Here is a 288,358-nt window from a genome sequence, read left to right on the forward strand (position 1 = left end):
TCTCATTGTCCTTGGAGGTTCGCAGCAGACCCAGCTGCCCAGGGCAAACAGGTTGGCCCGTCCCCAGCAGCTGTCCCTTACTGCACCGAACCGGTGGCAGGCAGATGTGCCGACAGTTTGTTTACATGCCCACACAGTGCCTTTGGCCAAGGAGGAAGGTGACTAGCGGACGCTTTCTCCCCACCCCCACGGGCTGTGGAAAATGATCTCACTTCTACGTGGTTAACCAACATGCTTTTTTTTTTTTTTTTCCACATCCCATGAGCAGCCACCAGGGTGGGGGGACAGCCTTTCACCCTTCCCCCACACCTTAGTGAAGTTTCTCAGCTGCCACAGAAAACCTACCAATGGTTTCACACAGTTTTTATGTTTCATTTGTTTTTTTTTTTGTTTGTTTTTTTAAATAAGAAGCAGCTCAGCACCATCCCGATGCGGTATCAGTAATTCTCCCACAGCGGAAAGATAGGGTCTTGGTTCCTCTGTGACTCTGAAGAAAGGATGAGCAGCAGATCTGGTGGTGGGAAGGAGCGGGCGGAAGAGCCACCTCTCTCACAAAGCCAAATATTAGTAGCGAGAATAAAATTTAAAAAAAAAAAAGGTCTAGAAGAGCCAGTGGCTGGAAAGTTTCTTCTTGGAAACAGTTCTCTAGGAGTGGAGGCCCCTTTCCTTACATGTGCTGAATTCTCCCTCCAATCCATCCCAGAACCACCAGCTGTAGAGGCCGAGACTGAGTAACTCCTGCTGCAATTCCTAGAAAGAGTGCTTGGTTTATTGAATTACGATGAATTAGAACTGGCAGTGCGAGACACACCCACTCTCCGAGAGAGAATCCTATTCTTCCTCCCCACCGCACCTACCGTTAACATTTCAAGTCCCTCCAGACTCGAACCTTCTGCTCCAAACGACATGCGTTATATGAAACTTTCATCCTGGTGTCATTCACCTTTCTCCTCAAAGTCAAAACGTAGCAACCCGATATCCCTGGGAGAGCCATGAAAAACAAAACAAAAAAAACAAAAACTGCAGAAGTCCACCCCTTACCATGCATACTCCTCCTCTTCCTGCCTTCAGAAAGGCTCTGAGGACAGATGTTCTAGATCTTAAGATCTGACCCGTCTTTTGTTATCTGCACACCCCAATATCATCCCACTCTTGAATCGCTTTAAACCTCCACCAAACAAAAACACGTGGGGGAAAGCATAGGGAAAGGCTGCGTGTGTGGAACTTCCAAGATGGCCGCCTTTTTTTTTTTTCTGTGCCTGCTGCTGTAATTTCATCAAGCAGGGCCCCACAACATGGCCACTCCGACTGGCAAAGTTCAAGTCTCTCCCTCCCAGGGTTTTATGTATATTACATATATTTATATATTTATATATTATAGTTATATATTAAAAAGAGAAAAAAGACCAGTTGTTTTGACTCTCCTGAAGAAACCGAGGCCCGATTGCTGCGTCCAATTTACAAAAACAAAAAAAAAAAAAATACAAAAATCTTCCAGTCCATATCGCACAGGGGGATGCCATGATCTCGAGCCTCACAGGTTCTTCCTGATCTCTCACCCCTCTTTTTCCTCAGCCAGGTACCAAGTCTTATCTCTGTCCTTCCATGGCAGTCATTGCCTTTTGCTGGGTACTCCCTTGCTGGGAGACAGGGGGCCACACGGGTTGCTGGTGGTGAAGGTGATGATGGAGGTTGTGTCCTGTTGGAGAGGAGGGTGGCATCCAACCTGGCTGGTGGTTGGGTGGGGAGGACGCCCAGAACGGGCTGAAATTACCCGGCGGGGAACACGCCATGGAGGTGATGGGGCTGTTGCTGCTCTGCAGGTTCTCTGAAGTCCGGAGCTTGGAAAACATGGCCAAGGCATCGGGGAAGTTGGGGGGTGTTGCCGGCGTGTTACTCGGTGTGCACATCTGCAGAGAGAAGAGGACAAAATTAAACAAATTGCAAACGAGTCCAGGGCAACCAATTATTAATAAATACATAAAGGAAATGTGATTGATTAAAAATGGTGGGTACAGTGAATTGTACAGTATCCTAGTGTTATGGCCTTTTAACTTATTTCTGGCAATGTTTGTGTCACGTTTTAATGAGCATTTTGCATTATTTTAAATTTGCTTTCTGCAGGTTTTCTAGTATTAGGCATTACAGAATAATTGTTTTTGGTAAGATGCATTGCATGTTGAAACTATGTCAAGTTCATTTTTTATATTATGTTATCGTTGTTTTATCTTATTAGTAAAACGGATGTTTTATTGTTTTACATTTAAATTTTGTTTCACATAATTTTATGAATGTCAAATCTGGAAACCACTTAGGAAGTGATTCGCAGTATATAATATTTAATAAAAACCTATCATCAAAGGTGTTCTGTACCTGGTAGCAACCCAAGCACACCAGTGTTTGCTTTACTTTCAGGACCTCAAAAAGAGCTCAGCTTTATAAGCTGTCAGTTTAGCTTAAACAGAAGCCTCAGGTGGCCCATTCCTGGGAACACAGAAAACCGATAAAGCACAAGAGGCCTTTGAAACACCTAATCAAATGGCAACTGAAACATTAAAAAGTGTTCCATGCAGGAAAATATACCAGAAGGAACTGGCCAAATAAGGGATAAGGTATTCTGAGCCTTCCTGGATTCTGTTACTCTGAGTACCTGAGCTATGAGAGTTGTGCAATTAGAGTGTCCGGAATTATTTGGGAATGGAATAGAGAACAAAACTGAAATCATCATAATACCTTTATATAAATCCCTGATGTGACCACACTGAGTATTGTGTGCAGTTCTGATCACCATATCTCAAAAAAAAAAAAAAAAGACAGTGGAGTGGGAATAGGTGCAGAGGAGGACAACAATAATAATAAAGGGGATGGAAAAGGTTAAACAGACTGGGCCTCTTTAGCTTGGAAAAGAGACGAGTGAGAAGGGATATGATTGGAATTTATAAAGTCATGAGTGAGGTGGAATGGTGAGATAGGGAATGGTTATTTATCCATTCAAACAACACTAGGACTAGGGGGACATTCCATTAAACTAGCAACCGGCAGATTTAAAACAGATAGGAGGTATTTTTCTTTCACTCAGGGCACAATCAAGCTATGGAATCTGTTGACGCAGGACGTGATCAAGGAAACTAACATAGTGGGGTTTAAAATAGGGTCGAACAAGTTCCTGAAGGAAAAGTCCATACACAGTTATTAGACAGAATGCTGGGCTCGATGGACCTTATTCTCCTCTCGTGTTTAAGTAGTGTACACACACACACACACACACCCCGGCTCTCTCACACCCACTCTATCTCTCTCTCTCACACACACCGGCTCTCACACACACACGAGACTGTTTCAGGTGCATCCTCTGTGGGTTTTCTTTTTGAAACAGCACCTGGAACATTCAAAGGAAAGTGTGCTGGAGGGCGAATGTCCTTTATTTTCATTGCACTGACTTTGGAAGAACCAGAACAAAGACAGCAAAGTAAACAAGGGCAGGAATGCAGCACGCTGGCAGGCGTCCAACTGTTCACCTGCAAGACCCTCTTGAGCACACCCTACCAAGGGAGGCTAAGGCCCAGGGTCATAATCACTGTAAGAGAATAATTGGCTGAAAAGAGAAGCAGCAGAACCAAAGAGCCAAAAATCGCCAACATCGCTTTTTGTCCCAGACAACTGCTCTCGGTTTCTGCAGCCAATTTACAAGGCACAATGCAGCGAGCATGAAACACCATTAGGCCAGATATCTGCTCTAGGCTACATGAAGGAGGTCATAGGGACGTTGATAAGTGGGGGGTTTGTTTTTTTTTTGCTGCCCTGAGTGAACAATTCCTGCGCTGCCCCCTCTATGTCAGTCTCACGCACTCTGTCTCCCTCACACAGACATAGTTTGGGGGGCAATGCCCACCTCCAAATGCTCTAAGCAAATGCACAGTTGGCCCCCTTCCCACCCACCAGTATGACTTCCCTAGCACTTGCTTACACCCTCCCCCCCAACTAAGCAGACAAACTTAAGTCTATGCTTTTTTTTCCTCACACAACCAGTCAGTCTCAGTCCCGGCACCCCTTCCCCTGCTGGGAACTTTTGATTTCAGTAGCCCCCTACGTGCGCTGCACCGTGTAACTGCATGGTTTACACACCCGGTAGCACCAGGCCTGGAAGATCGCTAGCTTTATCTAGCCATGACCCATGTGCCCCACCCCCACGTCCCAGAACCAGCCAGAATGTTCCATTCAGGAGGAGCCTCCACATTTCTAACCATGTGAATCTGGCCAGCTACAACATAACTGTACTGTAGCAAAAGAAGAAAAACATAGTCTTAGATCAGAATGCCATTCATCAATTATTTTGGCAAAAGCAGTTTCCCTCCTCTGCTTCCAAATCAATCAGAAACAGCCTCGACTCACAGCTACCCACAGGTTCCCCCCCCCCCCCCCCCCCCCCCCCCCCCCCCCCCCCCCCATTTTATAATTTCCCCTTTTAACTTAGCCCAGCCATTGCGATGGCAAAGAGATGTGGGAAGGAATATGTGCCAATGTCTCCATCCCAACCCCTGCAATTGTGGGCTTCCAATCCAGCCACCAGATGTCACCGTTGTGCGACGAGTGGGACTCACAGGGACCGAGGCTGATTCCTCATTAGCACAGCCAGCCACTGGCCAGACCAGGAAGCAGGCGCAGAAGCCAGACCTAGGGGTGAAACCTATGTCTTCCACAGTGGAGTGCTTAACCCCACACGACATCCTCAACGCCTTTAGGTCCCATTTTTCTCACAGGTTGGAAGTGACAACATAGTCTTCAATTGCATTCTTACTGTTGGTAATTAACCATGTATTGCTTTAATGCTCCGTTCAAGAGAAAAGGCTGAATAACCTTGCATCCTCTTTCCCCATCAGCACCCACTATCCTTGTCTGTTTGCACAAGGGCTTTCCCTGCTGCTTTTTAGTGAGTGCATTCCTCTTAGCCACATCCCCTAAGCTAAAGGGCTGCTCCTTCAACCAAACTTAACTCCTACACGTGGCGGAAGAAAAACAGACAAAAATTAGGCCAATCCAAAGCCTTATCCACTCCCAAAGTTTTACACTGCTGCTTGCCAGCTGAAGTGACTTAACAGAGGAACAACCATTTTGTTTTTTACTGAGGTCACAAAAGACATCACATCTCCCCCTTCAGTCTGTTGAACTAGCAGATCATGTTGCTTCATTTGTGCTTTAAGTATGTCGCAGATGTGTCCTACACTTAAATGTGAAAGTACTAATATTTCAGTGGTCCTCTAAAGAAGCACGGCGTTATGCAAACAAAATGGCTACCTCCACAATAGGTGGACTGAATACAGAGTACCACATAAAATCCTGAAAACAGAAAAATATTTCATCTTGCATGCACAGCCGCAATATTTTGCTCTCCTAATAAGCAGGGTTAGTTCAAAATTATCAAGGATAATTTGTTGGCTTTCTAGTTGCCTCTATTGGTCTTCTTCTTAGGTCCTTGTACAGGTTCTGTTTTTCTGCCGCGCCCCCCAATATTCTATTTCTGATATGTTTAAAACATCTTTGGAATGCAAAATGTATCTCACAACTATAACCATGTTAACCTTGGCTCTCCTGAAGTCCACATTTCAGTTGTTCACGCTGTGTTTACAATTTTACATGCCTCGGCATGAGGGCTGCATGGAGATCCGTTTGGGTGAGGATCACCACAGCAGCTCCGCGGCTTACATTCCACATAATGGCAGGAGGAAATTTTGAAAGCCTCAGCACCAAAAGAATACATTTTTAAAAAGTCAGAATTTACAATTAAAAAACAAACAAATAAATAAATAAATGGAAAGAGACATCTTTACTTGTCACAGCCACCTGAATTCTGTGAGTTTTTGTTTACCAGTACTGCTGCTTTAAGGTGACCAGGAATCCTGGCTGAGGCCCGTTCTTACAAGGGCCTGCAGTGCTACAGATGCAATAAAAAAAAGGGACAGCAGCAAAACCTTTCCCTAACAAATACGGTCTTTAAAAAAAAAAAAAACAAAAAAAAAAAACCCCAAAAAATAATAAAAACCCTCAAAACAGTTAAATGTTTTAGGTTCCATTTCTATCTCTCTCCCGCTGAGAGAATTGCTTGGGAGGATACTAAAACTCCCCTTCTCATTGTCCTTGCCATATCAAGTACTTGGATTACAACAGCTTCCTGCAGGGGTTACCAAAAGGTCCTTATGCAGCGGAAACTGAACCCCCGCTCCAAGGCTCGGTCTGGGCAGACTCTGTTCTATTCTCGTCACTGAAGGCAAATGAAGGAGACACTGGGACTGGGCCAAGAGCCAACCTAATCACAAAAACATTATATCACTAATAAAAATCACCAATACATGAAAAGGACACTTTGCTTGCAGCTGAATGTTAAGATGGATCCATTTCACCACAGATCCCCAAAAGCATGACATGAGGTGGCCTGCAATGTCGTGCGACCTTCAGGTAGCCTTATAAAGCTCTAAGATCTCTCCAATAATGCGAATCTGGTGGGATCTGCATGTCTGAAAAAATTCTTAATCCATTAAATTGTTAGCTTCTGGATGGGAGCCACTGGTCAAGGACACTGCTCCAAATTTCAAAAACCTTCAAATGGAAACCAATAAAGGTGGGAAGAGTGCAGGCAAAAGAACTGTCTTCCTCACTGCCCCTTCTCTTTTGATGATCGTGAGCTAAAACACAAAAGCCGCTCCCTTCATGCCTTACCTCCTATTCTGGCTCACTGGCAGTCAGGGAGTGGCGCAGGAGCGCTTGCTGTGTGGCCAAGTCATAGCTCCCACTGTGCCAATCTCTCCTACCAGGAAGTGCTGGCAGGTGTCTCGCAGGAGTTCCCACAGTGCCTGTTACTCCCAGCAGGAGGCACTGCAGGGATTTGGGTACTGGCTGTGAGACGGCTTACACAGTTCCAGATACTCTCTCTCCCTCCTCCCCCCCAGGATGCTCTGAAGAGATGGGTGCAGGAGTGCTGGCTGTGGGACAGCCCTCGCAATCGCAGTCTCTTCCAGTAGGAGGCACTGCAGTGCATGGCATAAGGGTGCAGACATATTTATCTGGACTAAAGTGACTATCTACTTCATTCAATGTGAATTCTTACAGAATTCTCTGTTTTTAAAAATGTTTATGGGGAACATAACTAAATGCTGTCTCCTTACATATTGCTCAGGACAGGGTACCATGCAACCTTGTTCTCTTGCCAAAATTCTCCACTATGTCTGCTCATTACCCCAGAAAACCATCGCTGCAACTTACAAACAATGAGACCCCCTTCCCTGAACTCTCCACTCCACACTGCCAGCTCAAACTCTGTAGAGCGAGGTCCTGTCCCCGTCCCCCCCCCCAAAAAAAATGATGTTTTAATGTGTTTTGTTACCTGCCTTTTCTGATGCTTTGGAAAGATGGGACACAATTTTTCTTTTTTCTTATTCAGTTAAACCCATCGCTGCACCAGCACCCCAAAGCCTGCAATGTAAGATCTGATGTACATCATAGGGACCATCCCAACATCCCTAATCCTTACCAGTGACAGCATCCAAAAAACAAAAACAAAAACAAAACAAAACAGGTAGCCACAACACAGCCACAACACAACACAGCCACAACAAAAACAAAAACAAAACAGGTAGCCACAACACAGTGAACATCGCCAAACACTCCCACTGCCAACATCAGCAAAGACTTTGCTGTCTCCGTTTTCCTTGCTCTCCCCAGCCACAGCAACAGAGGCAACCCCAGGATCTGGGACAAAAACTCTGAGAGTAGAGTGATGGGGGAATTAAAAAATCCAAGCTTTAAAAATATTCTGATCTCTATAGCCTAAATTATGATTCTTTGATCACTTGCGTACAGCTGGATCTGGACAGATGGGACAGGTCTGACCTCACGTGGTTTGGAAGGGTGGCGGCGGTCAAGATGAACATCCTACCCAGATTTTGCTATTTGTTCCAAACGCTACCCATAGCAATACCGTTGGGGGCCATGAGAGTGTGGCAAAGGAAGCTTTTCCGGTTTATTTGGAAAAGGAAGCCCCCGCGAGTATCGCGCCACATATTATATAAGGATAAGTCCAGTGGGGGGCTCAATATCCCTAATCTCTACTGTTACTACTCCGCCGTACTGCTGGGTGTGATCGTTAGCTGGCATCATACCAGTTGTCCCAAGCCGTGGGTGGCCATTGAGCAGGCGGGGTCGGACCCGGTTCCGTTGACTACTCGAGTGTGGTGCCGGGAGGCTGGTAGGAGCCATGATAGGAACCTTACGCCATACACCCAGGCGGTACTTCGGTACTGGAGGCGATGGAGGGGCCGGCTGGTGGGCGATAAGGGTATCTACCATCAGACGTCCTTTTTAATGCACCCTCGATTCCCTCCGGGACAGGAAGCCGTTTTTGTCAGGAGGTGGAGGCAGCTGGGCATTACCACTGTAGGCCAGATGTATTTGGGGACACAGTTAATCTCAGCTGATGACTTGCAAAAGTCATATGTGCTTTCTGCCATGGATAAGTTTGCCTACAGACAAATTGCTCACTTTCTATGTTCCGAGGGTGCACAGGGGGATCTACTTAAGGGCAAGTCTTTATTTGAATCGTTTTGTGGGCAGACTGGGCCTTTCACCAAGCCCATCTCGCGAATTTATATGCTCCTTAACAGTGGTCCCAAACATAAATTGAGCTATCAGACTTGGTGGGAAGCTGATCTTGAAGAGATCCTCACGGACTCAGACTGGGAGCAATGTCACATGACTGTAGGACGTGGATCGATCTCTGCTAGCATTAGAGAGAACGGTTATAAAATTCTATAACGGTGGTATATGGCACCGGAACGGTTACATCGTATACAACCCCAGCTGAGTGATAGATGCTGGCGTCAGTGTGGCGAGAAGGGAACGTTCTTTCATATGTGGTGGCAGTGTAACAGGGTCACAGGGTTGTGGACGGCAGTATCCCAGTTTGCTTCTAAGCTTGCGGGGGCAGAGGTGCCGTCCGATCCAAAGGGCTGTTTGCTGGGTTTGATAGGAGGGACGGGCACCGATAAACAAAAACGACTGTCCCTACACATATTTGTGGCCACGAGGTGTGAAATAGCATTTAGATGGAAGGCTGACAGGGCGCCCACACTTGCCCAGGTTCTCACCCGATTAGATAGAGTATGTCAGATGGAATATCTCACTGCTGTACAACATGATCGGATACAGAATTTCTACGCTATATGGAAACCTTACCATGACTGGAAAATTAGCCAGAACTAACATTCCTTGCACATAATCGGGATAGCGTATATGAGGGAGGGGGGAAGGGGGGAAACGGGGAGGGCGGGACTGAGAGGGGGGTATAAGGAGAGGGAGGATTATACATCACAAAATGTTTGAACACTTGTTGTTGATAACTGTTTTATTATCATGAGTACAAGTTGGTAATATACACCGAGCACTTTGGGGAATTCCCAAACTGCTATTGTACACGATGTGTTGTAATACATGTCAGGGTTGCTGACTGAATGTATCAGGGCTGACAGTTGTATAACTCTTGTTTTTGAAACGTATAAATAAAGAATTATAAAAAAAAAAAAAAAATATTCTGAAATCTACTAAATTAAATTCCTGCAGTTATGGATTCCTTAGGCTAATTACCTCTCCGGGAATCGCATGCACACATGACAATAACCTATCAAAACTGTGGGAACAATGCACATTAAAAATCAAAATATGCCTGGAGCAGGGTGGAAGAGTGAGGAGGGCTCTGATAAATCAAATGCCAGGATGACCGCCGATAAAGAGAGAGCGGGCACCCCATGGCATGCTGGCACACTCACAACTAACCACGCCCCTACTGGTCTGTCAGAGAGTACACTGGCCTGAGCACCTTTTCTCCTCTCTTTGGTGCACAAAAACTACCATAGGCAAAGTTTCCACTGACCCAATTCCTTTTTTGCTCCAACCACAGGATGGGGTGTCACCCTGCGTGTCATCTACTTTAAAAAAAAAAATTCCCTTCACCCTCTCCAACTCGTTCCAGAGTAGCTCCAATCTCCACCCTCCTCCCAGGGCTGCTGACCACTCCTGCCCTCTCTTAGCTGGTGAATGGATGCAAGCTCATTAGTAGAGACAACGAACGAATGAACTGGAGAAATCTAGAAGACTGACAGGCCATTTCAAGGTAAAAAAGTCCTACTTCCTTCAGTGTACTCAAGAGGTAGCTCGCCACCCCTGCAGAAGGAGTGTCATTACAGCACAAAGGGAGCAAGCACCTCAGAAGCAGCAGTGGTAGAGCGGCCAGCCCGAGGAAACCCAAACAAAGGCCTGTTTCTAACCAAGGGAAAACATCAAACATGCACACACACACACACACTATTCAAGGAAATGAAACCGCTCACTTCTCTATTTCCAGAAACCAGTTTCCATATATAGCTACAGATATATTTCTTTTATATTCATAATTTGTTTAGTAAATTTCTGAAGAAAACTTTGAAATAAAAAAAAAGACATCAGGAAAAAAAAAAACAAAAACCAAGGTCAACTTAAGTACAAAAAGAAACAAAAGATTACTTCACAGAATTAATCAACAAAAAGCTGATGAACTCTGAACGTACATATACTATTAACTGTATTCACCAGCATTTTTATCCCACCAGTCTGAAAAGGCTTGCTCCTGATAGGTTACCATAAAAAAAACAAAAAAACATCAATGAACAGACTATGGTCTGAATTCAAACTGTTCATCACAAGTGAACTCATCCATATCTCGCCATATACTGACAAAGAATCTTACTCTGTGTTATTTCAGCATCTGTTCATTAACATCATGACGAGTCTCACATGCACCCTAACGTACAGGCTTCACTATCAGCTGCCTGGATGGTGCTTCTTTTTCGCATGGCCACACTTTTTCTACTTTTATCATACACTTTCTAGTGAATTTAGTGCAGGTGAAAGCCGCTGAACTGGCAGGACTGTCCCGCCAGTGTGCGTTAAGCCCGCTCAGTAAGTGCTGCCTCCAGGAGGTTAGAGGATAGCCCACACCTGGGCCATTCTAGGCCTCTCTGGCTCACGATAGCCACAGAGCAATGGGGGATGCAGATTCGACACAGAGCACCAAACGGCTTTCAGAAGGTCAAGACCATCGATCACTACCGACCTAACCCATGGAGATAGGACCTCCAAACCTCAAACCCCCCTCACCCATGCAAGAGAGAGGAGCCAAACCACCTCCCCTAACACTCGTGCAAGAGAGAAAGCCTCCCAATCCCTAACCCCTCAACCCCCCCAAAGGCCTTTCAACTCCCCCTTCAACCCATGCAAGCAAAGAGGATCCGAATCCCCCTCCCGCACCCTTTCATTTGTGCTAGAAAGGGGCCCCTACCCACTCCTCCATCCCTTCATTTCCAGTTATCTGAAATCACATCAAAACTGCTCACAAACCAAAGCACGACAAGTCACACAAACGTCCTATTTAACTTTATTTATTTTTTTATTTTTTTTAGTTCAGAATGGTGCTTTCCAAACCAGCAGCATGTGTGTGCTCAGGATTTGTTTACTTTCGTACTTAGCCGTGCCTTTGGCTGAAGGACTATTACATCACAGCGTGTGGCGCTGCCCCAGGAAAATCAGACACACTGTCATGGAAGTTTAAGGAAGGGAGTGAGCCCATTGGCTAACCAGCGTCTGTTTACATTTTTTCTAGCAAACAAAACACACCACTGTTATTAACAGTAGCTATGCAAGGGGCATTTAGAAAGTCACATATAAAAGAAATAACACATGAGCATCAAAATACAAAGCACACGGTGATAGGCCACACTACCTCAGGTATGGTGCATTCAGAAAGTATTCACACCCCTTCCTCTTTTTCCACATTTTGTTACATTACAGCCTTATTCTAAAATTGATAATATGTTCTTTTATATCCCTTGTTAACAATCCCCATATTTAAATGTTTAATGTATTTGACAAAGGTAACGCATAAGTTCCTGCAAATTTTGTTTAAAAGTAAACCGATGTGATATGTAAAATCGAACACCGGTATATAAAAGTAAATAAATAAAATAAATAAATACACAATATCACATAATTACAAAGCAAAATCAGGTTTGTAGAAATTTGTGCAAATTAATTTAAAAAAAAACAACAAACCACAAAACCCTGAAATATCACATTTACATACGTATTCAGACCCTTTACTCAGTACTTTGTTGAGGCACCTTTTGCAGCGATTACAGCCTCAAGTCATCTTGGGCATGATGCTACAATCTTGTCACAACTGGATTTGAGGGTTTTCGCCCATTCTTCTCTGCAGATCCTCTCAAGCACTGTCAGGTTGGATGGGGTGCATAGATACACAGCTACTTTCAGGTCTCTCCAGAGAATGTTCAATTGGGTTCAAGTCTGGGTCACTCAAGGTCATTCACAGACTTGTGCCGAAGCCACTCCTGTGTTGTCTTGGTTGTGTGCTTAGGGTGGTTGTCCTCATGGAAGGTGAATCGTCGCCCCAGTCTGAAGCCCAGCGAACTCTAGAGTAGGTTTTCATCAAAATTCTCTCTACACTTTGCTCTATTCATCTTTCCCTCAGTCCCAACTAAGTCTCCCAGTTCCTGCAGCTGAAAACAGCCCCATGACATGATGCTACCACCACCACCATGCTTCACCGTAGGGATGGTATTTGCTAGGTGATGAGTAGTGCCTGGTTTCCTCCAGGCATTCAGGCCAAAGAGTTCAATCTTGGTTTCATCAGACCAAAGAATCTCATTTTTCATGCTCAGAGGGTCCTTTAAGTGCCTTTTGGCAAACTCCAAGTGGCTGTCATCTGGCCACTCTACCATAAACGCCTGATGCAGAGATGGTTGACCTTCTGGAAGGTTCTCCCATCTCTATGGAGAAACTGTAAGAAAGACCAAGGCCCTTCTCCCTGATTGCTCCGTTTGGGCAGGTGGCCAGCTCTAGGAAGAATCCTGGTGGTTCTGAACTTCTTCCATTTAAGAATGATGGAGGCTACTTCTTCGGGACCTTCAGTGCAACAGCAGTCTTTTTGTACCCTTCCCCAAATCTGTGCTTTGACATAATCCTGTCCTGGAGGTCTACAGACAATTCCTTTGACTTCATGGCTTTGATTTTGCTCTGACCTGCACTGTCAACTGTGGACAAGAATGTGCCTTTCTAAATCATGTCCAATCAATTGAATTTACCAAAGGTGGACTCCAATCAAGTTGAAGAAATATCTCAAGGATGATGGAATGGAAACATGGTGCCCCCCAGCTCAACTTTGACTCTCATAGCAAAGGGTCTAAATACTTCTGTAAACGTGTTTTTTTTTTTAATTTGCAGAAATGTGCTTTGTCATTATGGAGTATTGTGTATAAGGCTGAGAAGGGAAAAAATGCATATTATCCATTTTAGAATAAGGCTGTAACTAACAAAATGTGGAAAAATGAAGGGGTCTGAAAACTTTCAGAATGCGCACTGTACACCTCGTAATAGATAAGTGTATATCTCATGTTCTATATAAATATGCCCTAAATCTCCCCCAAGTATGTTCATAATTGTCCAACTTCTCATGCAATGAATATATTTTCAAGAATGAATAAATTTTAGTCTAATAAAAAAATACATAATCACTGACCTGATACATTAAAATGTAAATAGATCGCTCATTGTGTACAGGCGGCCAGTCACACCATGGCCTTGTTATGGAGCAGTGTCATCGTAAAGTTGTGAACTGCTGTTATTGTATTTGTACCAACTACGCCATCTGCAAATTTTTATAAATAAAGTGCTCCTAGCATTTCCCAATGGAAGACACAACTCATTGATATAGCGCTCATCGAGAAAATTATGTATTTCTCTCCTTACACTACTAAATATATTTTTGACTAGTTTTCAGGAGCTACAGCTCCCTTCATCCGATCAAGACAGAAGGATTTGATTGAAGTAAAAAGATGTCCTTGACTGGACACACAGAGGTGAATCATATAGTACATTACAATGGTGGTGGGAAGGAAGTGGGCATGGAATTGTCAGCAGGCACACTAGGCCTGTGCCTAAGGTGGCAAAAATCTGAGGGGTGGGCAACAGCAGCAGGCTGGCTGAAGAATTGCTGCCTTCCAGGTGTGCGGAATCTCACTCGGCAGAGAACAGGTTATGTACTCTAACCTGAGGATTGTGTATGCCTTTATTTTTATGTTTATTTAATGTGTTGTAAACCACCAAGACTGACCGTACAGCTTGACCGTATACAAATAAATAAATAAATAATAACCACCCTCTGGCTTCCTGATCCAGCCCCTCCCCTCCCAGGCAGCACACATGGAACAGGAGGGGAGGGGATGGGCGGTGCTGGGGCTGACAAAGTGGCCATGCCAGAGCTCAAAATGGGCTCAGGCTACGGCTACGCTGGTGGTGGTGGCAGCAGCAGCAGCACAGCGCACTGTCCCCTGCCCCCTCACAAGGCAAGCCGACACCAGCCCCATTCTTGCCTCCGGCCAGGCACCCTGGGCTGTCACCCATCTAGCCCCGACAGGCCATGCTTGAGGGGATGAGTGGAAGCTGCAACATCCTCGTAAGTGACTAATTCTAACAGCTGGAGTCATTCCACAGCTTAAAAAAAAAAAAAAAAAAAGGGCAGCAACAATAAAAGAAATAATTTAAAAAGCAGACAGTGAGAAAAACAGGACTGACAAGCAGCCCAAATATTGGGGTGACAAAAAATGTCAAAATGTCAGGCTGGGTGTAAGCATGCCAGAGACAGAATCACCGTATGTTCACTAAGGCACTAAAATCACATTCTAGCAATATAGCAGATGACAGGAGAAAAATACCATCCAGCCCATCCAGCTATTCTGACCACACTGCTATGGATACATCCCAGTTGCCCGCCACAGAGAGCAAGCACCTGCAAGATTTCTCCTTATCCAGGACAGCCTTTTCTCTTCCTCCTTGATATTCCACCCTCTAGGGCAAAAAAAAAAAAAAGAATACAGGATCCCAATTTGTTTCTCTTCTTCATCCACCTTTCCCATAGGTTTCTGTAATAACCTAAATCACCAGAGCATCCAGTTTCCTGTGCAGCCTGCCCTGGCTACATCAGTGCCTACCTTTCCGGTAGGACTTAGTAAGTTTTCAGAGAAGGATTTCGTCTCGTTTACATTTTATAATTAAGCAGAAGCAGCACATGGAAGGAGGGGATTACAACAGAGCGAGCCCTCCCCCCCCCCCCCAATTACTTAGTGTATGGCAGACACAGAAGCCATTTACAGGATCTTCCCCTCCCCCAAACGCTGGGAAAATTAAAAAACAGAAGGTCCAGTTAATCTATGAAAAGGAAACATTTCAGGTCTGTAAAATTATTCCACACGGCGAGCAATACGTGGCTTCTGAAAAGAGATCTAACAGCCGATGCCAGAATAAAATGCTAATTAGGTCCTGCCGGGGACACGGCTAGCCAAAAGGACACTTGTGTGCACCGCGGAAGCGAGTTCAAACCGACAAGCTGTGGACTCTGGATCCTCACAGGTTTACAAAAGCCTTTCAGGGGAGGAGGCATGGCATTATCAGACAGTCGTAGCTGGGTAGGCGGAGACACGCAGGGTGAAATGACTTACACAAGGTTACACACAGCAGCAGCGATGACAGGGATTTGAACTTGCATCCCAGGATTTCTTCCAATTCGTGGCTTTCACTTAAAATTAACCCCCTGCCTCAGCAGCAGCTGTATCATCTGCAGGTCTCAAGGGAAACTACCAGATGTACAGACTGGGAGGGGATCTTTCTACATTAATAATACATCAGGTGAGCTCTTTAACCCACCATGGCATTATGGTCGAGGATAACACTCACTCCAAAAGGGACCCTTACAAATCTATCATAAAGTTAGATTATGTATTTTGAATGTACTTTTTTTTTTAATAAAAATCAAGGAGGCAGAGGATGCCTCTGAGCCAGGTTACCATGGCAATACAATCTGTAGGCCCATAAGACAATACAGCAGCCTGGAATTGTGACCCGCAGGCCCCACGACCCCCAGGCCCTGTCTCAAGGTCCACACTGGCACAGTCCAAGGCGCAGGCGAACATGCTGAATACCTGCTAAGGCCCTCCTCCCCCCCCATTAATTCTAACCCTTCCAGACAGATTTTTTTTTTTTAATATTAAACAGGAGTTTTAGTAAATTTCCTGCTTCCGTCACAGTTGTAATGTAACTGTGTCCCCAATGGGGGTTAGGTGGCAAGGCATTAACGTCCTTCCCCTTCCCCCCATACTGTACAGGTTCTCATTCTCGGCCAAAAGGCCACAAAGGGACCAAGTGTCTCTGAACTTCCATCTGATCTCAGCCAAAGAGGGGCACTAAAGGGTTTTCCTCATTTTGTGGGATGGGAAAGGGTGGGGTGGTTCTTTGTGTATCTGTCCCTTTGTGCTCTATTTAGTGTCTACTAGTGCTTCATGATGTAATCTAACCCATAAGCAGCATGGCATTCTGGCTGAATATAATTCATATGCACACATTTTTAAATACCAGCAGCAGACTGTAGTAATACAAAAGGAGTGGTAACCACGAGCAGCATTGTGGCTATGGTGGATAATTACCCCGTCCCCCTCTACCCACATAAGTGTCATGACCACAAAAAGAAGTCTTAAATGAGGAGAAATCTAAAATCTTCGGCAGGTAAGCCACTGACAAGCCACCGACCATTCTGTGAATGATTTTCCCAGTTAATGTATAACAAAAACTATTCCAGGAATGAACACACCTCCCATGAGAGCTACCTCCAATCTGCTTCAAATGGATCCAAAACCTTTTTTTTTTTTTTTAAATTAAACCAGCTCACATAGTAAATGTATAATGAGAGGAGACAAATAATTAAGGGCAGAGAAAGGTCAGAGAACCCTTTGAAGGCCCTTGGTCAGCTGGAAAGATACACAGGCATGCATGGAAATCTACAAAATTGTATATTATATCTCCTACCGTATTAGGGATGGCTAACTCTGGTCCTTGAAGGCCACAAGCATTTTTGGGTTTCAGAATATCCTGAATGAATATTCATGACCTTATACTTGCATATTCTTGGTTATCATGAAAAGCCTACTGACAGCCTTTGATGATCAATGTTGGCCATCTTTGCCCTAAGGAATGTATATATATTTTCCTAAATTAAGCATCAAAGACAGTCAAGTGCAAAAACTGAAATGAGGGGAGAGGAGAAATGGCACAAGAGGAAGAGGAAAGGTAGCAGTGACTAAACACTACACACCAAAACAAGAAGAGTGAAGGCATGGCCTAGAAGCAACAGCAATGGGCTAGAAATCAGGGCTGAAATCCCACATCCTCCACCAACATTCCTTGTGATTCAGCAAGTCACTTTATCTACCACTGCTTCAGGTACTCACCTAGGTCGTAAGCTCTTTAGGGAAGAGCATGACCATACTTGAATACTTTTCACTGGGGAAACATCCAATAGGACTATAAAAATTATAAATATATTAAAGAAATAATTAAAACAAATCTGGATGTGGTGAAAAACTGTGACGTCTTAAAAATGCCACCAGAATTTCACAAGAACTGAAAAATGGAAAGAAATTAAGAACTGGTTTTACTGTTTAAGCAGAGCTGATAAATACTGGCTGAAAAAGCACGGCCACAGCAATCTTCCCATTGGCCAAATGCCGGTAATGCATATTGAGCCCAATTCACGAGGCCTCTGCTTAAATGAAGTGACGTCTGGTACAACCTGTACAGCCTATACTGTAGATATTAATGCAAGCTCACTTTATAGCATTCACAAGATTGTGATTTGTAATTACGTTTTGCCTGTCATACAGTGCTCAGTTATATCCAGTCTTATATATTGAGGCAGCATAGCTTGTGTTTTCGCAAGTTCACAATGACAAAAAAAAATTCTCTTAGCAGGACTTGGGGTCTGATCCACTTAGCTTTTGTCCTATAGACACTGAATAAGAGAAAAACAGTTAGCGAATCAGGTCCAGAACGTGATTTTCCCCATCTTCAGTTGTAGAAAAAGTTTTTAAGAGACACTAAATCACTGTTGCCCATTATAACTCTGTTCCACAAAGTGCCCCTTCCAATTCTGTCCCCCATCCCCCTGCAGTGCCTCAACCCCCCAAAAAGTTACAATTATTACACAACAGACGTCTGGCACACACTTACATTAAATAAGCCACATTTCTCTCAGGTTGCAAGTATCTTGTTAAAGAAATCTGGTTTGCTCTGGATTATGTACCTTGCAGGTCAGCCTCTTGCCTCTTACCATCCCATGAAGGTATCACCTGTGACACCACCTGTTATGGAAGTTGCCTTCGGCACGAGCAAAGGATTAAAGTGGACTGCCTCATGGGCAGCGGATACCCCACGAACTCAAAGTCAGAGCAGAACTAGAAAAGGAACTTTTACGCTAGGAGCACATAGCAGTGCCCAAGACGCAATGGATATCCCTGCAGCAAGCACCGTATGCTAAAGAGGAGGATCCACCGGGGATCCGCTGTATTTTAAAATGGAAAAGAACGCCACAGGTCTATTGTTATAACTTAACTTTAAATGTTTTTAAGCAAGAGGTTTAATACATCTGTCTTGGTAATGGGTCCTAATGTCACTGTGTTGCCAATGGGGCAGAGTGGCATGGCATTAACCCAAACCTTGTACAAGTTCTGCAGGGACCACCCTCAGCTCATAGCTTGACCTTACACCAGGACTTTAGTCAAAGGAATCAAATGAAATTCTAATCCAAAGCAGTGTCGTGACCTGATGAAACACATACCCCTTGCTCAAACTGCCTAACTGCACTATTCTATCCCATCTCCATTCTTTATATGTGGAGTGAGGGGGGGGGGGGGGAGGGAGGGAAGAGCAGGGACGAGCTTAAAACATTTTGAGCTCTCCCAGACAAGTGCATTAAAATATTTCTTCATCGGCACATTTACTTCCAGGTGAGTTCTACAGCTCCAGTGAGAGGGTGTGAAACCCTGAACTGTGTTAGTTATCTACAAACGCAGGCAAAGTAGTGCGGAGCCTCACCCTCTAGTGTTATCCTAATCCCGCTAGTTAACCCCAGAGCTCACAGGCGGAGCTCATTCGTGTCTCTTCTGGTTACAGAAGCCGTGTATGCATTCACTTTCTGTGGCTGGCCCTCCCGAATTCTGAGCCGAGCGAGCACACAGCCCTGCTTTCTCTTCCACAGAGAAGATTCGCTCAAAGTCACGCCTGATAAATAAGGAGAAAACATTTCCTTAAAGGGAACAGCAAAAACAAAAAAACAAAAATCCCATCTATGGTTTTCTGCACCGGCCTTAATATTGGTAAAGGGAAAAAGCATGTGAATTGAGTAAAATTCTGCCCCTTGACACTCCGGTGGTGCAGATTGACATCAGGTGAAAAATTAGATTGCCACATCCCAAGGGAATACAAGAGATCTGACAAAGCAGTGAGTGTCAACAAAAAAAAAATAGATTAAATTTAGTCTGCAGTTCAAAACGAAATCATCAAGATCATCCTTTTCTGTCCTGGTAAATTTTGCAAAGTTCCTCTCTCTAACTATTTGCACCACAATGGACAGGATTAAGGGTACCCCTGTGCCCATTCTTAACCTCTCCCCAGCACCTCCAAGCATAGCACTTGACACGTGAAAGGCAAGAGCACAGCCCAAACCATGAAGAACACAGCAGGTGACCATGACAAGAAGGCGCTTTTTGTTTACAAAATAAAATTGAAAATAAGGTATTAGAACAAAAGTGAAATTGGACATACAAACAATGCAATAGGTCTAGTGGCTATTTGGGATATCTGATCAGATTTCTGCTTCCAGTGGATCTTGGACCATGATCACGGAAAACAGATCTAAAGTTACTGTGGCAAGACCAGACAAAATTTGCTGAAACCCTTCTATTGGGTGTAGTCAGGCTCCAACAGGATATTAAATGAGAGCTTAAAAAAAAAAAAAAAACAACCATAAAAAAACCAACCCCCAACAACAAGCAAGATCCTGAAGTCTCTCAACACCTTATTACTGATTTAGATGGTCCTTATGCATGTGAACACAAAGATAAGTCATACAAATTGCACAGGCCCATTTACCCTCTATTCTGTATACCTGCATTGGAAAATAACTTTTGAACAACTCTCTCAGTGACTCTCACTCTTTACAAGCCATCTTTGGTCCAGCAGCTGCTTCGGTTCCACAGCAGATGGAAAGAATCTATTCCCCGTGCCAGCCAACTCTACTCTTCCCAGACTATAGCCCTGAAGCACACACACACACGCACCACAAGCCATGCAAACATGTCTGCATGCCTTGGGTGTGGCTTTCCACGGGCCTGAGACAGCAAAGTCGCCGCGCAAGCACCCAAAGAGACAAGTCACAGTCACTGTTCCCTCTGAGCTGTGCGATAGCGCCCAGGGGTCATGCACCCCGGGCACTGAGCACGCGTAAGAAATCCCACCTTTATTTGCATTATACCGGCTCGTAGCGCACAGATTTCAACTTGGCTTATAAAGATGCACAAAGATAAAGAAAATGTCTGCGCGCACAGTTTTTCCAAAAATTTGAGGGAACCATTGGTCACAGCACGCAAACCATGGCTTCTGGGTAAGTGTGAAGAGACCCCCACAAATCCTGATAATTCTAGGCATTTTTGGCACTTAAACTCAATACTAAGTAATGAGGTATTTCTACACTGCCTTTCCCATTTTAGCTCAAGATCGTTTACAGCATTTTTTTTTTCCAGGTATGGTAAGTCCTTACCCCAAATGCTTTCATGGATACCTAAGGCAAAGGAAGATAAAGTGACTGGCCCAAGGCCACAAGGAGTGTTGATGGGTGGGGTATGCCACTCCTTTCCCCATCCCTGGTCTTGGGAGAAACCTGCTCCATTGAGGAAGAGAGACCAAAGGACTGTTAAGGTCCAGAACATCACCTATTCAGCTACCTGACTGCACCAGCATTATAGCAGGGGATGGCGAATATTTCGAAGGTGGAAGGGCTGCAAACTCTGCAGAGACTTTCTGTGCAGTACGCCAATGTTACTCCTGCACGGTTAATGGGCTTATGACGAATCCAAGGTTAAACCTATTCAGAAGGCACTCGACAGGGCTGGAGGAAGACAGGGTCAGTCGTTCACACTGTCCTCATCATTGCAAAATAGGGTTTTACAGACATCTAGGGAGGAATCCAGCTAAGCCTGAACCAAAAGGAAGAAAACAAGCCAATGAGGGCCAATTTTACTCCCACCAGAAGAAAAAAAAAACCCAAAACAAAACTATGATTTAACTAAAAATCACAAAAATCAAATATTGTGCTAGATTTGATGGGACATTTTAATCAGTTGTGCAAGGGGGAGTAGTTTATCTGCTGGGAAAAATCACAGACTTATGTGACCTTCTTGGACTTTTAAACAAATTCAGTCCTGGCCTGGTGTATTTATTTTGACTTCCTTTATTCAACAGTGGAGCTTCCCTTTCAAATCAGGAAGCATCCAATTTGTGAAGGTGCTTGCTATAACATTGTCTGAAACGGAGACAGAAATATCTGGGTTGGCGGGGGGTGGGGGGGTGTTGTTGAAAAATGCATACTGATCCAAACAAAAAACGGCAAATCATATCCACATCTGCTCTCCGCAAGGAACAGCTCACAGACACCTTTCCCACCCAAACAGCTGAGCCCAGAGAAGCTGCAGAGATGCAGCATTGAGACTGAAGCAGTGATGGATGGGGCCAGCCCGGTGGCTGTGCTGCCAAGAGGAGGACTTGGGTGCAACTCCCAAGGTCAAGTCTTTCAACCCCATTCGAAGGCTGCGCTCCCAGCCACTGCCGCGGGAAGGGAGTCTCAGTCCAACACTCGACAACCAACGGGTCAGATCTAGAGCCCCTGACTGCAGCTTCCTGGAAAGTGACTCAATGCATGAGGCTGAGGACCGTTGCCGTGATGGCTGGATCAAGTCGGGAGGGGTTAGAAAATAAAGGAAAAAAAAAAAAAAGTCACAGGGCAGTTGTGAGTGGCGCCAGATCCCAGCCCCAGGTTCTGAATGAGCTGGAAGCCCCAAAGGAACAGGAGAAAACCGCAAAGTCAAAAAAAAAAAAATATATCAACCAACCAACCCAAAAGCAGTGAACTTCAACTGCATCTGTGGCAGCCACCCTCCTCCATTTTTGGATTCTACCCAGGACGGAAGTAGACTCCTCTCTGGTCTGGATATCTGGCACCCCAGGCCTAAATCCGGGCCTGCTTCTACTTTTTCCTTAAGGCCCTGCTCTGGTCCACTTTCTCTGCACAGTACATTTCTTCCTTGGCTTTAGGCCAACTGGTCCTCTTCTGTCCTAATTTCCAACCAAGGCTGGATTTAGGTACAGGCAACACAGACATATGCCTTGGGCACAAAATTCTGAAGGGACCTGAAAACTGGGATGCCCCTCCCCCATCCCACTGCTGATTTCCACGGGAAAATCCCCCCTAGCCCTTGTCCTCTAGCGATGGTTGCCATAAATTTAAAATCGGACCCACTCCCAGCTTCTTTCTGTGGACTATTTGTCTTCCCCAAACCTTCCCTGTCCCCTACAAATCTGTCCTCAACGTTTTCTTCTTTCCCTACGTTTGGTGTGTAAAATAATATGATACTTTGTAATCTGCCTCTCTCTGGGGGAGGGAGAGCGGGACATGCAGGGGCAAACGGTGAAACTGAGTGAGTGCAGAGCAATAGCAGTGAGCAATATGGGGGGGGGGGGGGGAGGGATGAAAATGACACCCAGCCCATGTGGGCTGGAAAGCAAAAAATATATAGGTCCCGGCTCACTTTCGGCATCTAAATGTGCCCCATACTCTAGGGATCACACAGGCGTTAGTAAGCGAAAACGCAGCATACAAGCACAATTCGCACTTATCTTGTCATGCACAGAAACTGATTACAACCAACATGATGCTTAACAGGAGAAAAAAGAAACACCAAACCAGATCTTCAAAAACACAGCAAAATGTTGCACACAGCAGCAAAGCCCTCTGCCACACAAAAAAAGCCCCATTTCTCTAAGCAGAGAAAGAAAGAAAATGACAGGCCACATGTGATTTACACCTCCTGTCACAATCTAAGCTTAAATTCTCTTACAGTCAAAACTCTGACTGAATGCGGGCCTAACCTCCCAGGCTGAAGCGATGGAAGGTCTGAGAGCCCCTCTTTGCTATGAAAACTACAGCACAAAAAATGATCAACTCACCCAGTTCCTGGAAGACATTTTGGGTCTTGTTTACATTTGAAGGGCCAGCTCTGTGTGTGTGTGTCTCTCTCTCCTTTAGCTGCTCGTACAATATGGCTGTCACAGAGGGTCTGACAGCACAGAAGGCAAAAGCTGCCATTCCTGCCAGACCAGCAGCTTCCCCTTCCCGCTGCAATGGGCGAGTCCAAAACACAAGCACTGCACAGCAAGCATGCGACCCTCAAACTCCCCCTCCCAGCAAGGGTTGGGCTCCTTTAAGATCCCCAGGGTTCAAATCCACAAGGAAACATCACTTTTCTGTTCAGCCTGAGCCTCAGTACCAAGCGCCTTCCAAGCTTCTAATTAGGACATACAAACCCAGGGGAGAGGGGTGTCTTTCATATACCTTGTGCCCAACAAGTTTACTTACCATCTGATGATGGTGGTGGCTGCTGGGAATGTTAGTTTCTTGAAAAAACGTGCTCAGCGCGGTCTGCATTAAAAAAAAAAAAATTAGTTACTTTCTCCGCATAAAATGAAAAGGGAGACAAATAGTAAGGCTGTCTGACCTGCGTCCGGGAAAACACAAAAATTAAAAACATGGGGAGCTGGTCTCAAGTTTGACATTTGTAAACAATCAACCGCCTCCCCCATAGCTCACGGCGCTTCTCGGCATCTCAGAGATGCCAAATTTCCTGTCTTGCTTTCAAACTGCGTAGAAATCGAAAAGAAAAAAAACAACAACAAAAAACGATGCAATTTATACTAGATCCTAACCGGGAAAGGGGGGGGGGGGGGGGGGAAGAGAAGCACGACAATAAAAACAAATTAACAACAGCAACAAAATGGAAGAAACTTGAAACACCACGAGGGGGCTTCTGTTCCAATTCCCCGAGAGAGCTGCGCTTCCGGAAAAAAAAATGATTGCGCTTTTAGCTTCATTATTAAATCTCCCAACACGTTGGTTAACACAGCGCAGACATCAATCCTGTTTGTAAATAAAGAGGTGGTGGGGGAGGGGAGAATCACCCTGATTACCTTCAATAATTAAAAACAACATAGACCAAATCAGCATTACAGAGCAAATAATAACATAAGATATTCTTCCAGTTATGTAACATTCCTTGCCGTAGCAGCACTATGAATTGAAAAAGTGGTAACAAAAAACGGGAGCACTGCACGTACTGTGATTGCAATCATCGGACAAGAGCTGTCAACATTTTCACGCACGCTGAACGCGTACGATAAACAAAAAAAACAACAAAATAAGGGGTCGTTTTTCCAAACCGGGCAGAACGCTTAGACTACACCCGCGATGTCAACATATATATATATAATTTATATTTTTTTTTTTACTAAAGACTTCAATATTTAAGAAACCTCGTTTTCTCTTTTTTTTTGTTTACCCGTTGCCCCCAGTGTAAATTGTTATTAACAGTAGTACACGCAAAATGGCCAAGGTGTAAGCCAGCCGCCTGGGCGTGCAAGACCTTTGAGCCCCGGGTGATAGCGCAGGCTCTCGCACTGTGTCGTGCGGCTCCCGGCCGCTTCTATTACACTGTGTCTTATAAATAGCAACGAGGGCATTTACGGGAGGGGGGGTCAGACCTCCCATCCCTTGGGGGAACCCGATCCGCCCAACCCTCCCCGTGACGCCAGAGCCCACTGCATTCCTGCTCCCGGAGGCGCAAAAATAGGAAAAATAATAATACAACCACCACAATCATAGTAATTACTGTTTATGTTCCCCATTCAGCAGCAGAGGCCGCCGGGCCACGCTCCTCTGTTTGTTGTTATTTAGGGCTTCAGATCCTGGACTGCTCGGTGGGGAGGGGTAACAGGCAAGGAGCGACGGACGGATCGCGTTCCCTCCCCCAATCGGAACCGGACTTCGGGACACCAACCTCGAACTGCCAGTGTGCCGCCTGCAGCAGCTGCTTTGCTTGATCCGCCGCGCACCCCGCCGCCAGCACGAACTGGTTGATCATGACTTGGTGCCGCAGCTCCTCCATATTCACCGACATGGCGAACGAAAAGCGGAGGAGGAGGAGGAGGAGGGGGGGGGCGGGGAAGAACCGAGCAGGAAGATAGCAAACAATAATCGAGCAGAGGCGAACGGCGGCCGCCACCACCGAGCCGACCAGGCAGCACCGGAGACAGAGTGGGAGAAGGGGAGAGGGGGGGTGGGGAGGGAGGGAAAGAGGAGGAGAGGGAATCCGAGACACCAGCGTGGGGGGAGGAGAGATCCCAGCGCACAGCTCTGCGGCTTCGTTCGTGCGGCGGGCCCTCGCTGTTGCTCTTCCTCGCTGCCTGGCTTCCTACTACAGTCCCGCAGGCAGCGCTTGTTGTGATCGCTCAGCCCCACTTCCTCCCTCCCTCCTGCTCTCCGGCACACACAGTCCACAACAGCAGCCGCTGCTGCACGTCAGCCACGTGGGGCGGAGCCCGGGAACTGTCTCACCACCTCATTTCACCCGTTCTCTCTCCGAACGTTCGCTGAGCGCTGATTGGCCGGCCGGACCCCTTCGAACGTCCCGGTGAATGCCCAAGCATTCCCCCCACCCTGATTGGCTCCCACCCGGATTGTTTCTTGTTTTGGACTCGCCGTTCATTGGGTCGCAAAGAGAATGACAGCTGCTTTTCCGCTTTCGCCCGTCCCCTTACGGTTTGTTTGTGTGAGTGTTTTGGAACACTCTTATTGGACCCCTGACTGATCAGGCTCTCCTGGTTGGCTGCGGGAATTGGGAGGCGGGCTTGGCAGTTGCTGATTGGTTCTCTACTCACAGTTTTGAAATAGCCCTGGAAGCTCTCTTTCGCTTACTGATTGGCTGAGATTTTCTGTTTCTTTTGTAACAAGAGTTTGTAGCGAGTTCATTGAAGACTTTATAGAAGGAACGTGTTTGAAGCCGGAAAAACAAGAAACGGCAAAACCTGAGTCATTTCCTGAAAACCTAGCAGCATTCTGAATATAAAACCGTCAGATAGGCTGCAGCCACTATCTCATTAGCATGCGCTGTGTGTACATTTAAGACTTGTTCTTTTTATTGTATTGTAATAGCTATTCTTATTTGGTAAAGACTATGTCATGCAAATTGAAATTCAGCTTTATCCTAGCCTTTCCTGTTTTTGCTGGAGAACTGCTGAATTTGTTGGAGACTTTGTTGCAGTTAATGAACTCCCCAGAAGGTGAAAGTGCTAAAATGCAAGATTTCAAGGAAAGACTTGGGCGGGGGGTGAATGCTGGGGCGTGGAGCGAAATGTTGATGACCAAGAAGGAAATGTACTGAAAATGTATCGGTATAAAAAGAAGGGCGAGTTGATCTTCCCGTGTGTATTGTCACTTGAAGAAATGTTAATGAGATTGTTAATAATAGCCGACGGAGAAACAAATCCCTGTAACAGAGCGATGGTAATAATTTTCTTGTATGTTTTCCATTCTAAACTTCACAAATCATTGTAGCAGAAGTAACGAGAGTGTTATCTTCTGCCCACGCAGCGGATGACTAATAGCTGTACTGTTTCTTCATTCTTTCAAACAACCTCTCTTCCTGAACATTGCAAAAATGAGGCTTTACTGCTTTATCAATAACTTTTTATGACTGCATCTTGGTTTCTTTTGTATATTTTAACCAAGGTTGATGCTTTGCCAATGATATTAAAGATTAATATGACTAAGTTAGAGTACACAGTCATATTAATCTTTTATAAGCCTGCCAAACAGTCTTGTTATATAGTTTGGTAGGTCATTATGAAAAATAAACCATGCTTTATAAATTGACTCATGGCTAATGAACATGTCACTTTCCTTGTTTCTTCGGGCATGGTTCTGGCTTTCAACGCCAGCAGTATTAAAACGGTGGCTATGTTGAAGTGTTTCTTCTTGATTATGTAACACTTTTATCATTATAATATATGCTTAGGAGATAAAAATGACTTCAAAAGATTTGTTAGATTTAATTACTCACCTTTTCATATCTATGCTCAAGATGAGTTATAATTCAGATACAATAGGTAGATCCCTGCCCCAAAACATTTACAATCTAGGTTGCTACCTGGTAATGGAGAATAAAGTGACTTATCCAAGGTCATAAGGAGAATAAGTGGGAGAAGTAGGATTTGAATTCTGGCTTCCCTTAGCCCACTGTTCTAACTGCTAGGATACTCCTTTACCTTTACCACTGTATTTAGGGAACAACATGCACCAGGAACTCAATAAGTATGTGTGTTCATTTTGAAGGAATGCAAAAAATGCAACAAATGAGGCTGTTTTCAGTTTGTTCCAAATGGAAGGAGCCTATGAAAATACCTGCAAGTTCTGGAGTATTTTCATATTTGTGGCATTGAAAAAGAAAACAAAAGTAGGCGTCTGGCATTGGATGCAGAGGCCTAGTCCCAGGCTGGGGCCTCCACTTGCTGGTCCTGGACCTAGCGCTTGGAAAATGATTCTGTCTTCTTGAAGAATAGCACTATTTTGATGTATGACCATATAAATATATAGCTGTACTTCAAAATGCCCTGGCTGGACTGTTGGAAGGCATTGAAGTGTTGTTACTTTGTTGCTATCCTCCAGGCATGCAGTGTCAGATTTTCAAGTGCTGGGACCCAGTGCAGCCACTGGAAGCCCTAGCACCAGACCTATCCTGGGGCTAGGTAACCGGATTAGGCCTCAGCACCAGGGCTAGGCCTTGGTGTCCGTGCCGAGGCTAGGTTTTAGCATTGGGCCCAGCCTCAGCCTAGGCGTTAGCACCAGGTCTAGGCCCTTGTGATGGGATTAGGCTTCAGTGCTGCAGCTGGGCCTTGGAACAGAGAAGGGCTACCAAAATGATAAGGGGAATGGAACAGCTCCCCTATGAGGAAAGACTAAAGAGGTTAGGACTTTTCAGCTTGGAGAAGAGACGACTGAGGGGGGATATGATAGAGGTGTTTAAAATCATGAGAGGTCTAGAACGGGTAAATGTGAATCGGTTATTTACTCTTTCGGATAGTAGAAAGACTAGGGGGCACTCCATGAAGTTAGCATGGGGCACATTTAAAACTAATCGGAGAAAGTTCTTTTTTACTCAACGCACAATTAAACTCTGGAATTTGTTGCCAGAGAATGTGGTTCGTGCAGTTAGTATAGCTGTGTTTAAAAAAGGATTGGATAAGTTCTTGGAGGAGAAGTCCATTACCTGCTATTAAGTTCACTTAGAGAATAGCCACTGCCATTAGCAATGGTTACATGGAATAGACTTAGTTTTTGGGTACTGGCCAGGTTCTTATGGCCTGGATTGGCCACTGTTGGAAACAGGATGCTGGGCTTGATGGACCCTTGGTCTGACTCAGTATGGCATTTTCTTATGTTCTTATGTTCTTAGCCTAGGCCTTGTGCTAGGCCTTAGCACCTGTAGTGGGGAGACTAATTGGTGGTTATTATGTCATAGAATACACAACACACTTATTTATAAGTAGAGAAGTTTTACTAATAATTCTGAGCAAAAGCAATGAAGATTAATTTTTGTATTAGGGGATGTATCTTTGAATATATTCCTAATAGTTTCCAGTGTGACTTATATATCTTGGAAGATCAGAAACATAGCACTTGGAAATCTGGAACAGTTCATCATTCACTTTACTATCCAACAAGCTTTTCTTCTGATTTGTCTTTTCTCTGCTTATAACCAGTCTGTCAGCAGCTGGTCACTTAATGTTAAGTCTTGACCTATGTCTCAGTTTCTTCTCTGGGCTACCCCCATTTGTTCTTGTCATTTGTGGAGGCCTCAACTGTCTGGTTAATCATATCAACAACAGTTAGGTGTGAATTAGGTTGCTGATGTTCTGTTTTTCCCTGATATCTGCACAGCTCATGAGTAATTGCTCGTGTTAATATATCTGATCTCATAACTTGTTTCTTGTTACAAGCAAGCTAAGAAAACTGTCATATTTATTCTCAGGACTTATAGGCCTTATATCAAGCAATTACATTAGCTATATAAGTGATTATCTTTTGTTCCACTAATTTCTATCGCGTTACAAAGTTCTTCACATTAACTAAATAATTCCTTAAATAATTTTTCCACATAGCTGGGCCTAGCTTTGGCTTGACCTTGACCTAAGTCTTGATGCCAGACCCAGGCTTTGCTGCTGGGCCAGGTCCATGCAATTTTTTAGCTCAGGAAGGCCCCCCTCTTTTTTTATTTTTTTATTTTTTTTTTATCAGTTTGGGATTTTTTTTGTTTTAGTGCTTTATTTCTTGTTTAATTTTTTTTTTTTTATCAGTTTGGGATTTTTTTTGTTTTAGTGCTTTATTTCTTGTTTAATTTTTTTTTTTTTTCAGTTTGGCAAATGAACCAAAAAATATTAAATGAGCCCAGTATAAACCAAGCCCCCCACCCCGAAACTATAAAACAAATTAAACCAAAAATTTTGGGACTGCACATCCCTAGAACTCGTGTTCTTTTGAGAGGTATGCAAAGCCTACTGCTGGACCTGTTCATGTAGTGTGCATTTTAAAAACATCCATCTACATTTAAAAAAGAAAAACAAATATTTTTAAACAATGGGTTAGCACTTTGAAACACTAGCAGTTTTCATACCAGAGACACATTTTGGCAGAAGAAAAAAAAATTACAGGTATGGAAAGCCCTCAACGGTTATGCAACTTTGTGGTATGACCTTTAATGATGTGATGAGGCTACTTATAGTAATACCTTCAGAAGCATTCAGAGCAATTTCACATAACATTTCAAGTAATCTATTACTTATTTTAAGACAGCAGTGACATCAGGGGCTTTTGCATGGCATTATATGTCATTTATTTATTTATTTATTTATTTAAAATTTTTATATACCGGCATTCATGATACAATCACATCATGCCGGTTTACATAGAACAGGGGTGTACAAAGAACAAATGAGTAACCTATTAGTGAGGAGGAAGCAGTTACAAATAACAAGGTACTAGAACTGGGAGTAGAGAAGAAAGGGAGAGGATAACATTAGATAGAGATATTTACATTAAATTAACATTTTTACAATGGGAGGTAGTTCAACAGGCTGCAGGGGTTAATCAGTGTCCGGGAATGCTTTTTTGAACAGCCAGGTCTTAAGTCTTTTCCTGAAGATTGGGAGGCTGGGTTCTTGTCTGAGGTCTGGTGGGATGGAGTTCCATAAAAGGGGGCCGGCTGTTGAGAAGGCCCGATCTCTTAGAGTGATGTGTTTAGTAGTTTTGGCTGGGGGTACTTGGAGGGATCCTCTGAGTGCGTCTCTGGTTGGTCTGGAGGAGTTATACTTTTGGAAAGGGACTTGTAAGTCGAGTGGGGAGTGTTGATGAATGGTTTTATGTATTATGGAAAGAGATTTGTAGAGGATTCTAAAATGAATCGGCAACCAATGGAGATCTTTTAGGATTGGAGTAATATGGTCCTTCCTCCTGGAATTTGTCAGTAATCTTGCCGTAGCGTTTTGTAACATCTGTAGGGGTTTAGTGTAGGAGGAGGGTAGGCCCAGAAGGATAGAGTTACAGTAGTCGATCTTAGTGAAAATGACAGCTTGAAGGATGGTTCTGAAATCTTGAGTGTGGAAGAGTGGTCTAATTCTTTTCAGAACTTGAAGTTTATAGAAACAATCTTTGGTGGTCATGAGATCAAAGGTTGAGTGGTTGGTCTACTGTATAGTTTCTTGTCCCCAAGATAAATATTATAACCTTGTTTACAGTTAACTTTTCTCATGCATTATGAATCTGATTGTATTTTGTAGTACAGAGTTCTAGTAACTTCTAGATCACAGAGAAACCTGGATTCTTTGTAGGTTATGATGCCTTTTATTGGACTAAGAAAAGAATGATCAAAAGCTGTTACATTAGCTTTTGAGAGTGTCTAGGACTCTTCAGATGACATCTGGAATCTTTCTAAAAGTGGGGGTCAAAACCTGAGAGTCCAGTGTCACTGTTTCCCTCTCATCAACTCACCCCCGATCTTATGCTTTGCCCCTAAGGACCGGACCTTATGTTTCTTGCTGTCATCTGATAGCTACCCAACCTCATGGCCCCCGCTGTCTCCCCTGACCACAATGCTCCCTGCCTCCCCTCACACCACACCCTGATATATGGCTCCTACTTTCTCCATATTATCCTCCCACCCCAGAGCTTCCATTTCCCCACGTACTGTCCCTAAATTGGTTTTCCTACTTTCTCCCCTTCTCTATCAAAATGGACTGGAATGACTTTTAAAAGGGTTTGGGGGAAGGAGCAGTGATCTTTGGTTCTGCCATTCCAGCTCCACTGAGCTGACTCAGGACTAAGTCTGAAACAAATTGAAGCCATTGGACATTTGAGGTACATTTGAGCAAAGTTGGTTTAACTAATCCAGAACCAAATATGGAATAACTAATCCATGAGGAGAAAGGTTTGCGCATGGAAATACCAAAATAGTATTACTGTGCTATACCCATTACAAAAATCTTGCACAGAAATATTAGAAACATTAACAATTCATTCTCTGTCCATTGCAAAAGAAACCAGTATAGAGTTATTTTTTATAGTTGATTATAAAGTTGTCTTCCTTAGTTTATTTTCAGTAACCAGTAATGTAGTATACATTAAGAATAAAGTGCAGATATGCATTATTTATTAAAATTTATTATCCTGTTTTTAAAAGAATATCACCCAAGGTGGTGTACAGCGCATTAAAAAAATAAGTAACACGGACATAGAAATATAATGACCGATAGGGCACACAGGCCTTACAGATAGTAATAAACGTTACATGAGCTAAATGCAAAAAAACCTCCATATGTTTGACTGCTTTCTGTCTGCTCTGTGTATTGTACACCTTAGCAGTTATTCTGTGGAGAAATGCACAAGCCAACAAATTACACCATTTTGAGCCCTGCACTTCCTCTTTATTAACTTTTATAACACCCAGGAGGCAGAAGAAGAATATGTAGCAATCCCTCAACAAAACAGTTGGTGACAAATATCCTTTAAAGGAAAACAATAACCCCACACAAGCCCTGATGCTTACGTTATTTATAGAGCACCGTGAGCGAACTGTATTTGATCTGGTACAAGGCATTAGTATCATCCTTGGTCTTTCTCCCACTGACACTCCTTGTGACCTTGGGCAAGTCATTTCACCCTTCGTTGTCTCATTATTTCCCCTCAGCTGAGGAGAATGAAACAAAGTGAATGCCCAAGGTCACCCACAGCATACCAGATCTAATCACTGGAACATGCCTCCTCCTTAAATACATTTCATTAATATAATACCATTCCTCCCCTTTCCTCTAGCATGACCAGTTTTTCAGGATAACAAGAGCTCCGTGCCTCGTACAGGCCATTAATAGCAGAGTGGTTCATAAACTGCGGGATGTCAGCAGCCAGTGCTTTAACATAGTAGATCTCTGCGGTATGAATGGAGGTTTCTTTCAGATATTAAAGACACATCGCAGGCCAAGTGTACACACTCACTCCTGGCAAGCTGCAGTACCAGGTTTGTGTTTTGATTTTCCTGATTTAATGAATCCTCCAGATGCGGAAAGCTGGTCAAAGAGGATTAATGCCTCACTGCCAGCTTTTCACAGCACAGCACAGCACACATAGACAAGCACCTGAACATGGCTTCCACTCATCACCACAATTTACCTCAGGAGCAGGGGACACTTGCAGGGTCTCAGACTTTTGAGTGAAGGAGTTGCTAATGGTTAGAGTGTAGGCTAGAGCGGTGGTTCTCAACCTTTTTTCGGCCGGGACACACCTGACAGATAGTTCTCACATGTATGACACACTGAACATGTGCCATCAAAGGGCTAAATGTAAACATAGATTTTGCATCCTCAGGAACCCCCTCGACCCCCAACAATGGGTGCAGAGCAGAACTAGAGCATTACCCATACAACTCACCATACAAAAAAGATATTCTGGTTCTGATGACATCTCAGTAAAAACAAAACAAATTCCCTTTACTGGCAGGCATGATAGCCTTCCTTATGTAAAGACAGTAATTTACCACTAATGCATATCCTATTGAGAAAATACAACAAATAAGATTGATACAAATGCCTACATGCTAGTAAAATACATCACCTCGGTCATACACCCAGAACTGACCTTCACCAAGAACAGAAAGACCACAAATTATAAATATGGAGACAAACTGGAATGGAAAATGAAAACAGCCACTCTGCATGCAGTGCAAACCTGGAGAAATGGAAAGAGAAATATAGCACCTAACAGGAACACATTCAAACAGTAACACCCTATCTATGAAAAGGCAACACCACAAATATTAAACCAGGCCCTAAACACTAATGCACCTCCTATTAGGCAAACAGAACATGCCAAGCTGCTATAGATCCCCACACAGAAATAATTGTAAAGCTATACTAATAAATGTAACAAAACAGCTGATGAACAGAATAAAAACAATTAAAAACTCATAAAAATTATTAGAAATTGTCCAAATATCAATAAACTATTTCAAAACAGCAGACACATCACATAATACCCAATAATTAAAATGGCAGTCAATCAAGAAAAATAAACTTTAAAAGCCACCTTTACTTACCCTCTCCAGCAACTCTCCTACTCCTTTCCCTTGCAGGCCAATAGCACACACCAGAAGCAACAGTGCCTGCTGAAGCTCTGTCCTCACAGTCCTCTTCCTTAGGGCCCACAACCAGTCACTCACACACAGTCTCTGTCTTACACACACTAGTCACCTCCCTGACCCTTCTCTGTCTCTCACACACACACCAGTCACCTTCCTGACCAGTCTCTGTCTCTCACACACACACTCACACACCAGTCACCTCCCTGACCAGTCTCTGTCTCTCACACACACATACTCATACACCAATCACCTCCCTGACCAGTCTCTGTCTCTCACACACACACACACACCAGTCATCTCCCTGAGCGGTCTCTCACTCTCTCACAAAAACACATCACCTCTGACCAGTCTGCCTCTCAATCACATCCATGCTCTCTCACTTACATACAAGCTCTCAATCACACACAAATGCTCTTGCTCATTCTTTTTTTATTTTATTTTATTTTAACTGAATTTTACATGTCTTAAAGATACAATACACCGATGTTTTAAGAAACATTGCTCCACTAGAAAATATCTTCAACATATTATATTGACAATCTGTATTTATCTAAAGAATACATTCATAAGAAAATTGACAGAATTGGAGGAGAAGAAACTAAGGAAGCAGATATTACGTAGCAATAGTTCACATTCTACTATTGTTGTCTATCCCCATCATAAAACTACTTTTACTTTTACCAGCACAATGAAGCATCTAAGAATGTGAATCAAGATAAGAACGCAGTTGTTCCGGTTGATTAAAGACATACTTCGAGTCCTGATAAGTGACAATACAGCGACACGGAGATCTTAAAAGAAATTTAGCCCCTCTTTGTAGTACCTCTCCTCTCATAAGTATAAACTTCTTCCTCCTAATTTGTGTATCCCGGGCAATGTCTGGAAATATCCTAATATTCTGACCATAGAAATTTATATTCTGGTGTCTGAAGAATAATCTAAGAACAGAATCTCTTTCTGAAACAAATGAGAATTGTACTATAAGAGTGGCTCGTGACTCAATATTTGATTCAAAAGATTTTTCCAATAATTCAGTAAGATTCAAATCACTATCTAATTGATTATCCTGTCTTTGATTTTGAATGTTTTCTAATCCCTGGGATTGGGAAATATAATAAATTCTAGAAATGTTACAGTTTCTATATACTTCAATATATTTATCAAATAACTTTTGAATAATTCCATAGGGGAAACCAAATGTGTCCTAGGAAAATTCAATATCCTAAGGTTGGCTTTTCTAATTTGATTTTCTAACATTTCTACCTTATCTGAATGGATTTTTTTTTCTGATCTAATTAGATGAGCCTGCACCTTTTCAATTTCATCAATTTTACCTTCCAAAGAATTCACTGATCTATCTATTTTTTCTACCTTATTCTGCAAAATCACATTTTTATTCAAGGCATCCTGCACAGTAGTTGCTAAGTTATTTATAGATTTTTGCATTGAAATTATCGTAGTCCCAATTTCCTCTAGAGTAAACTTCTTTGGTATGATAAATGGAAAATCAGTCAAAGTTCTTACTTGACATTCTCCACTTCCTTTCTCCATTGGAGCTTTCCCGGGTTCGTCCTGTTGCAATAGAAACACACCATTTTGTTCCCTGGAACCCTGCCTTTCAGGGCTCTCCGAGGAGCAGGATATCCCCTCTGCCCCTCTCTGGTCACAAAGTGGTGTAGAGTCCATTCTTAATTTGGCGTCTTCAAATAGAAGCTCTCCCTCTCTCCTCCCGGATGGAGGATCTGGTATTGCTGGTGCAGCAGGGTTAATGATGTTTCATATGTCTGGAGGATCATCCCCTGCTCCTGGCTTAATCCTCCTGCGACCTCACTTCCTGGTATTATTGATGGGGGTCCTTGCAAAGTAGTCCTCTATTCATGGCTGATTCACACTTACACTTGGAGTAGAGCATCACAAAGAGGAAAGAATAGCCAATCAGCAATTTAGAAACACTTCCTGGGGTAATATGTCTCTAGAGATGACTCCTTGCACTCTCAGCAGCAATATTTTCTTTTGCTCTCCTCCAAAAATCCCGTGGCAGCTGACTGTTAAGAATAAGACTCTGTCCTCTCAAATCCACTCTAATCCAGGCTAAGCAGGGCAAAGCCGCATGCCCCTTAGGCGCGTGCGGCGCGCCGCTAAGACGCCGGTTTTGTGGGCACCTCCCGGCTCCTCTCCCACTGACGTCGGGGCTGGCGGCAATATTCAAAGATGAACAAGGAAATAATTGAAGAGCTCACCGTGAAACAAGCCTCTCCAAGCAGGAAATAGCAGCTGCCCTCTTGCTCTCATTCTACCACAAATATTTGCCACTCACGCACCCAGGCACCCATTCTACCACACACACAAGCTCTCACTCAGCCACTCAGGCACCCAATCGACCACACACACACAAAGCTGCCTCTCAGGCACCCATTTGACCACACACACAAAAAGCTGCCACTCACACAAGAAGTTTCCTCTCTCAGGTGGAGCCTCTTCTCATTGTTTGGCCCAATAAGCCTGGCCTCCGCTATTCAGCCACCACCGCCGGCCTGACCTCTGGCGAGGGCGGCACGCAACGTCACTCCACTTTTCAGGCCCTGCCGGCCTGGCCTCCGGCGGCGGCATGCAGGATCTCTCCGCTCTTCAGCCGCCACCACCCTGGCCTCCAGCGACGGCACACAGCATCACTCCACTTTTCAGGCCCCGCCGGCCTGACCTCCGGTGGCGGCAGGCAGTGTTACTCTGCTATTAACCGCATCGGCCCACCGGGGGCTGATAAATCCCCTGATAGGTCATTCCGCCCCTGAGGAGAAGGGAAGCACACCTGGGGCAAGGGGACGCAGGGTGCCGCAACACACCTGCCGGTGCTTGGTGACACACCGGTGTGTCGCAACACACTGTTTGAGAATCGCTGGGCTAGAGAACCAGGGAAACCAGAGTTCAAATTCTGCTTCACTAATGATCCTTGTGACCTTGGACAAGTCACTTCACCCTCTATTGCCTTAAGCACAACTTAGATTGTAAAACCCTTTGGGACTTACTAACTGTACCTAAATTTGTAACTTGCTTGGATTTGGAGAGTAATTAAATCTTGAGGCTTTGCCTAGACCTATTGGCCATTTCCAGGTTCATAAAAGATGAAAATGTTTTAATTTTCTGCAAAAGTAGCTTAAGGTAAAAATAATCCATTAGGACGCTTCCAGAGAGTTATTGAACTGACAACCTCATTGAGAGGAACTAGAACAGTGATACTTATGTTTTGTCACTCAATGGGCCTTATTCAATGCGTCTACGAAAAAAATCTTTATTGAAAAAAAACATATGAATCACTTCAAATGAGACCAGTTTCAATGTGCTTGATCCCAGAGTTATCTCCTTTGTAAGCTTTACCTTTAACTGTTAACATCCATTTTATTTTAGGGTTTATTACAAAATGCTGTCGTGTAATAGAGCCACTTGATGTAAAAGAGTTCCCAAATGACAACTTTGGTCTCCTCCTCGGTGGTGCGGTAGAGATGCATTTTGTCTGCGGCTCACAAAGATAGATTTAACAGAGGAAATGTGTGCTTTGGTGATGCTGTGCCAGGTTAGCCAGGTGAGCAGCAAGAGGGAGGAGAGGCCTCGCAATTATTGCAGTGGCTTGAGAACCAGGGATGCCAGGGTTCAAATCCTGCGTCTCCCATTGACACTCCTCGTGACCTTCAGTAATTCACATCCCCCTCCTTTGTCTTAGGCACAAACTTAGGACCTGATTTACTTAGTCCCCTCCCCCACCACCATTTTGGTTCTATGGGAAAAGGCTTAATAAATCAGATCCTTAGATTATAAACCTTCTAGGGCAGGGAACATAAGAACATGCCATACTGCATCAGACCAAGGGTCCATAAAGCCCAGCATCCTGTCTCCAACAGTGGCCAATCCAGGCCATAAGAACCTGGCAAGTACCCAAAAACTAAGTCTATCCCATGCTACTTATGCTAGTAATAGCAGTGGCTATTTTCTAAGTCAACTTGATTAATAGCAGGTAATGGACTTCTCCAAGAACTTATCCATACCTTTTTTTAAACACAGCTATATTAACTGCACTAACCACATCCTCTGGCAACAAATTCCAGAGTTTAATTGTGCGTTGAGTGAAAAAGAATTTTTTCCGAATAGTTTTAAATGTGCTACTTGCTAACTTCATGGAGTGCCCCCAAGTCCTTCTATTATCTGAAAGAGTAAATATCTGATTCACATTTACCCATTCTAGACCTCTCATGATTTTAAACACCTCTATCATATCCCCCTCAGCCGTCTCTTCTTCAAGTTGAACAGTGCTAACCTCTTTAGCCTTTCCTCATAGGGGAGCTATTTTATCCCCTTTACCATTTTGGTTGCCCTTCTCTGTACCTTCTCCATCGCAACTATATCTTTTTCGAGATCTAGCAACCAGAACTGTACACAGTACTCAAGTGAGGTCTCACCATGGAGCGATACAGAGGCATTATGACATTTTTCATTTTATTCACCATTCCCTTCCTAATAATTCTTAACATTCTGTTTGCTTTTTTGACTGCCGCAGCACACTGAGCTGATGATTTCAATGTATTATCCACTATGACGCCTAAATCTTTTTCCTGGTTGGTAGCTCCTGATATGAAACCTAACATTGTGTAATTACAGCATGAATAATTTTTCCGTATATCCATCACCTTACACTTGTCCACATTAAATTTCATCTGCCATTTGGATGCCCAATCTTTCAGTCTCACAAGGTTCTCCTGCAATTTATCACAATCCGCTTGTGGTTTAACTACTCTGAATAATTTTCTATCATCTGCAAATTTGAGAACCTCACTCTTTGTATTCCTTTCCAGATCATTTATAAATATATTGAAAAGCAATGGTCCAAGTACAGATCCCTGAGGCACTCCACTGTTTACCCTTTTCCAGTGAGAAAATTGACCATTTAATCCTACTCTCTGTTTCCTGTCTTTTAACCAGTTTGTAATCCACAAAAGGACACTGCCTCCTATCCCATGACTTTTTAGTTTCCTTAGAAACTTTGACTTTGTCAAACGCCTTCTGAAAATCCAAATACACTACATCTAGCAGTTCACCTTTATCTACATATTTATTAACCCCTTCAAAAAATGAAGCAGATTTGTGAGGCAAGGCTTGCCTTGGAAACTACCTTCTGTACTTAATTATAACTCACCTTGGGGCCGATGCAATAATGTTTGTGGAAGGCGGGCATTGACTTTTCAGCGCCCATTTTCTTAACACACACATGGTGCCCGCAAGGGGGCGCTATGCAATATGTAAATTGGGGGGGTCGTGCTAGGAAGGAGGTGCTAGGGTCTCATGTGTGACCTTAGCACCTCTTTGCTAATGTGACTCGCCGCGGCTGCTGGTCATGAAGACCGATGACGGTAAATTTGGCCTCTGTTTTGATAACCGGCCGTCTGCCGATATGGCGGCCATTTTCATTACTGGCAGACGGCCGGTTATGAAAACCGAGGCCTAGTTTACCGGCATCGGTCTTCATAACTTGGCAGTCTGCCGAGTTATTTTATTTTTTTACTTTAAAAAAGAAGTACAGAAAAGCAGTTTTTTCTGCTTTTCGGTACTTCTTTTACCTGCGCTCAGCTATTATCGCCTGCTCCAGACAGGCATTAATAGCTGAGCGATAAATGTGCGTCTCCGACGCACATTTATCTTTTTGCATGTGGAGTGAATGAGTAATAGGCTCATTCACATGCAGTTGCATGTGATGAGCACTACCTCATTCACTCTGCGTCGGACATACGTTAAATAGGCGCTAATCCCCCTATTGCATTAGGGGTGGATTAGCGCCTATTTATCCAGCGTCCGACTGCGGGTTATACAGTGCGCTCGGCTGAACACACTGTATTGCATCAGCCCCCTTGAGCTCAGATTTGGAAAAGTAATTAAATCTAAAATCCAAATCCAGGGATGAATTTCAATCAAAAATATAACTTACATACAGCTTTTTCATTTGCCTTACATTATAGGTGCCTACCTAAACCAGGTTCTGCTGGAGCCATGTACAACCTAAATGTGTAGGGGGAGATAGCTCCATTAGTGTTAGAAATTATTTAGATTAGGTAGCTTTGATAGAATTAAACTAGTAGCTAGCTAGGTCAGTCTGGCAGGGAATGCAGGTGCTCATATAGCCAGGCCTATTTAGCAGGCTATGTAGGGGAGAAGGCACCACAGTGTTGGGGTAACAGCTACACCAGTATTGACAGCTATGTAGTTAAGATCTGGGAAGGGAGGGAGGATCTTGCATGCTCATCTATTCAAAATGGTAGCATACAAAGAGGAAGATAAAAGTTGTCCTGGATAGGGACAGATATCTTACTCATGGTCATGCTCTATAGCTGGCAGCTGGAATATATCCTTGCAGTGTTGATAGGAATGACTGGGCAATTGGTCTTTTTCTGCAGTCACCAACTGTGTTTATTATATACTTCTCTAAACAATGTCTTTTTATTGAAATTAAAGGAATATTTTATAGTTACAGGGTTTCTCAAAGTAGACCCTCTTGCAAGCCTCGCTGGGCTTTTTCTGAAGCTCTCTTCAGGTGTCTTTTTCTCTTTCTTTCTTTCTCTCTTTCCAGGCAAACCCAAGCTTGTTCCTCACAGCCTGTGGATCCCTCTGAAGCAGGATCAAGAAATTGACACCCCTTCTGCCCTCCATGATCCAGCAGTATCCCCCAGAAAGCTCTCTTTACATGTATGTTGACTCCATTTACTAGGGTGGAAGGCAGGTGCACCCTATCTCAGAGCACACTGCATTGGTCTTTGCTTGTGCTATCAATCCCTGTGTATGCAACGCGCCCAGGCCATGGCGCCCGAATGAGCTTGTATTATCATAACTTTTGCCTCTCTGCTCACTCTGGGTGAAGACACAACATTCAAACTACTTGATTGTTGTTAACCCTAGAAACTGCGCCTACTGGACAATACAATCTTCATCCAGAACATGCCCTAGCTACAGCTGGTGGAAAAATTCATTCCGCGTTATGACTATTAACTTTTCTTCCTTTGGTAGCAATTATGCTTGAAGTGTGGGCTGAGAATGGCAGCACATAATCAAGAGACGTTAACATCCCACTGGGATGACATCGTATGGCCTAGCACAATGAGCCCAGATGCAGTGAGTATCACAGACGCAGTGTGGGAAAACTCTTTGGCACATCTGGCCTTTAAATGTCATGAGCCAGAGAGGCAATTTAAAGATTAGAGCTACCAACTGAAAGTTAAAGTCATAGCTTATTGTTTGAAAATCAGTAAAGGTACATAGTTTTGAATATTGACAAAAGAAAATCAAACTAAAAGACAAAACCACAAAAGTGTGTTTCATCTTGAAAGAACAGCAATTTACTAAAAAGAGTAGGTGGTTTTTGAATGGGTGAATGCTTTAGACATTTGCATTACTATCTCCTGTTCATTCTAAGAAAGAGGAAGCTGCAGGGAGGAAATGTCACCTTGAGCAAAGCGAGAGACCTTGAAGCATTTTTGTTTTGTGAATGATATATCCTTATGACCATCAAGTGTTGTAACATTTCAGCTCACTGCACCTGACAGTTCGATATGACCTTCCCATTTGACTGTTGGCTTAGCAGCAAGTCCAAATTTAATGAAGCCCAAAAGGATTATGTCTATTGGTCTTTCTAATGCTTATTTATATTTAAAATAGGATATTCATGGCCTAGCTTAGAAACTCAAAAGCGTAGGTATGTACAGAACTGAACAGGAATAGTAAATGATTGTACTTGAATGCCATTAAGCCTGAAAGTATCTTGAGCATTATATGAAAAGGTGAACAAATATCCATAAATTATTATTAAATATTACATTCTCTTCTGGCATATATGTCTAGCATGGCACACAAGTCTCCCCCCTTTTTCCCCACCCAGTGTATGATGTCCTCCTCACACTTTCCTTCCCCAGGAGAGACTGCAGCATTGTTTCCATTCCTCTGCAGTCCAGGAATGGGACCATAGGCGTGAGCACAGTCTCTCTCCCAAAGTGCACGGGAGATTATCCTGCTTGGTGCAGGACATGGTAAAGCAGAGGGGGAAAAAAAAAAAAGAAAAGAAACTGCAGTGGTCACAAAGCAAGAAGAGAGAGAGCAAGAGAGGCTGATTCTAGTGAGAGGAAGAGAATGAAGGTGAGCAGAGAAGACAGAAGGGTGGGAAAAATAGAGATGGGAGGGAGGGAATGAAAGTGGGCAGAGAATGGGGGTGTGTGTGGAGAAGATCTAGCGGGAGAGTGAGCTAGGAGAGAAGTGAAGGAGAACATGAGGCATGGCAGGGAGATAAATTTAAAGGGAAGGAGAGTGAATGGGGAGGAGAAGAGGGGAAAGAAGTAGGGAAGGGTTTGTAACCCCTTCCTCTCCTTGTTTCTCTTGCCTCCACCCTTGATGCTAGAAAACGTCAGGCTCAATATGCCTAAACCTTGGACACTTCAGCTGACAAAGGTTTGCCATCCTTGGACTGTTTAAAAATATTATCTGCATCTTAACAACTATCATTTTTCAGTATTCTTAAAATGTTATTTGAGTCTGTTCTGATACATTAAAGAATATTTTATTTGGAATTTGAGAGGTCCATATTCAGCCACCACGTGGCTCTCCTAGTTAGCTGGTTATACAAAACCAACTAACTAGCATTATATATCCAGTGGCATGGCTACCCAGCTATCTTAAAGCTAGCCGGTTATATATTTCCAGCCAACTTTAGGACAGCCCTTTGGCCCAACCAGAGTTGGCCAGATAAATAAGCCGGCTTACTCTGAATATGGAGCCAGCCGGTTCATTATCCAGCCAACTTGATTGCTCCCCAGGACCGGTGCTTCCATTAGGCAAACTAGGCAGTTGCCAAGAGCGCCAAGATTTTGGGGGTGGCAGAATCCTGCCAGACATAATGTGGAGGTAGCAGAATATAAAAATTGCTAAATAAAATATCTAAATGGGTGCTGTGCTACAGCCAATTAATTGCATCAGTAGTATGGGTTCTTCTTAGTGTTTGGGTACTTGCCAGGTTCTTGTGGCCTGGTTTGGCCTCTGTTGGAAACAAGATGCTGGGCTTGATGGACCCAGCATGGTAATTTCTTATGTTCTTAGTGCTGTGCTGGAGCCACTGCTACCAGCAGTTAAGTTGGCGGGGGGGAGTGTGAATGACCAAAGGCTCGCTTAGGGCACCAAATATGCTTGCACCAGGTCTGCTCTTCCCTGATCTGTCCATTCCCCACTCCTGCTTGTTTGGCTAAAAACTTAGCCAGCTAATCCATTTAAGTGGCTAAGTGGTACCCACCTACTGCAGCTGGTTATTCAGCGGTGCCACTTAGCTGGTTAAATGCCAATTTTAATATCGGGCTCTATATAAATTAATAGCAAGAAGTGCATATATTGTCATTAAAGGTCTGAGTCACCAAACAATATCTCAGATTCTGTTCCTATAGGCAAAGCCCTTGATGAATCAGGTCCACAGTGTTTATTTACTGCTAAGTAAATAATGTGCTATTATACATGTGTTTATTTCATATACGTTGGCTCAATCGCTGTTTTAAAAAGTCTTTTATTTTTTGAGCAATTAATTGGACTTTCATGAAGGATTAAGTGTACTTCCAGGAAGCATTAAACAGTTATTTCAACGGTGACCTAGAATGGAAAAATGGTGCAATGTTATTACAGTATATCTTGCATATCCAAGCAAGAATAGCAATTTAGCATACACAGAAAGCAGATGAGGACGCACATTGTTTTACAAAGCAGTTTATTGTACACAAATATACCTTAGACCTGACAGCAAGGTGACAAATGCAGGTATGGACTACTCCTGAGCAAAGACCATAGGGAAAGGCAACCAATCTTTGTGATACTCCAATGGCATAATAAATAAGGCTTTGGCCTCCTGAAGCAGGGATTATGGGTTCAAGTCCCATCTGGGGTAGAGTATTTTAATATAGCTGTTATAAAAACAGGCTGTTTTCAGAAACCTAATTCAGCGGAATATATAACCTTGCTCCTCCAATGACTGTAACCCTCACACTTTGAGGAAGAATGGCCCTAGTGCAGGGGTTTTCAACCCAGTCCTTGGGACACAACTAGCAGTTGGGTTTTCAGGATATCCACAATGAATATGCTTGAGATACATTTGTATACAAGGCGGGTAGTGCATGCAGATCCATCTCATGCATATTCATTGTGGATATCCCGAAATCCTGACTGGCTGGGTGTGTGCTGAGGACTGGGTTGAGAACCACTGGCTTAGCAGTTAGAGCAATGGGCTGAGAACCAGCAAAACCAGTGTTCAAGTCCCACTTCCCCTCCTGGCAATCCCAGGAAGGTCATTTTATCTCCCATTATCTCAGGTACCCCTTTATACTGAAAGATCTTTAGGAAAGGAATAGTTTATTAACCAGGTGAAAATGTCATGATAAATTTTAAATTAAATAACTATTGAACATATTTTGCTTTGCAGTTTGGTTTAATGAAGATATGCATGCAGTCATGGGCAGCTTGGGGCCCAATTATTATTATTTTTTTTTACAGCATGTTTTTTGTGAGTGTCGTTGGTTACTGTCACGATTTTAGCTTATGTATGCTGTCATTCCTGTTGTATCTGATTATTGTGCTTTTATATCTTCCTTAATTTTATAAATGCTTTTCACTGGATTGTGAGTGTGTACATGCGCATCCCCTAGGAACATTTGATAGGTGAGTTATACATTTTACAAATAAAATAAATAATGCTCAAGGCGGCTCACAGCGTTTTTGGAAAGAAGGCATAATAATATTCTTGCCAAAGGCCTGCTTAAATAAAAATTGTTTTACTTTTTTTCTAAAAGATTTTATATAGACCTCTGAGCGGAGGTCATCTGGCAAAATGTTTCAGCATCCAGGGTCAGCCGCGCTAAAAGAACATCCATGAGTTTCACATAAAAGTGTGGCTCGGAATCCAAAGTGAATAATACAGTAATAGGCAAAGGAGACAATTGTGCATTAGATATTACTTAGATGTGGAAAGCAGAATTACTCACCCTCTATCAATTAAGACATTTATTTCAAATTATTTAAACTGCTCATTTCCCTTAAGGCAAACTCAAAGAGTTTCAAACTGCCTCGCACTCCGTGGATCAGTTTGGGTCACACCAGCCACGACATCATGCGTGTCACAGTAGGTAATCTGCGACACTGTTGTCTGGCTGTTCGCAAGGAAGCAGCCTAAAGAATCTGAAACAGAATTTAATAATAAAGTTTGTACTTTTGAATTTTTAATTGACAGCTATTAGGACTGCACTGATTGACAGTTGTACTAACAATGCTGATTTCTCTCACTTAATTCCACCTTTTGCTCAGTTAAAATTCTTCCTAAAATAAAACCCACCTTTTTGAGACAGTTTTAAATTCTAAAACTGGTTCTCCTTCACCATGGCCTTGTTTGAACCACTTTCTATAATAATCAAATTCCTGGTCCTCACACAAGGATCCCTGAATCTATTTGTCTTATGCGTGCTTTAGGCTGTAAACACTATGAAGCAGGGCCTGTATTTTATGTCTGTACAGTACTGTATACAGACATAAATTATAAATGGATTATAATAATTTGCTATATGTGTGACTTATACAGAACAGTTTTTGTTTAACTCAGGTCTTAAAGGGGGGATGGGGGGACCTAGTTGTGCAAAATGTATGGGCTCTGTGCATAGACCTTTCTTTCTTTATTGATTAGAATTTGTAGCCAGCCTGCCTACAGTTCTAGGTGAATAATATTCACATTCATAACAAACTCAACATAATTATTCACCCATTGCAGGATGACTGCTTAATCTATCCAGCTAATTACTGATATACAATTTTGCCTACAGCTCATTATCCCTGGGAATGGGCAACAGGAATTATATCTACCTTATGGAATCTTCCAGGTACTTGTGATCCAGCTCTACCACTGTCGGAGATGAGATGATGGGCTTGATGGACCTTGGTCTGACTCAGCATGGCAATTCTTCTGTTCTTATAATATTAGTCTCACAGCAAAACCCTTATTCTACTCATTGTCCAGCCCATAACCAGACCACCACCCTCACCTGTACCAATGGTTGCATGAATAATAGAGCCTTTAGTTGTTTTCTGAAAGTCCAAATGCATGGTTCTACCCTCAACTCATCATGTGAAGACTTTCAGAGGATGAGGCCGGCTACCACCAATATCTTGGTATAAGCTGCTGAGTTATGTTTTATGTGAACCGATGAGATGGTCCCAAAGTTCATTGGTATATAAAAGCTTCCAAATAAATAAATAAATAAGTTTTGGATAGACGAACTATGAGTATGGATAGCACAACAAGCAGTTATTATCCTTTACAGAAATAAGGGGGTAATATGCAGGAAGTGGCACTTACTAACCTTAATAGAAACTTGGGGTAGCCTGCATGGAGCGGCTGTTACTACCATAAGAAATTTGCTGGGCAGACTGGATGGACCATTTGGATTTTTTTTTTTTTTTACCGTCACTATTATATTACTATGTAAATTACGTCCACAAAATTGGGATTGTAAATTTTCAACATTGTGTTAAGGCACATGAGGGTGATACTACTCTGAGCCCCATGGATAAGAGTCAAGATTTTGAAATGTATGTGCTTGTGTGTGGGAGAGTGAGAGTGAGAGAGAGCATGTGTGCATGTGTGTGGGAGTGTGAGACAGCATGCATGCTTGTATGTGGAAAAGTGAAAGACAGCATGTGTGCTTGTGTGTGGGAGAGTGAGAGTGAGCATGTGTTCTTGTGTGTGGGAAAGTGAGAGCATGTGTGTGAGAAAGTGAGAGAGCATGTGTGCATGTGTGTGGGAGAGTGAGAGAGAGCATGTATGTGGGAGAGTGAGAGAGCATGTGTGCATGTGTGTGGGAGCGTGAGAGTGAGAGACAGCATGTGTGCTTCTGTGTGGGAAAGTGAGAGAGCATTTGCATGAGAGTGAGAGAGCATGTGTGTGGGAAAATGACTGCATGTGTGCTTGTGTGTGTGGGAGAGTGACAGAGAGCATGTGTGCTTGTGTGTGTGTGTGAGTCAGAGAGAGCATGTGTGCTTGTGTGTGGGAGAGTGAGAGCATGTGAGCTTGTTTGTGGGAAAGAGAAAAAGCATGTGTGTGCACAACTACCCATTACTCTATAAACCATATAAACCAGGAAACCATGGTTCGAGTCCCGCTGTCGCTCCTTGTGACCTTGGGGAAGTCACTTTACCCTCCATTGCCTCAGGTACAAACTCAGGCCTGGATTTTCTAATGCCACACCTCTTATTGAATCCCGTGGTAACGGGGGGGGCGAAGCGGGGGAGGGGGATTGCGGGCCTGCGAAAGCCGGCAGCGATCGCACCACCGTGGTGTTATCGCTGCCGGCTTTCGCACCCAATAGCACCACCGTGAAAGGTGGTGCTATCGGGCCGCTACTGACGGTGATAACTGGTTTTACCTTATCGCCGCCAGCGAAGTTTCCACCGTGTCCACCCTGACTCCTCCTCTTCCGGTCCCGACTCCGCCCCTATCTAGCTATCACAAGCGAAAAGTCCCTTTTCACGTGTGATAGGGATAGAAAATGACCCCCTTAGATTGTAAGCCCTCTGGGGATAGGGAAATACCTACAGTACCTGAATGTAATCCACTTTGAAGCACTGAAAAAAGTGTGAAAAGTGGAATATAAATCTAAATAAAATAAAAATACATAAAAAAAAATACTCTCTGCCTGCTAATCCATGACAATTTCAGGGCATCTGGAAATCAAAAGTTCCAAGGTATGGATAATGGGGAATTTTTTTTAAATCCTTATTTTAATTGTTGAGTGTTATTTGATGTGTCTGTTTTGAAATATTTTATTGATGATTGAAAGATTTTTATATGAGTTTTAAATTATTTAATGTTATTCTATTCATTAAATATTTTGAATTATTCTTTTTATTGGTATGATTTTACTAATTGTGTTTTATGAGAAATGGTAATGTTTTGTTTTTTTTTTTACATTGTTGCAGTACATACAGAATTTGGTTTGTTGCGGTTTCCAGTTCAGGTTTTGTCTGTACATTTCTATTTATACTGTATGGTCTCTTTGACCTAGATTTAACATTTTGCTATAAATTTTGCAAAAATAAGTAAACTATTTATACCACTGTAAGATAGGCAACTAGCAACTTGGGGTGAGGTTTTGGTGGTGGCCTTGGTTTTGGGGTTTTAGCACAGTCGACATCAGTGAAGATTTTATGTGATTTGCAGTGCTGACAGGTACACAAAGATGAGATTTGTGCATTGTATTCTCGACCCAGCTTGAGCATTTGTACATTGTACAATTCTCAACTTTGTGTCAAATTTGTCATCAAGCCAAATCACATAAAATCTTCACTGATGTCGACTGTGCTGTTCGTACCTCTGACTGTGCATGTAAAACTGCCCCCCAAAACCTAGCCCACCACCAAAACCTCACCCCGAGTTACTAGTTGACCCACGTACAGAGGTATAAAAAGTTGACTAATATGTGTGCCTCCCCAGAGGCTCCCTCTCTTTCCTCCCCCTCCCTCTCCCTGCCCAAAATGGGATTTGGGATATTACAAATCCCGTTTCAGCAGTAACACATAGCTATCATGGGCATAACCCTAGTGTTAAAACTCATGTTGGCCTGTTACATTATCACACACAACACTAAGCACCCCTCATTTAAACTGACTCCACCCTAACGCTAATGATAACTCCCTAACGCAATTTGATAAATGATCCTTTTTATTCTGTATGTGAGGGTCTCTCTGTAATTTGCATGTGTGACTGAAGTGAGTTATTCTGTTAGTGTATAATTTCTATGTAGGGATCTATAGCAGCATGGATTGTTGTTTTTCTAATAAAGGGTTTATTATTATTTTAGGCCTGGTGTAATTTTTATAGTATTAACTTTCATAGGTAGGGTTGTTGCTGTTTGAGTGACTCTCTGAGGGTCATGCCCATGCCCAAGATGCATTACACTAGACCTAATACCATACAGGTTCCAAGTATCTCTTGCTTTTTTTGCAGGGTTTTCTGGTTAGCACCTCAGCAGTGCATGTAAATATAATATACATATTATATTACCACATACAACTGTGCTTTGAATGTTCTTTTTCATGTAAAATCTGTTATTATAAATGCATAATTTTTAATTGTGTGTGAGAAGGGTGTGATGTGGGGGTTCAAGGCTGTAAAGTTTTCCTAGGGCACCTTGCCCTGACCACTGCTGTACAAACACTGATGTCTCCCAAGTCGTGGTTTCATGTGTTGTGTGATGGTGCAGTTTTTGACTTAGCCATAGGCTCCAAATTGCCTGGCTACAGCTCTGGTCCTCAGCTGCTGGGAGCAGTCATCTCTTCAACACGGAGATGGTACTGGTTCCTTTAGATGCCTTCAGCAGCTTAGCCTCGTCTGCAGCGGGTGCACGTGGCCCGCCTTTGACGTTGGGGTTGCTCTTTAAGACAAAGTTTGTCCTCGTTAATATCCACATTGAAATGCACCAGCATAGAGGAAGTTTTAATAAGGAGAAAAGTGGGAAAAATACTTTCGTGATGAAAGAAAATAAAAGCTGACAACTCCAAAACAGAACCGATGGAGTCACAGTGAGGTAATCAAATTTGCAGATGATACAAAATTGTTCAGAGTAGTTAAATCACAAGCAGATTGTGATAAATTGCTGGAAACCCTGTGAGACTGGAAAATTGGGCATCGAAATGGCAGATGAAATTTAATGTGGATAAGTGCAAGGTGATGCATATAGGGAAAAATAACCCATGGTATAGTTACACAATGTTAGGTTCCATATTAGGTGCTACAACCCAAGAAAGAGATCTAGGTGTCATAGTGGATAACACATTGAAATCATCGGTTCAGTGTGCTGCTGCAGTCAAAAAAGCAAACAGAATGTTGGGAATTATTAGAAAGGGAATGGTGAATAAAACGGAAAATGTCATAATGCCTCTGTTTCGCTCCATGGTGAGACCGCATCTTGAATACTGTGTACAATTCTGGTCGAAGCATCTCAAAAAAGATATAATTGCGATGGAAAAGGTACAGAGAAGGGTGACCAAAATGATAAGGGGAATAGAACAGCTCCCCTATGAGGAAAGACTAAAGAAGTTAGAACTTTTCAGCTTGGAGAAGAGATGACTGAGGGGGGTATATGATAGAGGTGTTAAAATCATGAGAGGTCTAGAACTGGTAGATGTGAATCGGTTATTTACTCTTTCAGATAATAGAAAGACTAGGGGGGCACTCCATGAAGTTAGCATGTGGCACATTTAAAACTAATCGGAGAAAGTTCTTTTTCACTCAAAGCACAATTAAACTCTGGAATTTGTTGCCAGAGGATGTGGTTAGTGCAGTTAGTATAGCTGTGTTTAAAAAAGGATTGGATAAGTTCTTGGAGGAGAAGTCCATTGCCTGCTATTAATTAAGTTCACTTAGAGAATAGCCACTGCTATTACTAGCAACGATAACATGGAATAGACTTAGTTTTTGGGTATTTGCCAGGTTCTTATGGCCTGGATTGGCCACTGTTGGAAACAGGATGCTGGGCTTGATGGGCCCTTGGTCTGACCCAGTATAGCATGTTCTTATGTTCTTCTGCAGCACAGGCTGCCAGTGGAGACTGGCGGGCGATTGCTTACGGATGCCCGAGCGACCGCACGCCTCACCCTCCCCTCATTCCTATTGGCTAAGAGCTGGCCCTTCAGCGAGCCTCTGGTGACATCACGGCAGTGCCCCGCCTCCCAACTTGGCGGCGGCGGGCACGAGCGCCTTGCTGCAGCAGAGGCTCGCACGTTCTATCGCCGGCGTGCTCGTGGCCGCTGGGCACCACCTCAGCCGGAACGGCGGCGACAATGGCCGGATTCCTCGTTGCAGCAGCAGCAGCAGCTCCGTCCCTGTCCGAGCGGAGCTCACCTGCGGCATCAGCACTTCCCGCCACCGCCGTCGTCCACTAAAGAGAAACCCATCGTGGAAAAGGACGCGATTGACAAGAATGCCAGTGCCGTTGCCCTCTGAGCTGTACGGCGGGCTGTCGGAGCCTCGGACTGACTGAAGGAGAAGCGCTCTCGTTGCATGGGCTGCTCGGGCTTTGCTGTTTATTTGTTGCACTTAAATTATTCAGGGAGCCCGCGCAGCAGGAGAGGTTTCCCTCCCCTCTCAGCGTTGGAAGATGGGGGCGCTGACCAGCAGACAGAATGCCGGCGTGGAAGAGGTGGACATCCCTTCCAATTCCGTCTACAGATATCCTCCCAAATCCGGTAAGTTGGGTGCAAGTTGTAGCTGCTCGGGAGCACATGGGCAGCAACGGGACCCCGGTGCCAGCACCCAGACCCGGGAGAGCAAAGGGGGTGGGTGCCAAAGCAGCTCTGTGGCTGAGCCAAGGCAACGGATGCACTTACTTTGCTGACATTATTTGAGTCCAGGATGGACAAAATGAAGACTCCTCCCTCCCCTCCTTCGCCAGATTTTGTCTTTGTACAAATTAATCTCAAGGTGATCCCTCGTTACCGCTGCAGAGGGATGAATAGTTTGCATTGCAGGAAGGATGATGGGGAAGTGGAGAACCAGAAGCATAATCTTTCCTACTGCGCTGCTTTAGGAATGTGTGTTACAAGTTGGTGTAGAGAGAACGGCGATTTTTAATTATATACCTATTTAAAACAAAACATACCTGTACTTTAATGCAAGTTAACCGCTGCATTATAAAGCATTTTTACAGAATTTCTTTTCAATAAAATGCAGTACCTATAAATATTTAGTGATGACACACTCGCTCATACAATGTTTGTAGGGAATGTTTTTGACCTTGATTACCACAAAAAAATGACAAAACACACACAAGGGTTTTGTCTTCTGTGGAATATTTTTGTAGGGATTCTGCAAATAACTGCTGCATTTGTAAAATATGTTGCATGTCATGGAGTCACTTGCACATGGATGAGATGTGCCATATACATTGCTCTTAGTGTTACAATTATAAGAACAGGTTGTAGGACTATGTACTCCTTTTCTAATTCCACCCACTATCATGTCAAATTGACTTACTACCAGCGGTTTGCTTTGGAACAAAACCTTGCTGCTCTCTCCATGCAGGGTGGGATGCCAGTTTGTTATGATGGTATGAGTATGCTACAAGGAGGATGGTTGGTTATAAATATAGATTTGTCACTAGTAAATAACTGGCTTCTCTGTTACCACAAAAATTTGCACTGTCTGGCATATTGTACTGTAAGTTGATAGTGCACAGATTGTGTGTGGGTCCACTCAGTAGAGGTTTAAAGAAGCTTTCAGTATTGCATTGAACAGAAAAGGACCTTTTGGCATTTTTTTTCAGCAGCTAAGGGGAACTCAGGTCACTGCTACCTAGCCTGCCCAAGGTGTCTCAGCTATGCTGCAGAGAGACTATCAGTGACAGATTTCCATGTTCATTCAGTCTTCAGGTTTCAAATAGCACATTCACTCATCTGGCATAAGTAGATCTCAGCATCGTTCTCAAACTTTAAATTGGGAACCTAGTGACTTGTGGTACAGTGGAAATTGGTTATGATACCAAGTGCTTCTATTATTGTAAGATCCAGCAGCTTCTCTACTCATTTGTGCTTCTAGAGCAACTGGAAGCCGCCTTATCTGGACTAGGACACTATCAGTTTTCATTGGCAACAACTTAGACTTCCCCCACCCATCCATAAATTGTTCCCTCCAGAATTCTGCACAAGAGTACTCCTAGGCCACCCAGTTGTCCAATATCTGGAACTCCTACTCGCTACCCTGGCCATTTGCTTGGCCTGTGAATAATTTTTTAATTTTATTTTTCTGAAAATTAATGACTTTCTTCAGTTTTATTTTAAACACATTCTCAGATAGTTGGGCCTGGCTTAACTCAAGTTCCATCTCTGGCAGAGGACTGGAGGAGTAATCTTCTGACCTAAGCTAAACCACTTGACACCACACTTCTGCCAGCAGAGATCACTTGAGTAGAGGCAGCTGCCTTCTTCCCTCCCCAGAGCTGAAGAGCATCACCTCTGTTAGACAAGTGGCTTAAAATTGTGCACTGTGCTACAGCCAAGCCATGTAGTCACCTCAATGATTTAATGAATAGTCTTTTATATAATGAATTAAAATAAAACTATAAAAGTAATTAGGTGGAGATGATACTGTTATAAGGATAATGAACAAGTAAAGATGCAAGCCATCAGACATACTAGATAAGAGTGGCCAACTTCAGATCTCAAGAGCCACAAACCTGCCTGGTTTTTAGGGTATCTGCAGTGAATATGCATGAGATAGATTTGCATGCAATGGAGGCAGTGCATGCAAATCTTTCTCATGCATATTCATTGTGGACATCTTGAAAACCAGGACTGTTTGTGGCTCTTAAGGACTGGAGTTGGCCACCTCTGTAGTAATGTCTCAAAAATATGGCTCTTTTAAATACTGTTAGCCTTAAAAAGGCATTTGTTTATCTCCTTTTAACTCATTTTATTTTAGGTAGGATAACATACTACCTTTTTTCCGCCCTTCCTTCAGATGCCTTTTTTTCCTTCTTACTTTATAACTGTTCTTTTCCCTAGATGGTATGCCCATGCAGTTATAGGTTCTCCTGCTACCTGAGGCCTGGAAGGGAAGTTTCTGACTTGAACCCCCTCAATATTTTGTTCTGTTATTAGGGGTGGTTCTAGCAGCTGCTTTCCATCCCTCCCACAACTCCCAGCAGACAGACTCAGACTTAAGCCCTGGGGCCAATTACTTTCTCCTAGTGAATATTGCTGAAACAGACACGAGCATAAGAACATAAGAACATGCCATACTGGGTCAGACCAAGGGTCCATCAAGCCCAGCATCCTGTTTCCAACAGTGGCCAATCCAGGCCATAAGAACCTGGCAAGTGCCCCAAAACTAAGTCTAGATTTCACTCCTCCCAGTTCCATATCATGGGAGTGTCTGGCTAAGAGGCGGCAGTTAACCTGATAAATCTTGACTCCCCCCCCCCCCCCCCCCCCCCCCCTTTTTTTTAAAAGTGTTTTTAAGGGTCTCTGACTAGGAGTTAGGGTTTCCTAACGCTGGAAACTTGAGTTTTTTCCAGCGGATCTATCTGCATCTTGGAGTACTGCTTAATGCTCTCATTTGCGTGGGATTTCCTTGTGAGGGCGCTAAGCAATACTCACATTTTGGAATGCATGTTTTGTGTGCGCAGAACTCCTTGCTGCATTGACAGTAAGCCTTGCACATAGAAAATGCATGTTCCAGAGCGGGTAAAAATGTGCATTCAGCTGAACGTGCTTCGGTCTGAGAGATTGTTACTGGTGCAATAGGTTAAATAAGTCACCACCTCCTATTCTGTACACCAATGATTAAGCTACTTAGCAAATCATTTTTTCAGATGGTTAATCCAAATTCCTTATCTTTAATATGCAAATACTGTCGGCCGATGAGCCCAGAGCTAAGATGGGATACAGGTACTGACCTTTGGTGTGTTTCTGATTATTTTTCCACCTTGAACTTGTAGCACTAGTCTCTTTTTTTTTTTTTTTTCTTCTTTCCCAGAGCATTCCTTTCTTACACTGCCTTTGTCTTGGAGATACATACGAATGATGACATATATAGGGACCTTCATTTTCAGTTTTTCCCATCCCCTAGCATGTCCTTCCCCCCCCCCCGCCCCTGAGAATCTCTGGCTTCTCCCTGCCCCATTGCAACAGCTTTTCTTCTTACTGCTCTTGGCTTCAGGCTTCTCCTCTCTCCTTAGGGCAGCAGCTTGCTGAGGCTCCCATGCTCTGCGGCGCTGCACTTCTGCTTCCGGGACGTGCTTTTGGTGGCCGTGTCCCGCTTCAAATGGCTGCATTGGCGCCACCATGCAGGCAGGCGCTTCTTGGCTGCTTGGGGGAGGGTGACAGCGGCGCTCGCTCTTCAGCAGAGACGTAGGAAGGATCTCTGGGGAGGGGGGGCAATATGTTTGTGTTGCCTCCCCTGCGCCCCCCTCTTCCCACTACCACCATCACCATCCTTGTAGAAATGCTTTAAGATCACAGAAACAGCAGATTTAAAAAAAAAAAAAAAATGCTTTATGTACTGAATTTGATTATGAACGTTTCTTTTTGTAAGTCGTTCAGAAAAGTTGATAGGCGGTTTATAATTTTAAATAAATAAACCCCCACTTCTCGCCTTCTACCTGCATCCTGCTGAAAAATAATAAAAAAAAATAAGAGGCCCCTTCCCTTGCTATGCCAGTGCCACATCAGCGACACTGCAGAGCGAGTGCTTTCACTGGTGGAGGGGCTTGACCCGCTGCAGGTACTTTGGCCTACGCTGGCTTCCAGCAGTTGCTCCAGGCCTTGGGACGCTGCTTCTACAGCTCTGGAGCTGCTCCCTAAATCAGTGTAAAAATTAGGTGAAAATCAGTTTAAACTGAAAAATGAAGGACCCTACTTATGTACTGTGGCTTGCCTTCCCCTCGCATCTCTGCCTCTTCACGGCACCGAGATAAGTTTCATAAGAACTTTGCAGAGCACCCTCAGGATTGGGATAGAACAGAATGTGGTTCATCATCCACTTTTTGGACTATTACAACAAAAGCTTTTTTTTACCCTTTTTAAAGCTTGCCCTTCACACCTGGAACTGGTATTCTGTGATTTGTGGCCACCAGCAGGGGTCGGGAACCCATGGCTCGCGAGCCAGATATGGCTCTTTTGAGGGCTGCATCTGGCTCGCAGACAAGTGTCGCCATACTTCGCGGTTCCCCGCTGACCCAGCTGCTCCCCGGTCCTCCGCCGCCCGGGCTTAAAATGCTGTCAGCCCGGGCGGAACGCGGCAGGACAGCTGGAGTCAGCGGCACCGGCGTGCTCTCTCCCCCCCCCCCCCCCCGCGGCCCGGAAGAGGAAGTGGAGAGCATCGGGTGCCTGCGCGGAAGAAGAGACCACACTAGCGTGGTCTCTTCTTCCGCGCAGGCACCCGATGCTCACCACTTCCTCTTCCGGGCCGCGGGGGGGAGGAGAAGAGAGCACGCCGACTGGAGTCATCCGGGTGCCTGCGCGGGAGTCACCGGGTGTCAGCCGGGTGCCAGCGCTGGAGTCATCGGGTGCCTGCGCGGGTCTTCCCGCGCAGGCACCCGATGCTCTCCACTTCCTCTTCCGGGCCGCGGGAAGAAGAGAGCACGCCGGTGCTCTCTTCTTCCCGCGGCCCGGAAGAGGAAGTGGAGAGCATCGGGTGCCTGCGCGGGAAGACCCGCGCAGGCACGCTACTGTCCGACGGGAAGAAGATTGCAGCGCGGCTCGGAGGAAAATGAAAATCTTCAACCGCGGCCGATGGGACTCCGCCTTCGCCTCCGCGAGGGCTGAAAATGAAGGAGGTTAGCGTTGGGAGGTGGCTGCTGCTGCCGCGAGTTCCCGGGGGGGGAAGGGGGAGAGAGAGAGTGAATGAATGAGCGAGCAAGCATGTGTGTTTGAGATCCTGTGTGTGTGAGTGAGAGATTGCATGTATGTGAATGATTGAGAGCCTGTATATGTGAAAGAGAGTATGTCTGTGATTGAGAGCCTGCCTGTGAGAGAGAGAGCATGAATGTAAGTTTACCATTGGGAACCTGTATGTGTAAGTTTGTAATTGAAAACCTGTTTGTTTGAAAGAGTATGTGTGTATGATTGAGATCCTTTGTGTGTGAGAGAGATCATGTGTATGTATGATTAAGAGCCTGTGTGTATAAGTAAGAGAGAGATCATGTGTGTCTGTGTCTGATTGACAGCTGGTTTAGGTGATGGAGCATGTGAGTATGTGATTGAGAGCCTGTGTTTAAATGAGAGAGAGAGACCATGTGTGTCTGTGTGATTGAGAGCTGATTTAGGTGAGGGAGCATGTGAGTATGTGATTGAGAGCCTGTGTTTAAATGAGAGAGAGAGACCATGTGTGTATGTGTGTGATTGAGAGCTGATTTAGGTGAGGGAGCATGTGAGTATGTGATTGAGAGCCTGTGTGTAAATGAGAGAAAGAGAGGACATGTTTGTAAGCATGTGAATGAGAGTCTGTGTGTGAGAGAAAAAGACAGCATGTATTTATGTGATTGAAAGCCTGTGTGTGTGTAAGCGTGAAAAGATAGACAGCATGTGTGTAAATGTGTAATTAAGAGCCTATATAAGTGAGAGAGAAAAAACATTTGTATATGTGAGTGACTGAGAGCATGTGTGTATAGGTGTGTCATTGAGAGCCAGTGTGAGAGACAGCGCTGGTATGTGACTGAGAGAGGAGAAAGTTCCAAGCAAACCACCCCACCTCCTGCTAATTCAGAACAATCTCAGGACACCTGGATATCAAACGTTCCCAGGTATGCAGAGCAAAAAAATGTTTGTATCCTTATTATTTTTCATTACTGGATCTTTGTGTCTGCTATTTTGAAATATTTTGTTGGTATCTGGAAATGTTTTATATGAGTTTTTAATTATTGGATATTCCACTCATCAGCTGTTTCGAAATATGTTCTTTTTGTTAGTACACTTTTACTGCTGATGATTTTATATTTCTTGATTTGTTTTATAAGGATGTGTGATGTTTCTTTTTTCCTTTGTTACACTGCATACAGAGACTCTGGCTTGTTGCAGTTTCCAATTCAGTTTTTGTCTGCATGCTTCTTGTTATGCGTTTTGGTCTCTTTATTCTATGTTAGGTGAGGGACAGCACGTGATTCAGGTGAGGTTTTCTGCTGGCGTGTAGTTTCTGTGTAGGACTCTATAGCAGCCTGACTTGGTCCGTTTTCCTAATAGGAGATGTATTGGTGTCTTAAGGCCTGGTGTAATATTTTCAGAGACTTATTGTACTTTAAAAGTGTGATCTTACATAAAATGCACACATTTACTTGTATTTAGTTTTAAACATATTGTATGGCTCTCATGGAATTACATTTTAAAATATGTGGCATTTATGGCTCTCTCAGCCAAAAAGGTTCCTGACCCCTGAGTTAGAGGGTATATATCCTCTTGGGTTCCCAACTTTTTAATAGTGTCTGTGGGGTAAAGCTAGATTTGCAGCTTATGATGATGGTGCTCAGGGCACTATTTTTGTTTCAACTTCATGGCTTAGTTGTAAACCATTTGGGGGTGGGGAGGGGAATTTTTAAAGGAAAACATTTCATTTCTGGCTTATAAATAAATGACCAATCCACCAGGGGGATGCTAAAGATAAAAAACCCGTGGGAGAAAAAGATGCAGTTCAAAATTATGTTTGGTAGAGAGATGTTGCAAAGAATGACTTCTTTATTGAACGTTAGCAAAATTAGTTCATGAAGAAATGTGATTTTTTTTTTCTCCATTTCCTGTTTTCTTTCTTCTCATAAACTAAAGGATAGCATACAGTAAAGCGTGCCCAGCTGAGTGCACTGTTTAACACGTGGTTGGACGCGTGTCCACAACCCCTTATACCATAAGGGGTTTAGCGTGTTCCCCCCCCCCCCCTCCTGAAACTAATAGCGCTCATCACATGCAAATACATGTTAATGAGGCTATTAGCTATTTGCCCCAAATATAAAAAAAAAAGTGCGCTTGATCCGCACATTTGCCCGCTCAGAAATTAACGCTAGCCCAGAGCAGGCGTTAAATTTTGAGCGGCCCAAAAAAGTGTACAGAAAAGCAGAAAATACTGCTTTTTCTGTATATCCTCCGACTTAATATTGTGGCGATTATTAAGTCGGAGGAACCAAACGGTTTAAAAAAAAAAAAAAAAAAGTTCCCGCAGTCAGGTTTAGGGAAAAGGATGCTCAATTAACGTGTGTCCATTTTCCTAATCCGTGGCTGTGCACAGGGTAGGAAAACGGTTGCTTGTAAAATTGAGCGTCCATTTTCCTAACCCGCTTGCAACCCCCTCTCCTGGGCTGCCAAGGAGGCACTGGGGGCATGCGTTTGTCCCTAGCGCCTCCTTTTAGCGCGACCCCCTCATTTAAGCAATGTATCGCGCGCCCAGGAGAAGTGGCTGAGCACGCATTAGGAAGCGCCCTTTTTACCACGTGACTTTACTGTATCTGCCTGTCTGTGAGGTGATAGAGACCAGGAAGTTATTTGATACAAAGACAGATGATGTGCAAGTATTGAGAATTCCGCTGGGAGGGTGGTTTAAGATAATGTCTCATGACCCTCTCTTCACAGTTGACCTCGTTCCTGTAGGTCAGAAGGGTCTGGACTGAGATCTTTTGTTTAAGGCTAGGAGGGGGGAGAGAGAGAGGCAGCTATTGAGAAGCATCTCAGAGAAACTATGGTAGGGAGGATCTTTTGAGACATTAGAATCTGACAAATTTTACATTATATAAATAAGCAATTCAGTATTTCCCTATAATTAGCATGTCGTGGCATGGAGCTCCAGATATGGTGGGGATTGACGGCTTTCTTTGCATTTGAGCCTTATGGATAATACACTGCCCTTGAGCAGCTGTGGTGGAGGCATGCTAGCTGCGGTTTGTGCTGCAGAGATGGCTAGCGTGCCCCTGCAGCCCTTGGTAAGGAGTAGCATGTTAATTCTCTCGCCTGTTCTCTTTCTCCCCCCCCCCCCCCCCCAACAATTGGAAATATTTCGTATGAAAGCATTTGTGAAATCAGATACTCCTAAAGAGTATTGTTTTTTGCACAAAAATGTAGGTAAAACTGTGCTTTAGTCCACATATTTGAATTGCAGAATTATCTAGATATTTTAGGACTGAATAGAAGTTGTCTTTTTTTCTAATACAGCATGGTGCAATTCGTCACTGTAATTATTCTAAATGGAATTTCCATTTTGTATGTATGTGATCGTGAAGTAAAGAAATAATGCCTATTCAAATTATTATAAGTCTACAAGTAGTAAAAAGTAATGGTATTATAATTACTGGGTGCACAATTTTCAAAGCCATTTATCTAGGTAAAATGACTTTTCTAAAAGTGCCCACTACCCTTTCCCCAGCTAAAGTATGCATAGTGCATGTACTGTGAACCAGACTGCGAGGAGGTGTAGCCAGAGGCGTGCTCACTTTTTTATGATTGTATATAACTTTATTGTTGTATGATTTGAGTTTTGTTTTTTATTATTGTAACAGATTATTATAGAAAGGCAGCATTTTAAGAACATGAATAAACTAAATTGTGTTGGGGGAAGACAGGGAAGTAGCACACCTGTTAATTATTTCCACTTTTCAGTACTTCAAAGCAGATTCAGGTACTGTAGGAATTTTTCCTATCCCTAGAGGACTTAGTCTAATTTTGTACCTGAGGCAATGGAGGGTAAAGTGATTTGCCCAATGTCACAGAGCAGCAGTGGGATTTGAACCCTGGGTTCCCTGTTTCCTAGTCCACTGCTCTAACCACTAGGCTATTCAATCTATCTTACCCCTCCTGGCCACCCTGCGCACACATGAGCAGGCACAGAAGCACACAGCTGCGTTTAGCATGCATATTTTAGGTTGATCATTTTCAAGGAGAAAGTACCCTTGTGCATCCTCTGAAAATGAACATAAAGTGAGTGAGACACCAGAAATTAGCCGCGTGCTTTACACCTATGTAGGTTTGACAGTTGTCCCCAACCTTCCTTGTGTTCTTCAAGGACCACTGAGCATTTAGGTCATAACAATCTCTGTTATTTTATTCCATGAGTGTTATCAGTAAATTCCACTACCCTTCTCAACCCCCCAGCACATATCAACTGTGATAGACTGATGCAGCAGTAAAGTATCCCCAATGTACTTGTCAGTTAAGTTGAGTGGAACCTGTGCAGAGTTTCATGTCCTGCAAGCAGCAGGAAGAGTCATTTGCTCTTAACGCACTACAGTTCTCAGCGTTGTTTCACCAGCCTTTGCCTGTACCTGTCTGTTCTAACTTGTGCCATGCCCAGGCTTGGAAGCTGGATAGTTCCTGCTAATGCTAATCCATGCTCCATGCTTGCCCACACTTAGGTCATGCTGGGGGTTTGTGCATGCTCCTGGAGTCTGGTGTGCATGTGGTTTGTGTTTTTTTTTTTGTTTTTTGCCAGCAGCAGCCCATGCACAGGTAGAGAGGCCTGATTTTCTGAAGCTTTAACCAAATAGATAAGTGAAATTATCACTTAACTACCCATAACCCACTACCCATAACCCACCTGATAAGTTTAGTTCTTCTCCTCCCCCCCCCCCCCCAATAGTTAATGACACCCAACACTATACATGTTACTCAATCATTCACATTTAATCCACTTAAATTCTCAATTATGGCCTTGCCTCTTGTCTTGACTAGATTGTAAGTTCCAAGGAGTAGGGATTTCCCATTATTTGTGACAGGACAGTGCTGTGTATATCTGGTATGTATTATACAGATGAAGATAAATCGGTGTGCACCCGTACTACAAAATCATATGCATGTTGCCACTGACCACCTGCATTCTCTCCCATTCTATCTGAGCGCTGACTGTCTGCTCTGTCTAACGTTGTGTTGGCTTTTGCGTGGCATGGTGTCCCCCCCCCCTTAATTTTGAACCTACCAGATTTTTCACTTGCAGCTTAGGCTTTGAACCCGGGCCTGTAGGAGTGCAAGACTGATGTGTGAAATTGCTGCACTGTCCTGGCCACACACTCCAGACACTTCAGTAAGAGCATATGTTCTGCCGCGTCACGGACCCACATCCAGAGCTATCCTGTGTATAAAATGCAGCAGTAGCAATAGGACCACAAGAACCATTGAAAAATGTCATTAAAGTACCTGAAATGTGTTTGCGGACTCAAAGTGACTGCCATGCAGCTCTTAGCATGGTGAGCTCCTCAGTCTTGCAGTGGCCTTTTTTTCCTGTTGACTTTATTTCCTAATAATGGGCCACAAGCGGAAGGCAAAGTTGGGACCTCTAGTGAATAAATTCATCTTAACTGTCAATTTATTAACTTCTTTGCTGTCTGTCGATTGGTCCCTCCACTGTCACATGCCAGTGAATGGACCAATCCCCTTTTCAGAAGGCTGTCCTTTTAGAATTCTGAAAGGGGATTGGTCCTTTCAAAGATACATGCCTGTGAAAGAACCAGTTAGCTGTCAGTGAGCGAGCAACCCTGCAGGAGGAGGCAAGCTCTTCTTTGGGAGCGGTTCCCTGGTGGGGAGGTGGGATTTGGAGGGCTCCGTTGTTCGTATGGACAATTTAATTTTTTAGGCGGAGATGGACCTGGACCTGGTAGGCTGCCTTCATTTAAGAGGTGAGAGGGAAGGAGGAAGGATGAACTTGCGGACCCCGGGCTGGCCTGCAGGAAGTTTTAATGCCAGGCATTAAACTTCCCCTGTAAAAGGAGATGCGCTAGGTTGCCTTCTCTCTAGCATGCTTCCTTGCACTGCAGGGTGATAGCTAATAAAGGGTAAAGCCCTTATTACATATCTGGGCAATGTTAGTGTAAAAAAAAAACTGCAGTAAAAACCTGCAGTAAGTTTTTAGTACGGTTTATTACATTGGCCCCTAAGTGAAGCTGTTTCCAGATGTTGCAAAACAAACTCAAAAGAAGTCAAGGCAATGAGACTGTGGATATCGAAGTTAGGCAGGGTGTTTTCTCATTTTCCTGTAAATGTTATATCAAATATAACAATGTTTCTCTATTTTTTAGCCTAGCCAAAGCAATAAGTTGGTGCAATTGGATTTGCTTTATCTCCTGTGCCTGGTCCGTTGTAATATCTATTGGGCATTTTTGGTCATATGCTCTAATTTAGGGGTTAGGTCATGTTGCTGCATAATTTCCTATATGTAGTTTAATTTTGGGGTATGTAATTGAATCCTCTCTTTTGAGGACTAGGAATAAGAATTTCTTAGCATTCAGACAGGTTAATCCACACCAGTGGGTTATGCACCTCTACCAGCAGATGGAGACGGATCAAAGCTGACAGGGTATATATATCCCTGCACTGAAATCAGCCCTCCAGTATTCTCCGTCTCCAGCAGATGATGGACTTGTAACTCCCTACTGGGGATTGCTTAAAAAAAATGTATAGGAGAAAAGGAGGAAATTTAATTTGCCCCGCTCTTCTGTGGTGATACCTTTTGGACCCTCCCTCAGTCAAGTTTTCCTGAGGGGGATATCTGTGGATCCCTCCCTCAGATGATTACCACGGTCTGGTAGCTGGGTTTCCAGCGTGGACTTGTCTGTAGAGAGACAAATGGCTGAGAGGCTAGCGGGTGCAGGAAGCTGAGCGCGGCAGTGAAGGCCTTTGTACTCTCCCCTCGCAGCCAGAGACCTACGCTGTACTCGGCCAGGATGGGCTGAGCTCAGGTAGAGTATTAAAAAAAATAGGAAAAAGGAGACTTAATTTTAGGGATTCTGTCCCCCTTCTGGTCTCCGAGCTTGGCTTGCCGATCCAAAATCTGTTCCTGTCTCCGGGGAAAACTTGGAGAGTCGTGACAGCTTAGCAGGTTGAGTGGCCTTTTTGGCTAGGCCCTGCTCTCAGGCTTTGCTTAGATGCTGTGTGGTAGGCCGTGGTGGCATTTATGTGCTTTTCTGCATACAGTGTCTGACATCGGATCATGCTTGTGTCGGGTGGGCTCCTACCTGAACTGCATATTGGGTGCCCTCATTTAGGGCATACGTGGTATACGCTTAGGGGCGGATTTTCAGAGCCCTGCTCGCGTAAATCCGCCCAAAACCGGGCGGATTTACGCGAGCAGGGCCCTGCGCGCCGGGAAGCCTATTTTACATAGGCCTCCCGGCGCGCGCAGAGCCCCGGGACTCGCGTACGTCCCGGGGTTCTCGGAGGGGGGCGTGTCGGGGGCGGGGCCGGAGCGCGCGGCGTTGCGGGGGCGTGTCGGCAGCGTTTTGGGGGCGGGTACGGGGCGTGGCTACGGCCCGGGGGCGTGGCCGCGCCCTCCGTACCCGCCCCCAGGTCGCGGCCCGGCGCGCAGCAGGCCCGCTGGCGCGCGGGGATTTACGTCTCCCTCCGGGAGGCGTAAATCCCCCGACAAAGGTAAGGGGGGGGGGTAGACAGGGCCGGGGGGGGGGGTTAGGTAGGGGAAGGGAGGGTAAGGGGAGGGGAGGGCAAAGGAAAGTTCCCTCCGAGGCCGCTCCGATTTCGGAGCGGCCTTGGAGGGAACGGGGGGAGGCAGCGCGGCTCGGCGCGCGCAGGCTATACAAAATCGATAGCCTTGCGCGCGCCGATCCAGGATTTTAGTGGATACGCGCGGCTCCGCGCGTATCTACTAAAATCCAGCGTACTTTTGCTTGAGTCTGATGCGCAAGCAAAAGTAGGCTGTTCGCGCGCCTCTTAAAATCTACCCCTTATTGCATAGAGCGCAGCTGGGCGCACTGTTATTGGACGCTTTTGGAAGGAACTGATAGCGGGTGTTTATCCATGGCGTTGGTTGCAAAGAAGCCTAAGCGCCTTACCCTCTGTGCTGCTTGCCATGTTCGGGTATCGCAGCCTGGCATCCCCTCTAATTTGTGTCAGTGCTGCTTGGAGGCTCAGGGAGAGTTGTCTCCAACTGGTTTTGCTAAGCCCGGTCCTTCCCAGCATGATGTAGGAATGGAAAAGAGGGGAACTGCCAGAGGTTTCGCCTGGCTTTGGTGCTCTCCTAACTGGTTAGTCAGCGAGGGAAGGAAGTTCAGTGGGTGCAGGACTGACACCCCCTGGTTTTGGTATGGATTCCTCTGCTTTTTCTTGGGTGGAATTTTTTCAAGGACTGCAGTCCTTTCGTCAGGCGCAGTCAGCGACCTTGGCCAATCCTAACAGTTCAGGATTGCAGGATGCAGATCCCTGCACGCCTGGTGCCGCAGGTGAGCATTGGAGTATGTCTAGACCTGCTGTGGGTCACACTGATAGGAACCTTGGTAGGCATGGATGATGAAACCGATCCTTATTCCCTGGAGGATGGAGAAGTTCGAGATTGGAGCTGTATAGAAGAATGTTTTGTTTCTTTCATAGAGATGGGTTGCCGGCTCTGATTTCCCAGACATTGAAGATGCTGGGGGTGCCGGGTGCTGATTCCATGTCTAAGCCAAAGAAAACTCCCATTTTAATTTCTTTGCGTAAAGCAGCATGTTTCTTCCCCGTTATGAAGGCTATTCAGGAATTGATTGATCTTGAATGGGGTTCCCCGGAAGCTAATTTTAAAGGGGGACGAGCCTTGGAAGCGCTGTACCCCTTGGATCCAGCTGCGAGAGAGCAACTGTGCTTTCTGAAAGTGGATGCACTTGTGTGTGCTGCCATCAAGCGGATGACTATCCCTGTAGAAGGGGGCGCGGCATTGAAGGATGCGCAAAATAGGAGAATTGAGGCTATCCTTGAGTAGGCCATTGAGGCAATGGCAATGAATTTGCAGATAGCCTCTCGTTGCTTCCTTGTGGCTTGTTCTTGTTTGCTTCTCTCTCAGGAAGTCGATGAATCTGGTTTAAATTTCAGGGCAGTGATGGAACTGGCAGCTGCCTTTTTGGCAGATGTGGGCTGTGACCTGGTCCGTGCTTCTGCCAGAGGGGGTAACTTTGGTGATAGGCCAGGCATCAGCTATGGCTGAGGAATTGGTCGGCTGATACAGTTTCAAAGTCTGATCTTATGAAATTGCCTTTTAAAGAATCACTCTTGTTTGGGGGTGAGCTGGAAAAATGGCCTTGGTAACCAGAGGATAAAAAGCAGGCGCTGTGCTCTTTCGGCACAAGGGGTCATGCTAGGGGTTTCAAACTCCTGACCCTACATCAGAGTGGCTTGTCAGAGAGCTTAACCTTTGGGTGGTCTCAGTCCTTTTGTCCTAGGCAGTCCAGATTGGGCATAGGCTCAAGTGGTGGTGTCCCCCAAACCTATCAGTGAAGGCGTGTCAACTCTCACCCCTGGGAACAGGAGATAAGGATCGCCTCTTTTTTTTTTTTCTTTTTTTTTATCAGAGGTGGGTCGAGATCATGTCAGACCAGTGGGTTTCTGGAGGTGATAAATGGCTATGCTCTGGAGTTTCTCAGCGTTCCTTGGAACTTTTTATGGAGCTCTCAGTAGAAGAGGCAGGCAGTGGAGTGTATTTGGCAAGACTCTTCAGCCTGCGGGCTGTAGTCCCAGTGCCCATGTCACAAGAAAATAGGGCCAATATTCTATTTATTTTGTTCTACCCAAGAAGTAGAGTTCCTTTCGCCCCCATCCTGGATCTCAAGGGAATCGACTATCATTTGCAGGTGACTCGTTTCCATGTGGAAACTTTACGGTTAGTGATAATGGCAGTACAGTCAGGAGTTTGTCTCTGGATTTGTCAGAGGCATACCTACATATTCCCATTCAGCTGGAGCATCAACGGTTTCTGTGTTTTGCAGTTTTGGAGCGACATTATCAGTTTTGAGCACTACCCTTTGGTTTGCTCACCGCACCCAGAACCACCTTCAAGGTCATTGTTGTGGTGGTAGCGCAGTGTTGAGAGAGAATGGCATTCTGGTCCACCCATACTTAGACAATTGGCTAATTTGGGACAAGAGTATGACAGAAAGCCTTCAGGTCTTGTGCAAGATGATCTCCTTGCTACAGGTACTAGGTTGGATGGTGAACTTGGCCAAGAGCAATCTACAGCCATCCCAGGCACTGGAGTATCTCAACGTGAAGCAAGGCAGGGTGTTCTTGCCGGAGATCCGCATTCAGAAGCTGATGGCGTAGGTGTGACTATTGACCGAAACAATATGGTCGATGGTGTGGTCTTATCTACAGGTGCTCGGATTGATGGCAGCTACCCTGGAGATGGTTCCATAGGCAAGGGCACATATGCATCCTCTTCAGTGCACATTGGTTGCTCATTGGCCACACTCTCAGGACTACTCGATATGGCTTCATTTACCGGTGGAGATCATTATTCGGTTGCAAGTGGATCATCTAAGGAAGGGCGTTTCCCTACAAACACTGGACTGGCTAGTATTCATGATGGATGCGAGCCTTCAGGGATGGGGGACTTGCTGTCAGGAGTTGACAGCACAGGGGCTTTGGAGTACAGAAGTCTCTCTGGATCATCATTTGACTTGCAAGCCCATGCCGTTTGGTTGGCATGCTTGCGAGTTGTTGACTGCTTGCAGGGTTGAGTGGTCTGAATAACGTCAGATGATGCGACAGTGGCTTACATCAATTGCCAGGGAGGAACCAAGAGCCAGCAAGTGTCACAGGAAATAGTCCAACTCATGGAATAGGTGGAAGTACATCTTCAGGAGGTCTCAGCCTCACACATTGCAGGAAAAGACAATGTAAGTGCGGACTTCCTCCGTGGGCAGAGTCTGGATCCAGGATAATGGGACTACTGGGGGCTTCCCGTTTCTAGATATGCTGGTGACATCTCAGAATGTGAAGGTTTCTTTCTTCTTCAGTTGCAGGAGAGATCTAAATTCCTTGGGCATCGATGCCCTCGTGCAGGAATGGCCGGAAGGCAAGCTTCTATATGCTTTCCCTTGTGGCCCATGTTGGGTAGAATGATTCAAAGAGTCAAGAGTGTCATGGGGATGGTGCTTCTGGTAGCAACAGATTGGCTTAGGAGGCCGTACTATGCAGATCTGCGAAGGCTCCTGGTGGACTCTCCTATCCAATTACTGGTCCACAAGGATCTGCTACGGCAAGGGCCTGTTCTTCATGAAGATGCAACTCTATTTTGTCTTATGGTATGGCCCTTGAGAGAGGGCTCAGTTGCTGAAGCTTGGATACTCCACTGCTGTGATTGCCACTTTGCTTCGAGTGAGAAAGTTCTCAACTTCGTAGCCTATGTTCAGGTTTGGCGATTGTTTGAGGCTTGGTGTGTGGGTCTAGGGGTTCATTCTCGTTCGGTTAAGATCATGCTCACTTTGGATTTTTTGCAGGATGGATTGATTAAGGAGTTGTTCTTAATTCATTGAAGGTATAGGTGGCAGCTTGTCTGTTTCCAAGGTCGGGTGGATGCTGGACCCTTGTTGGCCCATCCGGCTGTGAACCGATTCTTAAAAGGAGTGACACATCTTTGTCTTCCCTTGCACTTACTGGTGTCCTTGTGGAGTCTTAATATGGTTTGGGGTTTTAGGGCAGGTCCCATCTTTTGACCAGCCTCTCCTTGAGGTTACTTACTTTGAAGACTGTTTCTTGTGGCAATTTGTTTAGAGCGTAGTGTGTCCGATCTGTAGGCCTTGTCTTGCTGGGAACCGTTTCTGTGAGTGACCCTGGGGGCAATACAGCTGCATACTGGTCCATCTTTTTTGCTAAAGGTGGTCTCAGATTTTCACTTGAATCAGTCCATTTCCCTGCCAACTCTGGATAGGAGAGAGGTGCAGATGAATATCATTTGCTATGGATCTTGGATGTCAAGAGGCCTATCTTGAGTTATTTGGAGGTTTCTAAACCTCTCAGGAACACAGACTGGCTGTTTTATACTCCATGATGGGAATAAACAGGGTGAGCCAGCATCGCAGGCTATGATAGCCCGCTGGGTTAAGGAGGTAGTCACGACTGAGTATGTGGATGCTGAGCAGTTGTTGCCTAGTCAGGTTAGGGTTCATTCCACTAGGGTTCAGGCAGTGTCATGGACAGAGATTAGATTGTCTCCCATCGAGATTTGCTGAGTTGTGACTTGGTGGTCCTTACACACCTTTTCCAGACATTACTGCCTGGATGTGCAGGCTTGGGAGGACGCAATCTTCACACATGCGGTGTTAATTGGGCTGCAGGCAACCTCCTGTCCGGTTCGGGAGTAGCTTTGGTACATCCCACTAGTGTGGACTAACCTGTCTGAATGCCAGGAGAGAAATTACCTTACCTGACAATTTCCTTTTCTTTAATGGGACAAGTTAATCCACCTTCCCGCCCTTGGCTGCCAGATGGTGATATTGTCCTTCTGAATGGCTACATTTCTGGGGATTACTGGTGTCAGATCCAGTCCCTAGGTTAGTGATATTATACTCCTTGTCTGAGCTCAGTGTTTTCCTGTTATCTGGGTTCTTGAGTGGTTGTCTGTCTGAATAGTTATGTTCATGTATTATTTAGATGTCCACAGTTTGACACTTGCAGAGAATACTGGTAGGCTGATGTCCGTGCAAGGGTATATATACCATGACATCAGCTTTCCTCCTTCTTCATCTGCTGGTAGAGGTGCATAACCCACTGGTGTGGATTAACCTGTCCTCATTAAGGAAAAGAAAATTATCAGGCAAGTAGTAATTTCTCTTTGTACGTATTTTTTTTTTCTGTAATTCTTGATTTATGAATGTTTTATTTATGTTGAATTCTAGATTTTGTTTAAAATTGTATTGGATTGTTTTGGAAATGCACAAATAAAGTTAAATAAAAGAAAACCCCCTGAAATAAAAACAAGTGAGAAAAATTGTAAAGCAGTTTGGAAAAATGAATACTCTTACAAACTGTACTCCTAATTTTCAATTGGCTGATCATTGCATCTAAACAAAGCTGCTTTGTATGTTTGTTTCCGCTTTCATTTCAATGCTTTTTTCTTTCAGTTTTGTTTTGCTTTATTTGTGTGTTTTTGCTTTGCTTTGTCTGTGAACATATCTCCTGAACTATTTTAACCTGCAACAACCACATTTTTAGGATAGGCGGGTCTATGTAAATAATAGAATCTGAAACAAGTGTTTTGGGAAAACATTGTAGGTCTAGTGCAAAATTGGGGAAGGAAAGCACAACTCCTGCCCATCCCGGACTTTTCCAATTAGTTTGTCCAGATTCAAAAGTAAGCACAAAAGAAATAGATGCCTTAATCTTTTTCAATACTTTATTGATGCAGAGACGTTTCAAGTGAATTGCCCGACTCAGGCCGAGTTTCGCAGCTTGTAGCCGCTGCCTCAGGGGCTCCAAACTTCAAATCACTGATACTGTATAATCCACTCTGATTAATATGCCATCGATGAATGAACAACTTAAATGCAAAAGGTTCAAACCCAGATTTCTGTGACAAACCGCAGTCTCTGCTTGTAGTACTTTTGCATTTAAGTTGTTCATTCATCGATGGCATATTGTTTAATCAGAGTGGATTATACAGTATCAGTGATTTGAAGTTTGGAGCTCCTGAGGCAGCGGCTACAAGCTGCGAAACTCGGCCTGAGTCGGGCAATTCACTTGAAACGTCTCTGCATCAATAAAGTATTGAAAAAGATTAAGGCATCTATTTCTTTTGTGCTCACCTGACGGTATCATAGATCGCCTACCTCTTTGCTTTCTTGGACCATCCAGATTCAAAAGTATTCAACTTTTCTGTGCATTTTAGTAGGTTGATGCATACTTTTAAAGGCCCAGCAAAAAAGTTATAGTTCAAGAGCTTTCAAGACTTGCAGGTTACTTCTTCAGTTTAGCAGCTCTCATTGTTAGTTTCAGAACTTACCAACAAGTTGTTATTAAATGAGATGAGGACATTTCGGCATGCCTAATTTCTTTCTTTGGTGCAGACACAAAAATGGGGTTTAATTGGCACAAGTTTTCTAATTCTCTTTCTGCATTGGCTCTGGGGTTGATTTTTCAGAGGCTCGCAGAGTGGATAAGAGAAATGAGCAGGTTGACTTTGAATGGATATTTAGCTTTGCTTACCTGCTTTATTTTGCAGCTCAATATCCTGCTAATATTCACACGCTCAAAACTTGAAATCCTGCCTCAGGAATGCCTCCAATCTGGTGCCTTCACTTGGGGAAAAAATTGTGCAATTTGTCCCCACTCTGAGACAAACAATATCAATAAATTCATTGAATTTACCAAACCTTGCACCAACAAGGACTTAATTGAAATTCTCCCGGAAACCTTGAAATCCCTAAACAGGAATGATGCAAACTCCGCCGTAGACTCCTGGTTCACCATCAACTCAGAAGTAGCAAGAATTAAATGCCCAATTATCAGAAAAGAAATCAAGCCATCCACCAAATATAAAGCCCCATGGTAGAGTTAAAAAACATCAAACGTATATTAAGACAAGCTGAGAAAAGATGGAGGAGAAACCCTACTCCATATCTAAAAGGACAAATACAGAACCATCCTATACATTTACAGATCAGATATCGATAAAGCCAAGCATGAGTTCTATGCCAAGAAGATTCATAACTACCAATTTAATCCCAGAACCTTATTTGCATATGTAAAGACCTCACACAACCAATTCACAACTCACCCGCAAATGACAATCAAACGAGAACTTGCGAAGAACTAGCCCAATTTTTCAGGGACAAAATAACAACCTTAATCGCGTAGCCACGCGTATCTTATAAAATCCGGGGTTGGCGCGCGCAAGTTGCGCAAAATCGGCAGCCTGCGAGCGCCGAGCCGCGCAGCCTGCCTCCGTTCCCTCCGAGGCTGCTCCGAAATCAGAGCGGCCTCGGAGGGAACTTTCCTTCCACGTCCCCCCACCCCCCAGCCCTACCTAAAATCCCCCCTACCTTTGGGCAAGTTACGCCTGCAAAATAGGCGCGCCGGTTTTAAAATCTACCCCAATTTGAGACCGTTGCATCATCTGAAGTTGAAGCAATCATCCAAAAAAAAACCCCGCTGCACATCCCCTCGACCCCATCCCTATAAAAATCCTGAAACAAGTCTCCAACATTATTGCCAGACCGATAGCTGACATAGTCAACCTATTACTCGAACAGGGTACCTTCCCAGACAACCTTAAATGTGCCATCATCAAGCCTATTCTTTAAAAAAAAAACAAAAAAAAACCTCAACTCGACAAATCCGACCTAACAAACTTCAGGCCCATCTCCAATCTTTCCTTCCTAGCCAAGATCCTAGAAAAAATTGTCAATCGCCAACTCTCCGATCATATGGAAAACCAGAACATATTATTTCCAGCCCAACACGGTTTCAGAAAGTTCTTTAGCACTGAAACGCTTCTACTCACCCTTGCCGAAACAGTCCTCCGAGGTCTTGACAGCGGCTGTTCCTACCTATTAATCTTACTTGACATTTCCGCTACATTCAACACCATCAACCATGAAACACTAGTAAATTAACTGAAATCTGCTTATGCGACTCCATGATCAAATGGTTCATCTCCTACCTTTCAGGCAGATCCTACAAAGTAAGACTAAACTCAACAGAATCAATCAAATACCCCTTCCACACAACGTCCTGCAAGGATCTTCCTTATCTACCCTCTTTAACATTTACATGCTGCCCCTCTGCAAATTTCTATCCAAACTAGGCCTATCCTTCTACATCTATGCAGACGACATCCAAATTCTGCTCCCTCGCACACCCTAAAACTCTGGGAGACTTATTCATCTGAAATCACTCAGCTTCTCTCACAAATGTCTCTTACACTCAACCATAGTAAAACTGAAATCTTACGTATTACAAACCAAACCATCCCTGCTCTTTCCCATGATTGCACAGCCTCCCATATGAAGAATCAAATAGTCTCCACAGTAAAAGACCTAGGTGTCATCATAGATAGCGAACTAAGATTTAAAAACACATTAACTCTGTAATAAAAGATGGATACTTCAAACTCCAAGTCCTTAAACTCAAACTCAAAACACTTCTCTACACCGAAGACTTTCAAACTGTGCTCCAAGCGTACTATTTTCAAAACTAGACTACTGCAACACCCTTCTCCTAGGCCTCCCGACTGCGACCTTCAGACCAATGCAGCTTTTACAGAATGCAGCTGCTAGATCACTCACCAACAGTAAAAGATCGGATCACATCATGCCAATCCTCAAAGACCTCCACTGGCTGCCAATCCCATTCAGAATACAATACAAAGCCCTTACCCTTATTAACAAAATGCTCAACAATGAAAGGATTGACTGGCTTAATGCAGCCTTACACTATCACATCCCCCAGAGGAGTCTCCGCTCCACCAACACTGGGCTACGTCCAATTCCCCCACCGAAAGTGGTGCACCTGAAAACTGTAAGAGTGCGCACTATCAGTGGCAGGCCCGACACTCTGGAACAACCTACCCATACGGCTAAGAACAGAGCCCATGTCACAAACTTTCGAAAAAAACCTGAAGACATGGCTCTTTCAAAAAGCCTTCTCATCAGCTTCCTAAACCCAACCACTCCCAACACTATACAAAAAGAAGCTACCCACCCAAAGATCACCCTGGAAGACATCACACTGATACTCACTGATATTGCCCATAATAGCATCCTGTTACGTCATCTTCAATTATAATATATGTTTAATTACACTGTAAGAAAAAACATGAAACCAGGTCCTCCCTAACTTTTTTAACCCTCGTTGTATACGTTCATAGTTGCAAACAGTTATCAATTCATTAATCCAGTTTATTTTGATGCTAATACTTCAGTTCGGTATTCACTAAAGAGGACCCTGGAGAAGGACCGTCACTAGTTAACAAGAAACCGGAGGGGAGTGGAGTAGTTGTAACTCCATTTACAGTAGAAAATGTATGGGAAGAGCTGGGGAAACAAAGTGGAAAAAGCCATGGGGCCGGATGACGTTCATCCCAGTATGCTGAAAGAGCTCAGATGTGCTGGCGGCTCCACTGAATGACCTGTTCAATAGATCCCTGGAAACGGGAGTGGTGCCAAGTAATTGGAGAAGAGCGTTGGTGGTCCCACTTCTCAAGAGTGGGAATAGAGAGGAGGCTGGTAACTACAGACCGGTTAGCCTCACCTCGGTGGTGGGAAAAGTAATGGAGTCTCTGCTGAAAGAAAGAATAGTGAACTATCTACAGTCGGGAGAATTGCTGGACCAGAGGCAGCATGGATTCACCAGGGGAAGATCCTGTCAGACAAATCTGATCGACTTTTTTGACTGGGTGACCAGGGAATTGGATAGAGGAAGAGCACTCGATGTCATCTACTTGGATTTCAGCAAAGCTTTTGATACAGTCCCGCATAGGAGGCTGGTGAGTAAAATGAGCAGCTTAGGAGTGAGTGCCGAGGTGGTGGCCTGGATTGCAAACTGGTTGACGGACAGAAGACCATGTGTGATGGTAAATGGAACTTACTCTGAAGAGAGAGTGGTGTTGAGCGGAGTGCCACAAGGATCGGTGTTGGGACCGGTCCTGTTCAATATCTATGTGAGCGACATAGTGGACCGGATAGAAGGTAAGGTTTGTCTTTTTGCGGTGGACACGCCGGAAGGAGTGGAGAGAATGAGACTGGATTTGAGGAAGCTGGAAGAGTGGTCAAATATATGGCAGCTGAGATTTAATGCCAAGAAGTGCAGAGTCATGCATATGGGGTGCAGAAATCCTGAAGGGCTGATGTGCACGGAGCAGGAGAGAGACCTTGGGGTGATTGTTTCCCCGACTTCAGGTCGTTTGACACTATGTGACAAGGCGGTAGCTAAAGCCAGAAGAATGCTGGGCTTCATAGAAGCAGGAATATAGAGTAAAAAAAAGGGAAGTGATTATCCCCTTGTACAGGGCCTTGGTGAGGCCTCACCTGGAGTACTGTGTTCAGTTCTGGAGACCGTATCTCCGAAGGGACAGAGACAGGATGGAGGCGGTCCAGAGAAGGGTGACCAAAAAGGTGGATGGTCTTCATCGAATGACTTATGAGGAGAGATTGAAGAAAATATGTACACCCTGGAGGAAAGGAGGAACAGAGGTGATATGATACAGACTTTCAGATACTTGAAAGGTTTTAATGATCCAAAGACAACGACAAACCTTTTCCGTCGGGGAAAAAATCAGCAGAACCAGAGGTCACGATTTGAAGCGCCAAGGAGGAAGACTCAGAACCAGTGTCAGGAAGTATTTCTTCACAGAGAGGATGGTGGATGCCTGGAACGCCCTTCCAGAGGAAGTGGTGAAGACCAAAACTGTGAAGGATTTCAAAGGGGTGTGGTATAAACACTGTGGATCCATAAAGTCTAGAGGATGTGAAGGAAGAGAGGGAGGCTTGCAGGGAAGACTGCTACTACCTGGAGATAATACCCTTATTCAATAAACATACCTACGGTAAATGTGACTCAGACAGTGCTCTATGCTTCAACAACAAGAGGAAATGTGAAAAAGGATTTCCATTCACAAAAAAGCGGGAAGTAGCTTGCTTGTTACAGCAGTTACTACCCCAATCCAAACAAGCCTGATGTTTCACTTTCAATGCATATCCAGTGTTGCTCTCTGCTTCAATGGCAGGGGGAATGAAGAAAAGATGATTTTATATTCTGACAACAACCAACAAGGACTAAATTGCACAGGCTGGGTAAACAAATAAGCATGGGTGTAGCTTGCTTGCTACGGCGGTTACTACCCCTAATCAATTAAGCCTGATATTTCAATACATATTCAGAGAATATCCCTGCTTCAACGGCAGGGAAAATAAAGAAAAGTGGATTTATATTCGGATAACAACCAACAAGGACTGAACGGCACATCCTGGGTAAACAAATAAGCGTGGGAGTAGCTTGCTTATTGCGGCTGTTACTACCCCTAACCAATTAAGCTAGATATTTCACTTTAGAAGCGGTTCCAGCACTGCTCTCTACATTAACGGCGGGGGTGGAAGGGAAATAGAACCAAAAGGGTACTAAAGGCCAAGAGTAACAGATAAGTATGAGAGAGTGAGAAAAAAAAAGTGTGAAAGCTTGCTGGGCAGACTGGATGGGCCATTTGGTCATCTTCTGCAGTCATTTCTATGTTTCTATATGTAAGTTATACTCTTAGACAGTACCTGAAGACTAGCTCCTCCCTAGCACCTTTGTTTCTTCTTTGATGATGTTATTAGTAGCGAACAATGTTAATGTTTCATTTCTCCAGTTAATGTTGACTCCAAGTTATACTGTAAGATTTAATAAGGGAGCTATGTCCTCTTTATTCCAGTTTCACTGTAAACCGATGTGATATGTCAGATCGAATGTCGGTATATAAAAATAAATATTTTAACTACATAAATTTCAGCTGCTTAGAGGGGCCAAAGTTTTTTAAACTGGTAGATCTACCCAGCTAAAAGCATCAACTTTAAGTGGATAAATCTTTTGAATATTGACACCCCCCCCCTCCCCTTGTATCCAATATATGCACACTTGTTCTTCTTTGGCACATAAATTTGCATATGGTAATTGCTACTAATCAATGGCAGCGACAGCTCTAACAAATAAATATTGCTCAGTGACATCATGTTATTCTATGACCTAAACTGGCTTGTTTTTCTATAAGCAAAAAACAGGATTAAATGTGGGACCAGGGGACACTAATCACTGCTTGTTCGTTTCAGAAATCTGAATGGAGTTGAATGAATGAATAGTTCAGAGGTTATTAGAGGCAGACGGGCAGACACACAGACATCATGATCTCATAAGTCTGTTTTCCCTGTGGGAAACCAGGCTACAAACGTAGCATCAGTGCTTGTGCTGGCGTCGACCATTGCTCTTAAGACCAATGCCCACCCTTGCCTGCCTTTAAAAATGAATGGTCTGCCGCCCTCATACCTGCCAACAGGGAAAATGATCGAGCTGCTTTAATTGCTCAGAATCATAAACAAGCCTTCGAGATGCAAACCTCAGCCCTTTTCCTCCCAAGGAGAAAAAAAAAAAAAAATGCAAGCAGTGCATTCCCCTGCCCTTTGCCTCTGTGTCTGCTGCTAGTCGGATATTCCTCCAGAGCACTGCAGGGAGGGGTGGCTTTCTAATATCTTTCCCCCGCCTGTCTGCAAGTCCCTCCAAAGAAATGTGTGTGGGTTTTGTTTTTAATCATCGCTACCCCTGTGGAGTCTTTAACATAATGCTAATTGTTCAGAGTGCTGCAGATCCACCAGTTCTGCTCGGTGACTCCCAGTAGGTTGCCATTGCTTCTAGTGACCGCTGTCTCGCTAAGATGCACGGTGGCTTTCAAAGAGGAAGCAAATGCCAGCACTGCCTGTGCTGAATAGCTTAAGCTCTTTAGTTCCTACGATTTTTACCGCAGTGATCTCTGCTAATGGGAAAACCCCAAGTGCGTGGTGAGAGAAGTGCTTTTTGTCCTGCTGCGTCCATTGGCTTACTGCTAAATACTGACCGCTGAAGAACAATTGTAAATCACCTGTTGGACAGTAAGATGGCCAGACATTATGTTCCCTAAAATGAATCTGCCTGCAGTTGGGGACATCTGGTCTTCAGCTTCATGATCCAGTCACACAGAGCTGACCTGGGCAAAGTTTGGGGTCTTGCAACTTTTTAAAGCAAATTGCACTTGATTAGATAAGATCCCTGGAATTTTTAGGCATCAATGTTACCCTTTTAGCAAGTGTCTTTCTAAAACACATACATTCTATTGCACTGTATACTTTTTATTTGTTTTTTCAGGTAGCCATCATATTAAAATGATTTCAAGCATCTCTTTTGACGTGATGCTGAAGAAATCTTTTGCACTACCATGCTCTGTTTGCTGGAATATTTGAGATGGATGGAAAAAGCAGCCCACCCCCCCCCCCCCCTTTTTTTTTTTTTTTTTAAATCTGCTTCCTCCTGTTCCTTTGGGCCTTCAGCTCAGTCAGAATCAGCCAACTGGGGACACCCTCCCCCCCCCCCCCAAATATCTACGTATAATGCTGGATTGCTCACTGTTTAAGACTTTTTGTTTCTTTTCAATTGGCGTTAGAAACTTAATTGGTTAGACAGACTGATATATTTTACACATGTTTAAGTTCGTATGCATGGCCGGGCCTAATCTTTTTTTTTTTTTCTTTTTTTTTTCTTTTTATGTTGGAAAATGATATGATGGAAGCACTGATTGATCTCTGTATATAAGGGATGTATGAGGGGGAACAGCATATTGGCCCAGTCTTATTCAGTCTGACTTAATGGACTATGGTTTTATATATTTGATTAAGGTTGATTGCGCAAGCTTGATCTTGAAATTGAATGTTATGAAAGTGTGTTTTGTGTTTTTTTTGTTTTTTTTTTAATCATGTTTTTGTTACGGTTTTTATTTGCAGCTTTGTATTTATTGTATATAATATTTTGCAGAATTGTGCATCACTGCAAGCAGTTTATTGAACCAGTGGGTTATAAGATTGAGAACAAATTTTTATATCCTTCCAGTAACTCTCTCCCCTCCCCCCCCCCCCCCCCCCCCAAAATGTACTTAATCTGGTCATTGCAGTGACAGTCCTCAGCTGGGGAGAGGGTTAAGCACCAGGACTCCTTTCAGAACTCTGTAATCATGAGTCCTTATTCGGGGGCGGGGGGATTGCAAATGCTGCCTCCACAGCAATCCCTAGCCACTGCCAACACAGGCAGTGGATCAAACTGGGGAGACCAATAGTCCCAGCATCCTGTCTCTGCTAGTAGCCAGTTTGGGTCTCTTAGAGGTATCTGGCAGATCTAAAATGGGGAGATCCATTTCTTGTTGAACCCCCCCCCCCCCCCCAAGTCTAGCTGGCTAATAATTATTAATGGGCCTGTCTTTCAAGCTGTTTTTAAAACTCAGCCGTACTGCTGGACTTGACCACATTTCTCTGCTAGCAAATTCCACAACTTGTGTGTGGTCGGAATAAATAATTTGTTTTAAACCTGCTACCACTTTCAGCGCATGTCCCCAGTCCTAGTGTTTTTTGAAAGAGTAAATAATCTTTCTGTTTGTTCCACCTTAGTCTTTTGTATCCTCTCTGTCTTTTCTCCAAACAGAAGAGCCCTAACCTGTGTCTCATTTGAGCTGTGGCAACCAGCTCTGCACGCATTGCTGAAGGTGTGGTCGCATCACAGTTCGATGTGGGGGTGGGGGTGGTGGTGGTGATAGACTCCCAGTTTTCTGTTCTCTGTTCCTTTTTGAATAATGCCTAATATTCTGTTTGCTTTTCTGGCCACTGCAGGACACTGAGCTGAGGATTTCAATGTATTATCCACCCTGACTCCAAGGACCATTTTCCTGAGTGCTATCTACTAAAACGGAACCCAGCACTGTCTATATAAGGAGGGTAGCTAACTTTCAAACAGCCTGCATAGGAAAACGGGCAAAAACACACCGACATTAACAGCACTTTTCAAAGCGGACTTGTGCCATTATGTTCCGTTTGGGGAAAATTATCCCACCAAAACTACCATGCACGAGTTACACCTGCTATTTGGTGTGCACAGATTTTTCAAGAACAGATTTAGCAGTATGCACGTAATTTATAAATTATGCACATAAGTCCAAACACCTGATCTCAGCCCGAGTACTTACATGTAAATATGATATAGGCATGTAAGTTTAACTGCATGTTGTGCAGGAAAGTTTATAAAAGGCCACGTCTGTGCACAAAACAGTGTAAAGACCCTTTGAAAACGACCCTTGTCATCAGGATTATTTTTATTTCCTATGTGCCTCACTTTGTCCACATTAAATTTCATCTTCCATTTAGATGCCCAGTTCCCCAGTCTCAAAAGGTCCTGCAATTCTTCTCAATCGACCTGTTTTATTTATTTATTTTTTAACTACCTTGAATAAGTTTGTCATTTTGAAAATTTGATCTCATTGCTCCTCCTCTTTACAGATCATTTATGAATGTGTTAAACAGCGCAGGATACAGTGCAGATCCCCTGGGGTACTCTTATTCTCTGCACTGGGAACTCTGTTTAGTCCCACTCTGTTTCGTATCCTTTAACTGGTTAACCAGTTCACAAGAGGGCATTTCCTCCTATCCCATTACTTTTTATTTCCTGAGAAGACTCAATATATAGTGTATTTGACAATCCAGATACACTGTTCACAATCGTTAGGTTCACCCTTATCCATGTTTGTTTCTACCTTTTTGAAGAATGTTGATAGGCTGGTTGATTCTCATTTCAAAGCAGCAGCTTAGACTGGTGGAAATACTTTTCAGCCAACACGATGAATGTAATGGTTCCTATTACCTAGAGCTGATATTTAGTCTAGCCTGAATTTCTGTTTGTGGCTCCTCATTCACTCTCACTTCACCTCTGTGTGCATATATTCTGGATAAAAAAATCGGTGAATATGGAGTTTGCTACTTTTTTTTTTTTTTTTATAAAGCTTTGTAAGAGAAGATTTTGGTTAATAACATTCTTGCCAGTGACAACTTTCAACCTGTTTTCATGGGGTGATGTTGACCTGAGATTCATACCAGATGCTTGCACTTCTAATCAGGAAGCAGAATTGCCTGTTAAAAGATGACAACATGGAGGACAAAAATGTAGGAGCATTTCCAACCCTTCTGCTATCTGTAGGTACAATTGAAGCAAACAATTTGAAACAAGGGTTAGCTGTGCTGCATTTCACCATTCTGTCCTCTGCTTCTACCCCCCCCTGATGCCCAAAGCAGGTGCCTGCTTCCCCTCTGCCAGCATGAAGAGCTGTTGGCATAGACTCCAGTAATCTGCTTTATCCGTTCCTGTTGATGGCGATAGGGAAAAGGTGAACTTTTGTCGAAGGCCAACATGCACATAATGAAAGTACAGATCTGAGCTGTGGGTGGAACATTAGAAAGCAATGGCATTAGTGTTTCAGGGCCAGCTCTAGGATGGATATTGTGGTGGATAAAAAGGTAAATGCTGATGGGACTTTGCCTCCGTGGACCTCTGGCAGCATGTCATTCTGCTTTAATTTTTCTCGCAGCTCCTTCTGCAATCTCATTAGATTGAGATGGCCTCCTAGAGAGCCAGTAAAGTTCTGACAGTGAGCGCCCTTCATCCTCTATGCCATTGACTTACTTGTCTTCCTGTGCCTGATGAAGGTGGTTGGGGGCTGAAAGGTAGATTTGGAAGGGAGGGGGGGGGGGGAGAGGAAGAGGCAGTTTTGCAAGATGTGTTAAATAATCTTTAGCTTTTTTAGCTGTCTAATTTGAATACTTATAGTACAGTGGTTCTCAACCAGGGTGTCACCAAAAAATTGACATAGCAAGCCTATGCTTTCTATAACAGCCACATGTGCTTGCTGCTTGAGGAGAGTGCAGAGTAAGGAGCTGGTACTTAAAATTCCTCATCACCGCTCCCTGTTGCTGCTTTTCCCTCAACCCTGGCAATCACTGCCACCACCATACAAGCCAGAAATGTTGCAGGCATTCTGTATCCTGCCATCCCACCACACCTCCCCCTCACTCCCCTTCTTAGAGTTTCTGATTTTCTCTGTATGCTTGTTTATAATTGATGGTATTTTGCTCTGTATTAGCTAAGAGTCAGTCTGCATTCTGCAGGTTTGAAGAGGTGAGGGTTTCTGCTAACTAGCAGGCCAATACAGTAAAGTGCGGCCGCGGTTATCCTGCTTCAAACCCGCTTTCTACTCACAATTTGGCTGCGTTAGTCCAACCTGCGATTCACTATCCCTTTTAACCCATCCTTACTGCTTCTTTAAATCAACGGGTAACCCTTTCCGCCCGCGACATGTATATGAGATGTAAACGATCGGATTAGCTATTCCCTCCCATACAGTAACGCGCGCCCCGATTATCGCTTTTTAAACCTGCAGTTTTGCTGCACGTTTAACCTGTTAATTTACCGCCTACCCTTACCCCTGCATTAGAGGCAGGGGTAAGGGTAGGCAGCAAACTTTCCCCCAGCCCCCGCTCACCTGCCCTGGCCGCGTCCATGGGTGCCGGTCTCCGGGGCAGCCCCAGTCCTCTCTCCCCTCCTCCCGAAGCAACTTTAACCAAAAGAAAACCTAAAAACCTAAAATCCCTTCCTCCCGAAGCAAGGCAGGCGAAAAGCGACTCGACATGTAAAGTATTGTGAATAAGTGTAACCAAAGTAAACTTACTTTTTCTTTCTTTCAGCCCTCTCTGCCCTCCTCCGGAGGCGCGCGCCGCGGCTCCCCTGCTTCCCGGGGGCAGCCGGCGGCGAAAGCGGCTTCCAGCGGCCCCCGCCGGCGAAGATGGACGAACGCACGCCCGAAGTGCACGGGCGCTCAAGCCAGCGAAAGCACATGAATGGGCGTGCGTGACATCACGGTGTACGTTCATACGCTTTCGGGCGCTCAAGCCAGCGAAGCGTATGAACGTTCGCCATGACGTCACGCACGCCAGTTCATGTGCTTTCGCTGGCTTGAGCCCCTGGGAGGCAGGGGAGCGGCTTCGGGAGGAGGTGAGAGAGGACTGGGTCTGCCCCGGAGACAGGAACCCATGGACGCGGCCAGGGCAGGTGAGCGGGGGCTGGGGGAAAGTTTGCCGCCTACCCTTACCCCTGCCTCTAACGCAGGGGTAAGGGTAGGCGGTAAATTAGCAGGTTAAACGCGCGGCAAAACTGCAGGTTTAAAAAGCGATAAACGGGGCGCCCGTTACTGTATGGGAGGGAATAGCTAATCCAATCGTTTACATCTCATATACATGCTCACTGTTTTTAAACGCATGCCATTCATTTAAAATTCGGCCGTTAGTGTAAGACACAGCCATCAGTGTTTTGCCAGTTAATTTGCAGAACTGCATGCAATAACCCACACGGGAGGAGCATTATCCCTGGAAAGCTAATCTATATGGTACATTTTAAATAAATCAAGAAGTTTAAATCTAAGAAAACGGGATCACCTGCCACTGTGCTGACTTTTCTGTCTAGTGTGTAGTGCATTATTTATTTCTCTCTGTCAGTTTACCTATCAGTGTCAAAAGTACAAACGGTGTGAGCATCCTCCCCTGCCACATGTGAGGATGGTGAGAAGCTCCTTGCAGATTTCGTGAAGATGGCTTTGTCATACACACAGGGCTGCTTGCTAGCTTGTCTATGAATTATGCAGGGTATAGATGTGGGGCCAGAAAGTGGCAGGCATGAATAATTGATTGTGGAGTCCTAAGTGATGAGATGCATCTGCTTATCGGCCCCAGAGGCTGCATGCTGGTCTGTTGGTATGTTTTATGGAGGTGGAACCCTTTGCCTCTTTTTTTTTTTTTTTTTTTTGTTTTTGTTTAAAAATCTCTTGTAAACCAGTCACAACTGGAGGTTTCCAGAGTTATTGGTGGGGAGGTGTTTTGTTTAAGGAAGCCATAGGAGCTGCAGCAGGAGATGTAAATAAGGTTTACTGTATATCTGTTTTTTATGCTTTTGGTATGCATAGATAGGTGACCTGAGAATCTCACATATGCATAGTGTGAGGAGCTAGAGTGATCCATAAGTTCATTATAGCAAAGAAATATTAGTTAATCAGTCATTTTTTCAATGTGTCAATTTTGTTATAAGTATTGATTTTATTATAAATTTTTATGGATGTTTCTATGCTAACCTGCCCGAACTTTGGAGGGCATGGGATACAAGTGATTTTAAATAAACTGAAACAAAAAAAACAAACAAACATACAATACAGCCCACACTTAACACCTGATGATAAAAGGTCACTGCCTGCTAAGTTACCAGCCTGACTGCTGCATCAAATAATTCAGCATCATGTGACGTGAACGTAATTTCATATTGTAACTTATGTCTGAGTAGGATTCCAAAGTGCTTTAGGATGAGTTTTGGAAATAGATATAAAACTGTATACATCAAAATTATATCTATACATACACCCCTGCTCTGTTAGCCAATTTTGGCAGGCCTTAAAGGGGAAAGAAAATAGAATACCGTGCCCTATCATTATCCAGTAAAATATGAGGTATAGAACAAAAGCTAGTGTCTTATGCAGTGTCAGGATCAAAGGCCTCTTGTCTAAATGCTTAGTTATTGAGAGCCTCTTACATGCAGTTGCACATCGTCACAGAGCTGGTATACAGGGAATATTTTTTCCATTTGTTCACAAGTTTTGTTTGTCTGTTTCAGGCCCTGACTTGCACAGTTTACATTATAAATACCTTTTAAAACATTGTCAGCCACAAGAAGGCGATTATGCAAAAACAACTTGACTTTTTTTTTTTTTTTTTTTATATAGCACAGGGCTTTCCACCCAGGCTATTATAAAATCGCCCTTCTGTTTTCATGAGTCCCATTGATGAGCCAACGTGGGATAAAACAAACCTTGAACATAGCTGATATGAGTGTTGAAGAGTATTCCTACGGGTGTTCGGTTCTCTGCTGTACACCTGTAAAAGTTAACTAGAAAAGGGAAAAAAAGTTAGCCTTTTTCCCATTCAGCTTGGCCATGACTCTGTCTGTACATATGCTTCCAGAACATCGGTGCAGGAAAAAGACTTCCCCTCCATCTCTAGGCAAGTGAGAGAGTCTGATTATGGCTAGTCCATCATCTGGAGGGGGCAGACTGACACCTGTCAGTTACATTGATATGTTTACATTTACTATGACAAAAGATTAATTGTATAGGTATTAGTTAAAATCTCAGTCATAAAACAAATTATGTTGCAAGTATGTTTTTCTATCTAGGTATATATTTACGTGTGTGTGTGTATGTATATGTGTGTGTATATGTGTGTATGTGTGTATATATATATATATATATATATACACACACACATACACACACACACACTTAACTATATACATCTAGATAAAACAAATTGTTGCAAGTGGTGTAAGTGTAAGATCTACTTGTGTGTATTATTTATATATATATATATATATATATATATATATATATATACAGCATTTGCTCTTTGATTAGAATACAGTATATTGCCACTGTAGGAAGTTTTAACAGCCAGTGGAAGATTATTTCCTGAAATCAAAGGCACTACCATGTACATAATATAAACTATACTCTTGCATCTCCCTGACATCTGCATGTCCTAGCCATCTTACTGCAAGTCTCTGCCCTTTTCACTGCAAGTCTCTGCCCTTTTCACTGCAAGTTTCCCTAATAAGTATCTGTGCGGTTTCAGAAGACTTGCTGGCTTAGCATCTGGATGATTGGGATTCTCTGCCTTCTGGGTCATTTCTTCAGAAGGTTTTTATTTTTTTCCTGCATATTGGAAGAGGGGTCAGGAAAAGCTGCCACCAATATGATTTTAAGGAATTGTGTACTGGTTTTTTTCACTTTCATTAAGAACACGTTTTGGGGCTATTTTTTAAATTGCTTGTAGCATTTGTAACTTTAAAAAAATATTTATAATTCCTTTTTTATATTGTTCTACACTTTGAGCTCTGATTTGATTTTAAGCAAGTAAGAATGTTTTAAAATAGTTTTATTAAAAAGAGGACAGTTTTCCATCCTGTGTTTAAAAAAAGAAAAAATCTTTGAAAAGTTCTTTCTGTCTACCATTCCCCCCTTTCTTTTGTGCTTCCTGTGCTTTTTCTCAGTCTGCCCTAATCTTAAACTCCAACAGGAGGTGATATTTCCAGCAGATAGTGGTCACTTGGTTCACCAGAAATAATTGTAGAGACAAGTGATGCTTTTTAAAAAGCATTTTTATTACATATTTTTAAAACTTCCATTTTTTTTCATTTTCCTGCTGTTTTTTTTTTGTTTTGTTTTTAAGAATCCTAATGCCACCTCCATTTATTTGTTCAAACATTTTCAAACTACATCACCTGGTAGGACATGCACACAACAAAAGGAACATGCAAAAGTTACATAAGTGACATCTAACATAAAACACAGCAATACCTTAAACACATCTGTAACACAAAACAATAAAACTTAACTGAGTGAAAACAAAGCATTAGTTAAATGTATCCCATCCAGGACAATGCATCCCAGAAAGCCATAAAAGCTGGTCAAAGCTTAAAAAAAACCCCAAAAAAACCCAAAACAAAACACCATATATATGGCTGAATAATGCAGTCAATAACTGAGGTTCATTAGTGAAAAGCAGATGTGAATAATCACAACTTTTATAGCTTTATGAAAGACCCTGAAATCTTGCAATAGCCTAATTTCTGGAGTCAAATAGTTCATAAAAATAGACCCACATAACTGAAGGCCATATCGCACATCAATTTAAGCCGAGCAACTTTCAACAAGGGAGTACTTAAAAAAGAAAACGATAAAATAAAGATCTGAGAAAATCGTAGCATCTGACTAGGAGGATTATAAAAAAAATAAAAAATGATTTGGCAGATATCCTATGGATAGCTTTGGAATCCAATCACATAATTTTAAAAACTTCAAACTGTAAGTTACCAGGAGCCATTGTAAAAACATTGAGACAAGGGGGTCATTTTCTCACCGTAAGCAGTGGTGCCTGCCACAATGTGGGCAGCTGCATCCTGAACGAAATTCACAAAATAGAATATTTTTGAGGAATGTTCCATATTCCCCTTGGGTGACAGGCTTAACACATGTATTCTTAATGCTCAAAATTTAACTCCTGCTCAGTGGTGGCCAGTGTTAGTCTATGGGGCTGAACCATGGTGTGGGTTGTCCTATACGCCAGGATATATACATAGAACATTTATGTTCACACCAAATATTTTTGGTGCAGAAATCCCTGATTTATACACGGAAGTAAGTGTTTCATAAAGTGTGCACATATTCCGTTTTGAATATACTTGAAATCACCAGTTCGCCAAATCTTCTGCCATTCACCCAGTCTGCCGCCAGTTCACTTGCACCCTCTAACACTGAACCCCCACCATCTCAAAAAGATTTCCCATCCAAAAATTGCAGAGAAGTCCAATTTTACATGTACCAGCAAGTGTACAAATAAGTTCAGTAAAGAATTTGCATGTACACTTGACAATTATAAAATAGCATATCCACTAAGACAACTTCTCATAGGACAAGCAAGATAGCTGTCCTCACACATGTTGTGACATCCGATGGAGTTTGACACTGAAAACTTATGTCAAACGTTTCTAGAACTTTTGACTCAGCATGCTATTATACCACGTATCTTCGTGGGTCCCTTCAGTCTCTTCTTTTCCATGCAGCCTCATGCCTCGCTGCAAGATTTTGTGGTTAAAAGTAGCCTCTCTTTCCCCCCCCCCCCCCCCCCCCCCAAACCTGTGATTTTTTTGCATTTCTAACCTTGTGTTCATAGAGGGTCCCTTTGGTGTCTTACCCTTATTGTCTTAGGTTTTTTGGCGGTTTGGGTAAGTTCCTTTTCATTGTCGTTCCCTCAGGGCAGCAGTGCAGTATGGGGTAGATTTTAAGAGGCGCGCGAACAGCCTACTTTTGCTTGCGCATCAGACTCAAGCAAAAGTACGCTGGATTTTAGTAGATACGCGCGGAGCCGCGCGTATCCACTAAAATCCTGGATCGGCGCGCGCAAGGCTATCGATTTTGTATAGCCTGCGCGCGCCGAGCCGCGCTGCCTCCCCCCGTTCCCTCCAAGGCCGCTCCGAAATCGGAGCGGCCTCGGAGGGAACTTTCCTTTGCCCTCCCCTCACCTTACCCTCCCTTCCCCTACCTAACCCACCCACCCGGCCCTGTCTACACCCCCCCCTTACCTTTGTCGGGGGATTTACGCCTCCCAGAGGGAGACGTAAATCCCCGCGCGCCAGCGGGCCTGCTGCGCGCCGGGCCGCGACCTGGGGGCGGGTACGGAGGGCGCGGCCATGCCCCCGGGCCGTAGCCACGCCCCGTACCCGCCCCCAAAACGCGGCCGACACGCCCCCGAAACGCCGCGTCGACCGGGCCCGCCCCCCGACACGCCCCCGACACGCCCCCCTCCGAAAACCCCGGGACGTACGCGAGTCCCGGGGTCTGCGCGCGCCGGTAGGCCTATGTAAAATAGGCTTACCGGCGCGCAGGGCCCTGCTCGCCTAAATCCGCCCGGTTTTGGGCGGATTTAGGCGAGCAGGGCGCTGAAAATCCGCCCCTATGTGCCCACTGGCCATTGATGGCCACCGCCATCTATTTCAGTTTAGTGTCCTCTATGTACAAGGACAGAGTCTTATTGCGGATCATCATGATAGATGTATCCTCTGCCTAGAGGGCAACACATGATGTCTGAGGTTGCAGCAGATGTGCCCAGATGACCCCCAAAAGGACATCTGGCCTGACTTGAGAAGATTGAGCAAAAAGATCAGATTCTTTGGCCTTGCACTGGGGAGAGACCGATCCGAGCATTGAGGGAAGCTAAAGAAACATCGGCTGTAGGTCACATGGATGCACCAGTGGTTGCTGTGGTGCCCCTAAAGTGACCCCTGTGGGGAGACCAGCCAATCCTTCATGATGCCCAGGGATTTACCATGAACTCCATCGGTCCAGATGTCTGTCTTTGATCATCCTCTTGGTTCCAAGCAGATGTGGCCACACCTCCTGGCTCTGTCGGTGTTGGCATCAGCAGTGTTCGAGGCAGAACTCGAGAAGCATGTGCAGGTGACCATGGAGCAGGCGGTGCAAAAACTGTCAGGGCATCAGCTGCACCAGGGCCAGCACCAGCGAACATTGAAACCCTGCTCGAATCTCTATACATGCTCATCGATGTGCTACTGACACGTCCTGTGCTGGTGCCAGGGGTGGGGCATTGACAAAGCCACCAGCCAATCTAGTGGTTATCCCCGATTCCCTGGAGGGGGTAGCTCCCCCGGAGATAGGGATGGCTTTGGGGCCTGGGCTGACACGGCTGGTTCTGGGGGCCCAGCGCAATGGGGGTCCATTACCTGTTGAAGACAGTGATGACAATGCCCCTTATAACCCCTGGAGGGATGATAATTCAGATGCTTCTGACACTGATCTCCCTCCAGCTGATCAAAGAAAGTCTCCACTGAAAGATCTCTCCTTCGCAGACTGAGGAGGATACCTGGCACAAGATGCTGGATATCCTCCAGTATGTGGAGCCTCCCAAAGAAATTGTGGCAGCCCCAGTACAAGTGATCTTTGTGGAGTTGCTGATGAGAATGTGGGAACAACCCCTCTCAGTGCCTCCCATTAACAGGAAGGCAGACTCAGTTTATCTCATAAAAAAGGCTCTCTGATTTGACAAGTGTCAGCTGCCACACCAATCTGTGGTTGTTGAGTCCGCTCTCAGAAAGGCCAAGAGCCTCAGGACCTATTCCTCGGAGTCCCTGGGAAGGATTAGAGGGCCATGGATGCTCTTGGGAGAAAGGTCTTTGAAGGAGCTATGCTTATTGCCCGCATAGCAGCCTACCAGCTGTATGTCGGCCAGTATATGTGGAACATTTTGAAACAGGTGCAGGAGGTAGCTGAGCAGCTGCCTCAACAGCAGCAGGATCTGCTCCAGTTGCTGGTGCACAAGGGCCTGGAGTGCAGGAAACTCAGGGTCTGGTTGACTTACAATGTTTTTGAAGTTGCATGGAGAGTCTTTGCAGCGTGGATCAGCACTCATAGTCACCTGGCTATCGGCCTCAGATCTCTGTCTGGAGGTGCAGGAATGACTTGCAGACATACAGAGCACAGGAGAGAATCTCTTTGGAGATAAGGTGAACGACACTGGCCCAAATTCAGCACCACCATGCGACACTCCAACAACTCTCTGCTGGCACCCAGGACCCACTCTCCTCATCCAGGAGTCCTATGATGTTGGGAGGATGGAAGCCTTCCACCCAAGGAAATACTATCCTCCTCCATGTTGCCCCCTTCAGCAATTGCAGGCCCCTTGCAGCCACCCCAGGTAGCCAAGGGCCCCAAAAACCCAACTGGTATCAGTCAACTCCTGGGGCAGGGTTTTGACTGGATTTGGGGGAGCAGGGGCAGGCTGTGGCTCTACGCAAACCAGTAGCCCACTAGGTCTAGTGACTGCTCTGCCAAATTGCGCCCAGAATCCTTTTTTGGGACCAGTAGCTTATCAGGAGGTACTTATAGAGGAGCTCTCCTCCCTCTTAACAGCCAGAGCGGTTGAACTTTTCCATCAGCTGAAAGAGAGCGAGGATTTTACGCCTGATATTTCCTGATACCAAAGAAAATAAGGGGACTCCATCCCATCCTAGACCTAAGGGCCTTGAACAAATTTCTGAAAACAGAAAAGTTCACGATTGTTTCCCTGTGCACCATGATCCCTCTTTTGCTAAAAGGGGTGTGGCTGTGCTCTCTTGATCTGAAGGATGTGTACACCCTTATCAAAATCTTTCCCAATTACAGAAAGTATCTCCAATTTGTGGTTGGAACTCAGCACTTCCAGTACCTTGTACTGCTGTTTGGGCTAGTGTCCACCCTACTTGTCTTCAAAAAATTCCTAACTGTGGTGGTGGCACATTTGTGCAGGCTGGGAGTCCGTTTTCCTCTATCTGGATGATTGGCTGGTCAAGAGCACCTCTTGGGCAGGGACTGAAGTGTCCTTGTGCACAATCATCCGGGTGCTGGAGTTATTAGTGTTCCTCATCAACTACCCCAAGTACTCTCACCCCGTCACCTCTATTGGACTTCATCAAAACTTGCTAGACATGGCCAAGGCCTTCCTGCTGCGGTAACAGGTCATCAGCCTGACGACCATTGCAGTAGGGATTCAAAAGAGCCAGCAGGTATCAGCTTGGGACATGCTGAGGTTGCTGGGCCATATGGCTGCTACAGCACATATCACTCCCCTGGCACAGCTGCACATGAGGAGAGCCTAAGTTCCCAGTGGTGTCAGGCCACACAGGACGTCAGACTACTTATGAATTTCTCCAGCCCTCTGAGACTTTTTGTCTTGGTTGTGGGACATTTCCAATTTGGAATGGGGGTTTACCTTCCAAAGTCCCTGTGCTGGGGAGCTAATATAGATGGGCTCAGCACCCAGTGTTTGTGGTCCACCCAGGAAAGGCAATGTCGGATCACTTTTCTGGAGCTTCAGGTGATCAGATACGCTCTGTAGGCCTTTAGAAATTGGCTGTCCAACAAAATAATCCTGATACAGACTGAGAACCAAGTTTCAGCTTGGTATGTCAACAAGCAGGGGGGCAAGGGCTCATACCTCCTATGTCGAGAAGCGGTTCAGATCTGGTCATGGGCTCATTCCTATGGGATGGTGCCCAGGGCCATGTATCTGGCCAGTGTGAAGAATGTATTAGTGGATAGCTGAGTCGTGCCTTCAGGCCCCACAAGTGGTCTCTGGATTAGGGTGTGGTGAATCTGATCTTTCACCTCTGGGGGAGCCCAGACAGGGATCGGATTGCTGTGCTTTGGAACAGGAAGGTTCCTCAGGTCTGCTCCTTATACATGGCAGACCAGCCTTTTATGCCTTTTGCCTTGCATTGGTACTGAAGACTTTGAAGCTTTGCAAGGACAAGGAGACTATGATTCTCATAGCCCGTCATTGGCGGGAGATGTCAATCTAGAAACCTTTTGGTCTGGGCACTTTCCCAGATCTTATCACATAGGATCGGGGCAGGTTGCATCATCCCAACCTTAGGCCCTGTAGCTCACAGCCTGGATGTTGAGAGGATGACTCTCAAAGCCCTCAATCTTTCAGAGGATATGTCTCGTGTCATGGTGGCTTCTATAAAGCCTTTGACTAGAAAGTCGTATAGACTGAAGTGGAAGAGGTTCTCCCTGTGGTGTGAACAAGGCTTTAGATCCCTTCTCCTGTCTGATGCACAGACTGCTTTACTACCTTCTGTACCTGTCAGAAGCTGGTCTTAAAACCAGCTCTGTGAGGGTTCACCTGAGTGCGATTGGCTTGTATCATCACAGTGAAGAGAGTAAGCCCATCTCTATACAGCCTATAGTTGTACGGTTCATGCGAGGTCTGCTTCAGTTAAAGCCTCCCCTAAGGCCTCATGCTGTGTCCCAGATCCTCATTTTGGTGCTGGCCTAGCTGTTGAAAGTGCTTTTTGAGCTGCTGCATTCCTGTGACCTGAAGTACCTGATCTGGAAAGTCATATTTTTGGAGGCGGTCACTTCACGCAGGGTCAGCAAGCTCTAGGCCTCAGTGACTTATCCACCTTATACTGTTTTTTCATGACAGCGTTGTCTTGCCTACACACCCTAAGTTCCTGCCTAAGGTGGTGTCTGACTTCCATCTTAACCAGTCCATCGTCCTGCCAATATTCTTTTCCAAGCCCCATTCGCACCAAGATAAACATACCCCCTGGACAGTTTGGACTGCAAACAAGCCTTGGCCTTCTATCTGGAGGGGGGTAGACGCTCCTACAGTCCATCCAATTTTTTTGTTTCTTTTGCCCAGAACAGGCTCGGTATCACAGTTTCCAAGCAGACTGCACCTCCTTCTGTTGTGCCCAGGTGGGGATTGCATCTTGGGGGTCATGTTAAAGTTCACTCTCCGAGCCATGGCAGCACCAATGGCCCACTTGCAAGTAGTCCCCATAAAGGAAAGATGCATCGTGGAGTTCTCTCCACACATTCACATCGCATTATTGTCTGGACAGGGATGTCCGATGTGACAGCAGGTTTGGCCAGTCTGTCCTTCGGAACTTGTTTGAGGTGTGGAAAACTCCGTTCCCACTTGGTTTTTGTCAGGCTGCCCCTCCATGCATTACTGACAAAACTGGTTATTGGTTGTGCCCGTTGGCATTTGTTTTGTGTTTTGTTGGTCCCCTTTTATGTTGGGTGGTGGAATCTGTAGCTGGGGATTCAACCATGTGTGTGACAACTGCCATGCTGTTTGTCCTCCGAGAAAGCAGAGCTGCTTACTTGTAATGGGCGTTCTCCAAAGACAGGATGCCAAAATTTTATGAAACCCGCCCATCTCCCCCTGGAGTTGTTTCCACTACATGGGTTATTCCTGAACCCTATATTATGAGACTGAGGGGACCCTGTGTGGATGTGAGCATGCTCAGAGAGGCTCAGCCAAAGTTCTAGAAACTTTGACGTCTGTTTTTTCTGTGCTGGGCGCCATAGGATGATGTCACCCATGTGTGAGGGCTGGCATCCTGTAGTTCTCAGAACACACTTTACAGTTGAGCAACTCTGCTTTATAGGGTAGATTTTAAAAAATTGCGCGATCATGTACTTTTGTTTGCGCACCAGGCGCAAACAAAAGCATGCTGGATTTTATAAGATACGTGCGTAGCCGCGCATTTGTGCAACCTGCGCGCGCTGCCTGTTCCCTCCGAGGCCGCTCCGATTTCGGAGCGGCCTCTGAGGGAACTTTCCTTCGCACCCACCCCCCCTTATCTTTATTCCACGATTTACGCCTGCGAAAAGCAGACGTAAATCTGTTCCGGAGCCCGCGGCCACGCCCCCGGGCCGAAACCCCAGGACTTACGCACGTCCCGGGGCTCTGCGCGCGCCGGCGGCCTATGCAAAATAGGCGTGCGTAAATCTGCCTGGATTTACGCACGCAGGGCATTTAAAATCCGCCCCTATGTGCATATATACTGTTTTTAAGCACAAAATGCCCTATAAAAATTTACTCCTTAGATTGCTGAAAAACAATATTTTTAAGCAAAGTCGGTAAAGAAAATATACACTGAAGTTCAGCACGCATTTTTTTTTTTTTAAACTCATTTTACATCACCACCTGAGTATTGATTGCAGATGTTCTGAAAAACAGATGAGTTTATAGCCCTCAAGGATCTGTTACCTCTCCCTAACAATATTAACGTCACCTCTGATTGTGGACTGGAGTCTGCACCTCCAAGTGAATAAAAAAGGCAACCTAGGTTTTACCACTGTCAAAGGGGATGGCACACGGCAGGCAAAACAAGAACAGGATAGTGCATGTTTAATCAGTTAGTTTTGTTTTGGTAACACGTTTTTTTTTTTTTTTATTTGCTGTTTGAGAGAGGGTTTGTTTCCTTAAACAATAATTAACCCTCCTAAGCAGAAATTCGTGGTTGGAGGGCCAACATGAAAGACGTGTTTTGTCTCCCTGCAGCTTTGAACCTTTGAACCAGTGTTTGTTGATGCAGTTACAAAGAAGTCTGTTGTGGGGAATCTTGTTCAAACAGCATGTCAGCAGAATAAAGTTGAGGAAAAATAAATGTACCTTTGTTTACTGGAAAACCACATTACCTTACAAACAGGACTCCACTCCTCAAAAGTGTTAAAGGACTCCCACTAGGGCAGGTGTTAAAGATATTACTGTCAGTACCAGGGTCTCTTAGAGATCCATTTCACCCTAATCTGCTCAGTCAGCATGGCTGAAATGCTGCCTGTGGTTATGTAGCACTACACTGTAGCACTACACATCCTTGAAAATAGAAAATAACATTTTCTCCGCAGACTGGGGATTTGTGTGCTAGGAGAACATTTTGTTCTCTTGTGGCTCTTCACTTTCCTATGGAGCTGCTCAGAGAAACCAGTTGATATAGTGTATCTGAGTTTCCAGAAAGCATTTGACAAAGTCCCTCATGAGTGACTTCTTAGGAAATTAAAAAGTAATGGGAGAGGGGGCAGTGTCCTATTGTGGACTGCCAACTGGTTAAAAGATAGAAAGCAGAGAGTGGGGCTAAGTGGTAAATTTTCCCAATGGAGTGCCCCAGGGATTTGTTCTGGGACCACTGTTTTTTTTTTAAATATATTTATAAACAACCTGGAAATGGGAACAAAGTGAGGTGATCAAATCTGTCTAACACAAAATTATTCAAAGTTGTTAAATCACAAGAGGATTGTGAGAAAATTGCAAGAAGGCCTTACAAAACTGGGAGACTGGGTCTGCAAATGGCAAACGAAATTTAATGTGGACACGTGCAAAATGATGTCCTTAGGGAAGAGTAACCCCAAATTATGGCTACGCAATGCAAGTTTCCAAATTACAAGTCACCACTCAGGAGAAGGATCTAGGTATCATTGTTCTATAAGTTGAAATCTTCTGCTCAGTGTGCAGCAGCAGCCAAGAAAGCAAACAGAATAGTAGGAATTGTTAGGACTGGAGAATAAAATAGAGAATATCATAATGCCTCTGTATCGCTCCATGGTGTGACCTCATCTTGAATACTGTGTGCAGTTCTGGTCACCACATCTCAAAAAAGATGATATAGCAGAATTAGGAAAAGGTACAAAATAATAAAGGGGATGGAACAATTCCTCTATGAAGAAAGGCTAAAGAGGTTAGGATTCTTCAGCTTGGCGAAAAGACAGTTGATGAGAGATATGATCGAGGTCTATAAAATGAGTGGAATGGAATGAGTAAACATTAATCAGTTGTTTACTCTTTTGAAAAGTACAAAGACCAGGGGGGGACACACACAATGAAATTACTAGGAAATACATTTAAAACTGAGAGAACATTTTTTGACTTAATGCATAATTAAGCTCTGGGAATTTGTTGCCAATAGATGTGGTGAAAGCTATTGGTGTAGCTGCATTTAAAAAAAAAAAAAAAAAAAAAAGTTCGGACAAGTTCCTGGAGGAAAAATCCATTACTGTTATTAAGGTAGTTGCAGAAATTGCTGCTTTTTCTTGTGATAAGCAGCGTGGAATCTGTTTACCCCATGGGATCCTGCCAGATACTTGTGACCTGGATTGACCACTGTTGGATAGAGGTTACTGGGCTTGATGATCTTATGTTTTTTAAGCTGTAGTTCCCAAAGCCATCTTCCTGTTGCAACCAGAAGCAAACTGCAAACTTGCAGGGGAAATAACTAGTGTGGTTTCATAGTACTTGATGCTGTTCTGAGTTTTCTGCCCTTCCTGTAGCATCTCGCCAACCTGCAGCCCATCATGCCACTAGGTGGGGGGAGGGGGGCGCTCGCAGGGTTTGCAGGGTATCCCTAATGAATGTGCATGGCATATGTTTGCATGCACTGAATCATTAGAGTTTATCCTGAAAACCCAACTGACTAGCAGGTTCAGAGGCCTGGTTTGAGCATTACCGCCCTAACAGACCGATGCAATAGTGTTCTCAGCTGAGCGCACTGTTTAACCCGTGGTTGGACACATGTTTTGGACGCGTGTCCACAACCCCTTATTCTATAAGGGGATACACGCATCCAACTCCCTGCGAAATTAATAACCCTCATCACACGCATGTTGATGAGGCTATTAGCTATTCTCCCCAGAATCCCCCCAAAAATGTGCCCCCGACGTTCACCTTTTTACCCTCTGAAATTAACGCCTGCCCAGAGCAGCCCAAATACTGCTTTTCTGCACTTCCTCCGACTTAATATTGTGACAACTTAATATTGTGACAATATTAAGTTGGAGGAACAAAAATAGACGAGAATGTAAAAATAAATAAAATTTAAAAAAGTGCCGGCGATCAGGTTAGGAAAGAAGACGCTCAATTAACGAGCGTCCATTTTCCTAACCCCCTGGCAGCCACTTCTCCTGGGTGCGTGCTACCAAGGAGGTGCTAGGGGTACACATTTGTCCCTAGCGCCTCCTTGGCAGCGAGACACCCCCCTCATTTAAATATTCAGTCGTGCGCCCAGGAGAAGGTGGTTGGGCGCGCATTAGGAAAAGCGGGCGGTCAGCACTGCGCGCCTGTCTTCCACGCAGATTTATTGGGTCGGCCTGTTTGTGAGTTAGCGGGAAAGACCTCCCCTTTAACCCACTGTTACAGTCCCAGTGAGATGTCCCGTCCTGCGTGTGCTTCCTGTGGCTCCAGAAGTTCTCTGTAGAATCCTCATAATTGTCCTGGGCTAATCGGAATCGCGGTTCTGTGTATAAATGCAGGGTTTTAAATTCTGTGAGCTTCTTGACCACACTGCCACCAGTATTTTCCCCAGAAACAGGTTGTGTAAAATTGGTGATAAATCTGTAACGTTGTCTAGGAGGGTTTTAAAAAATTTTGTTTCTCTTCTCCTCCACCCCTCCCCCCAAACCCTCAAGTATGTCTGTGAATAACATTGTTTTCTCTTCTCTCCCCAACCTTATTTCCCCCCCCCCCCCCCTTCTGTGCCTGTTTCATCCACCCCAGGGAGCTATTTCGCAAGTCATTTCATCATGGGAGGGGAGAAGTTTGACTCGACGCACCCAGAGGGCTACCTCTTTGGAGAGAACACTGATCTTAACTTCCTGGGCAACAGGCCTGTCGCGGTATGGTATTTATCTCGCCTCTGACTTATGAATTCTATAGTATCTGTACAGTCTGGCTGTAGATCATGGTGGCTCCTTGTGATGTTAAGGAGACAAGAGTCCTTTGTTTTACCCTAAGGTGGACATTTTGATCCTCCTTCACTAAAGACTTTCCCATAGTCTCAGAATGAGAAAAAAAAAATGCTTTATTGAGTAAGGGTCCATTTCTGTTTTAAAGGTGCCTTTCTTGGGGCTAGCTGTGTGGCCAGGCTGCTGTCTTCAGGTCCCACCGTCCAGTTGGGCTGGCTGGTTGGTTTCGGGCATGCTGCAGAGGTGGTGGGGGAGGAAAGCAACTGCTGCTTTGGTGGTGGCCCCCCAACTAGCCCGCCGGTGGTATCAAGGGAAGAGGCACCTTGAAAGAGGTATCCCCCCAACCCAGCCCTGGGTCTGACGAGGGTCATTCTTGGCAGACTGTCTGGGGATGGCGTGGTAACAGCAGAGACCACCGAGGGCTTGAAGGAGAAAAGGACCAAAAAAAAAAGGAATGGCACCTTGTGTTTGGGGCTAAGATTATACAGTCGTAACTTAGAAATGACCTAGTACTGAGTAAAACTATAGTTTCTTTCATAATTAGAAAGTCAGCATAAGAAATGTAGGACAGCAGGAGTCATTTAAAGGATCTAGAGCCTGTAGGCAGCTGCTGTTTGCAAACCCAGCCACGCTGTAAACATTGTAACATGAACTGAGGATGAAATTTGCATTTGGTGAAATCCAGTGACAACCACTAAAACAGATCTTTTGCTTTCGAATGGAAGTAGAAGTCTGCCCTTACTTTCTCAACTGTTCAAAAATCTGATGTGATTCTCTCACACACACACACACACACACACACACACACACACACACACACACACACACATACTTACACACTTACTTCTTCCTTCATCAGTCTTGTAGCCTTTTTCTGAAAAAGGGACCTGTGTGGTATCAAAACCTCATGTGCTCCACCTTATCTTGGTTTAGTAAAGAAAAAGCAATAAATCTGAACTCTGCACTACTTCAGGGGACAGTATGTACAATGACGTGTGTTTTGCTATAATAACTGTAAACCAGGAGATAAACTAAGAAGGTGTGGTGCCTTGTGCTGTGTGGTGTGTGTTTTTGGTTTGTTTTTAAACTGAGAAACCAAAAATTGAGAACTTGTAACAGCGTGTATGAAATGTGATGATCAGAAAGCTCATGGAGAAAGTAAAGGAGAAGTTTTCTTCCCTGTACAGAAGAACCGCACAATGATATCTGCAGCCAATTTGCTCCATGGAGCATCAGATTACAGGCACTGCTCTTCAGTTCCAGCTGGGAGACCTGAATTTTTTTTTTTTTTTTAAATTCATGCTGCTGTCCTGTTTTTAAAGGACCTTTTAAGGTGATAGGATTGGCTTTAATGACAAGAGGGGGGGGGGGTATGTTACAGGTAACATACTTCCGTACTGAGCTACCAACTCTAGTTGCTGTGAGGAATCCTGGCTTCCTGGGCATTGCACCTGCTGTGGTGGCTGAGAGGATCCTGACAGAGTTTAATGCTTTTGCGAAAGAGGGCTATGAGGAAGACTTAGGTCCTGGCACTGGTTGCTTCTTTTCGCCTGTGAGTTTGAGGAGGGTTAGGGTATGCCGGATGTAGACCTTTTTGCCTTCCCACACAACTTCAAGGTGAGCAGGTTTTGCTCCCTGTGGTCGGGGGGGGCCGGCCAGGCCGGCCCGACCCGACATCTGGTCTGCGATGCCGCCTTCCTCCACTGGGGGGAGGGATCTGCTTTACACATACCCACCTCTACCGCGTCTCTTGAAGATGCTGCTGAAACTTCAACTGGACAGAGGGACCATGAATCTTGTGGCACCCTTCTGGCCCCGACAAGTCTGGTTTCCGCTTCTGCAGGACCTGTCTGTGCAGACTCCCATCCAGCTGAGGACGGCGCCCAACCTCATCTTGCAGAATCAGGGCGCTCTGCTCCATCCCAACTTCCGAGCATTAGCTCTGATGGCTTGGATGTTGAGCTCATAGTCCTTCAGTCCTTCAGCCCTTGGTGCTTTCGGACTGTCTCCCAGGTACCGGTGGCGTCTCGGACACCTTTCACCAGGAAGTCCTACAGCTTGAAGTGGAAAAGATTCTCTATCTGGTGTGAGGGGCATGGTTTAGATCCTTTCTCCTGCCCCCTTGCCCAGCTGTTGGACTACCTGTGGCACCTCTGAGTCTGGGCTTCAAACCAGCTTGGTTAGGGTTCACCTCGGCGCCATCAATGCGTACCATCGTGGTGTTGCTGGCACACCCGTTTCAGTGCAGCCGTTAGTAGGCCGCTTCATGCGGGGCCGTCTTCAACTGAAGCCCCCTCTTCGACCTCCTGTTGTGTACTGGGACCTCAACATTGTTCTGGCATGGCTCATGCGCCTTCCCTTTGAACCACTGCAATCCTGCGATCTGAAGTTCCTCACCTGGAAAGTTATATTCCTGGCGGCGATTACTTCGGCTCATAGTTAGTGAGCTTCAGGCCCTGGTTATGTACCCACCATACATGAGGTTCTTCCACAATCATGTGGTCTTGCGTACGCACCCTAAATTTCTGCCCAAGGTTGTGACCAATTTTCACCTCAATCAGTCCATTGTTTACCCACCTTCTTTCCGAGGCCTTATTCCCATCCCGAGGAAAGAGCTCTCCATACCCTGGACTGCAATAGGGCCTTGGCTTTCTATTTAGATCACACAGCCAGCCACAGGCTGTCCATACAGCTCTTTGTGTCCTTTGACACCAATAGGCTGGGAACGGCAGTAGGGTAAAGAGACCTTGTCTAACTGGCTGGTGGACTGCATTGCCTTCTGCTATGCTCAGGCAGGCATTCAGCTAGCTGGCAGTGTAAAAGCTCACTCTGTGTGGGCTATGGCAACGTTGGTGGCTCATTTGCGTGCAGTCCCTGTTGAGATTTGTCGAGCCGTGAACTGGAGTTTTCTTCACATGTTTGCAGTTCATTACTGCTTGCACAAGGATGGGTGCCAGGACAGCACCTTTGGTCTATCCATCCTGTTCCAGACCTGAACCCAACTCTTCCTGTTCGTGCCTCTTGTGGGAACCCTACAGTCCCCTACTGACCCACAGTGCCGCGGTTGTTGAGCCTGTTGGCACCTTGTTAGGTTGCTGTTGACCTCTCCTGTTAACAGGGACAGTTTAGAGCTTGGAATTCATCCACATTTGAGATCTAACATCCTGCTTGTCCTAGGAGAAAGTGCAGTTGCTTACCTGTAACAGGTGTTCTTCTAGGACAGCAGGATGTTAGATCTCAAATGTGGGTGAATTCCAAGCTCTAGACTGTCCCTGTTAAGTCATCAGGAATCCCACCTGCCTCCCCACAGAGTTGGGTTCTCCTTCCGGTTTGTTTTTATTATTTTTTGCTCATATTTTCATCTATATTACGGGACTGAAGGGGGACCTTGCGTGGACGTGCAGATAGTGGCATGCTGGGCATGCTCAGTGTGCTGGTCAAAGCTTCTAGAAACTTTGACAGGTTTTCCGTGCCGGGCTCCAATGGATGATGTCACCCACATGTGAGGACTAACGTATTGCTGTGCTAGGAGAACACCCGTTACAGGTAAGCAACTGTGCTTTCTGTTATCGCTGCACTCTGTCACCAACCACCTCTCTCTTCCACAGAGTAACTTGTTTGTATTTGCAAGTGATTTTAAATAGCAAAACTGCTTTTTTTTCTCATTATACAATTTGACATCTGAAAACCACTTCAGCTGCACAGTGAATTGACCCCAGTCCATGTGACTTGTATTTTTCACACTGTTTATCTGCCATCTAGAACTGGCTAATAACTATCAAACTTTCTCTAAATATCTCCAAAACGGAAATCATGCTATCTCACTTCCCCCATCATCTCCCCCAACTCAAACTACTTTCATGAACAAAGTAATTCCACTCAAATATTGCTCGCAACCTTGGCATTCTTTTAGATCCCTCACTCTCAGTACATCAGCATATTACATTTTTGACACAATCTTAATATTGTAAACTCCGGCTGTAACGTATTTTGAAGCCATTACTTGGCCTGGATGACTTCCGTACAGTTTTACAATCATTTTCTTTTCCAGCCTTGACCTCTGCAATTCGCTTTTCCTTGGTCTCCCAGGTTATATACTTGGTCCACGCCAAATCCTACCAAATTCAGAAGCAAGACTTCTCACTGGCCTTCCCCCTCGTGATCATATAACTCTAGTCTTAGGTAACCAATGTAGGGATTCCATCACCTACGGTATCCAATATAAGTTAGCGGTCATTATCCATAATGTCTCATATAACATTAATTAGCCTTGGATTACAGCCATTTTGAAAATAAAACCCCCAACGAGCCCAGAGGTCAGCAAACCCAATCTTGCTTGACATTCCCTCCCCCAAAACAGTGCACCTTGAAGAGACCAGGGAAGGAACCTTTTCAATTGCTGGCCTTTTTTTTTTTGGAACTCCCTCCCTATTGAAGTCAGAAAAATTAGAGGCCACTAAAAGCACACTTATATCGGAAAGCCTATGCATCATGATATATCGACACTGACACGTCCTAAATTTAAAATCAAATTTATGCCTCTATGTCGAGGATACTCGGTCTTGTTTTTTAATGTCATACCTGTTTTATGTATTTTAAATAATGTGTATGTTTTCTCTGCTCTGCCCTGAACATAGGAAGGGTGGGTAACAAATGTTTTAAATAGAAATAATGTATGTATGTATTTATTTATTTAAACGTTTTTTATATACCGTTATTCGTCGAAACATCATATTGGTTTACATGGAACATAACATGGAACATACATAAAACAGGGGTGAATGTAACTTGGAGGGTAACTTGAAAAGCATTAATGGGAAAAACACTATATATAGAAGATTAACTACAAGGGTATGTTTATTAATGTACATATTCCTTTAACATAGGGCCTGACCTGTTGTCATTGTCGAGGGCTAGAATAGATTTAAACGATGACAACTTGCATGTTTTGATAATTAGATACTGAATATGTAAGTGTCTCATGAATATTTATTTTTGGTATCTTGAAAATCAGACCTGTTTATGGCTCTTTGGGACTGCAGCTGGTGGAATTCCTGCTTTAATAGGCATCCTTTTTTATTTTTTAATAAACTATCTCCTGCTTTTTCAGTCGGGGGGAGGACATTCTCCACGCCGGATGGCATGCCTGGGTGTCATGCTTGTGTCCTCGTCAACCGGCAGAGCGATTCAAACTCGAGTCTGCTGTGCACACACTAATCTGAGCTATAGAGTCAGTGTCATAGTTTTGGAGCTATATTGTAATACCCTGAAACTGCATTTGTTCAATAGGACTGTTCCTGCTACAAATTGACACTGTGGTATATTTTTAGCTTTTTGCACACTAGAAGGTGTTTTTTTTTTTTTAAGCAGTAAGAGTTTTGTGAATACAATTACAAATGTCTTTTTTTTCTAAATTTGTTTTTATGACTAAATGATTTTCTCCTAAATAGTCACTTCCACCATTTTAATTATTAAAGTAAATAAAAGGTTAGTGTGCATGTTTTGTTTTGTTTTTTTTGTTTTGTTTTTAGACATCTGCTAATATTAAGCTTATATCCAAAGTATGTATTTATTTGTAAGCTTTTATATACCGAAGTTTAGCAGAAGGCCTTCACTCCGGTTTACAGGTATAACAGTTTACTGGTGTCACACAACAGGTATAACATCAGTTACACAAAATGTTAAATATAACAGGTTATATAACAGTTTACAGGCGTAACACAACAAGTATAACATCAGTTACAGAAAAAGATTAATGCCTATATTCATAGCTGTGAGAGGTGAAGTAGGTTTTCGTTCCGAAAGAAAAATATTGTAGAGAACATATGTTTATAGGAGTATATATGGGGAATAGAAAGTGGCTGTGGGAGGTGCTAAAACTAGAGACAAATGAATCGTCAAGCTGTGTATGTTAATGCAGTCAGGATTGTCATGGTATTTACGTCAACTAGCGCTAGTGGTTTCTCCGCGTGGTGAAATCTTGTGATTTTATAAATTACAATAGTGTGATATCAGTTGGGCTTAAAAGGCTCAACTGAGTATGATGCAGGAATGAGAGCTGGGTGGTGAAAGAAGTGGTTGAGGTTAGTATGGTTCTTAATGGGAGTTGGGATTCTTGGTGGTTCTTGTTGTGGTGTGAACAATTAGCCAATTCCTTCTTTGTAGGCTTGTCTGAAGAGCCAGGTTTTGAGCAGTTTTCTAAATATTTTAGTGTTCTAGTAAGACTACAGAATCTAGTAAGTAAGACTACAGTGTGATCTTGAATACTCTTGGGCATTAGTGCGGTGTTGGTAGTAAGTGCAGAAGACTGAACTGCTCGCCTCCATGTGAGCTGTCTTACCTGCATGACTGTATTATAACAGGAAACAGCTCCTTCCCCCCCCCCCCCCCCCCCCCCCCAGTTATTTTCATTGCTGTTTTCCTGGTTAAAAACTGTCTCTGAGGTGTAGTTCAGGTATTTTATTCGTCTGGTAAACAAAAGTGCCACAGAATGCTTATCTACAGGATTTGCGGGAACACAGTCTGTTCTGCTGTGATATTTTTACCTCAGAAAACTGATTGTAAATGTCCCTTTTCATGTGTAATCTGTTATAAATGCATAATTTGTGTGTGTGTGTGTGTGTGTGGGGAGGGTATATAAAGCTGTAAAGTTCACCTAGGTTACCTAATATGCTTGCACTGGCCCTGCCTGCTAAGCATGCAAAAGATATATGTTTCTGGTTATTTCAGATAGGCCTTATAGCATCTTCAGTTTGATCTTTTTGTGGTGTTTGGATGTGATGAGGCACTCAAAATTAACTAAGAACACAACAATATTAAGATGCAGAAAGTACTCCAGCATAAAGTGCCAAAGTGCCACATGTACGATTATCTACCATTTGGTGAGAGGTTGTATTTGTGCACCCACTGCAAAGAGCCGATCTTTGGAGCATAGATGGCAGACCTGGAGAAGCTGAGGGGTAGACAGAAAGGTATATACCGTAGAAGAGACCTTCAAAGACACAGTAGCCAAATCACAACTCTAGTCTTTCAGCCTCTATGCTGCCTTGGAGGAGCAAGGTCACCTGGACGAAAAGCATCACCTTGTTATAGGAGGAAGTGATCCTGTAGCTAGGACCTGCTCCCCAGGTGATGCATTATCCTCTTGCACTAACGGTGGATCTCCAAGGGCCTTGTACCCGCAGGGAAGGGTTAGGTAGGCTATTTAATTGTTTCAGTCAAGGAATGTAGGTAGCTGAGTGGCTGGTGGACACGAGCATTGCTTGATAACTTGCCTTCCTGGTACAAAGGTTGCAGACCTCATGCATTATCTAGATAGGATTTTAGACAGTGCTGGGGAGGAGTCGGCCATCACGGTACAAGTGGGCACCAATAATATAGGAAGGTGTGGAAGCCAAATTTAGGATTTTAGGTAGAAAGTTGAAATACCTCTAGGGTAGCATTCTCTAACATGGTTCCTGTTCCACACACAGGACTCTAGAGGCAGGCAGAGCTCCAGAGTCTCAATGCACGGATGAGACAATGGTACAAGGAAGAGGGCTTTAGATTTATTAGGAACCGGGCAACATTTTGGGGAAGGGGGAGCCTTTTCCCAAAAGATGGGCTCCACCTTAACCAGGGTGGAACCAGGCTGCTGGCACTAACCTTTAAAAATGAGAGAGCAGCTTTTAAACTAGAACTTGGGGGGGAAAACAGATGGTTTCTCAGCAGTGCATGGTACAGAGGGAGGAATAGTTGTGATTATAAATTTGCATACCCCTAGTAGAATTTGTACAATGTGTAGCATTTTAAGAAAACACGAATAATCACACATCTTATTTTTAATGTGTTTCAGATTGTGCTATTCTGTGACACATAATAGTTTAATCATTAAACAGACCATAGCAATAAAGGAAATAATAAAATAATCTTGTTCAAACGTTTGCATACCCTTGAATGTTTGCGCTGATAATATACACTCAAGTTGAAACACACAGGTTGAGATGGCAATGAAGGGTATGTATCAATACCTGTGCCTTGTTTGATTGTAATTTAGTGTCTGTCTATAAATAGTCAATTAGTTTCTTAGCTCTTGAGAAACCCTTAGGCATTTCATATAGGGCTGCACTGACTTTGGTTACTGAAGCATGAGGAAAGCAAAAGAACTGTCAACGGATCTGCAAGTGAAAATAGTTCAACATTATAAATCAGGAAAAGGATATAAAAAGATATCCAAAGATTTGAAAATGCCAATCAGTACTGTTCAAACTCTGATCAGGAAGCGGAAAGTTATGGGTTCTGTTAATACCAAGCATGGTCAGGTAGACCAAGAAAGATTTCAGACATAATTGCCAGGAACACTTGTCAGGATGCAAAGAAAAATCCACAAGCGACTTCTAGTGAAATACAGGCTTCTCTGAAACAAAGTGGTGTGTGGTTTCAGCATGCACAATCAGGAGATACTTGAACAAAAATGGGCTACGTGGTAGAGTTGCCAGAAAAAAGTCATTGCTTCACCAATGCCACAAAACCAGCCTGCTTACAATACGCCAAACAGCACCTAGAGAAGCCTCAAAACTTCTCGAACAAAATAATTTGGAGTGATGAAACCAAAACTGAACTTTATGGTCAGAACCATAAACACTGGAGAGGAGTCAAGGCCTGTGAAGAGAAGCACACCATCCCTATCATGAAGCATGGAGGTAGTTCTCTGCTGTTTTGGGGAAGGGGATGTGAGCTACAGCAGCACAGGGAATTTAGTCAATGCAGCATCTTATCAGAAAATATTGAGGAGAATTTGTATTTATACCAGGAAGCTGTGCATGGGGCACGCATGGACTTTCCAATATGACAATGATCTGAAACATAAGGCCACGTCGACCCATCAGTGGCTTCAGCAGAAGAAAGTGAAGGTTCTGGAGTGGCCATCACAGTCTCCTGACCTCAACATCATTGAGCCACGTTGGGGAGAATTCAAACATGCAGTTCATGCTAGACAGCCAAAGAATTTACAGGATCTGGAGGAGTTTTGCCATACGAGAAAATAAAGGACCTCATTCACAAATATCACAAAAGACTGCAAACCGTCATTGATGCAAAAGGGAGCAATACACGATATTAAGAACTAAGGATATGCAAAATTTTGAACAGGATGATTTTATTAATCCTTATTGCTATGTTTTGTCTAATGATTGTGTTGTTTTGTGATGCATAATTTAATTTGAAACACATTAAAAATAACAAATGTATGTTTTGTCTGATTACTCATGTTTTTTCTTAAAATGCCGCACATCTTACAAATTCTGCCAGGGGTATGCAAACTGATAAGCACAACTGTATCTTCAAAGGATACTAAAGGGCAGGGCTTCCTGAACTTTTAGCCAGTCTGTCCCCATTTTAGCACTTGAAAATTCACATGACCCCAGAGGAAGACCAAAATAGATTAGGAGTGTGATCCTCTTTCAACTAATGTTCCACTTGCCCTCACTTCATTCTTGATGATCCCCCTTCTCTCAACCTCCATTCTCTCTAGTCTATCCTCTTTCTCAGCATCCACCCCTCCAACAGAATCTCCTCCCCTTCAGCAGAATCCCCCATTTCCCTCTGCCCATCCAGCTGATACCCTCTTACATTGTCCATCCCCTCTTACCCCCTCCAGCCCTTTTTGCATCCCTCCAGCTGATCACCTCTCATCTCCAAGCCCTTCTTATAACCCCTGCAGCTGATCTTCTCTCATCCCCCTCCCTCTCGCCCCTCATCCCCATCACCTCTCAACTCTCACCGCCTCCTCTGTAACCCCTTCTCTCACAACCCCCCAACTGATTCCTTCTCACCCCACATCTCCTCTCTTAATCCCCAAGTCAATATTCTGTCATTTCCTCGCTCTCATCCTCCATAGCCAATTCCTCTCCACCTGATCCAACCTTCAAACTCTTCCTGCATCTGATCCTTCCTTCCCTTTTGACTCTCTTGTCTCTATATTATTTTCAAAAGACTTTTTAATTATATCAGGTTGTCAGTCGATTTCAATTCTTGGTCTTTCAATTGCTATTTTGGAATTGTTTCTGAAAAGCCCAATATATTTATTAAATAACTTTTAAGCAAATCTTTAGGAGATATCCATCTTGTCTTGGGAAAGTTAAGAAATCTTAAGTTTGTTCTTCTTAGCTCATTCTCAAAGTTCAACTTTTTTACCGTAATATTGTCAGATTTTATTAAATTACACTGGACTTCCTTGACTTTTTTCACTTCAAGGGCAATTTCTTTTAACTTTAAATTCATCTCTGTATACATTTTCTCCTGAGACTGAACTTTATTTAGATTTTCTTTCACAGAGATAGTCAAGTCGTTTACTCAAAAGTTATCGCTTTCCAGATTACCTCTAGAGTTATTTTTGCCGGCATTTCAAAATCCGAAGCCATAAGAACTTGTATTTCAGATTTTTGTGCTCCTAACTCAGAAGGTTGTTTCCGCCTCCAAACGCTGTTCCTCCTTGCACTGGCCCTTGCAGCCCTGTAAAAACTGGCTCTCCGAAGCACTCTGCCTTCTGCCGATGCTTCTCGGGGCTATCGGGGTCTTTAGAGATGATCGTTCCATCAGCATTCTCTGCTGTATTTCCCCCCACAACTTCTGGGGGTCCTGAGGGCGGGGTAGGCGTAGTTGGGGCTCTGGGACTGAGGTATGTTTCAATTGCCCTGATGTCCAATGGCTGCTCTCCACTGGTCTCACCCGTGGCTCCTCCTTCTGGCTCAGGTTGCACGGATCTCACAAAGGCCTCCTCAATCCTTGGTTGTCTCACAAGTACTGGAGTCACGGTAAAGTTTTCACGAATTTTTGCCTTACATTTTGTATGCGGCATGGTTAAAGATAATATTTTAAGCTGGAAAAGGCAAATTTCTAGGAGACTTCCTCGGAGCTGAGCGACTTGTATGTACGCTATGCAGCGGCGGCGGCCCCCCCATCTAAGGGTTTTAAGACCCCAAATCCGGTCCTGTCCCACAGTTCAGGAAGCCCCAAGTTAGCGCATCCTGATAGAGAGGTTCCAATGAAAGGAAAAGTAGCCTATATGTCTATAAGAAAAGAACAGATTGAGTTATATATATAGTAGTGGTTGATATAAATTGCTTGATGTAACACTCCCCAAATATGAGTATTTGGGGAGTGTTACTCTTCAATTCTCTAGATCATACAGATTAGCAAAGCTAGCAAATTTGGCAGACAGTAATAAGGGGAGATTTCAGGTACCCAAATATTGTCTGATAAATGTCACATAAGGACATGCTAGAGAAGTAAAGTTTCTGGATGTAATAAACAACTGTTTCATGATTTAGTCGCTGGAGGGAAGGACATTAAATCTGTTAGCTCTCTTGATTTTCAAAAGGAGATTGATAAAATGAGGAAAATAGTTAGAAAAAATCTGAAAGGTGCAACTACAAAGGTTAAGAGTTAAATCAGGCATGGATATTGTTTAAAGATACCATCTGAAAGGAGCAGCTACAAAAGTAAAAAGTGTGCAAGAGGCGTGGTCATTGTTAAAGAAAAATACCATCCTAGAAGCACAATCCAGATGTATTCTACACATTAAGAAAGATGGAAAGAAGGCAAAACAATTACCGGCATGGTTAAAAGGGGAGGTGAAAAGCTATTTTAGCCAAAAGATCTTCATTCAAAAATTGGAAGAAGGCTCCAACAGAAGAAAATAGGATAATGCATAAACATTGGCCAGTTAAATGTAAGACATTGATAAGACAGGCTAAGAGAGAATTTGAAAAGAAGTTGGCCGTAGAGGCAAAAACTCACAGTTGGACCGTTAGATGATCGAGGTGTTAAAGGGGCACTTAGAGAAGATAAGGCCATTGCGGAAAGATTAAATTATTTCTTTTCGTCGGTGTTTACTGAAGAGGATGTTGGGGAGGTACCCGTACTGGAGAAGGTTTTCATGAGTAATGATTCAGATGGACTGAACCAAATCACGGTGAACCAAGAAGATGTGGTAGACCTGATTGACAAACTGAAGAGTAGTAAATTACCTGGACCGGATGGTATATACCCCAGAGTTCTGAAGGAACTAAAAAATGAAATTTCAGACCTATTAGTAAAAATTTGTAACCTGTCATTAAAATCATCCATTGTACCTGAAGACTGGAGGATAGCTAATGTAACCCCCATATTTAAAAAGGGCTCCAGGGGTGATCTGGGAAACTACAGACCGGTTAGCCTGACTTCAGTGCCAGGAAAAATAGTGGATCGTATTCTAAACATCAAAATCACAGAACATATAGAAAGACATGGTTTACTGGAACAAAGTCAGCATGGCTTTACCCAAGGCAAGTCTTGCCTCACAAATCTGCTTCACTTTTTTGAAGGAGTTAATAAACATGTGGATAAAGGTGAACCGGTAGATATAGTATACTTGGATTTTCAGAAGGCGTTTGACAAAGTTCCTCATGAGAGGCTTCTAGGAAAAGTAAAAAGTCATAGGATAGGTGGCGATGTACTTTCGTGGATTACAAACTGGCTAAAAGACAGGAAACAGAGTAGGATTAAATGGACAATTTTCTAAGTGGAAGGGTGTAGGCAATGGGAATACCTCAGGGATCTGTATTGGGACCCTTACTTTTCAATATATTTATAAATGATCTGCAAAGAAATATGACAAGTGAGGTAATCAAATTTGCAGATACAAAATTGTTCAGAGTAGTTAAATCACAAGCAGATTGTGATAAATTGAAGGAAGACCTTGTGAGGCTGGAAAATTGGGCATCAAAATGACAGATGAAATTTAATGTGGATAAGTGCAAGGTGATGCATATAGGGAAAAATAACCCATGCTATAGTTACACAATATTAGGTTCCATATTAGGTGCTACAACCCAAGAAAGAGATCTAGGCGTCATAGTGGATAACACATTGAAATCGTCAGTTCAGTGTGCTGCGGCAGTCAAAAAAGCAAACAGAATGTTGGCAATTATTAGAAAGGGAATGGCGAATAAAACGGAGAATATCATAATGCCTCTGTATCGCTCCATGGTGAGACCAAACCTTGAATACTGTGTACAATTCTGGTCGCCGCATCTCAAAAAAGATATAATTGTGATGGAGAAAGTACAGAGAAGGGTGACCAAAATGATAAAGGGAATGGAACAGCCCCCCTATGAGGAAAGACTAAAGAGGTTAGGACTTTTCAGCTTGGAGAAGAGACGGCTGAGGGGGGATATGATAGAGGTGTTTAAAATCGTGAGAGGTCTAGAACAGGTAGATGTGAATCGGTTTTTTACTCTTTTGGATAATAGACTAGGAGGCACTCCATGAAGTTAGCATGTGGCACATTTAAAACGAATCGGAGAAAGTTCTTTTTCACTCAACGCACAATTAAACTCTGGAATTTGTTGCCAGAAGATGTGGTTAGTGCAGTTATTATAGCTGTGTTTAAAAAAAGGATTGGATAAGTTCTTGGAGGAGAAGTCCATTACCTGCTATTAATTAAGTTGACTTAGATAATAACCACCGCTATTACTAGCAACGGTAACATGGAATAGACTTAGTTTTTGGGTACTTGCCAGGTTCTTATGGCCTGGATTGGCCACTGTTGGAAACAGGATGCTGGGCTTGATGGACCCTTGGTCTGACCCAGTATGGCATGTTCTTAAGCCCACACCATATGTATTCCAAGTATTAGAAAAGGTGGAAGGAAGGCTAAATAACTGCTGGCATGGTTAAAAGTTGAGGTCAAAGAGGCTATTTCAGCCAAAAGAACTTCTTTGAAAAATTTGAAAAAGGATCCAACTGAAGAAACTAGGAAAAAACATAAGCTTTAGCGAGTAAGATGTACAAAAATTGATAAAGCAGGCAAAAGAGAATTTGAAAAGAAGCTGGCTGTAGAGACAAAAACTCATAATAAAACCTTTTTTAAAATATATCTGAAGTAGGAAGCCTGTGAGGGAGTTGGTTGGACTGTTATATGATTAAGGCGTTAAAGTGGCATTTATGGAAGACAAGGCCATAGAAGAAAGACTGAATTATTTCTTTGCTTTGATGTTTATTGAAGAGGATTTTGAGGAGATACTCGTGCTGGAAACTATATTTAATGGTAGTGATTCAGAAGAGCTGAAACAAATCACGGTGAACCTGGATGATGAAATAGGGCAGATTGCCAAACTAAAGAGTAGCAAGTAACCTGGAGAGTTGGTTTACATCCTAGATTTCTGAAAGTACTCAAAAATGAATTTGCAGATCTATTATTATTAATTGGCAACCTATCATCAAAAACATCTATTGCACCTGAAGATTGGAGAGAGGCCAATATGACACATCTTTAAAAAGGGCTCCAGGGACCAACTGGGAATCGATAGACCAGTGAGCTTGACTTCAGTGCTGGGAGAAATCATAGAAACTATTCTAAAGAACAAAATTACAGAACATATAGAAAGACTTGATTTAATGGGACACAGCCAGCATGGACACAGCCAGTCTTTCCTCACCAATCTGCTACATTTTGTTTTGAATGGGCTAATAAACCTGTGGATAAAGGTGAGCCAGTGGATGTAGTGTATTTGGATTTTCAGAAGGCATTTGACAAAGTCCCCAATGAAAGACACCTAAGAAAAATAAAAAGTTATGGGATATGAGGTAACATACTATTGTGGATTGCAAGCTGGTTAAAAGATCGGAAACAGATAGTAGGACTAAATGGTCAGTTTTCTCAGTGGAGAAAAGTAAATAGTGCAGTGCTTCAGGGATCTGTACTGAGAACTGTGTGTTTAATATATTTATAAATGACCTGGAAAAGAGTACGACGAGTGAGATCAAATTTGCAGATGACATACAATTATTTCGACTTCTTAAATCACAAACAGATTGTGAGAAGTTACAGGAGGACTTTGCGAGTTTGGAAGACTGGACATCCAAATGGCAGATGATATTTAATGTGGATGAGTGCAAAGTGATGTACATGGGGGGGGGGGGGGGGGAGTAACTCACACTGTAATTACACCATGTTAGGTGTATTAGGAGTTACCACCCAGGAAAATGATCTGGGCATTATAGTGGATATTATTTTGAAATCCTCAGCTCAGTGTGCAACAGTGGTAAAAAAAAAAAAAAAAAAAGTACCAATATTAGGAAAGGAATGAAGAATAAAACTGAACATAATAATACCGCTGTATCACTCCATGGTGAGATTGCACCTGGATTACTTTGTGTGATTTGTGCATCTTAAAAAGATGTAATTGAACTGGAAAAAGTACAGAAAAGGGCGACCAAAATAAGGGTTGATTATATTGGCTCGCCGATGAGGAAAGGCTAAAGAGGTTAGGGCTGTCAGCTTGGAGAAGACAGCTGAGGGGGAGATATGATAGAGGTCTTTAAAATCATGAGTGGAATAGAGCGGATATATGTAAATCTGTTATTTACTCTTTCAAAAAATTCAAAAACTAAGGGACAATCCATGAAGTTAGTAAGTAACACATTTTAAAACTGGAGAAAGTTCTTTTTCACTAAATGCACAGTTCTGGAATTCATTGCTGGAGGATGTGGAAAATTAACGCTAGTGTAGTTGGGCTTAAAAAAGGTTTGGATAACTTCCTGGAAAAGTCCATAAACGGTTGTTAACCAGATAGATTTGAGGAAAACCATTGCTTATCGCTAGGTGTTGGCATCATGGGATCTATCTGCTGTTTGGGATCCTGCCAGGTACTTGTGACCTGGATTGGCCACTGTTGGTTACAGGATACTGAGCTTGATGGATCCTCTGTCTAACCCAGTATAGCAAATCTTATGTTCTTATGCTCTTAATTTGTATGTGTGTGCGCATTTCTTTGTGAGAGTATGCATGCAGTCTCATGCCAATCCCCCCCCCCCTACACACACACACACACACACACACACACGTATCTTCATGACCAGTTTCTTAAATGGAATGAAAGTACTATGGTACAACACTGAATGCGGAAGAGAGAAATCCTGCAACAAGAACCAATGATCTATGTGTTATGTTTTGCTTGAAAGCAGAAGGAGCAGTGCACTTTACCCTGCATAATAAAATATGCTAGCCAGTGAACTTTGAAATTGATTGATGGAGGAGACAGATGAATGAGAGAGTAAAATCAAGTAGATAAAATATGTACTCTGTCTCCCTCACCTACTGCTGCCAGTTTAATACTCCATTTTTATTATGATCCATTGTAACGATTCCTTTCTTTTCTATTCATAATGGGAAGTACTCTTGGGTTTGGGGAGGAGTAAAGAAGAGTGACCTAGGTACGCAGGCATGAGCATAGGCCAGATGGGAAATGACCTAGACCTTAGAGCAGTGACCTGCAGACCAGGCAAACCAAGGTTCAAATAACACTTTGGATTTTAGATTTAATTATTCAAAAGTTTCAAATCTGAGCTCAAGTTGTTACATTTAAGGTACGGTAGGAAGTTCCCTGTCCCCAGAGGACTTAGTCTAGTAGTACCTGAGGCAATGGAGGGTGTAGTGTCTTGCCCAAGGTCACAGGGAGTGTCAGTGGGATTTGAACCCTGGCTTCCCCGGTTCTCAGCTCCTGCTCTACCTACTAAGCTACTCTTCCACTAATTTAACTTCAATAATTTTGGGGAATTTTTTTTTAGCTTCTCCTTTCAAATAATATTTTAAGGCGACATGATATTTTTAGATCTCTGGTATGGTAAGTTCCTGCCCAAAGATTTTACAGTCGAAGGTGGTAACTTTGAAATGAGCGTGCAAGTGCCCTTGTGCTGGAATAAAAAAAGATCGTGCATGCAGTTGTGCGTGTATGTGTTGTGCTCCTAATTTTAAGCGGTTACTCGAGCAAACATTTCACTTATCTTCCTTAGGACTTTGTTGACTTTAATGCACGCAGGTAAGCAAAATTTAAAACATGTTAGTGTGAAGGCCCCCTAGTTTTACCAGTTAGTCCCCCAGTTTGCTGGTTCTTCAGCCTGCACTCCCTCCTGTTGACCCAGACCCCCTCACCCGGTCGATTTAGGCTTAAATCGAGATTTATTGCAGGCATGCATCGCATCAAGAGCAGAAGTAAACATGCACGGCTAACAGCCTGCTGTGCGCTGCGGATGCCGGATTTAAAATATGGATTTATGCATGTATCTTTTAGCCTCGGCCTGAATTGACCGACACACCTCAACACCCCCCCCCCCCCTCCCTCCTTTTTTTTTTTTTTTTTTAGCATGCGCATGTATGCATGTAATTTGTGGCTTTCAAAATACGCGTTGCTCAAGTGCAGCCCATATACTTCTGAGCCTTTTAACGTGAGCAATGCTTTTAAAATCCAGTCCTAAGTGAGTACCTGAGGCAGTGAGAGAGAAATTGATTTGCACACTGACATTCCTTTTGGCCTTTGGCAAATTTAATTTATCTCCTATTGCCTCAGGTGCCCTGATAGATTGTAAGCAGTCTGGGACAGGGACTTTTCGTACCTGAAAAGCTATTCAGGTCAATATTCTGTAAGCCGGTGAGCGGACAAATTATCAGACTTGATAACTTGTCATGGATATTCACCAAGATACTTCTCGCTAACTTTAGCTGGATATCTTTTAAACGTAACTGGATATATTCTGAATATAGCCAGACAGATTGTAAAGGTATCCCAGTAAGTTTATCCGAATACATTTTTTTTTTAACCCTTCCTGGCTATATTCAGAATATAGATGGGCACATAAAAAAATGCCTTCAGTCCTGATACTCCAGCCCTCCATTTCTCTAAAATATTTAAAGGTTCCTCCCTTTACCCTTTCAACTCCCCTGTTGCCCCCAAAATAAAAAAACAAACAAACCCAAAACTGCAGGCTATAGCGACCTGAAGCCAGCTGGCCTCCCTCCCGCCATGATATTACACTGAAATTCAACAGAAATTATACCCCCTCCTTGCAGAGGAAAGGAACGAGCTGTTGTGGATCCCTAAGGTGGCCATGTTGGTATCTGTTGTGGCCCGTAGGAGTACCATCTTGGTAGAGGGAGGTTTTGCATTAAGGGGCCCTCAGGACAGTAAGATAAGAGGTTGTCCTAAAAGAGGCCACCTCCATAGGGACCATAGCAATCCAGGCCTTGGTTTGCAGGGACTACGTGGCACAGGCAGCCTTACTCTGGGTGCCACAATTGCCTGAAAGTCAGGAAACTGCATGCCTGGGATCAGCAGTAGCCTTTTTGGTAAAACTTGCCTCCGAGGTCTGTTGCATCTGGGGTAGCAACCAGGAGGTTGCTTTGGCACTGTAATTGAGTAGCGGACTCAGCTTCCAAGTTACACTTGTGAAAGCTCCCTTATAAGAGGGGGAACTCCTATTCGGAGATGACGGTAAAGGACTTGAGTGAAGCCAAACCCTCAAAGATTTCCGGAGGACAGAAAGTGCCCGAGCAGGCATAGCTTTAGAAGACAACAATTCAGATACCAATGCAAGAGCAAACTGTCGGCCATGGCAGAAACATATGCATCAAGAAAATCCCAGTCCTTTCATGGGACCAAAAGACCAAGGACAGAGCTGCCTGTAACTGTAGGAGGCAGTCATTCTATGCAATATTGTCAAGTGGGCCCTTTTGGTCAGGAATATCGTAAGCATTACTTGGTGCACTTTTATATAGGTCTAGATTACAGGGGACCAATGGGACCTAGATATAATATTGGGGAGGGAGGGGTGTATGTACACATCTGAGTGCATCTCCCCAGTACCAAGCTTATTCATGTCTTCTCCCTGCAATGTCGCAAGTCGAGGCACAGTGAAGACAGCACTGCAAAAGTTATTAAACTTGGAGGCTATAGTTCTAGTCCTGTCCTGAGAAAAGGGGCAAGGGACATATTCAATTTCTTTTTTGTAGTACCAAAAAACAGCACATTTTGTACTGTTTGGACCTAAAAGTGGTCAATAGGTGTCTGAGTACTCCAGTTCAGGATAGCGAACCTCTGTTCGGTAGTGGGCAGCAGTAAGAAAATGAGAATTTTTGCGTCAGATTTGGCAGAGGTTTAACTGCATACTCCCATGAGACAGTCATTTCAAGGGTTCCTTCGTTTTTGTATTTTAGGCCAGCACTTTGTTTCAAGTTCTGCCCTTTGGCCTTGTGATGGTGCTGAGGACGTTCATTAAGGGAATAATGGTCATGGTGGAAGCTTTACACATGCAAGGGATAACAGTTCATCCATACTTCGACGATTGACGCATAAGAGCAAAATCAACCCAGGAGAGCTGTCAGGCTTCAGCTATAGTGATCTGGCTCCTAGAAAGGCTACATTGGGTAGTGAACTATATAAAGAGCAACTTGAAACTTTCCCATTCGCCAGAGTTCATAGGTGCGCTCTTTGAGACGTGGGAAGGGCGCATGTATCTGCCACCCAAGAGAATCTCCAAGATATTAGATCAAGTGAAGATGTTTCAAACCCTAGAGGCACCCAGGGTGTTGAACTACCTCAAGCTATGAGATTGATAGCTACGATAAACTTAGTTCCCTAGGCCAGGGCACATATGTGCCTGTTGGAATAATCTCTTTTAGCCCATTGGTCCCCAGTGGGCACTAGTTTGGTTGAATGGGGGGCACACTGCCAGGGTCAGATGGCTTAGGGGAATTGGGCAGAAGATGGTGATCTGTGGCCAATAAACATGTGGAGTTGAGGGCCAGCACTGTGAGCCTTCCTGCCAAAGTTAGAGGAGAAAGCAGTCAGAGGCCTCTCAGATAGTGTCATGGTGGTGGCATGTGAACACGCAGAGGGGCATATGCAGTCCTAGGCTTGCAGAAGACGTGAGTGAGATACCCACTTTCTCATATTTGGGCAGAGAAGCACCTGACCTAGTTGTAGGCATCTCATATTTAAAAGTATTTATTACCTGCCCCTCCTAATAGTTTGGGGTGAGATATTACAGAAAGGGAAAATATGCAAGCAGATTTTCTAAGCAGGAACAAGCTGACTCCAGGTGACTGGAAGATCAGCAGAGAGGCATTCCAGTTGATAGTAGAACAATGGGGGCAACCAGCAATGGATTTAATGGTAACTTAAGCCAACACCAAGAAAGACTGGTCTTTTAGTCAATGTAAAGAAACAGGATCTGGGGAGACAGATGCCTTGATCAACAGTTGCCTAAGGAAAAACTTCTGTGTGTCCCACCTTGGCTGTTAATAGGCAAAGTAATTAAAGAGGGTAGAAAATAACCCCTCACAGGTGATACTGATGGCCCCAGATTGGCCAAGGAGATCCCATGGTATGTGGCCATGACTGCTAGCAGGGATGCCCCTGTAGCGTCCCAGGCAAAATCCAATACCACTGGAGGACCCATCTCCATTTGCCTTACGGCCTGGCTCTTGAAAGGACTTAACTGCAAAGCAGAGGGTACTCGGACAGTAGTGACAACTATATTGAAAGCTTGTAAAAATTCATCCTTGTTAACTTATATTAGGCTCTGGAGATTTTGTCCTATGGACAGGAGAATGGAACCTCTCCATCAAAGGCAGATATCTCATGAATCCTAGACTTTTTTCAAAAGGGTCTAGATAAGGCTTACCGTAACTCGGATCTTTGAAGGTGGTGGCCATATCCTGCTACAAGGGTTGCATTAAAGGCACCCAGGTTGCCACACACCTAGATGTGGTGTGGTTTCTGAGAGGGGTGAAATGGGTATGACTGCCCTTCAGATAAATCATTCTTCAATGGGACCCTAAGCTGGTTCTTAGAGTATTAGTAGGTGTGCCATTTGAGTCCTTGAAGAAAGCATCCATCAAGGATCTGTCATTTAAAGACTCCCTTTTTGGTAACGGTATGCAAGCCAGATGCATCCTGTGGAGTTGCAGATGCTCTTGTATAGAGCCCTATTTAGTAATATCCCTGTATTCAATCACCTTTAAGCTGGTGCCTTCATTCTTTCCAAAAGTTTTATATCTCCCATCTGAAATAAGCAGTGGTACTGCCAGCTTTCAGAACGAGGGAATTTAAAGGGGCCAAGAATAGTCTTCACTTTCTGGATGCACTCCAGGTAATGCTAAGATACCTGAAGGTGACAAACCCCTTTCAGGAAATCCGATAAGCTGTTCGGTGGACCTTTTAAGGGAGAAGCAACCTCTTAAGGCATCTTTAGTGAGATGGATCAGAGAGACCATCTCTTCAGCTTGTTGGCTGAATGGTAGCCAGGTGCTGCTGGCACTCTGCGCCCCCTCTACTTAAACACGGGGATCTTCCTGGGCAGAAGCATTGTCTTATCTCCCCAGGTGAAATCTGCAGGGCCGCCATTTGGTCATCCCTGCACTCCTTTTCCAAGCATTACAGGCTGGACTTACAGGTAAAAGAGAGAGTGGCTTTTCATGCCTGGAGTTCTTAAGGAAGCTTAGTCTTCCTCCCACCTAAGCTAGGCATCTCCCAAGAATAATAGACTGGTCTAGTAGGCGAAAAGGAAGGTAAAATTGGTCTTACCTGATAATTTTCTTTCCTTGAGTCCTGCTAGACTAGTCCAGACTCTCTTCCTCCTTTACTTCCCCTCTTTTGTTCTCCCATCGGGGAAGATAACCTCAAGGGACCAAAAAAAAAAGGGTAAAGTGGAATAAACAGATTGCTGCTGCTTCTAATATGGCGGGTATAATTGTTTTGGCCAAACCTGGGAGGGATGCCACACTATGTGTCGTATACACCTATTTTGCTAATTAATGTTGACTTAAAATTTTGGGAAAAGGTAATAGCCTTGAGATTATTAGGTTCTATAGCCCCTATCCTGATTCACACTGACCTAACTGGGTTTTTTTCCAGGGAGATTAGCGTCTGATAATGTTTGTAGAGTTTTGAATTTAGTATGGTGGGCTCAGCATCAGAATATACCATCTATTTTGCTGAGTGAACACTGAAAGCATTTGATTATGGCTGTGTAGCGACCAAAAAGAACGAGATCGGTATATAGAAAAAACCTTTTATTCTGACAGCATTCGAGCCCGACTCTGGCCGAATTTCGCTCTATACAAAGAGCTGCCTCAGGGGCTACTAAAATTAAAACACACATATATCATAAATATTTAGAAACATTAAAAGGTGTTTGGACATTACAAATAATTTAAATCATAAAATGTATAAATCAATCTGCGATGTCAAAATAAATATAATTAAAACCAAAATTAACAGTCAATAATAAGAACATAACATAAGAAAATGCCATACTGGGTCAGACCAAGGGTCCATCAAGCCCAGCATCCTGTTTCCAACAGTGGCCAATCCAGGCCATAAGAACCTGGCAAGTACCCAAAAACTAAGTCTATTCCATGTAACCATTGCTAATGGCAGTGGCTATTCTCTAAGTGAACTTAATAGCAGGTAATGGACTTCTCCAAGAACTTATCCAATCCTTTTTTAAACACAGCTATACTAACTGCACGAACCACATTCTCTGGCAACAAATTCCAGAGTTTAATTGTGCGTTGAGTAAAAAAGAACTTTCTCCGATTAGTTTTAAATGTGCCCCATGCTAACTTCATGGAGTGTCCCCTAGTCTTTCTACTATCCGAAAGAGTAAATAACCGATTCACATCTACCCGTTCTAGACCTCTCATGATTTTAAACACCTCTATCATATCCCCCCTCAGTCGTCTCTTCTCCAAGCTGAAAAGTCCTAACCTCTTTAGTCTTTCCTCATAGGGGAGTTGTTCTATTCCCCTTATCATTTTGGTAGCCCTTCTCTGTACCTTCTCCATCGCAATTATATCTTTTTTGAGATGCGGCGACCAGAATTGTACACAGTATTCAAGGTGCGGTCTCACCATGGAGCGATACAGAGGCATTATGACATTTTCCGTTTTATTCATCATTCCTTTTCTAATAATTCCCAACATTCTGTTTGCTTTTTTGACTGCCGCAGCACACTGAACCGACAATTTCAATGTGTTATCCACTATGACACCTAGATCTCTTTCTTGGGTTGTAGCACCTAATATGGAACCCAACATCGTGTAATTATAGCATGGGTTATTTTTCCCTATATGCATCACCTTGCACTTATCCACATTAAATTTCATCTGCCATTTGGATGCCCAATTTTCCAGTCTCACAAGGTCTTCCTGCAATTTATCACAATCTGCTTGTGATTTAACTACTCTGAACAATTTTGTGTCATCTGCAAATTTGATTATCTCACTCGTCGTATTTCTTTCCAGATCATTTATAAATATATTGAACAGTAAGGGTCCCAATACAGATCCCTGAGGCACTCCACTGTCCACTCTCTTCCACTGAGAAAATTGCCCATTTAATCCTACTCTCTGTTTCCTGTCTTTTAGCCAGTTTGCAATCCACGAAAGGACATCGCCACCTATCCCATGACTTTTTACTTTTCCTAGAAGCCTCTCATGAGGAACTTTGTCAAACGCCTTCTGAAAATCCAAGTATACTATATCTACCGGTTCACCTTTATCCACATGTTTATTAACTCCTTCAAAAAAGTGAAGCAGATTTGTGAGGCAAGACTTGCCCTGGGTAAAGCCATGCTGACTTTGTTCCATTAAACCATGTCTTTCTATATGTTCTGTGATTTTGATGTTTAGAAAACTTTCCACTATTTTTCCTGGCACTGAAGTCAGGCTAACCGGTCTGTAGTTTCCCGGATCGCCCCTGAAGCCCTTTTTAAATATTGGGGTTACATTTGCTATCCTCCAGTCTTCAGGTACAATGGATGATTTTAATGATAAGTTACAAATTTTTACTAATAGGTCTGAAATTTCATTTTTTAGTTCCTTCAGAACTCTGGGGTGTATACCATCTGGTCCAGGTGATTTACTACTCTTCAGTTTGTCAATCAGGCCTACCACATCTTCTAGGTTCACCGTGATTTGATTCAGTCCATCTGAATCATTACCCATGAAAACCTTCTCCATTACGGGTACCTCCCCAACATCCTCTTCAGTAAACACCGAAGCAAAGAAATCATTTAATCTTTCCGCGATGGCCTTATCTTCTCTAAGTGCCCCTTTAACCCCTCGATCATTTAACGGTCCAACTGACTCCCTCACAGGCTTTCTGCTTCGGATATATTTTAAAAAGTTTTTACTGTGAGTTTTTGCCTCTACAGCCAACTTCTTTTCAAATTCTCTCTTAGCCTGTCTTATCAATGTCTTACATTTAACTTGCCAATGTTTATGCTTTATCCTATTTTCTTCTGTTGGATCCTTCTTCCAATTTTTGAATGAAGATCTTTTGGCTAAATAGCTTCTTTCACCTCCCCTTTTAACCATGCCGGTAATCGTTTTTGCCTTCTTTCCACCTTTCTTAATGTGTGGAATACATCTGGACTGTGCTTCTAGGATGGTATTTTTTAACAATGACCACGCCTCTTGGACATTTTTTACTTTTGTAGCTGCTCCTTTCAGTTTTTTTCTAACAATTTTTCTCATTTTATCAAAGTTTCCCTTTTGAAAGTTTAGCACGAGAGCCTTGGATTTGCGTGAAGACATCACAATGTAACATAACCGTATTTTTCACACCATAAGACGCACCTAGGATTTAGAGGAGGAAAATAAGAAAAAAAAAATCCTGTCCCCCATGATGGGCTCTGTACGGAGCTCCCCCCTGGTGGCCGTCCGTGGGATATTTTTTCAGTTTTGTTTTTTATAGTAAGGCAGAGAACATCCACACAGGTATTCACACTCACTGGTTTTCTCTCCTTCACATACATACAAAAACTCTTTCCCCTCCCCACATACGCACACAGGCTCTTTCACACTCACTAGCTCTCTCCCCCACTCCCACACATGCTCTCGCACATACACGCTCCCCCCACACTCACTGGCTCTCCCTCATACACACAGCTCTCACACCAGTCATTTTAAACTTTCATGATTGCTCCAAAGTTCAATAATAAATAGTCAGGGCTATATTACATTGATTGGGAGAGCAATTTGCTCCTATTATTTCAAAAGGTAGCCACTTAATCAGCACAGGCAGTAATTCTATTTGCTTTTCATTAATTTCAGCTATCAAAAACTGCTAATCGGTTCTGAAAATCCACATTGCTTCATATGCAAGAAACATTTTATCATAAATCACTGAACTATACCATGAACTAAAAAAGTAAAGGTTTGTGCCATATGTCCTCTATCCCAGGCAGTATATTGACCTCATGATTTTCTAATATATCTAAACAAATGAGAAGGAAATGGCCTGTACTAACCATAAACTTTGATGCCATGTATCGTCTTCTGCCGGCAGAGCTTGAGCTCCCTGCTGGTCTGCTGTTCCCGGGCTGCATCTTACTGCGAAGGTCGGTGTGGCACAGGTCAAACATCAGCTGTTTGAATCGCGTGGGCTACGGAGGCCCCTCCAGTTCAAACAGCTGGCATTTGACCTGCACCACGCTGACCTTCGCAGTAAGATGCAGCCCGGGAACAGCAGACCGGTAGGGAGCTCAAGCTCTGCCGGCAGAAGATGATACATGGCATCAAAGTTTATGGTTAGTACAGGCCATTTCCTTCTCATTTGTTTAGATATATTAGAAAATCATGAGGATAATATACTGCCTGGGATAGAGGACACATGACACAAACCTTTACTTTTTTAGTTCATGGTATAGTTCAGTGATTTATGATAAAATGTTTCTTGCATTTGACCTGCGCCACCATGTTGATTGGGCTGAGGAGGGGGACGACGCACGAGATGGAGAGACGCTACATTCGCTCGATAAGACGCACAGACACTTCCCCCCACTTTTGGGGAAAATAAAGTGCGTCTTATGGAGCGAAAAATACGGTAAATAATATAAACAATATGGACAGAAATCAACATATTACACGCATGCACAGTGGATCATGGTGATAAAATGCTGGTGCAGGAGTAACAATGTGTAATACCTGTGTAGAATATCCTTTTTTCATTAGATTCAAATGTGATCACGTGGGTCATGTATCAGCAGTGGGATGTACTCATATTATAAAACAATCTAAAAGAGACAACTTGGTGTCAGTATGAAACATATCTAAAACATGCAGAACTCAGGAAGGTAGTACTGAAGGTAACTGATGTATAGAGGGACAAGCTGAAAAGGATGAATGAATGGCGAACCCGTGTGAAAATAACCTAAGTGAAAATTAACCAAAAAACATAACACTGGGGAACAATTTTTAACATAATTCCTGTTGAGTTCGATTTTTCAGCTGTTTTAGACTTAAATAGGCATGCTGATTTCAAAACTGCAGTTTTCTTCTATCACATCAAGTTTTTTTCTCTACAGCCTATCTTAGGCCTGGATTTATCAAAATGCACTAAATATTGCATGCGATAGGAAAAGGGGCGTGTTTTATGGTACTAGCCTGTTTATCGCATAGTGCGCTATCTGGATAACCTTTTTGCACTTTGCGGTAAGTGCCATAATTGTTGTAATTCCTACCTACGACCATTGGGGGGGGGGGGGGGGGGGAGAGGTGTTTTAGCAAATAGTGTTTTCAGTATTTTAAGCTGCTAGGGGAGGCAGAGCATAGCCTGCCACCACTGGTGGGGGAGAGGGAGGGGGAGAGAGAGAGATATGTATGTTTGGTAGCAGAACTTTACTACTTGTACTCAATTTGACTTACAGTAACAATATATAGCCTTTGTATAAATAAAATAACTCTAAATAAACAGTATATTCAGGTAATTTTTTTCTTTTATTTCCTTTGTACATTTTGTATGATTTTTGGGACAAAGGAGGGGTATCCTGTACCTTAAAAAGTTGATGTGATAGAGAAAATCTGAATCCAAAAAGGACCCCAGATGTCAAAAGTTAGTTAAAAACAAGCATCAGATCTAACTCAATTAAAATTGTGTTCCCCAGTGTAATCACAATGTGACAGGTGGCATTCTATATATAAAAAAGGAAAATCAGACAAAATGATTGCTTACAGTGTATGTGCAACAGCAATTATGATACTGTATTACTTCCACTCTGTCTGTCGAGACATCCAGGGTAGAGCCTTTCAAATATAGTTAAAGCCTTAAAAAATGAGCAGAATGTGAGACTACAAAAAATGGCTGATACCTTATTGATGGAAAACACATGAATATCGTAAAACAATTTGCATCTGCTCACTGAGTAGCAGGGGGGTTAAATAAATAAGGTCAGAGGGATCGTGTAACTATTGAAAATAACTTCCAGAATGTAAAAAAAAATCAATACAATAAGAGAATTGTATAAAATATGTCAAACAATTGGAGCCTGATGAAAAAACAATGTGTATTATAAAAGGGGAAATATGGATGATGCCACTTATGTCTAAAGTACTGCAAACGCCGGTTCCTGTACATACCCAGATCAGTCCAGACCAGTGGGTTATGCACTCCCACCAGCAGATGGAGTCAGAGAACAAAGCTTTGAGGCACTGGTGTGCCACCTGCAGTATTTCTGTGACTCCAGCAGATGGTGGTTGTGTATACCTGCAGCTCTGTGTGAGACGGATTTTTCTTGCTCCCTGAGGTGCTAGGTTTAGTGTCTGGCCATCCCTCAGGCAGAGCCGGGCAAATGGGGGGGGGAGGGGTTTGGTTACCCCTGGCGGTGCTAGCCCGTGTGGTTCCGGGTCCCCTGATAGCCAGGGGACTGGCTTCCTTGGCGACCCAAAGGCTCCCCCTCAGTGTCTGCGATACAGGGAAGTAGCTCCTTTGGGGATTTCTTTCTATTATTTTTAGCTTAGGCTTTATTTTTTTCTGTTACCAGAATTTAAAGTTTTTGTGTAAAAACAAAAAAAACCAAAACAGCTTCAAGTTCCCTGTTCACCACAGCTCCCGGGGTAAATCAGTCTGGTGCAGAGCCAGGCAGACCCCTGAAGAGGAGGGGAGAGTGTTTTCAGCCCTGGTAAGAACCTCTGAGGACATTGTTAGGCTCCCTGCCATTTTTACCGCCAGCTCCGGAGCTATTTTTACTGTGTGGCCATTTTTTTCGACCTCCCACGCGGCTCCCCAGCGTTCCTGGGACCGATCTTCACAGCGTTTTTGGTGGGGGTCACCAGGGCTGTTTTTTTCAAGGGGGGGGGAGTTATATGCCCCTTTTTGCAGGAGGAACATGTCAGAAACTCCTCTGGAGGAACCCTTTAAGGCTTGCGGGGTATGGTCAGCTTATTTAGACCCCCCTGTCACTGTGCACTGGGTGGGGAAGTGGCCTCAGACAAGAGGACCAAACCTAAAACGTCTGCACGCAGGTCAGGCTTGGAGGCTTGTTCTGACGGAAGGAGCCCAACCCCCACTGCGCACCCTGTGGAAAAGGTCTCCCAGGGTGACTCTCCCCCGTTGTCCCCCCACTGTGCGGACTCCGAGACTGGAGGAACCGAGAGACATGGACACAGATTCTAATAGTGACAAGACGGGACCGGAGGGATTTTCACTGGAATTTGAGCTGCTCATGCATGAAGCATTTCTGGCTCAGAAGCTCGCGAAGCACAGAGCCCAGGATGGGAACGTGGGAGTTCCCAAGCGTCCCCATCTGTGAACTGATGGTTGTCTGTCCCGGGCAATTTTGGCTCGGGAGGGTCTAGCGGGTGCAGGGGAACAATTCCACTCTGCCCCTGAAGGACACCACTGCAGAGCAGGGTGAGGTCCCTCCAGATGTAGATACGGGCGACGACAATCAGGATCCGGTAGAACCTAGTGTGGAGGGGGACGACCCCTGCGTAGTCCGGCTGTTTAAGAGGGAGGAATTGCGCCCCCTTATTCCCCAGGTGTTTGAAGAAGTGGGGGTGAGACCCTTGCTGGAAGATTCAGACAGTGAGGGAGTGAACCCAGCCCTGGACGGTCTCCGTGGTCTACCTAGTGCTTTTCCCATCCCGAAGAAGATTCAAAAGCTCATCAGCCTGGAGTGGGAATCCCCGGAGGTGGGGCTTAAGGTCGGCTGGGCGATGCAAAAACTCTACCCACGGAGCAATATTTAGAACGCCTCAGGGTACCTAAGGTGGATGCGGCTGTGTCAGCGGTGACCAAGAAGACGACCATTCCAGTGGCAGGAGCAGCTGCTCTCAGAGATGTGCAGGACTGCAAGCTGGAGCTGCATCTGAAGCGGGTGTTCAAGGTCTCCTCCTTAGGTCTTCGGGCGGCGGCGTGTGCCAGCATGATGTAAAGAACGTGTTTATGTTGGATTCAAAAACCGCAGGACCCATAGTCTTTTAGGACTTTGTCAGCTTCTCAGGTGGCTTGTCTGGAGGCGGCGGTAGCTTATGTGGCAGATGCCTTATATGACTTGGTACATTCGGTGTCCCAGACTATTGTCTCCTCGATGGCAGTTTGGCGACTCCTATGGCTCTGCAATTGGGCAGCGGATGTTTCCTCCAAGTCACAACTGTGCAGTCTCCCTTTTCGAGGGAAGTTGCTGTTTGGAGAGGATTTGGATCAGCTGATGAAATCTCTGGGGGGATTCCAAGGGCAATAAACTGCCGGAAGATAGAAAACCCTACAGGAAATCATTCAGTCCTCGATCCCATTTTCAGGATTTCCAAAAAAGCAGGTTGGGGAGGAGTGTTCCACCCTCTAGTTCCAGACAGACCTCTTCCCGTATACAGTCCTTTCACTGCTCCAGTCATCCTGCCAGAGGTGGTTTCGGTCAGGGAACCAGAACTGGGAAACCTGCCCAATGAAATCAGGCCCACCTACTCCTCGCATGGGATGATCAGGGGCAGGTTGTCCCAATTTTACGAGGAGTGGGCCAGGATCACCTCTGATTGCTGGGTGTTGGAGGTGGTAAAAGAAGGTTACACCTTAGAATTTTCTCGGCCTCTCATGCCGGCCTTTATAGAATTGCGATGCATTTCCCGCAACAAGCGAGCCGCGGTAGAAGACACTTTACAAAAATTGCTGGCCCTGAAGGCGATCATCCCCGTGCCGTCCGAGGAAGGGGGGTGGGGACGTACTCCATTTATTTCATGGTTCCCAAAAAGGAGGGCACTTTCTGACCCATCCTGGACCTACAGAAGGTGAATCGCTGCTTGACGGTGCCCCGTTTTCGAATGGAATCACTTCGAACAGTCATCGCAGCGGTTCAAAAGGGACAGTTCCTCGTCTCCTTGGATCTCACCAAGGCTTATCTACACATCCTGATTCGCAGTGCTCACCAGAGATTCCTACGATTCAAGATCCTGGGTCAGCATTTTCAGTTCTGGGTGCTGCCGTTCGGACTGGCTACGGCCCTGCACACCTTTACCTTTACCAAGGTGATTATCATGGTAGCGGTGACCCTCCGGAAGGAAGGGATAATGGTTCATCCTTACCTCGATGATTGGCTGATTCGAGCCAAGTCGGAAGAGGGAAGGCAAGCGGACGGTTCTTCGTGTGATCCATTGTTTCCAGTCCCTAGACTGGGTAATCAAAAAAGCGAAAAGTTCACAGTGTCTGGAGTATTTGGGAGCTCGTTTCGACACCCTCCAGGGCAGGGTGTTTCTCACGAACGACAGGATGTACAAATTGAAGCAACAAGTGCATCCCCAGATTGTGGGATTACCTTCAAGTTCTGGGGTTCATGACTTCAACGTTGGAATTGGTGCCTTGTCCTTCGTTCACCTGAGACCGTTGCAGAGAGATCTACTGTCACGGTGGGACCCAGTGTCAGAGCAATACCAGTTGCCCCTGCCTTTGTCGCAGTGAATCAGGTCCAGCCTGCAATGGTGGCTGTCGGAAGACAACTTACAGAAGGGGATGCCCCTCGAAGTCCCGGATTGGGTGATCATGACAGTGGATGCGAGCCTTCAAGGCTGGGGAGCAGTGTGCCTTGGTCATGCGGTGCAGGGAACCTGGTCCTTACCCAAGCGGTCATGGTCTATCAATCGCATAGAGACAAGGGCAGTCCACAAAGCGTTGTTGGCATTCCAGTCCCTGGTGCAGGGGAGAATGGTTCAAGTCTTCTGTGACAACGCCACCATGGTGATAGCATCTTAAAACATTTGTCAGTTGGGTGCTTGCTGAGCAACATATGTCACCTTTGGGGGGCTTGCTGGGCAGACTGGATGGGCCATTTTGGTCTTTTTCTGCCATCATTACTATGTTACTATGTAAATACTGTACCTTGACAGGACTAAAATCCTATCTGATGATCTTAAGGGTGGCCAGACACAAAGCCAGAAGGATGCTTGGATGCAAAGGGAGAGGAATGGTCAACAGAAAAAAGGTGGTATTGCCCCTGTATAAGTCCTAGGTGAGACCTCACTTGGAATACTGTGTACAGTTCTGGAGACCACACCTTCAAAAGGATATTTATTTATTTTATTTATTTAACAGTTTTATAAACCGGATGGAGTTTGTCTAGAAGGTGGCTATTGAAATGGTCAAGTGTGTTTGCTCTAAAGCATATAGTGACATATTTAAAGATCTAAACATGTATAGCCTAGAGGCAAAGTGGGATAGAGGGGATATGATAGGCATTTAAATACCTTCAAGGTATTAATACTCAATAGGCAGGCTTCTTTCAATGGAAAGGAGGCTCTAGAATTGAGGAGTCACAGGATGAGTGTGAAAGGGAGTAGACTAAGGAGTAATCTAAGGACATATTTCTTTGAGGGAAAGGGTGGTGGATGCATAGACCATGGACCAGCCTCCCTGTGGAGGTGTCTAAATTCAAGAAAACATGAGACAAGCACTGGTGATCTCTGAGGGAGTGGTAGGGATTGTAGAGCTGAGTAGTTGTCGATAGGCAGACAAAATAGGCTGTTTGGTTATATTTCTATATCTCTAACTACTTAGAGCGTATTTTACTTTTCCTAGATTGACATGGTACTCGATGTCCACTTTTCTGTTGTATTGGAAAAACAATGGAGTAAATCTCTCATTGCCTTTTTATTACATAGCACCATAGATTTTGGCAGATAAAAACCTTCCAGGTCCACCCACTCTACCAATGTTTCTAGCTGCTGAACAGCTTTAGTTTATTTGACTTAATTGATCCTTATTTCCTACTCTTCAAGATTTTCTGTGCTTGTTAGAGGGTTTCTTGAGTTCCAGTACTATTTATTTTTTTTTTTTTTGCCTTTATCACTTCTGCTGATAGGCTATTCCACACATCCATTACTCTTTCTGTGAAGGGAAACTTCCAGGCCTGTTAGTCTGACTTCGGTGGTTGGAAAATTAATGGACCCCCTTCTAAAGGAAAGCATAGAGAAGCATCTAGAATCCAGTGGGATGGAGGATCAAAAGAGGTTTGGTTTTACCAGAGGGAGATTTATTTCAGTTACATCTGATTTCCCAGATTGGATGATCAGCGAGTTAGAACAAGGGTAGTCACTGGATGTAGCTTAGATTTCAGCAAAGCTTTTCTTACTGTCCTGCATAGGAGGCTTATAAATAAACTGGGTAGTCTAGTGGGTGGAACCTAATGTGGTGGACTGGATTAGAAACTGGTTGAGGGATATAGATGGCAGAGCGAGGCGGTAAACACAGTTCCATCTGAAGAAAGAGGCGATGAGTGGAGTGCCTCAGGTATCTGTCCTGAGGCCTGTTCTGCTCAAAATCTTTGAGCTATTTTGTGGTGTGATTAGGAAGAAAGGTTTGTCTTTTTTTTTTTTTTGCAGGGTTGACACTAAGATCAGCAACAGAGTGAACACATCTGAGGAAGTAGAATGGGAAGCAAGCTAAATAAATAAATAAAAATTAAGGAATGGATGAGTGTTTGGCAACTGTTTCAGTCTTAGAAAATATACAGAAATTTGTATTTGGCATGCAGAAATCCAAGGGAGCTGTACATAAAGAGGGTAAGATACTGATGTTCCGAAAGCAGAAAAGACCTCTGGGTAATTATATTTGATTTCAAGGTAGTGAAACAGTGAACAAAGTGGGGGCCAGGGCCAGAGAGATGTTAGAGTGCATAGTGAGAGTATTGTGTCCAGTTCTGGAGGCTATGGACAGAGTGGAGGCAGTCCAATTCTGTGTACAACTCTGGTCGCCGCATCTCAAAAAAGTTATAATTGTGATTGAGAAGGTACAGAGAAGGGCTACCAAAATGATAAAGAGAATGAAACAGCTCCCCTATGAGGAAAGACTGAAGAGGTTAGGACTTTTCAGCTTGGAGAAGAGACAGCTGAGGGGGGATATGATAGAGGTGTTTAAAATCATGAGAGGTCTAGAATGGGTAGATTTGAATCGGTTATTTACTCTTTCGGATAATAGAAAGACTAGGGGGCCCTCCATGAAGTTAGCATGTGGTACATTTAAAACTAATCGGAGAAAGTTCTTTTTCACTCAACGCACAATTAAACTCTGGAATTTGTTGCCAGAAGATGTGGTTAGTGCAGTTAGTATAGCTGTGTTTAAAAAAGGATTGGATAAGTTCTTGGAGAAGAAGTCCATTACCTGGTATTAATTAAGTTGACTTAGAAAATAGCCACTGCTATTACTAGCAATGGTAACAGGGAATAGACTTAGTTTTTGGGTACTTGCCAGGTTCTTATTGCCTGGATTGGCCACTGTTTGGAAACAGGATGCTGGGCTTGATGGACCTTTTGGACTGACCCAGTATGGCATGTTCTTATGTTCTTATGTCCATAGAAGGGCTGACAAAATGGAGCAAGGTCTGCACCAAAAGCCTTCTGAGTTGACTTTAAGGATCTAAATATGTATGCCCTAGAGGAGGGGATAGACGCATTCAAATATCTGAAAGGTGGTAGTAATTCACAAAAAGGAAGTTCTGGAGCAAAGAAATTTATATAAAGCTCTAAGGGGTAAACTGAAGAGGAAAGTCAGGAAATATTTTTCATGGAAAGGGTGATGGATGCATGGCTTGGTGGAGGCTAAAATAACAGACTTTGAGAAGGCACGAGCTAAGAACGGAAGACATTACATAAAATGAAGCAACAGTGGAAGTGTGGCCTAGCGGCATGTGTTTAAAATACTCTACTGAATCAGTTTAACGAGGAGCACTGGGGCTTCCAGAATAAATGATAAAGTGGCTAAATATGAAATGTTTGGGCGTTCTCATGGAAACACAGACACTTGAGCAGCTGGGTCTCTGGCAGGCTGCAAGTAGAATAAGTAGACATGCAGGTGCTCAGGTTGCCGGAGTCTGTCTAAGGCTGTATGCCGCCTGGGGCGACTGGATCACTGCAGCAGGTTCATAGCCTCCGGGTACTATCTGGAAAGGCCATGGATCCTTGGAGGCCAGATGTTAAGGTATCAGTTGTGCTAGTATTGGCAGATGTTTTAGATAATTACACAGCTTTGTGGGTTAGACATAGGAAGGGAGGGGTGCTGGGGGTTTGAACTAAATGGGGGGGGGGGGGGGGAGGTGGAGGGGTCATGTTTCTTGCATGCTAATCTGGCCAAGAGGATGGAGTACAAAGGGGAGAGGCTACAGCAGGAGTGGCCAAGCTTTCATGCATCAAGAGCCAAAGAACCAGAATGGCCAGTACCAAAGACCTCACTTTTTCGAGAAACAGTGAGTAGTGGTGGAGAAAAGATTTTTGGGAAGGGGGAAGTGGGCAGTGTTAATTTTTGAGGTCCCCCTGCCTCTTCTCTTCCCCCCCCCCATATCTCCACTAGGATCTCTCTATCATTTTCCGGAATCCTATGCCCCCAGTCTCTCTCAATCCTTCCACCAGTCTCCTTTCAGTTCCCTCACCTTGTCTTGACCAGCCTTTCTTTTTTTGATCCTGTTCTGTTCACTAGCTTCTCTGAATCTTCAAACCAGTCTTTCCTCAATCTAATCCCATCCTTTTCTCACCAGTTCATTCTCTCTCAAGCACCCTCCCCAGTCTCTCTATGCTCCCACCAGTCTCTCTCAAATCCCTCATGCTATCCCCCCAAGTCTCTTTCCCTCCCCCCCCCCCCACTTTTTCTCCATCAGTCTGGCAGCTCCAGCATAACATCCCCCTCCCCTTGAGAACAATGAGACGTTCCACATCCCCAACATTACACCTCCCACCCAGCTTCTTGTGCTGCTTTCCCTTCCCTACCCATTGCACAAATATCCCTGGGCCCTGCCCTTCTCTCTCTTTTTCTCCCTTGCCCCACCCCTTCTCTGTCTAGCCATGATTGCACCCCCATCTCTCTCTCACCTTCCCTCCCAGTAGTCTCTCTGGCTCTCTCTCTTTTACACCTTTCTGCCATAACTACTCCTGATTCTTGCACCCATCTACCCCCTTCATCGCCCCTCTGTGTCTCTTTCTCAAACCCTTCCCCATTCCCACCTCTGGCTCTTGCGCCTCCATTCCCATCACACTTCTGGATCTCATTCTTCATCTCCTCTACCCCCCACATCACTACTTTTGGCTCTGTCACCCTCCCTCTTGCCTTCACTTCCCGTGCATCAACTCCCCTTCACCACATCTGGATTTCTGTCATCGTCACCTCTGCACTCCGCCCCAGACTCCATTTCTTGTTTCATTCCCTTCCCCTTCACTGTCTCTGGTTTTCTTTCATACATACTGCCCCCTCCGACTCTCTCTTGCACCCCTTTACTACCTTTTCCTCAGTTCTTCCAAACCCCTTCTATCCCATTCCTAGATCTCTTGTGCCCCCTTCACTCCCTCCCTCTATTTCACACACAACCTTTCTCCCACATGGCTCTCGTGCAACCCTTCTATCCTAGCCCTCTCTCACTCCCCCCTTCCACCCTGGCCCTCTCATATCTCCTGCAGAACCCAGGACAGTTTTGAACTTGGAGGGATAAAGTGCCAAACAGCCCAATATCCGTTGCTGACTTCAAGCAGACAAGGGAAGGGAGATGGTGTGGAAAAGGTAAATAGGGAACCATCATTTACCCTTAACAACAGGACTAGGAGACACTTCATAAAGCTACTGGGTAGCACTTTAAAAACAAATCGGAGAGAATCTTTTCACTCTGTGTACAGTTAAACTGTGAGGTTTGTTGCCAGAGGATTTGGTGAAATTATCTAGTGTAGCCGGGTTTCAAAAGGGTTTGGACAATACCCTGAAGGAAAAGTCCATAAACTTCTGCTCTCTGCTTCAACGGCAGGGGAGAAACTGATACTTCACGCATATCCAGCATAGCTCTCTGCTTCAACGGCAGGGGGAATGAAGAAAAGTGGATCTATATACAGACAACCAACAAGGACTGAATTACATAGTCTGGGTAAACAAATAAGCATGGGTGTAGCTTGCTTATTGTGGCAGTTACTACCCCTAACTAATTAAGCTAGATATTTCACTTAGATGCAGTTCCAACACTGCGCTCTACATTAATGGTGGGGGTGGAAGGGAAATAGAACCAAAAGGTTACTAAGAGCCAAGAGTAACAGATAAGTATGAGGAGAAAAAAAAGTGTGAAACTTGCTGGGCAGACTGGATGAGCCGTTTGGTCTTCTGCCGTCATTTCTATGTTTCTATTAGTCTTGTGGACTTGCAGAAACCACTGATATCCCGATTATGAGCAAGAAGGATTGGACCTGATCTTTGGTTTCCTCCTGGGTACTTGTGACCTGGGTTGGCCATTGTCTGAGGATGCTGGTCTTGATGGACCTGTGGTCTGGCCCATTATGTTCTTTATGTTGACACCCCCCCCCCCCCTTTTTCAAGTCACTCCACCCCTCCCCCAGAAGCATTCACTTCCTCTTGCACGGTCTTCTCCCCCAAGCATTGATCTCCATTTGTAATGCTCCATTTTCCCCAAGAATTCACCCCCTCATCTCCCCAACATTCACATCTTCTCGCACTGGGCCCCTCCTCCAAATATAAACTCTATCTGCATTCACCCCCTTTCCCTGGCCAGAAATCACGTGGCCTGACTGGAGCTCCAAGTTGACTTCCTCCTCTGCTGACAGCTGGGAGCAACAGTGATCTACCGGCACTGAAACAGTGTCCTCTCCAGCCCCTTTCCCTGTGGTCGGCACAGGTGAGAGCCTCTGTTCCAGGCAGCAGGTGGGGGAGGGTGGGGGGTGCAGGGCTGATGAGGATGGGGAGGGCTGGAACAGGCCACTGACTGATTCTTCTCTGCTGTCCTGTTAGCTTCAGCCCTGCCCCCTTTTCTCCTGCCATCCGGTGCTACTAGTTGCAGACGGGGGGGGGGGGGGGGGGGGGCAGAGCAGGGAAGAAAAGAAAAGACTTAGCTCCCTGCTCCTGCTCCTTCTTCCCTGTCTCCATAACAACAAAACAGCACTAGGAGGAGAGAGGAGAGAAGCGGAGGGGCTGGAGCAGGGAACAGAGTGGCTCCTCTCTGCTCTCTTATGCTGTGCGAGCTCCCTGCTCCATCCTCTCTCCTCCTGCCCTCCACAGTGCTGCCCAGCTGACATGGGGACTGGAGGACAAGAGCTGCATTTTGCACATGAAAGAGCCACATGTGGGCCGCCTCTGGACTACAAAATCTGTCTTGCGGTTACTCTGTAAGGCTGGCAGTTTGGGTTGGTTCCTTACAGTATGGCTAAGAATAACTGGGCAGATGGATGGGCCAACTGTTTTGTTTTTTTCTGCCATCATCTGCTGTTACACATTGCGTCTGAGCTTATCTCCTTTCAACCTAATACCGTAACCTCTTCTAGAAGTTCCTTTTCAGTGAAAAATGCCTGCTTTCTTAAGCATTTTTTGCCTTTTTTTTGAGGTATTTATCTCTCCCCCATCTCCTATTCCTAACATTTTTATAGCACTACAAGAACTTTGCAGTGCTGTATAGACCCATGAAACAGTCCCTGCTCCCTGGGGCTTAGTCTAGTCAAGAAAACACAGAAGAGGATTTTTATAGAAACGGGTAAACCAGGAAGGCCAGGCTCGGGGAGAACCAGGGTTAAAGTTGGCACAGAGTTGAGATTTTGGCAGAAGAGGAGCAGGGTGCTGAGAAAAGCATGCTGTCTGAAGAATGAAACTTGAGAGGAGGGGTGCCAGGGGAGATAATGGAGAAGAGGTAATGAGGAGGGAACAGAAGAGGGAAGGCAGTAGAAGTTTCAACTTCATGTGGAAGTAGATGGGAAGTTCGGAATGTAAAATAGTAACACTAAACAATAAGTGAAGTCTTATTGTGTAGTCATTTGACTATTGATATCTACTGGCGCGAGCCAGAGACAGACTTAGGTCAGTCGCAGCTGACTTCCGGGTTCCCCTTTCCTGGTGTACTGCATGGCTCTCTCTCCCCCTCCCACCCCCACCCTCTTTGGGGAAGGGTAGGCTGTTATTGGCCAGCCTTGGGAGCATGCGGGGGGGGGGGTCTCTCCTTCCTCCACCCTCTGTCCCTGAGTTCTGCAGCTTCAGGCAGCTCTTCATGTATTACGCATGTACTTTTTCACTGTCGAACGGAAAAATGTGCGCATACTAAGAGGGTGTTCAGAAGTATGGGGTAGATTTTATAAAGTTGCGTACACGCATACTTTTGTATGCTTGGCGCGCGCAGGGGGGGTTTGGGGTAGGTTTTCGGGGGTTACGCTCGTAACCCTCTGAAAATCTATCCCATGTGCGCACTGACGTATTTTATGAACAGATCACGCACACATGATCAATCATTGCACGTGTGTTTTTATGCTTGCTAATCAAGTCACGGATATTAAATTTGACTTCTCTTTTGTCTGCAGTTTTTGGGTGGAGGGTGTGGTTGAACTGTTGTAGGCCTCTGATCTGCTGCTTTGGAAGTTTGTAAGCAAATATTTTCACGAACGCGTATTCTTCAGCCGAGTTTATAAAATACCTGCCTCCAAACACAAATGGAGGGCTGTTATGCCTATGCTGCAATTATGTAATGCATATAATAATTTTCCATGGACAAGCAGGACTAAATGCCGCCACACAAGGAGGGTGATGTCATCTGACAGCATCGGCACGAACGTGCTGTCTCAGCTTGGAAAAAAAAATCTTTGTGGGGCATGTGCAGGAGTTCAAGATGGCCCTTCACACATCTCTTATCTTTCACTACCCATGGTTTTCTTCAGCTTTTTTTTTTTTCCCATCTTTTGTTATAGTTTCGTTTTCTTTTGACTCAGTTTGGAAAGTTTTTGTTCTTGAGTCCTCCTCATGGAGGGAAAAAAAAATATTTATTTCTAGAGTTAGATATGTCTGGCAAGCTTTGCACTAAATGTAGCCACAAAATAGGCTTCTGCGGATTTCTCTGTTAGATGCCTGGGGTTCCTCTCATGATCGTGTGAATTGCGCGGCCTGTGGAAGGGATATCTCTGTGGGTTGCTAGGTTTTGACAATTTAAATTGATTTTTGAGGCATTTCCCCCCTCGGCGAGGGGGGAAGAAGCTCTTTGTCAGGTGGACCCAGAGTTCTCCTAAGAAAAAAAAGAGGTCTGAGTCGCTCAAGTGCCAGAGTAGACACTTTTTATCTTCTTCCTCCCACTCTCATCTGGGCAAGAAAAGATATCGCAAGTCAGCGTAGCAATCCGTGCAGTCTGAAAAGTTATCCAAATTCGGTGACAACTGATAAAGCTTCCATGGTGCTGAGGACATCAGTGCCATCAACTTCAGGCCACTCTGCACAGGACATCTCATTGGTGCTGGCTGAGGGAATGAGGGAAAATTTAAGAAAGCGGTTACCTTCAGTTTTAGTGCCTGAATCACACACTTCCTCAACAGTTTTCACAGCAGAAAGGAATAGCCAAACAATTATGCAAAAAATGTGGCATAATTTTATGAAAATGTATTATGACAAAAATGGCTCTACCTCCTCAGGAGATGTACTCCTATGCGTGGGAGGTTTTAACAGCCCATTGACTCAAATTCTCCCTTTCCAAAAAACTATGAAAAAGGGAATCTTCTCAAGCGAAGTCTATCTTGCCAATCCATATTCTAGATTTAAGATTCTGGATGTACCCTCCCAGGGTTTTCAGGGATACTACCAGAACCATGTCCTGAAACACCACAAAGTAATATGTCACTAGAGGGTCTCGTCTACCCTGTGTTTATTCAGAAAATGGCAGACTGTCCGATTCTCATTTATAAGAGAACCCAGAACCATCGAAGGACTTTTCGGGGTCTTGAAATATATCAAAGCTCTGAAGCAACCCTGTGCTGTTCCAGTGCAGATGGCCATGCAAGACCTCCAGTCTGATCTGTTACCTCCCCTTTCTGCAACACCAGTAGCTAGGCGAATTGATCTCACATGTAAAATATTTTATGTCCTGGGCTGTCTATCTCATGATTCCGTAATAAAGTCAGCATTATATAAGGCTAAGAAATACGAAATTTACTCGATAATCCTCCAGGGAAGGGATGTAGACTCTTTTGTCAAACATTGTCTGGAGCAAGACTCTCACGTAGAGTGCCTTTCATCAAGCAGTAAAAAGCCTCTTTGAATGTCTTCAACTGTCTTCAACTGTCCCACCTTTTGCTTTTTTCTGAGTTACATATCCCTTCTAAAGAGAAAAAAATACTTTCATGTAACCTTCAACTTGGGAATCCCCACTTGTGTGTCTGCATTTAGTCTTGCTTGTCCGCAGAGGAAGCAAAGCTGCTTACTTCTGACAGGTGTTCTCCATAGATAGCAGGAGAAATCGGCTGCACAGTCCCACCGTCCTTCCCTTTGAGTTGGCTCTAAGCTAGGAAGAGACTGAGGAGGCTCGCACGGAACCAGTGTGTGGAAATTCCCACGCATGCTGAGAGACGGGTTTTTGTTTTTTTTCCCTGAGCGCTGAGAGAGCAGGTCTGTGCTAGTGCCATCAGATGACATCTCCCCATCTGTGTGGCTGGTTTTGGCCTGCTGTCTAGGGAGAACACCTGTTAGATTTTTTTTTTTTTTAAATTTAGATTTTTATATTCCGCTTTTCACACTTTTTTTTCGGCACTTCAAAGCAGATTACAGTCAGGTACTGTAGGTATTTCCCTATCCCCAGAGGGCTTTGGACGCTGCTTGCATTTGCGTCTCATTTGAATACTGTATCGAGCGGTATGTGAACCAAATTGTGCGCGCGGCAAACGAGGGTGCGCCCGGCACTAGCGCGCACTTCCTTACGCGTCCTTACTGTATCGGCCTGCAAGTTTGTACCTGAGGCAATGGAAGGTAGAGTGACTTATCCAATGTCACAAGGAGTGGGATTGGACCCTGGTCTCCTAGTTTGTAGCCCACTGCTCTAACCACTAGGCTACTCCTCCACTGTTATAGGTAGGCAACTCTACAAATGCACGTTTTTATAAAATAGGTGTTAAAACCATGTTTATCCCTGCATTTAAAAAAAGGTTTGTATACCAAAAGGTTTCTGCATATTTTTGGGTTGGTGGTACGCAGTATTTTATAATCTGCAGCTCTTGCTGCACAGTTTATAAAATATAGGCTTAACTTTAGGGGCATCTGCTTAAGCAGGTACATGCTGTTATGCACATGTTTGAAAATCACCCTCCCTGAGGCAATGTAGTGTCCTGAAAGAGGAGAATTTACATTCTCTATTTCTAAACATTATCCCTGGTTAAGTTTTATTTTATTTTTTTTTCCTTCATTGGCTCACATCCCTTATTTATTTTTGAGCAAGCTATATGATGCCAGGTGGGAATGGTAAGAAAGGAGGAATTTTCAAAAACTTTTAAACACCAGTATTTTTTTTTCAGGGATGAAATATAAGATCGAGTAGCAAAAGAGGGGCTCGTGCTTGAGATGCTAGTTGAGTTATATGAAATCATGCTTTGCCTATACTGCCACTTTTGCTACTAAACATTTATGTAGTGCTACAAGGTGTACGCAGTGCTGTTCTGCTACTTTAGATAATGCTCTGCCCCTTAAAATCTCCAAGCCAGTCACGTGCGATTTTTATTGCCTGGTAAGCAGTTCTCTCTCACACTTTTCTCAGATGTGGTAAGCTTTCTCTTTATATTTCTCCCAGGAGCTGAAAGTTTGAGTCATTAACATAAGTCTAATGAGCTTTTTAATGAGCGCTGAGCTCTAACTCCTAACCATGTGGAATGAGTAATTTCTTTCAGCTCTTAGTGGTAGATGTATGTACTAACAGAGCTGAAAGCCTGATTGCTATTCCTGACTTGACGATGGTTAGTATATAGGAGTCTCTAGATAGCTGGGATGCTGTAGCTCTTCTGCAGTAAATTTAATGAAGCAATTGGACATCTGTTCTTTTGCTCTATAGCCGTGCTTGTGCAAAATCCTTTCGGAGATGTGCTACAGCTCTGTCCTTCCTGCAGTGCAAAGCAACTCTTCCTGCTAGCAGATCTGTGCATAGAGAACAAAACTGAGACTATCATAACGCTCTTGTATAGATCCATGGTTGCCCCATCTCCAAAAAAACAGAGGATATGGAAAAGGTACAGAGAAGAGCAACAAAAATGATAGCGGATAGAAATACTACTCTATGGAGAAAGGCTAAACAGATTAGGGCTTTTTAGCTTGGAAAGGAGATGACTTGATGATTGAAATTTATAAAATCATGAGTGAGGGGGAATAGGTAATTAAGGAACAATTATTTACCCTTTCAAACAGCACTAGGACTAGGGGACATGCCATGAAACACATTTAAAACAAATCACAGGAAGTATTTTTTTTTCAGTCTGCACACAGTCAAGCTGTGGAATCTGTTGTCAGAGGATGTGGTGAAGGCAACTAACATAATGGGGTTCAAAAGAGGATTGAACAAGTTCCTGAAGGAAAAGTTTATTTCTGGTTTTAGCCAGGTAGACGTGGGAAAGCCAGCACTCATCTCTGGGAGTGAAATACTGTATAAGAAACAGTTCAACTTTTGAGATCTGACGGGTGCTTGTTAACTGGCCACTGTCTTATACAGGATGCTGGGTTTAACATAAGAAAATGCCATACTGGGTCAGATCAAGGGTCCATCAAGCCCAGCATCCTGCTTCCAACAGTGGCCAATCCAGGCCACAAGAACCTGGCAAGTACCCAAAAACTAAGTCTATTCCATGTTACCATTGCTAATGGCAGAGACTATTCTCTAGGTGAACTTAATAGCAGGTAATGGACTTCTCCTCCAAGAACTTATCCAATCCTTTTTTAAACACAGCTATACTAACTGCACTAACCACATCCTCTGGCAACAAATTCCAGAGTTTAATTGTGCGTTGAGTAAAAAAGAACTTTCTCCGATTAGTTTTAAATGTGCCCTATGCTAACTTCATGGAGTGCCCCCTAGTCTTTCTACTATCCGAAAGAGTAAATAACCAATTCACATCTACCCGTTCTAGACCTCTCATGATTTTAAACACCTCTATCATATCCCCCCTCAGTCATCTCTTCTCCAAGCTGAAAAGTCCTAACCTCTTTAGTCTTTCCTCATAGGGGAGTTGTTCCATTCCCCTTATCATTTTGGTAGCCCTTCTCTGTACCTTCTCCATCGCAATTATATCTTTTTTGAGATGCGGCGACCAGAATTGTACACAGTATTCAAGGTGCGGTCTCACCATGGAGCGATACAGAGGCATTATGACATTTTCCGTTTTATTCACCATTCCCTTTCTAATAATTCCCAACATTCTGTTTGCTTTTTTGACTGCCGCAGCACACTGAACCGACAATTTCAATGTGTTATCCACTATGACACCTAGATCTCTTTCTTGGGTTGTAGCACCTAATATGGAACCCAACATTGTGTAATTATAGCATGGGTTATTTTTCCCTATATGCATCACCTTGCACTTATCCACATTAAATTTCATCTGCCATTTGGATGCCCAATTTTCCAGTCTCACAAGGTCTTCCTGCAATTTATCACAATCTGCTTGTGATTTAACTACTCTGAACAATTTGTGTCATCTGCAAATTTGATTATCTCACTCGTCGTATTTCTTTCCAGATCATTTATAAATATATTGAAAAGTAAGGGTCCCAATACAGATCCCTGAGGCACTCCACTGTCCACTCCCTTCCACTGAGAAAATTGTCCATTTAATCCTACTCTCTGTTTCCTGTCTTTTAGCCAGTTTGCAATCCACGAAAGGACATCGCCACCTATCCCATGACTTTTTACTTTTCCTAGAAGCCTCTCATGAGGAACTTTGTCAAACGCCTTCTGAAAATCCAAGTATACTATATCTACCGGTTCACCTTTATCCACATGTTTATTAACTCCTTCAAAAAATTGAAGCAGATTTGTGAGGCAAGACTTGCCCTGGGTAAAGCCATGCTGACTTTGTTCCATTAAACCATGTCTTTCTATATTTTCTATGATTTTGATGTTTAGAACACTTTCCACTATTTTTCCTGGCACTGAAGTCAGGCTAACCGGTCTGTAGTTTCCCGGATCGCTCCTGGAGCCCTTTTTAAATATTGGGGTTACATTTGCTATCCTCCAGTCTTCAGGTACAATGGATGATTTTAATGATAAGTTACAAATTTTTACTAATAGGTCTGAAATTTCATTTTTTAGTTCCTTCAGAACTCTGGGGTGTATACCATCCGGTCCAGGTGATTAACTACTCTTCAGTTTGTCAATCAGGCCTACCACATCTTCTAGGTTCACCATGATTTGGTTCAGTCCATCTGAATCATTACCCATGAAAACCTTCTGCATTACGGGTACCTCCCCAACATCCTCTTCAGTAAACACCGAAGCAAAGAAATCATTTAATCTTTCCGCGATGGCCTTATCTTCTCTAAGTGCCCCTTTAACCCCTCGATCATCTAACGGTCCAACTGACTCCCTCACAGGCTTTCTGCTTCGGATATATTTAAAAAGTTTTTACTGTGAGTTTTTGCCTCTACAGCCAACTTCTTTTCAAATTCTCTCTTAGCCTGTCTTATCAATGTCTTACATTTAACTTGCCAATGTTTATGCTTTATCCTATTTTCTTCTGTTGGATCCTTCTTCCAATTTTGAATGAAGATCTTTTGGCTAAAATAGCTTCTTTCACCTCCCCTTTTAACCATGCTGGTAATCGTTTTGCCTTCTTTCCACCTTTCTTAATGTGTGGAATACATCTGGACTGTGCTTCTAGAATGGTATTTTTAACAATGACCACGCCTCTTGGACATTTTTTACTTTTGTAGCTGCTCTTTTCAGTTTTTTTCTAACAATTTTTCTCATTTTATCAAAGTTTCCCTTTTGAAAGTTTAGCACGAGAGCCTTGGATTTGCACACTGTTCCTCTTCCAGTCATTAAATCAAATTTGATCATATTATGATCACTATTGCCAAGCGGCCCCACCACTGTTACCTCTCTCACCAAGTCCTGTGCTCCACTGAGAATTAGATCTAAAATTGCTCCCTCTCTCGTCTGTTCTTGAACCAATTGCTCCATAAAGCTATCATTTATTCCATCCAGGAGCGTTATCTCTCTAGCATGACCCGATGATACATTTACCCAGTCAATATTGGGGTAATTGAAGTCTCCCATTATTACTGCACTACCAATTTGGTTAGCTTCCCTAATTTCTCTTAGCATTTCACTGTCAGTCTCACCATCTTGACCAGGTGGACGGTAGTATACCCCTATCACTATAGTCTTCCCCGACACACAAGGGATTTCTACCCATAAAGATTCAATTTTGTATTTAGTCTCACGCAGTCTTGTCATCATTCACTGCTATACATTCTAATTCTCCCATCTTACTTCTTAGACTTCTGGCATTAGCATACAAACATTTCAAAGTTTGTTTTTTGTTTGTATTTTCATTCTGCTTTTTAATTGATAGGGATAAGTTAGAATTTTTTAGCTCAGGTGAGTTTTTAGTTACAGGCACTTGGACTACTTTTCTAATTATTGGAACCTCACTGTCGGGATGCCCTAATTCTAATGCATCATTAGTTTCCTTTAAAGATACCTCTCTCCGAACCATGCACTGCTGAGCGACTGTCGGCTTTCCCCTTTGTTCTAGTTTAAAAGCTGCTCTATCTCCTTTTTAAAGGTTAGTGCCAGCAGTCTAGTTCCACCCTGGTTAAGGTGGAGCCCATCCCTTCGGAAGAGACTCCCCCTTCCCCAAAAGGTTCCCCAGTTCCTAACAAAACTGAATCCCTCTTCCTTGCACCATTGTCTCATCCACGCATTGAGACTCCGGAGCTCTGCCTGCCTCTGGTGACCTGCGTGTGGAACAGGGAGCATTTCAGAGAATGCTACCCTGGAGGTTTTGGATTTAAGCTTTCTACCTAAGAGCCTAAATTTGGCTTCCAGAACCTCCCTTCCACATTTTCCTATGTCGTTGGTGCCCACATGTACCACGACAGCCGGCTCCTCCCCAGCACTGTCTAAAATCCTATCTAGGTGACGCGTGAGGTCCGCCACCTTCGCACCAGGTAGGCATGTTACCAGGCGATCCTCACGCCCACCAGCCACCCAGCTATCTACATTCCTAATAATCGAATCACCAACTATGACGGCCGACCTAACCCTTCCCTCCTGGGCAGTAGGCCTTGGGGAGATATCCTCAGTGCGAAAGGACAATGCATCCCCTGGAGAGCAGGTCCTTGCTACAGGATCCTTTCCTGCTGCACCTGGTTGGTGCTCTCCCATCATGAGACCTTCTTCCTCCAAGGCAGCACCAGGGCTGCCAGTCTGAAGTTGGGACTTGACTACTATGTCCCTGAAGGTCTCATCTATATACCTCTCTGTCTGCCTCAGCTCCTCCAGGTCTGCTACTCTAGCCTTCAGAGATCGGACTCGTTCTCTGAGAGCCAGGAGCTCTTTGCATCGCATGCACATGTAAAACTTCTCACCGGTGGGTAAAAAATCATACATGTGACACTCGATACAAAGACTGGGAAGCCCCCCTCTTGCTGCTGGACTGCTGCCATCAGTTTGATGGACTTGGATGTAATCCAGTGGTTCTCAACCTTTTTTTCTGTTGGGTCACACCTGGCAGATAAAGCTTACAGGCGTGAGACACTGAACACTTGACCATCACAGGGCTAAATGTAAGCATATACTCTGCATCCACAGGAAACCCCCCCCCCCCCCCCCAACAATGGATGCAGAGCAGAACTAGGATAATTCAAATACAATTTGCTGTGTGAAAAAAAAGATATTCTGATTCTGGTGCTATCTCAGTAACAGAAACACAAACTCCCTTACTACCAGGCTCATTGTAAAATACAAAACCTGAGGATAAAAAACACTCAGCACCTGTGTAGCAAACCTTCCATACACCTGCAACACTAATCCCAAGAACTCAAACAGCAATTGCCCTTCCTATGAAAAGGCAGCAGTGCAGCACCAATGCATTTCCTATTGAGAATGAGAGACCGCAACAAAGAAGACTGATTCAAATCTCTACCTACTAGTAAAATTCCTCACCTCAATCACACATACAGATCCAACCTTCAAACATAGAATAAAAGACCACAACTTGCAGATGTGGAGACAGAAACTGGAATGGAAACCTCAAAAAGCCTCTGCATGCAGTGCCAAACTGGAGCACTAGAAACAGAAATACATAGCCTCCCACACTAAGCAAAGTACAAAGATAGATAGAAATGCACATTCCCATACCTGACATATTATGGCTCTTACACTCCCTCACTCCCTTTCCATGCCTCCATCATCCTTCACTTCTTCTTCCAATTACTCCTTCAATCATCTGCTTACATTCACATCCCTGCCCTGCATTCCTGAGCCCCACATCCTCTTCCCTGTGCTCCCTCTCTCCCCCCCCCCCCACTTAACTCTCCCTATCTCCTTCATCTCATTTCCCTGTTTGCCACCCCTTCCTGCTCAGCAGCCCCCACACTCCCTCTCCATTTCACCTTCATCTTCCCAGCGTCCCCAACCTCTTTTCCCCCACCCTCCACAGGGTGAAGAGATCAGCAGCAGCAGTATCGCTCCCAGACTCGAGTAGAAGATAAAGTTTGCGTCCCATCAGGCCCAGAACAGCAGGAGCTGGCAATGTCTCTAGCTCTGATCTGGGTGAAGGAGGAAATGGCCTCCCACTGGGCCAGAAAGAAGAAAAGGAAGCGAGAGTAGCCTCCTATCAGACCCAATGTAAGAGAAGTCAACCAACTCCCACCTGGGCTGATAAGGAGGCAGCAGCCTCTTGTTGGCTGTGCGACACACCTCCCAGGACCTTGCGACACACCAGTGAGTTCCACCACACCTGTTGAGAACCACTGGTTTGGAAGATTGTTTAAATGGACAGACCCTGGGGGCCAATAGAAGAAGGGGGTGCAGGACCGTGTTGATCATTCTACTTGGTAGTACACGAGTTAAATTATGATTCTGCAGAGTATGCTGTTGAAACTTATGGAAATTAGGGTGACCAACTGTCTGGTTTTGGACCGGACAGCCCGGTTTTGCAGCCACTTATACAGTGTCCGGTTGCAAGTATAACCAGACACTGTAAAATCTGGTCAAGCAAGGCCGGGGCCTATCAGTGGTAGGCATGTCAGGATGTGTAGAGCACCAGTCACTGCTGCTATGCAGTGCTCATTGCTCACTCATTGCCCTGCACTGCAACTTGCAAGGAGCTGTTGGTTATACTGGCTGACCCGATAGCTGTTCCCTTCCTCCCTCAAGTCAGGCCTCCCTCTCCTAGACAGTTGCCTGCCTGCCTGCCTGCCCTGTCCTGTCCTGTCCTCTCGCCTTAGACAGGGACCTTGGGCCTTGGTTCTCGAGCTTCCTTTACCTCCACACTCTCACTCTTCTCCGAAGCAATGTGCCAGCAAATGTGACTCCCACAGCCGTGGTATCTTGCACCTGCTATTTTTGCTTCACTCACAGGTATCTTTGACTCAATTAATTACTTCTACTAAGTGTGCAAATTGAGCTCCTCGTTGCTGCCTCCCTCTGACCTCCGACAGTCCTGACCCATGTATCCCCGCCCGTATGTACCCTTCTTCCCTCCCTCCCTCCCTGATTCTTCCTTGCAGCAGCAGCCACAGCAGGCTCCACGCTGCTCTACCTGGGACTGGATATAGTCATCATGGCCGTAAGTGAGGGGGGAAAGCAAGGATGAGGAGAGAAGGCACTGGCAGTGCTGCTGCCCGCTGGTGATTTCTTTCAGCGGTGGTGGAGTAGAGCACGGCGATGCAAACGCAACACCTGCTCTGCTCCTCCTGTTCCTCATGAGGTTTTTGTCCGCAGCCTGCCTCTCTGGTGTGCTGTCTATCGATTTTGCCAAGTACTGAGTAGAAAGGGGGGAGGGAGGAAACGAGGTGGCTACAGTGTCCTGCTGCAGACTTTTGTGTTATACTGAGAACATATGTGAGCATGTTTCACTAAGCATGTGTATTAGTATATGTGAGTGAGAGCATGTGTGTGAGAGCAGATGTGAGAGAATGTGCGAGTACATATGAAAGCATGTGTGTGAGCATATGTGAAGCAAATATGAGAGCATGTTGTGACAGCTTCTGAGACATCGTGTGTGTTTCATACAAAGCATATGAGACCATGTGTATGTGTCAGTGAAATGTGTGTGTGTGTGTGTGTGAATGAGAGCATGTGAGTGAGTGTGTGTGTCCATCCATCCATCCATCCATCCATGAATCAATGTGTGTGTATATGACAGAGAGGAGAAAGTTTGTGGCCCCCTCATGATCCCTACCCCCAATAATCCATGACAATTACAAGGTGGCTGGAAATCAAAAGCTTTCAGGTAGGGAAGCAGGAGATGTTTTAATCCTTAGTTCTAATTATTGAACGCTATTTCATGAGTCTGCTGTTTGGAAATGTTATTTATTTAAAAAGTACTTCTATCCTGTGCCCTCCAAGGTTTGTGGTGGGCTGTTGGTGTTTGGGAAATGTATAAAAAATTTTATATTTTAATGTTCTACTAAGCTGTTTGAAATATTTATTCATTTTATTTGTATGGTTTTACTATTGTGATGTTTTATATTTTCTGATTTTGTTTGTTTTTCTGAGGTATGGTGGTGTTTCTGTTTTTCCTCTGTTGCACTGCATAAAAGTCTGTATTTTTTGCAGTTTCCACTTCATTTGTCTGCATGTTTCTATTTATAATTTGTGGTCTTTTAATTCTGTTTTTGGTGAGGGTCTTTCTATATTCTGCATGTGTGGCCAAGGCGAGGTGTTCTGCTAGTGTGTAGGGATCTACAGCAGCCTAACTTGTTCTGTTTTCTAATAGAAGGTATATTGGTATATTAGGACCTGGTGTAATATCTGCAATGTTGCCTTTTTCATAGGTAGGGGTTGTCACTGTTTGAGTGCTGGCAGTTAGTGCTGTTTAGCTATGGGAGGTTTGCTATGTTGTAATTATAATTCAGTATACTCATTGCTTTGAGGGCCAAGCCCATACCCAACATGTATTATAGAGTAGGCCTAACATATGGGTTCCAAGCAGCAGGGTCTGAAATATTTGCAGATTTATGCAAATAAATGAGAGAGAACACATGCCAAACCCCCACCCCCCATGCCCAGTCCTCAAGTGTCCAGTCCTAGTCTGTGGAAAAGTTAGCAATTTTAATGGAGATGGAGGCCAACCTTGTGAATTGGTGACTGTGTTACCATGCAGAAGATTCAATTTCATTTTCCAGGGCCCCAGATTCTGCTTCCTGGATTGGCTGGTGCTGGGCAAGCTGGGAAGGAGGCATATGCGATGCCCCTGCTTCTCTGCACCCCCCACCCCCTCCCATTCCCTATGCAGGAGTCTTAACCGCTGGTTGCCAGACTTGGAGGTGAGGAGGGGGGATGCATGCGTGCTGGGTTCTGAAGGTAGCTGCAGTCTGGATAGTTAGAATGAAGGCTCAGGAGACCCTAGCCCGACAGAGACAGGTTTGGATTGAGCTAGAGGGGACTGACCCAAAAAAAAAAAAAAAAAAGATTCAGGAGATGAATGTTGTGATTAGAATGGGTGACTGGCTTACCATAAGGGTTTTAATGGTCAGCGCCCTCGAGGCTGTGCAGATGTTGCAGTGCGGGGCGGGAGGGCCTCACCAGACGAGTTTTCCCACTTAGGGGGACATTTTCCAAAGCGATCACTAAATGGGGGCGGAGTCGGGGCGGCGTCAAGACCGGAGCAGAAGGAGTTGGGGTGGCACCGGGTCGGACGCCGCGAAGACATCGTGGACAGCGAAAAGGTAAGAACCCTTTTCGCTGCCAATTTCGCGCCGAATAGCACCACCTTTTACGATGGCGCTATTGGGTGCGAAAGCCGGCCCCCGCTTCGCCCTCCCTGTACCGCGTGATGCAAAGAGCCTGGCGGTATTAGTGAATCTAGGCCTTAGTCTGGCTGGACCACTTTGACTTATTGGAGGGAAAGGCACTTGGCGTTTGTCCACCCTGAAATTCAATATGCCCCGCCCCACCCCACCCCCCTCCATTACCTCCCCAGTGCAAAGATTTATGGAACCACCGCTGCATTGTAGGGATGATTTGCTCAAGGGGAGGGGAGACTAATCCTGTAGACCTTGGGTGCTCCAGACTAGCTTTGAGATAGCATGGGTGGCATAGTCATGGAAGAGTCCCAGTTACTTTGACAAAGCTGTGCTACAGTAACTCTGCTACGGTCCAGATTCCAGAAATGAGGTGGAGAGGAGACAATGAAGGCGGATAGATGTAGGGGTAAATATCCAAACTTGTAAATTTAGGCCTGATTCAGAAATTTGGATCTAGAATTGTTGGGGAGAGGGAGGGATTGAGCTGCAATGCCTGCATGTGTTGGTTACAGCTTCCCAAATTGGGATGCTGACACACTTTTTTTTTTTTTTTTTTTCTCTTTTTTTCAGATGATAGGGCTTCTATCGCTGTAGTCCAGACTCTGCCTCTCCCTCCTGGACAGATTGGTGTAATAGTTTTTCCTCTGTCACCTGCTGTCCCAGAAAGCTTTCTTTAGTGCGTGCTGGCAGTGTCACTCGGCTTTGACACCGTGTGATTGATAAGGATGAGTAAGGAGAGAATCTGGTTGGAAATTTTCAACCAGTGTATCTTCTGAATAGGGTGGGGGTGCCTAAGTGGTCTAGTGCAGCGCTTCTCAACCGGTGTGTCGCGACACACTAGTGTGTCGCCAAACACCGCCAGGTGTGTCGCGTCTCCCGGTGTCCCACTACCCCGTTCTACTTTCCTTTTGCCTTTTTCCAGCCCATGCGGGCCAATTGGAAGCCTCCTTTCTTCCTACCCCTATTACACAATGGGAAGCCTCCTTCATTCTGCCTGCCCCTGCGCAGGCCAATCGGAAGCCTCCTCCCTACTAGTGGGAGTAGGAAGAAGGGAGGAAGCCTTCGATTGGCCGGCGAGGCAGGCATCAGAATCCCCGGGGGTGGGGTGGGAGGAATAAAAGTTTTTGAACTGACGAAGCAAGATCGCGCAGTGAAGAGGAAACCCGACCCCCGACGAAGCAAAGCCGCCATGGGAGCCCATTCCCATGGCGGCGAAGAGGAGACCTGACCCCAACAAAGCAAGACCGCAACAGCCTGTGGCGGCGAAGAGGAAACCCGACCGAGAGTCCACCACGGGAGCCCATTCCCGTGGTGGCGAAAAAAGAAGGCCCGCCGGAGTAAAGCTGCAGCGGAACTGGAGCCCATCCCTGCAGCGAAGGAAGAAGATTTTGGTGAGAGCTGGTGCGTCTGTGTGTGAATGAGTGCCTGGCTGAGAGCTGGTGCGTCTGTGTGTGAATGAGTGCCTGGCTGAGAGCTGGTGTGAATGGGTGCTTGGGTGAGAGTTGGTGTGTGTGGGTGTGAATGGGTGCTTGGGTGAGAATTGGTGTGTGTGGGTGTGAATGGGTGCTTGGGTGAGAGCTGGTGTGAATGTGTGTGAGAGCATTTGTGTGTGATTGAGAGCTTGTATATAAGAGACCATGAGTGTGATTGAGAGAGAAACTGGTCAGGATGGTGATGTGTTTCTGTGTGAGAGAGAGTGGTTAGGAAGATGACTGGTGTGAGAGAGAGACAGAGACTGGTCGTGGGGTCTAATTGGGGGGGGGGGGGGTGACTGGTTGTGGGCGCTAAGGAAGAGGACTGTGAGGACAGAGCTTCAGCAGCCCTTGCTGCTTCTGGTGAGTGCTATTGGCCTGGAAGGGAAAGGAGTAGGAGAGTTGCTGGAGAGGGTAAGTAAAGGTGGCTTTTTAAATTTATTTTTCTTGATTGACTGCCATTTTAATTATTGGGTATTATGCGATGTCTGCTGTTTTGAAATATTTTATTGATATTTGGACATGTTTTAATAATTTTTATGAGTTTTTAATTGTTGGATATTCTGTTCAGCAGCTGTTTTGTAACATTTTTAGTATAGCTTTACAATTATTTCTGTGTGGGGCTCTATAGCAGCTTGGCTTATTCTGTTTTCCCAATAGGAAATGTATTGGTGTTTAGGGCCTGGTTTAATAGTTGTATTTCTTAGATAGGGGTGTTACTGTTTGAGTGTGTTCCATAATACAGGTGTAACTTTGTGCGGGTTAGTTTGTGTGCATTATTGCAAATCCTGAGAGTCTGTTAGGTGCTATATTTCTCTTTCCATTTCTCCAGGTTTGCACTGCCTGCAGAGTGGCTTTTTTGGTTTTCCATTCCAGTTTCTGTCTCCATATTTATAATTTGTGGGTTTTCTGTACTTGATGAAGGTCAGTTCTGGGTGTGTGACCGAGGTGAGGTATTTTACTAGCATGTAGGCATTTGTTTCAATCTTATTTGTTGTGTTTTCTCAATAGGATATGCATTAGTGGTAAATTACTGTCTTTTCATAAGGAAGGCTATTGTGCCTGGTAGTAAAGGGAGTTTGTTTTGCTTTTACTGAGATGTCATCAGAACCAGAATATCTTTTTGTATGGCGAGTTGTACAGGGTAATGCCCTAGATCTGCTCTGCACTCATTGCTGGGGGTTGAGGGGATTCCTGTGGATGCAGAGGGCATGTTTACATTTAGCCCCGTGAGGGTCACATGTTCAGTGTGTCACGCATGTGAGAACCATCTGTCAGGTGTGTCCCGGCCAAAAAAAGGTTGAGAACCACTGGTCTAGTGGTTTAACATGGCCCATGCAGTTGGTCTAACCTTAAATAGCACTCTTGAATTGGGGGGGCCCTGTTTTTATGATAGTATTATGAAACTGTACCCCGTCCCTCACACCGCCTGCACTTCTCTTAACCTCATTACCTGAGTGAAGATTTTTTTGTCTTATCAACTTCCTGCTTTATAAATGGGCCCTCTCATCCTGCCTTATTTATTGATATTGCAGTTTTCTGACATACTGCAGCTCTCCATGGGATATACTTAGTTTTTGGGTACTTGCCAGGTACTTGTGGCCTGGTTTGGCCTCTGTTGGAAACAGGATGCTGGGCTCGATGGGACCCTTGGTCTGACTCAGTATGGCAATTTCTTATGTTCTTATGTCCATTCTCTGGCAGTCACTGGTTAGTTATTTATCCTTTTGTGAACTGGTTACGAGCTTACTCATAGGTCAGGTATTCAGCCTGGGAGTGCATTACTTTGCTCAATGTCACTTTCAGGTCCCTCTCTGGCCTTTCTTTCCTCCTCACGATTTTGATTGTTTCTGGCATGCAGATCTATCCTTCTAAGCCTGTATGTCTGTCTTAAGTTTTCCTTGCTTGTATCTCCTTCTCTCTCTCTCTGTTTTGAAATGCTTCTGTTTTGGTAAGCTGAGAAAAGCTTTGTTTTCCCGGTGCAGGAACTGAACACATGCCATGTCCCTAGCAGAGCGAATCCCATCAATCTTGAGCCTGTGGCTGGGTTAATCAGGTGAATTTGCATTCATCTCACAGCTGTCCTGAGCAGAGAATAAACCTTGCTTCCCCCCTGATACCCAGCTACGGAAATGTTTTGCAGTATCAGCAGTCTAAAAATAGCTCATGTTGCGGCACTAGGAATGTGACACTTCATAAGAAGGGGGTGGAGGGGCATTATGCAAGAGCAAAGAATTCAAAACAACACTTAGATTAATGGGAACCAGGTAGCTCTAGAGCTTGAAGAGCAGACTGGTACAATCCTGTTTTGCTCTTTTTTTTTTTTTTTTTCCTTGTCCTATCCTGAGGCAGTCTGAATTTGTAATCCTGCTCTTCTTGGCAAGAAGACTGGGCCTATAAATCCCAGAATGCTTTGGGATAGGAGCCAGACAGCTTTTTTTTTTTTTTTTTTTTTTGTATGTGCTACTGAAGAGGGATAGGACTTGTTGTAGCTGTGTATTCAACAGGAAATATTTTTAAGACTCCTAGCACATGACAGTTTAAGCCTGTCCATCTTTTACCATAATCCTGGGTTTCTTACCTGCAATTGGTATGGCTTGTGAAGCTGAGTTAAGAGCTGGAAGGACTCTAAATGTTAAGCAGCGGGATTCTCAGAATCTTCCCTGTCAGCTGACCTGGGTGGCTGCTGGACCCTGGTTTGATCCCCAAATTGGATCTTTTGGTCGGTGGGGGCTAGGGATGCTGCAGAGGCAGCATTCACAACTCCTGTAGGGGAGGGAGTCTTTGTTATTGCTCAAGGGTTGGCACCTAGTGGCCGGATTTAGAGCTCATAATTGCAGGGTTCTGAAAGGATCCCTGGTGCATGGCCTCCAGCCTGGGACTGTTTCTGTAACAACTAGTCAAGAATGCTTTGGGAGGGGTGTTAAAATAGGGAAAAATCCCTAGGAATTTGAAAATTAAGGCTCATGGTGCCAGGATCCCTCCCATGGTTGTAACTGAGCTGGAAACTGAAAAGAATGAACGGAAACTGCCAAATTAAAAAAAAAAAAAAAAAATCTTTACCTATTTAAGGTGTAGGGGTCATGGGAGAATGAGTAAAACAAATAAATATATTTGATTGTGAATTGCAATGGATCTCCGACTTTCCCCCACCACCCAACCTCTAGATCTTTTACCTATTTGTGATTGGATAATAGTATTATCAAGGTCCATATTCAGCCACTATCCGGCTGCCTAACTTGGGGTTTGATTTTACTAAGATTTCCCCCCCCCCCCCCCCCCTTCTGTGTCTAAGGGAAAAATGCTTTATAAATGAGTCCCTTAGCAGGATAAACTTATCCAACTAATTTGACTGAGATGTTCGGCGAAATATACTCTGCTGTCTTAAAATTAGCTGGACCCAAGAAACAAAGCGGAAGCCGATCCGATGTGCTGGTAAGCAAAAAGACAAAGGTGATCGGTGCAAAAAAAAGTGCCTTTATTGAAGCTTGCCAGACCCTGGCTGAGTTTCGCTCTCTTAAGAGTTGCCTCAGGGGCTTATTGTATAATACGTATCGGTTGTATTGTAATTACGAAGGACTCAATGGAAGAACATCACCGCTAGTAAGTGGCCACTCTAACCAAAGCAACTTGACAATCTCAGTGCTGTCGATACAATGGATCCCGCTAATGAATTTGAATCACATTACATGTATTGCCCTCCGGCGCGTTTTTGTGAAAGATGCAGGTTGTTTAATGCCGAATTTTCTCTAGCCTACAGTTACCTGTATTCAAAACGTCATTGTGGACATCGGCAGGGAGCTGTGCCACGTATCGAAAAAATTAGCTGGGTCAATTTTTCTGGCTGACTTCAGTTTAAGAATGTTAGTCAGTTGCCCTAATCTGGTTTAACTGAACCTAACTTAGAAGAGTAAGGCTTATTGGGCAAACTTAAGCCTAGATTTATCATTTTGCTATAATGATCGCAGACCTAGCGCCCGCGATTAAAAAAAAAAAAAAAAAAAAAAAAAAGGGGGGGCGTTGTTAGGGTAATTTTCCAGGTATCGCATAGCTATTTTACCGTAATGTGCATTAAATTTGTCACACACGCAATATTTTCACATCACAAGCTGAGAAGTGCTTGGACAGGCTTTTATCCCTTTTTGGGCTGCTACTGGCTAGAGAGAGAGAGAAACTCTTTTTAAGGCTCTCATATACGTAGAGTATTTATACTACTGTAACAGGGGCAACTAATTACTCGGGGTGAGGTTTTGGTGGTGGGCTAGGTTTGGGGGGGGGGGCAGTTCTACATGCACAGTTAGAAGTGCAGACAGCACAGTAGATATCGGTGAAGATTTTAAGTGATTTGGAGTGAAGAAAGGTACACAAAGATGAGATTTGTACAATGTACTCTCAACCTAGCTTGATGCACTCTCTTCCTGGCTGCTATCAAGCTAGGTCAAAAGTACAGTGTACAAATCTTGTCTTTTTATAACTTTCATCACTCCAAATCACACAAACTCTTCACTGATACTAACTGTGCTGTTCGTACCTCTGACTGTGCATGTAAAATTGTGCGCCCCCCCCCTTAAAAATAAACATAGCCCACTACCAAAACCTCACCCCGAGTTCCGAATGGCTCCTCTTACAGTAGCATAAAAAGTGAATTAATGTGTGCCTCCCCCCCTCTCCCCTCTTCCCTCCCTGCCCGAGACGGGATTTGCACACACAGCATAACGCCAGGAAAAAAGGTGTAGTTATTTCCAGCATTAAATCCCACGCTAGCGTGTGTTACGCTCTTGCACACAATGTTAAGCACCCCCTCATTTTCATTTACTCCTCCCATACTCCGTTCATTTGACTAACTTTTTTTAAAATTTGCTTGTGCATCTTGTGCTGCTTTATTTATCACATGCATTATGGCATTAGCACAGGTGATAGGGTCCTAACGCCCGCAATAAGGCCCTAACGCAATTTGAAAAATGATCCCCTAAGCTGGATAAGTATCTCTGCCCCAGTACGCCCCTCATCCCGCCCCTAGCTTATCCAGCTAACTACTTACGGGCCGATACAGTACAGTGCTCTCCGGTGGAGCGCACTATTAACCCGCGCTTGGACGCGCGTTTTGGACGTGCTAGCTTTACCCCTTATTCAGTTAGGGGTAAAGCTAACGAACCTAATAGCGCCCGCAAAATGCAAATGCATGTTGATGGCCCTATTAGGTATTCCTGTGTGATACAGTAAGTAAAATGTGCAGCCAAGCCGCATATTTTACTTTAAGAAATTAGCGCCTACCCAAAGGTAGGCGCTAATTTCTGCCGGCACCGGGAAAGTGCACAGAAAAGCAGTAAAAACTGCTTTTCTGTGCACCCGCCAACTTAATATCATGGTGATATTAAGTCGGAAGTCCCGAAAGTTAAAAAATAAATAAATAAATAAATAAAAATTTTGAAATAGGCCCGCGGCTCGCAGGTTGAAAACTGGATGCTCAATTTTGCCGGAGTCAGGTTTCCGAACCCGTGGCTGTCAGCGGGCTCGAGAACAGACGCCGGCAAAATTGAGTGTCTGCTGTCAAACCCGCTGACCGCCGCTGCTCCTGTCCGAAAAGAGGCACTAGGGACGCGCTAGTGTCCCTAGCGCCTCTTTTTACCACCGGCCCTAATTTTAATAAATTAAAATACTGTATCGCGTGCACAGGAGAGTGGCCTATGCATGCGCCGTGAGAGCAGGCGCTCTCCCGCGATTTTACTGTATCGGCCCGTATGCTAGGTAAATAGCTGGCTAAGTGGTAGCCACACATTGCTGCCGAATATTATTCATACGGTGCCACTTAGCTTGCTAAGTAGTGCAGAATATTGACCTCATCTTTCTTCCGTTTAGAAGCTGTGATATACAGATGCAAAAAAAAATTTTGTTTTTCTTTTTAAGATGTGCAGCTGTGCAGCTTCATGAGAATTTATTTTGTTTAGAAAGAGAGGCAGTTTGCAAATGATCTGTTTACTATTTAGCAGGTCAGAATATTTCAGTAGTCCAGTACTGTTAATGTTACAGATTGACTTAACCTCCTTATTTCCTGTTTTTTGTTTGACTGTAGTTTCCATATGCGGCTCCACCTCCCCAAGAGCCAGTGAAGACACTGCGAAGCCTCATCAACATCCGTAAGGACACACTGCGGCTGGTCAAGTGAGTCTTTGGCTACCGTTTCGGCCCCTTTGAATCTTGCCCACTAGCTCAGAAAGGAACTATCTTGGTGTTTGCTTTTTAGTGGCCTCACTGCATTCAGGTGCTGTACCTGTAGAACCTTTAGTCCTGCTTCACTTTTAAATGAGGAAAAAAGAAATCTGGATTGAAAGCAGAGCGCAGAGGGATATCCACAATGAATGTGGTTGGGAGAGATTTGCATGCCCTGCTTTGTCTGTGGGCAAATTGTCTCATGCAGTAGTCATTGTGGGTATCTGAAAACCAGCTCCTCTTGGACTGGATTGGGGGACCACTGAGAGGATTGTGAATTCCTAGGAAACAGCAGAGCTGAGAGAACTCGTTGACAGGATCTGACTCGCCGCAAGGTTTAAGTCTCTGAAGAGTTCTCATTAAAGGAAAGTATCCTTTGAGTGAGAGCTCCTGGTCTAGCAAGGATCACCCTGTCTGAAAGAATGTGAGGGGCAACAGTGATGGGCCTGAAAAGCTGTTCTGGGTTGAAGGGGAAACTGTGACCTTTACAGCTGGAGAAAGCCCCCCCTGTAACTTTGATAGTGCGATGTAGGTAGTTCAGGATGGATTTAGTGTTTTTGGAGCCAAACATATTGACTCTCTAAAAAAAACAAAACCAAACAACCCGAAATCCCCATCCTCACTTCCCCAGATGCCTAGTAACTCGAGCCTTGCACCAGAACTCCACTTTTGCTTCCATTTTGAGGCAAAAATGTGGCACACTGCTTCTGTCCATGGAGACGTGAAACAGAGTGCCATCTGCAATTTTAATAGAATGCATTAGCAAAACCGCTGCTGGAAGGAATAGTCCGACTTCGTTGTACTCCAGGTTCACATGGGCTGGAAAACTGTACGTCAGGCATTGTCTGCACGGGAAGTAACTCGTCTGACTCTGCTGGCTTACTGGTAGACCAGTTCATGAGACTGGGACCATGAACATTCAGGATTTAGAATGGGCTTTACTTTTTCTACCTCCACCCCCTCCCCCTCAAATACAAGAATTCTTCTGTATTATTCAGCCATTTAGTATCGCCTTCTACTAGCCCGCTGCAGGGCTAACTTTGAGAAGCCTGCATAAGTTCAAGGTACACAGGTACTTTTTGCACGTACTGAATTTTCAAAGGTAAACGTTCTGACCAGGTTCTCTTTTTTTTTTTTTTTCTTTTTATTTATATGTGGTACAAGCTACATGCATGCAAAAGCATCCTGAATTCAATTTCCTACACCAATCTGGGCCCCCCCCCCCCCTCACCTCAAGATAATGCCACTTTTAATTCAGCTAAAAGTGCGAGTGTTGTGAGAGTCGGTGTGTACTTTTATCCACTCCGAGAGGTGCAGTTTACGCCCAAGGGAATCTAGAGTGGAGACAGGTGGATGTGGTTCCTCTTCACAAAAGTGGAAGTACAGAGGAGGCTGGGAACTACAGGCTGCTTAGTCTGACCTTGGTGGTGAGTAGACTTAATGGAATTGCTCCTAAAAGAGAAGATTGCATTTTTTGTAATCCATTGCAATCCAATGGATTACAAAACCAGAGGCAGCGTAGTTTTACCAAAGGTTGTAGGTATTGTCCGACAAATCTGATCAGTTTCTTTGACTGGGTGACCCAGAGCTGGATTTTGGGCAAATGGCATCCAGACAAAAAGCCACCCTCACTCCAAACTGGCACCCACACCCTCTTCTCCCCCCGGGCTTCTCTTTGACCATAGAGGGGATGGCCCATTGGGCCCCTCTGTTCAGCTGCGACGGGATGGGGATCCGCTGCAGAGAAGCCACCAGAGGAGGGATGATGCTGGTAGTGCCCAGGGCACCCCCTCCCAGCTCAAGGCACCCCAAGTGATCGTTCAGCTCACCCAGCCCCACATCTGGGATGACCAGAGAGTTGGATCAGGGGAGAGCGCTAGATGTAGTGCACGTAGATTTCAGTGAAGGTTTTGACACAATTCTACATAGGCGACTTATAAATAAATTGAACGCCTTTGGTATAGGCCTTAAAGTGACTAAATGGGCTAAAGACTGGTTGAATTGGAGGTGACAAAGGGTAGTGGTAAATGGAGTTCACTTCAAGGAAAGGAGCATTACTAGTGAGGGATCGACCCTTGACCGGTTATTTTCAACATTTTTGCAAGTGTTGTTATGGAAAGATTAGCGGGGGGAAAGTTTGTCGTCTTGCGGATGATACCAAAATCTGCAACAGCATTAGATACCCATGAAGTTATGGAAAACATCAAGGAGGGATTTAGAAAGCTCAAGGAATTGTCTAGTCTGGCAGCTAAGATTTAATGTTAAATAATGCAGCTGTGCGTTTGGGTTGTAAAAACTTAGGGGGAGTGGTTCAGAATAGGGGGTGAAATTCTATGCATGAATTTAAAGCAGAATCTGGAGAGTGATATCTGATGACTTTAAAGTGGCCAAACAAGTGAATAAAGAGACGGCAAAAGCCAGAAAGATGCTTAGGATCATAGAGGAATGGTCATCAGAAAAAGGAAGGTGATATTGCTGCTGGTGAGACAACATTTTGGAATACTGGAATTCTGGAGACCGCACCTTCAAAAGGTTATAGAAATGATTTGGTGATAAGAAAAGGGCCAAATGGGCCATCCAGTCTGCCCAGCAAGCGTATGGTAGTATCTGCTGCACTGTGTAGGTTACCCCCATGCTTTATCAGTTTCCCACACTGTAAAAGTCAGGGCCTTCGTTGGTTGCTGTTCAAATCCAATTCCCCATTACTGCTTCTGATTCCATGACCTCCCAATTTTCTGGGGTGGACCTCTTTTAATGGAAAGGAGACTGGCATGAGAAGTCATGGGATAAGGGTAAAAGGTGGTAGACTTAGAATTACTCCTAAGGAAACCTTTCCTTACAAAGAGGGAGGTGGATATGGTCAACAGCCTCCCAGTGGAGGTGGTGAAGATGAGGACAGTATCTGAATTCAAGAAAGCATGGGACGAGCATAGAGGATCTCCGAGATAGTAGAGCTGGGCAGACTAGATAGGCCTTAAACTTGCCATCATGTTTCTATGTTAACTCCTTGGTTACCCATCTAGATCTCTTTGAAAAGTATCCTGTGCCTGAATGTGAGCCCTTATTTTACTAAAAATCCATTTATTGTGGTTCCTCTTCGTAGCCAAATCAGCAGAACGGTTTGTCCCGAAGACAATGTGCCTCTTAAATGTGTACCGTAACAAGTACCTTGCAAGAATTACAAGGGGCTGGAATAAAGAGGGACTACTGTGTTCTTATTAAAACTGTATACATTTTCAAGGCAATGGATTGGGGAATTCTGACTGTACTATAATCTCCTGTCCTTGTCTGCATGTTCCCGACTCCCAACATACATTGACAAAGAGCATTAGGAGCGGAGAGAAAGGGGCAATCTGTCAATTTGTGCTTGACAAATGGATCCTTTTAACCTTCCACAAGAAGGAAGAGGAACCAGAGAAAAGATGATCATGAATTCTGCAGGTGTAAGAAAAGGCATTTCCCCCCTGTGCCCCCACCCCCCTCCCACTCCACCAGATAACATTTTTTGAGAGATCATTGCCGAAAGCAACGGCAGGGAAGCTTCAGCATGCAATGCTAGGCTGCTGAGGTGGCAGTGAGGTGAGAGGTTCCAGGTGGCGTGCATGAGCTAAGCCCAGCACTAAAGGCTGAATGACACAGTCCTCTTCCTCAAGAAGAACTGAAAGTCTCTACTGGGCGGGGAGGGAGACCCAAGCTCTATTTCTGAAAGCTTTTTTTTTTTTTTTTTTTAACTCAGATTTTCATTTGCTGACCTGACATACAAGGACTTTTAAAACCCAATGCAAGCCAAGCCACTAAATTTGGCTGCCATTGTGATGTCCACACTGGGAGCAGAGCGCCAGGTTAGTGCCGGGCTCAGCTCGGCAGCACGGTGATGTAATGTAGCGGAAAGGAACGTCACTTTTTAATCCCCCCTTTTTTTTTTCTGTCCTGTCTTTTGTTACACCTGCCTTTTCTCTGTTTCATAGACCTTACCTTCATTACAGTTATCCTTTTTTTTTTTTTTTTAACCCACATACGCCTCTTATAATCCCTGCACTCTAGACGGCATTTCTGGGTGCACATGTTCCCTTATCAGTGTCGTGTCCCCCCCAGGCTGTAGGTGAAGTCTTTACTGAGACTGTCAGCACTGCTGTGTGGCCAGCATGGGCTTGCTTGCAGTAAGCTTTTTTTTTCCCCCCCCCCCCTCTTTCTGGGCTTGATCACGTTGCCTCTGCAGCACCTCTGGGGTCCTGTTGGATGGGAGACTTCTCAGATTTTTGAATATTCTGGGCTGGGCTGCCCAGCACCTTGGTGGCAGGGCCGTGCGCCACCATGCGGGCGATCCTGAGTTTCAGTGCCCATGTCCTGGTGTCTGTCGCTCAGGCTTGCTGGGTGTGGCTGCGGAGTCGGCATTCGTAGACCCCCCCTGGGATAAGGAGTCCCAGACGTCTCCTGACCGCGGCACCTAGTGCTCAGGCTCGAGTTTGTACGTATGTCAAGGCTTCGGAAGGGATCCATGGGTCTCCAACCCCTGGCTGAGGACTGTCCCTGTGAAAACTGGGCCAGAGAGGTTTGGAAATGTAAAAAAAACCAGACAAGCTAGCTGAGAACCAGGGAAGTCAGAGATTCAAATCCTACTGCTGCTCCTTGTGACCTTGGGCAAGTTACTTCACCCTCTATTGCCTCAGGTACAAACTTAGATTTTGAGCCCTCTGGGGATAGGGAAATCTCTACAGTACACGAATGTAACTCATAAGAACATAAGGCTTGCCATACTGGGTCAGACCAAATATCCGTCAAGCCCAGTGTCCTGTTTCCAGCAGGGCCAATCCAGGTCACAAGTACCTGGCAGGATACCAAGGGGGTAGATAGACTCCAAGCTGCTTATCCCAAGAATAAGCAGTGGATTTCTGCAACTCTCCCTTAATAATTGTTAATGGATTTTTCCTCTAGGAACTTGTCCAAACCTTTTTTAAATGCTGCTATACTAATAGCTTTCACCACATCTTCTGGCAACAAATTCAAGAGCTTAATTATGTGTTGAGTGAAAAAATATTTTCTCTTATTAGTTTTAAATGTATTATCCAGTAACTTCAATGTGTCCCCCCTGGTCTTTGTACATTTCGAAAGAGTAAACTACTGATTAATGTTTACTCTTTCCATTCCACTCATTTTATAGACCTCTATCATGTCTCCCCTCAGCCGTCTCTTCTCCAAGCTGAAGAGTCCTAACCTCTTTAGCCTTTCTTCATAGGAGAATTGTTCCATCCCCTTTATCCCCTAACTCACCTTGAGCTATTGCTGAAAAGGCGTAGGCTAAATTAAAAAAAACAACAAAAAAAAAACGTAACTAAAAACATATTCTACTATCCATAATGCATTGTTTTGCAAAGAGTGCATAAAACAATTATCAGACATCAAAAATGAAAAGCCTGCTGAACTATTAGCCGCTTTATCCAACTTGACAAGAGAGAGCAGGAAGTGTCTAGGTCCTTAGCCACAAAAGGGTGTGTTGGTGTTTTTTTTTGTTTTTTTGTTTTGTTTTTTTTTTAGAATCGCAAATTCATCCACATCATAATAGGGGGTATGGCTCTACTGATCAAATAGTATAAGGCTGGGCTTCCCAAACCTGTCCTGGGGACCCCATAGCCAGTCGAGTTTTCACAATGAGTGTGCATAAGATAAATTTGCATGAACTGAGTCGCCATGATATGCAGATTTATCTCATGCATATTCATTGTGGCTATCCTGAAAACCTGACTGGCTGTGGGGTCCCCAGGACAGGTTTGGGAAGCCCTGGTATAAGGAGCCTAACTTTCAATCTCAAAGGCTTGTTTGAACAGAAAATGTTTTTAGCTGCCTTCTGAAGGCGTTGTGTAAGTCAGTGCATAGACTCTTGGGTAAGGCATTCCAATAAATAGGGCAAGCCAGTGCAAAGGCTCATTATCTTGATTTGGAATGTTGTGCCAGTCAAGAAGTGGACACCACAAGGAAACCTGATCTTAGGCACTTTAGTAAATTATGGATTCGTAAAGTAGCACAATTCCACAGCGGTGTGCTGTTCCCTAGCAATTTATGAATCAGCATTGCTGTCTTAAATTCAGCTTTCCAGTAAACTGGCAAACAGTGCACGGAACAGAGTACCAAAATATGTTCTGTCAGTTCTGGTGTTTGTCAGTACTCTGGTGGCATAGTTTTGAACTATTTGTAAAACCTGTGTAACATTTTCTGGTATGCCAATCTACAAGGAATTACAGTAATCTAGCATGGATAGCACCAATGCGTGCAATATTCATCAAAAATCACTAGTGTAATAAGTTTTTAATCTTCTTAACATTTACAACTTGAAAAGGGCTGCTTTTCCAACACATTAACCTGTGTTCTCGTTGATAAATCTGATTCCAGCCAAACACCCAAGTTCATTTGGCAATAGTTATGTTATAATCAACCAAAATGAAATGTTGGGTTGACTGTCATCAACCAGGAAATGACTCAGAATTATGATCTCGTTTTTGTTCAGGTTTTATGCCAGTTTGTTATGAAGTAACCGTTGCCATTAGCAGATAAACAGATATGAATCATGGCCCAAGATGATGACATTGGTATTAAGAATTGGATATCATCAGCGTATATTTGATACCCTATACCAGGCCAGAAAGCAATCTGCAGATACAAGTTATATAAACATTAAACAATATTGCTATCAAAGCAGAGCCCTGAGACACCCCTATAGTGATTTTGTTTCATGATGAGGTTATAGACTGTCTTCTGATCTGTTGAAAGCGATCTGTGAGATATGAGAGAGAACCAATTTTATTACAACAGCAGATACAACCTGGCTGTTCGCAGAAGCCTACCGCTGAAGGATCTCCTCAACCATCACTGACTCTCACTCCCCCACCCCTCCCCAATCCCTTCCCCCCACCCAACCTCACCCTTTCCTTCTCCCTCTGGACATACCAGGCTAATAACTGCCTAGGATAAACCTATGTTTTTGTATCTTACAGTTTTTGTTGATTTATATATTTATCTCTCTCTAATTGTTTCTTAGTTTAAACTCTGTACTGTCTTCCATTGCCCAGGTTTTATGCTCCCTGTTTAATGTAACTTTACTTTCTACCTTGATGTTAATTGGTTTCCCCTCAGTTACATTGTAAACCGGTACGATAAGACCTAGTCTTGAGCATCGGTATAGGAAAAGAAATTAAATAAATAAATAAATAAATATTCCGAATGCCGCTTGCCTTGTCAGCAAAATACAATGCTTGAGTGTCAAAGGCCGTGGATGTGTCCGGTGATAGTAATACATAGCTCACCCTGCTGTTAAAGCCCCATCTGGACAACAGTGTTTTTGTGCTGAAGTTTCCGAAAGTCAAATTGGTATTGATCAAGTTTGGCATTATCATACACAGTTAAGTGACGCAGAATGACCTTCTCAGTGATTACTTATTTATATTCTACTTTTCAGTCACTTCAAAGCAGATTACATTCTAAATCTCTCAATAAGTCATATATTACGGGTACCTTCGTTATTACTGAACAGGTGTTTAGTAATGTAATTGACATCTCCATTTTTCCAGTGAGGGTTGAATTTATTACCGATATCAATGATTGTGTCAGTCACCTTATTTACACTGACTGGTCATAGCCATTATATGATGAGGCTCCATGCCAAAACTATCATCAAAAATCAGCGCTGACATAGAAAAGTAGATATATCGATTCAAGGGACTAGGATCCCAGCAAAAATGGCATATATAAATAAAAAAAAAAGTCCCTCTGTGTCACTCAGCGCACAGAAAGGAGCTGCTCCTTTGTGCACAGAACGAAGTGTGCACACGCCTTTGATGCAGGCCCTTCCAGTGTCCCATCCAAGCCTGTGACCACCACTTCTGATGTCACCGGGGAGGCTGGCCAGCTCAGAAGGAGGGAAGGGAAGTGGTTAATAGTGATTCTCTCAGGAATGACCCTAGGCCACGGGCCACATACCCAGGCCTTTTCTGGAACCTGCTGTTATGGGCCCTGAATTTGGCCACTGGGAGGCAATGACCTTCCCTCTCTCTCTGCTCCCTCCATTCCCTCCAGGGGCCGTGAATGCTATCTCCACAGCATCCCCAGCCTCGACTAACCTGGGGAGAAGTAGACCTGAACTAGAGACGTTCTGCATGGCAGTCCCACAGCACTCTCCAGCTGAGCCACCGGGCTGGACATTCCTATTCATTTGTCACATACCTTCCCTGTGTACATACATTTGGGTAGCAGCAATAGAAGCCATCTCCTTAGCTGGGCACTAGTGAATAGTCGTGTCCTTCCAAACAAAAATGAATTAGGGATCTGAGAAGCAGGAGGTCAAGACTGCAATGTACCATCCCAGCTCTGTGCAGAAGGGATCCATCTTGGCACAGGGCAGTTCTGAGGGAGTTGTGATATAGCTGTATGGGGACCGTCTGCTGTTGTAGCAAGGGATGCTAGTGGTCACGACTGAGATGCACTGATGCAGCAGTTTGGGTCCCAACATTGGAACAGCAGGATAAAAGTGCATTGACAGGAAGCGTGTGTGCGCACGTGTATGCGTGCAAACATTGCACGTTCCTTGCCCGTCTGCCTCTTCCTTCGCTCTGGTCTTAGTGTAAATTTTCATTTCTCATTTGTCAGATGTGCCGAGGAAGTAAAGAGCCCCAGGGAAGAGGTCAGCAAAGCAAAGGTGTGTTACAACGTGGAGTTCACGTTCGACACGGATGCTCGCGTGGCTATCACTATTTATTACCAGGCCTCGGAGGACTTCCAGAATGGGGTAGCAAGGTAAGCAAAGAGGCCTCTAGGGGGCTGGAGGTATCAGGGGCATATGATATGATATGGTATTATCATTCCACTTTTATTACAGGTGGAGAGAAAAAGAATTTGCCCACTTGGCACCAAGCTTTCCCCTAGCCCCAGGCTTCACATAACATATTAAAATGTCCAGATGGGATAGCATAAAAGCAGTTAATGTTAGAAAAAAAAAAGTCGGCTTCTCTAAAACTGGTGAAGGTTTTAGTTTTTTAATTACGGATTAAGGAGGATATTGCCAAATTTGTATGCAAGAAATTTTTTTTTTTTGTTTTAAAACTAAAAAATATACACAAAGCCACACTCCCATCTCCGATGCTTATTTTCCTGCCTGCCTTCTGTTTTTTGTTTTTTTTGTCCTGGAGTGAGAGGCATGCAAGGTGCATGTGAAGCTGGGGGTGGTCTGGGGCCTGCAGGGCAACGCATGTACAGTATTTGAACCAGTGCACTCCTTTGCCAGACCTGTAGGTTTCTTTTCTGTCTTTTGACGTCTGAATTTGTACCGCTGCACTTCAGGTGCTCCCCTGAAAAGTACAATTACAACTACTTTTTTTTTTGTCTTTTTCTTTTAAAATTAGAAAACAATTTTCTGTTTCACTGTAGGATGACCCACAGAAAAACAGGTTTGTAACTGTTAAAAAGCAGGTGTTTACAAAGAACCTTTTTCCATACTTGGAGAATAAAACTGTTGGGTTAAGCAAGCTCCATTATGTGAATAAAGTATGCGTAGAATAAAAGAAAATTTGCACTGCAACAGCTGTGGATTTGTCGAGCATGCTCAAACTTCCTGGAAGTCTTTAAATATATTAAATTTATAAGGTTAGCTGGATGGCTTGGGGGATTGATGTAGATATACAGAGGCTTTCACCTGTTGTTCCCTGGTTCATGTCTGGCCCAGGCTGCTAGCGACCAAAAGCCATTTCCCTCCGAAAGCTGCCCAATGGCCCACGCAAAATGAGCTGGCAAGTTAAGTCAGGTTCCCGGTGAAGAGTTGCCCACGTCCAGAAAGTCACTGCCACATTTCGATGGAAATTTGAGCCAGCGACAGCAGCTTGAAAAAGGAGGCTGTGGATGGTGGAGGCAGGGAGACAGTGCCAGGCATGAGACACTGGCAGCACGGGAGAGGCTTGCATGGCCACCCCACCTATGTGACAATTGTTTTATGGACAGACAACAGACTTCATGTCCTGTGCTACCAGTAAATAAACTTGTAGTGGTACTGGCTCAGAATAGTTTAGGTTACCTTTCCAGAGCTGTGTTCTGTTCCTCCAATCAGTAGTCATTTGAGCACTATTATGATTATTGTATCACTATATTTATTCAACCACATGGTACTGTAGCACTTTTTTTTTCTTTTACAGGCTGCTTTTCCAAAAAAAACCCAAAACAAACATTGTTTGTTTGGGGAGGCATACTAAGACAATAAAACAATACATATCAAATAATCAGCAGCATAAAAAGAATCCATCATGACAACAATAAAAAACAAACAAAAAAAACCCCAGAATAAAAATGTTATAAACATAGAAATCTGTTGTTAAGACATGACTAAGAAGGTAAAGCAACAGTGAAAACCTGCATTTAGTTAATCTTTGGGTGATGCTCACTTCCTCCTTTGTAATCTGTCACAAGCAACCCAAGTTTGGTTTGGGTTTGTTAATGTGCAGGTGACGCCTTTTTTATTGGTCTAACTCAGTACGTCTGTGACTAACTCCTAAGAGCTCTGCTGCCGCCTTCACCTGAGGAAGATACTGAGCAGATTGACACCCCCCCCCCCCCCCCCCCCGATTTGAGTGAGACTAACACGACAACCACAATAATTTGAACAGTCATATTGAGTTGCATTAGCCTTTCCCTATATGTACCCAGATCAGTCCAGACTCCTGGGTTTTGCCTCCCTTCCAGCAGAGGGAGACAGTTTTACTGACATTGGCATATAACCTAGTGTGCCACCTGCAGTCCCTCAGTATTTCTCTGTTTCCAGCAGATGGTGGATGTGCAAAACCTGCAATTTGGACTTAGTTTAAAAAAAAAAAAAAAAAGGGAAAAAAAAAGAGTTGGTGATTCCACCCAGGATATTGTCCGGCCCTGGTAGGGCTATCCCTCCTGATCTTGAGGTGGACATGCAGGGGGTTGGGGACCCTTAGTTGCTCGGTCCTTATGCCAGGGGTTGAAATCTGGTGGATCCATCTCCCTCTGCCCCAGGAGGATCAAAGGAGCTGCTGCCAGTCTTCAGAGCAGGGAAGTGTGCCTCTTGTTTTTCCTTGTTAAAGTTAAAAAAAAAAAAAAAAAAAAAAAAAAAGAGGCTTTCTGGAGAGTGAGAGGCGCTGCCTCTTGTCGGTAGCATGTAGCTTGCACTGAGTGGTGCTCGGTGTTAGGAGGCTCTGCCCCGTGCTCCTTTTCTCCAGTGTTGGTTTCCCGCGAGCATGACGTGTGGCTTGAAGTGTGCTAGCTGTGGAGATTCACACACGCGATTTGCATGAAACGGCTACTGCTCCCGCTGCCTCTCAGAGGGAAAGGGCAGTTCAGGCTTGCCCGCGGTGGGTGGGGGGGGTGGTGTCCAAGCAGCAGCGTGAGTCGGGAGGACTTGTGCAGGCACTGAGGGAAGCCCCAGACATGTTTCCTGTCAGCGCAGGAAGAGCGGCCATCTTGGACACATTTGCAGCCTGCTGCGATTGAAGCCATAGAAGGGGAGGGGGATTTCCCTCCTTCACTGCCCCCAGCCGAATTAAGCCCCATGCAGACCCGGGGGGGGGGGGGGGGGTCAGAAGATCTCCTGGGGGAGGACTCTGATAGTTCTGCTTCTTTTTCAACGGATTTTGTGCCTTTAATTCACAAGGCTTATCTGGCTCAGGAAGAGATCCAGAACTGCAGGGCGGCCGGGAGCTACCAGGGTTTGGCGGGCCCATGGGAAGCCCGCGCCGCATGTCATGAGGGACGATCTTTCAGAGGATTCTGATATTGGCATTCCGGCGGGTTCTGGTCCTCAGATGGATCCTTCCGGGGGGGGGCAGGATTCCAGAGAGGGGCGGGGGAAGGCCTGCCTGTGGACGGCGATGATCTGAAGGTGGTGCATCTGTTCTGCAGGGAGGAGTTGGGGCCCCTGCTCCCCTATGTTTTGGAGGAACTAGGAATAAAGCTTCCGGAGGAAGAGTCCAATCAGGAGGATGTGGACCCCGACATGGCTGGCTTACGGGGCCTAGCAAAGGCTTTTCCTTTTCACAGGTCCATCAAGAAGTTGGTGATCAGGGAGTGGGATATTCCAGAGATCAGCCTGAAGGTGAGCTGGGCAATGGATAAATTATATCCCACGCCCAAGGACACCCTGGAACTCTTGTGGGTTCTGAAGGTGGATGCCTCTGTGTCGGCTGTAACTAAGAAGATGATTCCGGTAGCCGATGCGGCTGCTTTGAAGGATCTTTAGGACAGGAAGTTTGAGGTCCATTTGAAAAAGATCTTTGAGGTGTCAGTGCTCAACATTCAGGCTGTGGTGTGCAGCAGTTTCATGCTTCAAGTGGGGCTGCATTGGATACAGCAGCTGCAGTCTGACAGGTCCATGTCCTTTCGGGAGGTGAAACAGGCTGAGTGGCTGGAAGCTGTGGTAGCCTATGGCATGGATACGCTGTATGACCTTATCAGGACGTCCTCTAGGACCATGATGTTGGCAGTCTCGGCAAGGAAACTGCTGTGGTTAAGGTACTGGTTGGCTGATGTCTCATCCAAGTCTCAACTAAGAGCGCTACCTTTCAAGAGGAAGCTGCCTTTTGGAGAAGATTTGGAGGAGCTGATAAAACATCTCGGGGACAATAAGGTTCACAAGTTGCCTGAAGATAAGCCTAGAGGTGCGAGGAATTCCTCTTCTGGGTGTGTTTGCTTCTGAGGAAACAGGTGTTTTCGTCAAGGAAGGTCCTCGGCAGGTGTTCAGAGACAGGCCTCAGGGAGGCAGCAGTCCTGGAACCAGTCCTTTCATGGGCAAAAGCCCAACAGGGATGGCTAAGACCAGGGTGGCCCTGGAGCCAAGTCAGCACAATGAAGCAAGTGCCGGTCCACTCCTCTGTCCCGCTTATAGGGGGGTCGGTTGATTCTGTTTTACGAGGAATGGACTGCAATTGCTTCGGACCAGTGGGTATTAAGCATGATAGAACAAGATTATGCTTTAGAATTTGCTCATCTGCTTCGAGATCTGTTCATGGTCTCCCCTTGCGCCTCTGTGGAAAAGAGATGGGTCCAGACTCTGGACCAGTTATGGAGCCTGGGAGCCATTGTCCTTGTACCCATGGAGGGGTGCGGGAAGGAACGTTACTCCATTTACTTCTTGGTTCCAAAGAAGGAAGGGACTTTTCGTCCCATTCTGGATTTGAAAAAAAAAACCCATGGCTCTCAAGGTCTCTCGTTTTCGCTTGGAGACTCTCCGCTTCGTCATTGTGGCAGTACGCAAGGAGGAGTTCTTGGCGTTCCTGGATCTGACCGAGGCCTACTTGCACATAGGCATCTGGCCTGACCATCAGAGATTTCTGAGGTTCAACATCCTTGGCATGCATTTTCAAATCTGCGCCCTGCTGTTCGGGCTGGCAATGGCCCAAGGACTTTCACCAAAGTGATAGTGGTGGTGGCAGTAGCCCTCAGGAAGGAAGGGAGTGCTAGTACATCCGTGTCTAGAATACTGGCTTATTCGGGCAAAGTCGGAGGCTCAATGCAGGCAAGCGATGGGTCTAGTGCTGCAGCACTTGCAGTCCCTCGGCTGGATAGTGAATTGGACCAAGAGTCATCTCATCCCGTCTCAGGAGTTGGAGTTCCTGGGAGCATGCTTCAGTACCAAACTAGGGAGGTGTGTATAGTCAAGTTGCAGTCGCGTGTACACAGATTGTTGAAGAGCCTGGTGCCCAGGGTCTGGGATTACCTTCAGGTTCTCTTGGCTCCATGGCATCCACGTTGGAGTTTGTGCCTTGGGCATTTGCGCATATGAGACCTCTGCAGGTGGCCTTGCTTTTCCGGTGGGATCCGTTGTCAAAGCAATTTCAGCTTCCTCTGCCACTTATGCAAGTGGCCATGTCCAGTCTTTTGTGGTGGCTTGGTCAGCACCAGTTATGTTAAGGGGTGGACTTGGAGATCCCATAGTGGATGATGATTACCACAGATGCCAGTCTCTCCAGTAGCGAAGCAGATGGTCAAGATCGGTCAGTGCAAGGCCAGTGGTCGGCGGAGGAGGTGTTGTGGTCTATCAATTACCTAGAGACGAGAGCAGTGCGTTTGGTGCTGAGGGCTTTTCTCCCCCTTGTGCATAGCTGTCCTGTCAGAATCTTATCTGATAATGCACAATGGTGGCTTATATCAACCGGAAGGGTGGTACCAAGAGTCGGACGGTGGCTCAGGAAGCTCGGGAGCTGATCCACTGGGCAGAGCAGCATCTGCTATTAGCGGCTTCTCATATAGCTGGGGCCAACAATGTGCAGGCAGATTTCTTCAGCCATCAGAAACTGGATCCCGAGGAATAGGAGCTGTCTGAGGAGATAATGGCTCTCATCAGTGCCAGATGGTGTGATCCCCACATGGACTTAATGGCAACTCAACAAAATTCTAAGGCGATCCGCTTCTTCAGTCGCAGAAGAGAGCAAGAAGCAGAGAGAGTTGTTGCCTTGGTCCTTCCTTGGCCGAGGGACGTTCTGCTGTATGTGTTTCCGCCGTGGCTGCTAGTAGGCAAGATATAGTCTTAGATATACATTTGTTTTATTTTTATTGCTTCTATTATGTTTTATTTTATATTTATTCTTTTAATATTAATTTTAGTTTATTTATTCTTAGTTTTCCTATTTCATCTTGTTTTTTTTCTTATGAATGTACCTTTATAAACCACCCCGAACCTTGGAGGGCGTGGTCTATAAATACATTTAAATAAATATTGTGGTGCGTAGAGGTCCACCCGGGAGATGTATTTCTGGTGGCACCGGAGTGGCCTCGAAGACCTTGGTTTGCCAATCTGGTCAGTCTAGCGATAGATGGCCCATTGAGGCTCACTCATCTGTCGAACCTTCTGTCTCAAGGTTCCATATTTTCGGATCAGGTGGCTTGGCTTTTGAGAGGAAGAGCTTAAGGGACAAAGGTTACTCGGAGGGTGTTACTTCTACTCTTTTGCAAGCTAGGAAGTCTTCCATTTCCTTAGCCTATGTGAGGGTTTGGAAGGTGTTTGAGGATTGGTGCATGGAGCAAGGTGGTGGTCTATGCAAGCTTCTGTAGTGGTTATCCTTACTTTCTTGCAAAGAGGTTTGGTGAAGGGTTTGTCTTTTAACTCCCTTATGGTTCAGGTGGCAGCCTTGGGTTGTCTCCGGGACAAGGTGCATGGGACAACTCTGGCTGCACATCCAGATGTGGTGTGTTTTTTCTCTGTGGGGGCGAAACATTTGCGGCCTCCGGTTCAGAAACTGTGTCCCTCCTGGAGCCTTAACTTAGTTCTGAAAGGCATGTGTGCGGTGCCATTTGAGCCTCTGAAGCAGGCAACCATAAAGGATTTTACGTTGAAGGTCATTTTCTTGGTGGTGATTTGTTTCACTAGGAGGATTTCAAAGCTTCAAGCTTTATCATGCTGAGATCCTTTTTTGTGAATTACGGATTCAGGGGTTTCTTTGTGGATGGTTCCAGCCTTTTTGCCGAAAGAGGTGTCATCTTTTTACTTAAGTCAGTCGGTGGAGCTCCCGGCTTTTCCAATTTTGGAGGGTTCAGTGCCTCATGCGAGGGAGTTGCGGCTTTTGGATGTCAAGCGTGCTTTTTTGCGATATCTGAAAGTTACATACAGCTTTTGCTTGTTGGATCACTTGTTTGTGCTGTGAAGTGGTGCAAAAAAAAAAAAGGGGCATAAGGCATCAAAGTCCACTATTGCATGCTGGTTGAAGGAGGCCATTGGCTCGGCATATATCTGTCAGGGGAGTCAGGTCCCGGTGGGCTTAAGGGCTCTTTCTGCTCATTCCCAGGTGACCACCTGGGCCGAATGTCAGCAAGTGTCACCACAAGAGATTTGTAGGGTGGCTACTTGGAAGTCTTTACATACTTTCGCCAGACATTGTTTGGTTGTTCAGGCCCCAGAAGCCAAGGGTTTTGGGGAGAGTGTGATTTGAGCAGGACTCTTGCGGTCCCACTCTAGTTAGGGAAGCTTTGGTACATCCCAGGAGTCTGGACTGATCTGGCTTCGTACAGGGAAAGGAAAATTGCTTCTTACATGCTAATTTTCATTCCTGTAATACCACAGATCAGTTCAGAGTCCGACCCGGTGGATATGGGGAGTTCAGGAGAGTCCGCTTGATGTGTTCTTGTAATTAATCTGAAGAGTGGCACAGGTTTTGTTTAGTTCTTCACATTTTGTTATGGGACCAGTCTTTCTCTGTTCTAAGTTTCCACTTCCCACTGCTCGTTCAGGGGGTATTGATACATGTTTGTTCTATTATCCTTCAGTACTGAGGGACTGCAGGTGGCACACTAGGTTATATGCCAGTGTCAGTTAAACTTTCTCTGTCTCCATCTGCAGGAAGGGAGGCAAAACCCAGGAGTCTGGACTGATCTGTGGTACTACAGGAACGAAAATTAGCAGGTAAGAACCAATTTTCCTTTGACGCGCACATAAACAAGAGTTAGGACCATTTTGTATCGTAACAGTTGTGATGTGTTCTTAATTGAATGTTTACAGTCGCGAATTCAGCAGGTTCTGTCAAAACAGTTGGAGCGTGTGTGCAGAGACTGAATTAATTGGGGCGATGTAAGGAAACCAAAAATTGAAACTTAAAAAAGATATTTATGTAGTCAAGTATGCACTAGGCCATGCATCCAAAATGATACGCAAGAGAGACTGATCTTATTCCTGTGTGACTGGCAGTTACCTCCCGAAGGACCGCAGCCTCCAGTCCGAAACAGTCCACTACAAGCGAGGAGTTTGCCAGCAGTTCTGCCTCCCATCCCATGTAGTGGACCCCTCGGAATGGGTGGAAGATGAGGTAAATAACCCCTCCCCCCCCCCAGGTCACTTAATTACGTAGTTGGGTTAGTTTGAAAGAAGACCAGAAGCCTGTCGGATCGAGCCACCTCCTGATTTGTGCGAATACTGTGTGATTTAATCCAGGGGGAGGTGGGGGAAAAACCCCACACTGTGGCTGCAGCCAAGTCTGTACCAGTGAAAACATCAGCGTTGTGTCTAGTGATGTTACCTTGTTATATAGACATCTGTTTTGGGCTGCATGTGTCCACTTCTTTGATGTCTTCTCTATGAATTACTTATTTTACTATTTCAGTTTAAGATAATTTTTTTTAAGCAATGACTAGCTTTCATTATAAAATTCCTGGTTTTGTATTTTGTAATGCAGATTTTTTTGTCTCCCCACCTACTCCCTCCATCCTTGCTCCCCTTCCCTCCCCCCAAAAAAGCCCTTCTTTTTCATAAGGGTCTCGTTTAATAGTTTGGTAAAACAAATCTGTCAAACTGCAGTTATTTTGTTAGCTGAATTCATTTTGCCTTTGTGCCAATTTGTAATATTTCATGCACAATAGGGTACAATTTCCTTTTCTTGTTCTATGTGCTTTTAAAAATAGTTTATATAAAAAAAAAGGTACAATTTCCAGTGCTGTACAAATAGAAATTGTGCCAAGAAATCCTGCAAATCTGTTTCCTTGCGCAATTTTGAAAAGGGATAAAATTTTGCAGAGGACACAAACTTGATACCCGGGCAAACTAATTTGAGCTCTTGGGATTTTTCACTAGCATTTTGGGTGGGGGTGAGGCCTTGTAGGTAGAGCAGTGGACTGGGACCCACCAGGGTTCAAATCCTGCTTCTCTCACTGTCACTCTCTTGGGCAACTCACTTTTATCTCCCATTGCCTAAGATACTCATATTCTAAGCTCTTTGGCTAAGTATTATACCCAAATACTTATCCTATTGTACAGTGCTATGTACATCTCTGCACTATAAACATTATAAGTAGTAGTGGTATTAAATATGTCTCTGAGAGGCCACTCCTCATGACAGAAATACCTATTAAGGGTTTTTTTACACACTGACCCTCTTATACTGGGCCTGGCTATTTACTTGTACTGCTGCTACGCAACGTTCCTTCAGCACTTCCGGGAATGTATAGCACTGTACAGATACATATATTACAGACAATCCCTGCTCCTAGGAGCTTACAATCTAGTTGAAACAGACCAGACAAATTCCTAGTAAACTCTTAACTATTTCAGTGAAACATAGTTAATGTGAGTGGGCTAAGATCGGGAAGAGTTAAGAGTTCTTGGAATTAAAAGCAACCTCAGAGGTGGGGTTTTTTTTAAGCAAGACTTGAATACAGCCAGAGAAGGGGGAGGGAGAGACAATCATTCAACAAGGCTGTTCCAGACACGTAGTGCCACAAGATGGAAAGTGCAGAGGCTTGAATCGGCATTGGAGGAGAAGAGCACAGATGGGAGCAACTTGCACAACATTAGAGATTATTTAGAAAAGTCCGTAGTCAACATGGCCCACTCATGTCTCTTGAATATCTGATTGATTGATATATATACATTTTTTTTTTTCATTTTTTTTTTTTTAAACCTATATTTACTTTGTCTTCTTTCACTTTCTTGCTATTTTCTCTCCAGCTGGCCTTTGACCTGGACAGAGAAGTTTACCCCATGGTGGTGCACGCTGTAGTGGATGAAGGAGATGGTATGGACAGTGAAATTATGATTTAAAATATATTTTTTCTTTTATTCCTTCTTTCCCTGGAAAGCATTGTTCAATAGGAAAGGAAGCATGGTCATTGATTAGGGTTTCCAAATTTGGTCTTTGGGTTCCTCAAACAGGTCTCGGGTTTTCAGGGCATCCACAGTGAACATTTCTGAGCTGTATTTGCATATCTTTAGTCTTAAGATAGATGTTCTCAATCCAATCCTTGGGACACACCAAGCCAGTCAGGTTTTCAGGATATCCTTAGTGAATATGTTTGAGATATATTTGCATGCCCTACCTCCATTATAGGCAGATCTAATCTCATGCATATTCATTGTAGATATCCTGGAAACTCGATGTGCTAGGTGGGTCCCGAGGACTGGGTTGATAACCCCTGGTCTGACACAGGTTAATTTGCATATTGTGGTTTTACTGAAATCCAGAGCTGGCTGGGGATCCAGAGGATTGAGTTTGGAAAACCCTCATCTAGTGGTTCAAGTATCAAATTATGATTTTAGGAGAATTCCTGGGACCCAAGTTTAAATGCGCTTTACTACACCCTGTGTGAGCTCAGCAAGTAGCTTAGTGATTGGAATGCGGGACTGACTGGAAACCAGAAGACCAGGGTTCAAAGTCCACTTCTTCTACTGATACTTACCGTGACTTTGGACAAGTCGCTTTCTCATTCAATGCCCTCTGGCACCTACTTTGATTTTTAACTCTCTGGCACAGGGTGTCTCTTTGCACCTGAATGTCACTTGCTGTAGAGCACTCTGGTTTAGGGTGTCCATAAATGCTATAATAGCTTATCCGTATGTGCTTCAATTTGCCCAACTGTAATTCAGTAAAGTTAGGGCATTGGCCTTTCAGTCAGTACATTTTCATGCTTCCCTGGCACCAGAAATGTGATTTCTAGGGCATCTACCCAAAAGGTAGCAACAGAAAGGTTTCCAGAATACTAAATTATAAGATGTTTGGATCCTGGTTGGCTGAGCGGGTGCTGCATTAACTCAGAATTATCATTTTATTATAGGACTCTCAAGACCTACCTCCAGACCCATACGCTGGCCAAGCTGTGTAGCTTGACTCTGTAAGGTGGCCATGCAGTAGCCTCCATCCATTTGGGAGAGGAAGGAAACAAAAAAAAAAAATCCCTAAAATTTACCTCCTGTCTTCCTACCATTCCGTGCCCATGTTTTCTGCCCGGTATCTTGGAGCTGTGATATGGCATGATTGCATCCTTTTTAATGTAATTTTTATTTTTTGCTGACCAACAAAGTCTTGTCCTTTTCTTATACTTTTCAGATGACTAAGCAGTGAGGAGATGCACTTGTTGTTTTATAGGAGCAAGCCATGATATTTTAATGTTCAAGCATGTCACACTTTGTCTCTTGCAGAGCACAGCGGCCATTCCCATGTGCTGCTGGCTACTTTTGAAAAGGTAAATAGTTATCCATCGTGCTACATTTTTGTCCTTTTTTTTCTTTAAAAACAAAACTTATTTATTTATTTAAGAGATTTTATATACCGTCATTAAGTTATTCACCATCACAACAGTTTAGAATAGGGCAGCAGTAAAAAATATGGGTCGGTAACAATAAGGCGTTTATTAGGGGGCTTAAGTGTTTCTTAGCAGTATATCCTGAAGGTTGCCTACAGTTAAAAAAAAAAAAAAATGTTGAAATAATTCAGTAAGGATTTATAAAATTAGGCATTCGGTGCTTTATGCCGCATAACTTTAACTTCATTGCCCGCATCAGTTTTCTTTCTTGAAGGCTTGTATGTAAAGCCAGGTTTTGAGCTGGGTTTTGAAAAGTTTGATTGCTCTGGAGTCTAAGGTCAAGGGGCATGGAGTTCCATAATGTGGGACCGGCTATTTGTAGTCTGATTTGTGCAGCAGGGTTTGCAATAATAAATGTGGGGGGAAAAAAGACAAGAAATAGAGGGGGGGGGGTAGTTCAAAGTCCACTGGTAAGCTTTGTATCTGCAGACCTGGTAGGTAGTCCTCAAAGAAAACTACGGGCATAGTTTTGTGTGTTTCCTTTTGAAACTTCACTTAAAAGTAAATATCCAATGACAAAAGTACCCATGGACTGTGCACCTCCTTTTTCTGCGGACTTGGGAGCGGAGGGGGGTGGGGGGCAGAGGGGAGAAGGCATGCATATTTTGAAAATTCCATTCTGCATGCATACGACCTGAGTGCATTCCTTTATTAAATGCAGCCAAAAATATTGTGAAGCCCACACATGCTTTTTAGCTGTTCTGGAGGAGGGCAGCTCTTAGACAGGCCAATTTGCCAGCCTAGATTGCTGTTTAACGTGATAAATGACTCTAAAAGTTGTCCACTAAAAGGATACCTACAAATAAAGTTCATTCCACTAAAATGCAGTGGGCATTTGCTTGCAGACGAGTAAGCAGTGAAAAAGCTTTCATTTTGGAATAACAATAAATTTATTAAAACTTGTATGTACACACGCAGTCTTCATTTGGTAGGGGCACCCATAGCACATCCCATATTTAACAAAGGGGCAACTCCTAGCTGACTGTACCCAAAGTAACATTTATATATATTTTTTTAAACAATTTAGATTCTTCTGATCCACAGATCTCAGTGGATAACAATAAACATACATAAAATCAAACTACAGACATACATAAACAAAACACTACAGGCTAATCAAAACAGTAACAAAACAAAAAATAAGATAGTCCACAGCAAATGTAATTAGTGTAGACACATGCAGAAGTATTAGTGTTTTTGTGTTTGTGTTGTTGTGTAGATTGTGTGTGTGTATACAGTGCCCAGATGACAAATTACAGATTGATGACATTTATCCCTCCTATCTTTTTTCAGTTTTGGGGTACCTTAAAGGACTTCTTGGGGGGGATAGTTTAGCTGTGGGAATGGAGGTCATAGGTATAACCCCTAAATTTAAAATATGCATGATCTAGTCTTCATCCCTTCCTACTTACAAGAGGACATACCTGACCCCCCCCCTAGCGTACCCAAGCTGCTCAAGTAGCTTGGACAGGTTGTTTGCAACATTTTCATAAGCAACATAAAAGAATTGTTGGGAAAGGTTTGTCTTTTTGCTGATACCAAAATCTGCGACAGAGTAGATAGCCAGGAAGGTGTGAAAAACATGAGGGATCTAGCAAAGCTTGAAGAATGGTCTAGGGTCTGGCAGCTAAGATTTAATGCTAAAAAATGCAGAGTAATGCATTTTAAGGTGCAAAAATCCAAGAGAGAGGTACGGTATTGGAGGCGAAATTCTTCTAAACTTGAAAGAAGAGCAGGATCTAGGGGTAATTGTATTTGATGATCTTAAGGAGACCAAATAAGTAGATAAAGTGATGGCAAAAGCCAGCGAGATGCTTGGCTGCATAGGAAGAGGGAGGTAATATTGCCCATGGTGAAACCTCACTTGGAATACTGTGCACAATTCTGGAGACCGCACCTTCAAAAAGATATAAACTGGTTGGAGTCTATCCAGAGGATGGCTACTAAATGGTGAATGGTCTTTGTTTTAAAACATTTGGGGATAGACTTAAAGATCTAAACATGTATACCCTAGAGCAGAGCTTTCCAAACTTTTCATGTTGGTGACACACTTTTTAGACAAACATAATTTCGGGACACAGTAATTCATTCTACTAGTAAACCAGAGGTTAGAGGTTAAACGAACGAAACATATTTCGACAATTTATGTATGTTTCCTTAAATATATAGATAAATAAAATGTTTCACGACACAACCTATCTCATGAAAACCTTAAATTTATATTAAAAATATATATTCCAAGATTCATGTTATTGTTATAATTTATGAGAAACAATAATAAAACAAATTGTCTGTCCTCCCCCCAGCACATGTCTGGCCCCCACACACTCATATCTCTCCCCCTCAAGCACATGTCTGACCCCCACACACTCATTTCTCTCCCCCCCAGCACATGTCTGTACCCCACACACTCATTTCTCTCCCCCCCCCAGCACATGTCTGTACCCCACACACTCATATCTCTCCCCCTCAAGCACATGTCTGTCCCCCCAGCACATTTGCCCCCACTCACTCATCTCTCTCCCCCCAGCACATGTCTGGCCCCCACACTCATGTACCTCGTCTTTTTGATTGTTGCCAGTTAAGTGCTTCACTCCCTTCCATGATCACCAGACACTGCTGCTTGCAGTCAGTACTCCTCATGGCCAGGCCTCATCGGCAGCAGCAGCCAATGCAAGGATGGCTGGGCTCGTTCCACCCACCAAGCCCCCCAAAAAACCGCGATTGACAGCAAAAATCACCCAATAATAAGCAACCCATAAACTGAAAAAAAAAAAAAAAGTGAATCTCTAGAAAAAAAAAAAGCCCAAACTCGCGTCAGAGTTGACCGGGCTTGCGCGACACACCTGCACACTGCAGGCAACACACTAACGTGTCCCGACACACAGTTTGGAAAGCTCTGCCCTAGAGGAAAGGTGAGATAGGGGAGATATATGATAGGGGATATTTAAATATCTTGAAGGTTTCCATGCACATGAGGTAAGCGTTTTTCAGTGGAAAGAAGGCTCTGGAATGAGGGTGAAAGGGGGTAGACTCAGGAATATTCTTAGGAAATATCTCTATACAAAGAGGGTAGTGGATATATAGAATAGCATCCCGGTGGATGTGGAGACAAAAATGGTATCTGAATTCCAGAAAGCATAGGATAAATGCAGGATGTATCTGAGGGAGTGATAGGAATTGTAAACCTAAATTAGTTGGGTTTATGGGCAGACTGGATGGGGCCATATGGTCTTTTTCTTTCATCATGTTGTAAGTAAGAACAAGCTGTGGGGGGTATGTGTGTGTGTGCATATACATACACATTGTTAGGTAATGTCCAGCATCTGATATCTGTGCAGTGGTACTCACATCTGGAATTCTTTATTCTCAGCATGCAGATGGGAGTTTCTGCGTGAAGCCCCTCAAACAGAAGCAAGTGGTGAGTATCCTTTGGTGCAAGTTTCATTCTCGTTGGCTTCTTCCCGACAGATGCACTGCTCTGTTATACTAGAAGGATATTTAGGTTAGCAGGGTCAGTCTGTGAAGTGTAAACCAGCTAGAGCAGTGATGGCGAACTCCAGTCCTCGAGTGCCACAAACAGGCCGGGTTTTCAGGATATCTGCAGTGAATACGCGTGAGATAGATTTGCATACGATGGAGGCAGGGCATGCAAATCTTTCTCATGCATATTCGCTGTAGATATCCTGAAAACCTGGCCTGTTCGTGGGACTCGGGGACTGGGGTTCGCCATCACTGACCTAGAACTTGAAACCCAGGGGAACATGATCCTCTGTGCCTACTCAAAGCCCCGATTACTCTCATGAAGGGTAATTATCAGCAGCTTGTGGAGGTACAAGGTTCCCTGAGTTACTTTCTTACCTGTGGACCTTACAGCTAATTTTTCCACTACCCAGGTAGCTTCCCTTTTGAAAATTTGCCTATGAGGTCCTTGGATTAGAAGAGAAACCTTTCCGTTTCTATGGGCAGCAGATCGGGCACTGAACAGTGCACGCACAGTTGAAAGTCATGCTTAGGAGGGTGGCTTTTAGCCAGAGCAATCTACCTGGGTAAATTGTTCAGAATAGTGTCCTCATAACAGTGCATCCAGTCTAGCCTTAATCGGAACATCATCTCAGATGAAACTGGAAAAATTGAGAAGCACTGGATTTGTAAAACGACGTCTGGGCACGCTTTTTGAGTGTAGGACGGAATTTTGTGGTTAGCGACTCGCATCATGACAGCATGCGAAAAATTGGAGCATTTATGCGGGCTTCGGTCTAACCAGAGAGCCTATGCAAGGTCTGTTTGGAACAAAACTACCAGTAAGTGTCTCCAACACCCTTCACTGAACTTCCCCCCTCTTTGCTTTCAGGTAGATGGGGTCAGTTACCTCCTTCAGGAGATCTATGGGATCGAAAATAAATGCAACACTCAGGACTCCAAGGTAAGAAGGTGGTGTATCAGGGGATGTTATGAGAGGTGAGAGGCAGGTCACAGGGAGCCAAACACCAGAATCTGTAGATGGAGAAAGGAAGTAGGAGGGGGCTCTACAGTATGAACTGCACATATACTCCCCAACTATAAAAGTTTCATGGAAAAGAAAAAAAAAATGCTGGCAATAAGAGTAGTTGACAGCAGCTCATCTATGAAAATGTATTTTTATTTGAATTTGTTTACTTTTTTTGAATACATGATTACAAAATAATTAGAATAACGTTATGCTAAAGGTCATTTGTAGCTTTACAGTATTACTTGTGTCACTAGTGGGACTCGACTTTCTACAATGCATGAGAATGGCCTTCCAAGGGAGACAGACGAGGCGGTAAAAGGGGAAGGCACATCTACAGCACTACACCGTACATGAGATTATTTAGTGCAGAGCAGGCAAGGCTGTACAACTTTCTTGGTTCTTCGTGAGCCACGAATGTTATATTACAGAAGGATTGTGCGTCACAGGACCTGTTCTGTTGATACATGATGGAAGATGATACTGAATTTCTTTTTTTTAATTTAAATTAAAATAAATAGAACATAAATCTCTCGGTTTGAGTAGACCAGTCCATTGCCATAGTGTTACACAAGGCAACATCCTTCATTTGGAAAAAGAATATACCATTTTGTGCAGATGTTGAGCTGTTTGATTGATCAAGGTACCTGCCCTTGGCACAAGCCTATGACAGTACTTGGAACCTTTCTCCCTGCTGAACCTATAATGGGGTAAAGCCTAAATTGTATGATACCTCAATAAAAGTTTAATAGTGTAACTGTGCCATAAGCTGTACTGAATCAGTGTGGAAGGGAGGGGGTTGTCTTGTTCTGTTGGTTTCTTCCATTCTGAAATCTGTGTTTGAAATACAAAATCTTCTGTTCTTGAGTTTGAAATCTGAAATCAACAAGGTATTTGTAGGCGCTGTGCAAAAGATCTGGGTTTGGTTCCTGTTTCTCAGCAGCCCCCAGGGTGGGGCTGCTGAGAAACACCTACTGGCCACAGTGCACACTAGAAGCCAGCCATGGTCTCTGGTACCTGGCTTGAATATTCCTGCTCTGTCGTCGGGGGCTAGATGGGAGGAAGAGGGTTAACAATATGGGGGTAAGAGCCTTGGATAGCTGTGAATGAAGGTGCATGGACCGTAGCCCTAGTAGAAGCCAGTTCTAATTGGACTGGAAGCCCATAGGAACAGGAGGAAGCTGCTGTGGCAAATAAAAATGTAATGAATCTGGCTGTCACCTTGCGGTGAATCTCAAGGAAGAAGCATGGCTGAATCTTTCATGCTGTGTATTTTATTCTCACTTTTTTTTTTTTCTCCTTTTCCTCCCTGGGAACCAGGTGGCTGAGGATGAAGTGAGTGACAACAGCGCGGAGTGCGTGGTTTGCCTCTCTGATGTCCGGGATACGCTGATTTTGCCATGCCGCCACCTCTGCCTCTGCAACACCTGCGCTGACACTCTGCGCTACCAGGCCAACAACTGCCCCATCTGTAGACTGCGTAAGGCCCCGGAGTCTCTCCCGCCCTCCCCTCCCCCCATCTTGCAAGAACTGCGAAGTGCAGCCAATCAAATCGCTTGGTTGGCCGGACATTCTGAGGCATAGTTTTCATAAAGAAGTTACTCCATTTGTATTGCAGACTGAATTGAAATTTGCAGCAAATGCATCAGCAAATGAGCAGTCACCTGGTTGGGCTAGGAGCTGTATGGAGGGTAGCTTTCAAAGCCATTTCTGTGGATAAAAACTAAAATTGTTCTTCCCTCATCCCCCTCAGCTCACTGAGGGTAAAAATACTTGCACTGCTCCACAGCGTGACTACTTTTACCCGGGGCAAAAAAGGGGTAGGCTTAGGTTGGAGGTGAGAGACTACGTGCACGTTTTCATAAATCCACAGCCTGCAATGTTCTTCCACTTCTAAAACATTTCAATGAAGTTTTGTTTTTAGAAAAATTTATCAGTTATTTTGTTATGTTAAAAATAACTTGGATTATTTATAATAGCAGTAAATAGAAAAGTAGGTCCCATAATTTCACGAGTGCGCTACTGATAAGTCAGGATAATATGCAAATACATTAACGGATTCAAATAAAACTACCTCCAAATGAAAGTTTAAGCTTTTGTATTTTAACCGAAAATGAAATTTACAATCGTCCTCTGCGAGAACAATCCGCCTTAGGGTTTGCATCTTCACAGGACTAATAGGTACCAATACTCTCTGCTGTTTGTCTCAAAATAATTTTGGATTTCTAATCCTGTTTATCATTTAAGTAATGTTTTCCCTGTTGGTCATTCACACAAATTCACCTAGAAGTGATGTTGGTGCAATATGAAAGTGCTCCAAAACAGAATTTTAAATAAGAGGGAAGCCCCTCTGATCTCCCCAAATCTATTGTGAAGGTGAAAAAATTAGAGGAAAGTTGTTTACATTTTTCTCGCTGACTGTTGAATTCCCAGGATGGGCCTCTGAATGTTCTGTGTTGGCATGCTGGGGATTTTTGATCGACAGCTGTTACCAACCAATAAAGTGGTAGTGGTGGTAGGTTGGGTTTTTTTTTTTTTGTTTTGCTTTGTTTTTAATTCTTGAATCTATAAATATGAACTGAAAGATGCTGGTGGGTCAACAGTAGGGAGAAAACCCATTTAGTAAATCAGCTCCTGTGTCTAAACTTTGTGACTGCAAGGTTTTATGTGCTCAGTCCGTGCGCTCTTGGCCAGTTAGAAGGTTCTGTTGCCCTCCCCTCTGTGTGGTAAGTGAGAGAGAATGTGGCTGTCTTATTCCTACTACTTGGCACTTGACTGAATAAGGGAAATCCTGGGAAGAGAGAATTCTATTATATTAGAATTAATTATATTAGAAACCAAAATTGAATTATTCCCTGCACTTTGTTAAACTCTTCTGAAAATACTATGCTGAAAGGAATCAATTTGATATTTGTCAGTACTGTCCTTACTTTGGTTAAACCCCCACAAACAACCTTAAAATGGAAGGACCCAGTCCCACTCTCTGTTAGGGATTGGTATTCTGATGCTTTTGAGATTCTATCTATGCAAAAGTCTTTACCGTGTAGAGATAAATTCCAGAGTGTATGGGAAAAGAAAGCTTTCCTTTTTTTTTTTTTCCAGGTAAAAACTGTCTGTGATCACAAGTAATATAGAATATTCAAATATCTGCAAGTTCTTGGGTTTTTTTTGGTTTTTTTGTTTTATCATATCTGTGAAACTACATGCTGACTTCTCTGTTGCTTTCTGTTTCTATAATTTAAAAAGGAATAAAAACAATTAAAAGGAAAAGAGCTCATTCAGCCATACACCTTTTATATAAGCCCACTTTGATGATAATCAGCTGGCATGTCCTTGCCAACAGCTGACAAGTGATGGATTCCTGCGCTGGTAAAGCGTTATCCATGCGTTTGCTGTAAAATTGAATCAAGTCTGTAGTGTCGCATAAGTTTCGTATTAACGATTCATTTCCATGTTACTGTGTGTGTGTGTGTGTGTGTGGAGAGAGTGTTTAGTTCATGCATAAATACAACTTATTTCTGATTTCCAAAATGAATAAATATTAAATAGAACCGGAAGGTATTCTGGCATTAGATGAGTTGCATGGAGGATGTGTTCCCAGGTGACATTACTGACAAATTAGAGTCCCATATTGAACAATCAAGGGCCATCTCCTATTTTTATCCAATGAAAGCTTGATAAATAAAACCCTCCAACCCTGCAACCTTTTAATGTTCTGAAATTTAAATAATGAAATCAGAAGGTCAGTAAAACCATTTTGGCTTTTGACCACCAGGTTTCTAGCAGGCTTAGGGGCAGCACCGAGCAGTGTAGCGCTTCTTGGCCCGGGTGCTGGACATGAATGCGTTCTGGGGCAGTTAGATTGCGGAGGGGGGGGGGGGATGCTGTCTGATCAGAGCAGTAATCTACAAATTTGGTTGGGGGCGGATGGGATTTGGAGTTTCTCTGCTTACTTTCCCATTAATACTCTGGGTAAGTCACTACTTTATGCCTTCATTTTCCCAGGGTGGTAATATTAATACTCCTCTCTCTCCCCTCTCCTTCCTTGGAAACTGTCGTACATTGAAACTAATAGTCCCAGGCGATCCATTTCTCAAGTAATTATTTGTAAAGCATGTCTGGACCCATGTTAGATGGAAGTGTTTGAATACACCTGTCATGACTCTCTTATGCAACGCATGAGCAGATAATGTTCTCTCTCCCTCTCTCTCTCTTTCTCTGGTGCAGCATTCCGAGCCTTGCTTCAGATCCGGGCAATGAGAAAGAAACCAGGCCCCCGATCCCCAACCAGCTTCAGTCCAGTCATCGCCTCGCAGACGTCCGATTCAGAGGAACACTTGGTGAGTTACTACCTGGATGCCTCCAAAAAACAGAACAAAACAAAAACCACGGTTGCATCACCCAGTGGCCACGGAAATATACTTTTTACAATAAATTGCAAGTCAAGATTATTTCATCTAAGATGAGAAGAACTGGTGGTTCTTCCCTTTTACTAATGGATTTCTCTCTTTTTTTTATTTTTTTTATTTTTCAAAGGTTTCTGAATGTGCACAAATACCTATAAGACAGGGCTTCCCAAACCTGTCCCGGGGACCCCACAGCCATTTGTTTTTTCAGGATATCCACGATGAGTATGCATGAGATAAATTTGTATATCATGGAGGCTCAGTGTATGCAAACTTCTCACTCATATTCATTGTGGGCATCCGGAAAATCCTACTAGCTGTGGGGTCCCCAGGACAGGCTTGGGGAAGCCCTGATGTAAGATGTCTTTCTAACATTAAGAACTGAAATGTGTAGAGCCCCTCTAGTCCTAAGAAGGATTAGCAGCTGGCTGCATTTTTTTTTTCCAGACTCAGCTGATTGTGCATGTTTGGGGTTTTTTTTGTATTTTTGGTTTTTTTTTAACTCCTTTTACAAGCATGGACCTCTATTTCTGACTTCCCTAAGGAAAGCTGCCCTTACAAGTCCATACAAGCGATGGGGTGAAACCAGAACTGTATTAGCTTGTCCTGAAAAAAAAAAATGTAGTTGGTAGGTGAACTCTCAGCCTGCACAGTTAAAGAACCTTTCACAGCTGGACTACTTTAGACTTCAGAATTTCAGGAACAATTCAGCGAAATTGATAGAAAACGTTCCATGTTGTATCGTACAATAGGCTGTGCTATATCCATAAAGTGGTAGACATCTCTCTCTCAGATCTTTGGCATCTGATGTGTTATCAGCCGGCTAGTTTTCTAACTCTTGGTTTGGTTCCACAGTCCTCTGATCATGTGCCGCCTGGCTACGAAGTCGTTTCTTTGTTGGAAGCCCTGAATGGACCTCTCACGCCCTCCCCGTCTGCTCCGCCACTACACGGTCTGGGGGACAACCACATGGCGGGGATGCTGCCTTCCTACGGAAGCGACAGTCACCTGCTCCCCATCAGGACCCTTTCGCCCCTGGACCGCCTTTCCAACTGCAGCAGCCAGGGACTCAAACTCAAAACTATGTCCAAGTAAGGGGCAAATTTCACATCCTTTTACCACAGACTCCTCCTGTGTGGCCATGGTAGAGGGGTGAGCCTCTCCTGTCCAGCTCCCTGCTGATGCCTTTTACTGGGTTTTCAGAATAGTTACTTAAGTGCTGTAACCTGTTTACAGGCTGCCTGGTGGTTTCTAGCTCAAGACTTGTCAGATTCTCCATTTGCCAAGAAATAAATAAATGAGGTGGTGAGCATGAAGTTACCTGGGTATAACTATAGGACTCACGCTTTGTTCAACCAATCTTGTCGTGGGTAAGTTTACTCGGGTAGCATTCAATTTCTGCCCTGCCTGACTAAATTTAAGCCCATGTACCTCCACCCTAGCTTTATTTTACACGGCTAAATTAATTTAGCTGGTGAGGGGGGGGGGGGGGAGGGGAATGTTACCCGAATAACTGAAAACGAACCCCTGTAGAATGCAAAAAAGATAGCTGAGAATAGGGCCCTCATGAATTGTTCCTTATAGTAAAGCATCTGGTTGGCAACCTTGAATTCCTCTTCTTCCCCTCAGAGCACTGTTTTAGGCCTTAACTCACTGCGATGAAGTGGTACAATTCTTTGCCAAAAAAGTTTCACAACTAAAAAAAAAAAAAAAAAAAAAAAAGCTTTCCTGTTGAGGACCGAAGTGCCAAAATCGATGACCTTTTCTCCTTTTTCATTTGACGAGATCTCATTAGCTATAGCTAGAGACGATGATTTTAAAATGAGCGCGCGTGTGCGCGCCTATACACGTGCGTATCGGCACGCGAGCGAAGATAACGCTGGAATTTTTCCATCATGCACGTGCTCGCATGCGTACTTTTTAAAAATACACCAACCGCGCATAAGTATGCTCCTAATTTTAAGAGGTTACTCAAGCACAACTAATGCGCGTGCGTCTTCCATAGGACTTTCTTGGCTTTTACGCGCACATGTGAGCGGATTTTAAAACCATGCTCGCTTGAGCCACTTTCCTAGTTTTCCAGTTAGTCCGCCATTTTGTCCATTTAATATCGAGGTCTTTCAGACTCCTCTGGTTCTTCATCCTGCGCGCTGCCCAGATGATCCGGACCCCGCTCCCTGTCCTATAAGCCCTTAAACTCAAAATCTACAGACTTGCTCCTCCTCAGAAGCAGCAGTAAAGTTACAAGGATATCTCGCGTACACGCGCTGCAGTTTTCGGTTTTAAGATATGGAGTTGCACGTGTGGCCCCGCCCTAGAATGCTTATACCCCACCCCTATTTCTCCCCCTTATTCCTTGTGCATGCAGGGTTGCATACGCGCGTAATCTGCGGCTTTTTAAAATCCGCATTGCTTGCACGTGGCCCGCATGCTTTTAAAATTGATCTCGGTGAACAGCTCGTCTTGCCCTCTTAATGTATGTCCTACAGCTCTCTTAAAAACACTATGTATCAACCTTAGTGCTTTTCTTTTTAAAACTTGTGAATCTTACATTTGAATCTGGAACTGTACTATCAAGCTTAAAGCAGGTATCAATAAGAATTATGCTGAGAAAAAAATTCACTTGATCCTTCACTATTAAGGAATTATCATCCAATCTCATAATTTCCATTTTTGGCCAAAGTTCCTGAATCAGCTTAGTGATTTTCTCAATGATCGTGTGATTTTGGACCACCACTAATCCAGTTTATGCAAGCAATCACAGCCCAGAAACCCTGCACCCTATCTTAGAATACCATTCAGCATGGGTTTGCTAGTGGTATATATCTGCAGCATTCGGCATGCAGACTCACTGTAGACTGTTGTCCCACTTAAGTGAAATTGACATTTCTGGCACTGTATTGCACTGGTTTGCTTCTTACTTGATTGGGCATGTACAAGAAGTGAGGATTGCTTCCTCTATTTTCTCCTGACAGTCTGTTCCCTCATGGGTCCATATTAACCACTGCCCGGTTCAGCATCTATATGTCCCCATTGTGTAATTTGTTGATGGGACTAGGCATTAAGTTCAAGCAGTATGCGGACGTCATCCCGTTTTCATGCCTGTGTCATCTTGGTCTGCCGCTCTCTCCGCCTAATTTCAGTTTAACTATGCATCCCATTAGGGCTATAGTTAAATCTGCCTTGTTTAGATTGAAGATGCTTTATAGACTAAAACTCTGCTGAGCCCATGTGACTTTCATATGGTTCTCCAGGCTTTGATCATCACTAGATTAGATTACTTTAAGTTTTGTCTTTATTGGCCTTCTTGCACTACAGATAGTACAGAATTTTGCAGCATGAATTTTGACTAGGATGCAGGATCCCAAAAAGAAAAACACAAGGAAGAATACCTGGTGAAACTGAGGGAGACCAAGAAAGAAATCATGTCAGGAAAGCAAAAGGTCAAGCGGAAGAAAGGATTGCCAAAGAGGTACAGCGAGGTGATAAAACATTTTTCAGATAGAGAAAAAAAAAGGCAGCCTGAAGGGTTATAGTGAAACTGAAAGGTGACAAGGAGCAATAGGTGGAGAGAGACAAAGAAATGGCAGAAATATTAAACAAATACTTTAGTTTGCTGTTCACTAAAGAAGACCTCTGAGAAGGACTGTTGCTGGTTGACAAGACTGTAGATGGGAGTGGTGTGGACAAAACTCTGTTTAAAGAAGAGAATGTATGGAAAGAGCTAGGAAAACTGAAGGACAAAGCCACGGGGCCGTATGAAGTACATCCCAGGATACTGAGGGAGCTCAGAGATGTGCTGTGACAGGTCTGCTGAAAGGCCTGTTCAATAGATCCCTGGATTTGGGAGTGATGCCACGTGACTGGAGAAGTGCAGTGGAGGTCCCACTTCACAAGAGTGGTAACAGAGAGGAGGCTGGTTAGCCTCACCTCAGTGGTGGGAAAATTAATGGAGACTCTGCTGAAGGAAAGGTTAGTGAATTATCTACATCCGGTGGGTTGCTGGACCCAAGGCAGCATGGATTCACCAGGGGAAGGTCCTGTCTATCAAATCTGATTTGATTTTTTTGATTTGGTGACTAGAGAATTGGATCAGGGAAGAGCGCTCGATGTGATTTACTTGGATTTCAGCAAAGCTTTTGATATGGCCCCACATAGGAGGCTCATGAATAAAATGAGACTTAGGAGTCGGAATCAAAGTGGTAGAGTGGATTACAAACTGGTTGACTGACAGGAGACAGCAGGTAATACCGTGTTTCCCCGATAGTAAGACACCCCTGATAGTAAGACGTAGTGGGAATTTTAGGGGGGTCGGCTAATGTAAGACATCCCCCGAAAGTAAGACGTAGTGTTAAAAAAAAAAAAAAAAAATTTTTTAAATACCTGTCGGAGGGCCGCGTGGGTCCAGGCGGCCGGCGGCGGGAGCCGGGTGGTCGCGTGTTAAATCTAGGCCGCGGGCGGGTGGGCGCTTGTTCCCGGGGGGGGGGGGGGGCGGGGGGACGCGCGTTAGTTCGAGACGGCCGGCGGGCGGCGGGTGGTCGGGTGTTACATCTAGGCCGGGTCGCACAGGCGCGCATTCATTCACTGCCGGTGGGGGCTGCCTCGGCAGCCCCCACCGGCAGTGAATGAATGCACGCACAGGCCCACAGCGCCTGTGCGACCCCTGCGATTCGGCGCTGGGGGCTGCTGGTGGGGGCTGCTTTCGGCGCTCAAGGCAGTCACATGCCGTGACGTCACAGCATGTGACTGCCTTGAGTGCCGAAAGCAGCCCCCACCGGCAGCCCCCAGCGCCGAATCGCAGGGGTCGCACAGGCGCGCATTCATTCACTGCCGGTGGGGGCTGCCGAGGCAGCCCCCACCGGCAGTGAATGAATGCGCGCCTGTGCGACCCGGCCTAGATGTAACACCCGACCACCCGCCGCCCGCCGGCCGTCTCAAACTAACGCGCGTCCCCCCCCCCCCCCCCCCCCCCGGGAACAAGCGCCCACCCGCCCGCGGCCTAGATTTAACACGCGACCACCCGGCTCCCGCCGCCGGCCGCCTGGACCCACGCGGCCCTCCGACAGGTATTTAAAAAATTTTATTTTTTTTTTGAACACTACGTCTTACTTTCGGGGGATGTCTTACAGGTTTTTTCCAATATAAGACATACCCTGAAAGTAAGACATAGTGGGACTTTTTGGGGTAAAAAGAAAGTAAGACGCTGTCTTACTTTCGGGGAAACACGGTAGTAAATGGAACCCGCTCTGAAGAGAGAACGGTGTTAAGTGGAGTGCCACAGGGATCTGTTTGGGGACCGGTTCTGTTCAATATCTTTGTGAGCGACCTGGCGGAAGGGATAGAAGGTAAAGCTTGTCTATTTGTGTTACTGCTTTTAATATTTTAATATATGTACATCGCTTTGGGCGATTTTTTAAATCGGGAAAGCGATTAAGAAATGCCACTAAATATATAAATAAATGATACTAAGATCTGCAACAGAGTGGACACGCCTGAAGGAGCAGAGAGAATGAAAAGTGATTTAAGAAAACTTGAAGAGTGGTCGAATGCTTGGTAGTTGGAATTCAATTCCAAGAAGTGCAGTGTTGTGCACCTGGGATGCGGTAATCCAAAAGAGCTGTATGTGGTGGGGGTGAAAGTCTAATGTGCACCGACTGGGAATTTGGACCTTGGGGTAATAGTATATGGTGATCTGAAGGTGAAACAATGTGACCAGGCTAAAACCAGAAGAATGCTGGGCTACATAGAGAGAAGAATAGTCAGTAGGAAAAAGGTGATGTTGCCCTTGTACAGGTCCTTGGTGAGGCCTCACCTGGAGTACTGTGTTCAGTTCTGGAGACCGTATCTCACAAAAGATAGACTAGACTGAGGCGATGCAGAGAAGGGTGACCAAAATGGTGTGGGATCTGTATCAAAAGACTTATGAGGAGAGTCTGAAGGATTTAAATATGTATACCCTGGAGGAGAGGAGGTTCAGGGGAGATACGATACAGACCTTCAGGCACCTGAAAGATTTTAATAATGCACAAACTTCAAACCTTTTCTGTTGGAAAGCAGACAGTAGAACTAGGGGTCACGAAATGAAACTCCAGGAGGGGACGACTCGGAACCAGCGTCAAGAAATATTTCTTTATGGAGAGGTTGATGGTTGCCTGGAATGCCCTTCCGGAAGGTGTGGTGAGAACAAAAACAGTAAATGAATTAAAAAGGCATGGGATAAACACTGTGGATACTTAAAAGGCTAGAATATGGAAATGAAGAAAAGGATGCATGGAGGTAATCTGAATGGAGGAGCAGTTACTACTCTTAGCCAAGTAGCTTTCATGATATTGATGCAGTTGCAACATTACTTCCTGCTTCAATGGTGGGGTTAAAAGAGGAATTGGATTCAGACAGCTAACACTGGGCCCTGACTTTTACGGTCCAGTGTACTGATATGTAGACATTAGGGGAAAAGTGCCCGACTGCTTCTATGGTCTAGTCGAAAAGCAAAGCACGTTCAAGCAGCATTGTCTGAACTTTCAAGGCTGCTCACCATGTAAAAATGTTGCTAGCAGTATTACTACCCTTAATATAAGGCTTGGGAGTAACCTGCACAGAGCGGCAGGTGTTACCATAAGAAACTTGCAGGGCAGACTGGATGGACCATTTTGGTCTTTTTCTGCCATCATTACTTACTATGCAGGATTATATCTTGCCAAGCCTATTTTCCCTCCATTGGTTACCTGTCGTCTGGCAGGTTACATGTGAAATAGCATTTCTTATCCGCAAATTACTAGACTACTCCACATCACCACAGGTCGGCACGATGCTGTGAATTTACAAACCCAGGCATGCCCTCAGGTTTGCACGACGTGGCCTGTTGGAGATCCTTTCATCCCGAATTGTTCATTTAATGGAAACACGTGACAGAGCTTTTTCTGTTGCTGGCAGAGCATTTGCATACTTTGACCTGTTCCACCACAAAAAAAAAAAAAAATAATAATAATTACCTGTTGGAGCTGACTTGTGAGTTGAACTGATCTCTATAACCAATCCATAGTTGGTTTGACCACCTGTCTTATCTTTTAGTAGATCATACTCTACAAAGGCATGAGTAACGTTTGTGCAGCTCCTGTCTTGTCACAAGGCCATAGTAAAACCAGCAAATTTCTATTCAGCAGTGATTTACCATTTTCATTGCGGGAACCTTTTTTACAACTTTTGCAATAATATTTATTAGGTTTGGTTACCATTAAGGCATGCTTTATTTAGGTGGGTGCACTCTGTTGGTTTTGGGTTACTTGTTTTATTGTGTAGGTTCGTTACGTTCCCTGCCGAGAGCCTTGGATCTGTACGGGTTACAAATTGTGTTAAATAAATGAGTCTAGGAATAGCATCGGGGCTTTCGCCAGGATAATTGACCTCCCAGGCAGTCCTCTGTGGGAGGGGGGGTAAGGAGCTCTGCACTGGAGCTTACGTTTTATAGCACTAACAGTCCCTGCCGCCTTCTCCCTCTCTCCACATCATTTCTCCTCTTCGTGCCCCAAACCAGTGCTTTTAATCTGGCAACATCTCTTGCCGCAGCCCTCACTACTTCTTGTTCTGCTGTAGCCGCATGGTGCACTGATTAGCTGCAGGGCACTCCTAGATCCACAGAGCCCCCACGTGGTTTAAAAGTCCGAGCGAACTGTTTGGACCATGGGGGAGAGAGCAGAGAAGAGTTGCCGGCTGCAGAGAGGCGCTGGACCTTCCTCACGTCGTATCTCGGGCGGCTGCCAGGCTTGCTCACCCCTTGCAAAACGGCCCTGAATAGAGTATATAGCTCTGGGGATGAGAGAGTCTATCCTTTTCTGTAGGATAAGGACTATGCAGCCTATCTAGCCTGCCTATCCAAACCAACTAAGTTTTACAATCCCTACCACTCCTTCAGAAATCCTCTGGGTTTATCGCAAACCTACCCCCTTTCACTCTTATTCTGTGACTCCCTTGTTTTAGAGCCTCCTTTCCACTGAAAGAGGCCTGCCCTACCTTGCATGGGAACTTTTGCAGGTATTTAAATGTCTTACCTATCCCGCCTTTTCTCAAAGGTGTTAAATGTTTAGATCTTTGAGTCTATCCCCATATGCTTTAGAATGGAAGATCAATGACCATTTTAGTAGCCACCCTCTGGACAGCTATATCTATAAAATATCCGTTTGAAGGTGCGGTCTTCAGAACTGTATTCAGTATTCCAAATGAGATTTCACCAGGAACTTATACAGGGTCAGTATTGCCACTTTTCTTTTTTTAATGCTGACCATTCCTCTCCCTATGCAGCCAAGCATCCTTCTGGCTTTTGCCTTTACCTTATCCACCTGTTTGACCAACTTAAGATCATCTGATACAATAGCCCCCCTCCACCATATCCTGCTTTTTTTTTTTTGTGCTTAAAAGAATTTCATCCCTATACTATACGCTGCTTGGGGTATTGCAGCTCAAATGCAGAACTCTGCTTTTTTAACATTAAATCTCCGAGGAGGGACAAGGAAGGTTAGTGTGCACAGGCAGGAGGGAATTTTTATGGAACATTTAGTGGCACTGAGACTTGTATAAAAGGTTTCAAAGAGACTTAATTTTTTTGTGATATGTCTTTGACATTTCCTTTTCTGTCTGCATCATTTGGGCATGCTGTCTTGCTAGTTTATTCGCTGGCCATTTCCCAAGTTAGTTTTGCTACAGTATTCCACTCTATATTGGTTCTCTAACATGGATAAATGCTCAGTGGGAGTTAAGTTGAGACCTTCAAACTCATTACACTTCAAATACTGGCCAGATTTGAGCAGGGATCTCCACAGGTAAAAAGCTGTTGCACTACCCATGAGCTTCACATCTCTGAAAAGATAGTGGAAGGTTTGGTTGTTTATGGAACGTTGCCTACAAAATACCCAACATGGATCTATTTTTAGTGGTCTCTGCCATGCTGGATGCCTCATTTCTCTATACTGTTTTACATTTTTTTTTTCTAAATCAGATCCATCTCCCAGAATTCCTCAATGCTGCACGAAGAAGAGGAGGAGAGAGCTTGCAGCAAATCAGAAATCAGAATTTCTAGGAGAAAATCTTTCCAGCATGGAGAGGTGAGGAACAGGACTGAAATTTGTGGTGACTTTTGGGTCGGATTGGGCTCTATGACCAGAGCTGCAGGCCGCTCAGGGAGCTCCAATTAAATACCAGAACCAGAACTGGGTTTAAGATTACAGTGCCCATAGGCAGAGGACTGATGGTAGGGGTTTCTCCCCTAGAAATTGAAGAGGGGAGGGGGGGGGGTCCCAGTTTTCTAGATGCCTTATACCTGTGCCTAAATCCAGCCATGACCAGAACCCGTCACTGTGGAGGGATCCTTAGTGGCTCACTTGGCACAGAGTCCACTAAAAGGCTGAGATGTACTGAAAATTTTAAAATGCAAAATGTTTGCTGCCTGATCATCTGTACTTACTGATATACATGAAGGGTGAGGCAGCCTGGAATGGGAATAGAGCAGAACATGCCGCTGGGGAGTGCTGAGGGATTACTGTGTGTGTTGGGCTAGTACTGAAATGGTACCAGGCAGCATGATCAATGAAGTATGGGTCTGTGTGAGAAGACCGTATTCACTTTTATGCCTGTTATTTTATTTTGTCTTGTAATGTCTCGTATTTTATTTGTTTTAAGCATGAATATTTTATAGTAAGCTACCTACTGCAGTATGAAATTGAGGCGGAATTATAAACCTTTTAGATAAGTTTGTAAAGAGACTGGGGGTCACCTAACAAAGGGCTGTGAAACAAAAACTTTAGACTAAAGCAAAAAACAGTTCACACTGAAAGGAAAGGCCGGAGAGGGGCTATGCAAACAGATTTGTTACCCAAATTTTGAGGGGTTTTTTTCTTTAATTTTGTTTTTTTAGTTTAAGTCTTCTGTGAGGGGGCCCATATTTCTTTTGCTGAGATTTTTTTTTATTTATTCTCCATCAAGGAATGTGGTATCACACCAGAGAGTGAGAACCTCACCTTGTCATCCTCGGGGGCCATCGACCAGTCGTCATGCACTGGAACCCCCTTGTCATCCACTATCACGTCGCCTGAAGGTAAGGGAAGCAGGCCTGTTCCCATGGTGGCTCAACTTGCTATTCATGTTAGAATGGTTACTGCTAATTCTGGCTGTGGTACCCCCATGGTCCAAGAGCATGGAAGTTTGAATCTTATTTGAATCCTGGCTTGTCTATGCAGCATCAGGTGTAGCTGGACATGGTGTTTGTGATTAGCAGGATCTGTAACTGGTGCCTTCAGCTTGTATCCACTCTGTCTTTTATGTCTCATTAATTGGGATAAAACTGAAAAAAATCTGTGTGTGGGGGAAAAAACATTTTTAGGGAAAAAACATTTTTAGTGACTCCTGGTGTTCCTCTAGATGTTTTTCATCCAAGTACAGATGAGCACTTGCTATCGCTCAGAACTTGATCTCATGAGTCCTAAACGCTAGGGAGGTAATTTTCAAAAGGATTTAAGCATATAAAAGGACTTTTGAAAATTGCTACTTTTATGCATGCAACTCCTTTGAATTTTCACTGAATTTTTAAAAGGTTTTATGCATGTAAATGGGCTTATGGAAACTGCTACAATATGTGCGACTTTTATACGCGTACAACTCCTTTGAAAATTCACTCCTCTGCAGGCACAAGAAATTAACTCTTGTGGTCCATCTGAGAGTTCAGAGGCAACTGAAACACTTTCTCCCCTCCTTTTAAATTCCTGCTGGCAGGTTAAAATAATTTATAAGCAAGACTTAGAGATAGAAATGGAGAGTTCTGAGTATTTTATATGCAAAACATGGAAGGAGAATGGCAGCACTTCTACTTTGTTGCCTCTAGGTGTCACTGTTGCGTTTTTTTTGTTTGTTTTTTTGTGAAATTCTGCATAAACCAAACCCCTCACTAAGCATTAGTCTTGTTAGGAGAAACAATGATTCCAAATGTATTTTTTTTTATTGTTTTTTTGCCATATCTGTTGAAAGTTAATTGCTTCAGAATGTGGAATCCATGTTGACCTGGTGTCATCTAGTAACCCTGCCCTAGAGCTGTTTTTAGCCAGTGCCGACAGTACAGCCCCACAGGGTCCCGCAGCTGGAAGAGTTGTGCAGCAGTTGCAGCACAGCAGCTTCGACTGCCCTGCAGTACCTGGGCCCGGCAGGAGAGGAGAACAGAGCATTGCAAGAGAGAGACAAAAAGGGACGAGAGGGAGGGAGAAAGCACGTGGGGGACCCTGAGCACATTCATCTCTGCTTGTGCCACTGCCACACTTTCGCAAAGTTGCTTAGCCGAGATGAATCTGGCCACCTGCAGCCCCATTATATTGGGTCTAGGCTGAACCAGGAAAGCTGGAGCTGGATGTGGCAGGAAAAAGAGTGGGAAAGGTGGGGAGAGAGCGAGGATGGGGGGCCGCTAAGGGAAAGAAGGTTAGATGGTGGGCTGGAGGGATGAGTGGGAGATGATGTGGAGGTTAGAGGTAAAAGATAAGATTGTGAGGTGGGAGATACTCCTAGCCCTCTCGCCCGCATCCCTCTCAGCCTTCCCTTTCCGTCACCACCACCACTCAGCCTCCAGCCTCATCCCTCCAGCACCACCCATGCCAGGCTCCCTACCGACCTACAGACACCTCTGACCCTACCCTATATGCAGAGTTAATAAGCGATGGGGTGATGACCCAGCCCAGCTAAAACATTCCCTGCTTGCTTGAGAATGTTGCACAGCAGGAGACTCCGCATTCAGCCTCAGCATGTTGGACTGAACCGGGGACTCCTGAAAACATTCATCGCAGCATGAAAGCAACTGCCTAAATGATTGCTGGCGCTGTTCACTCTCCCCCCCTCAGACCCGGTCAGCAGCAGCAGTAGCAGTCTAGCGCAGTCCGTGATGTCCATGGCTTCCTCCCAAAGCCGGCGCTCTCGGCTCAGCACGGACACCATCTCGTCCATGTCAGGCTCCTACCTCGCCGTGGGGACGGAGGAGGAGGGAGATGTCCTTTCATCCCCAGCTGCTGCCGCCAGCGAGCCGCCCTCAGAAGAGGGAGAGGTATGGTAACGAGCCACAGCTTTCTTCTTGGGATTTTAGCGCAGCGTTTGCTTTTGGATGGTCTCAGGTGGGGGATGGGGGGTCCGAGGGCTGAAAATTAAGGAAAGGAAGAGCATGTGCATGTACGCGACTGACGTTCTTCCTTGAGTTTTGCAGTGCTGTTACTTTAGGTGCCACGTCCTTGTTAGGGATACAACTGTGGCAGGGCGGTGTAGGTGTCCTGTTTGTAGAGAGAATTTTGCAAGAATGGCAGGCATTGTGCACCGTACGAGTGTGTGAGAACAGAATGAAAAGTATCTGGATGGTCCTTTTTTAAAAGTAATGCACAGCACTGGAATGTGGCGCCCTCTCCAGGAACCACAAAGAAATGCAATCACCCTCTCAGAAAATTTGTCTTGTAAATTAAAGAAGCCTCAAAAGCATTTTGGGGCATTCTCATTATGGAAGGTCTTGTATGCAGCCAGCATCTTTTCCTGTTCAGATTTAGACTTTTTTTTTTTTTATTATTATTATTATTATTATTATTTATTATTGAAAGGGTTGTCACTCTGTGCAATCTCAGCTTCTCTCTACCCACATGTCCCTATAGCCAGAAGGCAGACCCGGGGGATGGAGATGAGGGAAGCCTGGCATTGAAGTATTTCTTTGGCAGCCCTACCATTAGTCCTTAATTGCAGGGTGAGGAGGGAAGGTTGAGTTCATGACTCAGCAAATGCAGGTTCTGCTGCGAAAGTCTTTTTCTGCAAATGAGCTAGAGATGTCTCATGCTCCAGTTCCCAGTTAATATATATGTTTCCTTGAGCTAGTCTCTTATCTCATAGCTACAGAATGCATCTCCTGTTTCATGTAGCAAAAGATGCCCTCTGACTGCTTCTTTTTTGGGGTTTTTTTGTATCATGCACCTGTTTCGTACATATACTTTTTCAGTTTGTCAGGTGAATTCATGGTACTTGGTGGCATATAACACCTGAGAAAAGTGGGGAGGCATGAATCTATTTCCCAGCTCTGTATTGGCTTTTTTGTCTTTCCCGCATTCTTTAAAGAAGAAAGGGGAACCAGCAGCGCCTGTCTGTATCCCTGAGATTTGGGCTCAGACATGCAGAGCAGGACAGCTCATAATTATAAAAAGAGAATTTTTCCTGCCTAACAATGAGAATTAAATCTTAGCATCGTGGCTGAAGCCTCCCTCCCCCCCCCCCCCCCCCCCCAACCCCCAGCAGTGGGTAAACCACCTGGCCTTTCTTGCAGCATAAAGTGCTCTGTTTTTCTGTTTTGCTTATTTGTACCAGGCAGCACGTCGTGTGTGTAGCCGTGGTGGCGGGTTTTCCTGAGGCCTGCTGAGAAATGCTTGATCCCTGTGGAGGGCTTCCTCAGCGCTGCTGTTGTTACTGCATCTAGTACAGCTAAAATACAAATAATGCCAAGCAGAGAATGCTTAGGAGAAACCTGTTTGCATGGATGAAGAATGCTCCCAGTAGTGTCCATTCTCCTAGGACAAGCAGGATGGTAGGCCTCACATGTGTTGTACTGGGTGACATCATCCGATGGAGCCTGGCACGGAAAACGTTTGTCAAAGTTTCTAGAAGCTTTGACCAGCAAACTGAGCATGCCCAGCCTGCTGCTATCCGCGTGTCCATGCGAGGTCCCCCTTCAGTCTCTTCTTTTCCACGGTGCAGTTGCCTCGCGGTTCATGGAGCTCTCAATTTCTTTGGGTTTCTTGATACGTTTTTCCACAAATTCCTCATCTGGTCCCCCTTCGGTTGGTGCCTCCTCGGCGCGGTAGGTTGTTTTCTGCCTCTTTTTCAACTTGCGGTCGATTCCCAACTCTCCACTGTATGGTGGCTGCTGGTCATTGACCGCACGCTGCGTGTGTTTTTTCATGGCAATGACCATTTTTCGACGGTGCCCCCCGTGCCCGTGGACCATGTCCATCACAGATCCGCATGAGGTTTGCATCTTCTGCCTGGGGGCTTCGCACGAAGTCCGTGGATGCTGTCTGTGTGATCAAATGACCCCAAAGGGTGTCGTGCGCACCTCGATTAAAATGGAGAAGCTTTTCAGGGCCCAGTCTGCCCCTTCCACTCCTGTGTTGGCCCCATCAATGCCAAGGGACTGCGGGAAGACTCCTGACAAGCTTCCCCTCGTCGTTCCTCTCGCCAGTACCTCCAAAGATTGCTGGGGCAATGCTAGGTCTTCGATGGTTTCACCGCTCTCCCAGACATCGGAATCTTCTGTTTCCTTGGCGCCGGGGAAAGACCGGGCCGAGCACTAAGGGAGATCCCACAAACATTGCCACCTGTCGCCGTCAACACACGGCTCCGGTTCTGGAGCGGCACCGGCAGCTACCGGGCTGCCATAGAAGCGATACTGGCCATCGGAGGCCCCATCCTCCAATACCCCTGGTAGTCCCAGGTGTTCCCCACTGGTGCCGGGCACCATGCCACCTCTGAGACCCAAGGAAGAGCCGGTGATGCCTCATCCCCTTCTTCAGTCCTGGTCACTCCGGACTTTCAGGAGGAGTTGGACTGCAGGGTGCAGTCCGCAGTGCTCAAAGCTCTCCAGAGCATTGAGCTGCCGGTGCCTCCGGCCCCCATACTGGTGCCGAGCCTCCGCCATCAATGCTGGCACCCCTGCTGGAATGTCTGGACATCCTCCTGGGTGCCCTTATCTATGCAACCAGTGCCTGAGGGGCCCTCTGTTCCCCAGCGGTCACCGATGCCCTCCACCGGAGCGATCCCGATTCTCGGGTCCGAGGAGAAGGAAGATACGGCTGGTATCATGTTTCCCAGACCATGGTTCCCTGAGCCCTTGCTGGGTCCTTCCGGCCTCCCGCAGCCTCTGGTCCCCTTGATGCCAGGGGAACCGTAGATTCCCGTGGTGCCCTTGAGGTCTCCGGAGCCCAGGGCTGATGCCCCTCACAGACCTCACCCATAGCATGCTAGTCCCAGTGAGGAGAAAGGGCCTTACGACCCTTGGAGAGATGATTCCAAGGAGTCGTCCTCTGATTATTCAGATGACCCCCTCTCGGAACCCTCCTCTCCGGAGGAGCACCATCAGTCACCCCCCTCCAAGAAATTGTCCTTTGCAGGATTTCTCAGGACCATGGCTGAGGCCATCCCCTTTCAACTGCTCACTGAGGAGGATACGTGTCAAAAGATGCTGGAGGTTCTCCAGTTTGACGCTCCTAAGGAAATCGTGGTGGTTCTGATCCATGACATTTTCAAGGACCTCCTCCTTTGCATGTGGGAGCACCCCATTTCTGTCTCCCCCGAATAGAAAGGCTGACGCTACCTTCTTGGTGCAGCAGGCCGTGGGGTTTGAGAAGTGGTACCTCCCCCACCTGTCAGTGGTCATAGAGTCCGCCCTAAAAAAAAGCCCGGCACCCCTGCACTCATGCTTCCGTCCCTCCAGGATGTGAGCACAGGGATCTGGATGCCCTGGGCAGGAAAGTCTTCCAAGGTGCCATGCTGGTGGCCCACATTGCTGCCTGCAAGTTCTATATGACCCAGTACAACCGTAATCTCTGGAAACGGGTCCAGGACTTTGCAGAGGGCCTGTGTTAACAACAACAGGAGGCCCTCTTGGCCATTGTCCTGCTGGGTCTCGAGTTCAGGAAGCACGAAGTGTGCTCCACCTATGATGACTTTGAGACTGCGACCCACATAGCTGTGGCTGGCATCAGCACCAGGAGAATGGCTTGGCTCAGAGCCTCTGGCCGGAGGTCCAAGACAGGCTTGCCAATCTCCCTTGCACAGGTGAAAATCTCTTTGGGGATAAAGTCCGGGATGCAGTAGCACAATCGAAGGACCATCATGTCCTTCAACTTCAACAGCTTTCCACTAGTGCTTCTGATGCCCCATCCTCAGCCATAAAGTTCTCTAGGCCAGGATCCCGAAAGCCCTTCTACTGCAGAGGAAATATTATCCTCCAGTGCTCGTACACCTCGCCCCAGCTCCATGGGCCACCCTCGCCAACAGTGAGTGCCTAGGCCCCTCCTGGTGCCCCAGCCATGGGCTTTTGACTGGCGGCGAGGGAGCGAATGCCAGTTGACCGTACCCCTGGTGCCGGATCCCCTGGTTGGACGCAGGCTCTTGAGCAACGCCCATCACTGGGAAGAGATCACGTTGGACCAATGGGTCCTTGCTTTTAAATGTTTTATTAGACAATCCAAAAAAAACATTATACAAGCCATGTGAATTTTCAGACAGCTATATCTCCACGGAGACAGTCACATTGTCCAAAATATTTCCCCTTAATACCCCAGCCCTCCCCCCTCCCCCCTCTCCAACCCCGCAAAGTACAACAAACATACAGGCGGTACGATGGAATGAAAATAAACAAGTCCTTCCAAAAATGAGCACTGTCCACCGCAGGACTGCAGCTATGGAATACACTTCCCGCAGAGCTTCGCCAGGAACAAGGTCTGCTCTCCTTTAGAAAGAAAGTGAAAACCTGGCTGTTCTCTCAAGCCTTCCCCTGACAAATCACTCCCCAACTATTATCGAAAGGAACTGTTACGCTTGAACTACTCAGTTAAATTAGCCACCAAATTAATTGCCCATTCCAAGCAATGGTTTACTAGTTCGCTTTACTCTTAGGAGAGCTTTGTTAAACTAATTCTTCCTCTTTCAATTGTCCTGTATTGTAATCCCTGTTCATTGTAACTTTCTTTCTTCTAGTTATTGGTTTCCCCCTGGTTATACTGTAAACCGGTACGATAAGACTTTGTCTTGAGCATCGGTATATTAAAAGAATGTAATAAATAAATCATAGAACATCACAAAGAACAGAAAATTCTGTGCACCTCCCTATCGAAGGCTGTGGAATAAATCAGTGCAGACCTTCAGCCAATCTTTTACTGCCTTGGATGTGCCCGATGTGGACACCTCACCCGTATTCCTGTGTCATTTATCTCAGTAGATACCCTTGATGCCAATGTTCAAAGGGTGCCCATATCTTCCCATATTGGGGTAATGAGTCTCTGCCACAAGCCATAATCCTTTCCATGGCTTTAATATTCATTAATTTGTTCACCACCATGCTACTATCTGGGGCTTCCTTTTTCTTCCACCACTTGGCCACAACCATCCGAGCTGTTATGGCTAAATACCTAAGAACATAAGAAAATGCCATACTGGGTCAGACCAAGAGTCCATCAAGCCCAGCATCCTGTTTCCAACAGTGGCCAATCCAGGCCATAAGAACCTGGCCAACAAACCTGCCAACAAAGGTAGGGGGGGGTTTAGATAGGGCCGGGGGGTGGGTTAGGGAGGGGAAGGTGAGGGGAGGCGGAAGGAAAGTTCCCTCAGAGGCCACTCCGATTTCGGAGCGGCCTTGGAGGGAACAGGCAGCGCGCGCGCCGGGCTCGGCGCACGCAGGCTGCACAAATGTGCACCCCCTTGCGCGTGCCGACCCCGGATTCTATAAGATACGCGCGGCTACGCATCCCCTAGCCCCGCATCCCCTAGTCCCAGCAACCATAATTCTGGGACAAAGGTATCTCCTCCTTCAGCACATCTCTAGCTAGCCCCTGCATTTGTACCCAAAAAGTGTGAATAGCCGGGCAGGACCACCAGATGTAGAAGAAAGTCCCGATCGCCTGATCACACCTCCAGCAGGTATTTGAAAGCATAGGATACCACTTAGCTAGCCGATCGGGGATCAAATACCACCGAAATAAGACTTTATATTCATTCTCAATCATGGCAGCAGACATAGTGTCTTCCTAGACCCTGAAAACACGCATCTCATCGATCATTATCCCAGGGGCCCTCCAAGTCTGCTTCCCACGCCCTAATATGTGCAGCTGAATACAGCCCACCAGCTTCTAATAATTTATAGATTTTGGACATCAATTTGGGGGGTTTCTTAGAGTCTACACATACTGCCGATTAAAATGGCTCTCCACCACTGCTTGAATTTGGGAGGCAACATAGTACTTTTTTAAATGTGGAACCCCCAAGCCTCCCCTACTCCTTGGTCTATATAAAACCTGTCTCACCACTCTAGGTGATTGTCTCTTCCAAATATACGAAAAAAGTCTTTTTTGCAAAGACTGAAACCAACCATCAGCAATCACACAAGTTAGCACCTGAAACATATAGCTGAGTCTGGGGAACAGGTTCATTTTCACCACAGCTATCCTACCCATCCAGGAGATTTGATATCCCATTTCTGCATATCATAAGAAAGGTTTCTGAGTAATGTCTCATAATTCGCCTTAAGGAGGTCAGTCTGATTTAATACTATATTAACCCCCAAATATCTTACCGGGCCTTTTGTCCATCGATAGGGAAAAAGTTGCGATAATCTAGATTTTTGCTCCGCAGTTAAGCCTATGGGTAAGATCTCTGATTTGTCCATATTAACACGGAATCCAGAGACCCCCACCAAATTGTTCTAACTCTCTGGTCACCGCTTTGAGACACCTCAGGATCTGTGACTGTAAAAATATTATCCGCATATAACGATATTTTGTATTTATCCTTGCCCAACTGTATTCCATGAATGTCCTGTAAATTACGTACCACTTCAGCCAATGGCTGTACACTCAAAGCAAAAAGTAGAGGTGATAAAGGACACCCTTGCCTTGTTCCTTGGTGAATAGGAAAAGGTTTTGTGTAGCCTCTAATGATCTTAATACATGCTCTAGGTTCTGTATACAATGCTCTTACCCAATCCAAAAAATGCCCTTCTAATCCCATCTTTTCCATTACAACAAATAGAAACGGGCAATGTACTCTATCAAATGCTTTTTCAGCATCAATAGTCAAAAGAATAGATGGGATATTGTCCTGTTGCACCACCGAAATAAGATCTAGGATTTTCCTAATATTATCGGACGTGGATCGTCCCGGCATAAACCCTGCTGGATCGTCTTTGATCAGCTTCGAAATCACTGATCGCAGACGGGTGGCTAATATCTTGGCCAGTATTTTCAGATCAATATTGATCAAAGATATAAGGCGATAAGACCCACATAATGTCTCATCTTTCCCGGCTTGGGAAGGATCGTGATCCCAGCTGGGTTGCCATTGGGCAGTAACCGGCCCCCCCTCCCTCAACGCATTATACATATCTCTGAGAGGATGCGTCAACACCTCAACAAATTTTTTATAAAAGAGGCGTAAACCCATCCAGGCCAGGGGCCTTTCCCATTTTCAGAGTTTTAATATCTCCCTGAACTTCCAACACCAAGACAGGAAGACCGAGGGTTTCCCCTATATTCTGTGGGATAGAGGGTAAAGTCATCCGACTTAGATAATTATGAATTTCCTCATCTGATACATCATGGTCCGTAGTATAAAGGGCTTCGTAAAATCGAGCAAAACAGGCTTTAATGTCTGGAGCACGAACCTGTAGGGCAGCCCTGTGAATCCTGAATTTTGTGAATATGGGATTGTAGCTGCTGGCCCTTAAATTTATGTGCCAGTAATTTGCTCGGCTTGTCACCCTGTTCGTAATATACCTGTTTCACAAGATCTAACTGGTATGCAATCCTATCAGCATCCAATTCTTTAAAAAATTGACGGGCCTCATCCAACTTTTAGAGATGTATAGGCCTCTGATTCTGTTTGTGGGCCCATTCTAAAATCTGGATTTGGCTTAACAACTGGGCCCTTTTCTCCTCTTTCTGTTTTTTATGTTGCGTCCCCAAACTTATGAGGTTGCCCCTCACCGTTGCTTTCAACCCCTCCCATATTGTCACAGGGGAAACTTCTTCTGTGGTATTGTTCTGGACATATTTTTCAATCTGCTTTTGTATTGTAATGCTATAATCTTTGTTTTTGAGTAAACTATCATTTAACTTCCAAAATCGTAATCCCGGATCGAAGGTTGGCATTTCCGCCTCCCAACAAATAGGTGAATGGTCTGACCAGGTAATGCATTCAATTTCGGCTTTCTTAGTAATATCACAGAGGGCCTTATCTATAAAGAAATAATCAATTTGAAAAGGGACCTCCACTCCCGCCTTCTGCAAAATGGCCGCCGCATCCTCCTTTTATGGTGAAGATTATCCCACATGGATATAACCAACGATATCTATAATGTTCCTTTCTCAGGGCTGTAGTGACAGGTTGAAAGTCTCTTCGTCTCTTTAGTGTTGCCGGTGAGAGATCATTATATAAAGAGAGAGCATGTTCTTCCCATTCAAAAGCCTCAAGCTTTCATGCTGCTTTCATAATGGCTTCTTTAACAGGAAAGCTTTGCAGACAACAAACTATATCTCTAGGGGCATTCCTGGATACTGCTCCCAGAGCTCTATGCGCTCTCTCAATATGAATTTCTGTGGGGACACCAGTGTCTGCTATGTCCTCCGCCGATGCTTTCAGTAGCGCTCCGCATATGAGCTGGACGACCTCTGCAGTGTTAGCATATGCCGCTTCTTCCAGCAGTCCGCGGATGCGGATATTATTACGGCGTGTGCGGTTTTCTAAGTCCTCCAACTTCAAAGCCGTTTCATCCTGTAGGGTATGAAGGCTGGCGATTTCTGTATTAAGATTTTTGATCCGCATGTCGTGATCTTCCAGCTGAGCTTCGCCGCCTTCTACGCGATGCCCCAGTTCTTGAATATCAGTCCTGAGTGTAGAGCTCGCCGCCCGGAATTCTTCTGACAGGGTCTTAATATCCTGTTTCAAGTCTTGAAACCACCCTTGGAGGTCTTTCTTAGTTAGAGGGACTTCACCGCCCGTCAAGTCCACAGAGGTGGGCTGGTTCTTGTCCCAATCTCCACAGTAATCTGCGGCGTTGGAGGCCTCGCTTAGGGCTGCGAATCTGGAGCCGCCTGCATCGAAAAAGAATTGTTGTAAATCTACCGCTTTTTTCCTGGTAGACATGCTCTCTACTCGCCCTCGTCACGATGATAGATAATTCAGAGAATATTAACTGCCGGAACCGGAGTAATTATGCTTTTTCTCTTAGGGGAGTAGCGGAGAAAAGATTTAAGCTGCCATCTTGGTCAGGTGACGTCACTTCCCCCTCCAGTGGGTCCTTGCTATCATCTGTCAGGGGTACCAACTAAACTTCAGTCAGCTCCCAGAGACTTCTCCCCCATGTCCATCGTGGGGTTCGTCCACCCATCAGGTCATACTTCAGACAGAGCTCTCCGCCCTCCTCAAGGTGGGCGCGGTGGAACCGGCCCCTTGCCTTCAGAGGGGCCGAAGGTTCTATTCGAGGTACTTCTTCATTCTGAAAAAGAATGGTGGCTTGCGCCCCATTCTCGACCTCCGGGCGTTGAACAAGTTTCTCGTAAGTGAAAAGTTCAAGATGGTCTCTCTGGGCATGCTGCTTCCACTCCTCAGCAAAGGAGACTGGCTTTGCTCCCACAATCTCAAGGAGGCTTATGCGCACATTGCTATCTTTCCCAGCCACTGGAAGTGCCTCTGCTTCATGGTGGGGAACGCATATTACCAGTACAAAGTGCTGCCCTTCGGGCTGGCATTGGCCCCCCACCTTTTTACCAAATGCCTCACGGTGGTGGCAGACTACCTCAGGCATTGCTCGGTGCACTTGTTTCCCTACCTGGACGACTGGTTGCTCAAGAGCAACTCCCGCTCAGAAGCCTTGCATTCTCTGACCCTGATAGTGTAGATGTTGCAGGCATTGGGGTTTGTTATCAATTTCCCCAAGTCTCATCTCTGCCAGTCTTCTCAGTTGGACTTCATAGGCACCAGACAGGACATTGCACAGGGATTGAGCGATCGTCCTTGCCTTGCTGGCTGCCCTTATCCGAACAAACTGAGGGTATCAGCCCGCCTTCTGGGCCACATGGCCTCTGTCCATGTGACCCCTCTGGCTCGCCTCTGTATGAAGAGGTCCCAATGGACCTTGCGGTCCTAGTGGCGACAGGCTTCCCAGGATCTCAAGGCTCTGGTCACAATCACAGACCCTCTGCGAGTGTCCTTCCTGGTGGGAAGATCTTTCCAACCTAGAAAAAGGACTTTCCTTCCGAGCCTCTCCACCCCAGGTAGTTCTCACCACCGATGCTTCTCCTCAGGTTTGCAGAGCCCATGTGAACGGTATCCACATGCAGGGTCTCTGGACTGCCTCCGAAGCCCACTATCAGATAAACGTCCTGGAGCTTCGGGCAATCCGTATGCCTTATGGGCATTCAGGGACCAGTTGTTGTTCAAGGAAGGCCTAATTCGGATAGACAGCCAAGTTGCGATGTGGTACATCAACAAGCAGGGAGGCATAAGCTCACTCCTGCTGTGCCTGGAGGCGGTGCAAATGTGGACTTTGACCCTCTCGCAGGGAATGTGTCTGTGTGCCACGTACCTGCCTGGTCATCTGAATGTCCTGGCGGATCATCTAAGCCACTCCTTCCAGCCTCATGAGTGGTCCCTCCACCCGGGGGTGGCAGCCGAGCTGTTTTGCCGCTGGGGCATGTCGGAGGTGGACCTCTTTGCCTCCCCTCTCAACTACAAGGTGAGCAAGTTCTGCTCCCTAGTGTCGGGGGATGGACATCTGCCTGCGATGCCATCTCCCTCCACCGGGGGAGGGGCCTGCTGTATACATTCCCTCCTCTGCCGCTCCTGCTGAAGACGTTGCTGAAGCTTCAACAGGACAGTGGGACCATGATCCTGGTGGCATCCTTCTGGCCACGTCAAGTCTGGTTTCTGCTTCTGCAGGACTTGTCAGTGCAGGCCTCCATCCGGCTGGGGATGGCGCCCAATCTTCTCTCAGAATCAGGGCACCCCTGCGCCATCCAAACCTCAGAGTGTTGGCCCTGACGGCTTGGATGTTGAGCGCATAGTCCTTCAGCCTCTTGCGCTCTAGGTCTGCATCTCCCAGGTCCTGGTGGCGTCCCATAAACCCTCCACCAGGAAGTCCTACAGCTTGAAATGGAAACTACCGCTTGGCTTGGATCCCTTCTCCTGTTCCCTTCCTCAGCTGTTGGACTACCTGTGGCACCTCTCTGAGTCTGGGCTTCAGACCAGCTCGGTCAGGGTCCACCTGAGTAGTGTCAGTGCATACCATCGAGGTGTCGCTGGCATGCCAATTTCTGTGCAACCTCTCGTAGGCCAGTTTATACGGGGCCTTCTCCAGCTGAAGCCCCCTCTTTGGCCTCCTGTTGTGGCCTGGGACCTCAACGTTGTCCTGGCACAGCTCATGCGACCCTCTTTTGAGCCGCTGAAGTCTTGCGACCTGACCTGTTCCTTACCTGGAAAGTTTTGTTCCTGGTAGCAATTGCTTCAGCTCATAGGGTCAGTGAACTTCAAGCTCTGGTGACCTACCCACCATATTCGAAGTTCTTCCATGATCGTGTGGTGTTGCATGCGCATCCGAAGTTCTTGCCTAAAATGGTTTCAGATTTCCACCTTAATCAATCCATCGTATTACCCACCTTCTTCCCCAGGCCTCATTTCCACTCGGGGGAGCAGGTCCTTCATACTTTGGACTGTAAAATTGCAGTGGCTTTCTTTCTGGATCGTACAGCAAGCCACAGACAGTCCACCCAGCTCTTTGTCTCTTTTGATCCCAACAGACTGGGAAGGGCAATGGGTAAGTAGACCCTGTCGAACTGGTTGGCAAATTGCATTGCCTTTTGCTCTCAGCAGGCAGGCCTGCCGCTTGCCGGCAGAGTAAAGGCTCAATCTGTTTGGGCCATGTGGCATCGGTAGCTCATTTATACACAGTCCCCGTTGCTGAGATTTGCCGGGTCGCAACCTGGAGTTCTCCTCACACATTTGTGGCTCATTACTGTTTGGTCAAGGATGGGCGTCAGGACAGTGCCTTTGGTCAATTCGTCCTCCGTAACCTGTTCCAGTCCTGAACCCAACCTTTCCTTCCTGTGCTCTGTGGGAACCAGACACTCCTCAGCTGACCTACAGCGTCGCAGTTGTTGTGCTCATTGGCACCTTGTTCGACCGCTGTTGGTCTTCTCTGTTCATTTGGACAGTCTGGAGCTTGGTACTGATCTACATGTGAGGACTACCATCCTGCTTGTCCTAGAAGAAAGTGCAGTTGCTTACCTGTAACAGGTGTTCTCCTAGGACAACAGGATGTTAGTCCTCAGGAATCCCGCCTGCCTCCCTTTCGGTTTGTTTTATTTTTTGCTTGTATTTTTCATCTATATTATGAGACTGAAGGGGGACCTCGCGTGGACATGCGGATAGCGGCAGGCTGGGCATACTCAGTGGGCTGGTCAAAGCTTCTAGAAACTTTGACAAAAGTTTTCCGTGCCGGGCTCCATCGGATGATGTCACCCAGTACAACACATGTGCGGACTAACATCCTACTGTCCTAGGAGAACACCTGTTACAGGTAAGCAACTGCGCTGTCTGGACAGAGTTGCTGAATAGTGTCTGCCTTCTTTATCCCTTGTTTTCTCCTTATTTTCAGTTGACACCTGTGGAGTCTCCAGATATAAATTTCAGTGTCTCGGCAGAAGAGCTAGATGCAGAGGTAAATTCCCTTACTTCAGCCAATCCCAACCTTGAAGGGGATGAAGGTGGTAGGGATGGGGGTGTTTTCAGTCTTGCACAATCTGTCAGAAGAATGGGCATTTTACATGGGACTGTGTGATGATGACCTTCCCGCAACCTTTATAAGGAAGGTTGACAGGAGAAAAATGTCATAAGATACTCGGGCAGTCCAGGTTCAAAGAAGACAGCAAATGCTCAAAAACTCAAAAACCTCATCCCCCCCCTCCCCCCGCCCCCTTTTGCAAAAAGACAAATTCCCAGGTTTGAAGAGAAGGGTGCAGTGGTACTTGGAGTTTGGGGGAAAGTGGGAAAAACCAGAGAAAGAGGCAGGCAGGAGAAGTCTTGGGTGGCTATGAGCTGTCAGAGTGGATAGACAGCAAGGGAGGGGGATGGGGAGGGAGGGGAGGGTGAATCGTTGCTCCAGACATTCACTATGTGTTTTCTGTGTCCCAGGGGAATGATGTCATGGAGGAAGATAGCAGCTCTCCCACCCAGGAAGATGGTAACAGACATGAGATGTGTTTTTATTTATTTATTTATTTATTTATTTATTTTTAAATCATCCCTTTCAATTCTGTTCTCCTTCACCTGTAGTAGATCTGGCAGCTTAGCGAGGGAAGGTCGTAGGGCGGCCGAGAGCTAGGGGCCTTCAGGCTGTGGGACAGAGCATTCAGAGCCTCCCTTCTTGGGCTGTGCGGTGAGCGCTCATGTAAGGGGAGATGAAACAGAACGTTCCCACGGTGCTCGCCGCAACTGCTCTGAAATCTCCGGCCGCGCTCCAGTACGAATTATCCGATGCAGTGTGAGATGGCTTCAGAGCTGGCGGGGGATATAATGCCCTTGCTGAGCAGATCTCGCAGTTCAGCTTCTGTGAGTGAGACGTCACTCAAGGCATTTGTTAGCTTTTTCTTTTTAGAAAATCATCCCCACTTTCCTTGCTCCTCCCCAAAAATAGACTGAAGCATAGGTTTTTGGTAGAGGATATATACTACTGTATCGAGAAAATTTGCATAAGTTTTTTTTTTTGTTTTGTTTTGTTTTTTCATATGGAGTAAGTGATAGTAGAACGTAGCTGGCAGTCTGTCTCTGGAACTGCTTTTCATCTTGTTTGTGATGTGCCTCACGTGGGTGACCAGTGTGTCTGAAAACAAAAACTTAAAAGCTTGAAGACCAGGAGGATTCTCGTACTGTGAAGTTTAAACATTTTAATACTAAAGCAAGCAAAAAAAGATGTTTGTGCAGTCAGCCTCCTGTACGCTTTAAATTTTAACGAGTGCATCTTTTCTTGGTTCAGACAGGCACAGACATTAATAGAATTGCCCAGCTGGAGAACGTGCACAGGTTACTGAGGGAAGCGCACAAGTGTGTTTTTGTTGTGTATGACACTGGCCTTTTTTTTTTTCCCCCTCAAGGAAATGCTTTCATTTTTCTCTTCATTTTCCGAGCCTCAGAAAGCGACACACCTGATACAGCCCTATCCTTCGTTGTTGGCTGTGCCGAAGGTGCGGTGCACAATGTTTCTGCTTTCACCCCTGCCTCCGCATCACCAGCAGGGCACTATAGGAAAACCGTTAAAAGGAGGCTGGATCGGAGATGGTTTACACAGTTTGACGCCCTCCCCCCACCCCCCTCAAATCCTGTTTTGTTCTTGGGTGACCCCACTGGTGCTCTCCTTTTCCCAGAGAAGATGTTTTCGCCTTAGCACAGATGGTGCCTTTCATTCATCTAAAAGGCGGTTCAGCTGTACGTTTGCAGGAAACACTCGCTTAACAGAGCACTTGCTGAGAACCTGGTGCTGCCACATGAGGGACTCGCTCAGTTATGGCTTTTATGAATGCACCCACCCAATCTGATGCAGATTTGAATAAGAGCGCCTGAAAATGCAGCAGGGTCTAGGTCAACCCTGGCCTGGGTCAGGTGGAAACAATTCAAAACCACTGAGATTCTCTCATGGAAATGACCCCATGTAGCTATGTCATTTTACCAAAGAATTTCGCCTGGGGGTTGCTTCCCCCTTTTCTCCTAAGAACATAAGAAATTGCCATGCTGGGTCAGACCAAGGGTCCATCAAGCCCAGCATCCTGTTTCGAACAGAGGCCAAACCAGGCCACAAGAACCTGGCAAGTACCCAAACACTAAGAAGATCCCATGCTACTGATGCAATTAATAGCAGTGGCTATTCCCTAAGTAAACTTCATTAATAGCCATTAATGGACTTCTCCTCCAAGAACTTATCCAAACCTTTTTTGAACCCAGCTACACTAACTGCACTAACCACATCCTCTGGCAACAAATTCCAGAGCTTTATTATGCATTGAGTGAAAAAGAATTTTCTCCGATTAGTCTTAAATGTGCTACTTGCTAACTTCATGGAATGCCCCCTAGTCCTTCTATTATTCGAAAGTGTAAATAACCGAGTCGCATCTACTCGTTCAAGACCTCTCATGATCTTAAAGACCTCTATCATATCCCCCCTCAGCTGTCTCTTCTCCAAGCTGAACAGCCCTAACCTCTTCAGCCTTTCCTCGTCTTTATCCCTTACACGGATGAATGTTTCTGGAAATCTCCATTTCGTCGTCAGTTGAGAATGATGTTCCTAATAACTGAAGCAGTGAGTGGATAATCCTTTGCTAACTCAGTGCAGTTGTAGCCACCTTGCTATAGAGCAGACAGGCTTAAGCAGGCAGCCTCGGTTTTAACCCACGAATGGCTGAGAACTTTATTCATTTAAGCTCAGAATAACCCATTTTGCCTCCCCGTTTTCAGAGTTAAGGACCGTGCTGCCCCGTTTCAAACAAACAAAACAGCTGCAAGAAAGCAGCAGCCGCAGGGCGCACACAGGACTGCAGTTTGTAGTAGATCTTCTTTTTTTTTTTTTTTTTTGGTTTATCCGCCCTAAAAAAAAAAAAAAAGCAATATCTGTGCTCTTGGAAATGGGACTTGCAGCCTGACTTGTGACCGTGCTTGCGCAGAGCCTGTTGACCACCTGTGGGTGTGTCATCGATAGTGCAAGTGACTTACCTGAAACATGCATAAGCCGGAGGCGGTATAGGAAAGTGCTGCATCCCAGTTTTCTGCCTTTGGCTTGGGAGGTCCGGGCAGGCAGCACCAGCGGAAAGGGTTTGTCTTGGAGAACTGATTCCCAGATTTGGTCCATCAAACCACCCCCTCTACCCCCCCCCCCCCAAACAAATCTGGTTTTCAGGGTAACCAAAATATGACTCCTTATTTTGAGCCAGTTGCATGCATGTGTCTCATGAATATTCATTGTTGGGTATACTATTTGGGGTGTTCTTGATAATCAGATTTGGGAATCGCTCACCTGGAGCAATTATTTGCTGGTTTGTGGTTTTTTTTTTTAAAAGGACCTCCTATTCCTCCGAGCTGATTCTCTTACAGCATTCGCAAGTGGGGTGGAAAACCTTAACCAAAAACTCGCTTTCTCGACCAATTTGTTGCCTCCCAGCCCTTTGGGCTGCGGAATGCACCGTTAGCGGTTAAGAGTTCTCTGTACCCGGAGGTGCTGACTTTGACAGGCTCTTAACCACAGTCAGAACTGGGTGGGGTAAACATGCCTCCTGTAACTATTATATACCTGTGTATGAAACTCGAACTTTGGCGTGAACAGGGATTATTAATCAATGAAATTGTATCATATCCTGTAATACATATATTCTGTAAGCAGCCTTGAGCATCATGGGAAAGGTGGGCTAAAAATACTAAATTATTATTATTCCCCTTAAAATACATGGCATCTCCTTTTTTTCAAATTTCCCTGCTGATTTTCATTTGTTTTATTTTTTCCTCACTTCCCTGTTTCTTTTTTTTGTTTTAATGATACCTCATTAGCATTCTCTTTTTTTTTTTCTCCATGGACAAACTGAGCAATAATCAGCCACACAAATGGGCGATGTCATCTGATGGTGGTGAGATGGAATAGTTGACCTAGAGCTCAGAAGAATCAATAATCTATGCTATCACTGCATAAGTTTCCTCTTTTTTTTTTTTTTTTTTTTTTTTTTCTTCCTTCTGCTTGTGCAAAAGGATGCTTTTTTTTTGCTCTCTTCAGCTGTTCAGTGAATTTTTGCCTATGGGTTTATTTACTATTTCTTTTTTTTTTTTTTCCTTAAGTATTAAAAAAAAAAAAAATTGTCGTGAAATTCCCCCCCCCCCCCCCAAAAAAAAAAATCTAATATTTCAAAAACTGAGTTCAGTCTAGCATCAGCTTTCTTCACATTGGTGGCCAGCAAACGGCTGCTCCTACAAAATGACTTTATCTGACCAACATGACCGCTGTGTTCACTGCTTATGCCCATTGCATGATGTTGCTAACTGTGCTACCTATGCCCAAATGTTCCCGAGGGCCAGAAGATCAAGAAGCTACGTGCTCAGAGAATTTTTAAGTTCTCCTCAAGCCTCCGAGTCAGTAAAAAGGAAACCATCACCAGCTTCAGAGATCATCACCTAACTCAAGGTAGCCTTTTCATGCTAAGAGCAATGACTTTGATACAGCTCGGCACAGGCACCATTCCTCCTCAGCAAAGAGTGAGCTAAGCTGCGTTCCTCTGCATCAGAGTTCATATGAGTCAAAGCGCAGACTCTTTTGGCACCGACAGTAGATTGATGATTGGGAAGGCACCTTTGGTGCAGAACTTTAACTGTCGACAAGTAACAGTACCACATCCTTGTTGGCACCAGTATACAAATGTTGCCACCAGACAAACAAAAACAAGGGAATTTGTTCTGAATCCACTCCTTAAAAAAACCAAACCAATCTGTTGATTCTAGTTCCAGAATCATGGTAATTCTAGGATTCCTTCTCCCAAACAGAAACATCATCCTTTTATGAGGAAAAAGTGGCTTAACGTCATCAAACACCTTTTTACTATTCCAAATTCACCGCCTCTTCTGTCCCAAGTAGAACAAATGTCTCCCATTTTGGAGTCCATGGCCCCAAGGTCTGAAACTCAGTCTCCTATTTTGCCATATCAATCAAGACCAGAAATGATAGAAACTGAGTCAGTCTCATGGTTCACCTTTATTTAAGGATAGAATAACCTCAGATGACCTGCCTATAGTATTATCTGACTCAACAAGAGAGATCACTGTTATATGCTTCTGTCACACCACTCTGATACTGCTGAGTCAACCAGTCTCCCATCAGACCCATCTCCATATCCTCCCAGAAGTACATCTCTGCCGGAGGAGTTGTCCCAAAAATGGCAGAAGCAATTCTTTTCACTTCACAGGAGGAGGCAGTATAGTCAAGCCCCAAAACAAGTAGCGGTTATTGCAGTTCAGAGCACTACAGGAACTCCGGACAAAAATGTGCCAGATGCCCTTGTCTATTTTGCCGGTAGCAAGAAAATTAGATCTCGAAAACAAAATTCAACCTTTTTCTGATTATCAAAAGGTGCAATTTCCACTTGAGTCTGTAATAGTGAAATCAGTTTTGAAAAAAGGAAAACATTCCAAAATGTATTCTAGTATCTCTGTGAAAAAAAGATGCCAAGTGGCTGGATACCATGGAAAACAAATGTCCAATCAGCTATATTAACATCTAGGATAGCTGCTCAACTACAAATGGTACAATTGTACATAACTCCTTACAAAAGCTGCAAGACATGATGCAGTTGCTTCTTTTAGACTGAATCATTCACTCCTGTACTGTAAGAAGCAGAAGAATGTGGAAAACATCTAATTTGATTAGTTTATTGTGCATATAATACTACTTCCAGGATGTCTGCAATAGCTATCAAAACCGGAAGGAGCCACTTTTGTGAGCTTCAGATCTTTTTGAAGATGTTCATGAAAACTGATCATCCGTGCACAGATGATCTTTTTTGGAGAGATAGTAAAAGGAAATGGTGGATCTGATTGATGATACCTGTTCCACTCTCCTTACCCTTTTAGCAGCTGTAATTGAGCAGCCAGATATAAGTAAGAAAAGTCAGCTTTGGCACAACAGGGTCAGTACCATTAGTCAAGAAGGTACAAAACCTGTTCTTTTCAGCAGCTTTGCCCATAACACCACCAGAGCACGCCACGTGCTAGGAACAGAGGACAACCCAAATCTCTCCAACAAATGCAGCCAAAATGTAATCCTAGTTTTTAGCTGTAATGTCAAATAGCTTCCCTATTAGATTTAAAACAGCCTTCCAGTGGGGGGAGGAAGGCTTCAACACATCAGCCCACCATGGGCTGTGATAAAAACAGATTATTTAGTGTTAAAGAGCATGCAACAGGGGTACTGTTTGAATTTCAAATCTTCTCCCCCCACCCCGATAGTCCTTCAAGGAGTCATTCCATCAATACTGATCAGCTCCAACTCCACCAGCACGAGTATCCAGCCCTCCTGGCTGCAAAAGCAGTAGAGTCTATCCCAGTACCACCAAGGAACACAGGATTTTACTCCTAATATTTCCTTGTTCCAATGAAGATGGGTGGCCTTTGTTCCATTTTGGACCTCAGATTGCAACAAACACTTAAAAAAGAAATTAAAGTTCAAGGATGAACTCTCTAGGGACCATCCTTCCTCAGTTTGAGATCAAGGACTGCCTGATCACTCCAGTCCTCAGATGCCTTTCACAATTCACAAAGCTCACAGGAAGTTTCTACAATTCACCATATCCAGCATTCATTATCATGTTCTCCCTTATGGCCTTCCCACAGTACTCTGTGTTCACAAAATGTCTTGTTGCTGCTCACCTAAGAAAATGTTTGTTTTTCCACAGTTAGAAGACCGGCTCATATCCAGCTATATGCTTCAAAAGGCTCTTTGCTCCTCACTCTGTATGATAACACCTTTCAATCCTTAAGGTTCATCATCAGTTCCCAAAAATTCAATATGGAACCTACTCGCATGATACCACACAAGGTAAAGAAGATATGCAAACTCTGCAGAATAATACTTTTAGGACAGAAAGTTTTGCCAGTTTCATCATGAAATTTTAGGCAACATAGTGACAACAATCCATGCTACCCCTTCTACACATCTCGGCACGAGAGGCTCAGTGACACCTGAAGTTTCAATGGAACGAGTGCCTACAACCACTGTCACAAAGTGAATATATCCAGTACTCTCATCCAGTCCCTGACATGGTGACTGGATCTTTCAGATCTATTGCAAGGTCGCTTTTTCAGGCTTTTGTCAAGAGACCTGCAGGAAATGTGCAGTTTTCCATCAGACCATGGCTTTTGTATAACAAACTTTCATTGAACCTACAAAAAACTGACATAATTTGTCAACCATTCACATATGTAGTTCCCTCCACTTTTAACTTCGATAATCAGACTTTGAATATCTCAAGCAAAGTGCACATAACTTAAGGTGTTGTGATTGACTCTGCATTATCCATGCTGGCGCAAGTTAAAGCTGCTATACAGACTGCCTTTGTTGAACTCAAGTTACTTCATTGTCTTAATCCTTTTCTCAATCTCTCTTATTTTAGGACAGTTTTACAGTCCCTGGCTTTCTCGTTGTTAGATTATTATAACTCCTTATACATTGGAATTCCACAAAGCACAATCAGATCCCTACAAATGATTCAAAATTTAGCTATTCACTCAACATTTTCCCAGTTCTTCTCTCCCTACATTGGTTACCAGTATATGGGCAGATTCAATTCAAAGTGGCAGTAGTAATACATAATATTCTAATTAACATCACTTCTCTATGGCTCAGCACAACATTAAGATTATACACTTCCACAAGAACAATTACAGTCATCCAATTGACATCTTCTCTATACCATCTCCACAAAAAGCACGTCTCTCAACTACTCGTGAAAGAGCATTTTCCATCGCCGACCCAACCCTCTGGAATTCTCTTCCTCTCCAGATACTATAATATGCAAGATCCAAAGGAATTCAAGAAGGCTCTAAAAATCTTATTTACTGTAGCCTTTCCACCTTCAAATGATTAATCACCCACAATGCAACTTTGGCACAACAAACTGTTGATTAGTATTAATTTGTCAACTTGTTTTAATTTTATTGTTCTAAACTATTTTATGTATGCTTGTATCCCACCCCGAACTTTGGAGGGTGTGGGGAAACAAGTAATTTTAAATAATGTATAAATAAATGTATCTATTGTGCTGGAAATCAAAATCAGTCTTTAGATGCATGCTCATGATAGGTCATTGGACAATCACATAAGCTCAGGAACTTTAAACTTTGGGGAACTCTGCAAATAGATCTTTGTGACACCACTGAACACCCAAATCCCCACTTCCTGCTCCAGGAAACCAGCAAGGGGACAGTCTATTGACGGATGCTTTTTCAATCCCATGGATTCAAGGGGATTCTGTGTCGTGGTCCCCCCCCCATCCTCCTCCCACCGCCATTTCCACTTTATAGCCAAAACAATTCATAAATTAAGAGAAAAAATTCTGATACAGGTAACTTTTCTGGCCATGTTGAATTTGGTTTCTATGGCTTTAGCACCTAGCTATTCAGCATCCAATAAAATTGAGAATATTCTGATCCCAGTGCAACAGGAATCTCTTTCATTGCAATCTTCACTTTTTAGCTTTGACTGCATGGATGTTTCAAAATCAACTATGCAGTTACCTATGAAAGTGAGTAAAGTTATTCTGTCATTGAGAAAATCCTCTGTTAGAAGATCTTCTATTTGGTCTTCATGGGACTCTTTTTTAAAGTCCTGTCCCAGAGGAGGAAGTGATGTCATCGTGGGTAATGGCTGCTTGAAGCAGCAGCTCCCAACCTGATATACTTACTTCCCCTTCTAATAGTGATCTGTTTCGCCGGTTCTCCAAAGCTGCTCTGAGGAGTGTGTTTCAATATTGCACAGATGACAACTCAGGAAAAGAAACTCCTGATCTAAAGCAGTTTTCATACTCCAGCATGTCAGTGCATGGATTGGAGGGCCTGGACCACCAGGCAATTCCCACTGGCTTAGAGTTGGGAGCTGAAAACAGAGCAGCAGATGCAGGAGAGGCTCCCTCCATAAGAGAATTCCCACAGTGGTTTCAGGCATTATGAGGTGATATGTTGGAGTTAAAGGAAGGAATCGTTATCTCCATGGCTGAGATTAAAAATGACCTACTGGATTTGGGGAGACGCATATGGAGGAGACCGAATTGAGGCTGGATGACTGCACAGCAGATGTGACGCAGTTTCATGAGGCATGTGATAAAATGAATGCTGCACAGGAGCCAACCTAAGATTTAGAATACAGATTATGGAGATTGTTTCAAGGTAGTGGAAAGCATTTGCATATCAATTCTGGGCATAGAAGAGTGGGCTGATTCCTTTAAGGGTGCAGCTGGAAAGGGCCCATTGGGCTTTGGGGACACCCCGTGATAATTTGCCAAGAGATATCGTGGCCTGCTTTCATGAATTCCTTGTGAAGGAAAACGTGTTTGACAGTGAGGTACCATGGTGTTTTCACTTGGAAAGGACAAAATTTGAGATTTTTCAAGATCTTTTCTGCCATCGTTTGTAAGAGGGGGGAATTTAAGGCAATCCTTTCGGAGCTGCGTACCCAAAATCTGCATTGTCGGTGGCTTTTTCCATTTGCGTTCAGCTTCACTATTGAAGGAGTCACCTCCAAGGTCCGAATGGTATCAGAAGCAGTGGAGATCTTGAAGGCCGCAGGGATGGATATATCGAAGGGAAAACCTAATCATCAAGACAGACAAGTGCATGCGGGAATGACGCCCTCCGGATGGCAGAGAGTGGCGAATTGAGGCAAAAGGCCGAAGAGACAATCAAGTGGACCACCTTCTTAGTTTTTCTTTAACTCAAGAAGACCCAGCTTCAAGGACAATGTTTCTCCTAGGTCAAGCAAGATGATAGTCCTCACATGTGGGTTACATCATCTGATGGAGCCCAGCATGGAAAACTTTTATCAAAGTTTCTAGAAGCTATGACCAGCAGACTGAGCATGCCTAGGCTGCAACTATCCACATGTCCATGCGATGTCCCCCTTCAGTCTCTTCTTTTCCTTGGTGCAGTTGCGGTTCGTGGAGCTCTTTGATTTCCTTTCTTTTCTCGATATCTTTAAGTGTTTTTTCCGAATATCCTTGTCTGGTCCCACTTCGCGGTCAGTGCCTCCTTGGTGCAGTAGGTTTTTTCTCCCCTTTTTCCAACTTCGTGGTCAATTCCTGACTCCTCACCTTGCCGTGACAGCTGGTCATCGACCGCCTGCCGGGTGTGTTTTGTTTTTTTTATGGCATCGACCGGTTTTCGTCTGTGTCCCCAGTGCCCGCGGACCATGTCCGTCCATGGATCCACATGAGGTTTTCATCCTCTGCCTGGGGGCCTCGCACGACGTCCGCGGGTGTCATCTGTGAGACCAGATGATACCCAAAGGGTGTCGGGCACGCCTCTACTAGATGGAGAAACTTTTCGGGGCCCCGAATTCTACTCCCTTTACACTTGCATCTGTCTCATCGACGCCAAGAAATCGCAGGGAACTGTCTGACTCACTTCCCCTAGTACTTCGAAGGATCGGGGAGATGAAGATAGATCTTTGGTCTCCCCATTCTCCAGGACATCAGGATAGTCAGCTTCCTCAGTGCTGGGGAAAGACTGGGCTGAGAACCGAAGGAGATCCTGCAAGCATCGACACCAATCACCATCGACACACGATTCTGGTTCCAGAGTGGCATCGATGGCTGCGAAGCTGCCATCGAAGGCCCCATCCTCCGATGCCCCCAGTAGCCTGAGGCATTCCCCGCTGACACCGGTGCAGGCCACTGTGCCACCTTAGAGACCCAAGGAAGAGTCTGTGATGCCTCATCCCCCTCCATCAGTCCTGGTCTCTCAAGACTTTCAGGAGGAGTTGGACCACAGGATGCAGTCCGCAGTGCTCAGTGCTCCAAAGTGTTGAGCTGTCGGTGCCCAAGCCTTCGCCATCTGTGCTAGCACCACTGGACATCCTTCTGGGCGCCCTTCCAACGCAGCCAGTGCCCAAGGGGCCTTTGGCTCCCCATCGGCCACCGATGCCCTCCACTGGAGCGATCCCGATTCTCGGGTCCTCCAAGGAGGAAGATACGGCTGGTACCGTGTTTCCTCACCCACGGTTCCCCAAGCCTTTGCCGGATCACTGCGGCCTCTGGTCCCCTCATTGCCAGGGAAACCATTGATGCCCTCGAGGCCACCGAAGCCGTCAGAGCCTAGGGCTAATACCCCTCACGGACCTCGCCCACAGCATGCTGGTCCCAGTGAGGAGGAGGGGTCATATGACTCCTAGGGTGACAACTCCACGGACTCGTCCTTGGACTACTCAGACGACCCTCTTTCGGAGCCTTCCCCACCAAAGGAATGGCGTCGGTGACTGCCAGAAGACCTGGCCATTGCGGGGTTTGTCAGGGCTATGGCTGAGGCCGTTCCCTTTTAGCTCCTTACTGAGGATGCACGTCATAAGATGCTGGAAGTGCTTTAGTTCATTGATGCTCCTAAGGAGATCGTGGCAGTTCCTATCCATGATATCTTTAAAGACCTCCTCCTTCGCATGTGGGAGCACCCCATTTCTCTCTTCTCCTTTAACAAGAAGGCAGACGCCACCTACTTGGTGCAGCAGGCCATGGGGTTCAATAAGAGGCAACTCCCCCACCAGTCGGTGGTTGTGGAGTCCGCTTTGAAAAAGGCCCGGCGCTCCCGTACCCATGCTTCAGCTCCTCCAGAATGTGAGCACAGGGAGCTGGATTCCCTGGGAAGGAAAGTCTTCTAAGGCGCCATGCTGGTGGCTCGCATTGCCGCTTATCAGCTTTACCATGACCCAATACAACCACAGTCTCTGGAATCAAGTCCAGGATTTTGCAGAGTCCCTTTCCCAGCAACAGCAGGAGGCCCTCTCCGCCATCACCCTGTTGGATCTTGATACGGGGAAACCCGAGGTGCGTTCCACCTACGATGTTTTTGAGATAACGGCCCGCTTAGCCGCAGTAGGCATCGGCGCCAGAAGAATGGCATGGCTACGTGCATCTGATCTCTGTCCCGAGGTCCAAGACTGGCTAGCCGACCTCCCCTGCACGGGTGAAAACCTTTTCGGGGATAAGGTTTGGGATGTGGTGGCACAATTAAAGGATCATCATGATACCTGCTAGTGCCTTGGAAGGCCTGTCCTTGGCCAGAAAATCCTCCAGACAGGGTTCTCAGAAGCCCTTATGTTGGCAGAGGAAGTATTAGCCTCCGGCCGCCCGGGCTCATCCGTCATGCACCGGTTCCCAGGGCCGTCCTCGCCAACAGCCAGCGCCCCAGCAAGCTCCATCCACGGGTTTTTGACTGGCGGCGAGGGAGCATAAGTCAGTCTGCCATTCCCCTGGCGGTGGATCCCCTAGTCTGAGGCAGACTCATGATTCCTGCCTGCTTCCCCACGAAGTTGGGTTCTCCTCCGGTTTGTTTTATTATTTTGCTCGTATTTTGCTATGTTACGAGACTGAAGGGGGACCTCTCGTGGATGCTCAGTCTGCTGGTCAAAGCTTCTAGAAACTTTGACAAACGTTTTCCGTGCTGGGCTCCATCAGATGATGTCACCCACATGTGAGGACTAACATCCTGCTGTCCTAGGAGAACACCTATACAGGTAAGCAACTGTGCTTTATTTAAGGGTTTATTATTAGTTAGTCAGCATTCAAGGCTTGCGCTGCTTTATTATCATTGGATGTAGCTGGTCAGTTTACTTAAATTTAACTGGGGATGTTATTCTTTATCTTGATTCAGATTACAAATCTTTTCTAGTGGTCGGGGGTGAGAATAGGGTGGTGGTTTCTGATGGTGTCATTCCTCATAGAGGAGATCGGCCACTGTAGGGAGTGGTGGCATGCAAGGGAGTGGGCTGGGAGGGCAGAGGGGGATGGGGTTGGGGTTGGGGTGGTTTTGTAGAGGGGAGCACAGGGTATCGTAATTTTGATTCTGGATGAGATCCTGCAGGGATAAATGAAGGGTTCAGCATGGGGTAAAAGGGTGTCAGTGGTTTTATGTGCATTGCCACTTGTGATTTGGTATTTGATATGGGTACATTAAAAATAGTCTCGATGAATACTAAAGGGCTAAATTCTCTTGGTAAGAGGTGCTTATATTTTCCAGAAAGTAGAACATTTACAGGCATCGGTGGTCTTCTGCCAGGAGACCCACCTTAGAAGGTGTAATGAAGGGGGTACTTAGGTCTCAGCAGTTCCCTAAGAAATACCTAGCTTCTGCAACAGTATGACACACATTGTGTGGTGGGAATATTATTCTCAAAACATTTAGTGGTCAATGTTAAGGCTACCGTGAGAGATGCTGAAGGGAGATTTATAGCGGTTAAGTTGTTTGTACATAATACTCTAATATGGTAAATATCTACGCTCCTAATTCAGGGGCAAGGTTCTTTTTAGAATAAGAGCTCTAAGATGGTGGAGGACTGGGCAGAGCGTCATTTAATTACTGGAGGGGGGGATTTCAGTCTCACTTGCTATCCCTATCTGGATAATTCTAAAAGGGAGGCTGTGGGATCCAGGGTTTCACGTGCAGTCCTTAAACACATATCATCTGACGAGGGGTTAGTGGATATATGATGTCTTAACACATCTGACAATTCGCAACTATACTTTAAAGTCCACCAGTCTTACTCTAGACTGGATTATTTCTTAATAGATAAAACCCTGGTAGATAGGACAATAGATGTGAGAATGGGCAATATTACAGAGTTGGATCATGTCTCTGTTTGGGTGTCCTTTAGTCTCTCTCCAGATTGTGTGGGCAGGACATTTTGGCATTTGAATTATAGCTTACTGGATGATGCAGCTTATGTGGAACAGCTGGTGAAGGAGATACAGGAATATTTTGTAGATAATGAGACTCATGACTCTAATTCACTCAGTTTGTGGGAATGCATGAAGGCTGTAGTAAGAAGTAAATTGATTTCTAGAGCCTCATTTGTTATGAAAGAGGAGGGTGGTCGTCTAGCTTTACTTCCTAAAACAGCTAAGTGGGAACTTCTATATAAGAGATCATTAGATCCAAATATATGGGGTAAGCTAGAGCGGGAGAGACAGGAATTGTGGGCCTTAGAGCTTGCTAAGTTTGCTCATCATTTAGATCTATCCAAGCAGGTCTTTTTTGAATTTGGGAATAAATTGGGAAGATTGCTAGCCAGAAGGTTGGAGAATCATGTCACAAAAATCAAAGATAGGGATGGGAAATATTGTTGTTTTATAGTTGGCGTTCCCAAGCTGAATTCCTTTAATTCTCCCTCCCCCCCCCCCCCCCCTGTATCCTTTCAGCAAATGATTCAAGTGATAAGTCAAATAGTAGGAAAGATAAGACACCCTTATCAAGTTCCTCTTTTAACTTCAAAGGTGTCAGTATACCCCCCAATTCATCTTGATACATGCCCTTGGGCGTAAGTATAGTTTCTGTATTCATGTTATAAATTTAGATCCCAGTTGAAACTTTCCCAAGACCTGAAACAAATAAGACCAATTAACACTATCGAAGCCTTTTTAGCGTCCACTGCTGGCTTGCCTAGCTTCTTTGCCCCACACATCAGGTTGAGGACTCTACGAACATTTTCAGAAGCAAGTCTACCCGGTACAAACCCTGACTGATCCTCATGGATCAAGGTTGGGTCAACTAAATCCAGCCTGTTTGCTAATACCTTGGCCAATATCTTTAGATCAATATTAGGGAAATAGGGCGATAAGAGCCACACAACGTAGCATCACAACCCGCCTTAGCTAGAATGGTGTTGCCCGCTACATTTGCATTAGCCAAAAATGCCCCTTCCCACAAAGAAAGCTGAACATGGCAACCAGTGGACCTACCAGAACTGATTGGAAGGTTTTATAAAATTTGGCTGTGTAGCAATCTAGTCCTGGTGACTTGCCTAACTTCAAATCTTTAATAACTTGCACTCCTCCTTTAAAACTAGCAAGGCAGTATGCTTAAGATACTCTTCCATCCCCACCTCACTGGAATATAATTTGTTGTAATTTGTTGTAAAATGCAAACCAATACCACTAGAATCACACAATTATTTGCTCACGATATTTTATTTACCATAGAATCCCATGAGAAGTCCTTAAGGATGTTATTGGGTGAAATGTGTAATTTTAGTGTGGTATCAGGGTTCAAAGTGAATGAAAGCAAGTCCGAAATTCTGAACGTATCAGCTTCCTTAGAATGTATTCAAAGTTTGAGTTCTCATCTTCCCTTTAGGGTTGCTAAAGAATGGGTGAAATATCTGGTGGTGCAAATTGGTCCAGAGGGTGACCAGTTATTCCATTTGAATTATGATACTCTGGTTAAGAATATTTTTAGTGACCTTGATAAGTAGGACTGTTTGGAACTCTCTTGGTTGGGCAGCATATATCAACCATAAAAATGAATATTTTACCTAGATTTTATTTTTTTCAAACTCTCCCAATTGCCCTAACTAATCAGCTGCTGAAGGTTTGGCAAAAAGATATTTAGTTTCATCTGGAAGTGTAGACCTCAGGGGGTTGCGAAGGGGACACTTTATGTAAATAAGCCGAGGGGTGGATTGGGGGTTTCTAATCTAGAGTGGTATTTTGCTGCTTCCAAACTGAGAGCAATTATTCGGGCCGATTCAGTAAAATGCGCGGGAGAGCCAGCGCTCCGAGGCAAGCGCCCAGGCCACTCTCCTGGGTGCACGATTCTCTATGCAAATGAGGGCCCGCGGTAAAAAGGAGGCGCTAGGGACACTAGTGCGTCCCTAGCGCCTCCTTATTGGCAGAAGCGGCGGCTGTCAGCAGATTTGACAGCCGACGTCTAATTTTACCAGCGTCGGGAAAACGGATGCCGGCAAAATTGAGGGTGTAAAGAAAAGCAGTTTTTTCTGCTTTTCTGTACCCTATCCTGGTGACGGCCGAAATTAACGCCTGCCTTAGGGATTCCAAATCAGTCAGTTCCTGAGATAGAGCATAAGTTGTTGATGTAAGTACTGCTGGCTGCTAAAGGAGAAATAGTTTATAAATGGCACCTAACAGAGGTTCCTAACATATTGTCAATCCAGGGAAGGCTTCAAAGAGTGTATTATGTGGAGAAATTGTCAGCAAGTTAGGAATGGCTCAGTGTCCAGATTTGTTCACGTTTGGCAGCCCCTACCTTGTGTGGTTATCAGTTATTGCTGGAGCTAACATATAAATGAACCATATCACCCCCTGGTCAAACTGAGGTCAAATTGAGTTTGTTGGATGCTTCTTGTCTACTATTCACACCGTATTATATGACAGATTGTGCACGATCACATTCAGGATATATCATCAAGGCTTGCCTCCAGATGGGATTTTTGTGAGAGTGGGTTGTAGCGGGAGGGTGGGTTTCAGGTACAGTAACATGTATAATTATGCTTTATGTACTGGAGCGAGGTGTCATACTACCCTATTTAATTGTTGATTATGAGAACTTGTTTGCCTGTTCCGTATACTGAAGATGTTCAATAAAAATTTAAATGGAAAACAAAAAAAGGTCCTGTCCCCTGTTACTTTAATAACTCTCTTAAACTTGTCTAACTCAGGATTGAAAAGTAACTGTCAAATAGGGTTGCTACCTGGCTCCATGGTATAAGGAATAGGCTTATCCAGTCCTGGTTTTACCCTATTGCATGCAGGGGCTTGTAGTTCTGATTGCCCCATTGATTTACCTGGGACAGTCAGAACTACAAGCCCCTGCATGCAATTGGATAAAACCAGATCTGGATTGACCTATTCCTTATGCCATGGAGCCAGGTGACAACCCTACCATTAGAGTTCATCTTAGTCTTAGCCTAGAGGTTAGAACAGCGTGGTGAGAACCAGAGAAGGCAGGGTTCAAACCCCTCTGATGCTCCTTATGACCGTTGGCAAGTCACTTCACTCTCTATTACCTCAGGTACAAACTTTAGATTGTAAGCCCTCTGGGGACAGGGAAATACCTATTGTAGTGGAATGCAACTCACCTTGAGCTAAATATAAGTAAATATCTCCCAGTAACTTTCATTCCTGTAATCTTAAATATATATTTCTTGCTCAATTCATGAAATCACCATTTGAGCCTTTAGCAAACAGCAGAACTAAAGTTCCTTTCTTGGATGGTATTGTTTTTTTTGAAAGTTACTTTATTTCTGCCTGGAGAACAAGCAAATTGAAAGCCCTGGTCTCATACTCTCCACATGATCGTGGGTTTGAAAACTCACTCTAAATTTCTGCTAAAAGTGGTCTCCATTCCACTTAAACCAATCCATTGCGTGGCCAACCTTTTTTTTTTTTTTATAAGGGCAAACATGCTGTTCATACGTTGGACTGCAGAAAAGCTTCATCGTTCTGTTTGGAGAGAAGAAAGTCTTACAGATGGTCTTCCCAACTATTCATCTCTTTCAACCCTGTCAAATAGTGTTTCTCAGTTACAAAAAAGGACTCTTTCCACTTGAATTTCTGATTTGCATCTCTTATTGTTACATTCAGTCGGGACAATAACTTCAAAGTAAAGTGAAAGCCCATCAAGTCAGACCCTTAGCCCATCCTCGCTCTGCTTCTATAGAAGATATCTGCAAGGCTGCCCACTTGGTCTTCTCTCTGTGCCTTTAGTACTTCTAACTGCCTAGAAAATGCCTTCACGTCAAGGCAGCAGTGTCGGCCAAGCAGTTCTCAAAAGGCTAATGCCTTCAACTCTTCATCCAACCTCTGACAAAATATGGGTTGCATGTTCCACTACAGAACACTAAAAACATTGCAGATGCTTACATGTGACTCTCAGCTTGGGAGTCGCCCATGTGCATGGCTGATTATTGTCCTGCTTGTTTATGGAGAAAGCCGTAAGTTGCTTACCTGTAGCAGGTGTTCTCCCTAGACTGCAGGACAAATCGGCCACGCACTCACCCTCCTCCTCCCGTTTAAGAGTTGAAGGTCAGCTTGCTATAAGGGGGACTCGTAGTTCGGCAGTGGCTGCGCGGGAACACCTGCACGTGCTCAGGCTCTTCTTCAGTTGTTGTCTGAGCCCTGCAAAGAGCTTTTCCATCTTGATGCTATCAGATGACGTCACCCACTTGTGAAGCTGATTTTTTGTCCTGTCGTCTGTGGAGAACACCCGTTACAGGTAAGCAACTTCGCTTTCCTAGTCACTTTCTCTCCGCCTTCCCCATGTACTGTTTGTATTTTAGTATGCCAAAATGTTTGTTCTTGTAGCCCTCCACTGCACAAAATGTCAAAACGCTTTTTCGCCTCTCCCCTCCAGAAGCAGATGGTGGGGGAAAACAGCTTGAAATGTGCCCAGAAAGATTGTCTTTATTACTCACACTCTCTACCGAATCCATATATATATATATTTTTTTTTTGTGCCTATATTCATTTGATTTTCTTTATATTTGTGTTATTGCAAGTTTTTTTTAAAGTAATAAAGCACAAAAAGAGTTAGCAATAGTGAAGCCCGAAGCTAAGCCTCTCTAACTGCATTAACTCCGTTACAGGGCAGAGGACAGGTGAATTCCTAGGTATCGAGTGTGGTAATAACAATGACATCGCTCCCGAAAAAACCCTGGATAATAAGCTCAGCACTCAGGTCTGCTTAGCTGGTGAGTGGCAGTCTGCTGAACATGAACTCCACCCCCGCCAAAAAAACTCTCACCCCTGCCTCTCCTGAACTCCTGCCTTCCTGCCATGCCCATCAGACCTCTCCTCCCCCCCCCCCTACCATACTGGAGCTGGGCTGGACCAGTATACTGGACACATGGGTGTGCTCCTACGAGAGCCGGAGGTCAGTGGCTAAGAGGGAGGAGTGTCATCCCCCGAATCCTTGCTTCACCGTACCGAGAAACAAGCCATATATGCATTTTCTGACCTCTTCTCCAACTTTCCTGCACCCCCTCGCTCCCAAACAAGGTGGGCACTCCTGAAATTATCATTACTGTTCTTCCCCAGCCCCTGAAAAGCAAAATAGATGGGACGCCTGCCTGTCCCAGCTGTGGAATGTGGGTCGGTTTTGTGTCCCTGTTGACATATAGACACAGACCCTCCCGGTCTCCAGCAAGTAAGAATATGGCTGTGAGTGAGTGGGAGGGGATCTCCTTGGGGAGCAGTTGCAGTTCATGGTTCCCTCCTGAATTTTTAAATGTGAGAAGAACGGAATGGAAGAGGGTCTCTGTCACCATTCTCCCCACACCAAGGGGGTGTGGGGAGAGCAAAGATGCCGACTGCACAGTTTGGCTTCAGTGCTGTAACAACACTAAGGCCTTTGCAGTTTGGATTGAAGCAGTTTTGGGAGGCTGTAGGTCGGTCGGATCGTAGCCATGAGTTTGCAGTGTCAATTTTGGTGCAAAAACAACTCTAACCAAAGTGAGCAATGAAAATGAAAAAGAGGGAAGTTGGATGCCGCCAGAAGGCAAAGTGCTGTGCATCAGAGCCACAACCTGATTGCTGGCTTCTGCAGATTGTTGGTGTGACAGTTACCATTTGTTTTCTTAATTCTATGACTGAGGGCTCCCTGCATTTTCAGAAATGTTGCTAGAGACCTGCTGATTGCCCCAGTGACTCGGATAGTCTCAAATATTGCAAACGCTGCCCTTGCCAAGACAATGCAGAATTGAGGTGCTGAAAATGCAGGGGAGAAGCAAACTGCGGGTGAACGGGAAAGGGGGTGTGATTGTTTCAAGGGCTGATACCATAACTTACAGGAACATGGGGTAGAAAAAGCTACAGTAACTCCTATAACCTTGCTATGAAATGGTATCAATATGAAGAATAGCCCCAGATTAACAAGTAAAACATTTCTTCAAAGCAACAGAGCTAACTTCTGCCTATGTCATGGCTGTTTTTCAGCATCTGGTAATCTTAAACGTAGCAGTCCTGTCTTTTTATTCCCAGATTATTTTGGCCTGGCAGTGGCCTCTTTTCTTGGGCTTGCAGTTCAGTTGGAACTGGACTGAATCCAGGATCTGGTGGCAGGACCCTTCATTCAGAACTTACCTGGGGGGGGGGGGGGTTCTCCCCATTTTAATATGTCCTCCCACCTTACTTAGTCCAGCCATTGCAATGGCAGTCCTTGGCCAGGGGCCAGAGACCAGCTCTCTCTGGACCACCAGTATGCATGTCTTTCTGAGCCTTGCCACTAGGTATCACCATTGGGCAAGGCCTGAAATGCCCAACTCCAAAACACAATCCCCACTCCTCTCCCCCCTTTCCTGGGGCCTATGAATGTGCCTCCACAGCAAACTCGGGGGGCCCTAGTTACTCAAGGAACAGAAAGCAGGCTTGAAAGTTGAACTCTGATCTCCTGCATACCAGCACTGGCCCACCCCTCCCTTTTTTTTTTTTTTTCCCCTTACTACATTTTTGCTTGAAATCTTAGGTCCTAAATAATCCTGCAAATGCAACAGCAGCTCTTGTCACTTGCCGGTCTTCTCCCCCCTCCTCAACCTCACATCCCCAGTTGTTGTTTTTTTTCCATAACATGGGACATCTCCCTAAACTCCTGTGCCCACTTACTGGTTGTAGCACCAAACAGGAAGTCCAGCTGACAAAAAAGCCAAAATGTGGCAGAGAGAGAGAGAAGTTCAAAACTTTATTTGTAAAAGGAAAAAGAGACTAGAGAATGAATCCCCCCAAACACAAACTCTAATGCTGCTGCTGCTGCTCCAGGAAATGGTAATTAAGACGAACAAGCGTCCCCGCAGCCCCCAGTGCTGAGATATTATGGTGTTCATCCATGAATGTATCCTCCACATCACCCTCCACCCTGCCACATCTTCACATCTGGTTTTTTGTCATTGCCCCTGCCCACTTTTTTTTTTTTTTTTTTTTTTTCTCCTGTTCTTGTTACTACTGTGATTCCCATCGATGTGAAAGTTCATGTTCGCTCTGTGCCTTCACTGTTTCTTCAAACTGCACTTGGGTTATCAGGGTTTGCCATCCCGTACATAAATGTATTAACAGTTCTTAAAAAAAAAAAAAAAGTATACAAAATAAATGTTTTAAATTGCATGATCTGGTGGGTGCAAAAAAAATGTAAGTCCTTTATGGACACACTAATTTCTTGGATTTATTTTATAGCAGGTGTGTTTGACTGCATAGAAGATGCTTTTGATTTAAAACAGAAATCCATTTGTCTCTTGCACGCTTTTTAAGATCTTTCCTTGCTGAATGTCCTACGTGGTGGAGATATCTGTATCTTGAAGTCGGTGTTCCCCCCCCCCCTTCCAGCCTTTCAGCTCCTCCTGGATCCTACAGTGCAATCTCATTATTAGCTTCCAGGGCCAAGAGGGCGTGATGGCAGAAGCACTGGATGCAGACTGGGCTGAAGCAGGCAGAGATTCAGGGATGTCGGGGAGAGAAGGCGTGAGGGGTTCCTATTAAATCAGACCACAGTTCTAGCTTGCCTCCGACCCATTTGGGTGAAACCTGAGTGACCTCAGTGGAGTAATAAAAATGTCCCTTTTTTTTTTTCCCTTCCCACACCTTTCTGTACTCATTCACCATACAAGTGACTGCATATATGTTTCCCAGCGCCTTTGAGGACATTAGTGATTCTGTTCATATCTTTAAAAAACCCCAAAAACCACCATTTGTCGTCATTGTTACTGTTATCTAAATACAGATATCTTTGGTAACAGCAGGGGGCATTAACAGCCAGTGAATCTTTATTCTGGGCAAAAAAAAAATCTTTATCTTAGTGTGAAAAAAAAACTCAAATTCAGAGAGAACTGGATGTAGTAGTCCTGTGTGACTGGGCACAATCAGGGTAGAACTGTGAACATAAAGGCCATTTATGAACGGGAATGGTGGCGATCTTACCCTGGTCTGTAACCCTTTCCAGCCTGAGTCTGAAATAATGCCCATTCCCTTTGCACAAGGGGGACCTGCCTCTTCATTTTGAAGACAGAAGAGAGCCCTTGTAGTCCTCCCTGCCTGTTTCTCGAATTTTTTTTTTTCTTCCCACTTTGCTTGCTTAGATATCAACCTGCTCCGTAACCCCTGCTGTTCTGCCTTTTCACCATACTGACAAACCGCATGCTTTAAAATTTATTCCACTAGTGGGAAAGCTTCACAATGCTGTGTCAAAAGTTTGCAGACTGGAGCAACAACTGCATGGAGCAAATCTTTTTTTTTTTTTATTTAATTTTTAAAAGCCTATGACATTCAGCGCAAACACAATAGATGTACTTTAGACCAGCTCTGTTATGTGGTTTGTTTTTTTTCCCCTACCATGGGAGAGAAACCTTTTAATGAATTTAGCCCTATGATTACCTGCTGGGAAGAGGGCTAGAACAGCTCAAAAGGACCCAGATACTGTTACCAGCGTGCTGGGGGTAGCTCCCGTAAGCACGCGGTCTCCTGGAAAAGTCAAGCTGAGCAGCCTAACAAAAGGGGACCGTAAACCCACTGACATAGCAGAAAGAGGTTTATTGCCATCACAAACCCTAGTATCAGAAACTGGTGTAGGTCTTTTCCACTGTGTAGGTGTCTATTTTTTATTTATTTTTTTTTGGAGGGGGGGCGTTGTTTATTATTAGTAGCTCTTTGGCAGATACCTAATGAGTGGTCAGTGACCGATTGAGCAGTATGAACTCTGCAGCCTTCCAGGCATAGTGCATGAGCCTTGCCTAGGGCTCACCCGATGTCTTTTCTTAGGCCCCTCTCTAGCCACTAAGAACTAAAGCTCTGCAGGCCCCTACAGGACAGGTCACATGCAGCTTTTATGTCCGACTCCAGCCCATCTTAACTTTTGTTACTGGGTGTTGTGGGAGCATGTGGAATACAGATGTGACCCTTTTTTAAAACTTCTGTGTAGATTTTCTAGTATTAAGGGATAACACACCTGCTGTGGGCATGATAAAATAATTGCTCGATAGGTAACCCAAGACACAGGTGAAGGCAATTAATAGACCAATCCACTGTTGGGGGCACAACTGCTATTGGAAAACTAAATTTAAAAAAAAAATGAAAGTTTGAAAATATATTATTTTTATGTTTAAAACACATTTTGTGATGAGATTTTAGCAGTATTTTTACTGCTCATGTATAATTTGATGAATGAAACTTAAGTATTAAATCACTGGTGGAATAAATGTATATAATACTCTACCATAAGATATACCTTTTATATCATATGGCTAGAGAAAATGGTAGCTCTGTCTCCTTCCTTTGTGTTGCTGTTTTCTTTTCTTTTCCTTTTTTTTTCTTTTATTTTATTTGCAGCTTTGCTGCTTGTGTGATATTTGCACATCTTCCTCAAGTGGAATAACGGACCACCTTGCCCCCTCTCTATCCACCTATTCTGTGTGTATTTCCTTGCTCTTAATGCTGGTACCACCCCTTGCATTTAATGGCAGAGTGTTCTCCAGACCTTATTCTTTATAGTGTCTGGAAGTCTTGTCTGCCCACAGAAGTACATGGACTCAGGAGCTGTCATAGTTCTCCCTCTAATTGCCAGTGGATGAATTGGGAAAAGGCGTTGCATGCTCCAGTCTTATACGTCTGTCAGTGTTAAACTGTTCTAAAGTCTCTTTAACAAATTAGTGTTGCTTTTCTGGTTCCAGAGTAACTTTTTTTTTTCCCCTTACCCTTGCTCTGTAAGGCTCTTTCCACAAATTCAGTGGTATTACCTGCCTCTTGGGTGTGAAAACACCTCGGTAAGATGCCATATGAAAACTAAGCCGTTCTATGCAAAACCAATGACCTCCTATCTGTAATGCACATAAGTGTCCGCATATAGCCACGGATTCAAAAAAAAAAAAAAAAAAGCCCTGTCAGGATGATCTTGAACCCCTTCACATGTCCTGAAAATGTGTGGACAGAACCCCAAACACACAAGCTATTAGGGAGACCCGCCTGCCCAAGGTGAACTCATAAGCCGCCTTCCTTTGTTAAAAAAAAAAAAAAAAGTTAAAATGAAGTAGCTGCATTAGTAATCAACTACCATTTCTGTTGGTACATTATGGAACATTATTCATGAGGAAAAGTCTCATGTTTACCTTAACATGGAATGTTGCATTTTTGTTTTGGGTATTTGCAACTTTTTAAAATATTGATATAGTGATGGAGGGTCTGTGGTATATCTGTCACTTAACACCTCAGCATCACCCCCAAGCCTCTGCTCATGGCTAACCCTGTGGTCACGCAGAGGAGCCTGCCTGCATCTGCACACGTGCTTCTAGACTAGCAGCCTCCCACCCACCAGCTAGGTCCCGCTTACCTCTGGGCAGGTACCCTACCTACGAGCTATCCCCTGGTGATTTCTAGGGACCCTGGGACTCCGCAAAAAAACAGGACTCGCACAGTTCCTAGAAAAACACCTACATATCAAATACAGAATACACTGGGGAACATTAATCAGTCCAGGACAAGCAGAGCTAACAAACTAATAATCTTATTAACAAAAAGTAGAAACAGTGTATGGAAAAACATTAACTCTGTAACCAGCACCAGGTAAAATAACAAGGATTAAACAGTAAAAGTTAACCAGACACTTTTCACTGTGTCTCAATGCCTGAGGTGCTACAGGAATGGTGCTGTGTACCAGAGTTGGAGCAGGATCTCAGCCCAGAGATCTGCTTTCTCTGTCCTAGCAGAGAGTAGAGTGCGCTAGCAACTTCAGGGCTGCTTTATCTGTCAAGTCACAAAGCACTAACATTATTACTCTGACCACTGGCGCTCTGACTAATAAGTCTTCGGGCCAGTGACACTACAAGCAGTTTCGGTTCAGAGGTACGGAGATCTGTATGCTGTCCAAGCCGGCATCCAAAGCCTCTGCTTGAACCACAGTGCGGAGGTCAAACACCTCCTGCAGGCCTGCAGCAGGGGAGGAAGTGAGTTTGCATGGGAAAAGGAGTCATAGGGCAAAACCTGTATTTCACCACAGTATCATTTTAAAATTGTGCCAAGTTTAAAGTTAAAGTCCTGAATGAACTGAAAAAAAAAAATATATATATATAAATATATAACATGTACACAGGGTTTTTTTTTAAAGCTGTTAAATTGTAGCATCAATTTCCAACATTTAGGAAAAGACTCAAAACGTGGTTATTTAAGAAAGCCTTCCCAGGCCGCAACTAAAACGTAATGCACCATTAACTGACGCTCAGACTTTACCTTTAACCTGGTAAATAATAACTTTGCAAAACTCCATAACGTAGTAAATACCATTATTTGGTAATTTTGTTCTCTTTGTTAATTTCCTATCGCCTCTTCACTGCTCCAAGTTATGTAATTCCCTGTTTTATTGTAACTGCAACCTTCCGTTCAGCACCTGTTAATGTTCTTATTGTTTCTTCCTTCTCACCCCTTTGTTAATTGTAAACCGGCATGATGCGATTCCCATCGCGAATGCTGGTATAGAAAAACACTAAATAAATAAATAAATACTTTTTTAAATTAGAATTCCTGGAATCTCTACTAACGAGTACCTATCAAGACCACTGTCACTGCTGCGGTGTGTGTGTGTGTGTGTATATATATATATATATATATATATATATATATATATATTTATGGGAAAACAGGCTGCACTTCCCTCCCATGGGAGGGGCACTGTGATTGGTTAGCAGACCCTCCAGCTGTGTCATGTAGAACAGCTGGAAGCCCCTTTGGAGCTGGACGTCAGAACAAAGTGTGGAGTGAATTTCCTGGAGTGCTGTTGCTCCATCCTCAATGCTACCTGAGACGCTGTCACACGCCCAAGGCATTTTTATTTTAAAGCTGTTTTTGGGGGTGTGCTTGTGTGTTCTTTTATTGTCTTTGTTGTTCAAACCGTGCACGTATTTGGCTGGAATTCTCCATTGGATGGAGAACACTTGTGTTTCTGCTCCAGATTTTGTTTGATTACTTACCCCTCCAATATGGTAGTGAAATCCTACCTTTAATTTAAAGCTGTTAAATTGTAGCATCAAATACAAAATGCCAAAATGTAGACTAAAATAAAGCTAAAACCACTTTCGGACGTAGCTGATGACATCCTAGTTCATAATAAAGATGTAACTTTCAAAGGCAGAAGACGCGAATTGGTTCTCTTAGATGAGTTTTGAAACATCTGTCTTGTGACTGAAACAAAAAAAAAAAAAGGCCAAGGAGAAGCCTAGAAGTGCCCAGAAAGCAACAATTTAAAGAGACGGGTTTTTTTTTTTTAAAATATCTCATAGCAGCTTTTGGTCATGTCATTTGTTTTATTCACAAACCAACCAAAACCAAGAGAAGTGTGGGAGGGGAGGGGTTGTTGTTGGATCTAAGGCACTAGGGAGCTCCTTCCTGCAGCGCCTACTTTCCCACAGCTTGTTCAGTTACAAGAGAGAGAGGCTGTTTTTTTTTTTGGGGGGGGGGGGGGGGGGTTTGTTGTTTTTTCAAATCTCCTTTGCCACTCCACCCACGCATGCACGCTCTTGCGCTGGTGCAACTAGGGGCAGGGTGGCTACCCTGGATCCAGAATGGGGGGGTGGGGGGGGAACGGTTTGTCACATAAACATTGAGCACGGGTCGCCCTTATTTTCGCAACCCATGTGAACTTAACGCTGGGGCTGGTCCAAATGTGAAAGGAAGGCGGTTTGGGAGGGGAGGAAAAATCTTAAGTCTTCTCCCCCTTTGTTGCCAAGGCTTGCGGACCCGTGAGCAGGGGAGAGCCTTACAGAAAAGGGTTGAAACTCTCTGCAGCCCTCTTGTGATTGTGGTGTTTATTCTTTGGCTGCTGTGCTTTTCTCTGTTCTTATTAATGTTTTCTCACTTGTTTCACCATTGTGCCTTTTTTTTTTTTGTTCGTTTGTTGTTTTGTTTTTTTTTCTTTTTGTTTTTGGTCTCTTCTGCAAAACAGCTGCAACCCCGGAGTCCTGTCCAATAAAAATTGAGGAATAGGTAGGAAAGGAAAAAAAAAAAAAATCCTACTGTGTTACCTGAAGGAACATAATTGTGGAGTATTGGGGGTGGGGGAGTTTTTTGTTTTTGTTTTGGTTTCTCCCTGCTCATCCTTGGCTATGCCCAAAAACTGAAGCTTAAACCACTTCGCTTGCACACTCGGGCAATTTTAAAAAGATAGATAAAATGCTTATAAAGGAGTGTGTGTTAACATAGGAAATGAGGGCAGATATTTGCTTATTGTGCAGAGAGGAGAATATAAAGTGTGTGATTTTTGCAGGAGAACGCTACCCCCCCCCCCCCCTCCCCTTTTCATACTGCATTGACTCAAGTCCTGGTATGGAAAGCCTTGACAGGTGCCCGTCTTCATATCTGTGTGTGGGTGTGAATTCTTGCACACTTGGTTTGTTGACCCAGCTGAGGAGTTGCTGGCCATTTTCTTTTCCCAGAAGAGAAATGCATTGAATAGGGGGGACCATGGGAATGTTGATGAATTCTGAAAGGAAGGGATCTTAGAAGGTGGAATATTCTCACCTTGCTTGGTGCCTCAAGTCTTGGTGCAGAAACACCAACCCTCCACCTCTGATTTTTAAACTCGCCCTACCACCCCCGTCCAGAAACTTCATCCTGGGGCAGTTTTTCCTTCTCTTTTGGTGCATGGGTGGGGATGGGGGACTGGAGAGGGAGACGTGGTTGTGCTAGAGTGCCTGTTAAGGCCAGAGTCTCTCAGCAAATTTGAAAAGCTAGAGATGAGCTTGTTTGGGGGGGGGGGGGGCTAGTCATTGTGGCTAGCACACATTGTCCCTTTGCTGTGCTAAAACAGTGAGGGGACGGGGGAGTAATGTGTTAATATTTTATAGAAGTTGATGCTGTTTCTTATGGTTTGTTTTTCTGTTTGGGAGTGGGGGTCTCCAGCGTTAGCTGCTCACAGCCGCCTCTGCAATGTTTCTTTTTCTCCCTCGTCCAGGATTCCAGACAGTGGCCGATAATGAAACGGGCCACAGGAACACAAGACACTGCCAGCACCTGTCCATGACCAGCCTTACCCTGGAGCCAAGGGAGGAGACGCTGTGCATGATGGATTCTCTGGCTGTCTGAAGATGCGTGACTTCTACCTTCTCTCCCCATCCCTACTCCCACCATCACCTGAGACTTTATTTTTTCCTTCCATGCCGAGGACCTGGTACAGTACACTTTTCCAGTGGGAAGGATGGGGGCAACTGGGCAGGCTTGCTCCCCTTTCTGTCCTGGGATCTACTGGAATGAGTTGGTGACTTGAACTCTTGTTTCTTTAACAGTCTGGGATGTACGTCCGCCTTACCCGTAAGAGCTCAGTATCCATGCTGGAGCAAGTTCGCACCTCTCTCATAACCGCTGTTCGCAGGAACCTCACCTTCTCCTGCTACTGTGCCGTGGCCATTAGCAAAATTTTCCCCTACTCAAGATGACCCTAGATGGAAAATCAAAAACAGGCACTCCCCTTGCCATCTCCCCCTCTCTTCTGGGGGATAGAGACTTGGGCCGCTATTAGAAGATGCAATAGACTGTTGCGCGTAGGTCTTCAATGTTACTGCTATGGTCAATCTCTCCTCTCCCTTCTTCCTTCCCCCTCCCCTCATCCCAACCCAAGAACTCTATAGCTGCTGCCGTTCTGGACCCTACTGCAGCACAAACAATGTATCGCAATGGTGTGTTATAAAAGTGATTGCTGGAGCCGTGATTGGAGTGCGATAGGGCATCCTGAAGTATGACAGAGCCCTAACAAGAAAATGTGAAGGGGATGGGTGCTAATTCCTCAACTCCTTTTTCTGACCAGCTACCAGCAAAGCATTAGAAGACATGGATCTTGCATTCACTCGGTGGCTCCAGCAGTCCTTAACAGCAAGTGGAGGTAGCATGCTTGAGCAATTAAAAATATACTCGAAGACAGAAAATGAGAGGCAAATAGCACAGAGGAAACTCTTTGTAACGACTGTTCATCTGCTGTTCTCATTGCAAGCCTTGCCCACTTCAGCCTTCAGTTTTCTTTCAATGTTTTCCACTTCCACCTAAGAGGTGCAGTCATGGCTGTTTCTACCTTGAAAAAGTTAAAAAAAAAAAAAAAAAAAAAAAGTTTTACTTAAATGGATTTCATGAAGCTTCTCTTCCACACTGCCTTTGGGTGAGCTGAGGGAGCTGCTGTCTTTTTGGAGCAGTATTATGCATCCTTGCATACACGTACTATTTCTTATCGGTCTGTTTTGATGGTGATGATGATGATGCTATAAATGTTATCTCGTGTATGAACCAGGGAGCTGCCTCTTTATGTGATGTAGATGGTGACACTATTCCAGATGTTACTGTTTTTGGGAGAGGTGCTGCAAGATTTAAAAACAAAACAAAAAAAAAATACAAAAAACTGATGTCAGATCTTGAGTTTGATGTGTGTCTCCTAGCCTTATGGTAGGGCCAATGCTATTTTTTTTTTCTTTTAATTGTAGATTGGATGGTGGTGGGGGAGGAGCTTATGAGTGATTTGCAGGTGGACTCTCCTCCCAATCCTTTGGTGATTGGGGGTTGGGGAGGAAGGCGCACACAACATGTTTGGTGTTGGGGGAAGGTTCTCTGCACTTCACTATCTCTTGCACTTTCCCACGCATTTATTCACTATACACCATGACCTGTAACCTACAGCTATGCAAACCCACAGCAGCTTTCAAACACGGTACAACATGTAAACATTAATCAGTGGTAATCTGTCCACCTGCAGTGAGTGGCACAGCAGGCCTTTTTCTCTAAGAGGTTTTCTTTTCACCTGACCTGGGACCATGTAATTTTAGCTAGATTTGCTTCTAAATTGCTAGAATTTTATTTCTAATATTTCACTCTAAGCCTCGTTAGTGAGATTTGCCTTTCTATTAGACTGTATTTTATACTAGAGACCAGAGAAATGTATAGTCGAGCAATAACTGGTTGCCACAAGGTTCAGAGTGCCCACCTTCATCATGAAGCAGACAGAGGAGCATTTCGTGGTGTCCTTCAGCCTCAGGTTGGCAGAGGAGCCATCTCTCTCTAGCCACCTTTCTGAGGTCAATGAAAGTGCAGTGGTCAGTGTGCTGGGAGAACTTAAGCCATGGCCAAAGCTCTGCTGTTGCCTGGAGTTCCATAGGTCCCGTTTAGAATGCAGGAGCTTTCCAGTCTGCTGATGCATCTGAGTCCTCTCCAGGACTGCTAGGTGGCCTCTATCCTCTTTTCTTTTTATTTGTCAAGAGACGGAAAAAGCCAAGTCTGCTCTTTGTTCTTTTTAATTAAAGCCAGTTTCCTTCCCCCCCCCCCTCCCCCCAACGCGTTTTCTTCAGTTACTTATGCGGACCCAGGAAGATAGAAGAATGTGTAAAGCTTGCCTCTAAAGAGATGAAAATGGTACCAAGAGAATTTGGGTCACATATCTTAAGTTTTGTTGTTTTTTTTCTTTTCTCCAAAGACTGTGAGGGTTGGTTAATTTAGGATGTGGAACAAAAATGTGAGCAAGATGCAAGCTCAGCTTAGTCAAAGAAAGCTCCTCGCTAAGGAAAGAGAACTGACATTTGGTCATGTTGGTCCGGTACCCACCAAATATGGACACAGCGGTGAAATCGGCCATCAAAAATGCAGGGCCATCTCAGGCTTGTCTGGGCCTAGAGGAAGGAAATTTGGTACTGCACTTGGGCGAAAGCTTGTGAGGCAAGACCTGAGCTTGAATAAAAGTGGCTTTTCCCCAAACCGTCTGCAGGTAAAATGGACAAGCCACCACCAGATTAAAGAGTGGAACTGTGGAGGGGTGAAGCAGTAACAAGTCCCCTCAGGCCCCCAAGCCTTTTGTTTACCACCTTAAATACAAGTGTTTGACATCCAAAGATGCTGCTGCCACCTCACCTATTCTGCCCCTGAGCTCTCGTGTGAGACAAGATCCATGCCAGGCACTGAGAAGGGCCTAGGCCATCGTATCTGTAAAAGTGATTTGACAGCTGGAGTTTTTACCACCTGGAAATCCCGCCTCGCCCCCCCCCCCCCCCCCCCCCCCCCGCACCCCCATTCCTCTCTAACTGACTCTTAGGGTGTGGCTAAGGCAGCATGATTTACCCAAGACAAGTAATCCCCTGGATAACACTACTGTACATCTGTTTCTGGATAGGTAAATATCCACATATTTATATATGTAAACATTTATGTATATAAAGAAGCATTACGCACACAGACCCCAAACAAGGAAAACCAAATACAATGCAATATTTTATGTATTTATTTACTGCTGCATGGTTCTACAACGAAATAAAACTGTTTACAAGGGAAGGATGTTACCTGCGAGTGATGTGTGTGGGTTTCTTTCTGATTGCTTTTGTGGTGGGTGTCAGCTTATTCATGGACCGAGACCCTCTGAACCAGACAGAATGAGAGTCTGTGTCCATCACAAAAACTTATGAAATACAGGAACAGAGAATAAGATGGCAGATAAAGAACACAAAGCCAACCTACAGGCCGATTCAAAAAAAAAAAAAAAACCAAAACCCCGCTGGAGAGCTGGCGCTCTCCCGACGCGCGCACAGGCACCTCTCCTGGGCGCACAATTCTCTATTTAAATTAGGGCCAGCGCTAATAAGGCACTAGGGACACTAGCCTCCTTATTAGCGGAAGCGGCAGCAGTTAGCGGATTTGACAACTGCTGCTTAATTTTACCAGCGTCTGTTTTCGAACCTGCTGACAGTCACGGGTTCGGAAAACTAACGCTGGCAAAATTGAGCGTCCATTTTCCGACTGGCAGACAGTTTTGGGGGTTTTTTTGGGACCTCCGAGTTAATATCGCTATGATATTAAGTTGGAGGGTGTACAGAAAAGCAGACGACACTTTCCGGTGTCATCTGTGATTAACACCTGCTTATGGGCAGGCGTTAATTTCTGAGAGTAAAATGTGCGGCTTGGCCGCACATTTTACTTTCAGTATCCCGTGGGGATAACTAATAGGCTCATCAACATGCATTTGCATGTGATGAGCAGTATTAGTTTTGGGGGGGTTGACTGTGCATTTTCCACACGCTATTACCCCTTACAGTATAAGGGGTAATAGCGCGTGTAAAACGCGCTTCAAACTGGGGCTAAATGCGCTCAGCCAAGGGCACCGTTCTGTATCGGCCTGCAAATCTGCCAATTCCCCTTTATTTTTGCAGAACCACAGACCTTACTTGATTCTCAGATTTTTCTACTTGCTTCCTTGATTCTGTGTTATTGTAAGCTTTTTAAAAAAAAAAAATTTTTAAACATCCAATATTTTGCCATCACTATCTCAGCTGGGAAATTTTTCCATACACCCCGCTACTCATTCTATGAAGAACTATTTCCTGATGTGACTCCCACGTCTACACCCTTGAAGCCTTATACTATTACCCCCTTATTCTAGAGCTGCTGTTCTATTGAAAAATGCTTCTTGTGGCATTTTGAATGTTTGTCCTATTCTTTCACTCCCCTATAGTGCATGTATGTATGTATGTGTGTGTATATATATATATATTGAAAATCTTCTATTATCCAATTCTGGGTTACAGCATAGTGAGGGCCTCTGCCTTACAGTATCACGGATTATACTGAAATAATATATCATCAGAACCTCCCCCGAGGGCACTCATTAGAACAGCAGCACACAGCACTGCCCGTGAACTTATCAGGCTATCTCTTTGGAACTGTTAAAATGGATTTCTCTTTTAACTGGATTGTCTGCTGCAGCATTACACACATTCTTGAAACATGGAAGGTCAGCTTCATTAGACTGCATACATACTTAAGATGGTAATTGCCTACTTCAACATGATTTCTGTCCAACCTGATAGCAGGTTAGCTTGCACCACAGACAGCAATTTCCACTGGCAGAGCCAGAGGAGTGCTAAGGTGCACAGAAAGAGGTATAACCATCATTAAAAAAAAAAAATAATAAAAATGCAGCAATGATAACCTTTGTAGGAATCAGTGGTGAGACCGCAACTGGAGCACTATGTCCATTTCTAAAGGCTGCATCTCTAACAGGATAGAGCTGGAGCAGGATCAGTCCAGAGCAGGACTACCGGAATGGTGCAAAATCTGCAGCACAAGCCCCATGAGGTGAGACATAGAGATGCCCTCCACCCCCCCCCCCCTCTCTTTCTCTCAGGAAATCATGTTGAAGTAGGCAATTACCATCTTAAGTATGTATGCAATCTAATGAAGCTGACCTTCCATGTTTCAAGAATGTGTGTAATGCTTCAGCAGACAATCCAGTTAAAAGAGAAATCCATTTCAACAGTTACGAAGAGATAGCCTGATAGTTCATTGGCAATGCTGTGTGCTGCCATACTAATGAGTGCCCTCAAGGGGGTGAGGTCCTGCTGCTACAGTAGCACGGGTTATACTGAAATAATATAAGACAGAGGCCCTCACTAGATGCTGTAACCCAGAATTGGGTAATAGAAGATTTTCAAGTGGATCTTCACTAAGCAGGAGCCAGAGATCCATCCTGGCCCACTCAGGAATATTGTAGACTAGTAGAAACGTGCATCAGGAATGATGGAGCACAAAACGTTGCTCCTCTTCTTCCACCCCTGCCTGGAATGACCTCCATGCCATAACACCCCCCCCCCCCCCCCACTCTCCTCTCCAGGCCCCTCAGTGGCAACTATGTTCCACTGTGGCTGTCCCACACCCTGCTCATCCACTGGCATTGTTTGGGGCATCCCCCCCATTTCTCCTAGGGCACGGGACACCCTCTGGGCAGGAGTGATGTCCGCCCCAGTTCTGCCGGCTGCAAAATTCCAGGTTGCACTGAGGCTTCTTTTAGTGTTGGCTAATGCATGAAACGCACAAATACTCAACAGGCGGACTATTACTGTTAATGATGTAGTTTCTGCGTCGGTGCTGTACAAGTTCATTACTGAGGCTAAAAGATTTATTCAAGGTCGTTTGCTAAGAAATTAAAGGGTGAGAAGACGTACAGGTTGCAGTTGTATGCCTTCAGTCCTGTTGCTAAAAAGAGCAGAAGCCCTGTTTATGCATTTTGTACTCTGTTCCCAGTTTACTTATTTTATTCCTTTATAGCTCCCCAGTGTACCAAATGTACCATTCTAATCTTACAACTGAGGTACTTGTATTCTATTCTTATCTTTATTTTTATTTACAGATATTTGATATGCTGCCTTTTTCCAAGAATGGCCTCGAGGCGGATTACGGTTGAATTAGAGTAGACTCTGGTACATTGGCAATAACATTAGTTGTAGGGTCATGCATAGTCATCCTTGAATGAATGCCTGGGCACAGTGGAAGTTGGTTCTTTGCTAGCAGACAGGCTGAGGGGTGGGGAGGCCTGGTTGAACAGCTATGCCTTAGCTTTGTGGTGTTCTTTTGGGTTTTTCTGGACAGTTCAAGTCGAAGGCGAAGTGCTACCTCTTTCCAGATTTAGGCTGTGTAGCAGCTGAAAGCGCACAGTCTTGGGCAGGTCGGTTTTACGGAGGACAAACGAGAGGGGCGGGAGCCTGTTGGGAGGATCAGAGTTCTCTTGGGGTGTAGAACACAAGAAGGGACAGGTGCTCTGTGCTCTGCACCACCTGCATTCTCTTGTATCTTGTTTTGAATGTAATCTGCCTTGTGACTTAGGAAAACGTGGAACATCAAATGTTTGTTTAGAAATAAAAGATTTAGCCTGATACTACTTATAAGGGAAAAATCCACAGCTGGAGATTCACCTGAAGCAGAAATACATTGTGGCTGGCGCCCTGGTTTGATAATATGTCTAGAATTATTCTGTTCCCACCGGTGCTGCATGCAAAGTACTTCAGCAATGCAGGCCAGGCACACCTGCACTCAGGCTGGCAAGGTTAGGTACTGATGTTACAAGTTTCTACAATCCCAAGGGCAAAACCAGGTTCTGAATTCCGAAACGAATGCCAATCCCATGCTTCTTTCTCCACTAGGCCGCTTCCCTTGCCTTTCCTTTAGGATACTCTATGATTTGACTTGTATGAAATCTTATGAAAAGCAAGCAGTAACTAATTGTGGGCTAACCGCACTGCCACATTTAGGGGCCAGTGCAATAAAGTGCGCCCAAGTTTACCCTTGGTTGCACGCGGTTTGGATGCACTAAAGTAACACCCGATGCAATAAGGGGATTAGTGCATTCAAAACGTGTGCCCAAACAAACACATAGCTAATAGTACTCATCACATGTAAATTGCATGTAGATGAGCGCTATTAGCTATTACCCTGCAATGAGGAAAATCGCCGGTCGCCCAACACACCCTTTTTAGCCTGGCAAACTTAATGCCAGCTCTGGGGCTGGCACTGTCATATGACAAGTCCAGGGCACATGCAAGAACAAAAAATACTGCTCTCTGTGGTGCCTCTTAATTAGTATCCTTACGATACTAAGATCTACTGCTTGCAGTAATTACAATTTAAGGAAAAATGTAAGGGCTCGATCTAAAAAAAATTTTTCTAGTGGCACAATATACATACAAAATCTATATGCTCCAGGCCAATTTCACCGTGTGTATATTGTGCATGTAAATTAGCTGCAGTGGGAAAAAAAACACATGCGTATTGAGTGCCCGTCTTTCTGACGGGCGCTCAGCGATGTCTCCTGGGCTCCTGATGCATTTGAGCACTAGGTATGTACAATTTTCCCTAGTGCGTCCTTTTTAATGTGGCAGCTCCTTTAAATATAGCATCGGGCGCCATGGGGAGGTGGATATGCACTCAATACGAATGCCCATTTTTACCACGCGTGATATTGTATCAGCCCCTTAATGTGCAGGCTGGTAACTTAGGTGCAGTAATTGCTGTTCCTCAGCAGATGGCACCTGTGGACCAAGACTGGCTTTTATCGCATCACAAGCTGGTGCAACATTTCATCCATGTGCACTGTTGCACGGTTTTGTGAGCAGTGCAAACTTAAGGATCACAGAGCAAAAGCAGAGTGGTTCTGTGCCCTGAAGCTGAAACAGCCAGGCAGGCTACCTGGACTCAAAATGGTCTCTAATGACATACATTACTATTTAATTATTCTCTGCAAGGAAAAGAAAACAAAACAAACAAAAGAATCTTCATGGACTAACTCTGATTGTCTGTCTAAATCATTTTCCTATTCTTAAACCAACTGCACATTTCATTTCACGTTCTTTTTCCGAGCGAGACATCTTTTCCATCCCACAGTATGGAAGAGCAGGAGGTGCTCAGTAAACAAAGCAAAGGAAGGACGCTAGGTTATACTTCACCCTGAGTATTTCATGATCATTAAGAACATAAGAATATAAGATTTGCCATACTGGGCCAGACCGAATGTCTATTGAGCTCAGTATCCTGTGTCCAACAGGGGCCAGTCCTGGTCTTAAGTACCTGGCAAGATTTCAAAAAGTCAACAGATTCCATGTTGCTTATCCCAGGGGTTTCCGCCCCCCAAGTCCACCTTAATATGGACTTTTCTTCCACCAACTTGTCCAAACTTTTATTAAACCCAGCTACACTAACAGCTTTCACCACAATCTCTGGCAACAAATTCCAGAGTTTAATTATGCATTGACCAAAAAATTATTTTCTGCTATATGTTTTAAATGTACTGCTCAATAACTTTATTGCTTGTCACCTAGTCTTTTGAACTTTTTGAAAATGTAAATAACCAATTTGTGTTCACCCGTTCCATTTTGTTTATTTTATAGATCTCTGCCATATTTCCCATCAGCTGTATCTTCTCCAAGCTGAAGAGCCCTAACCTCTTTAGCCTTTCCTCGTAAGGGAATCATTCCATCCCCTTTTATCATTTTGGTCGCCCTTCTCTGTACCTTTTCTAATTCTGCTATATCTTTTTGGAGATATGGTGATCAGAATGCAGAAAATACTCGAGGTGCAGTAGCACTATGGAACAATACAGGGGCATTATGATATTCTCCATTCCTTTCCTAATAATCCCTAGCATTCTATTTGCTTCTTGGCTGCCACCGCACACTAAACAAAGGATTTTGATATGTTATCCATAATGATGACTAGATTCTTTTCCTGGGTAATGACCTCCAATATGGAACCTTGCATTATGTAGCTATAATTTGGGTTGCTCTTCCCTACATGCATCATTTTATGTAATGCTTGGCCAATTGCAGGACAGCTCTGCAACCGGCTGCACTTCACCCTCCACAGGCCTCACAGCAGCAAGGATGCTGCCATGCGATCTTCTTCAAGGTGCCCCTTCCGTGCGCATCAACTCTTCATGGACCCAGGGTGGGAAACCTGCTGTGTCATTCCTTGATGATATTGGTGCCAGCTGGGTATTTAAACCCAGGCCATGCTCCAAGCTGGCACCACTGTCTGCATTGCATGTCGCTACCTCTCTGTGCTTCATTGTCCTGCCTTACCTTGATGCCTTCCTGTGCCTCCTTGTTTTGTTCCTGCCTTACCGTGCCTTTCTGTGCCTTGCTATGTCCGCCCTGCCTTAGTCCTCCATGTCTGTCCTACCTGTCTTGGCTCGATTCCTGGTTCTGACCTCTGCTATGGATTCTGACTCTCCCTTGCCTGCCACCTGGTCCTGATCCATGCTTCAGACCTGACTACTCTCTTGCCTGCCACCTGGTATTGATCTCTGCTTTGGACACAGACCACTCCTTTGACCTCCACTTGTCCTGACCTTGGCCTGGACCTGGACACTGCCTACTTGCTGCCAGCCCTGACCTTGGCCTATATCCGGACCGTTTGACCGCTCCTCATGGGACTTTTGCCTAAGCCCTGCCGGCCCCTGCAATCCAAGGACTCAACTTGCTGGTATAGTTGAAGCTCCAGCTCCATTCCTAGTAAGAGTGAGTCCATCAGCTGTCAGCGTGGTCCTAGCAGGTTCGCCTGCTAGGCTGTGCCAACCATGCCACAACCTAAGGGCTCACATCCATGACAACTTTGCACTTGTCCACATTAGATGCCTTCTGCCATTTGGATGCTCAGTCTACCTATCTTGCAAGGTTTCATGTAATTCCTCACAATCCTTTTGTGATTTAACAGCTTTGAATAATTTTGTATCAGCAAATGTGATCACCTAGCTGCTTGTTCCCATCTCTAGGTCATTTATAAATATGTTAAAAAGCAGCAGTCCCAATACAGATCCCTGGGTCACTCTACTATTCAACTGTCTCCACTGAGAAAATTGACCATTTAGCCCTACTTTGTTTTCTATATTTTAACCACAATAGAATCTTGCCTCCTGTCTCATAACTTTTTAATTTCCTCAAAACTCTCAGATACACTAAATCAACTGGCTCACCTTTATCCACCGGTTTATTCACGCCTCCAAAAAAAATGTAGCAAATTGGTGAGGCAAGAGTTTCCTTGGCTGAATCCATGTTGCCTTTCTCCAATTAAACTATGTCTGTCTATATTTTCAGTAATTTTGTTCTTTAGAATAGTGTAAATCATTTTTTCTGGCACTGACAGAATTCTTCCTTTCTCACATTCTTAAACCAAATTAGTTTTTACAAACAATGATGATGAAGTAGTTGGGTAGAGAAGACACCTTTAGAGTGCACCATCACCCTTAGTGCTGTCTTTCATATGAAGATGGTGTGCCAAGTTTCTGTGCTCAGCTTTCCTTTTGGATTTGTTCATGTGTCCAAATCGTAACCACTTTTATTGTCATTGGCCTAGACTGCTCTCTGTGGTCTATTACACATACCCTCTGCTTTCTTCTCTCTCTTTCCTCTCTATCATGCCCTCCTGAAGGGGACATAGGAAGGATAAAATATGCAAAGTTTTGGAAGTCCCCCTTGCCCATTTATTGGGCCTTATCAAGATGTAGAAATGTAGAACATGACGGCAAATAGAGACCATATGGATCATCCAGTCAGCCCATCCATATCTTCTGTTCAACTTTATAATCCTTTTTTCTCCCTCAGAGATGCTCTGGTTTTGTCCCATGTTTTCTTGAATGCTGATACTCCTCATATCCACCACAACCATTTCTGTAGAGAAAGCAAATAGAATGCTAGAAATTATTAGGAAAGGAATGGAGAATAAAACAGAGAATATCATAATGCCTCTGTATCCATCGGTGATGCGACAACATCTTGAGTATTGTTTGCAGTTTTGATCGCCATGTTTTAAAAAAGATATAGCAGAATTAGAAAAGGTACAGAGAAGGGCAACCAAAATGATAAAAGGGATGGAACAATTCTCCTATGAGGAAAGACTAAAGAGGATAGGATTCTTCAGCTTGAAGCGATGGCATAGGGAAGATATAATAGAGGTCTATAAAATGATAAGCGAAATGGAATAGGTAAACATAAATTGGTTATTTACGCTTTCAAAAAGTACAAAGACTAAGGGACATGCAATGACGTTACTAAGATATACATTTAAAACAAATGGAAGAAAATATTATTTTACTCCATGCATAATTAAGCTCTGGAATTTGTCACCAGAGGATATGGTGAAAGCTATTAGTATAGCTGAATTTACAAAAGGTTTGGACAAGTTCCTGGAAGAAAAGTCCATAAACCATTATTAAGGTGGACTTGGGGAAATCCACTTCACATCCCTGAGATAAACAGCATGGAATCTATTTTTGGGATCCTGTCAGGTACTAGTGATCTGGATTGGCCATTGTTGTAAACAGGATACTGGGCTTAATGGACCTTTGGTCTGACTCAGTATAGCAAATCTTATGTTCTTAAATATATACTTAGATTACTTCACCCATATCCAGACCCTCCTTACCATTGAAAGAGGCCCATTCCCTGTACATTTTTCTTTGGAGGTATTTACATGTTGCTATCATTTCCCCTTTCCCTCCTTTCCTCCAGGGTATACATGTTTAGATCTCTAAGACTGTCGCCATATGCTTTCTGATGAAGACCTTTAAATCATTTTAGTAGCCACTCACTTTAAATCCTTTAGAAGATGCAAAATCTAGAACTGTACACAGTATTCAAATGAGGTCTCACCAGAGACATATATAAGATATATACTTTTTCCTGCCGACTGTTCCTCTCCCTATGCACCCAAGCATCCTTCTGGCTTTTGCCATCATCTTGTCTGTCTACTTGGCCACCTTAAGATCATCAGATACAATCACTCCTAGATCCTGCTTTTGTTTTGTGCCCAGAAGAACTTCACCCCCTAGACTGTACCACTCCCTTGGGTTTTTGCAACCCAAATGCAAGACCCTCCATTTTTTCAGCATTAAATCTTAGCTGCAGGACTCTAGACCATTCATCAACCTTTACTTGGTCCCTTCTCCTCTTTTCCACACCTTCCAGGGTGCATACTCCTCCAGATTTTGGTGTCCTCCACAAAAGCAAACCTTTCCAATAGCCCTTCTGCAATATTACTAATGAAAATGTTGAACAAAGTTGGACCGAGACCAATCCCTCTGGCACACCACTGGTAACCCTCCTTACCTAGGTGTGAATTCCATTTACCACTGCCCTTTGTTGCCACCCACTCAACCAGTTTCTAAACCAGTCAGTCACTTCAGGGCCCATACCTAGGGTGCTCACTGCTCAGTTGTTTAAGTCATTGATGCGGAACTCTGTCATAGGCCATACTGAAATCCAAATACACTACATCTAGTGCTCTCCTCTGATCCAACTCTGGTCACCCAGTCAAAGAAATTGATTAGATTTGTCTACAAGATCTTTCTGGTAAAACCATGTTGCTTCATATCCATTGGATTCCAGAAATTGAACTATCCTTTGTTTTAGCAGCAATTTCACTAATTTACTAACCATTGAGTTTAGAGTTAACCATTGAGTTAACTACCAGCCTGTAGTTCTCACGTTCATGAAGAGAAACCACATCTGCTTAATTCCAGTCTTTGGAGCTACCACAGACTCTAAAGTATTGAAAAGGTCAGACAGTTGAGCTGCCAGAACTTCCTTAAATTCCCATAATACCCTCAGTTGTATCCCATCTGGCTCCATTGCTTTATCTGCCATTAGTTTTGTTAGCTCCTCATAAACACCATTTTCTGAAAACTGATTGAGGTCTACCATGCTATTTGCAGCGGTTTTCTGTGGTCCTATTCCAAGCACTTCCTCACACTGAACAGAAATATTTGTTAAGCAATTTTGCTTTCTCCTCGTCAGCCTCTATATATTCTCCCCTTCGCCTTTGCATCTTAAAGTCCCACTGTTGCACTTCCTCCTGTCACTAATATATCTATAAAAAGTGTCCCCTTCTTTTACTGTATTAACTATATTGTCTTCCATTTTCCTCTTCACTTTCCTGATTGCTTTCCCAGCTTCTCTTAGCTTTCCAGATATTGTTGCCCGTTTTTTTTGCGCTCTAATACTGAACCACACCATCAAATGATCATTGGATCCCTGGTGATTTCCCCACACACCCCCCCCCCCACTGTGACATCAGAAGTACTCTTCCCATTTGTAAATATCAGGTCCAGTATCACCTGTTCATGAACCGGTTCTGTTACCAGTTGCCGGCAATGTTCCCGCTAAGGTGCACACGTGCGACCATGCAGAATTATTTATTCCTCCACAAACACCACATCTCAGCCCATGTACGACCCAGACCCGGCTTGTTGCAATTTTCAGTTGAGTTTTTACCTGCACATTTCTTTTTATACTGTATAGGCTCTTTATTCTGTTTTGGTGAAGGTTCGTCTGTGTTCTGCATGTGTGACTTAAGTGATGTATTCTGTTAGCATGTAGTTTCTCTGTAAGGATTTATAGTAGTCTGGCTTATTCTGTTTTCCTAATAGGAGCTGTATTGGTGTTATAGGGTATAATAGAACATAAGAAATTGCCGTGCTGAGTCAGACCCAAGGGTCCATCAAGCCCAGCATCCTGTTTCCAATAGAGGCCAAACCAGGCCACAAGAACCTGGCAATTACCTAAACACTAAGAAGATCCCATGCTGCTGATGCAATTAATAGCAGTGGCTATTCCCTAAGTAAACTTCATTAATAGCAGTTAATGGACTTCTCCTCCAAGAACTTATCCAACCTTTTTTGAACCCAGCTACACTAACTGCACTAACCACATCCTCTGGCAACAAATTCCAGAGCTTTATTGTGCATTGAGTGAAAAAGAATTTTCTCCAATTAGTCTTAAATGTGCTACTTGCTAACTTCATGGAATGCCCCCTAGTCCTTCTATTATTCGAAAGTGTAAATAACTGAGTCACATCTACTTGTTCAAGACCTCTCATGATCTTAAAGACCTCTATCATATCCCCACCTCAGCCATCTCTTCTCCAAGCTGATCAGCCCTAACCTCTTCAGCTTTTCCTCATAGGGGAGCTGTTCCATCCCCTTTATCATTTTGGTTGCCCTTCTCTGTACCTTCTCCATCGCAACTATATCTTTTTTGAGATGCGTCAACCAGAATTGTACACAGTATTCAAGGTGCAGTCTCACCATGGAGCAATAGAGAGGCATTAAGACATTTTCCGTTCTATTAACCATTCCCTTCCTAATAATTCCTAACATTCTGTTTGCTTTTTTGACTGCTGCAGCACACAGAGCTGACGATTTTAAAGTATTATCCACTATGATGCCTAGATCTTTTTCCTGGGTGGTAGCTCCTAATATGGAACCTAACATCGTGTAACTACAGCAAGGGTTATTTTTCCCTATATGCAAGACCTTGCACTTGTCCACATTAAATTTCATCAGCCATTTGGATGCCCAATCTTCCAGTCTTGCAAGGTCCTCCTGTAATGTATCATAGTCTGCTTGTGATTTAACTACTCTGAATAATTTTGTATCATCCGCAAATTTGATAACCTCACTCGTCATTCCTTTCCAGTTCATTTATATATATATATATATTGAAAAGCACCGGTCCAAGTACAGATCCCTGAGGCACTCCACTGTTTACCCTTTTCCACTGAGAAAATTGACCATTTAATCCTACTCTCTGTTTCCTGTCTTTTAACCAGTTTGTAATCCATGAAAGGACATCCTATCCCATGACTTTTTAGTTTTCGTAGAAGCCTCTCATGAGGGACTTTGTCAAACGCCTTCTGAAAATCCAAATGCACTACATCTACCAGTTCACCTTTATCCACATGTTTATTAACCCCTTCAAATAAAATGAAGCAGATTTATTAGGCAAGACTTCCCTTGGGTAAATCCATGTTGACTGTGTTCCATTAAATCATGTCTTTCTATATGCTCTACGATTTTGATCTTGAGAATAGTTTCCACTATTTTTCCTGGCACTGAAGTCAGGCTCACTGGTCTATAGTTACCCGGATCGCCCCTGGAGCCTTTTTTAAATATTGGAGTTACACTGGCCACCCTCCAGTCTTCAGGTACAATGGATGATTTTAATGATAGGTTACAAATTTTAACTAATAGATCAGAAATTTCATTTTTGAGTTCCTTCAGTACCCTAGGATGCATACCATCCGGTCCAAGTGATTTGCTACTCTTTAGTACTATATCAGGGTACAAATTATATCGCAATGACAGGAAGGATCAACTTGGTAGGGGTGTGGCACTTTATGTCCAGGAGGGTATAGAGTCCAACAGGGTAAAGATCATACAAGAGACTAAATGCTCAGTAGAATCTATATTTATTTATTAACTTTTTTATATCGACATTCGTAGGAAACATCACACCGGTTTACATAATAACTGAAAAGGCGGGAAAAGTAAAAAAAAAAATGGGGGATGGGGAAAGGGAAGCAGGGAGGAAGATAAGAGAGAGACAGCAGCGAAGAGAGGCAGAAGGAAGGCAATTAGGAACAGTACCGATGAGAGGTACAGGCAGGTAAAAAGTAGAATTCTGTGAGCAGTATATAGCCAACTTATATGTACAAAAGGAAAAACCAATTTTTACATGAGAAAACTGAGGGGAATAGTAGACAGCAAACAGTAAGTTATTGTAAGAGCAAAAAATAGCAAACTTGTAAGTACAGGGAGAAAAAAGCAAGTTTGCTTACCGTAAACGGTGTTTCCATAGATAGCAGGATGAATTAGCCATGCTGTAATGGGATCTGTCAATCAGGTCTGGGAGGCGGAGCTTTACCAAGCAGAGATTTAGATTTTAGCTCTCTGCGGCTGCGCGTGTGTTTCCGCGCAGGAAAGTAACAGATTCTCCTCAGTCTGTGATTAAGCTGTAGTTAAGTCGAAAGACGGTGACTGCTAGGGAGGAGGGTGGGTCAGCATGGCTAATTCATCCTGCTATCTACGGAAACATCGTTTATGGTAAGCAAACTTGCTTTTTCCCGTCGATAGCAGGGCTGAATTAGCCATGCTGTCATGGGAGTCCCAAGCTCCCAATCACGTTGTTTATGCTATGTATGTTTGTACGTGATCATGAACAGTGTGGCAGTCATTGTGTAGAAGAGGATAGAGATTGGAAGATTGCATGCCCTATCTTCGCATCAGTGGCTGCTTGTTGATCAAGGCAGTAGTGCGATGTGAAGGTATGGAGCGATGACCATGTAGCTGCCTTACAAATGTCTATGGGTTGTACATGTTTAAGGTGTGCCAAGGAGGCCGCCACTGCTCTAACTTGATGAGCTTTGGGAACAGAATGTAGCTGTAGCTTCTGTTTGTTGTAACAAAACTTGATGCACTATGCTATCCAGCTGGAGATGGTGTGTTTAGCCACCAGTAGTCCAGGCGCCTTCGGGTCGAAAGAGACAAAGAGTTGAGAAACACGGGAGTCTGAGTTTGTTCTTTCTTTGTTGTAAGCTAAAGCTCTTTTGCAATCTAGTATATACAGTAATTTTTCCCTGTCATTTGCATAAGGTTTAGGGAAAAAGATGGGTAGTTCTATGGTCTGATTGAGATGGAATTGAGAAACCACTTTTGGTAGGAAGGACGGGTGAATTCGGAGAACCACCTTTTGGTGATGAAACTGTAAATACGGAGAATAATGGACCAAGGCCTGTAATTCACTGACTCGTCGTGCTGATGTTACTGCAACCAGAAACACCACCTTCCATGTGAGGTATTTAATATGTGCTGAGTCCATGGGCTCAAACAGGGGAAGCATAAGCTGTTCAAGAACTATGTTGAGGTTCCACGGAACTGGAGGTTTAGAGATCGGAGGATGAAGGTGAGTTAACCCCTTGATGAAACGAGATAGTAAGGGGTGATTGGAAATAGGAATACTGTTAAGTGGTCTGTGATATGCCGCTATGGCACTGAGATGAACTCTAATGGATGATGTTGCAAGACCAGCTGTGAACAGTGTATGTAGATAATCCATGAGTAACTCAAGTAAACAGTCTAATGGTGATACACCATTAGAAGTGCACCAAGTCGAGTATCGTTTCCATTTATAGCTATAGTTTTTCCTTGTTGAGAATTTTCTGGATTCTAACAAAATGGACTGTGCCAAAGTGGAAACTCCCTGTTCTGTTAAAAGGAGCCTCTCAATCTCCATGCTGTCAAATGGAGAGACAAGTGTAGCAGGTGAAGCATTCCCTGATCTTGGAAGAGAAGATCTGGGAGATTTGGTAACCAAATTGGGTCCGTGATGGACAGTTGGAGAAGGAAACTGTACCACGGTTGCCTTGGCCAGGCTGGAGCTATGAGTATCATTTGAGCCTTGTCTGCTATGCACTTTTGAATTGTCCTTGTTATGAGTGGTATGGGAGGAAAAGCATACAGGAGGCCTTTCATCCATGGAATGAGGAAGGTATCCTGGGCGATCCTGAACTGACTTGGTCTTATCGAACAGAATTTGGGAACTTGAGCGTTCATTTCCGTTGCAAAGAGATCGATCGAGGGCGTCCCCCACTGCATGAAGATGTATTGGGTTACCTCCGAATTGAGTGTCCATGTGTGAGGATGAAAGATGCGACTTAGCCTGTCCGCTCTTGTATTTGCTACTCCTGGTAGGTAAGTTGCTTGCAGATGTATGCAATGTTGGTGAGCATGTTTGAAGATTGTCAGGGTCTCCTTGAAAAGGGACCATGAACCGAACCCTCCTTGCTTGTTGATATAAAACATTGCCACTTGATTATCTGTGGAGATCATGACCCTGCAGCCTTTTAAGTGATCTTGAAACACTTGTAACGCATTTCGAATTGCTCTGAGCTCCAATAAAATTATCTGCAGGGTCTGCTCAGAGATTGTCCATAACCCTTGGGTTTCAAAAATCTCGAGATGTGCTCCCCATCCCTTGCGAGATGCATCTGTGGTTAAGACTGCATTGTGAGGAGGACTGAATAATGCTCCTTTGGACAGGGTGGAGTGTAGGAGCCACCATGTTATGTCCTGTTTCATCTCGGAGGTCAACGATAACGTCTGTGTCAACGGTTGTGAGTGTTGCTTCCACTGATGTTTTAGTCCCCATTGCAGGCGTCTCATGTGTAGCCTGGTGTTGGGAACTGTGAAAATAGCTGCCGCCATGTGGCCGAGGACTACCAAAATCTGCCTCGCCGACGGCCTTTGAGTGTTGTTCAACAAGTAGAGAAGTTGACATAATTGTGATATTCTTTCTGTTGGGAGATATGCCTGGTTGCAAACAGTGTCTAGGCCTGCTCCTATAAACTGTAGTCTTTGTGTTGGTTGGAGATGTGATTTCTGAAAATTGATCACTAATCACAATTCCTGTAAACACTGTATCACCCGTTGCAGGTGATCGAGTAAGATGTCCGGGTCGAGGCTATTATTAGCCAATCGTCCAGATATGGAAAGATGGTCATACCCTGTTGTCTGAGATGAGCCACCACCACAACCATGCATTTGGTGAAAACCCTGGGTGCAGCCGATAATCCAAAAGGAAAGAACCTTGTACTAGTAGTGTTGATGGCCGTAGCGAAAGCATAGGTAACGCCAAGAGGATGGATGGATGGATTGAAATATGTGTGTAAGCATCCTTCAGATCGATGCTTTCCAGTCATTGGGTTGAATCAGAGGTAGGATTGATTTCAACGATACCATCTTGAATTTCTCTTTGGTCAGGAATTTGTTCAATTCCCGTAGATCTAATATGGGGAGAAGGCCACCTGACTTTTTGGGTATGAGGAAGTATGAGGAATAACCCCCCCTGTTGGGTTTTCGGGAAAATCCATCGAATGGCCTGCTGTTTGCGAAGCAAAGCAAATTCCTCCCCCAGTTGTGGTTGGAAGCTTTGACTCTTTAGAGTGGAAAGGTGAGGTAGTATGGGTTTTGTGGTAAATTGGAGTTGGTAGCCATGTCGTACTATCTCTAAAACCCATTGATCGGATGTTATTCTCTCCCATGCTGCCAGGCAAGAATGAATTCTGCCAGGTGGTGCTAGATGTAGTGGTGGTGGCTGGGTTATTAAAAAGATGGTGTTGATTTTACTGCAGCAGCCGGTTGTTGTCTGCTGTCTCTGGTTACATGGTTTACCCTTCCATTGAGTTGGGTTGTGTTGTTGCGGCGGAGGACGCTGGTAAGATGGATACGTTTGTGTACGAAAGGATTGATAAGACCTGTAAGATCTTCGGGTGTAAGATTGTCTACAAGTAGATCCCACATAACGATGCTTGGTTGAGTAGGGAGGTTGTGATGTTAAAGATTGGACTGCTAGAGCTTCCTCTTTTAATTTGCCGACTGTGTCTTGAAATCGCTCTCCGAACAGGTTGTCTCCTGTACACGGGAGGTTCGTCAGTTTCTCGTGCAAATCTTCTCGTATCGTACTAGAACGTAACCATGCCATCCTACGGGCTGCGATGGCTGTAGCAGACACCCTAGAAGATGTTTCAAATCCCTCATATATCGACCACAGAAGGTGTCGAACACTCCTCCATGTGATGAAGAGGCGGTGGTATCTGATCTGCCGTCAAGGAAAGCATACCTTTTGTGGCTTGTGTGCACTCATATAGATATTGTATCATGTAGAATTGATGGTGCATAATGCAGGCAGTCAACATTGAGTTGTGGTACATCTTTCTGTTAAATTCATCTAAATATCTGTTGTCTTTGCCCGGTGGATATGAGGCATGTGACTTTGCTTTCTTGAATCTTTGCATTGCAGACTCTACCACAATTGAAGCATGTGGTAGTTGCGGCATAGAGTAAGGGGATGTTTTCTGCATACGAAATTTTATATCCGTCTTATTTGAAACCGCTGACAGAGAGTAAGCTGTTTCCCAAGATTTCTGTAAGACGGTATGTAATAGTTCCTGTGGTGGAAGAGATATTGGTTCTCCTGGAGCATCGAAAATCTTTAGGAGACCAAAGGTTTCTGATCTAGGGTCTGTCTCCTTTTGTACCTCCAGATGTAATATCGTACCCAATTTTTCTAAAATTGTTGGGTATGTCAGGTCCTCTGGAGGGGAATACGGTTCATGCGGTTGTTCCTGCAGATCCAATGGGAATCCCGTAGATGACGATGGGGATATTTGCGAAGACATAGAATCGATAGGTGTATCTTGTTGTTGAATTGGTCAAATTGGTCATTTTGTTATTGGAGATGCCGGAGGCTCCATCGGTTCCCTAGAGGTATGTATACTGTATTCCGGGGAACTCACAGATAGTTCGTTAGACATCTTAAAGGATGATTCAAGAGTTTCGTAAAACCCTGCCGATTGGGATAATTGAAAAAAATGCCTCTTTTGTTTGAGGAGGCATTGTTGAACGACCAGATTGTTTTGGTAACTCACAAACTTTAGGTTGCACTGGAAGAATTTGAGGGGAAGCACTTGGCATATCATACTTCTTCCCAATCCTGCCCTCTGTGATCCTAACAGACTTATCTGAGAATGGAGATGCAGCAGAGGAAGTGATTTGTATTATGTCTCTACGAGATAAGGTGTCTGCACTCCGTGCATGAGATGACCTAGAAGTAGAAGGGCTCACTTCCCTTGACCTCGTCTTCAAGCCTTTTGATGTGAGTGACGTGATGGCGTGACTATGATCCTGTGTGGATTCCACTTCCTGACGGCGATCGTCTTACACGTTTTGATTTCACCTCTGAGGAACTGGAATCTGAAGAGGTGGGATGAGGGTCATCCGGAAACTGATGTTTTCGTTTTAACCCATGTGGTATTGAATGATATGGGTGTTTGGACTGTTGTAGTCCACTGTGCTTCAATTTCTTTGTTGTGTGTTCCAATGTCTTCGGCGCCATGTGCGCCGATGTTTTATGTAGGATGTGCGCATATGGTGACTTGTGCGCATAAGTCTTCGGCACTGTGCGTGCAGAAGTTTCCGGCGCCGAGCACGCAGACGTTTCCAGCGCCTTGTGCATGGATGTTTTCTGCGCTGTGTGCGCCGATGCCTTGTGCGCTGATGTCATTTTGGGCACAGAAGATTTATGCACCGACGGTGATTTGGGCACAGAAGGTACTTTGGGCGCATAACTTGTAGGTGCTGAAGTTTTAAGCGCCGTTGTTTCTTGCGCCGATCGCTGAGCCTCTGTCGGTCCTCTCGGATCCAATGGCCTATGTCGTCTTGGCAAGTCCTTACCTCCAAGCCTGGAGGGGTGAGGGTCCCACGACGACAATCGTTTTTGTGATGGAGCCATTGTTGTCGAGGGGCCAGGCGAAGAATGAACCTCCAATGGCTCCGAAAAAGTGAACAGTTTCCGTATCCTATAAGCCCGCTGTTTTTGGGCTCTTGGAGACATTCGGGCACAAAATTCACAATTCTTAAAATTGTGCTCTGGCCCCAGGTATCGGTAACATCGGACATGGCCATCTGTGACCGACATTACCTTGCCACAAGTACAGGGTTTAAACCCCGACTTTTTTGACATTTCTAAGAAAAAATAAGAAACACTGAGGAGAAGTCAGCCCCGCGAGTAATCCCGCTCGCGGAAAGAACAGACTGTGGAGAATCTGTTACTTTCCTGCGCGGGAACACAAGCGCAGCCGCAGAGAGCTAAAATCTAAATCTCTGCTGGGTAAAGCTCCGCCTCCCGGACCTGATTGACAGATCCCATGACAGCATGGCTAATTCAGCCCTGCTATCGATGGGAAACCAATTTTAGAAGTGTTAACTCAGGGGATTAGGAGGTCGCAAACAATTTTTACATGAGAAACCTCTGAGGGGATTAGTGGATAGCAAACAAATTATTATATGAGCAATATATAGCAAACTTGTATGTGCAGAGAAAAGACCAATTTTACATGTGTTAACTCGGGAGATTAGGAGGTTGCATACAATAAAATTATACATTTTGGATGGAGGAACAGGAAAGGGGGAGAAAGGAGGGCCGAAAGAGGAGAAAAGGAGAGAAAAGTAAGAAATAACATGAAGTCACGAAGCAGAGGAGTACAGGATTAGGGGCACAGGCTAAGTTTGGTCTGCGTCAGGGTAGGCTAATTTGAAAAGCCAGGTCTTAATTCCTTTTTTGAATTTGCGCAGACACTGTTCTAGACGGAGTTCAGTGGGCAGGGTGTATATGGGTAGAAATCCAATGTGTGTTGGGTAAGAGTATAGTGATAGGAGTGTACTACCATCCACCTGGACAGAATGGTCAGACAGATGATGAAATGCTAAGAGAAATCAGGGAAGCAAACCAATTTGGCAGTGCAGTAATAATGGGAGATTTCAATTACCCCAATATTGACTGGGTAAATGTAACATCAGGACTTGCTAGAGACATACAGTTCCTGCATGTAATAAATGATTGCTTCATGGAGCAATTGGTTCAGGAACCAATAAGAGAGGGAGCTATTTTAGATTTAATTCTTAGTGGAATGCAGGATTTGGTGAGAGAAGTAACGGTGGTGGGGCCACTTGGCAACAGTGATCATAACATGATCAAATTTAAACAAATAACTGGAAGGGGGACAATAAGTAAATCTGCAGCTCTAACACTAAACTTTCAAAAGGGAAACTTTGATAAAATGAGGAAAATAGAAAAAAACTGAAAGGTGCAGCTGCAAAGGTTAAAAGTATACAACAGGCTTAGACATTGTTTAAAAATACAATCCTAGAGGCACAGTCCATATGTATTCCACGCATTAAGAAAGGTGGAAGGAAGGCAAAACGATTACCATCATGGTTAAAAGGTGAGGTGAAAGAGGCTATTTTAGCAAAAAAAAAATCCTTCAAAAATTGGAAGAAGGATCCATCTGAAAAAAATAGGATAAAACATAAGCATTGTCAAGTTAAGTGTAAAACATTGATAAGACAGGTCTTTGCAGTGCTTCCTTTTCACAGGTAGGTTTGTTGCTGTTTGAGTGATGGCTGTTTTAATATAAAAGATTTACCATATTGATTGTAATTCAGTTTACTCATGGCTTGCTGTGGCCCAAACTCACATCTAACATGCATTACAATAGTACGGAGATACTTCTCTACAACAAAATGGCGCCAACCACAGAGCCGACCAGTGCCATTGTTACATACCATCAGCAAGACCAAGAGCTTCTGCCCCATTGAGGAATTTTAGACCCATGAATGGGGTAAAATAGGTTTGGAGGGTGTCAGTTTTTAAAGATTGGATTAGTAGAGGGCATTAAACTTTTTTTTTTTTTTAGCAGGGAAGGGGGACCCAGGACAGAGACTGAGTGGAAGTGAGACAAAGAGAATGTGAGAGAGATTGAAGTAAATGGACTATTTCTATTGGGTGTTGGCTATTGGAAAAACAATTTAAAAATAAAGCATAAAAAAAAAAACAAAAAACTACCAAGGAGAGGGCAGCATCGTAGTCGTGTGCACAGGACGGCAAAAGAGCTAGCGCTAGCCCTGAGTGCCATGCTGGATCAGATCAATGGTCCATCAAGTCCAGCATGCTGTCACTGAGTAAGGCCAATCAAGATCATTTGGCAGTCCCCACATAAGACCCTCCATGCCTCAAGTCTACCTGACTTATTGTTAATCCACAATTTCCACATGTCCTCCAGAAAACTTGTCCAAACTTTTTTTTTTAAATCCAGCTGTACTACCTTCCTTGACTACATCCTCTGCTAACAATTTCCACAGATTTTGTGCTGACTAAAAAAAAAAACAAAAAAAAAAACAACTTTTAATTGTTTTTTGTTTTCATGGAAAACCCCTTAGTCCTAGTATTATTCGAAAGGGTAAATAATCATTCCCTATTAACTTGTTCTAGACCAAGCATGCTTTTAAAATCCCTTATCCTATTTCCTCTCACTGGTCTTTTCTCTAAGAAGAAAAGCCTTAACATGTTTGGCCTTTCTTCATAAAATAGCCATTTCATCCCTTTTATAATTTGTGTTACCTGTCCCTGTAAGAACAAAAGAAGAAAATAAGAACATGCCATACTGGGTCAGACCAAGGGTCCATCAAGCCCAGCATCCTGTTTCCAACAGTGGCCAAACCAGGCCACAAGAACCTGGCAAGTACCCAAAAACTAAGTCTACTCAATGTTACTATTGCTAGTAATAGCAGTGGCTATTCTCTAAGGGGCGGATTTTAAAACGAGCGCGAATAGCCTACTTTTGTTTGCGCTCCAGACGCAAACAAAAGTACGCTGGATTTTAGTAGATACGCGCGGAGCCGCGCGTATCCGCTAAAATCCTGGATCGGCGCGCGCAAGGCTATCTATTTCGTATAGCCGGCGCGAGCTGAGCCGCGCAGCCTACCCCCGTTCCCTCCGAGGCCGCTCCGAAATCGGAGCGGCCTCGGAGGGAACTTTCCTTTGCCCTCCCCTCACCTTCCCCTCCCTTCCCCTACCTAACCCACCCGCCCGGCCCTGTCTAAACCCCCCCCCTTACCTTTGTTGGGGGATTTACGCCTCCCAGAGGGAGGCGTAAATCCCCGCGCGTCAGCGGGCCTCCTGCGCGCCGGGACGCGACCTGGGGGCGGGTCCGGAGGGCGCGGCCACGCCCCCGGGCCGCCCCGGGCCGTAGCCACACCCCCAGAACGCTCCCGACACGCCCCAAAAATGCCACGCGGTTCGGGCCCGCCCCCCGACACGCCCCCTCCGAAAACCCCGGGACTTACGCGAGTCCCGGGGCTCTGCGCACGCCGGTAGGCCTATGTAAAATAGGCTTCCCGGCGCGCAGGGCCCTGTTCGCGTAAATCCGCCCGGTTTTGGGCGGATTTACGCGAGCAGGGCTCTGAAAATCCGCCCCTAAGTGAACTTAATTAATAATAGGTAATGGACTTCTCCTCCAAGAACTTATCCAATCCTTTTTTAAACACAGCTACACTAACTGCACTAACCACATCCTCTGGCAACAAATTCCAGAGCTTTATTGTGCGTTGAGTGAAAAAGAACTTTCTCCAGTTAGTTTTAAATGTGCCCCATGCTAACTTCATGGAGTGGCCCCTAGTCCTTCTATTATCCGAAAGAGTAAATAACTGATTCAAATTTACCCGTTCTAGACCTCTCATGATTTTAAACACCTCTATCATATCCCCCCTTAGCCGCCTCTTCTCCAAGCTGAAAAGTCCTAACCTCTTTAGTCTTTCCTCATAGGGGAGCTGTTCCATCCCCTTTATCATTTTGGTCGCCCTTCTCTGTATCTTCTCCATTGCAACTATATCTTTTTTGAGTTGCGGCAACCAGAATTGTACACAGTATTCAAGGTGCGGACTCACCATGGAGCGATACAGAGGCATTATGACATTTTCCGTTTTATTCACCATTCCCTTTCTAATAATTCCCAACATTCTGTTTGCTTTTTTGACTGCCGTAGCACACTGAATTGACTATTTCAATGTATTATCCATTATGACGCCTAGATCTCTTTCTGGGGTGGTAGCTCCTAATATGGAACCTAAAATTGTGTAACTATAGCATGGGTTATTTTTCCCTATATGCATCACCTTGCATTTGTCCATATTAAATTTCATCTGCCATTTGGATGCCCAATTTTCCAGTTTCACCAGATCTTCCTGTAATTTATCACAATCTGCTTATGATTAACTACTCTGAATAATTTTGTATCAGCTGCAAATTTGATTACCTCACTCTTCGTATTTCTTTCCAGATCATTTATAAATATATTGAAAAGCATGGGTCCCAGTACAGATCCTTGAGGCTCTCCATTGCCCACTCCCTTCCACTGAGAAAATTGTCTATTTAATCCTACTCTGTTTCCTGTCTTTTAGCCAGTTTGTAATCCACGAAAGGACATTGCCACCTATCCCATGACTTTTTACTTTTCCTAGAAGCCTCTCATGAGGAACTTTGTCAAACGCCTTCTGAAAATCCAAATACACTATATCTACCAGTTCATCTTTATCTACATGTTTGTTAACCCCTTCAAAAATGTGAAGCAGATTTGTGAGGCAAGACTTGCCTTGGGTAAAGCCCTGCTGACTTTGTTCCATTAAACCATGTCTTTCTAGATGTTCTGTGATTTTGATATTTAGAACACTTTCCACTATTTTTCCTGGCTCTGAAGTCAGGCTAATCAGTCTGTAGTTTCCCGGATCCACCCTGGAGCCCTTTTTAAATATTGGGGTTACATTAGCCACCCTCCAGACCTTTTCTAGTTCCCCTCTATCATTAAAATGGGGCAACTTGAACTACAATCCTCAGGGTGTAGTAATGCCTGAGATTGATATAGAAACTTGACATTCTTAGTTTCTTTCTGAATAATTCATAATATTCTGTTTGCATTTTTGACTGCTGCGGCACCCTGAGCAGAGGACTTTGCTTGGTCCAAGGTCCTTTCCCTGAGTGGTAACTCCTAATGTAAAACCTAGCAATGGGTACATAGCAATGTGTTTCCTTATGTGCAATACTTTGCACTTGTCCACCTTATATTTCATCTGCCATTTAGAGTTACAATTACCTAGTCTTGTAAGATCTTTCTGCAATTCTTTAGTCTGCTTATGTTTTAACTATTTTGCATAATTTTGAGCAGTCCGTAAGTTTGATCCCTTCACTCACTGCTCCCTTTTCTGGATCATGAATGAATGTTTAGCACTGGTCCCACTACAGACCTGTGGGGCATTCAGCTTTCTGTCCTTAGGGAAAAATGATCATATTATCAAATCCTGTTCTATTTCCTGTCCTTCAATCAGTTACCAGTCCCCAGTAGGACTTTATTAAGTGGCTGCTAAAAATCCAGATCCATCCTGCTGCCTGACTTACCCTTAACCACATGTTTATTTACACCTTCAACTAATTTTAATAGATTGCTAAGGAAGGCTTCCCTATGTTAATCCATGCTGCCTCTTGCCCATTAAGCCAGGTCTATCCATCTGAGGAAGAGGCAGAAGGGTGGATGCTGGGGAAGGGAGCAAAGGATGCATAAGGTGGATGTTGGGGAAGCAGAAGGTTAAGAATGGGAATGGAGGCATCATATGGGATGATGAGTGAGGTGTAGATGGAGGAACGGGGAAGGTGGTGGCAGGGTTGGGAGACAAAAGGAATGAAAGCCTAGGAGTGAGGAAAAAAAAGGAGAGCTGACTGGCAGCTGAAAGATGTGAGAAGAGATGGAAGCTGAGAAGAGAAAGATTGAGAGAATGAGGGGGAAACAAAACTTGAGCCCTTAAGGATGGACTAGCAGTAGCAGTAAGCAGTGGTACTATAGTGGAAATGGCCCAATCGTAGGGATCATCAGCATCCCTCCCTCAAAAGAAAATTAGAGGGTTGCCAGAGCATTTCTTCCTGCATTTCAGGATCTCCCTTCTAGGCAACACTGCAGCTGGAATATGCCAATCAACATCCAACAGCTGGAAATCAACTAGCAATAGCATCTCACCTGTCATAGCAATTTTGTGAATATCTCCAATTAAATCTATTTCTTCTACTTGCAGCACAGGTCTGCCTATCCCGCCCCTATAAATGGATGTGCCATTCCCTCTTTCCAGATTAACCCACAGTGCAGTCTCTTTACCCTGTAAACCCTATAGTTCTGGATGCTAGTAACATAGTAGATGATGGCTGATAAGAACCAATTGGCCCATCCAGTCTGCCTGGTATCATCTTTACCCAGCAACACTGGTGGTTTTCTTATAACTAATTTTACCTTTTGACTATGCTGCCTTGCTACATTCTGAAACAAAAAAAATTGAGATTATGCCAGCAGGGAAGATAGTTTATGCCCAGTCTTGGATTTGTCAATGGGCACCCATTTTATGTATGCCTAGGGTGGCAAACATTTAGGGGCAGCAGATGGCTAAGATTCGGGTTAAAAACACCAAAAGTGCCTTGAGGTGATAAAACCCTAAATCTGTTCCTGGTTATGCCTCATGCCCACAGCCCTCCTCAAAGATTAGGTTGGGCAAAAAAAAAAAAAAAAAAGTGTTCAAAATTCGGGCCTGTTGCTGGCACCTAGAGCTCACCCTCAGGAACATTTTATTATACTAGCAAGAGACTTTATCATCCAACGCTAGGGCCTGACTCCAACCTTTCATGAGAACAATTCAGCTTTCCTGGTACGTGACGTCCTGGTATGTGGCTGTGTTAAAAGAAATGGGGCATCGATGAATAGGTTCTGACAGCCTACCAAACTGGTTTTATTTAGCAGGGGAGGGAAGGAAGGGAGAGGGTTTCAGCAATAAGACATGGCAGGAGAATGGAGTTCTGGCTATATGTATAAACAATGTATTGCAGTGATTGTAGAATAATAAGCACAAATGACTAGTAGGATCTCACTTTGCTCGACTGTCCAAAATGCAATCATGACTTAAATGATTGCTAATGCTAATCATAGTTGTTTGTTCATTTAAAATGATTTATAAACTGTATTCCTGATCCAATAAAGGGATGCCCAAAGCGAAGATTTACTTAATGGATACATTATCTCACTTTTCTCAAGGAACGTTGCTGCAGTTTTCTTTGTATAAAGCCAGCCTCCTCTAAACAGATCAGAAATGAGACACCACAGGTCATTCAGTTGTGGGAGGTACTTCTGATGTGATCCTTTCAACCAAGCTTCTCAAAATGTCTTTAAAAAAAAAAGTACTCTTGACAATAGTGTTGCCCACTGCCATGAGGGTCTGGGTTCAAATCCTGGCTCAGGTCTTCTGCTGTCTGGGCAGCTGGAATTGGGGGGGTGCTATAGAGGTAAAGGTGGCATAGCTCCATTACTCAACAGTGACACCCAGTGGCTGGACAGAGAGTCCTTGGTTGCTTGCTTCCAAAAGAAGCTACAGTTGGTGGCTCCAAGCCAAGGACTGTTGCTGCGATAACTGTGCTGAAAGGGTGGAGATGGGGGGGGGATGGGGAACCAGAGTCTTTTTGAATGAAAACTCATGGTGCTGTAACCCCGGTAGTGGCTGGAAGCCCAAAGGAGCAAGATCAAACTGTTGCCCCAGAAAACAAGATTGATTGATTTTTACAAAAAATAAAAACATGAAAAAGTTCCATGTGCTGTGTATTTCAAAGATACTGGAAGCATCCTGGACTCTTGCACTGTAACTTTTTGTGCTGGATACTTTAGATCAGCAGTGGATCAGAAGAAGGTAAAGTGCTGTTAGAAAAATGTCGGATCCCCTGCCCACATCTGCAGCCCGCCTGTCTACCCGAGGAAAAGCTGGCCCTATATGACCACAGTCCATCCTCTGGGCTTACTGAAGAGGTCCCCCCTATAAACAGTTCTGTATCTGAAACTATTCCGGACGAATTCTTATCCTGGAACAAATGTGGACCGTTGATAACAATGCACTTCGTTCTCCTGTTTTACTGTGTTAAGTCTTCATGCAGCAGCAGAACAGTGTTAGCAAACAATAGTTTTTGGGGTTTTTTAGGCCTTGTTCTTTGATCCGCAGTATGCCCTAATAACATGGGAGTAAACAGATACTGGCCACACGGATTTGAAGAAGCTCAGGTGCCGTAGCCCGTTCTTGCTCCCTCCCCCTCCCCTTTTTTTTTTCAGTAAAGTGACAGTATTGGCTTCTTACCAGGAAATAAAGGGTTGTAAGCCCTGCTGCTTTACTTAACTTTTAACACTGGCCCATTGGCCAAAGCTCAGTCCCAGCAGTCCTGTCCTCCACTAGTGTCTTTTTGAGACCGATTAAACCGGAATATCCCTCTGGGCTCTTTTTGTCTATGAGCCGAAGACAGTTCTTTTTATTGGCCCTTTTTGCTGAGACTGAGACCCTGTACAATATGGGGATAACGCTCTGCCACCCATTAGGGACAGGAAGGTCTTAAGAGCCATTGCCAGAGCAGGAGTATTAAATCTCTTTAAAAAAAAAAAAAATAGCAATAAAATTTGCCAGTTACTCTGAATTCTTTTTCTCATCCAATAAACCCAAGCATGACCTTGACTTATTTTCGGCTGGGATCCAGGTACGGGGCCTGGGTCCTGAGCTGAGGACAGTCCCTTCTTAGCCTTTTGACTGAGAACCTGTACAGCACGAGGAGGCTAAGGCCCTGCCACCCGATCCCCCTTTGGCCATTCATTGCCAAAGAAAAAGAAACATTAAACGGGTCAAGCCCGTGAGCCATCCGCGGTCTGCAAGAGAAGAAGCGGCAGACCCCGCGGATTCCAGGAGCCTGAGACCGCCTCTTCTCCCCCCCCCCCCCCCCCCCCCTCTCAATGCCAGTCCCAAAAAGGGGCGGGTCAAGGTGTCCCTGCGCTCGCGGCGTGGCGGGAGATTTCCGGGTAGAGGCGCTGCTGCAGCTTTCAATTTCACTCATTTTCCCCGCCATCAGCAGAGCAATCTGCAAAGAGCCGATAAGACTGGGCGGGGAGAGGTGGGATGCATTCTAATACATAGGAGTTTCTGGGAGAGAGGGCACCAGAGTAGCTGCCACACGATTTCATTTGTTCTTTCCCATATATACAAATTTGCTATCGCGTTTTGATCATCATCCATTTCCAACTGAAAGAAAAATTGGATTTTGTCGGCCTCTGACTTCAAGTTTACCTTGAACTATTTAAGTATGTCTTTTTGTGATTTTAAGAGATGAATGAGAGAATGTGGTTACTAAATGTTTGGGGTGTTTTTTTGTCATCTTTGCAGGCTGATCCACCTAAATCTCCAACCCTTTGGTGCGTGCATGATTCATGTGTTGACCGGTATAGGAGTCCCCGCTCTGCCTACACACACCCAGGGTGCCTTTTAATACGTGCGAGCGGAGATGGAATTCTAAAAGTATTATTTTGGATATTTTAGCGCCCTTCGTTCACGTTAAATCTTAGCACTGCTGAATGACCGGGCCTGCCGGTGAGAAGAGATGTCTGGACTCTGGATGCCAGAGCTGTGTGGTCAAGTCCATTTAATACAGTCCATTCCCTTTGATGGGACTGGCAGGTAAAAGAATGCGCGGCTGAGCTCCTCCAGCGACTTTTAAAGCTGAAAACTGAGCCTCTGATGCACGATCGAATCAGAAGCCGCAGTTTGCATTTTCTTTCAAAACAGCCAAAGTATGTTCGATCTAATTCTAGCATAGATCATAAGCTTTATGGATAATTGATCCCCCCTTCCCGACGGTTGACTTTTTTGGGGGGTATTTACTATAATGATAGTTTTATTTTCCTATCTGGTGCTTAGGGTCAGAGGCGGCAATAAAATGGTTATCAAAAATAGTTCTAGACAATAATCTCCTTGCGACAGAAAAAGGAAAATGCCTGTCCCCCTAGCATGGACAGTACCCCTCCCTATATTTTAATATATAAAAAGTCCAGTTTCCTGCTGATTTGCACTAAAAATATTTAGTGGAGGGTTAAGGGATGTTATCTTCTCCCGCACAAACTTCCAGATCTCCCCATTCCATACATAATTTAATTAAAAAAAAATATAAATCGCTTTTCCATCTTACAAATCAGATTATAGCGGTGCTCAGTCATTAAACAGGTAGTCAAAATAGGCCATATAATGTAACATGGCTTTCCAACGTTAGCAGTTCTGGAGCAGGACACCCGAGAGATACTCATTCCTCGTCATTGTTCTGATGACCAATTCTGCAATCTGCCCCGAATTAAACAAGAACATTTATTTATTTAATTTTATTTAATTCTTTTTCTATACCGAAGTTCATGAAAAGACATATCACATCGGTTTACATCGAACATGGGCAGATTACATCGAACAAGGGTTATATCGGACGCGGGATTGCAACGAGTAAGTGGTGATAACTTGGTCGGAATGGGTAATGACCAGGGTGAGATTCCTAAAAGCTCTTTATCCGGAAAAAAAATAAAAAATAAACACCGCTGAATCAGCGAGGCTGCGGTACCGAGAGGTGTTTAAGGGGGGGGGGGGGGGGGGGGGAACCCCACTTTGGGGTGAGGAGAAAGGAGGGAGGGAATATGGATTATTTTCCAAGAGCAAGGCAATGGAGACAGGCATTATCTAAGGATCGTTTTGAAGATTTACTCTCATCATGAATAGTGGAAACAAATCAGTCGGTGCTCTGTACTAGGGCCAGGCCAGAGGCAGAGAATGGTAGAAATCCTTCGGCACGGAGCCCTTGGAATTGTAGAGAGAGGGCGTGATCCTTGGACACAGTCTGGTATAAAAAAAAAAAGTCAACATATTTTAATCCCCTCTCATTCCCCATTCCAGCACCCACTCTCCTGCTTGAGCCCTGAGCAGCAGTTTCTTTAGTCGAGATCGGTGACCTATTTCAAGAGGCCTTTAATTTGTCTTAATGAAACTCAGAGGCAGCCTTAACGGCCCCCTTCATACGGTAAAATTAACCCAATTTCCATAACTTTGCATGAGCGTAAATAAAGAAAAACACGGAAACACAATAAGCCTTGGAAAGAGAGAGAGAGAGAGAAAACAAACTAATGCATCAAGTAGACAAAAGGAAACGATTCTCCATTGCATCAAGTTTGTGAACTTTTAATTTCATGAGTAATAAATTACAAGACCGAAAGAAAAAAAAAAGTTTCTCGCAAGTTGCAAGGGTAAAACTGCAGAGGAAGCTGGCGAGAAGAGCTGGAACTCTCTCCATGGAGACGCGCGAGCCAATGGCAGCGGTGGAAGCTGTTTATGGGGGCGGGGCGTTGCTATAGTATCCCGGGAAGCCTTTCGGAGCAGCTACTTAATGACAGTCATTGAGCCGCTTACAAATCACTGGGAGGCTTGGAATAAAAGGGGCTTGGCAGGCGCTGTGTGCAATAATTTATCTACGGGGGGAAAGTAGATATTCTGTTTTCCAGAACCTTCCTGCTTAGTTTGGAAGCTGCGAAACTCGATCTAAATCAGGTAAGCAATCGTGGAAAATTCTTAATTCAAGGAGGGGGAAAAAGCCATGATGAAGCATTATTAGAACAGTGGAGTTGCATATTTGTCCCCTTGAAAAATCTGGCAGTGTATTAAACGAAAACTAGCTATTCTGTACGCAATAATGTTTATGAAACTGTTTCTCAAACTTGCATTATTTACTTTTAGTGCAACATTAGGGTTGTTGGATTCTATACGTGCAACTGTCGGAATATGTTTAGTGTTTAGATAATTGTTTTAAACCTGTTCTTTGGTTCCAAAAGATATGCACCTGCGATCAGTAATTTTCATTCCTGGAGCTTGGAGCTACTAACTTTAGCGTTACCTTGTTTTATTTTTTTTAACTCGTTTTGATTTTTTTCGCAATATTTTTCAATGAAGTTATGCAACAAAACTGTACATCGCTATATGCTTTATTAACCTGAGGTATTCATCCAACAGGAAATGTAAAAGTAAAAAAAAAAAAAACAACCAACCTTGTTTCTAAGTCAAAGAAAAAAAAAGACGCTGGGAATCACTTTGAAAGTTTGCATTCCTTGCATAACACAGACGAAAGCCCCAAAAGAGAAAAGTATGCGTGTTACATTTTTATTGAAACATACAATGAGGCGAGAAGTATTTTTACTTCTCACCCAGGCCCCCCCCCCCAAAAAAAAATATAAAATATTCTCAGATTTGGACTCCTGGGAATTTTGGAGGTTTACCCCCTCACCTCTTGAGAATATGATAGAAACCCGTTTTACGGCAGCCTGTGAGGTTTGGTGGTTTACAATAAGCTGATGATAATTGCATCCATGTATTTATTTATGAAATTTGTTTATTGCTTTTACTGTCGATTTTGTATTTCCATTCTGTAAGACCAAGCCTATTTGCGTTTTGAGAGTAAGACGCTGTCGCCGCCCCCTCCCCCTTAGTCATTACCCGAATAAAGCAAATTATTCCTTACAAAAAAAAAATGAAAGGATGATTTGACGTATTTTAGCTATAAGTCGGAAATGATCTAAATCCAAAATCTTCCTTTTTGCCTATACTGGGGGATTAGGTTCTATTGTAGGGAGGGAGTTCTTTTGAAAAATAAGCCTGGAAAACAACTTTAAACGTAAGGCTGGTGGGGTAAAGGCAGCGGTGTTGGTATTATAATGAGTGGTTCTCAAATCTGTCCTGGTGACTCCAAAGACAGTCGGTTTTCCAGGATGCCACAATGAACAAGCATGAAATACATTTGTACATTATGGGCATTTCTCTCCTGCTATCCTGAAAACCCGACTGGCTGTGGCCTGGGGTCAGTAGGTGTGGGTGTTCGGTGATCTGCAACAGTAAATGCAGGATGGGGCTTCTCAGAATCCGACTTGAACCAAACTAATGATTTGCCCTGACTGCTGTCTAGTTTTCTGGGGTCTAGATCAGCAAGGAGACGGACTTTTCTAGAATTCTTTGGTGTTCTATCCTGGTCATGCTGCAGCTCCGACTGGAGAAAGTCAGCTAACCAGGAGTAGCCTCGGGGTCCGTCAGAGCAGGTGTGGCTGAATTTTCCATGATTTCCACCTCTGTGGATGCTGGAATCCCTTTGAGCCATGGGTTTTCTTGTGAAGCGGTGTCAGTCCATACTGTCAGATTTGGGATTTGAAATGGCTCTTCTGGAGGGGTAATATACCAAGGGAAATAGGGATGGCATCAAGCTTAGCCCTCAAGAAAGGCTGCAAAACTTGAATTTTAGTGACACTGTGTATATAAAAATGTCATTTGTAAAGTGTTTACTTATATCAAATAAACGGCCAATTATTAGGCATTGCAATTCTTTATTTCCAATTAAATTTCACTTTGTAGAAGAATAGTGACAGAATTAGTGGGCATTGATTGTAAAACAATACAATATTTATAGATACCTTACAGATGTACTGCCATGTTAAATGCATATCAAATGTTTTGCTGTTATTTACAGAATTTCAGAATAAGGTTATTTTACTGTAACAGTGAAGGCAGTGACTAATATTTTAAGCTCCAGGTTACTCTGGCTCATTAATTGATTTGTGGCCATGATTGCAGGTGCCTGGAGGGCTCTCAACCCCACCTCTCCTACAAATTCCCTCCCTGAGCTTCCTGGATGTTGGACCTGCCCATTGTGGCCACCCCAGACATGGCTGAGTGCTGGCAAAGCTTTCAGGTGGAGGGGGAAGATGTGCAGGAGACCAGCATGGGGGACTCCATCAACCTGGATGACAGCCTAACCAGCCTGCAGTGGCTGCAAGAGTTTTCAATTGTCAATGCGAACGTGAACAAGTCTTCATCCTCTGCCGGCGCCTCAGATCCTCATGGCTATAACAAGATCCCAGGCTCTGCTGCTCCATGCTCTCCCCTGGCTGCTGACCCGGCTTGCATGGGCATGCCCCATACACCTGGCAAGCCCATATCTTCTTCCACATCTAGGACTGCCCACCTTGGAGTGGGTATCCAAGCCCAACCCATGGAGGACATAGACTACAAGACCAGCCCCCACATTAAACCTCCATACTCTTATGCCACTCTTATCTGTATGGCTATGCAGGCCAGCAAGAAGACCAAAATCACCCTCTCAGCTATCTACAAATGGATCACTGATAACTTCTGTTATTTCAGACATGCGGATCCCACCTGGCAGGTAATCTCTCAAGCAAGCCATCCCACCTTGTTCCCCATCCTGCTCATGCTCTCTTTTTCTTTACTTAGGTTTAGCTCGTTTGTTGGTAGCTCAAGGAGAGTTACATTCAGGTACAGTGGGTGGGCAATGGAGGTCATTTCACAACCATTGCGAAAATAGTTGGTACTTTAGACCTGTATTGCACCTGGCAAGGATGATCTGGAAGAGCGTGACCCTTATTATATCTCAGATGCAAAGCAGGGTCAGGCCTGGCCAATACTTAGATGGGTAAGCAGCAGAGAAGAGCAGGTGCCTTGGGCTACAGATGGCCAAACCTGTGCAGTATTCTGCCAAGAATAGGTCACAGGCACCATGGGGAGGGGGAAGAGGGCTGTCATTTCGTAACACTCAGAAATGGGTAGAAAGAGAATAGGGAGAACAATGCATATTGCAATATAGCTGGGTTTAATGCCATACAGAGAGCTCAGTATTGCTGTGCTTGAGTAGACATTGCAAGCAACATGTTGACTACGTGCTCCCCTTTACCAGAAACTGGGTGGGTGAGTGGGGGGGGGGGGGGGGCAACTCCCAAACTTTGTGCTTCTTTTCTTCAAACGCAATAAACAAAGAACGAGAAGGTCATAACGCTAAATGCAATAATCCTGGCTCAGGGCTACAACCAGCCACCTCGGGCGGAAGTCCAGGGCCGCTCGCCTTATGGCCTCATCAGCCGCGCAGCTTGTCCTGGGTGGCGTTAAGCGAGCAAATTCCAGTCGTGTAAAGAGGTGAAAGCCATTGGCCACTACCAGCCACTCTGGCGTGCCCTTTTCTGTGTTCCTGCTTCTTCCTTCTTTCTCCCCGTCTCCAGAGGGTCTTATTGTTACTTTCTGGGCTTCCAGAGAAGCTGTTTGGCTTGAAGGGATAATTCTAAAGCGCAGGGTTTTCTGAACGTGGTTGGGAGAGTAGCTTCAATGGACATGTAACGCAATACAAATGACTACTTACCCTCCAGTGTGGCTAGTAATTAAACATTGCTACACACTTCTCGTGGAGAGACATGTAAAATGATTTTAAACAGGCCATCTCATTTAAAAGAAAACAAACAAACAAAAAAAACCCCAGGATAATTATTTAAAAGATACAAGTAAAGCATACTTTTTCATTGTGTGTAAAGTTTTTACTTTTGGTATAGTGCATATTCACATTTCCTACACGTTTTCTTACAGATGCCCCCCTATGGGACCTGCTGTTTGCCCTCTCGCTGGCCACTTTGGAGCAGCCCCCAGAGGGGGACAGAGGCAATTCAGGGACCATCATCTGATGGAAAGGGGCGGGGCAGAGGCTCAACCTGAGTTTCACTTTTGGGGAATCAAAACAATCAAAAAGTCTTAAGTTTGCAAAAAAAAAAAAAACTGTGACAATTTTTGGAAGATTATTTATATATTTCCAGGGTTTCACTTTCTTCAATTTGAAATTTATTTTTTTTTGTTCCATTTTGGCACAAAATTTTGGAAGCAAATTATTTGCAAAAGGGAGAGAGCTGAAACCCTGAGGCAGGAAGGTGGCGAGGGGCAGAGGTCTGAGGAAGCCTCTTCATGGGCCCGTCTCCTCCTTTCTGAGTTACTGTGCAGTGTGTGCACTGCCTCCTCAGTGGCATGGCTTACAGCTCTATTTATTCCTGGAGCAACATCCAGAAGTTTGCACATCTTCAGCTGAGGATGAACATTTAATTGGTGAGATCTAACAAGTAGCCAGGGCAGAAGGAAAGAACTTCACTGTGAATATCCTCGCCTTCCCTAGAAATGTGTCTATTAGGGTCCTTTTTAGCATCAATTTGTCTCTTTGTCAGTTTCATTTTCCCTCAGCCTGTGGAAAGGAGAGCAGGTGAATTACTGTTTGCTGTAAACCGAAGTGATGTGCATTACGTGCCACGGTATATAAAAAACTATAAATAAACAAATAGGTGCTTTTGTAGAGTTCAATGTTATTTTCACAAAAGTGTTAGCAGCACTAGAAGGCAGAAGATGCACCGGCATTACTTAGGCTGAGTCTTGGGAGCCACGTGGGTCTTTGGCATCAGGTCATCTTGCACCAGGATACACAAGAATGGAATCAGAATGGAAGTAGCATTTTCGAGTGTAAACTTTCGCAGCCTAAGGATCAGTGTTGAAGGGAAGTCACCCAAGGATACAAAATATCACTGATTCCATGTCTCTCAGCAGATAGGTTGGGCCCATCATGGGTTTAGCCCCATTACATGGCTGAACTTGTCCTGCATTTCTGATGGGAATTAGAATGAGGATCCCGGGAGTGCAATGGGGCCACCCCCCCAGCTGGTAACTCCGAGACACTGGTGTTTGTAGGGCTCCTCTGGTGTCTGGAAGTGAAGGCTCTGCCATTTTGGTATTGGCTTTGTGTAGCCACAGTTGGAGTCCCCAGGGCAGTCTTGTTAGAGAGCAAGCAGCTCAGATCCCAGGCTCCCTGCACTGCCAATTATCTACAGATGAACTTGACAGTCAAGCCCCTTTTCCAGGAATTGGTGCAGAAATATTTCTTCATTTCCATTGGGCTTCGGGCACACACTGACATGCAAAATCATTCCAAACCTCTTGCCGGCTTTAAGGCATAAAGGGAGCGCTTCCCTTCCTAAACCTTCTTGTTAATGTTTTCTCCTGATTTTGCTAAAATGGAAGTAACAGAATGTTTGCTTATTTGTTGGGCACCTTACAAGGCATAAGAGAATATCACACAAGAAAAGCAAACCAAGGCAGTTGCATAGCAATAGTGAAGTGAGTCAGAGGACAAGCGAAGGCCTGAAGGTAAAGTAAGGTCAGTTGGAAGAGAAAGGTCTTTAACCACAATCAAAAAGTGAGAAGCGATGGTGAATTCGGGGTGGGAGGGAATGGAGGAGTTTAGATGAGCTGCCTCCTTAAGAACGGAAAGGCATTACAAGCCACCAATTAGACAGAGTAAGGACTCTGAGTTATGTACTGGTGAAGTGCATGGCTTGTAAAGATTCAGAAATGGGTAAGCATTTGAATAGATGCTGGAAGCTCTGCGGCACTAAACACGACATCCTCTTGAAAACTCCTCTCTAAGAAGGGGGCTCTGTGTTTTAATTAAACGCATAAAACAAAAAGCAAAATAAATAATTAAATAAATAAGGTTTTGCAAGCTCCCTCCCGCCTCCGAAGATGCAGGTGGTGGGATTGATTGTACCAGCCAGGAATGATAAATATGCTAACTGGCTGGGTAATAATCAACCTCAGACAAGCCTGGCTGAATGAAAATGGAAGGGAGTTAGGCGGTAGGAGGATCTGGGCCCTGCAGTTCCATGACCCTTGTTAAATTTCATTAAACAGTAAATTCTGAATCACTAAAAGTCCAGAATGCTTGGGAAATAAACCTTTTTTTTTTTTTTTGTACGACTTGCTACTGCATTCTCTCACTTCTCCTTCTTTCTCCAGGACTCCCTCCCCCCCACCACGAGCTTCAATCCTTTTCACTCCACCCCCACCCCAGTTCCTGTAACCTATGACGGTCTTTAAAGGTTATGCCACCATAATAGCAGGAGATAGATTGAGTCCTGCAGGAGCTGTGTACTTTGGAGAGATGCCAAGAGTCCCAGCCAGTGAGCTGCAGCCTTGAGTAGATTTTATTGAAATTTCCAGGCACTCAAGAGTTGCTTTTGCTGCTCCTGCAGCATGGATTATGCATGATTAAACAGGACAATGTCTGGTCAACTCTAAAATGTCTCTCCTTGTTGAATCTCTTGGCATCCTCTTGGCCTGCTAGTAGTCTGATAACTCAGTTATACTTTGACTGTTACCCTACCAAGCAGCTCTTCGAAGCGTGAAGATTAAGCGTGAGATTCCTCTTTTATTGCCTTAAAAACATTAGTTAATGTTTTAAAGTCCAAATGTGAGAGAAATCAGCAAACTTACATTAGATGGATTTCCTGGGCTTGTGCACCACGAAATTATTCTTTTTCTGGTGCTCATATTCAGACAGCAAATCTATAATTGGAGCAAAGTTTCTACCCCCCCCCCCCAAATATTTGTGGTCAGATTATCTGTCCTACATGTTGCTTGGCAATTAACTCAGATTCTTTTATTTTTGGGTTCTGGTGGGGATAAGGTCCTCTAATTCTGTGGTATGAGTTCTTTCATCACTGGCTGAAGGTTTGATTGATTTTTTTTTTCTCACCTTTGATTTGTTTGTTTTGTCTTTCTTTTCTTGGGGGGGGGTTTAGAATTCCATCAGACACAACTTGTCTTTAAATAAGTGCTTCATTAAAGTCCCACGGGAGAAAGACGAGCCTGGGAAAGGGGGCTTCTGGAAGATTGACCCCCAGTATGCTGACAGGCTGATGAATGGCGCTATCAAGAAACGGCGGCTACCACCTGTGCAGATCCACCCGGCTTTCGCCAGTGGGCTTGGGCTGTCATCCAACAATGTGGCTGTTGTGGAGCAAAATGCTTCCCCTTGGATAAACGGCGGAGTCCTGAACATCAGTATGGAGTCCCAGCAACTGCTGAGGGAGTTTGAGGAAGCAACCAATGACCAGAACTGGAACCCAGCAGAGGGAAAGGCTGCACACAAACGCAAGCAAACCCTACCCAAGCGAGTATGTAAGGCACCTCGCCTGTCCAGTTCCCCAATGCTCACCCACGAGGAGCAGACAGACCTCGGCCCACTGAAAGGTGATTTTGACTGGGAAGCTATTTTTGATGCCACCTTGAATGGCAGCTTCTCCACGTTTGATGACCTGGAGATGACACCTCCGGTGAGCCCAATTACACGAGCGATGGATTTGACCGTGCATGGAAAACATATTGATTGCCCTCAAGAATGGTGCCCAGTTGGGCAGGATCAAGTTCTGACTGAATCGAACCAAAACAACTTGGATATTGATGAAACCTTCCTGGCCACCTCTTTCCTCCAGCATCCATGGGAAGAGGGAAGAAATGACTACCTCTCCAACTCCGTCAACTTGGACCAGCTGTTTGAACTGAACGATGCTTTCCCCACAGTCTTGAACGAATGGGCCCCAATGGGGTCTTTACTATAAAAAGAAAGCTTAATTATAGGACCAAACGAACAAAGGACCCAGGTATAGACTTACGGCCATCAGTGGACTGGAGGGTCTGAATGCTGCTGGAGTTTACAAAGGACAGGAAGAAAGGAAGATTCTACTCAGAAACAAATTATGTAACTGGAACTGTGCCTATCTCTAAAGTCAGGGCTAGGCTACATGTTGCAAGGAAGAGAGCAGAGTATTCGGGGGAAACGCCAATTTCAGAGCATCATAAACAAACAAAAGAAAAGAAACATTTGCACTGATGCATCTGTTTTGTTCGGCTTTGGCAGAGGTTACATTTTTGTTATAGTAACATAGTAATGATGAAATCAAATACATTATTCAATACAGTGATTGTCAAATCTGATAAAACTACTGGTGGAAGAGCCTGGTGAAGGACTCCTTCCTCTCTCTTGTTTGATATCCCCCTCTCTGTTATGTTCTGTTCTCTTTCCTTGATCACTGCATTCACGTTTCTCTTGGTCTCTTTTCATGTCTCTCTCTTTTCTTGTCCCTTTCTTACCCGTGCCTCGGTCTCTCCTGCCTGTTTAGCTTGAGTACTTCCCAGGTAGTGTGTGTGCAGCCTGACATAATTAGAAAGTAACGCAAACAAGATCTCTCCAGGCCCCAAGGTGCTCACAACTCCCTGCAGAGTCAGGGGGGGAGGAATGGAAAGATGGAATCTGGCTCCATGCCTGTGACTAGCAGCACAATAGCTTCTTCAGATGTTTTACAAAGTGTGCACATCAATTTTGTATACAAAACCTGTATTTTTAGAATCAGTGCACAATCATTTTAGTATTTTCTGTGGACATATTTGCTGTCTTAAAACATGATTTTACAAGGGGGCCACACTGGATGGTAAAATGATACACAAAGTGTTTACTGTGCACGGAGGTCACAGTGCATCTTTGGTCAGAGGTGACGAGCTGTAGGGAGGTCCCTGACTTTCCAAAACCTGCTGGCACACTGGCCTCTTAACCTCTGAAACAGAGCAGATAAACCTATGACGCCCTTGTTTCTGCTGAGAAATTGGTAACAATAACTGAGGCGTTTCTTACGCTGCGCAAACAGATGTGGAGCAGCTGGTAGGTGCAGGAAGGGAATGATCCCTGGACCACTGTAGCTTGAAGCTGACTACAAAGATGCATCCAGAGAGCCTGGATTTAGGTCTAAGAGATGGGATCGTAACGGAAGGCGTCTCTGCACATGTCCATACATGCGTGTGTGTGTGTGTGTGTGTGTGTGTGTGAGAGAGAGAGAGAGAGAATATAAAGGCATATGAACACAATTTACACTGAAAGTCATCCCGCAGGCTTGCTTGCAATATTGCCTCTGTCGCCTTGGATTCGTCGTCTCCTTTGGCCTCTTTTAGCCAGATCAGGATTTTATGCTGTTTTACAAATGACTGGAATGGGGCAGGCCGAGGCCTTCTGACTAAAGTTTAATAGCTTCGAGGGTTTCTTTCCTAGCTGGAGAAAGCGATTATAGAAGCAGAGAAACATTATTAAAGACATACAAATATGTTGGGGAAACTTGAAGTCAAAACAGAGAGCTTGCCCATCCTCTCATTGCAAGTGAATTAATTAGTGTAAAGTGTACTCATAAACAAACAGGTTTCATTTGAAAGGCTTAGCGATAATATGAGAATTACAGTAGAAAGTTTGTCTGATCCTGGAAACCTTGGGGAATAAATAGACTAACTTTGCTGATCTGTAGCTGTAGGTTTTTTTTTTTTAATTTAATTTTTTTTTTTACAGTTGGAAAATATAATCTTGTATTGCAATAACTGTCTTCAGAAGAAAAGGAGATGAAATGCATGATTTGGGGGTTTTATAATGCACAGACAATTTGTGGCTTATAGAAGAAGCTTTGATGGCTGACCGCTGATACCGGTTTACCCAGGTCCTGTCTTGGAGTTGCTGGAAGGAAACCAGTGACTGCAGGCTCTAGAGGGGTCCATGTCACAGATGGGAAGGTGGTGGAAGAAACTTGAAACGTCCATGTACTGTTGACAGTCCTCATTGAATAACTTCTAAAGTTTTTCTTCTGCAGAATTGTAGGTGCCCTGAAGAGCCTGGGGTGTGGTAGAAATGCTGAAGGACCAACTGTATGTTCCATCTGTTACACAAACCATGTTCCCTCTGTCCTCACCCTACCGAGGCTGTTTCACAGCTCCTTATGGAGGTTTGTTGTTTTTGTTTGGGGGGGGGGGGAAGTTGCTTGCTATTTTTTGTGGTGGGGAGGTGGGGAGGGTGGTGGAAGGGGCAGGGGTAAAGCTTCTTCATGTGTCATACTGAGGCTGAAACTTACAAAAAAAAAAAAAAAGAGTGTGCAATTTAACTTTTACATTGAAAGTTATTTACAATTAAAAAAACAAAACCTTTGAAATAACATCCGCTCTCCCTTGTTGTGTTTCTAGTGCTTCCTAAGTCACTGTAGCCTCCTGTTACAAAGAACTTCTGTGCACATGGTGAATGTGCTACCTGCGAATGTTTCCTGACTTTTTCCTAATCAGTTTGCCAGCTGATTCCTAGACACACTGAGCCCATCCTCTTATTTCCAGCTAGGGTTGCCAACTGGTTCCATGTTCTGGTTTTACCTCATTGCGTGCATGCTTTTATTGCTCTGATTAAGTGAAACCAAAAGATGCAATGTAATAAGGTAAAAGCAGGACTGGATCACATCTGTTCTCCATGATATGGAGCCAGGTAATAACCCTCTTTCCAAGCATTCTATGATTTATAGTCTTGTGTGTATCAAAAGCAAGGCTACAGATTTCAGAATGTTCAAACAATGAGCTCTATAAAGATATAGGATTAGCTCAAAATATTACCTTTGTGCAAATTAGGAAATACAGTACATAACCTTGAAAAGGTGACCCAGTCCTGCTTTTCCTACATCCCTTTCCATGGCATTCTTGAGATTTCTAGCCCTAGTTGTCATAGAAAAAGTTCCAGATTGCAGTGGAATATGGGTTTTGTAAGAAAATCAGGACTGGAAGAGCTTGTCACAGTTCGAGGAGCTTAACCCACATCAGGTGACTCTGTTGCCTGCTCCATTTTTATGTATTTCAGAAAAGAAACAAAAAATATGGCCACAGTATCAGTGTGCAATGCCCCTGTTAAAAAAAAACACAAAAAAACCCAATCACTGGCAGCACAGGCTTAGGGTTACCAGCTGGTTCCAGGTCAGCAGGTACAGGCTGAGCCAGTAGTGCTCTTACTCCTTTGCTTGTCTGCTTAACTAGAATCTGTAACTCAGATTAAATCCTCTCTGTCTGGCCCACCCTCCTGCAAATTAGGGTTGCCACCTCAGTCCAAGTCAGCCAAACAGGCTGATCCAGTACCCCGTGATTGAAAACATGGAGTTATAGTTCTGCTTTTCTTAAGAAAATCAATGGGAAATTCAGAATTGCAACTCTATAGCTACAGTAGGGGCAGAATCAGGTATGAATCAGCCTGTTTGGTTGACCTGGGTTGAGTTGGCAACCCTACTGCAAATTCAAATGTAATGACTGGTGTGGAAGTGAGCCCTTTTTGCTGTGGCGTAGTTGATGCAGCCTTGTAGGGGATCCAATAAAGCCTATGCTGGCAGCTGGCACATGCCGCCCTATAGCGGGACAGACTAGAGTTTCACCTATACCAGCCATCTCCTCTGCAGATTGAGCCCTTGGGTTCTGGTGGCTGTCAGGGCTTAGGTGGATCCCTAAGGCAGTGGAATAAGCAAGAGTCCAAGGGCATGCTGGGGTCAAGACAGGCTGCAAGCTGGAGATATGGAGACAGGCCAAGGGTCAGGGCAGGCACCGGGCAAATGTGGTCAGGTCCAAGCATCAGGCAAACATGGTCAGGTCCAAGCATCAGGCAAACATGGTCAGGTCCAAGCAAGAGGTCAGTAACAGGAAGTTAGAACAAGGTTGGACAGAGACACATACGGAGCAAGGGACAAGACAACTGGACAAGGCAAGGTCGGGTGAGGCAAGGCTGGACGAGACAAGGTAGGACAACAGGAATGCAGGAAGAAGCAGGAACAATCAGGAACTAAGAACACAGGAGCAACGTACACTGCTGATGCAGGGGACCCGTTGCTGAGGTGTCTGCTGCTTGTCCGGGACAGCCCTATATGGTGGGAGCGGGTGATGTCATCATAGGGCACAGGGTTTAGGGTACCCGCCACGGGCCCTTTAAGTATAGGAACACACCTGGAGAGAGGCCTGTGAGGAGCAGGAACATGGCAGGGTCTGGATGCCGCGCTGTTGTGCAAGCCGTGCAGCATGGCCCTAGCAGACTGGAACGACATTCCTGCTGCTGGAGGCTTCAGGCAGCATCGGGGGTAAGTGAGGCGGCTCGCGGAGCCTTCTGGTGAGCCACACATTGTAACAACAAACTAAAAAAAGGGAATGTATATTTCTAGAGAACCCTAGGATACCTTGGGCCGGAGGGCTTCTTTTTCAACTTCCTCCCCAGTGCATTCTGGGATTGGTAGGCCTATTGAAACAATAGAACAACACAAACCATAGTGCGTTGCGATGGATATTGATAATCTTGGCAGAAGATGGATCATCTCCTTGCTGAAGAGAAGTATCAGGAATGGCAGGCCTCCAACCTGCAACCCCGAGCATGGACTCCTACGGTTAGCCACAACACTGGCTGACAGTAATCATCTAAGACTAAAGGAAAATGCCCCTTTGTGGTCTCCTTTTGGTTCTCACTGCAATCCAATTCCCACCTAAATTGCGAAAGTGTAATAAAAGTGTTGTAGTTGATTTTAGAGAATGGAGAGAGAGGAGTTGACAACTGAGTGTGTGATTGTTGCAAGACGAGGGACTGGATGACTGTAGCTGGATGCATTCTTTTTTTGCAACTTCTGCATAACGATGCAGGGTGCAGTTCGGTGGGGGGCAGCAGGCATGATTCCTTTGGAGGGCTTGGCCTGCGTAAGTAGTATCATAGCGCATGGCTACAGAAAAAGACCAAATTGGCCCATCCAGTCTGCCCAGTTGAGATGTTTCCCCTTTGGTTAGATAGTCATACAGCACCCATATGCAACCCCCTACCAGTTCCCCCACCCCCATGTGTTTTACACACCCAGCCCTTCTCTCTGATCTTGGGGATCTCTAGTGACTGAAGTCATCCACATCATCCTTCTATCTGAGGTAAAATGAAATGTGACAAGATGCAGCAGTGAAGGGAAGAAGATGAGCATTAGGAATTCCTTCCAGCTCAGATAGATGAGCTGCTCCTTTAGCTCAACGGAGGAATCACTGATTTGTAGCCATAGGGTCACAGATCCAAATCCTGGGACTCTCACAGTAAATAAAGCTGCAGCACTGTGGGATGCTGCAGGGGGAGAAATAAGGGGAGAGGTAGGAAGTACAGGGAGTTGGCTAGAGGAAGGGAGTTAGTTGAGGGGTCCTTCTTCTATGATGTTTAATTAGTTCAGTTTCTGTGATCACAAGGTGGAAAACTTTCTGATTTTAATTTCTGGGTTTGGAATAAAAAGAAAGCTGTATTTTTAGGGTAATCAGGTCTGGATTTCCAGTTAGGCAGAGTAGACTAAGGCCGCTTACCTCTGCTGACCAGAAGTGACGCCATGGCTCCCAGTTGGAAGGAGAGGTTTGATTTTCAGTGGGTTCCCTCCCACACACACACACACACACACCCACACACACCCACCCACCCACACACACACCACACACACCCACACATACACACACCCACACACACACACACACATACACATACACATACACACACACACACACACACACACACACACACACACAACTCCCCCTCTGTGCCACTGGAAGTTCCAACTCTTGCTGGAACTTTGGAGGTAGATCTCCTTTACAACCTCCCGTTACCACTGGGCACCAAATCTCTAAATCTAGCTCTGGGTGTAATGTGTGCTGTATCAGAAGCACACCCAGACCTGTGACATGATATCCATTCCATAACAATTCACCATTTAGCTGCTGAACCCATATTTTCCTTATTTCTTTAACATGGTCTACAGTCATTCCCCATCGTGTGTGGAAACTGTATTGCAAGTGACCTGATGTGGAATGAGATCTGATTCGTTCAAACAGTATGTATGACAGGGCTTTCCAAACTTTTAACCAGCAAGACTCCATTTTAGTATTTGAAAATTCACATGACCTCAGAGGACAACAAAAACAAATTAGTGCTGGTGTGGTCCTCTCCAGCAGTCGCTCCACTCTTACCCTCTGCAGTCTAGCTGATCCCCTCCCTCAACCTTCACCCTCTCTGGTCAATCCTTTCTTTCAACCTCTATCCCTCCAGAGGACTTCCACTCTCAACCTCCGCCCCTTCAGCTGATTCTCTCAACTTCCCAGCCCATCCCTTCTCTGTCACCCCCTCCAGTTCTTTTTGCATCTTCCCAGCTGATCCTTTCTCACTTCCAAACCATTTTTATAACCTCCAATTGATCCGGTCATTCCCTCCCTCTCATCCCATCCCCGTCCCCTCTCTTTTACCTTCAAGCCTCCTCCTCTTCAATCTTTCTCTCACACACACCCCGAAAGTTGATCCCCCTCTCACCCTCAGAACTTCTTACTTCTCCCAGTCCATCTTCTGTCATTCCCCCCTTTTAGCTTCCACAACCAATCCCTCTCCAGCTGATCTAACCTTCAAACTGCTCCTGCATCTGATTCCCCCCCCCCCTTCAAACAGCCCCTCCTCCAAACATCACCGTAGTCCGAATCAGCTGCAATATTTCCCTTTGGGTCCCAAGTCAACTGGTGGGAAGAGAGGGCAGGATGATGACAAGGGCAACCTTTTTTTTTCTTGGATAGGTTCAGTGGTGGGTGAGAATCAGAGTCAGTGCTTCCACTTGGGCAATCTAGGTGGCCACCTAGACTGCCCAAGTGTTTGGGGTGGCAAAATCCTGCCAGCAGGAAGCCTGCAAGAGTGCTGTGCCAGAACTAATACCGCCAAAGAAAAGAGCACTGTCCTGAGCCACTTCTGCTGGTAAGAGGGAGTGCTGTGTTAGAAGTAATTTGGGAGAGGGAGTGCATGACCAAAGGTTTGCCTAGAGCACCAAATACTCTTGCACCGGCCCTGGTGAGGATAGGAGAGCAGTGACAAACGCCACCATCCCATGAACTCTCAGCCTTCCACACCCTGCATGGCTGGCTCAGAGCCCGATAGTGATATGCAAGCGGCGGCAGCAGCATTAGTAATGAAAGTCAGCACCGAATCTGTGAGCAGCTGCAAGTTCACAGGCCCCTGCAGTGGGCCCGAATCCCTCCTTATGCAGGACTTCCTGTTACCATAGAAACTCATGCAAGGACAGTGCCACTACAGGGCCTGTGAGCTCTTGCTGGCTCACAGGCCCCCCACACTGACTTCCACTGCTAATGTTGCTGGTGCCTGAAAAGTGCTGCCTTTTGAGGAACTTGGGCCCCCAGCTGAAGGTTTGGGACCCCATTTGGGGTCCTGACCCAAAGTTTTGGAAGCCGTAATGTATAAGATGCCGCTTGTCACACCGTAGCAAATCTCGGCCAGTTGATTAAATCATTCTAAAGCAATTTGTGACTCTCTTGCTAATGTGGCTGATCCTGGGGCACCGAGGGAAATTGCAGAGAAGCTGCTAAAAGAATTAAAAAAACTAATTTTAACAGCAACATTTTTAATTATCTGAAGTCAAGCATCACTGCTAATTATTTGAGCTACTGCACAATATAAAATGGAAGCTTCTTTCCTGAGTTGCAAAATACAATGAACTTGTTGAGTCTTAGCACAGTCCCTAGTAAACAGTATTTATATCATGAATCCATCAGGGTGATGGCTGGCACATTGGTTTGCTGCTTGTGCCACTCAGGTTGCTATTTGTGATCAGGGCTTTTTTTCAGGGGGGATACGGCTGTACTGAGTATTGGCACCTTTTTTTTTCTTCACCTGTTTGAATTGCCCTGTGGCCCACCCCCTCTTAAAAAAAACCAATCCACATGCATCTGATGTAACCTCCACTTTTCCTCCCTGTGTCTTCTCTTCTGTTTGGAGAAGGAACTTGGGGAAGAGAGACCCCTGCCTGGGGTAGGGAAGCGAGGAGAGAAGAGAAGAGGACTGATGCTGGGCTCCTGAGAGAAGAGAAAGAGCTGTTATGGTTTTGAGGTGTTTGGTGGATTCTTAGGTGCTGCAGTGATGGCCACTCCCACGGGGAGGAGCCCCGCGGGGAACTGCAGTACCAGGCTAGACTCAGGTGCACAAACACAGAGATAAGTTTTATTGTACAGCTTGTAGAGTGCACCAGAGGTGGCAGTAGTGAGTAGATTCCTGCAGCAGCAGTCTGGGGTCCTCGGCTGAGGAGACCCGTCCCACAGTGGTGGAAGAGGGAGCTCCAATGCAGATCTTCAATGAGGAGCTGTAGGTGAGAAAGACTGGTAGATGTTAGATTACTCACACTCTTGTAGCTGTAATGGTGAAGTTCCCAGCAGGTAGAAGTAATAGTAGCAGGCACCAAGGTAGACAGCTCAGGCCCTCGAGGAGAAAGTACCTGGATATCGGATAGGCACCTGGAAAGAAGCATAGGGCCCCCGAGGAGCGGGTACCCAAGTTAGTAGAACCCCGGAGGGTAGAGAGAGCTTCCAGCAGCAGTGAGGAGCAGCTTAGACCGGACGAGTCCAATCCTTGCTAACTCAAAGTCAGTCAGCAAATGGGCAACCTAAATACCCGGATGTTGTGACATCACTCGAGGGGGACGCCCCCGAGGTTCGCGCCAATGTTGGAATGTGGGTAGCGCGCGCACACCCTAGGAGGCCCTCAGGTGAATCATGGTGGAAAGCCTTGCCATAGCCGTTCCGGGGACGCCGGAGAGTGCAGCAAGCAGACGCAGCAGTCGCCATTTTCCCGAGGCTGGTGGAGAAAGCGAATATTGAGGTGAGGCATGTGGGATGAAGCCGTCTGGGTCCGACGGACGCAACAAGAGCATTCTGCCTGCCTGCTGGGAAGAGGGAGGTGAGAGAGAGGAAGAACCCTGGGGAGTGGGGGAGAGGGAGAGAGAGCACATTATTGTGAGAAGGATGAGATATGTTATGTTAGGGCCACCATCATTTTTGTGTGGGGGGGATGTCTTATATCGAGGCCACCGAGCCCCCTTCATTATCCATTTGTGCATGGAGAGTGCCCGTCATTGTGTGTGTGTGGGGGGGGGGGGGCAGGTCTTATGTTAGGGTCCAAAATGTCCACAAAATAAAGGTAGAAAAAAATGCTTTTTCCGTTTGGTTTAGTGATCCGAATGTGTCAGCTTTGGGAATGTGAATGGGCAGCACCTCTGATATCTTTGCATTTTGCACAGTGCAGGAGGAAATGCATTTCCGTTTCGATTTCTCCAGGGTTGCGCTGCATGTAGAGTCTGGCTTCTTTGGGATTCCAGTTCAGTTTTTGTCTGCATATATTATTTTCCTGTTTATAATTTGTGGTCACTTATTCTGTGTTTGGCGAGGGTCTATGTTCTGTCCGTGTGATTAAGGTGAGGCATTCTGCTAGCGTGCAGCTTCTGTATAAAGATCTGTAGCAGTCCGGCTTGTTCTGTTTTCCCAATATGAAGTGTATTAGTGTTCTAGGGCTGGGTGTAATATTTGCAGTGCTGTCATTTCACAGGCTATGTGACCAGTTGCAGGGGGCAAGGCCACCACCAAGGAGGGTTCTCCTGCATGTGAGTCCCGGCACTTTTTCTTCCAGAAAAAAAAATTGCACCGCCTCCGATTAATCCACCATTTTTGCTTTGCTACGACCATGAAAAGAGGTGTTTACCCGAATACAGACATTTCTTATCTTATCTTTACACTTATATCCCTCAACCTTGGTCCCAAAGGATCACCCAAAGCCACTTACCAACCAATTAAAATACAATTCTTGATCAGACAAAAGATGCAGGGGAGGTCCTCAGTTCCTCATATACCAATGAATCCAAAGAGCAGGTTCACGGGGTGGCAGCCATGGAAACACCTTCTTTACCTAGCATGAACCCACAGCTGAGAAAAGCTGAGGAGAGACTCAGAGGTGGAGACAGAGCCAGACGAGGAGGAGGAGGAAAGAAAGAGAAATAAAGACAGATTCACAGAAAGTGAGGAGCAAAGGCACATAAAGAGAGGAAAAGAGAGAGATGGGAGGATGGAGGCAGGAACCAGAATTGGGAGCAGGGGGTGGCTGTCCCAGTTATGAAACTTAAGGGGGAGCGTCAGCCCCAGGGCTGCTTTTAGCTGTGGGGTTCTGCCCACGATGATTTTATTGGCCAGTGGCCCAAATCTCAGGCAGCAGAGAAAGACCCATTGCTCCAGCCCCTCCCCACCGAGGCAGCAGGCAAGGAACAGGATTGGGGGGGGGGGGGGAGTGCAGGTGAACTTGAAGAAGACAGAGCACAGTGCAAAGCAAAGAAGAGTCCTCTGCTCCCTAATACAGCCTCTCTTCTTCTCTTGTTTCCCCTCCCTTCCTGTCTGCAGGGAACAGGAAAGGTGTGTGTGTTGGGGTGAAGGACTGGAAAGCAGAGCAATGAAAAATGCTGGTTTGGTCTGCATATTTCTATTTCTAATTTATGATCTCTTATTCTGTATTGGGTTCTGTATGAGTGACAGCGGTGAAGTATTCTGCTAATGCATAGGCTCTGTAGAGAGATCTAATAGTCCAGCTTGTTTTGTTTTCCCACTAGAAGGTTTATTAGTGTTTTAGGGCTAAGTGATATATTTGCAGTGTTGCCCTTTCATACAGGGTTGTTGCTGTTTGAGTTCTGGGAATTATTGTTGTTTTGGAATGGAAGGTTTGCTATTTAGGTTCTGAGTGACTTTAGCAGGGTTCTGTGTTATATCACAAATTGCCTGATAATAGAGGGACTTTGTGTCAATGTTATTGAAGTGACAACATCATTTGAATGTCTTTCCTCTGGTGAGTAGTAAGGGGACACATTACAGTTCCGCCTAGCCAGCTATTTTAGAGATCACCTTACGCCAACAGGAATTTCTTTTCATTGATCAATTTAGGTATTGCTTGGGATTCTGGGGGTTTTTTTTGTGCAGCCTATTTCCAAAAATGACAGATGATACATTCATCAGACACTGTGACATGATTTCTAAAATATAAAAGAATGATGTCCAGTTATGTGATTTTACAGGATTGTTCTGGAAAAGATTGTGGTGGGGACGAAATGTGGCCTATATTCAGACATAATCCGGATAGCAAAGTTAGGGTTTTGTAAGATGTAAACTGTCGTGATGTATATTATGAATGACGGTATACAAAAATTTTAAATAAATAAAGACAGAAAGAAAGAAAGATTAACTTATCTGGCTAACTTTGGAGGCATATTCAACAGTGCAGCCACACTTTTGAATATAGCCGGCTATCTTAATTAGTTAACTGGCTAACTTTAGGACAGTTCTTTTGACTTGATCAGACTTCGCTTACTAAGTCATCCGGCTAACTCTGAATATCGGAATTAGACGGCTAACTTATCTCCTCCCAGTTATACTCCTGGACTGCCCCTAACTTATTCGGCTAAATTCTAGCCTCCTAACTTATTAGCCAGCTAGAAATTTAGGCGGATAAAGGCCGAATATAGTCAGGTAAGCCATTTGGATGGATAACTATTATGTTATCTGTCTACATGACTTTTGAATATCGACCTCAATGATTGTTCAATTTGATGATCTACATTTTAGGGGGAGCCTATGGGCCTGAAATGTAATGGGGGGGACACATGGCTGAAAGACCTAGGGAACAGGCTCCCAAACGTGCCCTGGGGCACC

At 44.5% G+C, this 288,358-nt stretch overlaps 3 protein-coding genes and 1 long non-coding RNA gene across 11 annotated transcripts; 2 read left to right on the forward strand and 2 right to left on the reverse strand.

The window, feature by feature from the left end:
* Nucleotides 1–221: 221 nt before the first annotated feature.
* Nucleotides 222–25,568, reverse strand: UBALD2 (UBA like domain containing 2). The gene is made up of 3 exons (XM_029600442.1): nt 25,086–25,568; nt 23,612–23,674; nt 222–1,910 (listed from the first exon to the last, which is right to left on the reverse strand). The coding sequence occupies exons 1-3, from the start codon at nt 25,203–25,205 to the stop codon at nt 1,590–1,592; spliced, it is 504 nt and encodes a 167-aa protein (XP_029456302.1). The 5' UTR covers nt 25,206–25,568; the 3' UTR covers nt 222–1,589.
* A 17,733-nt stretch (nt 25,569–43,301) lies between these two features.
* LOC115090858 lies at nt 43,302–54,083 on the reverse strand. Its single transcript, XR_003856534.1, has 3 exons — nt 53,964–54,083; nt 44,810–45,002; nt 43,302–43,427 (listed from the first exon to the last, which is right to left on the reverse strand). It is a non-coding gene; the product is annotated as an uncharacterized LOC115090858 (long non-coding RNA).
* On the forward strand, nt 50,564–237,106 carry RNF157 (ring finger protein 157). 8 transcript variants are annotated; one of them, XM_029600445.1, is made up of 20 exons: nt 50,564–51,056; nt 96,050–96,168; nt 154,578–154,666; nt 163,352–163,498; nt 171,387–171,504; nt 173,139–173,205; nt 174,606–174,649; nt 178,143–178,190; nt 179,124–179,195; nt 180,579–180,738; nt 183,486–183,598; nt 184,520–184,755; nt 192,657–192,762; nt 193,640–193,751; nt 195,535–195,734; nt 208,080–208,142; nt 208,616–208,664; nt 226,581–226,685; nt 234,905–234,945; nt 235,913–236,048. In XM_029600445.1, exons 1-19 carry the CDS (start codon nt 50,969–50,971, stop codon nt 234,943–234,945), a joined length of 1,977 nt encoding a protein of 658 aa, XP_029456305.1. In that variant the 5' UTR covers nt 50,564–50,968; the 3' UTR covers nt 235,913–236,048. The 8 variants fall into 8 exon arrangements, 6 of the variants coding, with proteins under 6 accessions (XP_029456305.1, XP_029456308.1, XP_029456306.1 ...); XR_003856533.1 differs by lacking the exon at nt 208,616–208,664 and having other exon boundaries at nt 50,565–51,056; nt 235,913–236,008; XM_029600448.1 differs by lacking the exon at nt 226,581–226,685 and having other exon boundaries at nt 50,565–51,056.
* Nucleotides 237,107–268,714: 31,608 nt separating this feature from the next.
* On the forward strand, nt 268,715–278,815 carry FOXJ1 (forkhead box J1). The gene is made up of 3 exons (XM_029600450.1): nt 268,715–268,879; nt 270,944–271,535; nt 275,767–278,815. The coding sequence occupies exons 2-3, from the start codon at nt 271,002–271,004 to the stop codon at nt 276,583–276,585; spliced, it is 1,353 nt and encodes a 450-aa protein (XP_029456310.1). The 5' UTR covers nt 268,715–268,879; nt 270,944–271,001; the 3' UTR covers nt 276,586–278,815.
* The last annotated feature ends 9,543 nt before the right edge of the window (nt 278,816–288,358 follow it).

The sequence above is a fragment of the Rhinatrema bivittatum genome, chromosome 4, assembly GCF_901001135.1.
Source record: "Rhinatrema bivittatum chromosome 4, aRhiBiv1.1, whole genome shotgun sequence".
Lineage (NCBI taxonomy): Eukaryota > Metazoa > Chordata > Amphibia > Gymnophiona > Rhinatrematidae > Rhinatrema > Rhinatrema bivittatum.

Bases quoted from the DNA above. Each gene is read 5' to 3' on its own strand.
- RNF157 (XM_029600444.1), top strand. From the start codon at position 50,969: ATGGGGGCGCTGACCAGCAGACAGAATGCCGGCGTGGAAGAGGTGGAC. The intron at 154,667-163,351 runs GTGAGTCTTTGG...CTCATTTGTCAG, and splicing joins GACACACTGCGGCTGGTCAA to ATGTGCCGAGGAAGTAAAGA. The intron at 171,505-173,138 runs GTAAATAACCCC...TTTTCTCTCCAG, and splicing joins CGGAATGGGTGGAAGATGAG to CTGGCCTTTGACCTGGACAG.
- UBALD2 (XM_029600442.1), bottom strand. From the start codon at position 25,205: ATGTCGGTGAATATGGAGGAGCTGCGGCACCAAGTCATGATCAACCAG. The intron at 23,675-25,085 runs GTTGGTGTCCCG...TTTTTAATGCAG, and splicing joins CGGCACACTGGCAGTTCGAG to ACCGCGCTGAGCACGTTTTT. The intron at 1,911-23,611 runs GTAAGTAAACTT...TTCTCTCTGCAG, and splicing joins GCCACCACCATCATCAGATG to ATGTGCACACCGAGTAACAC.
- FOXJ1 (XM_029600450.1), top strand. From the start codon at position 271,002: ATGTTGGACCTGCCCATTGTGGCCACCCCAGACATGGCTGAGTGCTGG. The intron at 271,536-275,766 runs GTAATCTCTCAA...GGGGGGGTTTAG, and splicing joins ATGCGGATCCCACCTGGCAG to AATTCCATCAGACACAACTT.